Raw genomic sequence first — 288358 nt, 5'->3', positions numbered from 1 at the left:
TACCACTCTGGCTCCGGATTGCTGTAGGCAGACTTTTGTTAGAAGAAAATGAACAGGACCATATGGTGAAAATAAACAAGGAGTATCACTTAGAGAATTCTGCATGGGTGAATCAGCAACCCTCAGCCCCCCAAATTCATGCAATTTCCACCCTGACTTCTACCCTTGGTTTCCCCACAGTAGCTTCCCATTGAAATCCTCCCCACAGTGGGACAACCTCCATTGAAGAATTATTACACATACCAACCTAGTACCAACCTCTACATAGGCAAAAAAAGAAAAGAAAAGAAAAGAAAAGAAAAGAAAAGGAAAGGAAAGGAAAGGAAAGGAAAGGAAAGGAAAGGAAAGGAAAGGAAAGGAAAGGAAAGGAAAGGAAAGGAAAAGGAAAAGCAGGATAAATGAATCTAGTCATATTTCATAAACCTCAATTATAAATTTTTAAAAATACAACCTTAAATGTCATCTAAGGTTATGGTCTTGCCCCATCCCCAGTGATCCACCCTACTCATCAAGACAAATGCTGACAGTGAGACACCCTAGGAAAGAGTTTTCCTAGCATCGTGGCACTCCGTACCCCATTATTGAACCAAAAGGTTAGTCATCAAGCATCCTTTGTATTGATTTGTGACCAAAAGGGGGGATGTGTGTATGAAACAGGCCACATGCTAACCTGACAAGCTCAGGGAAGGCCTGCATGGCAGTCTTGCAAACTCAAAGAACTAAAGTAACCACAAAGGATGGTCTGAAATTAAACTTTAACTAAAAGCAGTTGTGGTGGGTAGTCACCTCTTAGGCCAGTATCTTCACTGACAAGGTCAACTTTTACCTTAATTGAGCCTATCTGACTTTTTGCATCTATGATAACATACCCTTGAAATGTCTGGGTAACTGGTAACTTCCCTTTTTTCCAGACCCATTGGGACACAACCTAATGTGCCTGGGCACCAGGACAGACATCACCAATTCTTTCATTGTTATTGTTATGTTAATTATTAACTGTTAACTATCCTGCACTCACCTAAATATGTATCTCTTACTTTTTATCCAATGCCAAGGGTTTTCCTGCTTTGCTTTCTCTTGCCTCTCTAATCTATTACCAATGCATTTAATGTAATCCACCTATGTTCCCTCCTTTGACAATAATGCATAAAAATAGATAAGAAACTGCCATTCTCTGGAGCATTAATCCAATCAATTGAGATACTGCTTCCCGGCAATTGTTAACAGTTTGACTCAAATAAACTCACAAAAATTCACACACACACACACACACACGCCCAAAATACCATTTTGAAGGATGTGAAACCTCATGAAGGAACAGCTAAGATAAAGTATTAATAGTTACAGTATTTGAAATTTTAACTTAAACAATGCAACTTGATGCTACTCTGGTTTTGCGTGAAGGTCTTCAGGTGTCACTTGAATGGGGGATCTCAGACCATGCCTTGCTCAATGGGCATCTGTGGGGGCCTGACACGGCCGGGGATCTCCCTTCTCCGTGGCCAGCACGAAAAGAGAGATGAAATTGGTTCTTCGTAGAAGCAGCCAGGGATTGAGAAATAAAGAAATGAAGAAAGTTGATGCAGAAATAGGTTTAAGCTGGGCTCCAGGTGGGTTGCAGAACTCCTCTGCTGGAGAGACTGACAACCCCTGAGCCACACAGCACACTATTTATTCTCCAATACACAAAAGGGGGGGGGGGGGGGGGCGGGGAGAGGGTTTACAGGAAAATCAAGGAGCCTGGGAGGGGCCAGGTCTCACCCACTCCTTCCTGCCTGACAAACACAAGCCAGGAATTAAGAACATCTCCGCACTTCCAGGGCAGGAAGGTAACTGACACGATTCTGTCAATATCCCAGGCTCAGTCAACAACAATCTAAAGAATGTCCAGGTATTTTCCCGGGGCCCCCTACAGGCATCTTTATAAAGTGGCAAAATCAGGACGTGAATTCTTCTAGAACACGGATAACATGTGAGCAACGTTGACTTGCCTCCTGCCATTACTCAGGAACATCTTGGATCACGTCCCAGATGCTGGCCTTTGCCTTGATGGATGCTCGGATTCTAATGGCACAACATAACGTCATCTCCAGCCCATTCCACTAACTCATTACTTCCATGTGTTCTTAGGTACCTGTCACAAATTTGGAAAAGTACTCCGACTTGTAGTCCCAAGACTTTATGAGTACACCAAGTCTTTTACACCAGGAGAAGCCTTTTTAAAAATATGTCTATGATTAAAAAGTATGTAAGTAGCACTTATCACCTGTGGTAAGCTTTTCAGAATATTCTGCTGAAATTCTGGGGGAATATAGGTATTGGAAACTTCCAGGACTAGGACAGAGCTGGGGACAGAGAACCCATGGTTGGTGATCCAAGCCTAAAGCTAATATTTCACATCCCTCATTCAGATCCACTGTGCTGCAAGTGCCTCCCTTCTTTCGTCTGACATCCTCACTCCCAGGCAAAAGGAGCTGGGCATGTAACCATCATAATTTTCATCAGCTAAGCACTGACTGCATGTTCCCAAAGCATCCAAACAACTTCCTGTTCCTGTATAGGTTCCTTAACTATACTCCAATGACAACTGTCCTTTCATCCTCTTTAAGCTGCACTCAAAGACCCTCCTCAAAGCCATGAAATCAATTCATCATGCAGACTCGAGTACCAGAGGACACTGAGGTGGATGAGGATGAGAATGTGTCTTTTTTTTTTGTCACTGTTTCACTACCATTTCATACAGTTCATGGCACACATTTTCTCTCTCCTTTATTTTTCATATTTTGTTATTCATTTAATATTTATTGAGTATTTATAATTTGTAAGAAAAGCTGTCCTAGGGCTGTGGATGCCTAAGGTTAGTGAATTTCCCAAACATACCAGTAAAGTTTCTCTCTTTCCTTTGAGCAAACCTATTAAACTACCCCTAAGAAGTTAGTCAATAATGTTTACATGGTTTTAATCTTTTCAGCTGCTAAATATTATGAAGTCATAAAAATTAGTTTTCTACAGAAAAAAGTTATTTTTTTTTCTATTATATGAAATTTAAGAGATTTTAGGGGGTGACTATAAAGATATAGTTTATATCAAAGAAAGTTATATGTCTTCCGTTTTGGCTGATGTTATGTCTTTTGACCAAATTCCTGGACTACAAAAACGGGAACATGGTAATTAGTTTCTAGGACATATTCCCCAAATAGTTTCACACAGAGGTGCATCTGATCCTGATTACAGTTCTATCAAATTGGTGGGTGGTATTAATAGATCACTAGGGTATGGAAACCGTGATGCAGATGTATTAAATGGTTTCTCTACCATTAACAGAGAAGTAACGACAGAGCTTCTTTGGGAGGGAGCCCAGTACAGTAAAATAAGGATGGATCTGAGAGTCATAAAAACTGAGTTTGAAACTGCATGATTTGGGAAAATTACTTCATATCTCTACATACCAGCTTTTTCACTCCATAAAAAGAAAATATTAGGTTGAACCATTTGAAATTTCCAAGGTGCAGTCTTTTTTTACCCACAAAAATGGCCATTTCATTTGGCTCTACCTTCTAAAATGTTAAATTAAAAAAAAAAAGTAGCATAGTCATTCTATGTATTAGATGCTATACTCTACTTAAAGTACCTGTACGGAGCCTGCACTTGAGAAGTGCTAGGTCAATGTTAGCTCTCTGCACCCTCCCAGCGTCCAGCCTACAATCTCAGCACAATTCTCTCACTCACATACCAGCCATTCATTTCACCATAAGGTTCCTCCAGCCCCTTTTATATTTTAGACAAAGTAAAATACATTACCTAAGTTTGTCTTATAGCACATTAGCTAAAATGTTAATACACTTTGACATTTCAGAAGACAAAAAACAAACAGGATTATAATTACCACTGATTTTCCGGCTTAACTCAGCAGCATAAAGGTTTCTCTTTCCACTTCCAAGCAAACGTATAATGTTCCCCATAATGAGCACTTACAGAAACTAGTCAAAGGGTCACATCTGTCTTAAACTTTCATATTCACAGTCCTGTCAACAATAACATTATAAACCAGGAGAACTCAGGTTTTCCTTTGATTGCAACCCAGTGTTAGTGCAGATTAATAGCCAAGTATTTGTTTGAAACATTTAATGACAACTAGGAAATACTGAGATGATCTCTGGGTCATCCAGGAAATTGACCATTTTAGAAAAGCAGTGAAGATGAGGGAAATAAAACAATGTAAGAAGTTGATGCAGAGTGGACAAATCCCAGCCCCAAATCTTCTCAGTCACTGATTCTGCGGCCTCCATACCTGTACCGTTAGCGTACAGGGATACTAAATGATCCTGAGGGGGGCTGTATGTCAGATAGACACATTTTTCATCTGTGAAATCAGCTTTTAGATGATATTTAGATCAATGAGAGGGGGAAAGAGACTATCCAGGGAAATCAACCAAATGAATCCTGATGATCAATAGGGTGACAAACGTTGAAGCCATTCATGTCCGTAAAAGTAACCAGGAGTCTTGAGCATTTGAAAATGTCACAGCATTTTTTTAAGGCTATTACAAGAATTTCCTTAGGAATTCAACTAAAGCACGGACCCCATTTTTTATTTGAGTTATTTTCATTCTTCTTTTAATTTTATCTCCTCTGTTAATGACCTTTCATTCCTAACGACCTTCTCCAGTGTAAGACTCAGCCATTTTATCATTGAATAGCTATCTATCGCGTGTCTACCGTGTACTCAGGACTGGATCAGAGGCCAGGTAAACATTAATGAAAGCTTTTCTAATGTTTCCTGAAGGCTTTTTATTTCATTGTTTCATCTCAATGTTTTACAAACTTGCAGTGTTCTCTAACAACTCTTGCCTAATCTGTCATGAGATCAAAGCTGCATGAAAATACAGAAAGGTGCAAAATAGAATAGACCCAGACCATTTGGAGCAATGAGAAGGCTCAGATACCCTTGTCCCCTTTAAAAAATGAAAAGCCTGAAAACAAAAGTCTCATCAATAATGCAAAAATGCTAGAACAGGGTAAAATGGGGGGCAAAAGAATGCAGACTATTAAAACAACAAACACTAGAATTATATACACTCCAAGAAATTAGAGAGTTTAGACTTCGCACAATGACAAAAAAAAAATAAGAAAATTATCTATAAATAAGATATCAGAGAGGAGATCAAATAATAGAATAAAAATGTCAGAGGAAGGAGTACAAAAAAAAGGGTGAAGACTATGAACAGCTAAAAAAATAAATAAATAAATGACCCTAATAAAAATAAGTCAGATCTTGTCTCTTCTCTGTTCAAACCCAGCTGCCCTCTGTACATATCGTTCTGATGCAGACCAAACTCCTAAAATCATCTACCAGGCGCCACCTGATCTTTATTTACCACGATGTTTTGACCTCAGTCCTCCATTCTTCACCTCCAGTTAAACAGGCCTCTTTGCTCTCCCTCAACTATACCAGACAACTCAGGACTTCTGCACTTATTGCTTACCTTGCTTAGAATGTTCTTGACGCAAGTATGTGTAAGTCTTGTTTACTCATCTCCTTCAAATGTTGCCTTCTCATAGACTCATTTCCTGACTACCCCCTTTTAAAGATAACCCTCCCTCTGGCACTCCATATGCCCCCTTTTCTGGTTTACTTATACTTACTTATTCATCTATACTATGTAGATATTTATTACTTATTCACTTTGTTTATTGTCTATGTCCTCCCACTAGAATTTAAGCTGCAGGGGAGCAGAGGTATTTGTGTGTATATTGCTTATTTCTATACTCTTAGTACCTGGCATAGTACACTCACACAGTAGAAGCTCCATAAATATAAATGTTGGATGAATGAGGGGGGAAATCATCCATTTCAAAGCTCTCTATAGGATAATTCAATTCCAGAAGATATTAGATAAAAGAGAGGAAATATGTGGCCCAATAATTTATTCTCAGCTCATTCGTGTATAAAAGCAACAAGATGGGATTAATAGATCCTGTCTGATCTCAGAAAATACAGCACCCATGACCATGTTTAGCAAACTTAACAGCAAAATTTTATCCAACTAAAATGCAGTTCAAAATATGCATGCTTAGGAATGGGGAGGCTGCTTTATGAAAAGACTAATGAAGTAAACATTAATTCCTTTTTAATTATGGCTAAGGCAAAAAAGGACTATTCAAGTTGCTTTAATTAAAGTTAAAAATTAAAGTTATAAAAAAAAGTAAATGTTATAAATCTTTAAAAAAGAAAACTATACAAAAGGAAAAGCAATGAACATAATAAACTCACTTAGTCCATAGTCCTAGAAGACAAGAGCAGAAGTCAAAAGAAAGGGAAAGGGTCAGGGAAGTAAATGGTGCTATGCTGCTCATCTTTCACACTGGGAGGCTGGATCTTGTTGCCAAAATCCTCTTATAAACCATTGGTAGTGGTATAAAAAATAGTTAAATCCTGTAGGAAGGCAATTTGGCAATCTAAGTATGTGTGGAAATTGCTTACACAAATGATTCTAATTTTTCACAGCTCTGCTAATGCTCCCATGCATCTGGACTTGGCCGTATAGCTTGCTTTGGCCAATGGGATAGTAGCAAACTGGACACAAGAGATATGAAGAAATGCTTGCATGTTTCCACTTCTCACTGAGCTGTGTCTTGCCAAGAGAACACACCCAGGAGAATATCTTGGAGAAATGCTGAGGCTATGTAGACCAGCCAAGAATTAGTTTACTCTCAGACATGTGGGAGAGCCCTACCAAGACCAACAGGACTGCCCAGCCACCCCACAGCTGACTGCAGACATATGACTCAATCTAGTAAGTAAGAACCACTAGGCCAGTATGCCATCTGGTGAATAATAATGAATGATGGTTTTAAGCTGCTAAACAAAACTAATGCATGGAATTATCCTTTGAAAGCAATTCTTTCTTTAGAAATTTATATTGAAGACACCCATACCTTCTCTAAGAAAAATCATAACATTTGTTTTCTTGTGGCAAACAATGTCACAAGAATATTCACTGTAGCAATTCTGCTCACAAAAATACTTATAGCAATATCTGCAGTAGGAAAAATACTTGGAAACTACATAAATGATAATCAATAGGATAATCAAATCTTTTAGGCTAGAAAAAAAAAGCATGCGGCAATTAAAAAGCATCACTTAGATTTCTATATTTTATAACACCACACATGTTACTAAGTGACAAAATGAGATGCACAGTGATATATAGCCCTTTATATGTTACCCCATATACACAAATTAAGTTATTACGCCAGAGTCAGAAAGGGGTAATGATAGGAGTGAGTTCCACATTTTGAATTTATAATTATATGTAAGGGTTTTGTCCTTTAAAAATAAGACTTTTAAATATAAGGAAAATTTTTTCTTTTTATATTTATTTATTTATTTATTTATTTATTTATTTATTTATTGTTAATCCTCACTTGAGGATATTTTTCCATTGAGATTTCGAGAGAGTAGAAGGTAGGAGGAGAGACAGAGAGAAACATTGATTGGTTGTCTCACACACACGCTATGGACAGAACCTGCCTCCGATGAATGTGCTCTTGACTGGAATCAAACGAGACCCTTCTGTCCACAGGCCAATGCTCTATCCACTGAGTTAAACTGGCAAGGGCAGGAAGGAATTTTCTATGGAGTCATACATTACTCAATAGCAAGCTAATGGTTAAAACAGATCCAAGTATAAAGCAGACCCATTGACATTGCTGCATCTACGTACAAGTTTTGCCCCAGCGAGAACCCACTTCTGGGACTGAGGCTGAGGAACCGTCATCACAATCTCCATAAAATTAGGTTTATTAAGTGCATCCATATTGTTTATGAGTCATAGAAAAGATGTTCACTTTCCTATCCGTGTTAAAAGCTGCTTGGAGGATTGATGGAGCATTACTTAGAGAACATTCCGGAGTTCAGATGAAGATGTGTTAGGATAAATCATTACGCATTACCATACACTTATGTGTACTTAGAGGATAAAAATCAGAACTGATTAAATGCACTGTCTCTTCCTTGATCCTTCTGTAGCAGCACCCGGACCAAAAGCTTCTGAGAGCTTGGCAGGGATGGAGAGGAGGACGTCCCTTCTCTTGCAGATGCAATCTCGTGATAGAGCAGGAGCTAGCTAAGAAGGCGGCAGCTAGTGGCTGTGCTCACAGAGGGACCAGGAAGAACTGGGAATTCAGAGCTTTATGTGAGGTGCTGTGCAAAGGAAGAAAGACCTGGGTCATAAAGGGGTACTGACCTCAAGGACTGGCTGTTGGCAATTAGGCTGCTTCCCAGTTGTATCCCATGCTGCCCCGGGCTTATTTCATGGTGCACCTTTGCTCTCTCTGCCATATTGTTCATGAGACTTCCACTTACTGCAGGGCATTCTCTTCTTTTGGAAAAAATAAGTTCTGATGTCTTCCCACTGACTAGACATGCATCATTTCAGAGCTTTGTGCTGCTCACTGAGCTCTGATGGAGGAAACAGCAATGGGGAAGGGAATGAGCCTTGCAGTTTACAATCTGCTCCTTGACAGAAAGGACTGCAAATTCCACACGTCTCTCTGTGATTGACAGAGCACTTGGAAAATCTGGAATATTTTGGCTCGGTATTCAAAATCAATATTCATTTTAAATTAATGCAATTTCTCTTCTTGTTCCCAAGTTTATAGTTACAAGAGCAAACTTATCAGCTGGGAAGTTGTTTCCTACATTAGTAATTTGGGGTTGAGTCAGGGGGTGACACGTGTGGGATGTGGTCTTATGAACTATTATATCATTGGGATTGCAGTAATTGTGACAATGACAGAGGACTAGTATGCTGTGTTGGCACACTCACCTCCACCTTTTCCAGGGCTACATTGAATCCTCAGTTGGTGAGTGGGCCTTTTAACAAGAGTTTGGAAGACTGCAGAGTCTGAGTAGGAAATGAAAGTCTAAAAGTGAGGTAGAAAGAATGCAGATTCTTACCGAGGACTGGCATGGGGGCTTATAAATTTGATCATGGATGTGCCAAAGTTTGCATCACATGCCATGCAGTTCTAACTCTGCATTAATTATTGGTATGTTATTTTTTTCAAGCCATTTACTTCTCCGGGGCCTCAACTTTTTTATTGGAAAAATTAATTCTAGAATCACATCATTGGAAGCAAACTGAGGGGAAATTAGCCCAATTGTCTTCCAGAGGTTTTCTACATGATCTCAAAGTTTTCTCTCAATTACAGCTTTCTGGAATTCCATTATTCTTGTAGGAATGCAGAGAAGAACAAGAGAGTTGAAGAATACCTAGTGAGCAACCACTAGTGCTGATGCCACATCTGTAGGGACCACTTCAAGCAGTCCTCAGAGGTCAGGAGGATGCTGACAAGGTCAGTGGCATGTGTCTCAGCCTCTGTACAAAGCTGTGACAGGAGAGAGGAGAAAGGTGCCAGGCAGAGAGTTGGCAGGCAGCAGATGATGCCATACTTCTCTACACACAAGCTGCCACTCTTAGATCTTCCTTTCCCCATCTTGCTTTAAGCTTCTCTCTAATTTTTTAAATCCTGCTGCTTTTATATCCTTGCAGGAGAAATGGCCATAATAATCCTTCAAACACTCTTATCAGTCTGGATTAGATATACCAAGGCAAGTTCTTAAGGGGCCATCTCCAATTAGGGATAAACCCCAATAAAAAGAAGAATAAAGCCGAGACCAGTTTGGCTCACTGGATAGAGCGTAGGCTTGGGGACTGAAGGGTCCCTGGTTCGATTCTCGTCAAGGGCATGTACCTTGGTTGCGGGCTTATCCCCGGTGGGGGGTGTGCAAGAGGCAGCTGATCGATGACTCTCATTGATGTTTCTAACTCTCTATCTCTCTCCCTTCCTCTCTGTACAGAATCAATAAAATATATTTTTTTTAAAAGAAGAATAAAATTAAGATGGTTGATAAGAGTCAACTATAAAAGGAAAAGGGGGGGAGGAACACCTTTAGATTATGAAAACAAAAATAAAATAAGGCCTGATCTATGCACCATTTCTTCTCATTATTTCTATAAAATAATACAATTAGACAGGTGCTCAAAATTCTCTCTAGTTGAAGACTTCTACTACTAGTTAGGGTGCAAAATAATGTGAAGATTCAATTCCATAGTTAACACACAGATACAGATATTTATCAACATGCATCAAATTATATACTTGATACATGTACATTTTACAACATAAAAAGTATATTTCAATAAAAAAATAAAAACAGTAGGCATGAACAAAGCGATTGTCATTCTTTTTTACTTCTTCCAGAGTTTCAACTTAAAGGGCATATTAGGTAGTCAAATGAATTGTTCTTCTCCAGTGCCAGTTAACTAAGCTCAGAAGACATATCTTTAGATAGTGTTAAGGTAATTATTAATTTGATATAATTTTATAAGACTTAGATCATGTCCATCTCTGCTTCAGAACAGGAGACGGTAAAGACTTTCAATCATATACCCTATCATCATTTTGCTATATTGTCATCCAGCCTCCCTGCACCTACATTTCCTTTAGGAGAGAGGATTTAGCACGATGTTCAGGAGCCAGCACCACATTTTCTCAGTGATAGTGTGCAATTTAGCTGACTTCTCTATGCCTCCATTTCTTCATCTTTAAAATGGGTACTGTTATGAGTTAAAGTGTGTCTCCCAAATAGATGTTGAAGTTCTCATCTCCAGTACTTATGAAATAGGGTCTTCATAGATGATCAATTTAAGATGAGATGGATCCTGGTTCAATACGACTCATGTCCTTATAAAAATGAGAAATCTGACATAGAGTTAGACACATATAGAGGGGAGACTGTATGACATAGGGAGAAGGCCATCTACAAGTCCAGGAATGTCTAATGATGCCAGAGTTTAGAGAGTCCCAGAAGAGTATATTCTGTATGTCCCTCAGGAGGAACCAACCCTGCTAGCACCTTAATTTTAGACTTCTAGCTACTGTACTGTGAGACAACACATTTCTGTTGTTTACTCCACCCAGTTGGTGATACTCTGTTATGATGGTCCTAAAAACCTAATGAAGGGACCAATAACCAACTTTCCTCATGGAATTGTTATGGGGATCAAATGAGTTAATAAGTGTAAACATTTAGAACACTGTTTATCATGTGGTAAGTATTATAGTAAAAAAAATACTAGTATTAATTCTTCACTGAGTCCTATTCACTGTAATGTATATTCATGTATAATGCCAAAGGCTAGGACCAGTAAAATGGGCATTTCTCTCAAACTGCATCTCACTGTTTTCCCTATTGGCATCCCTTACACTAGGTTCTGTAATTGAGAGTTTTTTCAACTTTTTCGTAAACCGAATCTTATTCTCCAGTCTGGGAAAATTATAATATTCACTTTCCCCACATGAAAATCTCTTCTTTGCTCCCACTGCCTCTCATTTATATACCAATTCAAGGATTCAAATCCTTCAGATCTCCCGCTGTTCCCAAATCAAAACTTTCTCAGAAAGAGCTAAAACATATTTGCCTGAGGTCATTTTTAATCACCAATTGTTTAAAGTGTTATTATTATCAACCAGAGTACAGTTTGAACAAAAACCAATGTCTTAAACTCAAGAATGGGCTCTACTGTCGGAGGATTTTTAACCATAAACCAGCGGTTAACAGAATTTTAGAAGGCAAGTAGAGATGGCAGACAGCAAGGTCTCCTCAGTTCTCTTAAAGTACCCTTTATTTCACAGGTCTAAACCAATACTGTTCATTTTGTTGCTTTGTCAATCAAACTTGATAATCCAGTCAAATGGCAATGACTTGCTCTTCACTGTAAAGTTTATAGTAGAAAGACAGAAAACGGATCTTTCACCAAATAAAAATCCACTTGATAGAATTCAGAATTAAAGAATGCAACTAACCAACCAATTATTTCAATGCCAATGTGAGTAAATGGAATTTAAACTTCCAGTGCCACCCCTGTCTTGACCCTGCCTCCTGATCCTGACTGCAATTCCCTCATCTATTGAAGGCTTTAAAATGGCTAAGTTCTGTCAACAGTCAGAACTTTGTGAACCTTAAATAGAAATTAGTTTACAAACATCTCAAGGGGCATTACAAATTAAGTAAACTGAAAGTCATTCTATAGGTTATATATCCCTCATGGTCCCAACAGAAAACAGATGGCATGCTAAAATTGGGCCATTTAAGGGGAGTTTAATTAAAGAACTGTTTACAAAGATGTGGGCAGAGTATAGGGAAGCACGGGAATGATGTAGAACCTGGCTTAGTAACTGTGTAGTGCCTCTACATTTATAAACTGAGGAGCAAGGAGAGGGAACACTTGTCAGAACCCAGAAAGGGAGAATTTTATGCAGAGGGCTCCCTGCCACTTCAAGGATGCAGCCAGCTGATAGCACCCTAAAGTAAAGGAACCAGGAGGGTAAATGCCTTGACCTCACTCTCCTCCCTACTCTCTGGTCTATAGGCAATACCCTCATAGTTCATCTCAACTAGAAGACAGAACACTAGAAATCTTATTCATCTTATGTCTCTAACAATCCGCATCTAAGATTTAGAGCAGAGTTGATAATGTGGAAAGTGGATCAAATAGAAGATATCCAATATAACATGTGATGTTTGATATGTCAGAGCATCTTCAACCCTACATGAGGTTCTTAACTGAGTGGAATTGAGTCTAAAAATAATAAATTTAAGATAGATGAGTTCCTTCCAACTCTAACATTCTCTGATTACTACTGTGTTCATTGTCCACAAATATTGTCCAATAATTGTAGCCTGATCATAATGAAGAGGTCACCATTGCTAAAGATGAATTTCATATTCCAATCTTTAACTCTATATTTGTTCTCTCCCATGTATAAACACATAAATGAATTGTGAAAGTATTACTCAAGGAGATGTATAAAGAAAAGAAAGACCAAAATATGTAAGTGGAGACATGAACACAAGATGATAAAGGAGGAAAGCCATTTGACTGCAAAAAGTAGTCCCATTAAGAATATCTTAGGCTATAAAAGAATAACTATGATGTACCTTAATATGATATGGGACATATTTCTGCACGTATTTCCACAATTTTCAGTGCCTAGTTGAAGTAAAGATTTAGATTTCTATTCTCAGAAGTCAAATTAGTTCTTACAAGTACATATTAAATTAAAAATTACTAGCAATATTTTATCAGAAATATTTGATTCAAATATTCAGGTATATAATTTGAAAAAAGCTTGCTATTTATTTTATTTTTCACCAATGTTTAACTAAAAAATTTGCAATGTCCCCCTAAGTAGGAAATTACATTTTTCCAGTAATAATTTCATTTCTCAATAATTATTGTCCACATAGGTATGTATAGCAAAAATTAAGCCAGAAAGTGCCTTGTATTTCCTTTAAGTTATTTATTTCAAAACCACTCTCTATTCCTAATGCCCCTTAATGGGTAGAAAAATAATTTTTGAGTCATCCAACACATTTTGCCATCAGTTCTCCAACTCCATAAATCTCAAGTGGGAGCATATGTTCCTGAATTAATAATGTGAACTTTTCCTCTTTTCCTCAGTAAGTCCAATCACCTACTTTCCTGAGTTGTTTTATACTTAAGTGTTTGTATTTTGTGGGGGGGGGAAATCTTTTGGAAAAACCCCTTCTCTGGCCCAACTGGTGTGTGTCAATGGTTGAGTGTCGACCTATGAACCAGGAGGTTAAGGTTCAATTCCCAGTCAGGGCACATGCCTGGGTTGTGGCCTCAACCCCTAATTTGGAGTCTGCAGGAGGCAGCTGGTCAATGATTCTCTCTCATCATTTATGTTTCTTTCTCTCCCTCTCCCTCTCCCTTCTTCTCTGAAATCAATAAAAAATATACATATTTTTTAAACCCTTCAAAGATATCTCAAACTACTTTTCTGCTCTCATGTTGTGCTCTCTTACTCTTCATTCCAATTGATTCTTTATTCTTTACATAAACTTTCTGCAGATTTTCAGAGCAGTACTTGATAGCATAAAGAGTCATAGAATTAAGTGATAAAACTGTCAGAATTTTAAAAGTTCCTCCAACACTTGCTTCTACTGAATGTCTTCCCTCCCTCTCTGTTTAAGTGCTCTTTCTCAGTGGGAAAATGATGTTCCCAGAAACCTAACCCGACTTCACCTGGCTCCCTCTGCTATTTCAGTTGCACAGCTGGGATGAGGTCCCTGGAGCTGTGATTTGCAAGTAAGTGATTTCATCTCAATACTATCCTAAGAAACAGCACATTAGGCCCATATTTCACTTAAATTTTATAATTTGAAAAAAATAGCATACCTGATATTCTTTCCATGAAACACTTGGTTTTGAAAAGACGGAGAGGATGTTCTCATATGAGAGAATGTGTTACCAGCTTAGAGATAAGAGCTGATAAATTGTCCCCTGAAATCATTAAAAATGCTGTTAAAACATATGTTTGACATCTTAATAGGAAAATGGCAAAATAAAATGTCAGTATTCCTGCTCCCCTACCTAAGGCTCTATTAGACACAAACTCTAAATGCTGGAGACTAGCACCTGCTGTCAAGCATTGCCTCACACGCTATAAAAATAACTCTTCAAAACAATCCAGACAAAGAAGTGTGTGTTGGCCATCTGTCTCCTTTAATTAGTTTTTCATTAGAACCATATATATATATATATATATATATATATATATATATATTCTGGTTTTGTCTCTTTGTTTCCTTAAAATGATCTTGGGAAGGTGGGGAGGACGGGCCAGCTGAATGTGTATGGGTAGCAATGGCACCAAGGCCCTGCCAGGTCCAAAGTTAATGCCCCTCTTGCGTGCACAGGCGGAGTCCCCTGCAGGCAGACTCATACACGTGGTGCTTTCCCAGGGTTCTGAGGGAGAACTAAGGTCAACTAGCACTTGATGACCTCTAACCCAGAATCAGGCCCTCTGCTTGCATTTCCATGATTGTCATCGCCCTCACAATAAATGGAAAGGGGAAGTAGAACAGCAGCGTTCTGAGCCATGGCAGCCAGGGCAACTAGAGGGGCAACTCATAGGAAGCATGATGTAGCTGCCCAAATATGAGGCCTGTTTTCCATGTCCATTCCCAGCTTTCCAACTTCTCCTGTCCTTGGAGCACAAAAGTTCAAAAGATACTCTAGTTTAAAAGAAACCTGGAAAGTGAAAAGAGATACGAAAGAAAGGATGAAGTGAATGATCAGAAACTTAAAACTCTCCATAAGGCCTCTGAAGTAGAACTGTATCACGTGTGATAAGAACAGTGTGGAATTTTGCAAAGATTCACACATTAAAAATTAGGTCATTAGCCATACTGGTGGAAGAGGTGTTATCACCACTTTCTTAGTGAGTTGGAATCAGAAACTGACATCTGAACCTACTGTGTTTCCTTTGTAGCTTGTCACATGTAAGTGCCCCCAAATATTAATAGTTTTCTTGAAAGAGTACAATTCCAATGGTCTCAATAAGCCCTTTAGTGGTTCTCATGAAGTCCATTATGAAATATCCTTCTAGTATTGTTCTCTACAGATTCTTGGTCTTGATGGTCTTACCTGAATATCTTATCTGAGTAGAAGACAACGGTCTGCAAACTGTCTAGGTATGCTATACACCATGTTGCTGTGCTCTAGGAAATCAAGATATAGCCAGGCTAGAAGATATAGTGGCTTCTCTCTTGTACCTTAGGGAGGACACATCAGCACATCTCTAACTGCATAGCCACCTCACCATTCTGTGTCCTCCCCACCCCCTAGCCAAGACATGGAGAGATGGGACAATGAAGAAGAGAGAGAATGAGAGAGGGAAGCCATAAGGGACCTAAAGGTGAGCAGTCTGGACTGTAAGCAACAGTTGAAGATGATGAGAGAGACTCGTTTATGAAAAAGGAGATGAGAGGCATCATATGCTTTCAAGTGTTTGACTTTAAAGAAAAGGAGTTTGAGTGACACTGGCGGGGGGTGTGTATGAAGGGGTCTTTCAAGTATATTTTAAAGCTGAGTTTGTAATGCTCTAAGAGAAAGTTTAGGCTGATTAGCAAGACAGAATTCAACCTTATAAAAGACTAGAGGCCTGATACATGAAATTCATGGAAGAGTCGGGCCTCGAAGTCCCCCAACTCCCACCCCGCACCTCCCGGTGGCTGCCTCAGCCCTCGCAGTTCCCACCCACCCTCACTCTAACCCCCGGTGGCTACTTTGGCCCTTGCAGCCCCAGCTTTGCATGGAAGGTCATCTGGAAGGTCGTCTGGACAGTCGTTTCCCTGTTCAGCCATTCAGTCGATTTGCATATTAACGCTTTTATTATTATAGATTATACAGGGTGGGCAAAAGTAGGTTTACAGATGTATGTGATACAAAGTTAGTTAATAAATCTATTGTAATAATCATAATCTGCATGTCTTTCTCTATATAAAATATAGTAAACCTACTTCTGCCCACCCATGTATATTACATTTTAAAGTATCTTATCAAAGCCTACAAGCTAATTGGCATGAGCAGAAAAATAACCAGGTAGAAGAGAGATTATTTGAGTTTTAGTGACAGTGAAGGAGCTTGAAAATGATCTTCACCAACACATCGAATTCACTTTTCCTCCCAAGTTTTACAGAGGATGGGTGACATCCATCTATTGAAACACAGTGGAGGTGTGAAGAGCCAGAGAGACCTGTGTTCAAAAATGGACTCCGCTTCTTTTTAGCTATAAGCTATTGGACAGGTTACTTATCACTTGTAAACAAGAATGTCTACCTTCTGGGGAGGATGAAAGCAGATAGCTAATAATTGTGATGGCAAGTTTAATACACATTTACCCTTTTCCTTTTAACCTCAGAAATTCTTGAGAGAGAAAAAAACTGACCAAGGAATGGGCAGTGCTTTATGTTTCTTACTCTTCAACTCATGGTTTACTGAGCTCTCAGGAGATGCTATGCTATGGAACTCTGGGGCTTAATGAGAAATCATTTAAGAGTAACAGATATACCAAAACATCCATTTTTCCTGATTGCGTATCTCTAATCAAACAAACAAAAATGAATAACAGATATGAACCTTTTCACTATCCTATGTTACAAATAGGGTTAGCTTGAACCTATAAAACTACATGCACAGGTAGCCCAGTAACTTCCTCTGGAGAACTCTCCCAAGCCCTATGCCAAATTGTACAAAGATTTCACAAAGAGTTGGTACATCTTTCAAATGCTCAGCAAAAAGACACTGGGATGCCTAATCAGACCACTGGCCCTACTGATCACTGGCCCTACCAACCCTGAGGACGGTCATCTAACACTGTGATCATTCCAAACTCTGCATAACCCATAAGGGTGCCCCATACCTAGACCCTGGGTTACAGCTCCCTCTCATATATGAACACGGTCCAAGGCTTCTCAAAGTACAGCACCACTTCCTGTGTGCAGGGATAAGTCCCTCCCTCAACAAGTGGCCCCTGGAAATCAAGGACTAGAGCAATGTTTCACAGTTCACAGGTGTCTTCTTCCATATGACCCATGAGCTAAACATGATTTTTACATTTTTAAATGGTTAAAATATATCTATCAAAAGAAAAATATTTCACAACACAGGAAAATTAAATGAATGTCACGTTTCAGTGTGTGTAAATAAACTCTTACTGGAGTCCGATCATGCTTATTTCCTGAAGTATTGTTTATAGCTACTTTGGCATTATGACAGCAAAGTTGTTTCTTGAGTTATTGTGACAGAGACCATTTGGCCAGCAAGTCCTAAATATTTACCATATGACCTCTAGGTTAGAACACAGTTTCTTCCCTTTCAAAAGGCCCTGTGCCCTTTATCCAAACTAGTATTTCACATCTTTCTGAGAGTTCTGCAAACCTAGAAGAGACAGAGATTTTGCTAGACATAAATATGGGGAAAGGGGGGTTACACTCTTCGCCCAAGACACAGTACCAACCCACTTCATGTTTGCATGCCAAAGAGGGTCAGTACAAACTGTGGCAGTGCTCCAAGGAACTTACAGTATCTGCTGACCAAAAGCAGATCAAAGTTTGCACACACACACACACACACACACACACACACAAGAAGTTTCTTTTCAAATTAGCTCCCTGCCACTTTTCATACCAAAACATGAACAATGTATATATTAGTAATACTATACTAGGAAAGGGCCTTGAGCCCACCCACCCCCACCCCCCAAAAAAATGGCCTAGCCAGCAGGAGAACCCTTAAAGATAATTTAATTTAATATAATTCTAAGTAGGGGGAAAAGATTAATTGAAAAATACATCAGTTATAAAGTTTGTCACTAAGTCCCACTATTTGTCTTGCTCACTAAGTCTCAGGTGATGTCAATAGGATTCATTCATTTCATTCATGTCCTCAACAAATATATTTGAAGAATGACTAAGTGATATTTTCCAGATTGGGTCACTTTTAGTAGTCCCAAACAGATAAAGAAGAAGAAAGAAATCACTGTCCTCAAAGCTTACATTCAAATTGAGAAACACGGACATTTATATATGCACTAGTAGCCCTGCGCACAAATCCATGTGCCAGTAGCTCTCTGTGGGACCTAGCCACTCCACACCCACTACCCAGAGGCTCTGGAGACTGGGGGACTCCAGCAGGGCTGAGATGACTGGGCACCATCATCTTTGTGACAGAGTGATGGTTAATTTGCATATTGCCATTTTATAAGATAGGATTATATATATATAATCAGTAAAACATAAAGTATGTCAAATAATGATCAGTGCCAAGTAAAACAAGAAGCAAGGAAAGGAAAGAGAAGAGTGGGTACAGCTTGAGATGAAGGAACACCTCACTGTGAAGGAACAATCTGAGAAAGAACATGAAGGAGGTAAGGGAAATGAGCCAAGTAGACATTCCATCCCAAAGTAAAGCACTCCAGACAGAGGAAAGAGCAAGGTCAATGACAGTGTGCAAACTTGCTGGTGGGAGTCAGCTTGCAAAAGTGCAGTGTTATGTTCTCTGGACAGCAAGGAGGCAGTGTAGCTAGCAGCAGTAAAATGTGCAGGCAGAGAGGGTACAAGGATGGGCCATGTAGAGTTTTTCAGGTCATTATAATGGCTCTGGCTTTTTCCCTCTGGGAATTTTGAAACCATTGGAGGACTTTAATTGGGAGGAGAGGGAGGGTGTGCCAAGGTACAAGATCTGAGTTATAGTTCATAGAATTTCTCTCATATAAGAAGATCAAGAGGGAAAAGAAAACAAAAACAAAAAAAACTAAAAGAAAATAGATTCCCCATTAGAAGACTACTGAAATAATTTAGACAAAATACGAACCTGGCTTACATCAAAGTGGCAGCAATGCAGATGACACAGAGCCATTGGATGGTGGACATATTTAAAGGCAGAGCAGCTAGAATTTGATCATGTTGTATGCATGAGAGAGAGAAATCAAAGATTACTCTGATTTATTTTTTATTTATTTTTATTTATTTATTTATTTATTTATTATTATTATTATTATTATTTTATTTATTTTTTTTTTTTTTTGCCTGTGCAACCGAAAGTATGGAATTTCCAGGTAGTGAAATGGAAAAGACTTCAGGAAGAATAGATTTGGAGAAAAATTACGAGTTCTATATGGGACATACTGAGTGTCCCTGTTAGACACCAAAGGGGAAATGTGCATCTGTATAAATAAATCTAGGATTCAGGAAAGAGGCTGATACTGAGGGTCTAACTTTAAGAGTTATCCACATGGAGACAACATGAAATTCATGACACCAGAAGAGGTCATCAAGGGACTGAACAACATAGATAGAAAAATGGGGAGGCCACATGTCCATGGCCTTGGTCCTCTCTCAGAGCATAGTGTAACTTTAAACTCCAGCCACACCTTACCAATAGAGCTACTTCACACTTACCCCAATAGGAATTTTCCAGCAGGAAGTTCTTCCAATAATTTAACTGCTTCCAATAATTTAATCCAAGGATTAAAGCAGTTAAAGGATGTCTGGAAATGTATTCTCTGTAACACTCAGAAGAATCGCTTGAGTAACCACTCCAGACTTACTTATATTTTATTTATTTTATTTTTTTATTTTATTTTTTTAAAAATATATTTTATTGATTTTTTTGTACAGAAGGAAGGGAGAGAGATAGAGAGTTAGAAACATCAATGAAAGAGAGTCATCAGCTGCCTCTTGCACATCCCCTACAGGGGATGTGCCCGCAACCAAGGTACATGCCCTTGACCGGAATCAAACCCGGGACCCTTCAGTCCCCAAGCCGACGCTCTATCCATTGAGCCAAACCGGTCCCGGCGAGACTTACTTATATTTTAAACCCACTTATTAAGTGTGGTGATCTCGTTGCCAGCATATTGGTACCCAGAAGTTATCAGGAGCCTGATAACGACAACAGCTAGAAGTGACTGAGAAAAAGGAGTCGGATATGGTGATGAAGATGAAAGTCTGGACTTCCTGGTGCTTTAGTGCATTTCTTTTCCTGATAAATGACTCTCCCATCTTATCTTTGAGGCAGTAAGTATAAGCAGTCCCACCTGGGCTAGCCAGAGCCATGGGCCTGTTATTGCTTCTTCAAACTGCTATTCTCTTCAATGCATATTTAGAAAAAGGACTGAATATTACGTGGGGAAATGTGAGGGGGCAGTGCTCAGCCTCTCCTTGAGCATCCAAGCAGGTGAGCTCCAGCCCCCACTTTGCATACTCTGCTCCCACAAGAGGTGGTTCAGGGACCACTGAATGTTCCTAAAGCATGGTTCTTGAATAGGATGGCCATGTCATTTATTTTTTAAATATATTTTTTATTGATTTCAAAGAAGAAGGGAAAGGGAGAGATAGAAACATCTATGATAATAGAGAGAATCATTGATTGGCTGCCTCTTGCACATCCCCTACCGGGGACCGAGCCCATAACCCAGCATGTGCCCTGACGAAATCAATCCATGACCTCCTGGTTTATAGGTCAACACTCAACACTGAGCACACAGGCCAGGTAGGATGGCCATGTGATTTAGTTTCCAACCTGGCACACTTCTGCAAGCGAAATGGGGTAATATTACAACAGGCATCAACTGAGCCTGTCTCAGGCAAAGAAGAATATGTGTCACCCATCAACACCCACACTTCTACACTCTACTTCCACTCCAGACAGCTTACAAAGAATTTCTCCCAATCACGTAAAATACTGCCTGAGATGACTTCTGATAACCACAATTTTCTATATCTTAGCACATTTCCAGAAATATTTTGGCACTTCTTATAGATTTGAGATCTCATAAAACTTACTGACTGGACCATTCTTTAATCACTAGCTATCATTCAGTGAGCATGGGCTGTATTCCAGGAGCCAGGGACATTGATTTATAGAAAGTACTCAACAGTAGTTGGATGCATACTTAAATGTGTTAATTCATTTGGTCCTCACAAAACCAGCAAGAAGTTAACCCCCCATGACTGATGAATCCACTGATGTCCAGAGAGGTGATGGAACATGGTTAAACTCACACAGCTAGTGGGTGGCAGCCTCAGGATTTTATTTTATAACTGCCTGGACTCCGTGTGCTACAAAGAGAAAGATGATGAAAGACATGAAAGGAGTTGGTGTCCCATAAGATGGCTGAGCCCAAGATTCTTCCTCTGTCCTCTTTCCTAACCTAATCATTTTGACATACAACCAGACGAAGAAAAAGTCAAGGAAAATTCTGCATGTGACCCTCACCCCACGCAACTGAAAAGGCAAGCAGCCCTCTCAAAGGCTCCTAAAATTGCTTAAAACATCCACTGAAGAACCTCTCAGATGGTAAGAACACAGCCCACAGTCACTAATAAGTTTTTTAAACAGCTAGTAGTTTGTTCCCTAATTGATGACTTATCTCTCCCCACAGCAGGTTTTTTAATTACTCTAAGGTCTCATTACCAGTTGGCATTTTCCAGGACTGCTCACATGTGGCTGGGCTTCAGAACCACCTGAGAGCCCTTGTTAAAACACTGTTGCCCAGCTTCCCCGTGACTCCAACCCAGAGAAATGCTGATTCTGGAGGCCTGGGGTTGGGCCAGGAAATCAATACTTTTAGCAGCTCCCACAGGGATTCTGATGCAGTCAGTCCAAACACTCAGTGTTTGGGAATCAATAAACACAAGGATCAAGAAGGTTAGTATGAGAAAAAAATATCATAAGTGAGCCTCTTGCCTCTTCTGCCAAGCTGCAGTTTTCTCCAAGTTTCTTCTTCCTGGTATTGAAGCAAGACAGCCAAACCAACCAAAACTTTCTGCAGTGCTCCCGAAGCATAGTGCTATTCAAACCTTTATATAACAGTAAGTTAGAGTATGTCCAGCTATAAACTTAATCGAAAGCTCATCCCACTACAGCCTACTTATAAAATCCACAGCCATTTTTCAACTTAACAGCTTGGGTTATAGACAGACTTCTCAGTCATCAATGCCAAACGTAGTTTACTATATATATATATATATATATATATATATATATATATATATATATATATGTGTGTGTGTGTGTGTGTGTGTGTGTGTGTGTGTGTGTGTGTGTATGTATATGTGTATGTATATGTATATATATTTAATAGAGTGTCTTTTGTAGAGTTAGGTAACATGACAAAATATGTTTAAAATTTACTTTTAAATCTGTAATTTGTCCATCAGTTCTGGAAAAAGTTCAATTATAAAGACCCTGGGATTAGCACAAACTAAAGTGTTTCCAGTATGGATAACAGTCTCATTGTTGTTATAAAAATGCAACTTCATTTTTGCCTCTCACTGTTTGCACATTAAAATCATGTGGGGAGCTGTAATGATTCTGATGCCTAGGGCGCACCTGCCAATATTCTAATGTACTTGGTCTGGGGCATGGCCTGGGCCTTGGGATTTCTGAAAGTTTCCCCATGTCACAAAAGTGTAGCTAAGATTGAGAACCCTGCTTTATATCTGAATGAAGATTCCTGATTTGAGCAAGTCCTAGATTTCTTGGCAACTCTGAGATAATAGGGCCTTTTGTTCGATTTTATGTAAACACAATCTCATTTCAAAATTTGACTCTCCAAATTTTATAAGTAGCAAGCCCTGAATTCCTCTATTTAACTTAGCATTGATCTCCCTTCCCCAGCTCCCGTGCCTGGGGGCAGTGAAGGGGTGGTGGTGGTCCATCCTCCTGCTCTCTGCTCCTGCTGCTCACCTGCCCCCACACTTGATTCTGCTCCCAGAATGCGGGGATGGGAGAAGGAGATGTAGGGTGAGAAGGGATGAGGAGCCAGCACAGTTCTGATGTGGCTGAAACGTTTCTTTGGACTTTGTGGCCTGGCAAACGGTTAAACGTGAAGTCCCTGCTGAGTCAGCAGATACTGAGCTGTCTCTGTCCTAAACAAGGCTCTTCCAAGGTCTCTCAGAGATTTCCATGTGGGGACACTTCCCCCAGGAAGTTTTCCTGGTTTTGAACTCCTTCCAAGGTTACTCTGCACCCTGCGGTGACACCAGCCTCTTTTTGTTGGCGGTTTTCTCACCACCACATAGGCCTTACGATGAAATCTCTCTCCTCCAGCCCACAGCTGAACAGGAAACACCCTGCAATGAGAGATGAATCAGTTAGGGAACAAACTACTAGTTGTTAGAAAGAAGTGTTCGTGGCTGTGGACTGTGTTTTGTAGAGCTAGCCGCCTGTGGTGACATCTGACTCACATCAATGGCTTTGAGAAGTCATAGTCTCCTTTGTGAGGATAATTTGACCGTATCTATTAAATGTTTAAATGCACATAAAAGTGGACCCTGCAATGTTACATCTAGCATTCATCCTACAGAAGCAATTAAGTCTGCGCACAAAGCCATACACACAAGGACATTCACTTCACATTATTTGTAATAATGAAAACTGAAAACAAGCTAAATGTCTCTCTCAGCATAATGGTTAATTAGTTCATGATCATTCAGATCACATGTCATTATAGGGTAGACCTATGTGAACTCTTAGGGAAACAGTGGGAAGTCGTATGATTAAGTGGAAAAAAAAATAACTAGTTTTGGGGTAGTATGTATCGTAAAAGCCCATTTTTGTAGAAAAAAAGATATATGTGAACCTATATATTTCCACTTTATCAGTGGTGGTCTTTGAGGAAGGGAGTGTGAGTAGAACAAAAAGGTAAGAAAGAGACTTTAAGGATTGCTCAGCTCTCCATGTTAAGATTTAACCGTTTGCACTAATAATGCATTTGTACATGGCCTCTGTGACTTTTTAAGGGGGGGAAAGAAATATGATTGGCCTGAAAATTTTTGGTTTTTATTAAACTTCACACTTTTAATAAAAAATGTCCTTATCTTCTCAGTTCCTGGCCTTCACCACTCATCAAATGCTAATTAACCTCCTGGTTTCCCAGAGTCTTGCAAGTATTGAGCTTGGGCTGCTGTCTCCTGGGGTAAGCCAGCACTCCTGAGGCAGGTGCCTGCCTGAGTGCCAAGTCTTGGTGTCAGTGATGTAACCCCTACAACTTTGGAACTCTAAGCTCCGTGAATAACGGCAAACTGAATCCTTAACAGATTTCATCAGGCATGGGTGGAGCTTAGGCCTTCACCAAGGTAGTCCTCACACCCCTAAGTGAAGCGCTGTTCCTGGCAGCAATTACTCTCCTACATGGGTCGGACAGGTTTGTCCCTACTTGGTACAAACAAGCAGTGCCCTCTTCTGCCCAGCAGCAGAACTTCTCTACAAAGCATCAGACCTGGAGTTTCTATTTGGTCAGGATGTGCCTTGCAAAATGGGACAAAGAGACTGAAAAACAACAGTTCTGAGCCAGAGAGCCATTTGCAGGAAAGCTGTCACTCTGACTCTGCCCTAAATTCATGTCCCAATTTTACAAGGACCCTATTTTAACCACAGAAAAGATAAGACGGTTTAAATAATAGGCTAAGTCCCATCTATTAAACTACAAAAAAAAAAAAAAAAATTAAGGGCTTCAATTTTATACTGCTCTGATGAATTAAGAGGAAATATTACCCATGGCCTGGCATGGGATATCAGCTCAAGTTTTCTGAGAAGCAATCTGACAGTAAGTTATAATTTTTTTCTAAATCTCTTATAAATTAGTCCAGTGATTTTACATTTGTGAACCTTTCCTTAAAAAATAAATAGCCCCAGATAAAATTAAGTAAGTTATATAAAGATGTTTAGAGCAGTGTCATGTTTCATTACTTTATAGTGTAAAACTGGGAAAACTCACATACAATAGTCAAGCAGGAAAGAAATGGTTATATAACATACAGCATGGTATCACAATACTTTGCCATAAAACCATGAAGAATTTTAGTTCAGGGACACACATAACACACTTAATACCCTGGTTCCAGTAAAAGTGCACACCATGGTAAAAGATTTTAGAGAAACAGTTTAGTATTCACTCTTACCTACGGAAAAGATTAAGGATGAGGCAATAAAGAAGGTAGTAGAGGGAATGAAAGCAAGATAGAAACAAACGATTAGCTGTTATTTAATGCTTTAATTCTCACTACCTCATCTGAAAGCATCATTTTCTGTTTGAGAAGCCAAGGATATCTATTTTATTACATTAATAGTTTGATAATAAAATAAAAGAAGCAAAACAAAAATAGTTCTTTCGTAGAGTATTCACTTATGAATATACAAGAAAGCAGAATAGCCTTAGAAAATTATGCCAGATCTTCTTTCTCATGTCTTAAACACATAGCTTCACACTTTGGGGCTGATACAGACACAAGGTTAAGAAAACTCTAGGTTCAGTTGTTAGTATTTATAACCTCTTTTTTTTTTTAATATTTTCATTGATTTCAGAGAGGAAGGGAGATGGAGAAAGATAGAAACATCAATGATAAGAGAAAATCAGTGATTGGCTGCCCCCTGCATGTCCCCTACTGGTGACTGAGCCCACAACCTGGACATGTGCCCTGACCAGGAATCTACCCATGATCTCTTGGTTCCTGGGTTGATGCTCAGCCACTGAGCCACACTGGCCTAGCAGTTTTTATAATCTCTAAAACTAAAAATCAAGTTTACCCAAAAGGTTCCATAATATGAAAATCAATGTAAAAAAAAAAAATGCCAGAAAGTTTGATGAAGCCCCTGGTAAGGCTGAAATGGAACAGCCTGCTGGAGGCATCCCATATTGGGAGTTTAAGCCAAAACAGTGAGCTGTTCCAGTTCTCATTATTAAGCCCACAATACATTCTCAATTCTGGGATTTAAAGTGTGGGCTTGAAATGGCTAACAAAGACACAAATCTTTGCAAGGGCTCAACTCTCTCCCTCTCTCTCTCTCTCTCTCTCTCTCTCTCTCTCTCTCTCAGATCAGGCAGTGGTTCAAAATGTATCCAGCATGGGAATTACAGGAGGGGCTATTAATCTCTCATTCCTAGGCTTCGTTGGCCAGATATTCCATGGAGATCTGAGCATGTCCAGGGAATCTTTATTTTAACAAAAGCTGCAGTGGGTTCTGGTGCAGCTGGCCCACAATGCACCAGTACTACTGTAGTAGACAGTAGGGCTCCTTGAACTAATCAGCTTAATTCCTTACAGCTGGATTCCAGACACTAAGTTAGAGAACACAAAATCCAACGTATTTTTAACATTCCCAGTTACCAAAACCCTACTCTGAGCTTCCACTGTCTCTCATTTGGACTCTTGTTCTGGCCTCCTTACTGGTCTCTCTGCTCTACACAACTGAGAGGGACCCTTTTGAAGCCCAAGTCAGATCATGTTACCCCTCTGCTCAGCCTCCTCTCAGTTCCTGACCTTGACCTACAGGTCCCATATAACTGTGTTTCTAGCTATCTCCCTAACCTCACTGCCTCTTTCCTTTCCCTCTCTACTCCACCACAGCGAAGGCCTTTGCACTTTCTGATCCCTTTGACTGAAATGCTCTTCCACCAAACACCTTCATGCTTACATTTCATATCGTTGTCACATTAAAGAGAGGCTCTCCATGATTAGTTACTTTCCTCCACGTTTTCTCATCTTTCTCCTTCCTTGCATCTCTTCTTTCACTCAGTTCCCTCTCTTTGTTTTCTCCCCCCTTTGCTTTAGCATGGATGCTTTCACCCAGGCCTCAGACTGTTTTGTGTTTTCTTTTTAATATTCTATTCTGAACCGGCCGGATCAGTCCTTTTCCATCCTTTTCTATCCCAGTAACAGGCCTCTGATCAGATTCCAAGGCTCTCTCCAGCCTCACCTTAGGGGATGGAGAAGAGCATGTGAAATTCTTCCAGGAACAGGAAAACACTATAGGTTGAAAGTCATTCTAAATGCTTCCCATGAAGGTCGGATGAGCGTGTTTCCCAACATTCCTTCCCCACCAAGTAGGGCATCTCTGCTCTAGAGATCGATACCCAAAGTGGTGGTCCACAGGCCAGCATCGCTGGCATTATCTGAAAGGTTGTTGGGAATTCGGGTTCTCGGGCTCCCGCCCAAGAATCACTGAATCAAAATCTGCATTTTAACTAGATTCTCACATTCAAGTCTAAGAAGCACTGCTCTGTCTTGATAGGAATACAGTGAAACACAGCACCCCTAATGGACAGATGTCATCCAACTTTCAGTTGAACATATACAATGGAACATTGTGATCTTTGGATTAAAGTAGGCTGCTTTTTATTTCTAACATGTAATTAACTGAATCTCCAGCAAATTATATAACCTTCTGGAACTTCAATTAACTCATGTGTAAAATGGAAATAATAATACCTATCTTGCAGAGATAATTCATATCTAATTCTTAGCACAGTGCCATGCACAGAGTAGTTATAGAATAAATGAATTTTTAAATTTAATTGTTAAGGTTATAATTAATGTTATTGTTATTGCCATAATTTACTCTAACATAACTTCATATGTTATTAAAAATTATTTGGATCAAGTTACACAGACATGCTTCTCGTCGCTCCAAAGCTTACAACATAAACTGGGCAATAGCTCCATGAGCAATTGCACATTAAAAAAAATCCATGTGGTGACAAGATAGCACATTCATTCAATTCTGTGATGAAATTTTAGTGAGCATGAGATAGGGTTTATTGGTCTGACCCACTGATTAAATAGCATTATCTGAGTCATAAACTACAAAACCAGGAAACCACTAAAACATGAGATTAAAACTTCACCAAATGAAAAATACATCAAAGAATAAAAATTTGATAACAAAGAGTCTTCATCCTGTTAAATAAACTTTTTTATCCTAGTGTCAACAATAATCGCTCATGAAATGTTTAATGAGCTAATATCATCTGAACCAACTAAAATAAATAGAAATTCCTTATAAACTCAAGCTCTACATCTAATTAAATGTATCAAATTTAAATGTCATACTTTCTAATCCAGTACCCGAAGCAAAATGTCACAAATGGCCTTTTACTCTGTCAATTGTTCTATGGTACCTACTAGTGTCATTTCTAAACACTCTTCTATCTTTTAATTTTTGTTTTTAATTTACCTTTATTGTTGAAAGTATTACAGATGTCCCCTTTTTTAATAACAATGACCTCTTCTACCTCTCCTATTCCCCTCTGGGCCTTCACCACACTATTATCTGTGTTCATGGGTTTTGTATACATGCTTATAAGTCCTCTTGATGGTTAAAAAAAAAGGCTTTTAATTTTATAACTAGACTTCCATGTTCTCATTTGTAAGCTGAGAAGATTGCACTAAATCATCATAATGATCTCTTCCAAAGGGTTGCAATTCCAGGCTTAAACACAATTTTCAGGTGTTTGTTCCAATATCAAAGTCAGAAATATTGCCAGTCCTAGCCCCTCACATAATGCATTGACTGGCCTGTTTTTTTATAACCTGCCTTTAATTCATAATCTCATCATCTCTGGATTCTTCTACAAAATAAGAAGTTCTAAGTTTATATTTACAAATACATAAAAGCAAGAAAGAAAGAGCAGACAGGCTTTTCTTAATTGGAGCAAACCTCTGAATTTTGGAATTACTAGATACTAAAATGATGAAGCAGAATCCATTGATAACAACCATTCATAAAACAAGACTGTTTAAAAAGCTCCACATGGGAAGATTTACATGCAGTTAAGTTTGAGAGAGGAGGAATTTCTCCTCTTTTTTTATCTTTCAACCTCTTTCTTGACAAGTGCTTTCTTTGAGTAATATGGTAAAGTTTACAAAATCCAGTTCCCAGCAGTAAAGTACTATTACTTTGAAGATGTTGTCTATTCTCAAATTTTGATGACTTCACCCAGTTTGGTAAAAATGTGAGGAGGTACTAAATTTCCAAGTTCAATAGCTGTCCCACCTTTTATAATCATTTAAAACCCATTAAAATAAAGAAAAGCAAAAAAAAAAAAAAAAAAACACACAAAAAAAAAACCCACTAATCTGCAAATTCAGCACTGTTTTGTAATTAATGTCAGGAAACTATGATTTTTAAAATAAAGAAACTATGATTTTATGAGATCATAGATACTTAATATAACTTCATGTCAAAAAAATACCTCACGTTAAAAAAAAAAAGAGGGGGTGTTAATAAGTTTTACATATATTATATTTCAATGCTCATCTTTCATCACTCAGTCTAACTGGATAACTGATATATTTTCACACCTTCAAAACCTGAGGAAGTATTACGGCTTCAAGTGCCTGCATTTCAGAGGAGCTGCTTGATCAATGAACAATTAAATCTGCTTAATATGTTGCACTCGTCTTCACATTAATTTGCCTGGAGTAACAACAAGAGCGCCACACAAGATTGATCAAATGACTTTTAAGTCCCCATTGCGAAACTGTTGTGGAATACAAATGGAAGCACACGATAGCCGCGTGAGCACTTCAGGAATGCCTAATGAGCAGGTGCCGTCGTGCTGATTGCCACGTATAATGACATCGCCCGCAGATAAAAGAAGTGCCCAGAGCTCTGCCTGGAGACCTACCACGGCAGCTACACTCGGCTGGATCCATTGAAGCCTCATTTAGATGGTAAATGAGTGTACTCTGGATGAGTGTATTTTATAAATGAATTAAATGTATGTTAGAAATGGATATATTTTTTTTTTTTTGGTCAGAATTCTCAAGTGCCCCTGGTTTTCCATCAGCAATTACTTTTTCTTTGGCTGGGGAATACCAGACTAAGCTTTCCAAAGACCTGCTAAGAATTCAAGTTAAATGAGCCACCGTGTCCCCTCCTCCTCCATTAAGGATCTTGGATCTTTCTTCCAGAAGCCGCTTGAATACAAGATTATAATGGCATAAAATAAGCGCCAAGAGAAAGAGAATTTTAAGGAAGTCCCCACATCAAAGTGATTACTTCTTTCTTCATTTACTCAAGAACCAGGATTTTTAAAGAAGAAAGAATGTCAAATCCTCTAGTAGTTTCTATCAAAGTTACACAAGCATACTATTTCCTATTGACTTTTTTTTTTTTTCAGTTCCAAAGTTCTTTTCTGCTATCTGGTTGGCATCCCATTCACTGTTTCTATAATGTACTGTGTTCACCCATAAAATCAAAGAAATGGGAAAATTTCCTCCCCATGTTTCAAAAAATTCTTTTGTTAGAGCCAATATAAATGGATTTGGAATCGTTTAATTCAGATGCTACATCTAAGTACATTTTATTCAAGAAGGTACAAGTGAAAAGGCAGGAAGGCTCCAAAGATTCATACTCTTTAGAAAAACAGACAACCGGTTATCAACAATCAGTGGAAGAGACAAAAGTGAGTAAACACAGAAACATTATCTATGTAGGCAGGTCAGGATTGGCTGTTTTATGCTATGGTAAACAGAAAACAACAAAACATTGAGGGCTTAACAGAATGGAAGTGCTTCTTACTCACCTAGATCTGCTATCTGTCCTGGAGGCATGGTCTTGGCTTGATCCAGTGGTGGGGGAAGTAACCATGAGAATATCACTGTCCTTTGACCTGTGACCTGGGCCCAAGCAATCAGAGGCTCCTCACCCCTCCACTGCTTTTGGAGTGTAGATTCTGTCTACCGTTCCCATAGTGGACTAAAGCAATGTGCAGTTAACACCATCTGGATGGTACACATGACTGACCACCGCAACAAGTCTATATAAACCTCAGACTCTGCCCGAGGAGCTGGGGTCTACTCGTCTCACAACTGCTCAGCACAAGCCTTGTGGGGAAGTCCCCTTGCTTGTTAAGCTGCCACCTACCCAACTGGAGTGTTCTGCGTCTTTCTCTGGGCTCTCCTCACCCTCCACCTACAGGAGCCAGTTTGCAAAGCAACACTCAGGACACCTGTGATCACAAAGCTGGGCAGGAGCTCACAGGGTAGCTTCATATGGGAATTGAGTACTTTGACCAAAGCATCACATGGCCTCTCTACTCTCATTTTATTGGCTAAAGTGAGTCATATCATCACACCAAACCTCATGGGGGCATGGAAATACAATTTCTTTCCCACTTCCATGTCCCAACCTTACATGCCTGGAAAGACTAGAAGCAGAAAAACACAGGTGAACTTCATAAAATATGTTCCTCACCCCAGAAAATTCAAAACAAACCTCACTTCCCCCTACTCTCAGTTTGTCATCTGTTTTCTGTACATCGTCTGCCACACCACCACACACACTTCCTTTTCAATGAACAACATTTAAATGCCTATGTCCCTCTATCTCTTTCCAGATTTAACCAGGATGGTTGGTAACAGTCATTGGAGGCTCCGCATGGTGCCCCATGCTTTGCAATCATTCCTATGACACGAGAGGCTGCATACACAGCCCTGTCACTGACTTGGGGTTCACAGCTCTGGTCAAGAGAGACACAGCACAACTGAGACGTAAGAATGTTTAGTACTGTGGAAAATTAGGGCTCTGGCACCAACATGTATCTTTAACTGGATGATTATCATGACCTTCTCTGCCTTCTAGACCCCATCTGTCTTAACTTGAGGTCCTTCCTGTTCAAACAACTCCATGGTCTCTTTTCTTGAAACAAGGAACTCAAGAAGGTGCCCTTTTATCTTTCAGCCTCCCTCTGCCACCATGCTCTCCCTCACCCCCGTACTGTTATGGCTCAAGCAGCAGTACCTTACATTTTGAAGATAGAATTAAACCCTTGGCACTAGTTAATATCATGTGGATTGGATATGTACAGTGACATGTTGAGCTATAGCAGTTAGATATGATATAGCATTTAAAGTGAAGAAAGGAAAAGAGACTAACAAGGACTGGCCAGAAAGGTAGAAGGGAAAATAAGAAAGTGTGATAGCGTGGAAACCAAAGGGAAAATGTTTGAGAGAAAAGATAGTAGCCATTGATGTCAAATGCTGAGGATAGGCTAGGTAAGGGAATAGGGAGCTGATCTTTGGACGTGGTAGAGCATGGAGATCACTGCTAGACTTAATGAAATACTCTCTGAGAAGTGGGAGGTGGAATGAGTAGAAACCACATTGACATTAGGAATGGATGAAAGGTGACATCATGGACCTAAAATCCTCTTTCAAGTACAGTAGCCCTCCCTTATCCATGATTTTGTTTCCCCATGGTTTCAGTTATCCTCGGGCAACCAAGATCCAAAAATATAAAGTGGAGAATTCTAGAAATAAACAATTCATAACTTTTAAATTGTGCACCATCTGAGTAGCATGATGAAATACTGCTTCTTCCGGCTCTGTCCCACCCAGCATGCGAATCTTTCCTTTGTCTAGTGTCTCCACACTGTAGATGCTCCCTCCCCATTAGTCACTGAGTAGATGTCTCATATTCTCAAGATTGACCATCGCCCTGTGGCAGTGCTTGTGTTCTACTCACCCTTATTTTACTTCATAACAGCCCCAAAGTACAAGAATAGTGAAGCTAGCAATTCAGATATTCCAAAGAAAGGTTATAAAGTACTTCTTTTCAGTGAACAGTAAGAAAAAAAAATGGTATATAAAGTTTGGTTCTATCCATGGTTTCAGGCACCCACTGGTTTTCCTCAAACATTTCCCCTATGGATAAGAGGGAGCCTACTGCATTTGCTCCTGCTACCATGTGTGGCTGTGGTCGCACCAACCATTCCTGCTCTGGGTTTCAGCATTCACCCAGCAGCCCTCCTGCTAGACCATGGAGCTTTTGGGGGATGCAGTTATTCACTCTGCCACAGTCATGTTGGACTTTCTTATTTTGCCATATCTGTTAAAAAAAAAAAAATTATACTTTTTAATTATTCTTAAAAATCCTGACTCTGTAATACAGATTGCTAATCTAGCAGTTTTCTCATGGGTGATATGACATTTATTTCTAGAGTTAGCTCATGGTTGAAATATAAATAAAGGTCATGGTGGTCTTACACACTAGTATCAGAGGACAGCAGCATGATGATTAATCAGGAATTCTCGGAAGGCCAGCCAAAATAAATGCCATTTGAAATGAAAAGTAACAAATGCCAGGGCGGAAATATATCTAAATTTATCATGAGTGCTTTATAATTTGAGATGTAGTCTTATGCAAATACACTTATTTTAACTATACATGATTATATCCTTACTTTTTTGTGGTTATTTTAGCAGCTAATAGATTTCTTCCTAATAGTGAGTTTTCAGTTGAAATGGGCTCTCAAAGCAGAAACTGATGGATTAAGTTTTGTCTGATCTAAAATCAATTTCTATTTTACTTCTATTTTATTTCAATAAGAGCATGCACTTTTTGAATCCATGAATCCCTATTATGTTCCTTATGTATCAACCACAGAACTTGATCGTAGTGGCTATGTCAGCTAATCTTCCAATGAACATTCATTATTGCTGTGCAGAAGAGCCTCAAAGAACATTTGGTGAATGGGATGTAATGTTCCTATGGAGTGTTATTTTTTTTTTTTAAGCCTCTAAGTAAAGAAGCTAAATCCAACAACTCCTGCTACCACTTCTAAACCACTATAGGAAGATTAAGATTTTAATGAGCAATATTTTTGGAATGTCAACTTGGTAGAGTGTGTTCAAAAACTAAACAAGAAGGTTCCTATCTTACCACCAAGAGCTTTTTTTCTAACTCACATTGACAAGCACATGTAAAAAAAAAAAATAAATAAATAAATAAATAAATGGATTTCAAATAAGGAGGACATTTTGTCAAGTTGAAAAGATAAAGATCAAATGTTTTCTTTAGACTCACGTTTAAGGCTGGGTTGAGAGGCCTGGCTGGCATTTCAGACTGAAATTTTAGTACAGAAACATTTTCTTTTATACAACAGAAACAAAGCTTCAATAGCTACTTCTTTTTTAATGATTGTCTGGTAGTGTTCACTACATTTCTTTAAAAAAATAGAGATTCTATCAGCAAAGTAAAATAATTTGATTTACATGTCAGGTATATTATATACATACTAGAGGCCCAGTGCATGAAATTTGTGCACAAGGGAGTGGGGGTGGTGCCTCAGCCTGGCCTGCACCCTCTTACAATCTGGGACCACTGGCTCCTAACTGCTCACCTGCCTTCCTGTCTGATTGCCCCTAACCACTCTGCCTGCCTGATTGCCCCTACCCACTCACCTGCCTGCCTGATCACCCCTAACAGCTTCTGCCTTGGACCCCGCCATGGCAGCTTCATCCAAAAGGACGTCGGAAGATTGCTTGGCTGTCCGGTCTAATTAGCATATTATGATTTTATTAGTATAGATTGGCTTAGACCTTAGGTACTTAAAGGTCAAAACTATATAGACTATGCCAACTGTGCGTTCATTGTTTTTTAAGCCTTTTCTTCTTGGAGGCCAAGAAAAACTTGATATCTAAGATTAAAATCAAGTGAATAAAGAGATTTTGTATTTAATTTATATAATAAGGAATATATAAACTCATATTACACAGGTAATATGTAAATCTCAAACTTTAAGATAGCAATGTGTATGTGAGTCTGTCTTTTATATCCATTGTTTTAACTCTGACTCCTTATAAAGATTGCTTTAATATGTCTAATTTATCATTTGAACTATCTATGTCTGATTCCACAAAATATTAAGCATTTAATATATTAAGTTTCATCCTTAGAATTGTTCCCATTGGGCAGATAAGTAACCAGGATTATTCTGTAATGCACAGGTGGATGTGCTATATGATCTATTCACTCTCTGAAATGGACTAATACATTCTACATGAGCAGAACTTGTAGGTGATGTGTAAATGTCAACCGCACATACATCATTACAATATTCCAACAGTTTACTAACCATGACAAGAATGAAGAGGAAGAAAAATATTTCCGTATTGTCACCTGCTACCTGACTGCCACTACCTCTGCTGGTCTCAGTGGATTACCGGCTAGTATAACCCAGATGCTCACGCCCTGGGAATCTAGTCACCATACCCTTTACATGCTGGGGGAGTTTGCCATGTCCATTTATGGACAAGTGAGCAAAGAAACACCTAGGAAACTCAGTGAATCTCCTGAACTCTACTGATGTTCCTCCCTGCCCCATACATAAAGGCAGCCCTATTTTTTTCTTGATGGAATCACATTATCAGCCAAGACGGTGATTTCTCTTCTTGCATGCAGATCCCTGGACATATAAAGCTAAAAATACCAAATCAGTAGGCATAGTTTATAATTCATTGGAGTGCTTTTGGGGTACCATGAAGAAAGATGCCACCTTTGCCAAAACCGGTTTGGCTCAGTGGATAGAGTGTCGGCCTGTGGACTGAAAGATCCCAGGTTCGATTCTAGTCAAGGGCATGTACCTTGGTTGCGGGCACATCTCCAGTAGGGGGTGTGCAAGAAGCAGCTGATTGATGTTTCTCTCTCATCAATGTTTCTAACTCTCTATCCCTCTCTCTTCCTCCCTGTAAAAACTCAATAAAATATATATTTTTTAAAAAAAGATGCCACCTTTGAGGACATAGAATTCTAATTATGGAAAGTCCAGTATCAGAGATGGAAAGAAAAATGTCCCCATTAATTATTTTACCCCTAAGGGTGTTATATATACTGAGTGGCCAGATTATTATGACCACCTGACGTTTGTAGGCAAATTAGCCGTACACTGCATTGTATGGGATATGGAAGCAGAAGGCCAATTCAAACACCTTTGCTGTCTGCAATTACCAAGATAAAACATCTCCAATTCCCACAGGAACACAAAGATTGGACAGTCGAGCATTGGAAAAAAGTCATATGGTCTGATGAATCATATTTCCAGTTGCATCATGCAGATGGCATAATGAGAGTTTTGAGGAAACAGCATGAAAGTATACACCCCACATGCATTAGTACAACTCTTCAAGCTGGTGGGGACAGTGTTATGGTTTGGGGCATGTTTTCCTGGCATGATTTGGGCCCTTCACTTCATGTGAAACAATATCTGAATAGCACAACATACCTAAGTACCATTGCTGACTAAGTCCATCCTATCATGTTGATGGCGTATCCCAATGGAGATGGCTTCTTCCAACAAGACAATGCACCATGCCATGGTGCTCATATTGTGCAGGAGTGGTTTCAAGAACATGAGGGAGACTTTACCTTGCTTAGGTGGCCCCCACAATCACCAAATCGCAATCCAATTGAGCGTTTGTGGGACGAAGTTAAAAGAGCCATCAGGCAGCTGGTTCCACAACCATCAAATCTCACAGAACTGGACAGGCTATTCGTCAGGCTTAGTGTCAGATTCCTCCTATCACCTTTCAACATCTCGTGGAGTCAATGCCAGTAAGAACTGCCACAGTATTGAGGGCAAAAGGTGGCCCAACGAAGTATTGATGGGGTGGTCATAATAATCTGGCCACTCACTGTATATTCTATTAGCCTTCTTCATAACTCTCTGCAGGCCAGGCCCCCTTGGATAATCACTCCCAGTTTGAGTCATTTTGATACTTATGACCCCATCTGACTTTGGCATTAGGCATTGCCACTTGGCCGCTATTTTTTCAGGGTCTTATTGCCCATTACTATAAGTACTAACCTTTGGAATAGTTTGTTTCTACTGTGAGCAATACCCTAGAGTCATGGCTAAATTTTTAGTGACCCTTGTCCCCTTCCCTTCCCCCAACAATTCTTGTCTTTATGGCCTTTGTTAAATGGTTTGTCCCTGGGCCTTCCAATTGAACATAATCATCTGATGATCTTCCAGCCAAAGATAATCTATCCATTCCAGCATGCCCATTTTCCTCACCCTTTTACTCCTTCTCTCCACCATCTGCCACAGTATTAAAGGCATTTCAGCTTTGCTCAGAATTGGCCATAGCTTTTTCCATGTTTCTGAAAGTTATTCACCATCTCCCAGTAGCCAGGGTGTTAAGTCCTGTTAAATCCTGTAACCTAAGAACCCAATGTGGTGCTATCAAACTTTCCCCTAATTTTGTTTTGACCCCTATTATCAACATTCTCGAATTCTAGTCTCAAGCGTACTCCTCCTGGCTCCTCCCAGCACATGCTGGCCAATTCTTAGGGTTCCTTTGAGGAATAGTGGTTTCTCCTCTCTGCTAGCCCACCTGAGCTTTGTTGAATTTAAATTCTACTTAGTTAACCCTAATTCTAGGCCTAGTAGCCTGGAAATAGGACAAGTCCTGAGGGGGCACATATTGCCTAGGGAAGGAGACTTCTGTTCAGCTTGGGAGTAGGATGGGGGATGCTTGTCCTTAACAGAGAGGAGTGAGCTGACTGCAAGGCTCAGCAAGTTCAGGAGTCTGAGGAGTAAAAATCTACAGCAGCATCCATCCAGAAGTTTTTATCTCACTTGTTAGGGTCCTGGGTTTTCTCAAACAGCGCCCTGATCTTTGCATATGGACTTACTTGATGGGCAACTGTCCTTAAAGTTCATTTGTTCTGTTAAATCCTCGGCTTGGTCCTGTTTTCTCAGCCCTGCTGCTGTAAGGGATGAAAGCTTTTTCTGCATGCATCCAGAGGCCCTCTGGCTCTCACACCTGGTTTCCACAGCCTATTACTGCCCTCAGCTGTTCATTATGTTTCTATAGAATAAGCCATCCAACCCTTTTATCCTCAAAATTAGTTTTCTCTGTATTTCTCAAATGCCAGTCAGTCCCATAGTGTTTATTTCTACCACTCCATCCCAATTCATAAGCTGTAACAACTGAAATTTGTGCCAGCAACTGTCTGTTCTCCACCTCCATGAATGATGGGGTCTGGCTGCATAACTTTTTGTCTACCACAATATTAATCTCTGCTACTTATTTCTCATATTAGACCAAAAAAATGAAGATTACACAAAAATATCAGAATACTTTCCAAGGTTTACAAAATTAAGAACAAGAAATTAAATAAAATATCAAAAGTATGTAACTGTAATACTAGATTTATTCAAAAAGAAATTAAATTTCCTGGGTAAAACATCTGTGTAATACTATTTCTGATTCTGTGTCTGAAAAAATAGCTTTGTAGTCACCTTTGTCTATACATTTAAGCATTAGCAGGTACTATTCAGGATGTACATTGTGAAAAATCAGTTGCTAAAGCACATATATCATGACTATGTAAGATGACATGAAGATTTAATGAAAATTTTATAGAAAATCTGACTTGCATCCTATGGACATACAAGGAAAAATACAATAACTCTATTTATTCATTACATTTTACAAAATCAGACAGAATGTATTTATAAGCAGTGTTTTTCATAAAAAGAGCAATTTAATTTCAAATATATTACCCTCCAATTATTCCTTTATGCTACACATGTATCTAATTGGCAAAACCTACCAAGTTACTGAAATCAGTAAAAATCCAATCCATGATGCTTAATTCCTTGTATCAATAAACATCTTACATTTGAAAATCACTTTTCTTATGCCATAAGCCTGCTTATCAGTTCCTATAAAAATGTTATGCCTACCCCTTGCCTAGTAAGTGTGCCTAGTCTTTTGCACCAGGCTGTGACAGTACTTCTGAACACCCACACACGATTCATCAAGCACACATTTTCCTGCTTCTCTCAGACAAGGTCACCAACGGGCAAGTAGTTCCTCTAGTCCTCTTGTTCTTCATAGTGAGCATAGCCACTGGCATAGGTCCTTCCTAAATTTAAATTAGTAAACAATTCTGATGACTCAACATCTGAATCCTTTCCACCTTCGTCATCTTCTTCTTCATCCTCTGCTTCAGACTCATCCTCATCGTCGTGGTAGCTGGTATCACCATACTTATCAGATGAAAGGTTCTTCCAATAAGCATCGTACCCAGAAGCTCCATCTCCCTCTTCACCTCCAGCCTGTCTGCCAAATTTCAGGGAGCGTGCTACAAAACACAGTATGTACACGACACCTCATTAGTTCCCGTTCTCTACATCCTCATTTTCCTCTACAATACATAATATTACATGAACTTGATTGGCTGTTTCTTACTCCCAAACAAGTAAGCCACATTTTTCCTACTTTCCTAACTTAATATTTAATTGGAAAAAAAGAAGACCTTAAAAAACGACTATCAATTCTATCCAATCTGAGGTCTACATACACACCACGTGTAACAAATGATAAAGATGACAGTGTCATTTCATTAAATCTAGAAAAAGTTGGGAAACAAAGCACTCTCTAAACATAATAAGGCATGTTAAAAATTAAAATAAAATGCCCTTTTGTTTGATCAATTAAACATTTATTTCAAATTACAGCAGAGTTGATTTCATGTCATTATACTTTTTAGGGCAATTTTATAAGTCAGATGTCCTAGAAGACAAAGTCTTTAATTTATCCTTCCAGCAATACAAACTAGTGCAGAAAAAAATCAGCAAAATCATCAGTCTTACCTGATTTGATTAAGCAAAGTCATTTAGAATTATGGTTCCATTCTGATATGTTTGGTAAAGAGTCAAATTGTGAGCTACATTACTATAAATGTTTATGGCAGTCTTATTCCTTCATAGAAAAGTTATATAAAAACCAGAAAGCAATTTCCTACAGTAGTGATGTAGTACATAATAAGTATAGCTGTTCAAATACTACATACCTAAGAATTGCTTAAGAATGAATGCCAACTTTCCAGTACTAAAGATTACCAGCACTTAAATATTAAGGATTTATAGCTACTCAATTATTGAACAAGGAAGGCTCAGCAAAAAAAAAAAAAAGAAAAAAGAAGAAAGAAAGAAAGATTCCTTTTTTGGTCTTAAATTTCAGTATTCACTATGTCATTAACTGAGGCAAATGCCAAATATCAAAGTGAATGATGGCATATTTCTTAAGGAAAATTGAGAAATGTTACCCATATATTTTCCAAGGCTATAAAATCCCACTTCCTTAAGAGAACACATTTATCTTTCCAAATAGAAAAAAGAGGTAAAAACAAAAATAGAAAAAGAAAAAAAGAGATACATCTTGTCTAAGCATGAAAGCAAAACCAACCCACTGTCATTTTAAGAGCCTTACTTGACATGCTAAGATCCTTAGTTTCCTGAGTTTCGTGTCCACATTTAGGGCAAGGAGGATGTTTTCCTTTTTCTTGTTTAAATACTTTGCTCCTTGAATGATCATCACAGAAACAGGCCTATACAGAGATGTAAAAATGAACAATAATTAAAGAAGTCTTTCAAGCAGGACTTATTTTTATTTCATTTTATTTTTTAAATATATTATTATTTATTTCAGAGAGGAAGGGAGAGAGAGAGATAGAAACATCAATGATGGGTATCATTGATTGGCTGCCTCCTGCACACTCCCTACTGGGGTTGGAGCCCACAACCCAGGCATGTGACCTTGACTGGAATCGAACCTGAGACCCCTCAGTCCGTAGGCCAATGCTCTATCCACTAACCCAAACCAGCTAAGGTAACAATAAATAAATTTAAAATACACAAAGATAACATTCACTATTTCAAGGAAATTTAAAGGTGTGTGTGGTTCATTAGGGCAGAAGAGCTTGGGCTGGTCACACTCCTGACTTTAATTTCTTAAGAGAAACGTTCTGTCAGGACTCTTCAGAACTATGACCTAACACAAGGCAGAAACAATACACAGGATATGATATGTAGACTCATTCGTGAATATATGAGTATTCGCAAAGCCCCTGATGACATAATGGTGAAGAGCCTATCTTACCCTCACATTGTATGCAGGCTAATTGGGGACACTGACAAGTGGAGAGGCAGTGTACTACAAGGCATTATGCATTGAAAGAGAAAAGTAGAGAATTACTAAACTTGGTGCAGGATTCAGGAAAGAACATGAAGTCTTAGCTGGGATCTGAAGGAGAATGGGGGTATAATAAAGACGGGAGAGAGATCTAAGGCAAAGGAAACAGCTTAGACAAAATTAGAAAAAAAGTGGAAAGAGAAATAAGATAGGATTAAGAATATAAGCAAAAACTAGAGAAATGTTTCCGAGAACAAGTGAATTGGTTGTATCTATTTAGTTATCTTTGACAAACAAAAATGCTAGAGAGAAGTTCCAAAGAATTAGAACATTATGGAAATCTTCACTCTCCTACAAAAGTGCATTTTGACATTAACTAAAATACATTCCATCATTTTGGTTAGAATTTTTTCCATAAATGTAAGGTGTGAAAACACTGAGTCAAGAATCAGGAAGCAAGTGCACTAGTGTCAACTCTAGACAAGCCAACCTATAGCCTTTGCAAAGTCAGAGAGATTTCTCAATCCCACAAGCTCTGAAATGAAAAAACAAAACTAAATAATGTTTAAGGATCCTTCCAGGTTAATCAATGCTGTACGTAACTCAAGGACTGGTGTGGAATATGGGAATTAAAAACAAAAAATAAAAAATACTCAAGTATACCTTACAACGAAGACAAGAATGCTGACCGAGCCGATTGCACGAAACACCTGTGGGGAAAATACATAATGCCCAGATTAAACTTGGAATAAAAATACTATTTTCCTCAGATTTGTACTTGAAGTACTATCTTAGGTCAATTACTAAATTTGCTTTTCTGTCTCATAGTATAACTTAGAGGACACATAAAAATGAGATTGAATTCCAAATCACAAGAAAGGAAATCAACAATTCTTATATACTTTAAGATGTTCTTTTAATCTTTAAGAATTTCTATAAAAACATTCTAAGAGCTATATATATAATTGATATATATGTCTTATAGATATATCTAATAATGACATACATATATATATATATACACATATATACACACACACACACACACACACACACATACACATATATTTCAATTTTAAATTTATGTGAATATAAGGATTAATAACTGATACCAGAACTACCAGAACAAGAACCAAATTCAAGGAAGTGAATATCTGGGGAATATCAGATGCCATCTATTATATAATAACTAGAGGCCCAGTACACAAATTCTGGGTCCCTTGGAATGCACCAGTAGAGTCCTTTGGCCTGGCCTGTGGGATTGGGCCGAAACTGGCTCTCTGACATCCCTTGAGGGGTCCCAGGTTGCAAGAGGGCACAGGAGAGGCTGAGGGACCCCACCAATGCACGATCAGGTCCAGGGAGGGTTGCAGGAGGATGGCCAGCTGGGGAGGGACCTTAGGAGGGCCCCAAGGCATGTCCATCCCATCTCACTCAGTCCTGATCCACCAGACCCCAGCTGCAAGCTAACCTACCAGTCAAAGCATCTGCCCCCTGATAGTGAGTGCACGTCATGGCATGCAGTTGAGCAGCCTTAGCATATCATTAGCATACTTTGCTTTGATTGGTTGAACAGACAATCAGACACTTAGCATATTAGACTTCTATTATATAGGAAGGTTTTCTAAGTGCCAGATATTATAGTAATGCTTTTCTTTGTCTGGATTCTCATTTCAATTAACACTTTGAAAAAGAAATTCACATCTTCCTTTTAAGGAGATTCAGGTTCAGAAATATTTAGTAATTTGCCCCAAGTCATATGATCAAAAAGTAGAAATCAAGTAGTGTTTGACTCCAAAACTTGAGCTTTTGAGAATCAGAGTAGAAATAAAATACAATCTATCTGTGAAGATGATACCATCCACCCAGTCAGTAACACTGGTTCTCAAATAGGAAGATCCTTGAGAATTATGTGTGCAGGTTAAATGCATGTGCCTGGCACCCACCACAACTGTAAATATAGAATCTCAGGGATGAGGCCTGAACACGTATTTCTTAAAATCCTCCACGGTGTCTTTGATGCATACTCCCGCCTAAGAATCACTTAAAAGAAAATAGGGGTGGTATCCCTTACTTGGGGGCATCTGGAAGTGTGTGGAGACAAAGGGGATTATTTTAGTAGCTTAGAGGTGAAAATGACATTTGGTATTCAGGACCAGTAATTCTTGATCATTCCCATAAAATAAAAAATTGGCCCAATTAAAATACCATAGGCACCTCTTTTAAAAAGAGAAAATAAATGTGTTATGAATTTTTTCTACACCCAGAAAATAGATTTGAGCTAAATTACAGTCCATAAGAGGCCGAATGAAAAACTGGATTCCTTTTTCATTGTTTAACACTCAGACTATTAAGAAACTTGGATATAAAGAACATTTAATATATAAAAACTTACATTTAAATGTTTCTGCTTCTAAAACCTGGCAGCTGGCTTGATGTTCAAATTGATCATCTTCACAGAGAAAGTTTTGGCAAAAAGAACAACTGAATATTCTGCCTCCTATTAGATTAAAAAAACAAAACATAAAAATGTAAATATAAGTTTTAATCTGAAAAAACTCATATCTATAAAACTGCTCAAAAAGGATGGCAAGTTATTTCAGATTTACACCATAATAACACAGGAGTTTCTGATCTGGTAAAAGCTACAATGAATACTGCTAAAATTAACCATAAAGAAAGAGACTCCCACTAACCCCTGGCTACACATACCTAATACAATGCTCAGAGACACTTGCTCTCCCATAACTACCTTCCCTGTTTTGGTAAACAATCCAAATGACTGTTAGTGCTAATATAAATCCCTTTTTCAACTAAACTAATAAGCAAAACACTGTCCATATTTAGGATTGAAAGCATCCTGAAAAATATGTTAAAAATAGTATCCAGGATGTTTCAAAGTCAGCCCTCACTTAGAGCCAAGTTTACTGCCTATATGTAATCACTCACCATGGTCCCAGACACCTCGTTCACATTCCACACACTCTGCATCGGTAAGAGGGCAGGCACAGGCATGTGTGCTGAGACATTTCCGACCATGACACACCCAAGCTTCACAGAAGTCACATATTGCACCCTGCAGCCAAGGAACACAAAAATTAATCTTCGTCACTTGACCAGCTGCAGCCATTGTCTAACACAGCGATTTTCCGTGTGCCACAAGAATTTTTCAATGTACAATACCTAGTCAGGGGCATTGATCTCTTTTCCCTTAGATTATAAATTAAAAAAAAAAAAAAAAATTGACAATAGCCAACACAAGAGTCAGCCAGTGTAAATGTGCTGTCTTGAACCATGAATACATAGGTCATTTAATAGAGTTCCATCTTGTTGGTCACAATGCATAAGAAGGTTATGTCTGATGGATCAATTCTTGGTACCAAAAATCCTTATATATAAATATAGGGACCTGATTTTTTTTTTTTAAGTCACTTTGGAGCAAAAAGGGTAAATAATTGCTATTATTATTTATTTTAAAAATCAATCAAAGTTATACCTATCATCCCTCCCACCCCCCTTTTTGGTCAGATTGGCAAAAAATATGTTTTGGTGAGCCGCAGAATTTTAGTAATTAGTTTATTTGTGACATGAGGTGGTAAAGTTTGAAAGTCTCTGTCCTACCCAGTAGCTACCATCAAAGTTATATATATCTAGTAATTTATCAAACTTTAGTGACAGTGGGTGGCTTCATTGAAGAAGAAAAAAAAAATTACTGTTTACTTAGCTAAAATTAAGAGTGAAAACTACTATACCAATAGCTATTTATACAGATCTTAGCTATATATATCAAAAGAAAAAGAAGCAAAAGGAACTCTATACACTTACCCTATATTAATCACTGAAGTAAGTCAGGAGCTATAAGGGTGGCCTTCAAACTGAATTCTAATTCAAATGAAATCTGGAGTCCACAGTTCAAGCATACTTGTCTACAGCAACTCCAGTAACTAAATTGAATGCTTCCAAATACTAATATTTCCAACTTAAGAAAATTCCTGGAGAGAAACCAAGATGGTGGCATAGGTAAACACCTGAACCTGCTGCCTTGCACAACAAATTCAAAACTACAACTAAAAGACAAAATGGACATCATCCAGAACCACAGGAAGGCTAGCTAAGTGGAAATTCTACAAATAGAAGGGAAAAGAAGAGCACACGGAGACGCAGAGGAGCTGCGGAAGTAAAGGCAGAGGTATGGAGGCGCGTGCTCATAGAGACTGAGTATGCGGCTGGCTTTTTCAATCCACAGGGAGACACAAGTTCCCAACTGCTATGAACTCCAGTTCCAGGCGAGACTCGGAGGACCCAGACTCATACGGGGAGAAACTGTTTGGCAGCAGGCGGAACTCGAGGGCCACTTTCTCTCAGAGGTGCTTGCAACGATTACCAAGGGACACTGAGACCCGGGGGCCTCTTAGGGCAGGGCTGACGAGAAGCCTTTGCCGTTTGCTCTGCCCTAAGACTCTGCCCCATCCAAGCTTTACCCAGAGGCTTTTGGATATGAATGGCCTGGTCCTTTGAAATCTAAACTTACCTAGCAAACTGCAGCTGAGTCAGAGACCCAGAACATCCAAAAGAAGGCCCAAGGTCCCACAGCAGCTTGCATTGCTTCACAGCTGGGGCTCATCTGGGCACCTCCAAAACCCAAACAAAGAAGAAGAATCTGTAGATCTCTCTGTAGCTCCTGCTGGGTGGCCTCAGGCAGAGGCTAAATTAGCACCTCCTTGGAGATCCAGGAGCCAATGTACCCAGGGTGAGAGTGGGACCAGATTACAACTCCTCAGATCAACAAGGAACACACTCAGGGGGAGACTCAGTGAGCACTAAAGGCCCACTGAAGCAAGTCTTGCCTCATAAGGGTGTCTCCAGCACAGAAATTCTCCCATCGTAGACACAGCTGATCCTCATAGCCAAATGGTCTGGAGGTCAATTCCTCCCAGTGATACCAACAAGAATCAAGGCTTAACTACAATAAGACTGCACAGAGCCCACAAAGGGGTGCACCAAGAGTGTTCACCTCAGGTAACTGGAGAAGCTGAGCCACTGGGCCCTATAAGACACCTAGCACACAAAGCCACTCTATCAATTCAGGGAAGTACCCATAATGTGGAAACAAAGAGACAGGTCACAAATGAAAGAAATGGAGGAAAGCAAACTACTGGATATAGAGTTCAAAAACATGGTTATAAGGTTTTTCAAGAATTTTCTAGAACAGGCCAATAAATTTAGTGAGACCTTTGAGGATATGAAAAAGGACCAACTAGAAATTAAGCATACACTGACTGAAATAAAGAATAATATACAGAGATCCAACAGCAGACTAGAGGATCGCAAGAATCAAGTCAAAGATTTGAAATACAAAGAAGCAAAAAACACCCAACAGGAAAAGCAGAAAGAAAAAAGAATCCAAAAATATGAAGATAGTGTAAGGAGCCTCTGGGACAACTTCAAGCATACCAACATCAGAATTATATGGGTGCCAGAAGAAGAGAGAGAGCAAGATACTGAAAACCTATTATATTTGAAGAAATAATGACCGAAAATTTCTCCCACCTGGTGAAAGAAATGGACTTACAAGTTCAGGAAGCACAGAGAACCTCAAACAAAAGGAATACAAAGTGGACCACACCAAGACACATCATAATTAAAATGCCAAGAGCAAAAGACAAAGAGAGAATATTAAAAGCAGCAAGAGAAAAACAGTTACCTACAAGGAAGCACCCATAAGATTGTCAGCTGATTTCTCAACAGAAACTATGCAGGCCAGAAGGGAGTGGCAAGAAATATTCAAAGTGATGAATAGCAAAAACCTACAACCAAGATTACTCTACCCAGCAAAGCTACCATTCAGAATTGAAGGTCAGATAAAGAGCTTCACAGATCAGAAAAAGCTAAAGAAGTTCATCACCACCAAACCACCATTATATGAAATGCTAAGAGGTATTCTTTAAGAGGAAGAAAGGAAGAAAAAGGTAAAGATAAAAATTATGAACAACAAATACACATCTATCAACAAGTGAATCTAAAAATTAAGTGAATAAAAAATCTGATGAGCAGAATAAACTGGTGAATATAATAGAATCAGGGCATAGAAAGGGAGTGTACTGACAATTCTCAGGGGAAAAAGGTGTGAGAGGTGTGGGAAAAGACTAGACAAAAATTGTACAACTATGGATGAGGACAATCAGGGAGAGGTAAAGGCAGAGGGTATGATGGGAAGCTATGGAAAGGGGAGAAGAGGAACAATTGTAATAATCTGAACAATAAAGATTTATTTTTAAAAATGAAGAAAATTCCTTATCTGTGTAATTTATAAAATAATCATATAGCTTTTCTAGGATAACCTAGACAACATATTAAATGTCTGTCAGCAGCTTTTCTTCTTTTAAGGCATCTTATGCTTCAAAGCAATTTCCTGTTTCTTTGTGGGGGGGAAATTAAAGTATAATATATAGAACTAAATGACAGGGTAAGACTCTCCATTTCTTTATCAAGATAGGATACTAAGACTATATCTTTCAATAATATGAGGTCCAGAGTATTAAGGATTATAAAGAATCTTAATGGACTGAATGGTCTTTCCTTCACAGATGAGGTACAGGGGCCCGAGACCAAGTCCAAATCCCAGAACTACATTATAGAGGAGCTGAGATTTAAATCCAGGTCTTCTGAATCCCAGTTATACCATTCAAGGCCCTGTAACAAAAATAGTATAGAGCAAATAGGAAAAATGTTTTATGACTTATAAAAATGGATTAACAGCCCTAGCTGGTTTGGCTCATTGGATGGAGTGTCAGCCTGCAAACTGAAGGGTCCCGGGTTCGATTCCAGTCAAGGGCACATGCCCGGAGAATTGGGCTCGATCCCCAATGGGGGAGTTGTAGGAGGCAGCCGAGCCATAATTCTCTCTCATCATGAATGTTTCTATCTCTCTCTCCCTCTTCCTTCCTTTTTGAAATCAATAAATATATTTTAAAAAATAATAAAAAATAAAAATGGATTAACATTGTAGCTAGCAAACCCTCAAATGTCTCTTGGCTTACTCAAGGTTCTAACAACAAAGACATAGCACACTAAAATGGGTAACATGGGAGAGTTTAAAAAAGATAATTTACAAAGGACAGGGATAGGCTCAGAAAAAAACATCAAGGGACAGAGAAAGGTGAGAGTTACCAGAACCCAAGCGAGAGCCATATAGAGAGGAACTCTACCCAATTCACATCCAAACAAGGACAACGTGGTAGGAAATGAGCTGGAAGAATAATGATCCAGATGGTACTCTCCTATTATCCTAAGGTATCCTGCCAGCATCTCCCATTGGCTGAACCAAAAGGAAGCCATAACATAAGAAAGCCATGAATGATCCAGTCAGGCTTCTAGGACAAAGCAGGGCAAAGAGAGGATTTCTAGAATTTATAACTAATGATTCATGATTCTACTTAAATATTTTATTTATATTAGAAAAGATCATACAGACTCATACAACGCAGTTAAAGTGTTTGATAAATTTAGACATAAGCAAGCTACCAAGGAAGATGACCATGGTTTTTGAATATTTGATTGATTTTTGAAAGGTAACACTGACAACCTTATATTTAAAATAAAGAATTCACAAGATGACTATGAATAATTCTAGCTCCTAGCACCTGTAAGATAAGCACACATGAAATATGTATATAAAGATCTGCCTCCTGATAGGTACTTATATGTTCTTGAAAAGTTACTAAAAGTAAAATATTCTGCTTGATGTAAAATAGTATTATTTTAATCATGAACTGAAATTTGAACCAGAGCATAAAATCACACAATGGAATACAGTAAAACTGATTAAAAGGATAACTTTTTAGTGAAAAAGAGAGCAAAATGCATCACAAAAACATGTTTTTATTACTTAAAACAATGACTTTCCTTAGCAATTTATACATATAATGAAGAAATTATGTATAACCTGTATTAAATGTGTACTTTTTTGTACATAAAAGCTTTAAAATAAAAATACTGATCCTATGTTTTTTTAAAACGAGGTTGCTTATTTAATCAACAGCATGAACCTTGGGTAAGCAAGGCTTTCATAGTAAATGAAGTCTAAGTAAGACACATTAGAAAGATACCAATGACAAATGACTTTTATTTATGTCAAAATTAAATGTTTCCATTCCTTGTATCCTTCCGAGTAAGAAAAATAGAAGCAGTTAAAAACAAGTAGGTAATAAAGGAAATTCATACAAAAACATGCCACAGATAATCCAGATAACTCCAGATTAATTAAACTAAGGGATAAAGCAGTGTGATTAATATAATATATAAAAACCCTGGGTTGTAACAACCAGTAGTCCCCGATTGGAAAGGGTGCAGGCTGGGCTGAGGCTGCCCCCACCCCCCCGCCCCCACCACCACACTCTGTGCACGAATTAGTGCACCGGGCCTTAGTATGTTTATAATACAGTGGTTATAAAAAATAACCATTGGTCAAAATGATGTTTTCTTATCCGTGGATACAACTAGTCTTAAGACAGCAATTTTCAACCTTTTTCATTCCATGACACAAATTACTAAAATTCTGCCGGCTTAGCAAAAAAATATATTTGCCCATCTGATAAAAAAAAAAAAAAAGATATAGTCTGGCTAGTGTGGCTCAGTGAGTGAGCATCAGCCAATGACCAGGGAGTCACAGTAGGATTTCAGGGCACATGCCGTTTCCAGGTTCAATCCCCAGTGAGGAGTGCAGGAGGCAGCCGTTAATTCTTTCTCATCAATGTTGTTTCTATCTCTCTCTCCCTCTCCCTTCTGCTCTCTGAAATCAATGAAAACATTTTTTTTAAATAAGTGTAATTTTAATTCACATTGGATTGCTATTTATTGTGCTGGCTGTTGTCATTTTTTTAATTCACAATCTAAGAGAAAGGGGTCAGTGTCCCTGATGAAATAGTCAGTTAGTGCATGTTTTAAAAATTCTTGCAGTACACTGGTTGAAAATCACTGACTGGTCTAAGAGATAATTATGAAAAGCTTACCACCATTGCAAGACCAGTACTGTATACACCAGCATGCTTTATGACACAGTCTGAAGACTTCATCATGCACTTTGTTTTCCCTAGTAAGGAAACAAATTTATGCAATTAGCCTGGCAAAAGTAGCACATGCAAGTAATCCATTAGTTATCTTTATCTAGCTTGTGAAAATAATTTTAAGTAGATAGAAATAAGCAGTGTACTGCTTACATAACAAAAAATAGAAAATGAATATAACTGAGATCTCATTACCTGAGTCAGATCTTTTGAGATTAGAAATTTATTAAAAACCAATTGCACAATAAAGTTGTGTTAATTTATATTTGTACTAAAATCAGAAATTCAGGTTATGTTTTGTAACCAAACCACCACTATAGCAGATTTTAAAATACGCTTTAAAATGAATTTAACCTTTCATGCCCTAGCCGGTTTGGCTCAGTGGATAGAGCGTCAGCCTGTGGACAAAGGGTCCTGGACATGATTCCGGGTAAGGGAATGTATCTCAGTTGCAGGTTCCTCCCTGGTTTGGGCCCTAGTCAGGGCTCGTGATGTGTTTTGATGTGTTTGATGTGTTTCTCTCACATTGATATTTCTGTCTTTCCCTCACTCTTCCGCTCTCTCTAAAAAATCAATGGAAAAATATCCTCGGGTGAGGATTAAAAAATAAAAAATGAATTTAAACATTCATAATTCGCAATAAAAACAGTCAGGTTTAGTGCTCCCTGAGTCTTGTAGGTAACATCTTATTTCTTTCCACACAATATCTCCAACCAACCAAACAGAGATTATGCATCTTATCTGGTTCACTTTTTAAGTTTATTCATATGTACACATTTACAGACATAACTTCCAGTTAAATATTTTTTCATAAAAACTTTCAAATAGTCCCCAAGTTGAGCACAAAAAACAGCAATAGAGCTAAAAAATTACCATATAGCCACAAAAGCTCTGATATAACAGCTAATTACCAATTCAAAACACTGATAGGAAATTCATATACTATGGGAACATTAATAATGACACAGTAATCATCCATTTCATACTCCACAAAGTGGAACATGAAAGAAACAGAAGATATTCAATTTTCCATTATCCTGATTATCTGAGGAACAAAGCTAAACAACAGAAAATAGGAAGAAAGAGATACTGGAAATGAGAGGCAACAGCTACCCAACTGTTCCATGTCTAACACTAAGTATAAAATAAATGAGAAATGCATCCATGTATAACAAAATTTAAGCTCAAAAACATTGGAATTATAGGAAGGTCCTAGCAAGAATTTAATCTTTTCCATAATTATTTTCTCATTCTATATTCATTTCTTTTGTAAAATAAGGATGTAACAACTGGCAGATAAGCAGTCTACTACACCAGTATTCTCTTTTTCATTAATTATAAACCTTAATGATGTCTTCTTTGAAAGCTAGAACTATACTAGAATATTCAGGGATATAGCCCTAAACATCCCTAACTTTCTGCAATGTTATCATACGTAAACAAATTAAAATGAGCATATCCCAAAATGTGTTACACCTGAAACAATTATACCAAAACCAAAAGATATATATGTTCAAGTAAAAGTTTGGGGAGAAAAATCTGTATTTCTTTACTGGAGGTTTTCAGAAACTTTAACATATAAATATTAGAGATGTGATGCACAAAATTCGTGCAAGGGGCTCAGCCCTCGCAGCCCTGGCTTCGTCAGGAAGGTTGTCCAGATGGTCGTTCTGCTGTTCAGTCTGATTAGCATATTAGTTCTTTATTAAACACGATACAATAGAAATCTCCCAGATGGGAAGGGAATGAAACACACAACATTTCTCAAATGTATACACTGTGCTAAAAACTACTTATTAATAGCACAAGTATTCTAAGGAAGACTATTTGACAAACACCAATCTTGTTCTGTGAACTACATTTAGTTTTACTCTGAATGATCATCTATTCTTAGTTTTCACTTATACCTAGGAAATGAGTATGTGGCTTAAGAACTCTATTCTTATCACTTGGAAATCCATGTGAAGAAATTCAAGAATTATATGCTAAATGCCAAACAAAAAACAAATCATCAGGTAAATGTGGAATAAAACTATTCCCAATGGTCTAACATACTGCAGGCAATATTAGCAGGAATCAAATTTTAGGAAAGTAAACAAATGGCTATGGACAAGACTAAAGTAGTATAATTAAAAATCCAGGACCACCAAGTACTATTAGTCTGAAATCTGATCTTTTAATATATGAAACATCATGTTAATAGCCCTGGGCAGTGTGGCTCAGTTGGTCGGGCATCAGTATATATATACACTGAAAGGTTGTTGGTTTGATTCCCAGTCAGGACACCTGTCCAGGTTGTGGGCTTGATCCTGGTAGGGGGAATGCAGGAGGCAGCAAATATGTTTCTCACTCTTAAAAATCAATTAAAATATCTTAAAAACACAACAAAAACATGTTGGTAACCTATATCTAACCTGTATGTTAACCGTTTGCCAGCATTAAAGAGTCAAAATCAAGACTTGATAATGTTTTGATAGGCAAAATAACATTTAATGATATTTTATTAATGGTAAGGCATAACAATATTATAAACAGTGATAAACCCACCATTTCATATTGATTAACTGCCAACAAATATTTAATAAAAGGCAGGTGCCTTTAGTTACTATACTTACCACACTGTGCACAAATTGGTAACTTCTGTACTGAATTACAAAAATAGCAAAATGCTCTATTCTTCTGCCGCCTTGTCATGTAAAATAAATTTGAAAATATAGTCAATATCAGATAAAATACCAGAGGATCTATATTATTACATACAGATAGAAAAAGAAATAAAAACTTACCTCTGGCATTTGTCACATTCCTGTAAAATATAAACATGACATTAATTTCCTACTGGCTGAAAATTGCAAATTTACTTGCATTGTAAAGAATATCCTGTTCTTCATATTAAAATTTAAATGACACTTGCCCAAACCTTCCAACTGCCCCCAGTATACAGGAATCTACATATAATAAAGGTATGCTCTTGGACGTGACACCCTAGACAAAGAAGTGGCATTTTCACAAAAGAGGTAAATAGAGGTAGTTTGTTTTTTAAAGAATCACACAAATAATAAAGAACAGACACAATATGATAAAGCTTACAGAAAATCCAGAATCTTAAAGCATGGTATTAAAAACTCTCAACAATCGGGTCTCTAACTACTTTTCAAATTGCTGGCCTATTCTCTTTAGATTCAAGTCACTATTTTTCAGCCAATTTCAAAATATGCCTTATACTCTCTTTATATGTATGCCTTATTTATTCTAACATCTTGCCCTGAAATGTCTCTCCTCAGTCTTTCCCTGTTGGAAGTTCTGGTGGTGATCCCACCTCTTCTTTAAACTGCAGCCCATCCACACATTCAACTTTATCACCTCTTAGTCCTAATTGTGCCTCCACTGCAACACTCACCAAGTCTGGCTGTCATTGTATATACTTAGAAATGTGAATTACTTCTTTCATCTTGCCCTCTGCCCGTGGACTCTAGAAATGACCCTGACACACAAAAGGAGGGTCCCCACTGTCCTATCTGTGCTATGTAATCCTGCTCCCCCCCTCCAGCCATAAATGTCAGTTCTGGAAATGGCACCACGAAGTCCAAAGTGTCAGAGTTCTTTCCCTCTCTAAGGTAATGACATGTGATGCGAGATATGCGAGTTACCGGTGCCTATGAACCTAAACAAATGGAATAAGGCAACCTGAGAAAATGGAACTAAGAAGCAAAAAGGAACAAAAGCAAAAGATGGAACTACAAAGTTGTTCCAGGTTCCAGTGGTCCCTGTGTCCCAGCTATATCCTTGCCCTGCCCAACTACACAAGTTAGTCCACTATTTCTCCCGGTTACGTAAGTTGGATTTGTCATTTATAAGCAAACAGTTCTTAAGTACTGCACAAAACAACTGATCCATAAGCTTGTGGAAACAGGACTGTGTCATTCACCTATGTACCCCCACAGTGCCTAAAACAGTATCTGACAGCACAGAGTAGATGCACTACAGTTTGCAGAATTAAATAATGTTAAACTCTTTGTGTATGTCTGATGAAACAGAAGATAAAAGAGGAGTAGGGGGAATAGAAAAAGTAGAGAGAAGTAGAAATTGGGAAATGTGGAACAACTCAGAGAAAAAAAGTCAAAGAAAGAAAAGGACTAATGCTGACATAAATAGCGCTTGCTTTTCGCAACTTTGACCAAAGAAGCCCAGAAGTGGCCAGCACTAACCCATTTGGCACAGGGAAATAAGGAAGTAGAACAGGAAACCAAAAGAGATGTCAAGAACAGTAGAAAGTTTAGAAATGAAAAATCAAATGAGTTATAAAGAACTGCTAAGAGAAAATGATAAAAAGGTTACAACTAATAAGACAAACTGAATTAGGACACATAAGCTCAGAGAAGCTGGAAAATTTTTCACAGCAATCCTAGTATACATTCTTGGTAAGTATTCATCACCAAGAATAGCCAAGGTAATGTGCTAGGTTTTATCAATAACATAAAATCAAACAAAAATCACTGCTACTCAGTGTTAATGAAAACAATGGACATGCCTCTAATACAGATTTCAAAATCAATAAAATATATGCAGCAACACTGTATTCACTAACATTTTTTTCAGGTGTTTTTCCTATATCTGATACAGTTTTTCAACTATCAACTGATATATAAACAGCTGTTACCATTGAAGCATTGCATGGGTGTTTAGCTAAATCTATAGTGCTTCTCGATGCTCGCAGCTGTTTTTCACGTTCCCGGCGGTTCTCTGCCTTCTTCCTCGCACCAGTCTTTTTTTTAGGCATTTTTCCCTCTTTCAACAAAAGAGAACAGAGAAAGTATAAGTGCCAGGTTGCATTTGCTATTCTAAATAAACTAATAAATTTTAAACTCAAACCTGTAGTTTTGATGGGTAAGCAATTTTAAGACTTTATGAAACATTAAGCACACATTATCCCAAGTAAAATACCCTGTTTCCCCGAAAATAAGACGATGTCTTATATTAATTTTTTCTCCCAAAGTTGCGCTAGGTCTTATTTTCAGGGGGTGTCTTATCTTTCCATGCACTAGGTCTTATTTTCGGAGGATGTCTTATTTTCGGGGAAACACGGTAGATGCCTTTTAAAATAATGTACTTACTTGCACTACCAAACAATTCTAACAAATGTAAATACACATACATACACACACACACACACACCCCAAATCATCTTTTTTTTTTTTAATATATTTTATTGATTTTTTACAGAGAGGAAGAAAGAGGGACAGAGAGTTAGAAACATCGATGAGAGAGAATCATCGATCAGCTGCCTCCTGCACACCCCCTACTGGGGATGTGCCCGCAACCAAGTACATGCCCTTGACCGGAATCGAACCTGGGACCTTTTAGTCCACAGACCGATGCTCTATCCACTGAGCCAAACCGGTTTCGGCCACCCCAAATCATCTTAAAAGCCAAGTTTTCTTTCCCATTGGAGAAAAAAAAAATGTTTCCCTGATATTAAGTATTCTTTAAAAATTACTCTGTACCAAGGTAAAAAAAATAAAATAATTAGGCAGATGCTCTGGTTTCTCTTCAGACCGCATAAATCTTTCGCCTTTTAAAATAATTAGGCAGATAAAGTTTAAAAAGTATATTACTTACCCAGTTTACATCGCTGTTTTGAACTTTATATTCAAACTAGAGGCCCGGTGCATGGATTCATGCACCAGTGGGGTCCCTCAACCTGGCCTGCAGGGAACAGGCCAAAACTAGCTCTCCAACATCCCTTGAGGGGTCCCGGACTGTGAGAGGGCAGTTCTCAGGTGTGAAACACCCTGGAACTGGGCTCCCTCCTCTCTGGTTTCTGGTGCATCACCCAAAAACCACTGCTGCCAAATCACCACAGCTCAGCAGTTCCTGCATTTGAGTCTCTGGCCCCTGGTTGTCATTGTGTGTCATAGCTACCAGTCAGCCTGGCCTGCAGACATCCCCCAAGGGGTCACAGATTGTGAGAGGGTGCAGGCAGGCCAAGGGGCCACACTGGTACAGGATCGGGGCCAAAGAAAAACCAAAGGAGGGCTCCAGGGCATGTCCAGCCCATCTCGCCTAGTCCTAATTGGCCAGACCCCATAAGCAAGTTAACTTACCAGTCAGAGTGTCTGCACCCTGGTCAGTGCACATCATAGCTACTGGGAAAATGATCACTTAGGCTTTTATATATATACTAGTGGCCCGGTGCACGAAATTTGTGCGGGGGATGAGGGTGGATCTCTCAGCCCAGCCTGCACTGCTCCAATCGGGACCCCTTGGGGGATGTCCAACCGCCAGTTTAGGGGTTGGGCCTAAACCAGCAATCAGACATCCCCCTCACAATCTGCGACCACTGGCTCCCATCTCCTCACCTGCCTGCCTGCCTGATCGCCCCTAACTGCCTCTGCCTGCATGCCTGATTGCCCCTAACCTCTCTGCCTGCCTGCCTGATCACCCCTAACTGCTGTCCTCTGCCAGCCTGATCTTGCCAACTGTGCTCCCCTGCTGGCCTGGTTGCCCCAACTGCCCTCCCCTGCCAGCCTGAATGCCCCTAACGGCTTCTGCCTCAGCCCCACCACCATGGCTTTGTCTAGAAGGAAGTCTGACGTCTGAAAGATGGCCGGTCGACCCTGTCCATTCAGCATATTACCCTTTTCCAATCAGAATATTACCTTAGTAATATAGATATATTATATAGAATAGGATTGCTTAAACGGGGAGGGGGGGGGTGCAGCCATTTTCATCAGGAGGAGACGCTCTTGGCAGATAAAATATACATAACCCCTATATCTGGACTGATAGCCAGCCATAGGCACTATACTGCCAACCGGTCTTTAAAAAATGGAACCACTTTCTTATACCTTACACCAAACAGCTATTGCCATTAAAACCCCTCATCAGCCCCCACCTTAGGTTCTGCCTTCACAGTTCACCCAGATTAGGTACTGATTGGTAGGCTTCTATGCCAGTCAGTGTCAAAAGCTTCGCCTCTTAGGCAGACATTGGCTCCTCGCACTTCACCCAGATTTGGTTCTGATGGGTCAGTTTCTATGCCAGTCAGCATCAACAACTCCACCTCTTAGGATGATTCTGGTCAAGGGCTTGTACCTTGGTTGTGGGTATATCCCTGTTAGAAGGCAGCTGATCGATGTTTCTCTCTCATGGATGTTTCTAACTATCTCTCTCCCTTCCTCTCTATAAAAAATCAATAAAATATATTTTAAAAAATAATGACTTTAAAACTGGCTTTCATCATTTGGTTGACAGAACTACCACATTTAATAGAACAAGTTTTTTACTCAATAACACATCTTTCAAGGATGTTTGCCTCCCAGCTCTGCCTGGCATATATTAATCACTCAATAAATGAAGAGACACACTCAATTAAAGAACTTACACGCGATTACTTTGAAATCTGAATCTCAAATTCCTTAGTATTCTTCAAAGTACATATTTTTAAAGTCTTTTTTTTCCTAAGAGTGACCTCAAAAATCAACTGCAGAAATTCCTAAAAGTACAGATTGAGACTTCCAGGCCCTACTCAGGATCTAGGAATTCCAAACGTCCAAGGACAGACTCAGGTTTCCCCGAGGGGACTGTAACACACAGCCTCCCTGAAGACACTGATTCCAAGACATCAACGCGTGCCCAGGACACATGGACAGAGTTCAAGGAAGCCCGCCTTGAAGAGACTTCTATTTCTTTGACTTCTATTTCTTTTTCAAAAGGGCTTATTTAACATACAATACAGCAAAACCACGCACCAGCTTGTCCTGGAAACAACACGAAGGTCCCTCAAGAACTTTTCCTACTTTGGGTTTCAACTCTTAGGTTAGACTATCCCATCAAAAACCAAGTGATGGGAAGATGCGACTTAAAAAAAAATTTTTTTTCTTTAAATTGGACAAACCAAGCCAGGACGTTCGATAGGTGGCTCCTCAAGTCCTGCCCAAGCCCACCAGGTCACCTTTCAGTAGATAACATGACAAAATCTACAGGGTGGGGAAAACGTGGACTCTTATGGCCAACAGAGCACAGGACACAATCTCCGGGTGACCATACGGAGGAATTCTCTACGTCCCCGGGGGTGAGCCGCTGAGAAAGTTGGGCCTCATTTTTTCCCCCGCTCCAGTTTTGGAAATTTGAAAAACAAATTTTCTCAGGCTCAGATGGGGTTGAGCCCTCCTCCAGCTGCGCTCCGACCTCTCCAGACCGTGGCCCCTGTCACCAAACGAGGAAAAGGGCGCGGGGTCGCCACGGCCTGGGGTGGAGGGAGAGCCCGCCGCCAGAGGGGACGCAGCGGGCGGGGCGAAGGGGCGGGCGGGCGGCCGGGCGGCCAGAGACTCCCCGGAGGTGCCACGCGGCTCGGGGACCCGCCGACCGCCACCGCCCGCGGGGCACCCTCCCTCGCGCGCGCTCCGGGCCGGCCTCGCTCACCCGGGCGGGGAGGCCGAGCTCACCCCGAAGGCAGGGGGGAGGCAGGGAGCGGCGGGGTGACTCCCGCGGCGGCGACAGCAAAGCCGGCTCGTGTGGACCACGACCCGGGGTTAGGAGGTAACTGACACGCAGGGAAGGCGGGCAGTCACTTTCCCCGACTCCAGGAGCCGGACCGGATGTCCTCTGACGTCAGCGCGTCCTGACGGCGGCGCGTAGACAGGGGAGGGCCCGCCCACTTCTGTTGGCTCCACCCCGCCCCGCCCACTCCTGCTGGGGAGCGGGCTCTCTCTTGGGGAGAGGGAGGCCGGATGGAAAGGAGGATGCGGGAGAGAAAGGGAGAAAAAGGGGAAAACAGCTTTAGGAGCTGGAAAAGCCCGTCTATTTTATGTTTTCAGAGAAGGAGGAATCTAAAGGAAGAGAAAAACCTAAAAGGAAGAGGGACATGAATTCACAAACTTGGCACTGTTTCAGTTGACTCAGAAAATGCTAGCCTAAGTCTTTGGGAAACTTCCCACCATCGATTCCTCGCATCCCACTCTTCCCCTTTGCTGCCCAAGCTGTGCCTTTGGTTGCTTGGCGAAGTGTCTCCGAAGTGCAGGATACGGATGCGCATTTCCCCCACACATCCTCTTGTTGGGAGGCGGGGTCACCCCACTTGCTCCCAGGGCCTCACAAAGAGAATCACTCCCTTTTCTGTGTAGCCATGCCGCTTCTCATCCTTCATGGTTACTCTTTTTTACCCACAACTTAGTAATGGAAGACTTTGGAACTTGACTTCCAACTTCTGCCTTCACCCATTTACATCATCCAAAGGGAAGACCCATTAACATCATCCAAAGGGAGGACCCATTCTCTTGGGTACTTGGATTTCTTCAGCTCCAGTAGCCATCACCTGCACTCCTCTACAGGCACCCAGTTCTTAAATGTGTTTGTCGCAGGACCCTTTTAAAACTCTTAAAAACTGAAGACCCTAACGAGCTTTTGTTAATGTGGGTTATGTCTATTGATATTTACCATATACAAATATTAAAACAAAATTTTAAATACTAATTCAATAAAAATAATACTCGTAAGTATATTACATGTTAGTATAAAGAACATGTTTAAATGGGAAAAAAATAGCTATATTTTTCCAAACAATAAACATAGAAGAGTGGTATTCTTTTACAGTTCTGCCAATCTCTTTAATAGAAAGCTTAATAGAAGGCAGGAGAATTCTTATATCTGCCATGCTATTGAAAAATGTGTTGATGTTCTCACTTTCCCAACATATGGTTAGCCAGAGTAATTGCAAAGAACCCTCTGGGGAAGGACTAGGGACATTTTTACAGTGTACATCTTTTATGATATTCCAGGCTTCCTCCTGGGGATCCAGCCTCTTCTCTGCTGATGGTTTCCAGATCCAAAAACTGGCTCAGACTTTAACACCCAGCAAAGAACTGTGACTAGTTATTGGAATGTGGTTCTCAGGCTCCTGGTCTTACACTCCTTGATTTCTTTTTATTATACAGGCTGAGCAGGGTCCTTGTTTGGTTCCCATACATTATGCTCCTAGGAGCTGAGATGGACCGACTATTTTATGTTTTCATTATGCTCCTAGGAACACTGTATTCTCTTATTCATTCCCCTAATCTTAGGAGCAATCCCTCTCCTTCATTGCCACACCTCCCATGCCACTGGTGTAGTAAAATCACATACTAGTAAAGAAAGCCAAGTTACTGACCCAGTGTTCAGGAGGAAAACCAAGGGCAGATTCTGAGAGGAGCACAGGTTGTGGGGTAAGGAGGAGGCCTCTGTAATGTTTTCAGCCAAGTTGGGGGCACTAGTCATTAGTCAGGAATACAGACTGAAGCATAGTAATCCCTCCTTTGGAAAACTGCTGTTTAGAACTGATGTTTGAATTACTCTGTTATTCTTAGACGATCCCTTGTTCTATAAGGTCAACTCTGTTATTTTTAGATAGTCCCTTATTCTGTAAAATAACTGTTTTAGCTTGAATAATAGAGAAAGATAAAAACTTAACTGTCTGACCTTGCAAGCTAGCCATCTAACGTAAAAGACTAATACTGATAATATTCCCATATTCTCATGCCAACTGTTTGTTCAGTATGTATCCAAGGTCACAAACTGTCTGCAAAAATAACTTACACAGAGCTCTTTGTAAAATCTGCAGACAAAGAGCTCAAAAGGATATAAAAAAAAAGGAAAACTTCCTCTATGGCTTTGCTCAGAGATTGGGGAGACACCTCCCTCTGAGCCCACACGTAATAAAAACTCCTAACTAATTGGCTCATTAAGGCGTCTTGTATCTAACTTGCTGATTTACGATACAACAGGACCATGTTCAGACTCATAGAGTTCAGGAAAATCTAGAATTCACGTATTTCAGGTATCTCATCCCAGTTCATTGAAACAGTTTCTTTCCGAGTCAGCACTAGGACCTTGGCATGGCCAACTTAACTGAGCTGCAAGGCTGTTCATCTCCATTTGAGCTCTACCACACTTTTCCAGTGCTGGGGCTATTACTCAGCTTTCTGCCCTCCCACTATGGGAGATAAAAGCTTCTTAATTTGCTTACCAAGGAGGCCTTTTGAATTTTACTCATGTATTTAATAGCCATTAACCTTTCTCGGCTTTTTGTGTTTTGCAAAGACTGGATTTTGATTAGCAACAGCCAATCCCCCTGTTTCTAAGATTACTATCTCCCTCCTATTTCTTAAATGTCTAATGCATCACACCCACTCTAGTGTACAGGTAACCAATTACACCACTTCACTTTTACAAAAGACCTACATATGTACCTGTTTTTACTAGCCAAAAAAAATCCAAAGAGGATTTTTAAGAGTGATTCTCAAAAATCAACTGCCGAAATTCCGGAAAGAACAGATTTAGGTTCCTGGGCCCTACTCAGGATCTAGGAATAGCCTTTTGCGTTTGTTCTGTGGGGAGCCCTTATAAAGTCGACATGCACCTAAGCAGTCAGAGTGGTCCTGCCAAGCTCCCTCCCCAGGAACTACACTAAGCATCTCCACATCAGGCCCCATAGTAGTGAACTGTCTGAGCATCTGTGCTGTATCTCGATTTATTTCGTGCTTCCTTAGCAAGATGTGTCCTAAGGTATCAGAAAAGCCTGAGCGTTACTAAGGGTGTTATGGTTAGCATACAACTGGACATAATTGTTATTTTAGGTTTATGTGTTATTTGCTATGATCAGAGAGGTTATTTTTGGGGTATGGGAATGAGCAAACATTTTTCCATATCATTTAATGGTAATTGCTTTTTTGCTTTCTACCATCAACATGAAAGGTTTCATAGAACACTCTCCTTTCAGAGAGCAAGGGAAACATGGGAAACCTTCCATTAGAATACATCCCAGTTCACTACTAATGATAGTTTTACCTCTTGCGCTATTATCTTGTGTCAAGGTCTGTCTGTCATATACCTGTTACCAATGAGGAGGTCTCATTGATGGTCAGCTGGCCAATGGCTCAAGTCCAAAATTCCGTATTAGCTTCTCCTTTCTTGACTCATCTGTGACATCAACACTCTTAGATTCACTTCTCTGGAAGCATACTGAGTCAGAGGTACAACTTGCATTTGGCTGCGTCCATCTGAAACCCCACTCTGACCCAGAATTTGGATTTTAGTGAATAACAGGCACACTGGAGATAGGGGCCCCATAGTCAAAAAAAGATAGGATGTTGGGGTTGAAACTCTGGCATAAAGCTGGGGCTCATGAAGGACAATGCCCTCAGTGGAAAAACTAGCTTAAGGGAAAATCTTGCAACCCAAAGAAAGATGGTTAATTGCCTGCATCACCTCTGTTTCTAAGTGGAGTGGTAAATAGTAAAAATTAATAGCACCACAAGAGAATCCCTAACTGCGAGTCCACCTTCAAGCATTTGTTTGATATTAAGGCTCTCTCTACTATTTTACAGTGAAATAAGCATAGGGAATAGGAGAAACCTGAAGGGCCTCCACAACATTCCTAAAGTTTGACATCGCTGGTCTGCAGTTACTAAGCCCCTTCTTCCCAGGATCATAGGCTTCTGGTTTGTTTGTTTGTTTTTAGTTTTTTAAAATATATTTTATTGATTTTCCACAGAGAGGAAGGGAGAGGGATAGAGAAATAGAAACATCGATGAGAGAGAAACACAGATCAACTGCATCCCGCACACGCCCCACTGAGGATGTGCCCGAAAACAAGGCACATGCCCCCTACCGGAATTGAACCTGGGACCCCTGAGTCCACAGGCCGACGCTCCATCCACTGAGCCAAACTGGTTAGGGCTCTGGTTTTTTTGTTTATTTTTTGTTTTTTAATGCTTTTATCAACATGAAAATAATGTTTGAAATTAATAGGTTTTATTAGATACCCCCTTTTGGTAGCAAGGGGTGGATTAAGAATGTTCTTTCTATTACAGAGAGGTTTTGTTTTAACTATGAATCAGAGATAAAATCATGAACTCTTAAAAATAAAATTCAAAAGAGAAGCAACCAAGTACAAAAGTGGGTAAAATACATGAATATGAAATCCACATCCAAAAAAACACAAATTGTGTTATTTTTAGCCTCTTTTATAATCTGGTAATTTCACACCTTAGTCAAATACTGTAAAGAAACTATCAGGAAATGTATGCAAGAATAATAGTTTTATAGAAAAATACTGCAAACCAGCTGAAATGTTCATCAACCAGTGAATGGATTAATAAATTGTTACATATTCACCCAATGCAATGTTAAATGGTATGAAAATGAACAAACTACTACAATATGCAGAATTGTGGATGCTTTTCAGAAATAGAATGTTTGCATGTGTTATATATATATTATTTTTCATGTAGCAAATATTAAATATTTTAAATTATACTAGTTAAGTGTGAATCACCTGTGTGTCCTCTCATTACTCCCTACACTGGAGGGTGCTGGGAGAGGTAATTTGCCATGGACCCTCAGAGGCAATTTGCCATGAACTCACATTCTTGTGAGTGCACCAAGAATGTAAGGCCCTCTCACATGACGAACATGACTGCACAAAAATCATACCTGCTTCCACTTGCTAAAAAAAAAAAAAGGTAAATTCCTCAAGTTCACTGTTCTTTGGTGATGATGCAAACCAACTGTGTGCCTAGCATCTGCTTGGCCCCTCTGGATTATTTCCATGAAATTTGAGAATCAATGGAAATCAATAGGATCATGATACTCCAGCCACTGCTGTGCCATGAGACTAAAGTCTTTTGTCCCTGATCCAAGAGTCTTGTATCTGCCAGCACCCATAAGAGTAACAGTCTGCAAGTTAGGTAAAATCCCAGACACTTCATAGACCTGGACAGTAAACTGGGAGATTAGAAAGATTTCAAAAGACCTTGACCCTGTTTAGTCACTAACTAGCTATCTTGAGTGGGCCTATTCAGTACTGTCTACAGAAATGTTGTCCCTTTTATGAAAAAGGATTTCATTGAAGTAGATAGTCTCTAATACTTTGTGATTCTACAATATATTGTTTGAGTATGGAAACATGTCCAGAGATCTAGAGTGAAGGCACTCAACCAGATAAAATGGAGCTTGCAAGAAGGAATAGAAGCTCTTGTAACTTCACTTTGTATCTGAATCTTACATAGCCAAGTGCTTTGGTGGGTGGAGGCCCTTCTTCCTGCCTTCTGTTTCCTTTATTTTTCTACCTGTGGGCATTGATGCAATGGAAACAATGAGATAGAGAAACTTGCCAGCCACTCACAGTCCGTTTCCTCCTGTGCTTTTTCTCTGTATTGCAGGGGTCTGGGTTTGATTCCACCAGCTAGAGGCATGTGACCTAGGAATTGGAAGAGAGGCAGAAGCCATGGTTATTTCTCCTACAGAGCAATGCAGGCACTCACTCTCGCTGACAGTAGAAATGGAGTTTTGTCAGCCACTTCCAATCATTTTTGGAGCATAACTCATTTCGGCTCTGTAGATTACTGAGATGATTGGTGGGTTCCTGCAGTTCCTTCATTTTCCACATTTCAGTAGAAGTGATTGTCTTCACTTTTGCTTCCTCAGCTCTTGTTTTGTTTGTTTTTAAAGTACTTAAAACCTCGTGATAAATCCTTCCTACCTGAAAAGGCCTGCAATGGTTTCTCTTGACCTAACTCAGTGGTTGGCAAACTGCGGCTTGTGAGCCGTGGTTTGCCGCTCTGTTGACTGAGTTTGCCAACCACTGATCTAACTGAAAGCTGTCTAATAAAAGAAGGTAAAAGTTAAGGAAAAGCTACTCTAATCTGGTTTATTTTCAGATTTTTATACTGTCAAAAACTTTAATAGTACTAGAATCTGTATCCATAAGGGTTTAGTTTTAAATTGCTGCCATAACCACCAAAAACTTAGGAAAACAACACAATTTTTCTAAAAACCCAATTTTTTTAAATCTTGTAGCTCTGTAGGTCAAAAGTCTTAGTGGGCTTAAATGAGTCCTCTATATAGGATTTCACAAGGAAAAAATTAGGGTGTCGGTGAAACTGCATTCCTTGGTGGGGGCTGTGCGGAAGAATCCTTTCCCAGTCTTATTTAGCTTTTCGGTTCACTGCGTTGTCTTATGATTGTAAGATTGTAAAAGTGAGGTCCTCATGCCTGTGTGAGCCATCATCAGGGGCTGGTGATGATGCTCTCAGAGGCTTCCTTGATTCATTCTCTTGCTTTTTATATGGTCCCTCCAGCCATAGACTAGTGGGGTTAAGTCTCTCACTTTTCTGGATTCTTCTGCTGCATCTCTGTGAAACCATCCAGGGGAGGTTCTCTGCTGTGCTCACCCAAACCACACAGAATTAAACTCCTTCACTCAGTTTCTCTTCAGTTTTGCCAGCAAAGTCCCTTTTGTCAAGTCACATAACATAGGGCAGGTTTCCAGGATTAGGGCCTGGTCACATCTAAAAATGTGAATATTGTTTGTTATATCTTCTTTATATGACATCCTCACTTGAAATCTTATGACCTGCCTTGACTATAGCAATCTTCTTTAACTTGGTATCTGGGTTTGGAGGCACTCCTTAAGGAGGAAGAGAGGGAGAGATGGAAAGGAACAGCTAATGCAAGGAAAGCAACTATAACACAGACCCCAAGGTGATTTTTAGAGAGAGTACTCCTGGAGTGGTCATGGATGACCTAGAAATATAGAGTGCATCATATATAGATATCACCTTAATGATTTCATTTTTTAAAATTTCTTCTCCAGCAGCTAAACATGTTCTTTTTCATTGAGCAGCCTCTCTTCTAACACACACACACACACACACACACACACACACACACACACACTTGGGAAACAGTAATTTTTTAAAATCAGTCTCTGCCAAAAGCTGCTCTGACATGGATGGGGAATTTGGAATTGCTTCTTAGGACCTAGAAATTAAGAGGTTTCTCTATGGGATACGGTGATATTACCAATTCTCTTGTCAAATAAACAAATTATGTGTCTAGCTTCATACTGAGATGAGATATATTCCCTGCTATTTGGCTCCCAAGAAGCAATATTTCTCATCATAATAGATACCCCCTCAAACCATATTTGTGCTTTGATGTGGGACAAAAATATTCATTAGAAGAATGACTGAACCTTTGGTCCTGCCTCTAATAAATCCATCATCTATCTCAATAATAGTGACTATTTTTCCTCTCTAATTTTGTCCTCTGAGACCCAATTCCCATCCTTATTATTTCCTTTATTGCCTACAGAGCATAGTCTAGAAAGGAAAAAATGAAATATGCAGAGATAAATAATAGTTTTAAAAATCTTGTTTTATCATCTCAGCTCCTATGATTTTTGAACATTATAGAAAAAATAGGATATGAAAAGCATTTTATAAGCATTCTTTGTAAATAGCTTATATACCTTTACTATCCATTTTACTTTAATAATGTTTATCCCAAATGGGTTAATTATGTTTAGAAAAAAATATCAAGCCATACATTTATAGACATATATCAGATGACCTTACCAAAATTTTACCCTTTAAAATACCCCTGGGTTTTGCTTATATGAGAAAGGTTTTTTAAAATAGTAAATAGCCTTAGCTTGCAGTCTTGCTGATATTAGGACATTAATATCTCTGACCCTAAAAACATTAATATTCTACCAAAGACTAAGGACCTACTCAGCAAGTATTATCATAATCTTTATATTTGTGTTACAATTATGTTTATTGATAACTTTATTATTATTATTTTGGACAACATGTGTGTCAAAGTTGTCACTGTGACCCTAAGAGTTATTTCCAGCTCTGCCACTGACAGTATCCTTAGTATATCTCCTTTACAATCTCTCTCCACCCTTAGGAGAAAAATAGACCAGAGGCACAAATTCATAGAAGAGAGAGGAGATTGGATGGAGAATATTTGTACTTATTGAATGTCTACTATAAAATAATACAGTTGTGAAGGTGTATAGATAAATTTTGTCTTTTTGTCTAAAAACAGCAGGAAGCCAGGATTGTCTTATTGTGGTGTAGAATGACAAGATTCCAGAGAGAAGCCTATCTGGAATCCTGTGGCAGAAGGATCCCTGTGAGGTGCCAGAAAGCTGATAGTCCATGTCCAGGGTCCACTCGAATGGGGGCAGGAGAGATTGTCAAGGAGTTGAAAAAGAGAAGATACGGGAGAAAGCCACATAAATAAATATCTACAAAGACTAGTCATGCCAAGGTCAAGGATTAGGCCTGACAGATGGAAATTACCTGGAATCACTCCAAGGACAGAGTATGCAGGCCTTGCAGGGGCCATTTACATAATTCCAGCTCAGAGTTACAAGGGCAGGCCAAGATTATTTAAAGGCATAGACACTACATTAGAAACCCCAAGAAAGAATGAAGTCTTTTCCCTGGTAGCCTGTGAAGCAGCCTCTTCTCTTTTCATTTCGTTGAGGGGTTTATGCCTGTGGGCAAGGGTGTGTGTGTGTGTGTGTGTGTGTGTGTGTGTGTGTGTGTGTCTGAAACGGGAATGTGAAAGGAGAAAGCAAGATGTGGTCACATAAACAGCCGGAAGAGGGCACGTGAACAGGGGGTGAAGCCACCTGAAGGGCCCTGGACCACTGCACATGATCAAGGGAGTAGGGCTATGTGTCAGCACAGAAGGATGCAGGTGAACAGGGATGGGAATCCCGATGGTCTGTAGGTGGGCATGTGAACAGGGGGCCAGGGCCAGGATATCATCCTAAAGCAAGCTGGTTTGAAGACCCCAAAAAACAATTATTTTCCAAGCAAAAACAGAATCTGCCAAGTAGGCAGGCACACCCCATTTTCTGGAAGGACTTTGACAATGGAATTGTTGACAAGTGGGAGAGCAGGGCCAGAGGACCAACCAGGGAGATAGCACAACAGAAACAGAGCCAGCAACTGGATTTTTGTGCCCAGATTCTACATGCTAATGCTGAGGCTCAGAGACTGTTAGCAGAGGTCCCTGGCCTTGGCCCACGTCCCAGTCAACTCATCCCAGATGACAGGTGGCTCCACCAGCTGCCCAGGTTGCAGATCCACATGATTAGGTGAAAGCGGCCTCCTGAACAAGGGGGCAGAGGCAAGTGAGCCAGTGAACAGGGAGGGCAGGGCTTGTGATCATCTGGAAGTGGGCACAGCAGAAGTAGAAAGAATTCAATTTACTAGCATTTTGAATTCAAATCCAGAGAAAATAGCATGTGAATATTACCCCACCCCCCCCCCTCTCTCTCTCTCTCTCTCTCTCTCTCTCTCTCTTTCTCTTTCTCTTTCTCTCCTCTCTCTCCTCTCTCTCTCACACATACACACTCACATACACACAGAGGTTGCAATACACTTGAGAAAATATTCTAAGGCTCAGCCCTAATCTTCCCCAAGTAAAGAAATGCTATTTTAGTTACCTCCAAACAGAGAATTTCTACAGTCTTCCAGAGTACTTCTTTTCAATATTATAAATATTTCCAAATTTTTAATGAAACATAATTTTTTAGTTTACTTCTTTTTAATCAAATAACCATATTTGTCAGTTCTTTATATATTTGGGGATGAAATATTGCCATTTAATTTGAAAAGTGTAAGTTATTTCTATTTTCCCAAAAACATTTGTCATACTTGCTATTGTATTTATTATTTATAGTGCACCATAACAGTATAATATTCTCTATGGTAAACAGAACATAAAAGAAAACAAGCAAACAAAAAAGCACACAATAAGCCCTTTGCTCTAAAGAAGTTATCAGCAAGCACCTCCCGAACTCCCCAAGGTATCAATTAGATTTGCTGAACAGTCATGATAAAGCACCAGGGCTCTTAATTTATTTCATTCCATTAATTTTCTTCTATAATGTCAGAGAAAGCAGAACAAGAACTGAGTGTGAGAAATCACATATCCAGGAAAGAGAATGTTAGCACATGCATCTAGATTGCAGAAATGCTCTTCAAGAAATATTGGCTTCCTGGGAAAGTTTGACATTCCCAGACCACGAAATGCCCTGTGTCATAGTTTCTGCCCTGATCTTAATGTACACTCAAGGCTGTTTCATGAGAGGAAAGAGAAGGTGGGGGGCGGGGGATACACACCAGTGTACCTCATCTATATAACTCTAGCAATATAATGCCAGACCCTACTATCCTTAGTGAAACATGGACTTGGGTTTGGGATATATCAGAATGGAGCCACAAAGAGCCAAGACTGGACTTTCCCATCTCAATCATGGGTTCCTGGAGGGAATTAGAAACATATTTTAACGTGGACATTGGAATCTTCCTTTTCATAGAATTGTGTACAATGTAAGCCCAGGATGCTAGCCTTTTTGTGATGTTCCTGGTTCCATAATAACTACTAGAGGCCCAGCACACGAAATTCATGCACAGGTATGGTCCCTAGGCCTGGCCTACGATCAGGGCCATCTTCCCCAGATGCCCCCCGGTTTGCCCCACCCCTCGTCGCCCACTACCTCCAGTTCCCCATTTGCCATTAGGTAATCAGTGCCTGACAGCCAGGGGAAGGGACCGAGAGGCTAGATGTTCCTGCCCTCTCACTGGTCTGCCCCCACCATGGGTGGCCATCAGGTGATTGGAGCCTGTCCATCGGGGAAAGGAATGAAGAGGTGGTCAGTGCACCTCATAGTGACTGGTCCAGCGGTCATTCTGGTTGTTCTTCCATTAGGGTCAATTTGCATATTATCCTTTTGTTATATAGGATAGAGATCTGGTGTGCAGGTGGAGGCCAGCTGGTCTGCCCTGAAAGGGCCCCAGATCCTGGTGGGAGTCCCTGCTGGGGATCGAAACAGCCTGAGTGAGGGGCCTCCACAGTTTGCTGGCCAGCCACGCCCCTGATTGGGGTTGTGATCCCAGCTGGGTGTGGGGCAGCCTGGGCAAGGGGCTGTGGGCAGTTTTCAGGCCCACCACAGGTGGGGGAAGGGGGTTCCTAGTGGGAGGCAGGGCAGGCCTGAGTGAGGGGGGGTTGCCAGCCCCCGGCCTTTAATCAGGGTGGGTGAGGCTGATCAGGGATGGGGCCAACGGGGAGAGGGGTTGGGTTCACTGACCATAATGGGTGTCATAGTGACTGGTTGTCTGGTTGTCTGGTCGTTCTGGCTTTTTATAGATAGATAGATAGATAGGTAGATAGATAGATAGATAGATAGATAGATAGATAAATAGATAGATATTATAACATTAAACTTTTTATAGCTTGAATGTTTTACTGATTTTTGACTTAAAACCAGCAGACATGAGTGTGTTTAGTAGAGAGCATTGAAAGGATTAAAAAGCTTTGATCTGGTGTCATAAAATGTTGAGAATGAAAGGCACTGAATGAATATTTTGCTTGTTAAGATAAAAGATGAGGAAATATTTGTTATATTCCTTGATGACACTAAAAAATATAATCCATATCTTGAGCATGAAAGTTTTTTTCAGCAGATTTTTTTGTTGTTGTTGTTAATCTTAACACAAAAATACTTTTTCCATTGATTTTTAGAGAGAGTGAAAGAGAGGCTAGAGAGAGAGACAAAGAGAGGAACATCAATGTGAGAGAGACACATCCATTGTTTGCCTCCTGCATGTGCCCCAGTTGGAACCAGGGATTGAATCTGCAACCCAGGTACATGCCCTTGACCAGGAATGTAACCTGTGACCCTTTGGGCCAAGAGTCTAATCCTTTCAGCTATGCCAGGCAAGGCTCATCAGATTTTTAACTGTTTTATGCTTTACAGTGAGTGTTTAAATTATAGTTTGTTTATAAGTAAACAAAGTAGTATTGCCAGTGAAGGGATGGCAAAGTTAGATGAATTCTGAAATTCAATATTTTAAAGTCGACCTTTGCAATGGATGAAACAATGTACTCAAATCTAACTTTACTCAGTAATAGATATGGCATGCTGAGTGTACTCAGCCTTGACTCCTTTGCTATACCTCTCAGTTGGTTCTGAGTGTAAGTGGGAAACAGAGTTGCACTATATTAGGCTCCCTTGAACCTCAACATAACAAGTTTAAATGAAGGGAGTTTCTTTCAACCATATTTTCAATACTTTGTATAAAAAATGGGGTTTGACAAGTCTGATAATGTAAAGGCACTCTTCAGCCATTCAAGTATTATATGCTGACTCATGCTATAATTAAAATCATGTACAGGTGTCCCAAGACAAGGAATAAATATCATCTATATGATCAAGTTCCTTAAAATAATTGAGGTACCTGGTATTACAGGCTACTTGATCCAAGCTGGACCATCAGTGTATTGTATATTATCTGGCTTAGAACTGTTACAAACATATATATATATATATATATATATATATATATATATATATATATATATATATGAGTCAGGGTCATAACTGCTGCCCTCTCAGAGACAGAGCAAGGTGGGGTTGATCAGCAGCAGCAGTGGCTGCTGACCAGGCCCTGAGAGAGAAGCAGAGTGATCAGATCCTGATTCTCTCTCTGGACCTCACCAGCAGCCAAGCCTCTCTTTCTCTCCCAGAGGTCAGCAGTTCAGCCCACTGGCCAGCAGCCTGGGGCAGCTGCTTATCAGCCCCGCCTCTATGATCAGGCCCAGAGATAGGCCCGGAGATGCTGACTGGCATAGAAACTGACCAATGAGAACCAAATCTGGGTGAATTGCAAGGAGCCAATGGCTGCCTAGGAGGTGGAGTTTTGATACTGACTGACATAGAAACTGACAAATCAATACCTAATCTGGGTGAACTGTGAAGGAAGAATCTAAGGTGGTGGCTAATTAGGGGTTTTAAGGGCAATAGCTGTTTAGTGTAAGTTGTAAGAAAGCAATTCAATTTTTTTACTGACCGGTTTGGCAGTATAGTACATATGGCTAGCTATTGATCCAGATATAGGAATTATGTATTTTTGTCTGCCAAGAGCATCTCCTTCTGCTGAAAAAGGCTCCTCCCTCTCCTCCACCCCACCATTTAAGCAATCCTATCCTGTATAATCTATCTATACTAATAAAAGGGGAATATGCTAATTAGGCTGGGTTGACTGGCCATCTTCCAGATGTCCAATTTCCTTCCAGACAAAGCCATGGTGGTGGGGGCTGAGGCAGAGGCAGTTAGGGGCAACCAGGCCAGCATGGGAGGGCAGTTGGGGGCGATATCAGGCCAGCAGGGAAAGGCAGTTGGGGGGGAGATCAGGCTGGCAGGGAAGAGCAATTAGGGGCAAGATCAGGCCAGCAGGGGAGGGCAATTAGGGTGATCAGCAGGCAAGCAGAGAGGTTAAGGCCAATCAGGCAGGCAGGCAGACAGGCAAGTGGTTAGGAGCCAGTTGTCCTGGATTGTGAGAGGGATGTATGATTGCCAGTTTAGGCCCAATCCCAGTCAGACATCCCCCGAGAAATCCCTGATTGGAGAGGGTGCAGGCCAAGTTCTGTGCATGAATTATGTCCACCGGGCCTCTAGTTTATAATAATGGAATATATTGTTTAACATGATGAAGCCTGAATAGGCTCATTAACTCTAAATTTGATTCAGTATCTCCATTTCTTTTCATTTTCGAAACTATGATTCCATAGTTCTATAACATTAGCTTAATTATGTGAGCAGTGAACCATTCCTAAATCTAGATTCATGTTTAGTTTGGTGCAAAATAAATATTAATGTTGGAATTCTTATTTCTGAAATGCTTTTCTGAACAAATTCATTCATATCCTTTATTTTTCTTGGGATTTCTAGAATACAGCATAATTATCTAGAAATTATAGAATCATGGAATTTTAGGAGTGAGGACCTTGAAGATAACAGAGATGAGAAGAGTGTAATAAATGACTCATGAGTATGATAAGCTAAATAGTTCTTGTAAAGGTACCAGAATTATAATTACATTTATAAATGCCTAAAAAGGAATGAATGGCAAATATTACAACAAAAAGGTTAGAACTAAAAGCTGAAATAAGTAAGTAAATTATTAGAGACTTACATTTGATAACTTAAAGTAGATTCATTAAAACTTGAATAAGTAGATAACTCAAAGAAGCCAAGAATATTGCTGAGTATAGGGAGAAATTTACTTCTAAATGTTGGCATGCTCACTCCAGTCAAGCATGCCAAGCTTTCCCCTTTAAAATTGAACGTGAATGTTTTTATTGTGATTCTTTGACATATTCCTACTACTCAAAATGAGAATGTTTTGCTTCTCCTTCCTAATGAATTACTTTATTCTTTACCAGACACTCAGCTGCAGAACACTGGAAAACCAGGGAGCCTCACGACAATGGATTATTGCAAATGTTTCACAATTGTTGCCGAAAGTAGTTTGGGAGTTAAAAAACAATTGGTGTTTGCTGTGTCTGAAATGTAAAGGAATCAGAAATAAGAAAGACAGAGCTGGAAGCATTTCAAAGGCTGAAGACTCGCAAACATGAGAGGCCTTAGGACGCCTGGAGCTGCTATCCCCTCCCAGTCTGCCACCTCGGCACCCGATATGTAGGATGTGTACTTTACTTCTATGCACTTTTCAAAAATTATCCTGTTCTGCACTGACATGACCTTTTTAGAGTGTCATTCTAGAAGGTCATGTTCTCTTCCTAGACTTGTATGTTTATCTCTCATTTCCAATGTGTAGTTAAAAAAAAAAAAATTGAAAGTCTGTTCCAAGGATGAATGATGTTTTTACTGTGGGTGAAGAGAAAGGGCATGTGGCCTGATGCAGGGGTTGGCAATCTGGGGCCCATCGGCCAGACCGGGTCCGCTGCCTGTTTTGGTATACGTTACAAGCGTCATATAAAATTCAGACAGATGAGAGTTTTTAGATTTTTAAAGGTTGGGAGAAAATGTGTCAGGAATATTTTATGGCATATGAAAATTATCTATGGTTCAAATGTCAGGGTCTAAAAACAAAGTTTCCTTGGAGCACAGCCATGCACATGCGTCCACATGTTGTCCATCGCCTTTTTTGTGATCTTTTGTGTCACCATGGCATAGTTGAGAAGTTCCAAGAGAGACCCAGGATGACCCACAAAGCCCAAAATAGTTTCTTATCTGTTCCTTCACAGAAGTTTGCTGACTTCTGCTGAAAAGATTTAGAAACAGCCTGTTAAACCAAGTAATACCAACTGTTCTTGGCTGTTGAGCTGCTCCCCCTTTAAAGTGCTAATGTGGTTTTGCAGCTCCGAATGGGAGCTAGTTTTTGCAGCATTTCCTGAGCTGACCACCAAGGAGCCCTTCTTACAGCATGTTTCATGTCTTACATATTTTGAGGAACGCCAATTCGGGCAATGTCATTCTGGAGCACAGGCCCTCAAAGTGGGGACACAAAGTGAACCAGAAGGAATGAAGAGCCAAAGCTGAAATATGTGTGAACAAATTAGCAAGAATGGCCCAGGTGAAGAGGACTTGAATTCCAAGTGTCTCTCAAATTATACCCACAGGATAGATGGCTCCTACTTGGGAGTATAACAACCAGGGAAAACAAATTTGAGGAAATAATCTTTTTCATTAACAAATAATCTCACTATCTATGTCTTGTGAAGAAGAAGAAGAAGAAGAAGAAGAAGAAGAAGAAGAAGAAGAAGAAGAAGAAGAAGAAGAAGAAGAAGAAGAAGAAACAGTCATTCTAAATAAGGGGAAATGTCACAGAAAAAAAAGTGGCTGTCAGTTTGTCAGTTCCATAGACCGCTTGGTAAATGTGAATGCTAAATGCACAAAACATGAGCTTTCTTTAGTTGTAGTTCCTAAGGCTCAGGAAGTCAGTAAATATTAGGCAACAACAGTTCCTAACACTTGGCGTGGAATTTTGTAACAGGGTCAGGCTGTTCTTTCTGGAAAAAAAAAGAAAACAAACATATTCTCCTTTTGTAGAACAATAGCTACCTCTAGTGGCTATCTTGTTATAATGCTTTACATTTCCTCAAACTCTCCTAAAAATTATAGAAATGGAATTTCCCATCTTTCTAAATTTTAAATGTGAGTCCACTTATTTATGTCAGCCTGCAGACTGAAAGGTCCCAGGTTAAATTCCAGTCAGGGGCACATGCCCAGGTTGTGGGCTCAATCTCTCATGGGGGGCTGGAGTCAGCCAATAAATGATTCCCTCTTATCACTGATGTTTCTCCTTTCCTCTCTGAAATTAATTTAAAAAAAATATTTTAAAACTTCTTTGACTCTAGATTGACACCTTTTGACCTACCTGAGCCTTGGTCTTCTCACAACACTGTTGTGAGTAACAGTGAAACTATAGGCAGAAGCATTCTATATTATAATGTATACTAGAGGCCTGGTGCACAAAGTTCGTGCTCAAGGGTGGGGTGTCTCTCAACCCAGCCTGCACTCTCTCCAATTTTGGACCCTTCTGACTGCCAGTTTAGGCCCGATTCCTGTAGGTAAGCCAGCAGTAGGACATCCCTCTCACAATCCAAAACTGCTGGCTCTCAACTGCTTGCCTGCCTGCCAGCCTGATCACTCCCTAACCATTCCCCTGCCAGCCTGATTAACGCCTAACTGCTCCCCTGCTGGCTCAATTGCCCCCAACAGCCCTCCCCTGCCAGCCCAGTCACGCCCAACTGCCCTCCCCTGCTGGCCATCTATGACCACATGGGCAGGCCATCTTGTGTGAGGGTGTGAGGGTCAATTTGTATATTGCCTCTTTGTTATATAGAAGGACTGCAAATAAGAAATGCTAATGTGTTATTATCACATATGATCCTCAGAGTTTTAAGAACATGCCAAGAAATTTGAGATACATGGAATAGGAATGGGCAACAGAGCAGTTGGGGTCCAAGAAGAGGAGAAAATTGATTGCATTCTGAAAGCTAAAATGTGACATCAACTCCAAATGGACTGGGAAAAAAGAAACGTGAAGTCCCCCTGGATTCTGATGAATTCCCTGAGCTGGACATCAGTGGTTGCCTCTTCCTTCCCTGTTCTTCTAGGATTAACCAATGAACTGCCATGTGTCCAAAACAGAAGCCATCCCCACAGGCCATGGTATTTTGAATTTAATTGTGTCTATAGATGCTTATGGTGTACAAAAAGTTAAGTAAGATTCTCATTCTGAAATGTAGGTTCTCATTGAATAATGGTTTTCCTCTCTTCCTAGTCTCTACCAACATATATCCTTTTATCCATCATATCTTACTGAGAGCTCACTTTCTCACATAAGCTTTCCCCAAATTAAATTCACTTGTTAATTTATGTCCCCTTTGCACTCAAGACTATGGCTGCATTAGATACAACTGTTTAAGTTTCACCTGCATGCCAGCATATTCTGTCTCTCTAGATATACACCTGGATTGCAAGGAGCTCAAGCAAGGAGAGATTTTGGTCTCCACATGCTTGTGAGTATGTATGTTCTCTGACTTTTCTCAATTCTTCCATAATCCTCCAATATTTAGCCTTGGATTTAAACATAGCCTTTACCAGTTAGTGGTGAGAACTGCCCACCTTAGCAGCTCTACTCACATAATGCTATTGAGCTGAACAGATGGGCTAATGAAGGTCAGAATGACCCTGCTTTTTTATTATGCAGCCTGCAAAGTTCCTTTTTAGTTTTATAAAAACAGGTCCCTCTCCCTGAGTGGGGAGAATTTGGCTACTTATGTGGGAAGGAAATAAGTTGGAATTTGGCCAAAGAACAGAAAACACTATCACCCAGACCCAGAGTCCTGCTTTATGTTAGCTATTAAGGCAGAATTTCCTTTCAACTCTGGACATTCTTGAAATAACTAATGGCAGGCACTTAATGAGTGCCTTTTATGTGCCTGGGATCATTCTAAGAGCTTTTCCATATGTGTACTCATTTAATATTCACAGCAAACTGATGAGAAAGGCATAATGATGATCTCTGTTGTACTCATAAGGAAACAGAGGCAGAGATGGGTGAAGAAACTTGCCCAATTGGCAGATGTGGGATTCAACCTTGACTAGTCTCACTGCATAGCCTGCTTTCTTAATCATACATTACATCATGGTGTGTGTTTCTTACTGCAACCCTTCCCTAATTAACTATTGATTTATTCATGAGACATATAAGCACCTACTGTGTGCAAAGAGCAGAAAGCTCAAAGACAAATTAGACATCATCTCTGCTCAAATCAACACCACAATCCAATTGGGAAACAAATAGAAAAATAGGTATCAGATTGAGGACCCAACATCCCTTTGGACGTTCTCTTCCTACTAAGTCATCCACCCTTTCAGCGCTTTCTTTCTACTTTAATAGATTAATGCTCAACTGGTGTGTGCTTTTTAGCCATGACTACTTTGCTATGTGTATTAATTTACTAAGACTGCCATAACAAAGACTCTCTGGCATGAAACAAAGTTTATTTTCCCACATTTCTGGGGGCTAGAATTCCAAGATCAATGTATCAGCAAGGTTGGTTCCATCTGAGGCCTCTCTCTTGGCTTGTAGCTGTCCATCTTCTCCTTGGGGCTTTATATGGTTTTCCCTCTACCTCTCTGTGCCCAAATTTCCTCTTCTTATAAAGACAACAGTCAAATTGGACTAGGTTCTGGTTTAGCTCAGTGGATAGAACATTGGTCTGTGGACTGAAAGGTCCCAGGTTTGATTCCGGTCAAGGGCATGTACATTGGTTGTTGGTACATCCCCGGTAGGGGGTGTACAGGAGGCAGCTGGTCGATGTTTCTCTCTTATTGATGTTTCTAGCTCTCTGTCCCTCTTTCTCTCTCTTCCTCTCTGTAAAAAGTCAATAAAATATATATTTTTAAAATTGGACTAGGTTCCAAACTAATGACCTCATTTTTACTTAATTACCTCTTCAAAAGCCCCTCTCTCCAAATACACTCACAATCTTGGTTATTGGGGGTTAGGACTCTGACATATGAATTTTTTTTCAGGGTTTGGGGGGGGCACAACTCAGCCCATTTACTGCATTAACTCCTTCTCCTCACCAACTTCTCCAAAAAGGGCTTTGACAACTTTAATGATTTAAAACCCCCAGCACTTGGAAGAATTAAAAACCTTTCTCAGCTCGAGGCAGAGAAAGACAAATATAATTATGCATATTGCAAGCTATGTGTATAATTAAGATGTGAATGAGTCCTAGCGACAAGCTTTCATTTATTAAAAAAACAAACAAAAACACTGCCTTGAATTGTTTTCATAGGCTGATTTAATATATTTTTCATTGCAAGGTATTCCATATATTACATATATATATTACATATGAAGTGAAGTTTATCCTAAAAACAAAAGATAGGTTGAAGTACCCTTTCCTGTCCCCTTTGGGGGTTAGTCTATCTCAAACATCTTCTGGGGCAGACTAAATGAAGAATTGACCCTAAGAATGAGGATAAAGGAAATAGAAGGGTTGGGAAGATCTTAATACATAAGTTATAAAAAGGTCCATTATTCACTTCAGTAAAACTAGGAATAAATTTTACCTTTTTAAATAGTCACAGGGATATGAAGTACATCATAAAAAATATAGTCAATAATATTGTAATAACCATATATGGTGTCAGGTGAGAAGGCCTTCCTTCACCCTGCTGCTTGCAATGGCTTCCCTCTGGCACCCAGGACCTGGGCTTCCCTCACAGCCATGGCTTCCTCCAGAAGGTCTCCGGTCTAATTAGCATATTACGCTTTTATTATTATAGATTATTTATGTAGGTTCAAACACCAAATAGGGATTCTTATCATTCTTATGCAACTATAAAGCAAGAAAACTTATTTATAACCAAACAATAAGTTTAATTTAATATACCTGATCCATCTTTTCCAAAATTGTTTATTGAGTATGTACTATATGCTAGGAACTAACCCAGGTGCTGGAGTCACAGCAGGAAAGACCACAGATGAAAATCTCTCCCCTCTTGGAATTTATATTCTAGTAGAGGAGAGACAGAGAAAGACAATTTTTTAAAACATCAATTACGTGCAATGTTAAATGGAGATGAGTTGGGGACAAAAAGTAGGAAACGAAGTGGGTAATACAAGAGGAGTGAACATTTTTTAAAAACAATTCTTTATTGTTCAAAGCAGTGGCTAGCAAACTCATTAGTCAACAGAGCCAAATATCAACAGTACAACAATAGAAATTTCTCTTGAGAGCCCAATTTTTTAAACTTAAACTTCTTCTAGTGCCACTTCTTCAAAATAGACTCGCCCAGGCCATGGTATTTTGTGGAAGAGCCACACTCAAAGGGCCAAAGAACCACATGTGTTACTATTTGCCAACCAAGGGTTTAAAGTATTACATATGTGTCCTTTTTCCCCCTCATTGACCCCCTCCAGCCCGTTGCCACCTTCACCCCAGGCCCTCACCACCCCATTTTCTGTGTCCACTCATTTTTAACAGAGGCCTGCATGTGCTGGTGCCAGACGTAGTGTATATAAGTTTGACTCACACTCTCTTTCCTAGAACTCATGACTTCACCTAACACCAAAGAAGATTGGGAAGACGGGAAAATTGAATCTAGCTCTATGACTAAAGGAAGAGAAAATACATGTTGGTGAAAACATAGTCTTGGCATGCTAATATTCCCTTCCTGAATTAAGCAGATTTACTCCTGAGAAACAACAGAATATCCCTTGCAAGTCTGAACCTATCTCACTGAGCTTATAGCATTGCTGAGACAGAGGCTCAGAGTGCTCCCTCTCTGTGGGCAAAATTCCAAAGAAAGTAGAGAAAAGGGTGATTGATTGAGCTCTACTAATGCTTTCAATGTCATCAATCAGAGGATGGGGGAAGAGAGACTCCAGGAGTGCTAATCTAGGGAAATCATCCACTCACAAATATGATCTTTTTTCCTACTCTAGCTTCCTCAGCACAGCTGCCTGAGGAATCCTGTTGAACACAAGTCAGATGGTATCACTTCTTTGCACGATGCCTCCATCTCCTTCAGGGTAAAAGGCAAAGTTTCTTAGAATGGCCTTCCTGGCCCTTCCTGAACTAACTCCTCCAACATCCTTATATCCTTGCCCACACTGCCCCTTTGATGTCACCTCTGCTCGCCACACACAGCCACATGGGTCTCCTTGCTGTTCCCCGGATGTGCCACATTTGCTCTCATGTCAAGGCCGCTGCGCTGGCTGTTCCCTCCAAGGTGTCCAAGTGGCTCACCCCCTCACCTCCTCCTTGCATAGAGCAGTAAGATGCTAAAAATGTCTGAACCCAGGTATGTACCGAGGCATGTATGGCTGATGTTACATCCATCCTGATAAAGATATACCCTGAGACACACCTTGATTCCTCAAAATCCCCACAAGATAGAAAAGTTGGGAACCTGAACCATGGCAGAACCCAAGCACTGGTGGATCTTCCATAAGATCCAGTCACCCAAGTAGGCCCTGCCAGGGAGAGACTTCTATCCTGGGCGAATAAATGGGCTCTCCAGTTGATATGATTTATGTTTTCTCTTTTTTGTCTATACACCAGAAAATGTGGATTTCATGTTCTTTTTGTAATGCCTGGTTTTAAAGATTATTCCATTTAGTGTAACCATAGCAAATATAGCAAGTTAAATAGGCAATCCCACAAAAGTTACACTGTGATAAATGGAAACTAGATTATTCACAAGAACAAGCACATGTTTGTGTGTTCTCTCTCTCTCTCTCTCTCTCTCTCTCTCTCTCTCTCTCTCTCTCTCTCTCTCCCTCTTCTCCTAATTGGAAATGATCCATGCATATTTTAGCCATATAGCCTTTTGAGTTCCTTTATTTTTAATTTGTCTTAATAGCTTTATATCTCCTTATGGCCTGCCTCATATTAAGCTAGGCTTCATAATATTCTGCATTTTGTACATATTTTTATTAATTTTATCTTATCAATTTGTATTTATTTCAATCTCAATTTGTATTTATTTTTTCATAGGCCTGTGTTTATTTTCTTTTTTTGTCACCTTAATGATATTTCAGAAACTATTTAAATTCTATGCAGGCTTCTTTGCCATTAAAAATTATATTATACACCTAATTTGGGTAAAGTTCAGAAAATTAGTTAGCTAATTATAAACACTAACGTGTGGGAATTGAGGAACTGAGATATAACTGTTGTTATTCATTGATTATTTTAATCCTCACTCTCCCCCCCCCTCCCCACTCCCACTCCGCCCTAATTATCTAAATTATCTATGATTCTCAACCTGGCCACACAGTGCAAGTATTTGAGTTGCTTTTAAAATTGCCATTGTGAGAGCCCCATTCCTGGACAACTTAATTCAAATATGTGTAGATTTATGGGGGTGGGGGGGAAGACCTTCCTGGGTGATTCTAATATATAGCCAGGGTTTTGATTTATTCCAAAGTTTGGATCTGGACTTGAAGTGAATTGATAGTCCTTCCACAGCTATCATCACAAATAAATCTGAGGATATATTATAGGAATTCCAAGTTCTATAGATCCATTTGGAGACCCTAACAGAGTCCAGCCTCATAGCAGCAAAGCAGAAGAGGGATTGTATAATTGTACTCGACCTGATTAAGAGAATCATCCAATCCACAGCACCTTAGAGCTGGAGAGATCTGGAGAAATCATTAGTCAACACTCATTTTACAGAAGAGAAAATATACTCCGAAGGGGCTGGTCTGACCCCTCACATTAGTTATGTGTAGCAAAGAGGGGATAATTCAGACCAGACAACTTATATGAAAACAAACACAGGGACTGGCTTTTGAGAAAAAAATACATAAATGTTATTTTCTCCTCCTTATTCCTTCTCAGAGACTTTACTATGTGGCAAGATAATCTGTCAATGGAAATAGGGTAATGCCGAGCTCTTGTGATGGCTCTGTGGGACTCAGGCTCAATGGATGTTTAGGAATTAGTATCCAAAGTAAAATACACCAAAATGAGAGATTAGTCATCCTGCAGTCTTGACTTCAATAGAAAATTAAGCACAAAGCTTGGATTAAAACCCTGACACCTGTGCTGTTCAATCCTAAGGCTGTCTGGCTGTCTGGCTGGCTGTCTCCCTCAATTGTGCTGATGGCTGTTCACCAGACCTGTGGGAATGCACTTTGTCACAGGGAAAATATTTATAAAAGTGTCCTTCTAAGCAGCTGGCTAGAAAGGGCAGGAGGAGGGCCTGGATTCTCTCCCCTCTGGTATTTGACAAAGTGTAGTTTAAAGCTGCTCATGTCTAACAGCTGTTATGGGCTGTCAGCATACAATTCTCTGTGTCTTGGTTTGTAAATACATCATCCCATCCTGACTTTCTGGTGAAAGAGGAAAAGATTATATCAAAGAGGAACCCCAAAATGCCAGTTTTAAAATATATACACAAATAAAGTAATAAATTAAACAAAATCTGAACAACCATTGGGGGAAAAAATAAGGAAAAAAGGAGTTGTGTAGTAGTAGGAAAGTTTTCTGTTGGTTTTGGCTCACATGCCAAGAGTTTGTATATGTTGGCTTTCCATGTCTAAGTCTCTCAGAGAATTTCATGACAAACTTGTTTGGAAGGGTTCTGGTTAGTGAGAAGCATAAAGTAGCCCAAGTTAAATGTCAAAATTGTACCGAAGACTGAACTAAGTACAAATTCCTTTGGTCATTTGAAGAAGTGAAAAAGAAGGAAGATTATTTTTAGCAAGGTATTGTTCTGAAACTTGAGAACGTAATAAGGGAATATAAGCAAAGAAATGAATATGACTAGTTTCATGCACACTCTCTCTTTCCCCCCATAACTTTCCCATAACCTTCCATTTCCATCTGCAATACTAGAAGCAGAAGCTACAGAAATGGTTGGACTCTGAAAGTTCATGGTTTCAGAGAAGCGATCCTGCTCAAATGAGGTTGAAGAAACAGCATCTGAGCTGAGGTGATCAGAGGGATTAGCCAGAGGCAAAAGAAGTGAAGTTACAAGTCAGAGTCAAGGTAATGAACAAGGTGGTGAATATCCAAGACAAAGAGAATACCGTGGGCACTTCTTCAAGTTTCTTCATTTGTGTAATGGGACCAGTGATACCTATCTCATAAAGTCATCCTGAGAATCAAATAAGATAATCTGTTCTGTGTAAAGTGTTTAGAACAAATAGTGCCTGCATATATATTAAATGTGCAAAATTACAGCTCTTCATTACTTTTTATTACTCAACATGTTTATTGATGCTCACTGTGGAATAGGCATTGTAGTAAATGCTTGGAATACAGATAGGAGGTAGGACATTCTGCCTGGAGTAGCTCAGCAGGTCAAGTCCTTGTAGAGCAAGCATGTCAAACTCAGGGGGCCCCAAATGATTATTTTTGTGGCCCAGCCAAATTACAGTATGTAAGAAACATTTTAATAAAATTTCATAACTTAATTTTACAATATTCTGTTATACATAATTATTAATAACAAACTACAACATTTGAAAATGACTGATTACTACACTGAGTGGCCAGATTATTATGATCTCTGAACACATAATAATCTGGCATATATATTAGAGGCATGAATTTATGGGTGGGGTCCAGCCAGCTTGGCCAGGAGAAGGGGATATGGGCAGTTGGCTGGCCTGCCTGCTGGTCGAATCCCTGGTCGAGGCAACAATTTGCATATTAGCTTTTTATTATATAGGATATACACTGAGTGGCCAGATTATTATGCATTCAAAGATCATAATAATCTGGCCACTCAGTGTATGATCATTTGCATTCATTTTCCTTGAGTCTTCCGCATAGGTGCACCATTTCTCTCTACTAATACTAGCAGCAGATATTTTAGCAGCCAGTTACCACATCTGACTTGTTTGGTGTGCGCAACAGGAAATACTTTGCTTTCAGAAAACAAGAAAAATAAATTTATTTGCAGTTATTAATTTGTGCAGTTATTCAGTGTCTGGTAAGTTAATGTTCAATAAAAATATTAATTTTTATTAAAATGTTCTATTATTTTATGTTAACGATTATTCACTTATTTCAGCCCTTTGTATTTCTAATGTCTCTATAGAAATAAACCTACATTTCTATGACAATTGAAGCTTTTGTTTTTTTGCAGCCCACATAAACTTAAACCTAGTTTATTTGGCCCGTGTTAGCCTTTGAGTTTGATGTGCTTGGTGTAGAGCAGTGTTTCCCAACCTTCTCTCATGATGAGAATCATCTGGTGGAGTTGTTAAAACACAGATTCCTGAATCCCAACTAAGAAGTGCTAAACTAGAATTTTTGGGAACATATAGGTAAAATTGTATACTTAACTAGTGCTCTAAGACAGATGTTATATACAGAGCACTAAGTTAAGTATGCAATTTTACCTATATGTTCCCAAAAATTCTAGTTTAGCACTTCTTAGTTGGGATTCAGGAATCTGTGGTTTAACAACTCCACCAGGTGATTCTCATCATGAGAGAAGTTTGGGAAACACTGGTGTAGAGTGAGCTGTGCTAATTGTGATGCAAAATAACCTGGTTAGGTCATCCCCACATTGTGTCATTTCTATGTAGTATTTGCTGTCTCTGAATTCTTCTTATATGTATGTTTTAAACATGATTGTACTCTAGCTTCACAATTCCTTTGTGTGGTTATGTCTATCTCTAAAACTAAATTCTAAAATCCTTGAAAGGAAAGCTCTGTTTAGTCCTCAGCACCCAGCAAGAGCCTAACACAAAACAGACAACCACATACACTTACATGGCAAAACCGACTTTCTTTAAACGCTTTAGACATTAAAATTTCTAGGCTCTGTTCCCTCCTGTCCCCTTGTCCTGGCCTCTCCTTGGAGTCTCTCTCACTCTTCTATGTACCCAACACAAGCTGCCCCTTACAATATCCCAGCATTCCCGGAGGAGGTGTACTCACTTGAGTCTTGCAGAGAAAATTGTGGCTCAGCACTGTAAAACAGCCCCCGTGGCAGCTGTGAGGTTCTGATCCTGGTTCTTCTGCTGCCAAGCCCCCGACTCCTCCAACCCAGCATGTCGTACATCCCCTCTGAGCTCGTACAGAAGACGGGGAAGAGGGATGTATCTACAGGACGGCCACGTGCAAATACATGCCAGAGGCGGCGACGCCACAGGAAACTGATTTTTAAAATTGTAATGCCAGCCCTTCCACCAAGGCAAGGCAAACCCTGTTATATGTGAGGGTTCTTCCTCCTTCTCAGACATGTGGAATATATTTTTGAAGAGTTCTCCCATCTTCATGGGAATAGTTATGTAAGAGCTTCGTGTGAAGAACTGAACAAGTATCGATTTTTAAACATTGTGATCAGTCAGTGTCAACTTTGAAAGATAGGGATCAAACCCTGCCTATTGAAACTTCTTCACATTAAATTTTTATTAAGCCGTTAAAATACGTATGTGGTGGGGAAATTATATTTTCAAGTGTTTCTATTTATTTTCTAATGTTTCGTTTTCTAGGGTAGAATTCCCTTTCAACGTGCAGTGCCCCTGAATGGCAGGGTGACAAAGCAGTGTCAGGGATGAGCGCGTCGTGGGGCAAGTCCAGTTTGCTGACGTTCAGAGCAGTGGGACCCTGCTGTCCTCGGCGGGGGCTGCTCTTCATTTCTGACTGGAAGGCTTACATGCTGCCACAGTAAAAGCAAATCTGCCTCCACTCCTTAAGAACCGAGAACACCTCCCTACACCTGTCAGTCTGAACATAAAAGCCGAAGTGAGAGGCAATACCAAGTAGGGTTCAGTTGATATCCAAAAGAATAGCTCTTTGGGAAGCACTGATTCAGGCAGAAACCCAAACTGTGCTGATCCGGAGGCAAAGGCAATGGGTACTATTTATGAGAAGGAGAATAATTACATCAATGGCAGGAACTTTTATAGTTGCAGATAAGCTGACACAGGGCTGTTAATTCTAAAGAGTCTCTTTAATTTTTAACCCTGCAGTCATAATGTCTGCTTTCTTGCTAGGTTTCCAGTTTTGTGGGATCCAACGCTGCTTTAGGCCCAGCCCAAAGGTCACTGTGCCCATGTTTAACATTCCAAAGGCTTGAGAAGTGAGATGTATGAGGCAGCTCATCTGGGATGGCAGCTCTGACTCCATTTTAAAGTGTCTGCATTCATATTAAGGTTCACACACCAAAGAGCTCCGGAGACACCCACTAATCCATTGCGGCCTTTACTGCTTGGCTGAGGGAGCAAGTCCCCCCTTGGGCCCAGACTCACGATGAAGTTGTCTTCTGGTGATATTTCAAAAACGACTTCAGGGAGCTCCCGTTACTTTGGGGCATGACAGAGTAAGTGTGGCTGATCTTTGGAAAAGCAATTTGCATCCTGGACCTGTGGAGAACTTGAAAACCATTCATGTGCTTTGATCTGGTAATCTTCCTTCCGGGACACTTCACAGAGGCGAATTACGGGATTCTTACCCTAAACAACTCCTCCTACAACCTCCCTCTTCTCAGATAATGACATCCTCCCACTAGTTGCTTAGGCTCCAAACTGTAGAGTCCTTCTGCAGTCTTTTCTTTCATACCCCATTCCAGATGCCCCAGAGGATTCTGTATGTTCCATCTTCAAAACATACTTGGGATCCAATCACTTTTCACCTTGTTCATTGCCACTGTCCTGGTACAAACAACACTATCCTCTGATTTCCAAATTATGGTTATAGCTCATGATTGTTCTCCTTGCTTCCGAACCTGCTCCAATACCATCAGAATAAACTTTTAAAACTGTGTCACTTCGCTCCTTAAGGAAAAATCCTCTCACTCAGAATAAAAGCCAAAGTGTTGTCACCCTGGACTATAAGGCTCCATGGGCTCTCCACCCCACCCCCTCAATCTCATCTGCTTCACTTTTTCTCTGACACCTCTCCATCCTCCATGGTTTCTTTGCTGTTCTTCAAACACAATAAGCACAAACTTACCTCAAGGCCACTGCATGTATGGTTTCCTCTTCGTGGTACAACCAGGCGCCCAAACATACACTTGGATCTCCTCCCTTCTTTCAGGATTCTGTTCTGAAGTCATCTCATCAGAGCAGCTGATCCTGATGTACAATAGCACTTTATATAACCCTAGGAGCCTGTTTGCAGGAAGATTCTTGCAAGTGGCCGCTGTGGCCATGCACACTGCCTCCACAGCTGCCTCCTGCCCTACTCTGCCTGTGCTTTCCCGCTGGCAGCCTCCTTGCTTTCTGCTTTTCCTCCCTCTTCCTTCTAAGCTGTCTTCAGTCTTCACTCCTCCCTCCCTCAGCATATGCAAACTAATCTTTGTTGGGTTAATTTGCATACTCACTCTGATTGGCTGTGGGCATAGCAAAGGTACAGTCAATTAGCATTTTTCTCTTTTATTAGTGTACATAGGTCACCCTCCCTCAGCCTGATGCCTTGGTCTTAATACCACTTTCTGACATAATCTAAAACTTAATTTTTTTTTTCTGACTTCTCCCATCTCAGAATGTAAACTCCATGAAAAGGAGAACCTTATTCATTTTATTCCCTCTGGAATACCCAGCTCAGTGGTTCAAGTGAAGCTACTGGAGCGAAGGAGCAGTTGTGCTGGAAGAGAATGATTAGCACAAAGGTGGCAATAGATTAATATTCCCCACCTCTCTCTTCCCCCCTCCCCCACCCCAAATAATGGGCTTTTGACTTTCTATTTTATCATGAATTAGATTTCAGCTTCACTGAAGTAATGGGTAGTAGAAACCAAGATCTTACAGGTTATCATTATTTTTTTTCCTGAACCACTTGAAAACAAGGTACAGACAGAATACCTCATCACTACTAAATACTTTAGGGCAGAGGTAGGGAACTTTTTTTTTTGCCAAGGGCCATTTGGATATTTATAACATCATTCATGGGCCATACAAAAATTATCCACTTAAAAATCAGCCTGTTCTATTTGGTCAAACATTTAATTAAATCACCCCTAATGCCTTGGCAGGGCCAGACCAAATGATTGTGTGAGCCTTCTATGGCCCTCTGGCAGATGTTCCCTATCCTTGTTTAAGGGCAATATTCCCACAGGACATTCTACATAGTGTGGACATCCAGGTCAGAAAAATAAACTGTTTATTTTTCCTGTCTGGACCAGGAGCCAGTACAGCATCATTTGTTGCCTTTAGTTGCCTTAAGGCTCCTTTAATTTGGATTGATTGGTTCTCGCATCTTTCTCTGTCTCTCATAAGCTATAAGAGTTTTAAAGAATACAGACCTTTTGTTTTGTGGGATGCATCTCATTCTGGGCCCATTGAAAGGTTTCCTAAGTCCAGACCCAGGCTATGCATTCTTAGCAGAAATGTGTCAGAAAAGATGCCGTGCTCTCCTCCGCATATCACAACAGGAAGCACGTGACATGACCAGTTTTCCTGCTGGCTATGCTTATCTTGATCACTTGGTCAATTTGCTGTCTCCCAGGGTTCTCTTCAGTAAATTAACCATTTCCCATCTTGTCATCAATAAGTACTTTTCAGAAGCTACTTTAAGAGTAGGCTATATCCTTCTTCACATCAAGCATCCACAGACCTACTCACCCACCTTAGCACCCACTAAGGACTCCTGCCTAAGTCAAATAACATTGTCAAGGGGTGACATTCTATCTCCACCATTTTAGTTGACATCTTCCACAAGGAAGAGATATCCTTCCTTTTCCATTTATTTATTTATTCTATCATTATTTATTTATCCCTTTGTATTAGCATGGATTCATGGATTCTTGTTTTAGCCCATGGGTTAGAATCAGTTACTATCATTCTTTATTTTGATGCTCAAATTGTCTCAGATTTGGCCAGAGGGAGCCTCATCAAGCTGGCTTATGTGTCCTTTTGGCATGCTCTCATCATGCTCTAAGCACTTCCCTCCAAGCTTACTTTGCACTTTCCCAGTCCAAGCCCTGGAATCAGCCCTGGTTCCCTTTAAAAGCTTATGGCACTTAGAAGCCAAGATCCTCTGGCCACTTGATGTATCTATTACTTCTAGTCTCTGAGATTAGATATGGTGTATATATGTATGCATAGATATGTATATGTGTGTGTGTGTGTTGATTTATCTTTCTCCGACTGGTTTATTTCACTTAGCATAATGCTCTCCATTTCCATCCATGCTGTTGCAAATGGTAAAAATGCCTTCTTTTTATTTTATAGTGGCATAATATTCCATTGTGTAGATGTACCAGTTTTTTAATCCACTCATCTGCTGATGACATTTAGGCTGTTTCCAAGTGTTAGCTATGGTAAATTGTCTTGCTATGAACACAGGGGGCGCACATATATTCTTTCTGATTGATGTTTCTGGTTTTTGGGGATATATTCCTAGAAATGGGATTACTGGGTCAAATGGGAGTTCTATTTTTAACTTTCTGAGGAGACTCCTAACTGTCTTCAACAGTGGCTGCACCAACCTGCCTTCCCACCAGCAGTGCACGAGGGTTCCTTTTTTCTGCACATCGTTTTTTGATTTGTTGTGCATTCTTAATGCACAGCAGACTCCTCCAGTGTTGTGGTTGGGGAAGGATTGCTAAGACAGAGAGAGGTTTGGGGAGCCACCTTGGTTTGCGATGGTATCTGCACAGAACTAGTTGGGGCTGAGGAGGAGCAGGGGGAGCCAATAGCCCCCTCCCTCATCTCGGTGGTGGTTCGGGAATCAGGCAGTCTCCACTTCTGCCTGCGGCATCGGGCTCTATAAAAAGCACTGTCCCAGTTGCCTAGAAGCCTATTTTCTAAAGTGAAAACACACAAATCCAGCACATCGAATACCACAGAGACAAATTCCTCTTAGTAATTCTTTTTTTTTTTGTGCCTGCTTCTAATTTAGATGTAGCTACCAGCTATTTGCAGTACTGCTGGATAAAGAGAAGCTGCTGGTGAAAGGTCTTTAACAGAAACCTGGAAACTACTAAGGTTCTGGGGGAAAGGGACACTTTTATTTGCATGTGAATTGGGTCCTGGTTGTCTGAAAAAGCGCCAGGTGGTAAGTACAATGGGAGCCATTGAGAACCGCAGTGGAAATTGGTTTAGATACTTCATATGGCACCTCTCTCAAGTCAAGGAAACTATTGGTGTGAAAGGAAAATAAGCAAACATTTAATTTGGAGGGAATTGTGCTGTGTCACAGTTTGAAGGACACTACTCTAGAGGGGATGCCCTCTCCGCTGACGGGTTGTGATCTCCCTGCACAACTAACCCACGCACACTTCCCTTGCCTATTGCGGCCGTGAGTCTTCTGTTACCGGCCCTGACAACCAGAATAAACAGTGAAGAAACATCGCACCCAGCTGCTCTTCTTGTAGAGTTGGAAACACGCATTCTGCAAGAAAACAAGTGTCATCAAGCATTTGCTTCCAGAAGCAAGGAAAGAAGCCCATTCCTGTGCTCACCTGCATAGAGTGGTCCCCACACCAGCGGCGCCACCTGGGTGGGAATTTGATAGAAAGACACATGCTGTCTGGAGCCACACCCGGGATGTGCTAAATCAGAAAGTCTGTGTCAGAACCCGTCGGTCTGAATTTTAACAAGCCCTAGGTGATGCTGATGCACACTTACATTTGAGGGTCACTGCCCTAGATCTTCCAGGCGTGGCTGGGAAGGACCTCCCCACCAGTAGGCCTTACCTTGTGGCCCTCGGATGGGTAATTAGGGAGCTCACTGCAGTTGCTCCTGCGAATGGGAAGGCTGATGACCACACACACACATATACACACACACACACACCGCTGTATATAAGGTGCAGCAAGTCGTCCCCTTATACGCATAGGTCAAGGGGGCGCATCCGTTTTTTTGCCTCTACTGATCCAAATCGAGTACGGAGTTGAATCTGAGACCCAGCAGGGGTCGCTGCTGCCCATAGAGAGAAACCCAGGGAGCTTGGCAAGGCAAAGCCTCGAATCTTTGACATCACACTAAGCTCCTCCTTGCATGCACACATCACACACACACACACACACACACACACACACACACACACACACACACACCATATACGGACACAGAGACCGAGTCCTTCTATCTGCCCGCTCGCACCCACTCCCCAGGAGCCCGGCTCTCCCTCGGCCAGAGTGTCCGGCGTGTGGCTGCCCGTGGAGCGCGGAGCCGGAGCCGGAGCGGAGCGCCCGCAGCGCGAGGGAGCGGCGCGCGGAGGAGCGGCGGCCGGGGCACCCCGGGCTGCACCCCTCGCTCCCGGCAGCCGCGCCCGCCTGCACCGGGGCTGGAGGGCGCCCAGCCGACCCCCCGCTCGCTCCCGGGGCCCCTGCCACCCCTATGAGAGCAGAAGCCCAGCGAAGGAGCAGGACGCTCGGCGGCAGCTGGACTCCTCTGCAAGCCCGGAGCGCCCCCTCCTCCCGCTCCCCTCCTCCGGCGCCCGGGCAGCGACATGCAGCCGCCGCGCTCGGGCTGAGAGGGGAAGGGGCGGGCGCCACCCACCCGCTCGGAATCCGCTCCCCGCGGCGGCGGCTGCGCGTCCCGGCCGCGGCCCCCGGGGCTCGGGAGTGAGCAGCAGCCGGAGCCGAAGCCGGAGCCCGAGGAGGAGGCAGCCGGCCCGCGGTTGGCCGGGCGGGGGAGGAGGGACGGGGCCGGAGGAGGGCGCGGGGGGCCGGGGAGGGGGCCCCGGCGGCGGATGAAGATGGCCATGTCTCTCATCCGAGCGTGCCGCAGCCTGGCTCTCTCAACATGGCTGCTTTCCTTTTGTTTCGTGCATCTGCTCTGCCTGGACTTCACCGTGGCCGAGAAGGAGGAATGGTACACCGCCTTCGTGAACATCACCTACGCCGAGCCGCCGCCGGAGCCCGGGGCGGGGGGCGGCGGCGCCGAGCTGCACACCGAGAAGACCGAGTGCGGGCGCTACGGCGAGCACTCGCCCAAGCAGGACGCCCGCGGCGAGGTGGTCATGGCCAGCGCGGCCCACGACCGCCTGGCCTGCGACCCCGGCACCAAGTTCGCCGCCCCGGCCCACGGCAGGAACTGGATCGCCCTCATCCCCAAGGGCAACTGCTCGTACAGGGAAAAGATCCGGAACGCCTTCCTGCAGAACGCCTCGGCTGTGGTCATCTTCAACGTGGGCGCCAGCGCCAACGAGACCATCACCATGGCCCACCCAGGTGAGCTGAGCGCCCCGGCGGCGCGGGGTAGGGGGAGGTCCCGGGGATGGAGGCGGTGGGCCTGCGCCTGCCTCCCAGAGCCCTGCTGGGAAGTCTGTGCTCTGCAAGACGCGTCTCTGTTCCCTGGACCTACTAAGTTTCGCTGTGCGTCGTCACTTTGTGGGGGTTACAAAGAACAAGGTTGAACTGGATTGGGGGGACCTGGGGAGTGTGTGTGATCGGTTTTGATGAAAGCCGCTGGGACGAGGGTCGCTGAGGTGGCCTACTTTCTCTGAACCGAAAGGTGCAGTTCAGGGGCAGAACTCAGGCATTGTCCCTGGGGAGGGACGCCCAGCACCTGTGTGCAATAGGGTAGATCTGATAACTGGGCTCTGCGCTCGCTGGGTGCATCAGGTATACTCGCATTCGTGCATCAGGAGGTGGGTAGGGTTACTGGCTCCAGCAGCTCCAGCTTGTCTCCTCTGAGAACTAGCTTCTCAAGTCAGGTTTCAGTGCTTCTGGGGAGACTGGGCAACACACACACACACACACACACACACACACACACACACCCCGGCTGGCTTGCCATACATCAAACATGATGTTAAAAGCCTTGTGCTCTGTCAGGCTGTCATGCGGAGAAGCTGACAGGCAGGCATGGTGGTAAATAATAACTATCCTCCCTAAGCCCAGGAAGACATGGTGGCCATAAAGTTATGTCTACTTTTTTGTAGTATTGCACTGTCCTTTGCTTGATTGGGAGGTTAGCTATGTTTGTGGCAATAAGAGGATTTCAGGAGAGAAAGGCTAGGCTTTTCTTACTGATCGCAGGGCGCCGGGACTAGAAAGAGGTGACTGCCCTGGAACTGGCGGTTTAGCCCTGACTGACACAGCAGTGCTTGGGTGGCAGGAAGAACAAGAAGTCCTCTCCAGGCTTGTCAGCAGAAGCAGCTCCATTTAGCAGAACCCTGGAGTCCAGGGCGCTACCTGTTCCTGTGCCCCTCCTTCCACAGAGGAGTTCCTGGGCGGAGGCTGTGACATCCATAGGGAGAAGGGAATAGAAATGACAGGTGCATTTTCTGACTGGAGTCACTTAAGCAAAAAAACAAAAACAAAAAAAAAACAAAACAAAACAAAACAAAAAAAAAAACAAAACGAAAAAACCCACAAAACATTGTTTTCCTTAAAAGCCAGATACTATTGAAATGGAACACCAAGCTTTGGCTACATTGGGACGAGGGAGGGGTGCATTCTTTGGGGTCAAGTTTTCATTCCAAGACCTCATGTCACCTATTAGTGAAAAATCTAATTGGTTTTTTTATTACCAGAGGGTCACCATCACTAGCTGTTTTTAGAAGAGGAAATGGTCAACTGTAGCAAAAACAGGTGTGGACAGCAATGCCCCTAACACCTAGGCCAGAAAAATGCAGTGCAGGGATTAATGAGGAGGCGGAGAGGCAGTAAACTTAGAAAAGTTACAACAGTGCAAATAGGAACATATGATGTGCTTTCTCACGCTCAACAGTTTTGTAGGGGGAAAGATTGCATTCTGACCTTGAGTCATAAGAGCATTACTTAAAGTATGATATTCAATGATTTGGAGGACTTTGGAAGAGCACTCTAAGTCATGTAAAGTATCTTTAAGTAAACATATTTAATATCTTAACTTCAACTGGCAGGGTGGTGGGAGGGAGATTTTTTAAAAAAAATTTTCCATTAAATGCCAAGATTGTTGGCTGACTTTGCAGGATTCTTTCAATGTTTCTTTGTGCATATGCATGAAATCTTAAACTTGGCTTCTTGAAACACAGACTAAGAGGCATCATTTGTTCCTGTCTAAAAAGGTTCTGCCAGAACTGCCAACACATTGGATCAATTAATGGCTTGCCTGTTTTTAAAGAAAGCAGTAAGCTGATTTTCTACACAAACGATGCTTGATTAAGACCTCGTGGGAGTAAAGGACTTGGTAATAGTTTGAAAGTTAGAGACTAAACAATGCGAAGGAAATTCTCTACTATCTAATTATTCTGTTTTGAAAAACGTGTAAATGCTGCGTCTTCCGATAGCCATGAAACTTCCATAGTACCGTTTGATGTATTGCCACTCCAGGAGACGCTGCATTCGCTTTACTCAGAGATTGCATTGATTTCTGCTAAAGTCCCATTATAAGTAGATACATAGCCCAGCAGCTTGGCAAACGCTTAAATTCTTCTCCCTGAATCTCAAGCAGTGCCAGTCTGCTGTCAGTGTCTCCTTCTTAGCTCCCCGAGGCTTTCATTTTTCTAGTTAAATTTGAGTCCGATTTCTAAATTCATTGTAGGAAATACATTTTAGGTGCTAATCAGATCTTCTTTTGTGAGCATGGGATTCAGTATTAAAAAGTTCACAAATGCAGAGAAGCCTTACATTTGTGAACTTTTTAATATAGTCGCAAAAGAGTTAACATCAGCCTTTTTTTTTTTTTTTTTTTTTTATCTCACCTCCTCTAGATCATTTATTTTTGGAACTGATAGCTTTCAGGTGAGGGAAAGGTCTGAATTTAGAGTTATGCAACCCATCATGTAACACTTATGCATTGTGGTGATATGACTCCCACACACCCACTATCTCGGAATTCCATGAAATGGAAATCATTTCCCCTTCACATTTCCATATAGCAGTTCTTTTAGAATGTATTCCCTTTCCTGCTTAAATGATTTGGGGTTTCTGTCACTTCTGCAATTATGGTTTCTCATTCACAAAGACACAGCTTCTCCTGGGATAGACTAATGGTTTTATTTTGTAACCAGGTTTTAAATCTTATTTGAAGTATGACAGCTTTGTTGCCATACAATTCACATACCCTACAAGTTACTCATTTAAAGTAAATAATTTAATGGCCTTTTCCATACTACAACCCTCACCACTAATTCCAAAAATAAACCCTATATCCATTAGCAGTTACTTGTCATTACTAACCAATCTCCAACTTCTAGTTAATCAGTAATCCACTTTATGCCTCTAAATATAATTTGCCTATTCTGAACATTTCATATCAACGGAGTCATGTAATATATTGTGGGGTTTTTTGTGTGTAACTGTCTTCTTTCACTTAGCATAATATTTTCAAGGTCTAGCAATACTGTAGAATGTGTCAGTATTACATTTCTCTTTGCCAAATAATATTCTTTTGTATGTATACCCCACCTTTTGTTTATTCATCAATTAATAGATGTGTAGGTTCTTTTCACTTTCTGGTTATTAAGAATAATGCTTCTATGAACATCCGTGTACAAATTGTGTGTGAACATTTCTCTTGGATGCATACCTAGGAGTGAAATTTCTGAAAAAAGTACACATGGTTTAACTTTTCGAGGAACTGCCAGATCGTTTTCCAAAGCACCTGGGCCATTTCACATTCCCACCTGCAGTGTATGAGGATTCCAGTGTCTCCACATCCTCATCAACATGTGTTGTCATCTATCCTGTTGACTATCCTGTGGTTGCGAAGTGGTGTCTCCGTTGTGGTTTTAACTTACAATTCCCTGATGACTTTAGTTACTTTTAATTCTTTCTCTGCTTTTTATTTTGCTCCACTCCCCTTGTTAGGCATGTATTTGTTCTTTCAGCCCATACACTTTTTGTCCTAGGAAAGAGAGAGAGGACATTGGTAGAGAAAAGAGATCCATCTCTTTCAATTAAAAAAAAAAAAAAAAAAAGCCCATGGACCAGGATTTTATAGGCTCACTATAAAAGGATGGGAGGAACTGTGTCTTCATTGCTTGAAGGAGCTTCTGGCATGGTTTGCCTTGTGGAAGGGACGGCGGGGTGGAGCAAAAACCTATACACGTAAGAATACAGTCTCCACCTGGTGAGAGCCCCAGGAGTGAATTGCAGGTGCAGGCAAAAGCCACGAGACCCAGATGAAGAAGTGTAGCCTCTAGAGCCAACCACCTGAGTGTGTGCCCTGGCTCTGCTGCTTCCTCTCACAGGGCGTCTTTGAGAAAGTTACTCAACCTCCTGCAGCTTCTGTTCCCTTGCCTGGTAAATGGGAGAGAACAGTTTCTACCTCAGCTGGTTGTTTTGTGAAATAAATGAGTTAGCACAGTACTTACACCTGTAGCTGGGACGTAGCCATCAATAAATATTAACCCTCATAAGCACTGTACACGGTGAGCCCTAAACTGGAGCATCCAACCCCAGGGCTCGGGAGGCCCTGGCAGCCTCAGGAGAGAGCTCTTTATGGACCCTCTCATGCATTAGAGGCCAGAGCGGTTGCTCCAGTCTTTGCGGTTCATGTGATTTGAGACAAACATTCCAGCTCTTTCGGATGGTTGGTGAGCTTTTTAGGATTCTCCTGTTGCATCTGTGCTTTGTCTTGGCTTCAACTGAAATCTCATCATGGCAGGACCTGTATATTAAACATAGTGTAGGGTGCAGCTTCTGACTGAACTGTGATATGGAAGAAATGGTGTGTTTTCTCTCCTCCCCATCTCCCCAGCTCTTTCAGAGTGTGTTTGCCCCTTTGTGTCTATTGTTCATACATAGTTAAAGGGAAAGGCGGAAACGAAACATCTAGCCTTCTAGGAAGAACTGTTGAGAGGTGGGGTCCCGAATAGCAGTTCAGGGATGGAGGCAGGAGATGGCTGCAGTAACTGTCTAGGCAATAAGCTCAGCCCTTGGCGAGGAAGCACCCAGGAAGAAGTGTATCCCCTGTATTCTGGGACTTTCTCCAAGGTTCGGGGAGAAAAACGTGGGATATTTACGGAGGCTCTTTGCCACGTAGGCGGGTGCTAAGAGTTTAATTCCCTAGTTCATGCTACCCTTATGGCCATCACTTTCAATGCTCAAGTCCGCCTTGCCTTAACTTCTAAAAAGGACGGGTAGCTATAATTATCCCTCCCCCCCCCCCCCCCCCCCCCCGGACTCATTTTTTTCTAGAATATTTTCAGGGTTTTTTAAAAGCATGTTTCCTTTTTTACATTTTCTTTTAACTGATATGTTTGCATTAACTCTGTTTTTCAGTGTATCGCAGCCCTCTCTTTGGGTAGTAATACTATTGTTCATATAGTACTTACTTTGTGCCGGGCATGTATTATGGACTTTATGAATGTTCGTTTATTTAATCCTCACAACTCTGCTAAGATAGGCACTGTAATTATCCCTGTTTCACAGACAAGGAAACTGAGGCCTAGCCAGGGGAGGTAGTAGGTGGCAGAGCTGGATGTGCAAATCCCAGCAGTCTGTCTCCTGAGTCTGGGCCTGTAACTACTGCCCCATCTGCCCTCTCAACTTGAACGGATGCTCTAAAAATTAGAGGAGGACCGTGGTGACTTAATCATAGATGCGGGGGAATGATCTGAAGCCAATTCCTGTTTCAGAATTCTTGCACGTAACTACAGGCCAAATGCACCAACTTGCAGGCTGCAGTTCTGTGCTGGGAGAAGTGGGACCTTCCCCTGATTAAACACTTGGCTCTGGATCAGCCACGTTTTCTATCCTGGATCTCAGTTTTCTCACGTAAAAAATGAGAGGTTTGGCTAGTTGTTTTCTAAGTGCTGTTTGAACTCCATAATTTCTTTCTTATATTCAAACATTAAGATATTTTTACTAAAATTCAAATTTCTGGCATCGCCTCGGAAAATCCGATGGCAGGGACTTCTATGCCTGCGTGGCGGCAGGCAGCCGGAGCAGAGCTCTGGCCGGCCCTGTAGATGGTCAGCGTGCCCCTTAGTTGGCCCAAGTCCCCATCACTCCCTATGGTCTGACTGTTGGCCTGCACTGCTCATTGATCCCCTTGCCTCAACCCCAAGGCCATTTGCAGCCTCAGCTTTATGGAGTCAAACAAGGGTTAGTGAGGAAAGTTTGCAGAAAGCAGACGTGGCCTGGTAGAGGGAGACATTCATAAGACTCAAAACCTGTTTAGAAATTGAAGCAGTTTCCCTGAAAGGGGAAGCTTTCTCTTGCATTCAGGTGGAAATTAGACATGGATGGTGCATGCTTGCTTGATGCAGGATTTGTGCTACAGGTTCTGATGGGTGATTTCTGAAGGGCCTTTCCAAGCCTGAAGAGCCTCCGGTTCCACTTCATGTTTCTCTTAAGATGCATACAGAAAGCTACCATTTATGTTTGGTCTTAATCCCCCAGGCCACCACACTCTCTACTGCCCCTCTTTGTTTTTGTGTATTTGTTTGGCACTAAGCAGTACCTCTTCACCTGTCTGTCTGCTGGCAGCCAGATAGCCAACAGCCAACTCCAGACTCTGTTATTAAAAGCCATACTTCAGTGTCAGTGTGCAATAACATTATTGGCAGTGTAACTTAATATGGCCTGGGCATCTCAGGGAACTGTGTGCCGTGTCTACTCATTGCGGGTCATAGAAATACATGTCTGGGGGATTCGAAAGGCATCCTGTCTCCTACCTTCTGATCTTTAGTAAGGATTCCATCCTCATCTCTCTTGATGCCTCTATGCTTTTTTTTATTTTATTGATTTTTTTACAAAGAGGAAGAGAGAGGGATAGAGAGTTAGAAATATCAATGAGAGAGAATCATCGATCAGCTGCCTCTTGCACACCCCCTACTGGGGATGTGTCCGCAACCAAGGTACATGCCCTTGATTGGAATCTAACCTGGGACCTTTCAGTCCACAGGCCGCTCTATCCACTGAGCCAAACCGGTTTCGGCAATGCCTCTATTCTTAAGACTCCCCTGAGGTCTCACAAAGGAAGGAATTTCAGGACCATGAAAACCTGGGGCTTTGTAACTCACCCTTTTAGTTTTTTTAAAAGGAATGAGTATGCCTTTGGTGCCAGGTTAATTTGTTTGGAAACCAGTCTCACCTTTGTAGAAGAAGGAGCCTAACCATTATTGTTCCACTTCTGGACATGAAACTCAGTATATAAATAATGTGGTATTTTGCTAGTCCCTGAAGGTCTTCAGTGTATCCCCACAAGAGATACTTGATCTTGCATATATTCTAAGGAGGATCTTAGCTGAATAGTGACTGAAGTGGGGATGGAATTCTGTGTATATGATCATGTAAATTCAGGGAGGCTAAATTTGAATTAAAATGAACCTCAAATCCTATTCTGGTTATCGCATCTCATAGGGTTTTTATTGGTAATATAAAACTCAGAGAAATTCTGGTGGTTCTAAATGAAAACATTGTCTGTGGATATAATTGTTTTATTTTAAAATTTCAGCGATTAATCACTTGGCAGTTGAATAGATGTTAAACTAAGTGTGCTTTATAGATTGAAGTCAAAATATTAATGATTAGGATTAGATCTAGGTCTTTTTTCCCTATATGAGAGGAAAATTAAATATTTTTACTGCTTCAAAAGCATTGGTTATAAAATTATTCCTGTAAGGTTTGTTTTTAAAATATCTTGTATATTCTATAATATTGTGATGATTAGAAAATATTTTTATAGAAAGAAGCATCACTTATCAAAATATTGAAGTTTATGTTTTGTATTGTCTGAATATTTCATAATAGAGAGTAAAAAAAAGAACTAGTTGTATTTTTAGATGCAATATATAGCTTATTCATGTCCTTTCCAGGCAAAGATATCCAATGAGTACATGTATTAGGTAAAATCCAGGAAATGTTTTGTTTCTTAACCAATCAGCCTGATATCTCTCCATCATAGATATGTTCTACACATACAGTCCCCTCAAACACTGTTGAAAAGGCAGAGATTTGAGGTTTTTCAGATGTTTTGACAGTATACATACGCAATGCCCTTTTCTCCCTTAAATCTGTGGTCATCACTGTCTACAGAAGATATTGTCCAGCCATTCTGTAGCCATGAACTGACTATATCCTCATCAGGAATATAATTCAAATGATCCAAAGAATGGTGGAAGAGAAAAGATGTTCCCCCTTTATTTATTAAGAAAATGCTTGGAATATTCTTCCTCCCAGATACCCACAGGACTGGCTGCCTCCGCCTCCCTCAGGTCCCTTCTCTATATGACCTCATCACTAAGGCACTCCCAGGCTACTCTACTGACAACAGCAATGTCCCGCCCCCACATCCCACCCCCAGTGCACCCTACCCTTCTTTCTGCTTCATATAATGTGTTATCCCATCAGAATGTAAGCTCCACAAGCAGCAAAGCTTTCAGACTTTATTTTTATTGTTGTTCATGGTAAAGTTCCCAATGCCTAGACAAGTCCCTGGTGATAGAATGCACTTAGTGAATATTTATTGTTAAGATCTGTTAAATAATCTGGAGACTGGAAAGATGGACTCTGTGAATATTAGTCTCTAATTTCATGAAAAAAGTATTCTGTGACATAAAAAAAATTTTTTTTTCTTAGCTTTTGACAGGGAAGTTCTAAGTTGAGTCTCCCATTAAAATGTCTAGTCCTCTTGTAGAATGTGGCATGAAGTGGAGGCCTGGTCCACGTTCATGGTCTAAGAGGAAAAAGATGTATTAAGTAACAAGGAGAAGGATCCAGGGTGTCAAAAGTTATAAACAAATACAATTCTGTGCATGTGTTTAGGGTCTTGCTGCTTTGGTAGATAGATATATCTATATAGAGATGTATCTATATATGTGGGGGGTTTTTTTTTAAGTGAAACAAAAGAAATATACCTCAGAAAATATACAAACACTTAAAAAGAGGACAATAATAACCAACAAAAACTCTACTACATTATTTTTCATTTTGTGGGTACATGTTTACTTCTACCAAATCGGGAATGTTGCATATATGTTTAAAAGCTTTTTAAAATGTAAGGTTATATTTTGACATTTTCTTGATGCTTCCATGATATTTCTATGATGTTTCCACTTTTCCTCTACATAGACAATGCTGCTGCACCTACATCCTCATGTACCTAAAAATGGGTGCATCGTAAGTCAAGTTCCCGAATATGGCCCTCGGTAGTCAAAGGCTCCTCATGCGTGGCTGCAGAGCAGGTTTTAGCACAGCCCACGTAGTGAGGTCTCCAACTCGTGCTCACTCAGTAGCGTGGCGCTCCTTTAAAGGAGAAAGGACAGCTGGCAGTCTGGGGGTGCTGCCGATGGTGCTGCTACAATCTTAGCACAGCTTTTCTGCATCCCTTGCTCCAAAGTAAACTAGCTTGGCAGCTGGGGCAGAACTTGGAGAATCAGAAGAAACGAAGCCTCAATGATAGAAGCGTCAGCATTGCAACCAGTGAAGCCCCCACCTTTCCCTTGCACCGAGTCGTCTGTGGTTTATGTGTCAGGGATGTTAAATGCAAATTGAACCGGGAGTTAGGAAACCTGGGTTTTGGTTGTGGTTCTCCCACAAATTGGCCTTGCCGTTGGCAACTCACTTCCCCCACCGGATCTTGGTTTATATTGTGACTTCCCACTCTTGCTTCACATTAGAACCAGGGAGCTTAAAACTTACAGATGCCCAGAGATTCTGATGGAATTGGTCGAGTGTTGGGAGGGGACACTGCAGATGATTCGAATGTTCAGCCAGAGTTGACAGCCACCACACTGGCTGTCAACTTCCTCAGGCTCTTAGATCTCATGATTCTTTAAGTATTTAAAGAAATACTTAAAACTATTCCTTTGATATCAAAATCCTAGTTAATTTGTTAACTCTAGTAGTTAAAACTATGGTGGTATGTTCAGTTAACTATTACCTCAAGACATGAATTAGTGATTTGCTAATAATAAACAGGTTTAGAGACCAACAAGAAGGCAACTGGCAAATGCAGCAAGTACAGGGAAGCATACACACTCATGTAAAACAGTCAAAAAGAGTACAGCAGTGTGTCAGAAATGGTTAGCATTGTTTCTCTTCCTTCTAATATTTATTCCATCCAACAAAGACAGTTGTTTAAAGTCATTTGGTTGGTAAGAGTGAGATGCCACCAGGAAGAATGTTATCTGGGAGTAAGGATGTGAGCAGCGTGGGGAAGGGGCTGCCCAGAACTGGGGGTTTTGCTTGGCAGAATCTCAAGAAGCAAGCAATTTGCCTAAGTCTTTGAGTCTCCGCCTGTGAAATGAGCCTCACACGTTATCCATCAGAGCTGCTATGGACACTTGCACTAAATAATGCAGCAAAGGGGAAACTTTGAGCCGTTAATAAATAATTAGCCTTTTAAATTAAGTTCAGGGAAATTTTATTGTTACGTTCATTATCTTGATTGTAGGTTCGGACATAAGAGGTAGAGATACCTGGTATTTTTTCCAAGTAGGAAGTACCAAGTACCCCATTCCACTTATCTGGGTTGTCATCAGCCCAGTTTGGGAGGCAATATAGGGTGGTGGTGAAAAAGATGATTCTAGTGCACAACTGATCTGCATCTGAACCCGGAGAGCGTCACCTCCCTGGGCCGTCAAAAGAAAAATATTTGCTCCCAGCCAACGTGACTCAGTGGTTGAGCATCGAGCTATGAACCAGGAGGTCATGATTTGATTCCAGGTCAGGGCACATGCCCAGATTTTGGGCTCAGTCACCAATGTGTGCAGGAGGCAGCTGATCAATGATTCTCTCCCATCAATGATATCTCTCTCTCTCTCTCTCTCTCTCTCTCTCTCTCTCTCTCTCTCTCTCTCTCTCTCTCTTTCTTTCCCTTCCTCTCTGAAATCAATGAAAATATATTTTTAAAAAGAAACATATTTGCAATCGCACTACATCTTAACACCTATATTATATTTCATCAGCTGAGTCCCAGCTACCCTGACCTCTGCCTGGACTGCTGTGCTTCTCTAGTGAGTCGGGTGATGAATTTAATACATATGCCTGGAACCAAGAGGTGATTTTCAGAAGGGATGTCTTAGCTTATGCCAAAGGGGAGAGGCTTTCCTTCAGTCCTCTCCCAGGGGAAGAGAAGGTAACTGAGAAACAGCTCAGTGGCTCTTTAGAATGGCCAATGTACCTTCACAAGGTGGCTGCTGACAGGCTCCCCAGCTGTCATCTACTCATGACAATTGAAGTTCTTCCTCAGGGATGCCCAGGCCCTAGTCCCAGGGGAACTGGTGTCCGACTGCCGTGCAGCCCGAAGCTCATGAACACCAAGACACAGTCCGACTTTGTCCATCCCTGAGTTGCTAGACAACAAGGTCCTGGGAGGTGGAGAGGGTTATGTCACACTCATTTGCATTTGAACCCTGGTGCCCTTAGAAATTGAACATAAACGTTTTTGATGATCCTGGGTTCCTGGTCTGTCCTTACTCCCAGAAAACCTCCTTCCTGATGGAACCTGAGCGGCAGTTTTTGTCCTCCAGTAAGTACCCGGGGATTGCCGAAAAACCCAAATAGCCTTTTAGCCTCTGAACCAGTCTCTTTCTGGCGAGTTTCAAAGCATTCTGCCCTGAAAATGAGCAGCTGAGTCCTCAAAGACCTGAAGAGAAAATCGCAGAATGTTCTCACTGTGTGGTGCCTTTTAGTCCTGGTCCTTGGTCTCTCAAGTTCTGGCAACTCTGGTAGCCTTACACTCCATTTTCCTTTCCCAACCCAGTAAGACTGCAACAAGTCTCCGCTGTCGCTTTCTAGTTGGTCACTATGGGTTTTGACCTTAATTGGCAAATTACCTGAGGCAAAAAAAAAAAAAAAAAAGCAAATGTAGGGCTCACGTAAGTGTGTTTTTCTCCTTTCTAGGATGTTGGCCCCCTCTGCCTTATTGCATTGATTATGGTCATGATCTTCAAATAGCTATTTGTTTATGTGTGTTTTTTCTTAACCCACCTTTTTTTTTTTAAAGCATTTTTATTTTTTTATTTTTTATTTATATAAATATATTTATAGTTTATTGATTTTTTACAGAGAGGAAGGGAGAGGAATAGAGAGTTAGAAAGATCCATGAGAGAGAATCATCTATCAGCTGCCTCTTGCACACCTCCTACTGGGGATGTGCCCGCAACCCAGGTACATGCCCTTGACCGGAATCCAACCTGGGACCTTTCAGTCCGCAGGCTGATGCTCTATCCACTGAGCCAAACCGGTTTTGGCTTAACCCACCTTTTATTGTTATTGTTAATGGGAGGGCTATTCTGTTACACTCTGCTCCAGCACAGGTAGAAGAAAAAATCGCCCTGTTTTTTTCTGCCTATGCACTTCTGTTCCTGGGCTCCCCCTCGTATTGATGATGCACCAGTTCATGATCTGAGAACCCTTGTGTAGCTGACAATGGACATGGTATTTGTTGAACTGGAAAAAAAATGAAGAAAACAAAAGCATGATCATAGCAACTAGGTTATGTAAGAATGAGAGCCGTTGGAAGAACTGCGGAGAAGTATGACCTACCCCAGTAGTTGTACACAAATGTCCTCCCCAGGTATGAAGCAAGTCAAGAGCCCCACAGAGGTGGGAGCTATTTTGGAGACCATTTCGCACCATTCCTCCTGGAACGATATGACAGAGAGGGAAGTGCAACAACTTCACTGAGAGAGGAGAGCTTCTGAGATTATCAGAGGGGAAAAAGAACTGGAACAAGTTAATACCGGCTGAGCCATGCTGGCTGTGACAGAAAACGTAACCAGTATGCTGGGATGTGTCAGAGGACACCCAGGAGATCTGAATGGAAGAAACTGGTAGCTGGTTACTCTCTACCTTGGTCTCACTCCAGTGTAATGGCATTTTAATGATTCATTAGAAGAAAAATGTGTGTGTGTGTGTGTGTGTGTGTGTGTGTGTGACATTTGAATGGATGTTAAAGTGGTTTGATCTTGTCTAGTTTTCTTGGCAATCCTACTCACATGGAAAGGATGGTAATACACTATCCAGATAAAATCCCCTTTCCTGGATTTCGAGTGTCACGAGGTTATTGTCAGATGATGTAGCAGACCTCACACTCACTGGCATATGTCCTCATCGCCGGAGCACTGTTATGTTCAAAAGGAAACTGACATTTGTCCAGAATTCACCATGGGTCAGGCATTGGGCTAGCCATCACATCATTATTTGGACAGGCTACATTGTTCAGTAGTTAAAGCCAGGCTAGACCCAGACCCAGCAGACACAGATCCCAGCTCTGCCTCGTATAGTAAGTTAACCAACCTCCCTGCTTCAGTTTTCTTGTATGTAAAATGGCAATAATAATCATAATAATAGGACCTATTTCAGGGTGTTCTTGTGAGAATTAAATGGATTATTGTGCATAAAGCACTTACCTACATAGTAAGCACTATAAAAGCATTTGCTATGAGAAAGCAGGGTAACACATGGCACTAGGATTCACGTCTATTTTAACTAAAAGCCTGTGCTTTCTCCCCCTATAATCTAGTGCTTCTACATGCTAACTAATATCACTGCGCTGTACAGATCACATTAAATTTATGTCACCTTTGATTTCTAAGAATAGTGAATGCTAAGATAGAGAAAATATATATTTTTATTGTGTTTATATTTTTTTCCCAGTATAGCATTGGCTGTAGCATCTTTTAACCTTTGATATATTTTAGTCTGAAAGACTAGACATTAAAATATTGTCCTCTTGGATCATACTTAATATATTTGTCTCTCTTAGACATAGTACTTTTCTCTACTTGATTTCATTTATTCTGGTTTTTTTTATTTAAATCCTCACCTGAGGATATCGTTTTCCACTGATTCTCTCTCTCTCTCTCTCTCTCTCTCTCTCTCTCTCTCTCTCTCTGTCTTTTTTTTTTTTTTAGAGAGAGAGAGAGAGAGAATGGAAGTGGTGGTGGTGGGGAGAAGCATAAATGTGAGAGAGACACATTGATTGTTTGCTTCCTGCATGCAGCTCGGGCTGAGGATCAACCTGCAACCCAGGTACATGCCCTTAACCAGGAATCAAACCTGAGACTCTTGGGTGCATGGACCGATGTTCGAACCATGGAATCACACCAGCCAGGGAGATTTTATTTACTCTTATAATACAGCATTTCCCAGGTGGAAAAGATTCTAGTATCCCAGCCTATAGATGAAGGAGTTGAAGCTCACAGAGTTTGAGTTCTAGCCAAAGCAGGACTTAAATTCATATGTTTCATTCTTAAGTCAAGTGTTTTTGTCACTGTGTTCACATACTTCCTTAGCAGTTAGTTGTGACTTGACCACTTACCATCCACAGGTGTATTAAGCCCCAGCTATACAATGACGAGATGCCACCTTTTCCAGTACAGGTCACCATCTAGCAGACAAGAAGGGTCCAATGGATGTGTGATGTTATTAGTGTGAACCAAGTGTTATAGGGACATCTAGGAATAACCTCGAGATTTGAGGGATGCTATGCAGAGGAGGTGACATTTTACAATAAGTAGAGTTGTGTGAAAGGCAGAAGATGAGAGCACTTTACGTAGAGGAAACCATTTATTTGATTGCTGAGGGAAGGCGAGTGGGCCAAAGTGACAAGCCAAGGGGTCGTATGGTGAGATGAGACTAAAACACAGTTTGAGATGGGAAGGGTGCTGAGGAAGTTGGACATTTCCTATAAGTGATAGGAAATCATGGAAGGTTTTTTGGCAAACATTGTCAGAGTTCTGTTTTAGAAAATAATTGTGCTAGCATACTTAAGTGTGTGTATAAGAGACATTGATTTTATTTTTTTTTCCCAGAGAGAAGAAAGACTTTATTTTAGTAGATAAAGAAGCCATTAAACTCTGGAATTGTCTTTGGCTCTTGGTCAGAGAAGGCTTCATGAAAATAGCAAACCTTAAAAAGGAAATTAAGGCAGAGAGTTTTGCAGAGAGTACAAAACCACAAAAGCAATATTCAGATACTTATATACAGAGTGTAGCTGCTGGACTGGCATTTGGTAAAATCCCAACTCAAGGTTTTTTATTTTTATTTTTATTGATTAAGATATTACATATGTGTCCTTTTCCTTCCATTGCCCCCCTTCCAATCCCTCCCACTCATGCCCTCACCCTCTGGTGTCTGTGTCCATTGGCTAGGCTTATATGCATTCATACAAGACCTTTGGTTGATCTCTCCCCTTTACTCCCATCCTCCCCTACCTTCCCTCTGAGGTTTGATGGTCTGATGCCGTGGTCGGCAAACTGCGGCTCGCAAGCCACATGCGACTGTTTGGCCCTTTGAGTGTGGCTCTTCCACAAAATACCACGGCCTGGGTGAGTCTATTTTGAAGAAGAGGCATTAGAAGGAGTTTAAGTTTAAAAAATTTGGCTCTCAAAAGAAATTTCAATTGTTGTACTGTTGATATTTGGCTCTTTTGACTAATGAGTTTGCCGGACCACTGTGCTAAGAGATCAAGAGGCTGATGGTATTGGATTTGACGTGCAATGATGCACTTGAACCAAATGATATCATAAGTCCCATTCAATTAACATATTTGCTCTTTGAGCTTCCTCTAGATTCTCCCAAGAGCAAATAATAATATTAGATCAATTTCTGGAGAAATTCTTTAATTTATGAAACCATTACTAGAGACCTATTCTTATTTAACTATGGGTATAAATTTGGTACTATCATTGCTAATCCTGGCATTTAAATCTCCAGAAATAAATTTGTTAATGGTTGGATCTTATAAAATTTAGAAAACTATACTTAATTTAACCTTCTAAACAATAGGCATACATGGTAGGGATTATAAAAATGAGTACATGCCTGGCCAATGTGGCTCAGGGATTGAGCATCAACCCACACACCCAGAGGTTCCTGATTTGATTCCTGGTCAGGGCACATGATCAGATTGCAGGCTCGATCCCCAGCAAGGGGCATGCAGGAGGCAGCTGATTGATGTTTCTCTCTCATTGATGTTTCTCTTTCTCTCCCTTTCCTGTCTTCCCTCTCTAAAATCAATAAAAACATTTTTTTTTAATGAGGGCAAAGCATAGTCAGCATATTAATATTTGGATGCCAAGTAATAGTTGGGATAACTAATGTCTGGGGACTGTAGTTGATGAATAAAGGTAAGGGTTTGGGGGGGGGGCAGGGAGAGGAGAGAGAGAAAGAGACAGAGAGAGACAGAGAGATCACCCTGACGGTGCTATATATATAAATGATCATTGCAAATGCTGGCATTTCAGCAACCATTACCTTTTATTTGCAAAAGAGGCTAACAATTTGGGCTCCTCTGATTTCTGCATCCAATTTGGATTTGGGACATTGAATGGAATCATCAAGTTGTTGTTGTTTCTGTTTTACACAGTATCATTTGTTGAATGAAAGCTTCAGAGAGAGGAAAGCAGTGTTTTGCACAAGCTTGAATATGTACAGTTAGTATATAAAGAGATCTAAAGGCAACATCTAGTCATTGGAACCTCGCAATCTTTTATAATTAACTCTTTTCCCCCTTAAAGAATATAAACATGTCATAGCTCTTCAGCTGCCAAGTTGCTACTTAGCTCCAACTGTCATTAGCTCTATTGGAGGTGATTCAAAACAGAAGACATTCTGCAATGATGTTGCAGCAGTTGGGAAGATGGCTCCCGTGGTTATGCTTGGAGCCCATGTAATAAGGATGCACAGATACTTTCTTGATCCTTATGAGTGACCTCTGTTCTGAATCGCAGGAGCCACTGTTCTCTTTGTGCTGTGAGCAGCAGCCACCCAACCTTCTCCACCGGGTGAGCCAGTTAGGTGACGTGCGCAAACCAAGACAACTTGCCCCTCATTCTTTTCCTCTTATGCCCCCACACCTCATCACCTCCTGCTTCTTTTTACAACCCCTGATCAGAACACACTGCCTCCATTAAGTATTTCCTTATTGTGAGGTGTAACCTTGTTAAATTTTTATGTGTTTATTCAGAATTGAAGTAAAACCCTGCTTCCCCCCTGTAATCTTACTGCATGTCCTCTAGTAAAGACTTAAATGGATCTCTGAGACCTTTGTGTTTGTAATATTGTGTAAACGGAATCATCCCAGTGTCTGAGGGAATGGAACTTGACATCTTCACCTCCCATACCAGTGTTCCTAAGACTTCCTGTAAATAGGGAAACTTAATTACATTCCCACCTGTCTCATTAACCTTTTATATCAGTTGTTTTTCTAACTGCAATTCAAATAATAAATTTAGAAGGTTGCACAACACTTTCACAAATGAATCAGAAAAGAAAAATATTACAATTCACCGCATAAGGGTAGCTGTTGTTTTGCAAAAACGTTTATTACATACCCACATATGTGTGTGAGAGGTCACAATGGATTTAAAAGCTAAGGTCTTCGAGAACATCCTAGTGATTCATGATGGGCTTTTTGCTCTGCTCTAAAATAAAATGCCCCCAACTTTCAGCATTATGAACATCGACCAGCTGCCTCTGCCATCTCCTCTGTCCCCCGATTCCCCCTGTTGCTAAGATGTCTGTTAATACAAGCTCACACACAGGGGCTTCTGAGTAAAGGGGTATTCCCAAACCAAACTCCCTCCCTCGATTGTGCAGAGGCTTTTGTAGTCTTTGGCGGAGGCAGAGGGCCATGCGTTCACATGGGGGTAGGGTCTCCAGCAATGCTGTCTCCTGTGAACTAGCAAATAGGATCCAGATCCTCTAGGACCCTGCAAGTCCAGTTGGTGGAGGCTGCACCATCCAGGAGCCAGGCTCTGTGCTGTAACCTCCCAACCATGGAGGACGGCGAGGTGAGGATCCTGCAGTTAGCCTCTTCATTTTAAAGTGTCAGAGGAATGGAGGTGAGTGAGCGTATGACAGAGAATCGGGGGACAAGCTATACAAACTGGGAGCCATAACCCCTCTCCTGCCCCCAGGCTATGTTTTAGTCGGTACCGGTACCGGTACCTCGTGAGGAAGCACTGAGGTAACACCAGAGCCACACTCTAATTATCTACTGTTTTTGTTATTTGGTTATTTATTTTGCTTAAAGGCCCTATTTAGCAAGTAGTATACAGTTCGTTCTATTGTATGATATACATTTTTCAAGCATGGTGTGATAAGTTTGGAAGTCAAAGGCCCTTCTTTGAAATTATCAGCTCAGCAGGCATGACAGGCACCCCTGTGTTTGCAATCACTATGTGGATGTCCCTGAGCTGGGAAAGTAGAGTGGTTTCCAGAGAGGGTTATTTTTGTTTGTGGACACTTACATAGGAATTTCCCAGCTATGGGGTGGATGTGACACTATCTACTTCTCTTTTAATGTGAAAATAGCAACCCTCCATCTGCTCCCTGGTGTGGCAGGAAAGGTAGAAGGTGGATAATGGCAGAGTATGTGTGCTGACAGGCGAGCTGAAATGTTCATGACCCTTAGGAATGGAAAGGATTGGGGAGCAGTTGCTTAATGTATGCACTGTTGCTTTTCCTTGTTGTACCTTACATTCTGTCTTTGACCACTTTTACTTTCCTAGATGGGTGAACAAAGCGGTGAAACCCTAATCAATATTTTTTTCTACTTGCTGATAGTATTGCTCTAGTGTTATAGAGAAATGGCCCGAAAAGAATAACATGTGGTTTTGTTTATGCACCTTCTGTGGGTGTACTTGAAAGCTTATCCAAATACATCTGTTTCCGTAGCAGTGCCCTCCGTCAGTGACTCCCAGGTTAGATATCACTGAGGCTGCTAAATGTCAGCAGGGGAAAGGCAGTAGAGTTGTGTCCCTGTGCCAACTTGCATTGTATTGATCAGTTTGCAGTGTGAAGGTTTGAACATCCCTGATACCAGTACTTTTTTTTTTATAATATATTTTATTGATTTTTTTTTTTTTTTTTTTACAGAGAGGAGGAGAGAGGGATAGAGAGCTAGAAACGTTGATGAGAGAGAAACATCGACCAGCTGCCTCTTGGACACCCCCTACCGGGGATGTGCCCGCAACCAATGTACATGCCCTTCACTGGAATTAAACCTGGGACCTTTCAGTCCGCAGACTGACGCTCTACCACTGAGCCAAACCGGTTTCGGCTGATGCCAGTACTTTTTTTTAATAGCTAATATCCAGTATTTGTGATTTTCACTTTAGACAAAATAGAAGAAAATTATTATTCCTTTCCATTAGTACAAAAATTTCCAAAACTCATTCCAAAATATTTTCTGTAATTGAAGGTGAAAATCTCTTACTCTGTTCTTCCAGGCTACAAAGTTTCAATTGTAAAAGGTAAATAAATTCCAGATACCAGGACCTCTGCTTGGATCGCCAGGGGGCGTGGCCAGCCTGCAAACCACCACAGGCCCCTTGCTCAGGCCACCCCATACTCCAAGGGAATCCCCACCCTGATCTAGGACACCCTTCAGGGCAAACCAGCCAGCCCCTCACCCATGCACCAGGCCTCTATCCTATCTAATAAAAGAGTAATATGCAGATTGACCATCACTCCAACACACAAGCTGGCTGCCCCCATGTGGTCAAAGATCCTGCCCCCATGTGGACACAAGATGGCCGCCACGAGATGGCCAGCAGGGAGGGCAGTTGGGAGGCACCAGGCCTTCAAGGGAGGGCAGTTGTGGGTGATCAGGCCAGCAAGGGAGGGCAGTTGGGAACAACCAGGTCTGCAAGGGAGGGCAGTTGAAGGCGATCAACCCTGTAGGGGAGGGCAGTTAGGGGTGGCCAGGCCGGCAGAGGAGGGAAGTTGGGGACAAACAGACTGGCAAGGGAGCAGTTAGACATCAATCAGGCTGGAATGGGAGTGGTTAGAGGGTGATCAGGCTGGCAGGCAGGCGAGCAGTTGGGAGCCAGCAGTCCTGGATTGTGAGAGGGATGTCTGACTGCCCAGTTAGACCTGATCCAGGTGGGATCCGGTCTAAACATCCCGGGCAGTTTAACATCCCTCGAGGGTTCCAGAATGAAGATGGTGCAGGCTGGGCTGACGGACACCCCCCACGCCATACACGAATTTCGTGCACCAGGCCTCTAGTGTGTATAATAAATTACTGGTAACTTTTCTTTTTCTTTGTTTGAAGTTTTTATATAATATTTTTCACTAGAATAAAAGAACAATGCTATTTTCTTTCTAATTGGTCCCAGCCATCAGTAGAAAGGGTTTCAGGTTTATTGATATCACATATAGAGTAGGTTCCCACATATTATGTAGTATGTGTGATGATGAGTAAAGGAACAGACTAAGGAATAGCCAGAAGCCCAGGAAGGGGCCATGTGGAGCAGTGCAGATTAATAGAATGATTAATGTTTATTTATTTAAGGATTTTTGAGTTTCTTTATACCAAAGCACTGTGATAGGTGGTCTGAGTAAAAAAATGCTTAAAGTAAGGGAAATCTATGTACAAAATGCACAAAATGCTATGCATTTCCAAGGAGGAAAAAATTCATTCATGTTTGGGGCTCATTGGAGACTTTCTGCAGAAAGTGGCATTTGACTTAGAGCAAGATTGGGAGAGTGTTGAGAATGTGTTGGACCATATGAAAAATAACAGAAATCCACTTATGCAAGCCAGATGCTTTTTAAAAGTATTTTTTCCCCAAAGTGAATTTCTTATTAAAGTATAACATACATATATAAAAGTGCCCAAATCATAAACACACTGCTTGATGGATTGTCAACAAGTGATCAAGCCCAGATTAAGAAACAAAACACTAGCTAACCCGTTAGCATCCTTATGGCCCTTTCAGTCATTAATCTTCTCAAGGGTAACTAACCACTGCCCCTGCTTCAAATTCCAAAGATTAGTTTTGCCTGTTTTTAAAAGTATATAAAGATAATTATACAGAATGTGCTCTTTTTTGTCTAGCATCTTTCACTCAGCATTGTGTTGTCCGTTTTACCCATGTTGTCGCTGGGTAGATATACAATAATAGCAAACTCTACAGGGGTATATAGACTTAACCTCCTGAAGGCATGAGAGTGCCTGAATCGTATTTGTAATCTCAATATCTGCCATCATATTGACTTAGAGTTGGCACTAAGTAAAGGCTTGTGAAATACATGGGTGGCTGCCAGAAACAAATTAATTTTTTTAGCCAAAAAGCAAGCAAATACACTCCACGAGCAGTTATCAGTAGGTAGGGTGCCTGGCACTGCACCAGGTGCTCACACAAGTCCCTTGTTCTACGGAGCTCACTTTCTGTTTGGGGAGAAGCGAAAGACTCCCCAACAACATGGTCCTGCGTATCGTGGTCTGCTTTGGCAAATAATGCTCTTATATTCAGGCTGCTGTCTCTGATCGAGACACATGAAAAGAGTAATTGCACCACGACCTTCACTTGCTGAGCACATGGCTGCATTTCAATGAGGCCCGAAAGACTGTCAGAGCCGGAGAGAGCATTAGAGAGCATTAAATCCCACACAGAGAGCTCGCTGTGGTTGTCGGCCACTGATAATCCAACAAAGGAGTTTGGAAGTCACTTAGGGATAAAAGAAACACAACACTGATGATTCTTGGAGTTTCTTGGCATTCCAGCCTAATTGGAGGCTAATCGGGACTTCGGGATCTCTTGCCTGTGTAAAGGAGTATGCAGTCCCGTAAGGCACCGTGTTGCCTTGCCCAGAATAAAAATGAAAGGGTTCTTTGATCACAGTACACTTAAATGCCATCTTTTTGAAGTGGACAAGTATGGCCAGAAAGACTTTAAAGTACCATTAAATATGGTATCTTTATTTTTAAGCTTATTATATGACTTTTTTGCAGTTTATGACAATGAAAGCTGTACAAACCTTATGCTCATCCTTTCAAGGTACTTTTGCTTTAGAACAGGAAAATAATTCCCTAAAATTAGTATAATTAATTGTCATACAAGCTAAAAATTATCTTTAGGTGTGTTTTTTTTTTTAAGTATGAATGCACACTACTCCTTGTGTTACAAAACAACAACAAAAACCCCAAACCTAGAAACAGAAAACAATGAGCAAGCAGTAAACATGGCCACTAACCCTCTCTTCCACCTTCCCCCATTTCAGAGGAAATTACTGTTACCTGTTACATGCCTGTCTGCACAGAACTCTTACTTTAATTACAAAATATATCATGTATGCATGAGTACATGTAACATGTATGTAAAGTTAAAGGATAATGACAAATAACTACAAATAAATCTATTCCCAGCACTCGACATACTAACTGGGTTACTTATAAGTAGCTCATTAGAAGCCCCTGGGTGCCTCTTCAGGATCACATGTGTCTTCTTCCCAGAGGCAGCCATTATCCTGAAATTTTTTCCATTATTGTTTTGTTTTCATTGATTTTATTTATTTTTTATATATTTGCTTAAAACTGACTTTATTTTTATTTTTTTTAATCTTTATTGTTGAAAGTATTACATATGTCTCCTTTTTCCCCATTGACCCTTTCTAGCTGGCCCCTGCCCCAAGCCTTCACCACCTTATTGTCTGTGTCCAAGGGTTTATTGATTTTAGATAGATAAAGGGAGAGAAAGACAGGCAGATAGACAGACCAACAGACAAACAGATACATCGATTTGTTGTTCCACATTTTTATATATCTGTTGGTTTATTCTTGTATGTGCCCTTGTTGAAAACTGATCTTGCAACCTTGAGGTATTGGGACAATGCTCTAACCAACTGAGTTACCCAGCCAGGGCTATTCTGAAATTCTTTAATCATGCCCTTACTTTGTTGTTTAATCCTTACATATGCAGCCCTAAAAATAAATAAAAATATATATACACATTTTTGTTTTTCTTGTTTTATACACCATATAAAAGTGTGCATGTATCTATCATCTTAATATATATATATATATATATATATATATATATATATATATATATACAAATTGTATACAACTTTATAAAACCAGCTATTTTACTTAAATGGAATAATTTTGTCTCTGTGTTGAATTAATCAACTTGCTCTGCGGTTCCCTATAAAGGGTAAAACTCTATATTTGGTTTTGTTTCCTGGAGAAAAACTATAACCTGGATATTATCTTCTAGATAAATAGCTTGAAGGGATATCTGAGAATATACAGCACTGCTACAAACGCAGAGGAATGAGAAGATAATATTCTTTTCAATTATTTAGGAGACAGTGATAGTACTTCAGGTCATGGAAAGAGTTATTTGTTAAACTGAAGTTATTGAATGGTAAACATTCAGGACTATTAAGCTGTCATATTTTTGTCCTGTGTTTCCGATTTCATGCCTAGCGATGAAATGGACTCATTCCATTTGAATGTACATCCTCCTTAAATTTAAATAGGATTCAAATTAGGTGCAGTCTTACTCATACCACATTATACTACTTATTAAGAGGCAGAAATTAGGTATATGTGGCAGAGAAGGGGATGAGGCACTTATAAAATCTGTTTACTGCCAAAGAGCATATTTTTAATTTTTGCTCAGTCTTCATTTATGCATATTTTAGTAAAGCTTTAGTCAATTGCCATTGTGCCTTTTATAAATTTTTGGAAAGATAACAGGGTCATGTGAGGGATTTGGACCATGCAATTTGTGTACTCCACAACCAACCTTGTGCCCATCCTCAGAGTCTCCACGCATTTGGGCCAAAAGGAGGGAACATGTGGAGATGTATAACAGGGTTCTCCTCCTGTGACATGGGCTTCCTACTGCCCAGGGTCCTCCCTTTGCCCTTCATACACTCACGTGTCTTTTTACCATTCTGGGTCTTGGATGGTTTCAATATCTCCCATAACTTCAGTTTTGTAACTTCCAGGAAGGCAGAGCCTAAACTCTCTAAAACCAGTATCACCACCATGTAAACCAAACCTGTTCATAGTTCCTTCAAAACTCAATAGAAGAGGAAGAAGAGGAAGGCAAGAAAGAAAGGGCTTAATTTAGGACTGAATGGCCTTAAGCATAAAGCATTCTCACAGAGCTACTTGAGTCATTGTGTATGTTTTTTTAGTGTGGTTATCGATGATTTTCCTGTTTATGGTAAAGGGGGGGGGGGGAAAGTCAGTATTTAAGATCCTAATTATACAAATTCAAAAGAGCGGGTTATTTTCCTGTGTTTTCTGGCTTCTAGGTAAATCTCCCTGTGGTCTGAGAGGGAGCTTTATACTACTGTTAGTGGATTCACCTTCTTTCATGAGCCATTCTGATGGTTCATCAGGAATATGCCTTTTACTGCAGAGAGTCTTTAAAAAGTCAGAACACAAGGGTACAGAACACAGAATACAAGAGTATTCTTAGTCTATATGATAAGTGTCCACAAAGGGCTTAAAATGGGTTGAGAACATAAGAAAAATGGTGTATTACTGTCTTTTTTTTCCTTCAGATTAATTATTGTGCTCATTGCTTTAATCTAGAAACCCTTCGCCTGAAGCTGGAGGGAAACCATACTGAGCATTATACTTGCAATTGCAGCTAACATGCTACTGAAAGATGAGTTTGCCCAATGTCCTTTGTCTTGGCAGACAGCCTGCTCTATTAGGCACATCTTCCCCCTTATGTTGAGTTAGAAAGGCAGAGGCAAGGAGGTAGGAAGTCAGGAGCAGGAGCAGGAGAGCTACCCTGAAAGCATTCATCTCAGGACAGGAAGATCAGAACAGCCAGAAAATTCTAGAAAAACCATTCATGATGCATCTGGCTGTTGAACAAGAATTGAATCAAATCTCTCAATTACCACGGTCATTGGTTTCCAGGTTCTGTCGTTTCCCCAAAGCTCGGCTCATACCGTACACAGCGGAGCAGCAGTGACGTGGGAATCACTTCCTAATCCTTCAGTTACCATGCACATCACTTTCAGACATTTTTAAAGAACCTTCAGGGAACATAACATGTCTGACTACTCTGGATCATTTCAGTCCCTTTTCTCTGAAGAGTTCGAACAACAGTGGGATGTGGAGCTCCAATGATGGTGTGGCACTGTCGGGCCACATGGGGCGCTGAGCAGATCACCGAAATGGCAAAGCTGACGCACACTCTGGGGGAGCAGACTGCCTTTGGTTCCTTTGGTACAAACACGTAATTTATATGTCAGCAGCGAAAAAGTATTGAATGCCGAGTGACCATAAAGTCCTGAGAACCCTGGGGCACAGTGGAACAGTTTTTGGTTTTGAAAATTAAACAGAAAACCCCACAGGGAGTATAAATTGGAAAGAAAACTAAAAGCTCTTCTGTTCTCCTGATATTAAATGGGGGCATATGCAAACATTAGTGAAGGAATCCGTTTGAGGGTTGTTGTTGTTTTTAATACACATGAAAATTGCCTATCTCTAAAGGAATAATTGATTTTTAGAAAATATCAATCTATTCTCTTGTCCTAAATATATATAGATAGATAACTTTCTCTCTCTCTCTCTCTCTCTCTCTCTCTCTCTCTCTCTCTCTCTCTCACACACACACACACACACACACACACACACACACACACATACTAATAGTTCAGTTGTTTTTACTTGTTCTAAAAGTCTTCAATCTCACAGATCTCTTTGCTTATATTTCTACATTATGCTTTTAAATAGCATCTAGTAAACTTGGGAAGGTAAAATTTCACTCCATTAGTAGAGAAGTTTTATATGTCTAAAGTTGATAAATATGGACCACACAAAATCCCTCCTGCGCTAAGATTTCGTTGACCATGGTGTTTTCTGGTCTCTGTCCAGTCGAAGCAATGGTTGCTAGGTGCTTCCGTGTGGAGCAGTGTGGGCTCTTTCTTGTCTCGTGTGCCCTGATCTCTCTCAGCAGACAGGAGAAGGCCTCTCCTGGAACTCTCTCTGCTTAGAGTGAGCCGCGTGGCAGATGGCATTACAGAGGGAGCTCAGAGAAGATGCAGGAAGAAGGCTGAGGAAACCTACCTATCTCAAAATAACAGCTCAACTGACACCTAAATATCATTTATCCTAAGGACTGATAGGGCTGTTTGTAAAATAGAATAGAGCTCCCCGAATGCCCACACATCCTTGGCCTCGGCCTTTCTCTCCACAATTAATTTGAGCAGTAATGGCTGCTTGCATCAGACGGGGTCCGGACCCACAGGGCTGACAGTGCTGAAGGCTGTAGGCAGAGCCAAGGGCCCTCCAGTGCCTGTGACTTCGGGTGGAGTATTAGAGGTGCTGTGCCATAGGTGGCCACTTATCCAGGGGGAACATTTAGGAAATCCTGCTGACAACCTTAATGATAACAACCACATTGGATTCATGTTCCAGCAAATAGGTCACTTGACCCAGAGCCATATGAGCAGATCATGTTTGGTCATCAGACTTCTCGCATGTGGCCCCAGAACTTTCCATCCTTGTGGCTGTGCTCCCTGGCTTCAGAGATATTCTTATTGACTTCCTGTCACCATCTCGGGTGGGAAGGGTGGGGGTATCCTAGTCTCTCTATCACAGTCAGCCTGCCTGGAAGTCTCCCCCTACAGCCCTCCTCAGAACTGAGCTTGAATTGTCGCCACTGGCACATGTCCCCTTGCTCTTTCTCACACAAATATAATTCTTTCAGAGGCTGAAAGGAAAGAAAGAAAATGCAATTTTCAATACGTAGTTGTTATTTCACAGAATAGAACCTTTCTTTGGAGTCGTTGTGAGAAGAGAACATATTTGAGATGAGTCAGGAACATAAAGTGAAGCTAATGAAGAAATTAGACATGTTTTAAGCTGTCACGGTGCCACATTGTGACAAGAGAAAGGAAAATTTTAAATAATAGCAGCTGGAACTGGATTAGGTGAAGGGAGCAAAGCGGCCAGAATGAGGACAGGCAATTTCAAAATGGATGGTGAGCCACAGATTTGGTTTTGCATTTGTCCTTTGCAGCAAAAGCAAACCCAACAGTGGCAGACTGGCTGAGGCGTCCTAGTAGAGGGGGAGGGGAGAGGTGCCTGAGAGAAGAGGCAGGGACTCCATGACAGATTATGGAACGATTTGCAGATTAATCTTCCTGCTACCGCCCACTAATCCCGCCTCCCTGGGAAAAGCTGTTTTTCAAGGGAGAAGTCCTTTTTCAGTTTTTGTTTGTTTAAATGTTTACTTACATATGTCTTTTTTTCCTGTATAATATAACTGTCACTTTGAGAGCAGCACCTGTCTTATAAATTTAAACAGTGTATGTGGAGTCCTGACTACACTTTACGCGCCTTGTCACATGCAATCATCGCAGCTATGCTCTGGACTCAGTATTGCTTTCCTTGCCATTTACCTGTAAGGGGCTGAGCCTCAGAGAGGTTAGCAATTCACTCAAAGTATCACAGGCTTTCTGATCCAGAGCCTACGGTTCTGACCACTACCACACAGGAGCAGGCTAGCAGCTAAATGCCAGGCATTAAGTCTGTATATAATAGACCTGTCAGGAGGTACTATTCACCCCATTTTACAGATGAAGAAACTGAGGCTCAAAGATAGGAATACATAGTAGGATTTTAAATTGTGTCTGTCTCTCCCTCTAAATTAGGGGTGTCGAACTCAATCAGAGAAGGGGCCAAAATCTAAAATCCAGCCTAAATCGCGGGCCAAATGGTTTACTGAACAGTCATAAACTGACAATGTCATAAACTGACAGCGGAGTGCAGTGATGACAGCGCGGTGCGGGCCACATTGCAAGGCCTGGCGGGCTGGATTTGGCCCGCGGGCCTTGTGTTTGACACATGTGCTCTAAATCATTCTACTTTCTACTGGTGTTTGTGGTGTTCAGCAGATACTGACCTAATAATAGCAGCTACTTGTACAGGCATACCTCAGAGACATTGTGGTTCCACACCACGGCAATGAAGCAAACTCCATATAGGAAGTCATATGAGTTTTTTGTTTTTTTCAGTGCACATAGAAGTTATGATTTATACTATACATTATTAAGCTATAGTAGCATTATGTCTTAAAAACGTACACCCCTTAATTTTAAAAAGCAAACCTTTATTGCTAAAAAATGCTAACCATCAGCCAGGCTTTCCACGAGTCCATCTTTGTGCTATGGAGTGTGTTGCCTCCATGTTGATAAAAATGCAGTATCTGCTAAGTGCGACAAAGCAGACCACAATAAGACCAGGTATGCCTGGACTTTTATAGAACCTACTATTGCCAGGCACTATTCTGAACACTTTACATACATTAACTCATTTTAAAAAAAGTAATCCTGGGTGGTAAGTACTCTCACTTACCATCCCTTTTCTTCAGATGAGGACATTGAAGTAACTTGCCTAAGTAACTCACACAACTATTAAGAGGTAAAACTAGAATTTGGGCCCAGGCAGTCTGACTCTAGCAGCTAATAACTTTATGCACTCTCCTCAAAGAATGAAAATAAGAAAATAAAAAATCAAAGCCAGCCGAAACCGGTGTGGATCAGTAGATAGAGCTTCAGTCTGCGGACTGAAGGGTCCTAGGTTCGATTCCGGTTAAGGGCATGTACATTGGCTGCGGACACATCCCCCGTGGGGAGTGTGCAGGAGGCAGCTGGTCGATGTTTCTCTCTCATCGATGTTTCTAGCTCTCTGTCCCTCTCCCTTCCTCTCTGTAAAAAAAAATCAATAAAATATATATTTTTTTAAATCAAAGCCACCTTTTGGCTTTCTTGGGAGTTGTAGCAGCCTAAAGTTTTTCAGAATAAAGCAAGGCTTCATTTGCAGATTGAAACTAGGATAGGATGTGTGGCCTGCAAGTGCTGCAGTTGGAGAGAGCAGAAAGTCAACCTTTTCAAAAAATGTATATTTTTATTGATTTTTTTAGAAAGAGTAACAGAGAGAGAGAAACATCCATGAGGGAAGCATCATCCATCAGCTGCCTCCCGCACGCCCCCTGCTGGGGATTGAGCTTGAAACCCAGCCATGTGCCCTGACCTAGAATTGAACCGGGGACCTCCCAGTGCAGAGGTGGGTGCTTAACCACTGAGCCACAATGGCAGGGCAAAAGTTAACCTTTTCATCAGAATTGACCTCTCCGAGCAGTCTCCACACAAAGAGAGCATCACAGCAGCAAAAGCCGCCTTATATCCTTTACAACAAATTAGGCAAGCCTGTCAGCAAACTGTCTCTGTTAGAACCTGGAGAAACTGATAAAGATGATGAAACACCACTTCGTTCAATGGCACTATCCAGCCCCATGCTGTCACCGTGAGGTGGGCTGAGATATTTTGCACTTGAAATGGAAGAGACTTGTTATGAACCTCTCCTTAATCTTAAACTCCTTTTAAAACTATTTATAGACATAATCTGCTCTGATTTTGAAAGCAGGCCTGGTAATGGTTTAATATGGGATAGAGTGAAATCATTTCCCTTGCAAAACAGCAAAGCATGTAACAAGCCCTCCTTTCCAACATCCCTTTAAAAACAATCCCACAAGGTCTCCTGAGATTGGAACGTGAGGTTCTAGAGGAGAAGATGGATGCCTTTTCCTTTCATTCACTGAGGTCCACGTTGGCCTTGGGTAACCCCGTCACACTGCACATTGCCCACTGACCCAGGGCATGGTCAAGCACAGGGATCTACAGTTGCATCGGGTCTCATTTGGGACCAAGATAAATTCTCAGAGAACTGATTTATGCTCTTTGTGCTGCCCTCACAGTTTCCGAACATGACCACATTTTATTTTAAAAAATTGAGAGCAGACTATTGTGCTTCCCTTGGGATGCTTTGGTTTCAAGAGAGGGAAAGATTCTTTTTTTTTTTTTTTCCCCTCCTTAGCTAAAATCTCAGAGATTGATGCAGGCTATAGCTGCTGGATTCTGTTTGTCTGTTTTAAAATGGTTTCAAGAAACATCAAAGACTTTATAATTTAGGTCAGAGAAACAACTTAACCTCATGGTCAGGGAGGCAGGAAAAGGCCCCACGTGCAGCCCGTCCCTGACCAGGTCTGCAGCCTCCGAGGGCCAGTCGCCAGTGGGTCTTCAGCTGCTTGCGAGGCCAGGACCAGCAGAACCTCTGCAGGTGCTGACCCCTGGCACATAGCGAGAGTACCAGCCTGGCTGGTCGTGCTTAACCAGAGAGGGGAACCTAAGGAAAAGAAGGCTAGACTCTTCCCCAGGTTAATAACTAAACGATGGTGGGATTTAGTCTTCATGGTCTCTGTTCTTGTTTCCACAGTCAGGAAACCTCTCTCTCTCTCTGTCTCTCTCTGTCTCTCTCTGTCTCTCTCTCTCTCTCTCTCTCTCTCACTCTCTCTCTCTCTCTCTCTCTCTCTCTCTCTCTCTCTCTCTCTCACACACACACACACACTCACACACACACACACACACACACACATACACACACACACACTCATACACAGAGACAATAGTTTGGTGCTTCCCAGAGAGACAGGAGGGGGAGGGGGAAGGGAGCTAATATACAGTGGCCAAAGGACATTTGACTTTGAGTAGTATACACACAATGCAATACACAGATGATGTATTATAGAATTGTACCCTTGAAACCTATATAATTTTATTAACCAATCTCTCCCCAATGAATAATAAACTAAAAGAAGTATTTTAAGAATTTTTTATTTTTTTATTTTAAATCTTTTTTATTTTATTGTTCAATTACAAGTTGACATATAATATTATATTTGTTTCAGGTGTACACCCCAGTCATTAGGTATTCTAAAACGTATTAAGTGATCATCCCAAGAATTCTCATACCCATCTGACACCATGCATAGTTATTAGAATATTATTGACTATATTCCCTATGCTATACTTTACAACCTTTATAACTGTTCTGTAACTACTAATTTGGACTTATTAATCCCTCCACCTTTTCCACCTATTCTCCCATCTCCCCTTCCCATCTGGCAACCAACTAAATGTCTCTGTATCTGTGAGTCTGTTTCTGTTCTGCATGCTCTTTTATTTTGATTTTTAGATTCAATTGTGGATAGATATGTATATATTGCAATTTTACTATTCATATTTTCATTTTTTTTTCTTCTTAAAGAAGACGCTTTAACATTTCTCATAATATTGGTCTGAATGGTGATGAAGTCCTTTAGCTTTTTCTTGTCTGGGAAGTTCTTTATCTGGCCTTCGATTTTAAACATTTTAAAATACATATGCAGTGAAATTTACTTTACTTATTGTACAATCTTAGGAGTTTTGACAAGAGTCATGTACCACCATCACAGTAAAGATACAGAACAGTTCCATCACCTGTTAAAATTCTCTGTGTTGCCCCTTAGTGGTCAAATTCTGCCCCATTCCCACCCTCGGGCAACCAGGACTCTGCTCTCCACCGTGTTGTTTTGCCTATTAATGTCATATTAATGGGATCATACAGAATGTGGCTTTTGGCATCTGGCCTCTTCTACTGAGCACACTGTATTGAGACTCATCCCTGATGTCCTGTGTATCAATAGTTTGCTCTTGTGGACGTACCAGAGATTGGGTTGTCACTTATCCACTGAGGACATTTGGGTTTGGGTGGTTATAAATAAATAAGGCTGCTATAAGCTTTCGTATACAGGTTTTTGTGTGGACATCTTTTTTCAGATCTCTTAGATTCCTTCTCACCTTTGAATAGGCCTAAATCATTAATTTTTATCTCCTCCTTTTAAAAATTAAATTTATTGGGGGGACATTGGTTAATAAAATTATATAGGTTTGAAATGTACAGTTCTATGGTACATTGTCTGTATATTGCATTGTTTATTCACCACCAAAAGTCAAATATATTTGACCTCTCTTACTTTTTACTACTTCCCTGATCCCCTTCCCTTTTGGTAACTGACATACTGTTGTCTGTGTCCAGGAGTTTTTACTTGTTTAACTTGTTTGCTCTTTTACCTTTTCTTTCCCAATAAAAGGAGAAGGACATGGAGTGAGTGTAGAGAACACCACAGCTCTAGTGCAGGCAATGTTTCCAGGGTCCTTGGCTGCTGCTTTTTAAGCTGTACCAAATAAACTAACATTTGGGGGTTTGAGAAGCAAGAATAGTAATTCCATTGATATCAGGTGACTGAAGTAGTGAATTAGACTGAGCTGTCTTCTTTCAAACAGAACCATTTTGACCAAGGGAATGAAATGCCATTCACTGGCAGATGAATGGATTTAATACTTAAATGCAAGTAAAATTTAAAGCAAAAAATAAAAAAAAATTGTTGAGTGCTTATTATATGAAATATTTTTGTTAATTATATTTGTGTTTTATAGGCAATGTGTTTTTCTTTTTAATAAGAGACTTACAAGTAAAGATCTCAGAGGCCCAGCATGGCAATTGGCTAGAAGTCTCAAAGCTGATGGTGTAGGGGAGGGAAGTCAGGGCTCACCCACACAAAGATGCTAAACTTAGCAGAATGGGGAATAAAGGAAGGATAAAACACACAGTTTGAAGCCTTGGGGGGAAAAAGCATATACTTTCAAGGTGGGGAAACCAACCCTAGTGACCTGTTAAATCCAATCACATTTGCTTGTGTTTTAGAATTCACGGTCTGATCTTATGCTCTATCAGGGGTCTTCAAACTACGGCCCGCGGGCCACATGCAGCCCCCAGGGGAGTCTGATCCTGCCCGCCAGGTTTTTTGGGCAGTGAGCGCAGCCAAGGTGTTACAGTAGGAATTGGTAGTTCATATAGTCCGGCCCTCCAGCTCTCTGAGGGACCGTGATCTGGCCCCCACTTTAAAAAGTTTGAGGACCCCTAAAAATAATAAACATCTATCTTAAGAGGAAAGGAAAATTGAATACGAATGATACAATTGTGTGCTATTTTTAAAAAAGCAGTTTTAGTGTAGAAATGGGAAGTAGGTCTAACTGAAGGCTGGTGGAGAGGAGAAATGAATTTGGAGCAAAGAGCACAGCTTGCAAGGCCTGGGAAGCACTGGAAATTATTTGACCTATGCCTGTCAGCTTATTTTGTGCAATGTTAGAAAACTTCAAAGAAATCTTAAAAGAATAGTTCCTATTTGTAATTTTATAAAAGATATGTAATCTTTTAATAGGTAGTATCCTCGTACATTTTTATGAAAACAACTGACTAGATAGTGTCATCATTTTTTCAATTAGATCTTGAAAACATATTTTTAAAAGGAAATGTTCTTATGCTAGAGATTTTCCCACCAAACCTCACATAAGAAAAAGTAAGAAGTGACAAAAGATTGTTTTAAGTACTAGGAATGAAACTATTTTGGAAAGCCCAATGGAAAATTCTTTAAAGTCCTATTTGGATTAGATGCAACTCAAGTTATATAGAAAAGTTCTAAGTCGAAAGTCATGAATTAAAAACTACGTTAGAGCCCTAGCTGGTTTGGCTCAGTGGCTAGAGTGTCAGCCTGGGGACCAAAGGGTCCCAGGTTTGATTCTGGTGTCAAGGGCATGTATCTCGGTTGTAGGCTCTTCCCCTACAACCGGGGGGAAGATTCTTTGATTCTGGTGTCAAGGGCATGTATCTCGGTTGTAGGCTCTTCAACTACTAATCTGTCATAACTACTCAATTTTGCACTACAATAAGGTAAATGGGTGTGGCTGTGTTCCAATAAAACTTTATTCACAAAAATGGGTGATGGGCTGTATTTGGCCTCAGAAAGGGCCATGGTCCCACCAACCCAGGCTCTTCCCCTACAATTAGTAAAATTGAGTAGTTATGACAGGTCCCTAGTCAGAGTGCGTGCAGGAGGCAACCAATTGATGTGTTTCTCTCACATCTATGTTTCTCTCTCTCATTCCCTCTCTCTTCTACTCTCCCTAAAACTCAATGGGAAAAATATCCTCTGGCAACGATTAACAAAAAATTAAAATTAAAAAAAAAAACACTACATTAGAGGCAAAATAAAACTAAAGAGATTTTTTTAAGCAATTTATGAATATAAAGGCACAGTTCAGGGAAAAATATAACAACATTTTGAACCTTTGATTATTAGACTGAGATTAAAGCAGAAAATTATCCTATCTAATGAAAGAGTGATATGCAAATTAACCATCATTCCAACACACAAGATGGCTGCCCCTATGTGGACACAAGATGGCCACCACAAAATGGCCTGCAGGGGAGGGCAGTTAGGGGTGACCAGGCCAACAGAGGAGGGCAGTTGGGGGAGACCAGGCCTGCAGGGGAGGGCAGTTAGAGGCAATTGGGCTGAAAGGGGAGCAGTTAGGTATCAATCAGGCTGGCAGGGGAGTGGTTAGGGGGGTGATCAAGCTGGCAGGCAGAAGTAATTAGGGGCAATCAGGCAGGCAGGTGAGCAGTTGGGAGCCAGCAGTCCTGGATTGTGAGGGATGTCCCAGATTGGAGAGGGTGCAGGCTGGGCTGAGGGACACACACACACACACACACACACACACACTGAGCACAAATTTTTGCACTGGGCTTCTAGTAGTTAATAAACAACAATAGACTGGTTCTGAGCTCAAATTTTTAGCTATTATTGAATGTTTTATCTTGAGGGTTACTTCAGGATGGGCTTCCTTTACTTGGCTGACATTGGTTTAGACCAGGGTTGGTGGACCATGGCCCTTTCTGAGGCCAAATACAGCCCATCACCCATTTTTGTGAATAAAGTTTTATTGGAACACAGCCACACCCATTTATCTTATTGTAGTGCAAAATTGAGTAGTTATGACATATTATATGGCCCACAAGGCCTAAAATATTTACCTTCTCACTTTCCAGAAAAAGTCTGCCCACTTTTCCTCTAACTAGGGCTTCTCTTATTTGGTGACTTTGGTCTAGATTCAGTATCTGGAACCAAGATTTAAAAAAAAAAAAAAAAATAGGTTTGGTAACTTTTAGTTTGTATGTATTTTTTTATTTTATAATTTAATTTGTTTCAATTACAGTTTGCATGTAATATTATTTTACATTGATTTCTGGTATACAGCATAGTGGTTAGACAATCCAAAGTGTTCCTGGTATTTCCAGTACCCGTGTGGCACCATGCAGAGTCATTACAATATTATTGACTACATTTTCTATGCTGCACTACATCCCTGGGACTGTTTTGTAACTACCAATTTGTACTTCTTAATCCCTTCACCATTTCTGTCCAAGATCTTGATTTTCATTCAGAGAGATTAAATTGCACTAACGAAACTCATAGGAGATTGTATTTCAAATTTAATGTTCTTTGCCTGTTGCAACAGTTCCTGTGACACTGCTGCATGGCCGTGGGTGGACAGGTGCTCAGTGCGAATGCCCTGGAATCTTAGTAGAAGCTGTGTGTCATACAGAATCCCAGGCCCCAGACCTACTGGGTCAGAATCTGCATTCTAACAAGGTCCCTAGGTGGTTCATATGCATGTTGGTTTGGATACCACTGCCCTAGAAGTTGCTTGAATTATGGCAGGATCTCTCTCTTTTTAAAAAAAAAAAAATTTTTTTTTCTCATAAAGAGACAAAATAAAAGCTACCAAGAGCCAGCCCTGATATTCTGGCTTTTGCTCTTTGGGACTGCACAAATGCAGTGTTGTCCAGACGTCAGAAGCGTCAGAAGCGGTGGATGGCCTTTATCCTGAAAGAACAAAAGCTCCCATCATGCTCTCTTTCAATTGCAGTACCTGTACTTCCTAGAAATGTGTAGATGGCTCTGCTACCCATAAACATCTCCCTGTTAACACACAAGCTTTCAAGAGCCATACAATGTTGTGTTTTGGTTGGAGAATGAAAGGTTATTGCACTCAGAAACCCCATATTTAGATTTGTGCCATACTTTACATTAATTAAACTCTAGGCCAAAATGTTTCATGCTTTTTCTAGCAATAAATTTCCTCCCTCCCTCCTCCCTTCTTTCCTCTTATTGCCTCCCTTTGTCTTCTTTCTTTTTTATTTCTCCTTCTTTATTTATTTCTCCCTTTTATGTCAATATGCAAAAGTCTCTCTTAAGAATTAAATGGGAATGCTACCCAACTTTCTTCTTATTTTTTTTTTTAAGACAGCATTCATCAGTAATAGCTTGGGGAATATTTTTGTTGGCTCAATCTCAGTGCTAACACTTGCCATATAAACTTCCCAGGTACATGCCCTTTATTGGGATTCAAACCCACTACCCTTCCCATTCAGAAGCCGTCACATTAACCACTGAGTACACTGGCCAGAGCTAGTCTGATTATTTTCAATAATCATTTCTGTTGCTGCCATGTAAGTATTAGGTAACATTGACTGTTAGCATCCTTTTCTTTGAGTATATTTTATTTATTCCTAGGATATAGGCAAATAGCTCAATAGTTCCAATTTAATTTTCTGAAATAGTAGGGAAAGAATAATTAAACCTCCATGCAGTCATAAAAAGATGGAATTTTAGTCCAATATCCATGGGATCTTACATGAATTTACATCCCCACTATAGCAACACATGAGGGGAGGTGTGAAACATCATTTTTCCCCTTGTTTCTCATATTTTGGCATAATTTACATTTACAAATGTAAGGCCAAAAACAAATGCATCCTTCCTAATTATAGCTTATGCTCGATACCTATGTTTAATTTTTTATTTGATTGCTACTTATCACATATTTGACAATTAAGTAACCCTAATTACACAGAATCTCTTAAATTAAAATAGATTTAATTTCATAGTGTTTTATGCCAGCTTTCTCAGGCATGAGGGTGAATGTGTTTGCAATAAAGCATAGAATTATTTGAATTGAAATCCAAGCTATTTAGAAATAATAATGTAGGATGGCTGTGGAAGCTTCAATAAATTATTTTGTAAGTACACATGATTTCCTTCTTCATATTATGATCAAATAACTCATTTGGAGATAAAGCTACCTCTTCACAAGGCAAAATATATATCCAGAGTTTTATAATTTATTAAGTAAAAATTTATAGTTTATTAAGTAAAAATTATGTGTTGTTATGAAATTTAACCAAATACTTTTCTTCTCTAAAAACTAAAAGAATTGGCTGAGAATCCAGAAATATGAACACTAGGAGTGTTAAAGTTGTCCCTTAAAAAAAAAAAAACCTTTAATGTTTATAGTATTATATATGTCCTTTTTCTCCCTCATTGACCCCTTCTAGCCCGCCCCCACGCCAGGCAGGCCAGGCCAAAGTTGTCTCTTTTATTCTAAAGTGTGAGTTCCTATAAAAAAGATGTAGTTTTTTTTTTTTTTATTACCTTGTGAACTTCTCCAAAATAGCCAGATTCTTTTTAAATGTTAGATTTTCAGGTGAATTACCTCAGCTTTCCATCTTACTTTGCCTACATAGCTGAAGCTCAAATTGCAACCAGAATACTTGCTGAATAATTGATGGTATTCAACAGAAATGTTTACAATGGTGGGGAAAGGTTACTGGAAAAAAATATGGAACTGCAACTGGGATGAATTCTAAAGAGAACTGCAGAATATTGGGCCCTGGAGTAACACGGTTAAGCTTCTGATGAAAGCACACATTTGTTAGATTAAAAAAATACATATGACTCTGAGGGTGAAAACAAATCAGCAGAGAACTTTCCATTTGATGGTTGATTGGTCAGTCAACGATATATATTTTTAAACTTAGAACATTTAGACTTGGTGAAAATGATGCAAAACCCAAATAACTGAAATTTGTATCTGGAAGCAATCAAAGGATCATAGAAATCATAGAATAAAGGTGAGGAGGCCAAGGGATAAGTTACTTGATTAAATGTATGATCCCCTGGCCGTATTATTGGTGGCCAAGAAAATCCCAGTGAGGCAGGGGGCTGCTAAGAAAGAATGGGGACTGCAAGGCAAGACAGACTTTGGAGCCACAGGAAGGTCATGAGTTTAAAGTAAAAGAACAAAACACATGATCCAAGGGAGGAGCCAAATGTTGTCCCCTATTGCTCTCCAAGTTCTTCAAAGAAATCGAATGCCACCAAACTCACCGAGTTCAGAAGAGGGTGAGATTACAGTCCTCTCCCAATGTTGAATGACGTTTTTCTGTTGTCAAAGCTACCTGGGCTCCTGCCAGTTAACACAGTTATCCAGCCAGCAGCCATGCATGCAGTCATCCAACACACTTGTATTATCGGTCAACTCTGTTATCTCAAAGCCCATAAGGACACCGTTGGGGCCTTTTAGAAGCTCACACAACAACCAAGATTACTGTATCCAGCAAAGTTATCATTCAGAATTGAAGGGCAGATAAAGAGTTTCACAGATAAGAAAAAGCTAAAGGAGTTCATCACCACCAAACCAGTATTATATGAAATGCTGAAAGGTGTTATTTAAGAAGAGGAAGAAGAAGAAAAAAGATAAAAATTATGATCAACAAATACATATATATCAACAAGTGAATCTAAAAATCGAGTGAATTAAAAATCTGAGGAACAGAATAAACTGGTGAATATAATAGAATCGGGCAAAGAGAGGGAGTGAATTGATAATTATCAGGGGGAAAGGGGTGTGGGGGGTGTAGAAAGAGACTGGATTAAAATTGTACATCTATGGATGAGGACAGTGGCGGGAGGGGTGGGGGACTGGAGAGGGGAGGTAAGGGCAGAGGGTGGGGCGGGAACCGGATGGAAGGGAGCTATGGGGGGGGGGAAAGGAGGAACAATTGTAATAATATGAGCGATAAAGATTTATTTAGAAGAAAGAAGAAGAAGAAGAAGAAGAAGAAGAAGAAGAAGAAGAAGAAGAAGAAGCTCACACAGTCCATCAATGCAGGTGTCTGAGACACAGGAAAAACCCAATGGTTAACATGTATTAAGTATGTTACTGTACACCAGCCACTGTGCTACATATGTTGCCTACTATATTTTCTTTAATCTTCACAACAATTCTTTAAGTTAGCTGCTGGTTTTTCCCCACTTTAAGGATGAGGGAGATGAGGAATAGGGAAGTTCACTGACATTACCAGTAACCAGCGGAGGCTGGATTGTGACGCGCAGAAGTCTGGCTCCGGGACCCATGCTCTTCCTGGAGTGAGCAGGATGGAATTCTATGTGGCTATTAAACATCATGCTAATGATTATGTATTGACCACAATATGTTTGCATTAGATTTTGTGGGGGAACGCAGGCTAAAGAATCGGAGGGTATATCATATACTCAATTTTTAAAAGCCACCAAAATAGTCACAGTATTGTCCCAAAAGGGGGATTAAGGATAAAGCTTTTTCCCTTTCTCCTCCTCCTCTCCCACCCCCACCTTCTCCGCCCTCTACATCTCTCTTTTCTCCCTTTCTTCTTCCTTTTGTGTTTTCCAAACATTTACAACAAATGTAGTAATTTTACAAGAAACCTGTTATCAAAGGTTTCCAGTAAGAATATATCCCCTCTACGTTAAAAATAAATAAAATAGATGTTTGCTCATCTTAATAACAAGGCATCTGTTCAGCATATCAAGATAAGAATATAAATCAGATGCACACATTTCATTGATAATACGTACTTTTTTACTTTGTGCACAGATTTGTTTCATCCAGAAGCTCATGGATCACAGCCCTAGTGGCATCCGATTATTGCAAAATCGTTTCAGTTTTATTAAAGGGTAGGTGATGCTGTGTTTAATCAGAAGAAGATCTCACGGAGTTATGCCCATGGTAGTGAAGTTTAGTCTTCATGCCACCACTTTCAGAGCAGAGGGTTTGGTCCTGTTGGTGGGGCAGGATGTCGGGATGTGGAGCGTTGCCCAGGTTTGCTGTGTGTGTTGCTGAGAAGGCAGATACTAGAATGCAGGGGTTCTGTCAAAGTGATGGTTGATCCCTGGAGTAGAGGTGAGAGGTTATCAGGACATGGGCGTCCAGGTCCAGAGGCCAGTGGGGTGGGGCGGCAGAAAAGAGTGGAGGTGGAGGGCTGGCCTCAACGACTCTCCTACAGGGCCTTTATGAACACCTACTGTGTGTTAAAGGCCCAGAGAGGTACTCATCAAGCAGACTGTTTCTCCAGGTTCGTTTTTTAATGTTAAAGGTCATTCATAGAAATAAAGCACCGTGCTCTTTATTACCTTAATGCGAATTATTTGCTTTGTGGATTTAAAAAGAGAAATATTGACCACCTTCTCTCGCTTTCTCTGCATCTTACTGAACATCTGACTCCCAGAATTATGACGATGAATTTGCTAAGTGGATCACAACTTTATTCTAAAATCAAACAGATGATTTTTTTCAGTGATCTGTTTTCAATCATCCATCCTCTTGTTATTCTTGACTGGCAACTATAATTAATTGTTTCTGCCACCATTGTCTCATCAGTAGCTCAAAACACCCAACTGTGGAATCTGAATGATTGAGAGACCTAATCCCACATTAATTCCAAATTAAATAACTCAATTTAGCTCTCAGAGCCTCCAATTAGACAATGTACTTCCTTCACCCTTGCTTAATCTTGACAACTACCTCAGTGGCTGTGACATGTTGGTTTATTTCATGTATAGAATTTAACCACAGATTTGCATGTTGGCAAGCAAAATATTTTTTGTTGTACATTTTATATAGGTAGATTTTCTTCTTTCTTCAAACCCTGGGCCCTACATACTGTGATAGTCAAAGTAATGCAAGGGTATATGAATAAAGTTATAAACTCTCTCTGAAAGGTTGTTACATGTTTTAAAAATATGCCATAAAGGCCTCAGGCAGAGGAGAGGGGAGGGGAGGAGCAAAGACTGTTAGTGCTGACTAGTCAGCCACATCCTCTCACCAGCCCACACACTTCTATTTCAAGGGCCTGGGCAGGTGTTGTAGGTATTATTTTTTTTAGGGGATGGGAAGGTTATTATCTAGAATACATTGTCTGGAAAATGCTTTTCTCCAGATTTGAGTACATTCTTTTAAATATATTTATATAATAAAAAAGAAGAAACATTAAATTGTAATTAGAAAAGTATTTACCCATAATAAAAATCCTAAATTCCGCAACCAGTTTCATTTCTTTGTCTGATATTTGTTTCAAACATATAATAAGTAGTTTTTTATAATTATAATATATGTATGCATATGTGTATGTTTTTTCTACATTTTCCTTAATATTTTATAAATGTTTCTTCACATTTATTAATTATGTTTATCTTTCTAATTGCAGCATGATATTCAATATTTATGTATTTAAAACAATAAATGGAGTCACTGAACATATTTATTGTTTTCTCATTGGCAAATATCTCCCCAGTAATGTCATCAGCAATTGATGAATTTAACTTTCTTACTTTAGTCCAATACTAAAAGACCTTTATGATTTAAAAAAAAAAAAAAAAAAAAAGTTTTCTGAAATATTTGCTGGTGTTATTCTCTTCATTTGTATTTCTATAATTATTAACAGTGTATATCCTCTTTAGTTAAATTTCTGAATCTCTCACCCACTTTTATCCACTGGGATTTTGATGATAATTTTGTTTATTTTTAAAATGTGTTTATTTTACTACAAATTAATCCTTTACTAATTAATTATAACTGCTGTAAAAATTTTTTATCTTTCTTTAAGCTTTTTATCTTAATTTTGTTGTCCTCTTAGCTCTTACTTTTACCATGTTCCTCTCTGGTATGCAATTTTTTTTTCCTCTCTAGACCCCATATCTGAAGATTTCTTTAGGCTTATGTTCATATCCTTAATTACGTTGGCTACACTTTTCATTTAACTCTAGTACTTATTGATAGACTGTAATTTCTTTTTCACTATTAGCAAAATACAAACCCTTGAAATACCTAGATCCTTCTTCTTCTCCCCTTTGCTTCATATTTTTAAGATACTTTTCATCCCTTAGTTGAGGCACAACTAATTAACAACATTTCATAATACCTGTCACTCAGAACAGGTGCTGACCTTGAACAGCTGGCTGGCCCTGCCAGGGCTGGGTATCTGGCCATACTGCTGCTTTTGTTTGGAAAGTCTGCTACTGCTACCCTTCTTAGATTTTATCAAAAGTGAAAAGTGAGAAAAGAATTATATTGCTTGGTATATTGAGGTAGCTTCTACAAAACTAAATGTAGCAAAGAAGCAACTAGGAAAGATAACCTGTTCTTTTTAAAAAACTTAAATATATAATTATTTATTCGAGAGAAAGATAGGAACATAAATGATGAGAGAAAATCATTGATCAGCTGCCTCCTGCACACCTCGCACTGGGGATCAAGCCCACAACTGGGGCATATGTCTTGACTTGGATTTGAACCATGATCTTCTGGTTCATAGGTTGATGCTCAACTACTGAGTCACACCAGCTGGATGGGGAAACCCCCTTTGCCTGGGTTCTTGTTCGGGCATTAATAAGGGTTCAGCAATCTGGAGAAAGACTGTGTGTAACTTCAGTAGGAGTCCAGAGACGAAAGATAATTTTGAAAGGCATTGGGGGTTAGAGGAGCCTAGCTAAAGAAACTAAGAGTTCTCCTTATCTCTGGACCCCTTGCTTTTTATTAACACAAATTTCCCTAAGGCAAGGTGGAGATTTACACTTCAAATAGTAGGGTTGTGTACAGCAGTGTTTCCCAACCTTCTCTCATGATGAGAATCACCTGGTGGAGTTGTTAAAACACAGATTCCTGAATCCCAACTAAGAAGTGCTAAACTAGAATTTTTGAGAACATATAGGTAAAATTGCATACCTAACTTAGTGCTCTGTATATAATATCTGTGTTAGAGCACTAGTTAAGTATACAATTTTACCTATATGTTCCCAAAAATTCTAGTTTAGCACTTCTTAGTTGGGATTCAGGAATCTGTGTTTTAACAACTCCACCAGGTGATTCTCATCATGAGAGAAGGTTGGGAAACACTGGTGTACAGAAGCATTGTCAGATTGGGAAATTGCCTTTGGCTGTTCAGGTGTTTAGCCAACTGGAGGCAATTACATGTAGATTAAGATGCCCTGAGCTGTCTGGCAGCAAACAATCAATTGAATGCATCCTTTGGGGAAATGCCTTTAGCCATTCCCAACAGGTCATAATGTATGTGACTTAGCCCTTGTTGAGTCCTCAAGTTCCATCAACCTTTTGATGAAACTCTTGCAATTATGACATGCTGGAACTGGCTTCCGGCACCCCTTCTTCATCATATAATTGCCATAGCCGATTGTTTCTCACCTACATGTAGTTCTGACCCATTCTGATGGCTGCATGCCAAGGTGGTCATCTTGTGGGCTTTGTTGCCCAGCAGTCCATTGTTGGGTAATGTTCTATTTGTAACATTCCTTTAGAACAGTGTTTCCCAAAGTGTGGTACGTGTACCCCCAGGGGTACGGGAAGAGTTTGGTGGGGGTACACATTGCACCAGAGTTTGGTAGGGATATGCACTGCACCATGCTTAGCTGAGCCTAATTCTACGTTCTCATGAGTACGAGGGGTACTCAGTGTTACAAAAATTATAGAAGGGGTACACATATGTCAAAAGTTTGGGAAACACTGCTTTTGAACATAGCAAATGGAGACCTTGTGCTTCATTGTACTTACAGCAGCTTTTTTTTTTTTTTTTTTTTTTTTAGCTTCTTTTAGCTTCCTTTAGCTTACTGTGCAGCAGTTGCTATGAATCACCTTGCCTCCTCTTCCCGACACATTCTCAGCCACCTGATAATGTTACAGCAAGTAGTAGTTCCCTAGTTCCATTCAACACTGTTTTTTGTGGAATCTAAACTGTGGCTTTAGATTCCACATGGATGAAAGTGCTTATGAAAGTGAAGACAGGGTGCAGAGTAGATCTTGGTCTCTAAAGACCCTATAGAAAGCCACTACTCTGGTGTCCATTTTAAATTAATTTAATAGAATTTCTTGTGTTTTGGGGCTGCATCTGGGCATTTCAAAAAAAAATCTTTATTTGGCCCCATGTTCTGTTTTTCTTCTAACAATACCCATTGATACACTACTTGAAAGTATTTATTTTTGATGGAAAGTTTATCCTGTGAGTTATCATCTATGTGTACATCTATATTTGATCAGTTCTGGGAATGTGCTTAGTCGCACAAGCCAAGATCCTTGACAGGGTCCAGCCTCTGCCTTTTGCTGCTACAGATGGAAATCCCTTTGACAGCGGAGAGCTGTGAACATGGAGAAAGGGGTCAAAATTCCTTCAGTAGGAAAGATGGAAGGCATTTGATATGTTCAGAGTATTGTCACAGCAATGTAACATGTATAAAAACAAGCAGCTTTTAAAAGCCAATCCCTCACACATATTTTTTGAACTTTTTGAGATGTAGGCAAGCTGTGAAAAATTAAAGCAGGGAAACACACACACACACACACACACACACACACACACACACACACACTACACTCCACACACTGCTCCCATTAGCCTGGGAAGATCTGGACTGGGTTTCAAAACTGAGTTTGAACATTTTTGGGGGGAGAGGGCTTATGTTGTTTTTTTGTTGTCTTGGGCAAATATTAAGATTTAGAAGGTAAAGAAAATGATCCAAAAATGTATTGCAGACAAGGTGAAATAAGCAAGATCTCTCCTTTTATCCTCACGTGTGTTTATGGAATGACAAATATATCCCCTCTTATCGAGGCCCAGTAATTGTGAGGCCACGTGACCTCCTATCTGGCAGTCATTCCCTCACCAGTGGGATGAATGTGGAGAAAACTGAGCACGATGAATTGCCTTTTGGTTTGAATTCCTCTCCAGCTGACCAAAAAAGTAATAAAAACGGTCATGGGAACAGAGCAACACAGATGTTCAGAAGCTAAGGAAGCAGTCAGCAGTTTGCAAAGAATTCTTCATGCACCATGCTTCCAAAGTCATGGAACCAATGACTCACTGAAGTGTAAACTTCAATTTTGGCCCTGGTGGGTGTCAGTAAATAACAGTTGTATGAAAGCAGCGTCTACTCTGCAACTTCCTCCCAGACTTGTGGTTGTGCATTTCCTAGAATGCTCCAATAACAAGTTTATATATGTCCCAGGCTTTGGCAACCGAAGGGTGCCCTCTAGTCCGGTCATGAATGTAACAGAAAAGAATGCATTCTATTTAAAGAGGAGTGTTGGTGTCTATTTCAGTAGGAGATGAAATTTGAAAGCTTTATAGAAATATAGTTCCTCCAGCACCTACCCAAGGTTGTAAGAAGGAGAGACAAAACCTTCTCAGCAATTGCTCAAATAATATTTGACAGCGTTTTACCTGCTGCATTAAAACCCATCTTGGGATCATAATTAATTCTAGTATTTTCATAACTGTAAACATTTCCCATTTCTATGCATCTCCTGATAGCCCCCCTACATAATGTAATCCTTTTCTTTGGTTTTCCTGTTTTTCCTTTACTTTTTTTTTTTTCTTTCTGCAAAAAGCTTTATTGTTTCATTTGGTCCAATGCCCAGGAGAGGGCTTCAGGTGGTTAAAAGAATGGTTAGCAGTTTCAGGGAGAGGCTCAAGTAAAAGCCAGACACCAGGGGAATGCAGAGGGGCCCCTCAAAGGCCTCTGGGCTCCAAAGCTCCTGGTCCTGCTTGAGGGCAAGCCTTTCAAAGAGATACTCACCCTGCAAACCACCACAGGCCTCTCACCCAGACCGTCCCACATCCCAAAGGAACCCCCATCCTGATCTGGGACCCCCTCCAAGACAATCCAGCTGGTCCCCACCTGTGCACCGGGCCTCTATCCTATCTAATAAAAGAGTAATATGCAGATTGACCATCCCTCCAACACACAAGATGGCTACCCCCATGTGGTCAAAGATCCTGCCCCCATGTGGACACAAGATGGCCACCACAAGATGGCCAGCAGGGGAGGGCATTTAGGAGGGACCAGGCCTGCAATGGAGGGCAGTTGGGGGTGATCAAGCCTACAGGGGAAGGAAGTTAGGGATGACCAAGCCTGCAGAGGTGGAAAGTTGGGGGTGACCGGGCCTGCAGGGAAGAGCAGTTAGGGGGGACCCAGGCCTGCAGTGGAGAGCAGTGGGGGGTGAGAGGAGAGGGAGACCAGGCCTGCAGGGGATGGCAGTTAGAGGCAAACAGGCTGGCAGAGGAGCAGTTAGGCATCAATCAGGCTGGCAGGGGAGTAGTTAGGGGGTGGTCAGGTTGGCAGGCAGAAGTGGTTAGGGGCAATCAGAAAGACAGGCAGGCGAGCAGTTGGGAGCCAGCAGTCCTGGATTGTGAGAGGGATGTCCAACTGCTTGATTAGGCCCTGGATCAGGCAGTTGAACATCCCTCGAGGGGTCCCAGATTGGAGAGTGTGCAGGCTGGGCTGAGGAGGCTGAGGGACACCACCCCTCCGTGCATGAATTTCATGCACTGGGCCTCTAGTATATACTAATAAAAGAGTAATATAATAATTAGACTGGATAGACAAGATGTCTTCCAAGCATTCTTCCCGACAAAGCCACAGTGGTTTGGCCAAGGCAGAGGTGGTTAGGGGCAATCAGGCAGGTAGGCAGGTGAGTGGTTAGGAGCCAGTGGTCCTGGATTGAAGAGGGTGCAGGCCAGCCTGAGGGACTCCCCCCCAAATCCCATGCATGAATTTTGTGCACCAGGCCTCTAGTAGTATAGATAAGAAAACTGGCAGCTTTGAGAGGTTAAGAAACTTTTGGCCAGGTGTAGTTCTATATTTGTGTGAGAAGTATGGTTTTTTGTAATTTGGGTTTAAGTAGGATATTATTTTTTTAAATATATTTTATTGATTTTTCACAGAAAGGAAGGGAGAGAAATAGAGAGCTAGAAACATGGATGAGAGAGAATTATTGATCAGCTGCCTCCTGCACACCCCTACTGGGGATATGCTTACAACCAATGCGCATGCCCCTGACTGGAATCGAACCTGGGACCTTTCAGTCCGCAGATCAACGCTCTATCTCCTGAGCCAAACCGGTTTCGGCAAAGTAGGATATTATTTCTACATGCATCTCTTTGTGCTATTTTACTGTTGTCTTTTTTCATGATGTACTTTTATTCTCCTTCATCTGGTATCCTCCTCTTTACTCTCATGCCTTTCCTTACTCAGGTGATCATTCTGCCATCTCTGATGTCAGAACACTTTACTTATACCTTGGTATGGCCTTTGCCATGGTTTGTTGTGATTTAGCTGTTTAGATAAGACATTCATAAGACTCATTTGTATTGGTATTACAACATTTAACACAAGAGGCTGTAGTTCATTAGTTATCTATCTCCTTAGCTGAGCTCTGAGCTGCTCAAGGATAGAAATCACTTTCAGATCTTTAGGCTTACTATTACATAGTAGGTGCTCAATTAGTTGTGTGTTTGTTTATTGTTGAAATAATAGTCAACATTCACTAAACAGTTTGGTAAATGCTTTGGAAAATAGTGACCCCAAAAATAAATGACAGCACTTTTAAAAGTTAAAAGTTTTGCCCTAGCTGGATTGACTCAGTGGATAGAGTGTTGGCCTTCAGACCAAAGAGTCCCAGTTTCAAATCTGGTCAAGGGCATGTTCAGGAGGCAACCAATCAATGTGTTTCTCTCACATCTATATTCCTATGTTCTTTCCCTCTCTCTAAAAATCAATGGAAAAATATTCTTGAGTAAGGATTAACAAAACACACACACACACACACTCTAAAAGTTTTCTCAGCCAGGCACATGAGGCTGATGGCCGTTTTAGGGGCCACGGATTCATAAAATACATAATGATCAAAATCTACCACACATTTTATAATGTTGAAATGTACTTGAATTTTTATAGAATACTCTGTAGACATTTGAAATCAATGCTATGTGTATAAATGTGGGTATTGTGAGTCCACCTACTGACAGTTCTTATTGGGCATTTCAATTTGTGTACTTCTTATAGTATTTGTTATACAGGCAGAAAACCATTGTTATGTGTTTTTTAACACCTCTCTGTACAGAACTGTTCCAGTTCATGCCTGTTGCTCTAGTCTAGTGTGTGCCTTGATTTGGGCAATAAATTATGTGGCCGCTCTGTCTGTAGGGAGATATTTGTATTGCATTTGTTTTATCTTGATGCAGAAAAATTACACATAAAAGAGAAAGTTGTAAGCCTATTATTTCCATCTCCAAGTGCATTTTCTCCACTAATATTGTAAGTTGACTTACATTTTCTTCCCTGTTGAGCTCAGAGTAGTATATATTTGCTTATCATTTCTATTCATTAGCCTTATCATTTCTGTGTGTGTGTCACATTATTATACTAAGTTAGAAAATAATTACTCTTAGATCATATTTAGTTAGTCGTTTCTTCCTCATTTTCTGGAGTGACCTGATGGTCAACAAATCTCACTGGTTGCCTAATTCATTTCTACACAGATCACATGTGTGTAGTTGGGGTGTATGTGTGTGTGTGTATATGTGTGTGTGTGTGTGTGTGTGTGTGTGCGCAAAGCGCAAATTTTTAGAACTATTTCAGGGGTGGGGAACATCCATTCCTGGGGCCATATAAGGCCTGTAAAATTATTTTTTTAAATATATTTTTATTGGGAGAGTGAGAGATTGAAACATCAATGATGGGAGATAATCACTGATTGGCTGCCTCCTGCACGCCCCCTACTGGGGATGGAGCCTGCAACCTGGGCATGTGCTCTGGGAATTGAACCATGACCTCCTGGTTCATAGGTTGACACTCAACCACTGAGCCACACCAGTTGAGCTAGGCTTGAAAAATCATTTGGTCTGATCCTGCCAAGACATTAGGGGTGAGTTATTGACCAAATATAGCAAGCTAATTTTTAAGCTGATAATTTTGTATGGCCCTTGGCAGAAAAAAGGTTCCCCACCCTGAACTCTTACAAAATATTCATAAAACACATTCATTTTATAATACACACTTTGCTCCCCAGTCATCACATAAACACAACTCAGGTATTTGCATCCTTTCTGAGGGTAAACAGTGTCTTGAGTGTGCTGGAGTACCAGTTATGGGGACCTCACCCCCTGAACTCTGAATCTGTCATCCACATTAGAACTTAGAGTCACCACCCAGAGCCACCTCTCTTTTCCCATGGCCTGGCTGTCTTTGGTGAGGCTGTTGCTCTCTTCTTGCTTCTTGTCCTATTCTTCCTCCTCTATTGTTGGGGCAGGAGGGCTCACTTGAGACCCCCTGCCTGTAGGGAGTAAATGTGATCTCTACTCCTATCAATTCTTTCTGCTCTATGGTCAACATCTCTGCTTCTCCTTGTGTCTCTTACCACCTCCTACTATTCCAAGTCATTTTTCTTTTGGTTCTTTTTGCCATCAAAATGGAAAAGAAATTATTTTTAAAGCTGTTATTAGGCTATCAAATGTCAGTGTGTTCAGGCTGCTATAACCAACTACTGCAGAACGGGTAACTTACAAACAGCAGAAATCTAATTCTCACAATTCTGGAGACTGAAAGTCTGCCAGCATGTCTGGTGAGGACCCTCTTTCAGGTTGCAGACTTGTATCCTCACTTGGTGAGAGGGGCTAGGAAGTTCTGTGGGGGTCTCTGTTAAGGCACTAATCCCATTCACGAGGGCTCCTCCCTTGTAACACAAGCATCTCCCAGAGTTCCCACCTTCTAAGACCATCACACTAGGTGTTAACATTCCAACATGTAAATTTTGAGGGGACACATATATTCGGACCGTAGCATCAAAAGAAGTTGCCAGCTCCATTCATTCTTCAGCCTTCTTTCTTGATTTCTTGGACTAAATCCTCTGGACAGGGTAGAAGATATTTATGTGGTACCACCGAAAGTCATGTTCTGAGGCATGGCTCTTATTGGGCATCATGCACCTCAACTGTTCCATCACTTTCCCCAGAGATTGGGGGAAGTCTTATCTTCCTCCTTTGTTTGGGAGTTTTACTTTCTGGAACCTGACAATCAGCCAGGCATCCCTTCACCTGGAGCACCAGGGGTGGGTACACGCATAAATAGAATCAGGTGTGACTAACGTGATGTCCTGAATTTCTCAGGAGGGTGGTAGAAAATAAAATTATTTAACATATAATTTAAATTCTGTAAACTATAAGTATTTGAACTCAGGAAAAAAACCACACAATTATTCCTATTTCAGCATATTAGTATATATGATTGTTTACATGTTGGTTGCTTTAAAATATAAATTTCTCTAACCAAGATATATCTAGGTGGAAACTTAAATATTTTTTGTGAGACTCTGGTTGATTCTACAGGGCTATGTACACGGTGCCCACTAACTGATTTGCATGGTTAATCTTCCACTGAATGTCTTTTCTGAAATATTATACAAATGATATTGAATTTGGCTCTACCCGCTTTCCCAGGAAAAATGAAATCAACTTTTACAGCTGGAAATAATTTAGTCCTTAGCATTGAGCGCCTTAACTTTCTCTCTTGGGAAAAATGCCTTTTTGATCTAACAGTTTATTGCAAAAATATGGTTCTGGCTTCTGTTTACATGATGAAAAAATAAAACAAATTCTATTATTTTATTGGGAAACTGGGATTAAATGTAATTCAAAGTAATTTGGAAATTCCAAATCTTGTTGAACTATTGCATTTCCTTCAGGAGAAAATGCAGATCTAATGTTTTCATCAGATTATATTTATGTTTTCCGTCTTGTTCCAAATTCTCATAATGAAATTGATTTCTCTTGTTGTTATCAGTTTATCCTCACATTAACATATTCCCTTAAACATTATTCATTGGCTTTCTTTCTCATCACGATGTATCCCCCCTAAACCTCCATCTTTCTCCTCCCCACCCTCCACCCCACAATCACCACACTGTTCTTCATTGGCTTCTTAAAACTTTATAAATGATGATGTATTGACTTAAAGTAGGTTAATTTAGTGTACAGTAGCTGTTTAAGTGATGTGCAATAAACTTATGGGTGATAGATACATTTGTGCTTTCTAAAAAAGCAAAGGGATGATTTAATAGAAAGATGATGAACAAGAGCTATCTTACCTACTAAAAACAAAGCAAAACCAAAAACACATACCTTTTTAGGTAAGATAAATAGATTACAATATTCTAAGAAAGTGCTTATCTTGAGCTTGCTGTGCTGCTTGATATTAGGGTATTATTTTTGAATAATTTTTTTAATTAAATATGACATCAGCAAGCATTATCAATATTTTTTCAGATAAATTTATATATCAACAATTCTGACAAATACGTTGCAATTGGGATTTTCCTTAACAAAACAGGAATAGAGAGTGTGGCCATTTAACTGTAGAGATTCATCAAACAGCTAATGGTTTTCCCTGGTGTGGCCCATTGGTTCTCTAACACACCCTAGGATTGCTCACAAGTTACTTCCCAAAATGCAGGAGTTGTTCTCAAAAACTTTGAGTCATGTTATTGCTCAAGAATAAAATATTGAGTTGTTCAGTGGGCATAGAATTTTAGTTTTTTAGTTTTGCAAAATGAAAAAGTTCCAAAGATGTTAACAACATGAATATAATTAACACTAATGAACTATACACTTAAAAATGGTTAAGATAGTAAATGTTATGTGTTTTATGTTTTTTTCCACAGCAAAATTTGAAATATTAAATTTAATATTTATATATTAAGGGCAGTCATGATCTGGTCTCTCAACTGTCTTGCTTGCAGCATCTTTTGTTCATTCATTCAACAAAGCTTTTCAAGCACCTGTTATACTTCAGAAGCATACAAAGCACACAATGGAAAAGGTCCAACCCCACATGCAAAACTTAAAGTATTGCTAGACTGGAAAGGACTGCTATGTTCTTATTCCTTATGCTTTTGTTATAGTTATTTAATACTTTCCATGTACACTTCACATTTGTGTACTTCTACAGCTTTGTTTATCATAATGTCTGTCCTAACTGCCCTCCTGCTTTCCACTCGCTTCAATTCTTATTCTTACCTATTGACAGTTTAAAAAAAAAAAAACATTAAAAATGACCTAAAGATAAAGCTCTTTCTTTGGCAGCCATGTCGTGTGGTGTTATGTGCCTCTCCTTGTCTTCCACAGGCCTGACTCAGTGGTTGGTTCAGTGTTGTGCATGAACCTGACACAGAAGCAGGTTTGCTCAATGAAGTGGCATATTAAAATATATGAAATTCTCTTCTTAGTACATACCAAATACATTGTTTTCATTGTCTAAATATTTATTTATATTTAATTTTTAATTAAAATAATTTACATAAACTTATATTTATATTTAACATTTATTTATTTGTTTATTTTAGTTATCACCGTTCTTTTTTTTTTTTTGGATCTGAAGGTTCAGTTGCATACCACTAAATGACTATATACTTCATTACGCTTATCATGTGTACTTAGATTTTTTCTGTTATGTAGGAGCTGAATTGGTTCATGGACATGGCCTTAAGTAGAGTAATTAATGAGACTCGCTGCTTTAGAATACCGTTTATGAAGAAATAGTGCCATTTTATGGGATTTAGATCTATGTTACTACTTAAGGCTTGGGAATACATGTACATTTCCCCATTGTTATTAAATGTACAATTAAATTCTGTTGTGTCCTCGTCATCATTTATCCACTAAACGTTCCATATCATTCTTCCTGGCATAAAATATAGGGAGGGCTCCCATGTTCATGATGTTGAAGGCTGTGAAGGTCAGCCGTGAGTTTCAGCAGAGGGGGGCTCAGATTTGGAGCCTCTTGCTTTCTGGCTCACACCCAGAGGACTAACATATTGGCATGTGCCAGTTTCTGCATTCTCCAGAGCCAGAGTGAACATCTAATTTTAAGTTAACTTTGTCAATTACTCCTTTTTTAATTTCAGCTTTATTGAGGTGCATTTAACATAAAATCGTAGGGTATTTAAAGTGTTCATCATGATTTGATATACCTATACATTGTGAAAGGATTCCCACGTCCGTCACCACATATATTTACCTTTTTCCCCCCATGAGAATATTTAAGTTATACTTTCTTGATAAATTTAAGGTTTTTTTTCTTCTTTATTTCTCTCTCAGCTTTGGAAGGAAGAATGCCTAACCACCTCAGAGTTATCAAAACATGTTGGATCTGTGGCTTTTTGAGTCAAATTAAAGAGAGCTGGTTAAAGTAAAAGAGACTTTCATCACTCACATGTTGCATTGGTTAGCTGAAGAGCAACCAACACTGCCTTTGGGAGTCATCAGATCAACTGTGGTTTCTTTGACTAGCCAGGACTATGTTTTGTTTTGTAAATTTTTAAAGTTTTTATTGTGGTAAACAACTCAAAATTTACCATTTTGAAGTGTACAGTTGAGTAGCATTAAGTGTGTTTACATTGTTGTGCAACAGATCTCTAAAAGTTTTCATCTTGCAAAACTAAAACTCTATACCCATTAAACAATAACTCCCTTCTCCCCTTCCCCCAGACCCTAGCAACCATGATTCTATTTTCTGAATCTATAAACTTGACTACTTTAAATACATTACATAAGTGGAATAATATAATACTTGTGTGTGTGTGGTGTGTGTTTCAGAGAGAAATGGAGGAGAGAGAGATAGAAACATCAATGATGAGAGAGAATAATTTATTAGCTGCCTCCTGCAAGCCCCACACTGGGGATTGAGCTTGCTACCCTGTGCCCTAACAGGGAATCAAATCATGACCTCCTGATTCATGAATGCTCAACCACTGAGCCACACCAGCTGGGCTAATACTTGTGTTTTTGACACTGGCTATTTCACTTAGCATAATGTCCCCAAGGCCAATCCATACTGTAGCATGTGACAGGGTTCCATTGTATGTATATGCCATTCTATATAATAAAAGGACAATGTGCAAATTAACCATCACTCCGTCACAAAGGTGGCAGCGCCTATAGCCACAGATGGTGGCACTCAGTCACTTCAGCCTTGCCAGAGTCCTCCAATGTCATGGGGACTGCCGCTGAGAGTGGGCAGCGTGAGTGGCCTGGCAGAATGCTTGCTTCATCGCTGCAGTGATGGAGGGCCTCTGGGCAGCAGGAGCGGAGCAGCTGGGGCAATAACCGCAGCAATGCCCTGACCACAGAGGACCTCTGGGGGATGGGGGGCCGGCCCGAAGCTTCCATGGCTGAGCACAGGCCCAGAGAGGAGACAGCAGGCCGCCTCCTGCAGAAGCAGTGCAGGTCCCTCGCAGCTCAGTGGAAGCTGCATAGCTCCAATGGAAGCAGCGCGGGCTCACAGCACACTGCAGTTCCCATCAGCTCCCTAGGAAGTGGTGAGTGGCCTACTGCACATGATATCAAGTGATAGGCTACTAGTATTATAATAATCTCTTCATCTGGGGATGGATACATGGGTTGCTTCCACCTCTTACCTAATGTGACTAATGCTGCTATGAACATGGATGTGCAAAGATCTCTTGGAGATCTTGCTTTCAATATTTGGGGTTATACACCTAGAAGTGGGATTGTTGGATCATATGGTAATTCTACTTTTAACTTTCTGAGAATCTGCCATACTGATTTCCATAGCGGCTGCACCATTTTACCTTAAAACCAGTGGTGCACAAGGGTCCCGATTTCTTCACTTATTTGGTGATAACTTTTCTAGTTTGGTCTTAATAATAGCCATCCTAGTGAATGTGAGGTGATACCTCATGGTTTTTATTTGCATTTCTCTCGTGATTAGTGATGTTAAGCATCTTTTCATTATGCTTTTTGGCCATTTCTATATCATCTTTTAGAAAATATCCAAGTTCTGTGCCCATCTTTAATTAGGTTATTTGTTGTTGTTGTTGTTGTTTGTTATTGAGGTGTAGTTCTTTAAATATTCTGTGTATTAACTCCTTATCAGACATATAATTACAAGTATTTTCTCCTATTTTGGAGTTTGCCTTTTCACTCTGTTGATTAATAGGACAGACTTTAACATTTGATACTATAATTTGTATAGAAATTGTCTTTGGCTGGTCTGCTGACATGTAACCAGTAATCTCTTCTGCCCAAATAAGTATATCTGACCATGAAGTCCAGTTCTCTGTTAAGGTTATCCAACTTCCATAAAATTAACCACACTAGTAGGGGCAATGCAGTAAAACATTTCTGTGCACTAAAGCTTTAATAAAAACCTTAGCATTTCCTTCTTGTAACTGCACTAGTGTGTCAAGTAGTAAATGGCACTCTGGTTTAAGTTCTCCAGAAATTGTTCAATGGTTGAACTTGGAGGTGCAGATAGGCTGTTTGTCCTAAGTCTGGTGTGACTGATCCTGAGTTTGTGGAGGACAATGGCTGGTTTCTATTGTGTAGCCACTTTCATGGAACTTGAGAAAATATGAGCTATACAATATTCAGGGACAATCTGAATGTTACTTGGAGAAGCATGGGGATTCAGAGCCTGTTTCTATATATCATCAAGAAAATGATATATACTAAGTAACCAGAATAGAATCTAAGGACAGTACTTGCCTTTTTTTTTTTTTTAAAGGAGATGTATACAATCTATGGTTTCTGCAAAACCTTTCCTTTTTATCTCAGGGAATATCAGTGTGTTCACAAGTTATATATAGTCAACCTCTCCATTAAAATGCAGCCAGCTATTGCAAAAATAGCTGTGAAAATATCTAGGCCACCCATTCTTAGAATCATATGCTTCTTAGGTAGTCACAGAGAAAGCAAGTAATCATTCATGATCATGGTGTGTTTTAATAAATGATGTGGATTTGGGTGAACATTAATGATTGCCAATTTCTGAATCTTCCTTTCCTAAACTAATGTCATTGTATCATAGAAAGCCCAATAAGTAAATGGTTGTTTTTTAGGATATGAGCTTTACTGACAACGTTTATTTTTAATTTGAAATGGTATTTTTAATATTGGAAAACATGAAATAAAGTGAAGTTTCAAGATTACCCTTAGGAATTTTATAGTGTTTTAAATTTAAACAGCACTTCATTTTCATTGTAATTCTAGCATTAATACTCAAGTCCAGAACCTGAAATACTCAGCAGTACTTGCTTGAAAATAAATTGCAAAATCAGAATCAATATTAATTTTTTAAGAAGGATATTAAGGGGCATGGGGCCGTGTTGTTGATTCCTTTTATTTGTTGTTATTTCTTTTGTGTTCTCAGTAAAATTCATACTCCATTTGTCTAAAGAGTCATAAAGCTGGAATTTTCTAAGAGCAGTGTATATAATCATTATGGCAAAATTCCAACATTTCCCAGTGGGAAACAGGCTTTTATTCTCTTTTAAACTGTCAAGCTGTTGGCAAAAGCAAGCACTCTAGTTAAATGACTAAGCAAATGGTTTCTGAATCATGCCCCAGTCCTTCAGAAGGATCCATAAGAAACATCTGGCTAAGTGACTAAACTCCATTTGTGGCCATGCATATCAAAGATTAATCATCAAGGATTCTGAGTAATTCCAGCCACTGCCTCTTAATGGATGCCAGATGTGAACCCATCAGCTTTTTTCAAATGACATCAGAAACATTTGAATGGAGCAGTTGTCTAGCACTCTATGGACTAATATGATTAGTTTTAAAGAAGGGTTTGGGGGTTCCAGCTTGTCCTAACACTATGTACTCAGTATGCAAAGTGAGATTTCAACAGTGTATCCATCAGTAGCAGCATGTTCTCAATCTTTTGCAGTCCATCATCTGTTAGATTCTAGCTTTAAATTCCTGTGTGTGTGTGTGCGCGCGCGCGCGCGCGCGCGCGCGCGAGTGTGTATCTTGATGAAACAGGATTAGACAAAAATGTTCTAAGCTCATTAACTAAGGAGCTTTAAGAATGCTAGCAAGGACATTAAAAATCAATTTATAATCCAAATATCCATGAATGAGTGGTTAAAGCAATTGGAATATATCCATACATTCTGCACAATGGGGGCAGAGAGGGTACTCTGCTCCATTTAGCCATTCAGGGTCAAGGTTGTAAGAGGCCTCATCTTCCTCATTACATCACACCTTCCTCATTGCATGACTTCCAAGGTTGCTGTCTGTGTGGACATTCAGCCAGCAGAAGGGAAAAGAGAGAGAGGATAAATGTGGAAGGTTGTTGTGGGATAGGCAGGTAAGTGATGCATATTTCCTTGACCAAGATATAATCACATGGCCATATCTAATTGCAAGGAAGTCTGGGAATTGTAGTCTATATACCAAGACAAAGAAGATGTAGGTTTAGATACCAATTACCCAATCTCTGCTAATAGGTGATGGAAGCTAGGTAAAAGAAGAGCATTTCATTAAATTCCTGTGTGTGTGTGTGTGTGTGTGTGTGTGTGTGTGTGTGTGATTTAAACAATGTAAATATATGACCTATACAAAAAATAAAATACATTTTTCAAGGGGAAAAACACACAAAATCATTTTCTAAATAACATTTAGAGCTCTTTACCTAATTATAAACCATGTACTCCAGAGAATGTTGTTATTTATCATGGCTTATGAGCATGCTCTAATTCCTTTTTAACCAAGCTGGTTCTGGGCTCAGGGTGAACTTCTCTGTGACCTGGTTCACTGCATTTTGGGGATTTTTGTTTTCCTCCTCTCATTTCAGTTGACAGGCTAACTGAAGAGAATGGTTGTATGATAACCTGTCAAGAAGGAAGTTAGTCTTGGCTGTGGTTCACTGGGGAAAGGTTCCAACCACACCCATCCTGCAGTCACTGTAAAGACCCTGCTCTGGGCAGCCTAATGGGCCACATTTGCAACCCAGAAGCATTGCTCCTCATTCCCGCTGCTCGGATGTCTTCGGAGCTCCATATTGCTCCGCATCACAGGATCCACCCTTTTTAGACTATCTGATAAGATCTCCATCTGACATTTGCCTGTTGCCAACTTTGCATATTGCCATTTTTTATTTCCTTTTCGTTTTCTCTGTGCCTGAAACCAGGGTTTCTCACACTGATATTCCACAGAAGACTTTTTTGAGAGGCATTATCAGGTGTGCTGTAGACAAGATGTATTACATTAATTTGGAAAGTACTAATACATTTGGAAAACATTATAATGCATGCTGTGTTTCCTCTTGGAGGTACATATGCACTGAACTTCTGAAAAGGTCTACAGCTTAGATGCTTATTTAATTTTGTTCATCCTGGAATTTGCCATGCTCAACTGAACATAGGAAATGCATTGTGCACCCACCCTACCTAGGGGTCCTTGGGCACAGGGATGCACATAGCATCAAGTGGGATGTTGCTGCTCTAGATGTATGGGGTCTGATGTGATCACACTAGACACATGGAACTATGGAGCACTTGGCCTGGGTCTCTATTTTATTTCTATTGGACAGCACTGCTCTAGGATTTCTTGTGAATTCTTTGCTGAATTCTATTACAATTATATCGACTTTAAACAATTGATGCTTGCTTATCTATAAACCCATTTTTATCAATATGTTTTATACTTTTTGTTTTAGCAAGGGTATTTTAGAGGTAAACTTTGAATCTTTGTCTAAATATGCCCTTATTTCAACATATTTCTTAAATGGTAGTTTATCTAGTTATGGAATTGTAGATCTTCTTCCAGCTCACTAATCCTCTCTTTAAATTCTATCTAAGTGAATATTCAACCCAATTATTGAAGGTTTTTTAATTAAATGACTTTATTCATCGTTTGTAGTACAATTTTGAATTGTTTTCATCTACTCGGTTTTTTGTGTGAACTTTATTCTTTTCACTGTTTTAGCTGCCTCCTTTTATGATTTTAATATTTTTGGTGTGTTGATTTTATAAGCTCTCTTTGTTATTTCTATGATCAGACTTGCTTGAGGAGGTCTAATCCAGCAGTTGGTTCTGTCAGCTAACTCTTGCCCAGAATACATTGTTTTCTCATTTGGTTTATAATTTGGAATTGTGGGCTCATGTTTGGTGGAGCTTAACCAGTTATAATCTTATGTACCCTGGGATGAGAGTATATCCCCCATGAGATGTCTTGTTTTTGCTTCTGCCAAGCACCTGGTAGTGTTTCTGGGAGTTAATGAAACACGTGTTAGTTTAAATTTGAACCCCAAGCCCAAGTGGGAAGAGACCCATATGAACTTCAAGAGGAAACATCTTTCCCCATTTATCCTTATTGTCTTCCCCTGTGGTTGAGGGAGATTATTTTCCCTGGTTCAGTGTTCTGCTGTGGGAAACACATTCTGTGGTCCCATTGTTAGAGATGGATTTCAACTCCAACTCATGTCTTGAGCATCTGCCAAGCCTCTGTGTTTTTGTGTGAAAGCCAGACTTCTCAGTTGCCTGGGACCAACCCATTGGCAGCTCAAGTACCACCACCTCCACCTCCATCTAGTTCTTGGTTCTGGAAATGTTTCTCATGTTCCCACAATTGCAGCTATGCGTTACAAAGAATGTGTTTTAGCAAGCATTTCTTAGGGTTTTATAAGAGGTGGATTTACAGGGTAATTATTCTGCCATATTGCCATAAACTGTTAATGCATATTAAGTGAGTAGTGGTCTGTGGATGGAGTATAAGAACTATCTGTAAGAGACACCAGAGCAAATAGGTAGGGGAGGCAAGAAAACACTGGAGTGGTTTGTTATCATTCAGTTTGTCTAGGCAGATGTTGTCCAACTTGGTAACCACCAGTTCTCTCTGGCTCTTGAGCCCTTGAAATGTGGATGGTGAATTGAGACATGCTGAAGGTATAAAATACAAACTAGATTCTGAAGACATGGTATAAAAAAGGATGTAAACTATCTCAATTTTTATGTTGATAATGTATTAAAATGCTACTTTTATATATTGGATAAAATAAAACATTAAAATTAATTTCAGTGCTTTTTAATGTGGCTATTAGAAATTTAATTTGTAGCTCCCCTATTTCTATTGGGAGTACGTTGTAGGTACAAAATAAGTATGGGTTGAATAAAGGAAGGGTACACTCAAATTGTCTCTCACTATTCCTAAACGTGGTATATGATGAGACCCACAATACCTGCAAATACTTCCCATCCTGGCTTTACTATGGATCCAATTCTTATAGCAAAAGGAGAAGTTTGAGGTGAGAGAATAGAATTTAGTTCACTGCAGTGTAGCAAATTTAGGTGGAAAGTAGTGGAGGAAATGAGTTTAGTAAATGCTTTTGACAATCATTTCAGTAGAACAACATACCTATCTTTCTTTGGTAATAGTCTTTCATGTTTTTGTTTTTATTTTTTAAATACATTTTTATTGATTTCAGAGAGGAAGGAAAAATGAGAGAGACAGAAACATCAATGATGAGAAAGAATCATTGATTGGCTGCCTCCTGCATGCCCCACACTGGGGATCGAGCTTACAACCTGGGCACGTGTCCTGATTGGAACCAAACCTGCGACCCTTCAGTCCACAGGCCAACGCTCTATTCATTGAGCCAAACCAGTTAGGGCAAGTCTTCCATGTTCTTGTCACACTTTGTTTGGATGATGTAAAAAAGTTTTCACACAATATATAATGAATGAAAAGCACATAAGAAACGAAATCTAAAAAAAGAAAAGAAACTTTCTCAATTTGATAGTATTTTTTTCTCTCTAACATTTTAGCCAAATCAGTATTCATTCATTTATCATTTGGGTATACAGAATGAGAAAGAGAGCCGGGACCGGTTTGGCTCAGTGGATAGAGTGTCGGCCTGCGGACTGAAAGGTCCCGGGTTCGATTCCGGGCAAGGGCATGTACCTTGGTTGCGGGCACATCCCCAGTGGGGGGTGTGCAAGAGGCAGCTGATCGATGATTCTCTCTCATAGATGTTCCTAACTTTCTATCCCTCTCTCTTCATCTCTATGAAAAATCAATAAAATATATTTTAAAAAAAAAAAAAGAGAGTGCTAGAATGTGGGAAACACCATACACTCAATGTATTTGTTTCATTCGGGTTCATTAAACTTGCTCAGTGATTGAATGATATTCTGCCTTTTGGTTGAGAAATGAGCTGTAACTGTAAAGTCAGACAACCAAACAAAAAATTTCCAAAGGCATCATCGCATTCCCATCTGTGGCCAGTCATTAAGCCAGTAATGTGACATTTTAAGGGTGTCTTGCCATATTTTGTCTTTGTCACTCTGTGCATTTCACAATAGCCCTTCTAACAAAGTCCATGTGTTTCTCCTAAGTGGTAGGAGGGGGGAGGGGAAGTAAAATTATTAAAGAGGATCATAGGCTCACAGATCTGAGGCTTCCAGAGGGCTGTTATTCCACCAGCCTGGAGAACAAACCCCGGTATGCAACCCGTGGTTCCTAGCTGCGTTTTAGCTGACTGTCTCCAGAGACCACATGTGCATGTGTAAAGAGGCCTTCCTTTCTCATTGTCCCTTATTCTCTTACACTGGCACCAGTGCCTTAGCACATGGGCTGGGCCTCCAGTTGTGGCCACTGTAGCTGCCATCCCAGGATTCTGTTCAGAGGAGGAATGGACCATGAGTTGCGATGCAAATTCTCCTTTGTTCACTCACTTCGGGGGGAGTTAGCAAGCTGAGTGGCTCAGCTAAGGTGTCATGTATTCCCTTTGAATCCTACTGCCACAAAAGTCTATTTCATGTACAGTGTCTTCATGCGTGGAGTACTGGTGTGGGCACCAGGGACAGATGGGCTTTGTCCCGGGGTGTCACAGATAACCCGATTCCCACCTGGTGGGCCTTTACTTGTAACCGTGGGACACATCTGTTCCCCCAAGGGCATGAGACAGGCATACGGGCCAAATGATGGAAGCATTTGGAAATGGAAAGTACAGCGTCTTTGAAGTGGAATTATCTGTAACTTTTATCAGATGCCGTCCTGATTCCGTCCATATGCTTAGTGTTCAGTTCGCAGGCAAGAAATTGTCCATTTACTACCTCCATTGTTGCCCAGAGAACAAAATGTTCCTAAAGCTTAATGGAGAACCAGATTTAGTGATTATGCCTCTTTTCTTCCATTACCTCTTGACCCCTAGACTTCCGATGTGTTTGTGAGCAAGATAGCTAAATTATCTCTGCTGGAGTGAAGCAGCCGAGCCGGAGAGTATGAGAACGTGTTTTACCTGTTCAAAGAAGCTTAACCACAGTGCGTGTTTATTTTCATGGCCAATGTGAAGGGTCTAGTCTAGCCTGGATCTCATCCTCAACCCTCCATGGGTCTTACCCAATAATCTAATTAAATGTAACTGCTTAGATCATGAAGAGCTTCTAGGGGAAAAAACACCACCATATCATGGGATGATGTGTTCTAGCTTTAGCCTGACTGTAGTGGGCCGGCTGAGCTGAGTAAATAGGAATGAATGTACGGTTGGCCGTGGTTCATAGGGTTTACCACATTGTCCTGATTGTTTAGAAAGATTGGGGTTTAGAGACCCACAGCCTCAGCATGTTCAGCCTTTAGCAGTGGCTTTACCTTAGAATTCGGTTGTATCACGAGTGCATATCCATGATCCAAGTGAAACTCTTCATTACTGGGAATTGGGAGAGGGGGAAGAAGAGAAAAAGAATAACTTTAAATATTCCCACAGACCATAGAGTCAGCACCAGTACACACCACAGGCAATGAAGCAGTCAGGCCGAAACCAGAGGAACCTACAGAAAACATGCATGAAAGATCTGAAGGGCGTTTCTTGCCATTCTCCAGTAAAACAAAATAAAATGAGAATAAGCCAACAAGCCCCAAAGAAAATCTCCAGTGGCCATTGAGAAGAGGGTGTTCTGTGGGTGAATAAGCTGCCTAATGAGTTTAGAGAAGCGCTGACTGTCTGAGTTGAAGGTGGTGATAAAGTTGCCAAGCAGGTGGTCCAGTCAACACCAACCAAATACTTACATTGTACCTACGAGTGGTTCGGGGAGTTTGCCAGGATAAATCTGCCTTATAAGCTGAATTTAGAACCTAACCCGAAGTTGCTGAACTATTCAGTTTATGTATTTAAAGCTATCAACTTGAGAGGCTCCATCAAAGGACAAAAGCAATAACCTTGCTTCTGAAACCTTCCATAATGTAAATACCTGTTGTTCAGAAAAACCATTTGAATTGGTTAGCATTAAAGGTACATGAGAAACATTTGCTCTTCCCAGACTTGGGAATGCAGAAAGATTTTCACATGCATTTTCCAGATGGCAGATTATCTGCATCGCCTAAACATATGCTGGGGAATTTGGTGGTGGGGGTTGAGAGAAGTAATGGTAATGATTATGAAAATGTAGCACATATTTCTAATCCAGCGCACAGCTCACTTGAGAAGTCACTTTAAAACACTATCACTTGTTCTCAGATTTTCTTAAAGTAAAATTTACATTCAAGTGACACTTTTAAAAATAACCTACCCAAAGAATGTTAGAAGAAATGCACTTCAATGAGTAAAATGAATTTAAGATTCCCTGAAATATAATTCTTTGGGTTTTTATACCTGGGGGAAATGGCTTTAAATCAATTACATAGAACTGGAGGCCAATACCTAAAATTATTTTCTTGACCATCATAGGCATTTTATTTCTGACATGAATCTTTCATTATAGACCATTGGTTCCCAATGTGGGGCACACACCCCACAGAGGGGCAATTTGGTTTGTAAGGGGGGCAATTTGAGAATGAGTTATTAACAGTGATTGAACTTTTTGCATTTTTTATGGTTCTAGGGATCTCATATATAGTATATAAATATATAGTGACATATTTATGTATTCCAGTTTTCTATTATGATTTGAAATTTTATTTGCTATTTTTTCATATTCCTTCCTATTATTATTATTTTTTTTAACAAATTTCTTAGTAATTTCTTCCTCAGTATTTCAACAGTCCTTTAGTTCTTTTATTTTTCTCTTTCATGGATTCGATGTTCTTTGGAAGCTTGTTTAGACCAAGTTAATGGGCTTTTAGGCTTTCTCCACGTGAATAGGAGTTCACTTTTTGAATAATAAGAATCAGTCACAGGGTGGGGAGGAGGCATTAGGATTTTAGAGATGCTTAGGTGGGGCATGGCCAGAAAAAGGTTGGGAACCACTATTATAGACCATTGTTTTAATTTACATTTTGAGATCCATTAGTTGGTTTCTCTTTGTAAACAAGATGAAAATGTTAATGTAGTCTACACAGAACCAGAATTATGTTTCAGGGAATCCTAGATTCATTTTATTCATTGAAATGCATTTCTCCTAACTTTCTTTTTTAATATATTTCTTTGCTGCAAGGTTGTAATTGGTTAGCATTAAAGGTACATGAGAAACATTTGTTGTAACTCTATACTGTATAGAAGGAAAATCCCAGCAATGTTGTACAACTGAGATAATCCCTAGGAAAGAGACATGTGCAATATTTCAGTGAATATATTACCTTCTTCACTTTATTTCTTTGAGTAAAAAATATGGGGTCAGTAGTTTTAGTGGCAATTTCAATATCCCTCCTTTAAAAAAAAGTGTTCATGAATGCGATGGCACAATGCTGAGAGGGTGACAGGTGGCATCTTCTCTTCTCCCCAATCCTCTTGTGATCGCGCCAGCAGGCAGTGGACAGTGGGGGACCTTTCTGGGCATCCTGTGTCTGTGCTACCTGTCTCTGGACCCCTTGGTGAAGGTGATAGAGAGGAAGCTCAGAGGAAGGCGTGTAAGGCCAGGAGTGCTCCTTTGACTGTTTCTGATACAGAAAATGTGCAGGGAATAAAAGGGCAGCCCTAGGATCTGTGGGTGGGGCCAGTAGCATTTAAAGGGATAGATACTCCGAAGTGGACTGAGCCGAGTGTCCTTGGAATAAGCAAGAGATCCTGCTGGATAGGGAGAGAACTGGTCTAATTAAGCAAGAAGGTGTAGAATAGGGAGCATTTACAAAGGATGTCTTTAGGATAAAGAAAAGCAGAGACTAAATGATTCCTTTTCTCTCTGCCACCTCATTCTTGCTTCTAATAATGATTTTCACTAGGTTTGCCTTTGAAGATCCAAGTATTCTCCTTCTAAAATTATATCTCTTCTTTACAATATGGTTGTTTTGATTTAAGTCACTAAAGCATTTATACTATCAGAGCCTTTCACATCTTAACATCCTTAAATTTATTGATAAAAAATAAACATTTCTCCCTATTAGAAGGACCACCTGGTGAGGATGTATTTTTATTGATTTTTTTTTTTTTTTTTTAGAAAGAGAGAGAAAGAGGGTGGGGAGAGAGAGAGAGAGAGAGAGAGAGAGAGAGAGAGAGAGAGAGAGAGATTGCTTGGATATGTGCCCTGACTGGAAATGGAGCCCATAACCCTTTGGTGGGAACTCATGACCCTTCATCATCCAACTGAGCCACCCGGGCCAGGGCCCCACCTGGGTTTTTAATTGTGCTGGTCATTTGTTTCTTTACATGGTGTACGCATCTGCGTAAAAGACAGCTATGGATTCATATTTGCTCTCAAGTACCTCAGACTCCCTGGATTCATTTTGAATGAAAAAGAACCCAGAAACTCTGACTAAAAAATTGTGATATTTTTTTCATAAGTTCTTAGAAATGTTTTTAATCTAATTTTAGTACAATAAGTAATCTCCTTACAGCAAGGATTTCCCCCTTAAAAAAAAAAACAAAAAACGAACTGGTTTTCCCCTGGAGCTTCTACTCCAGTGCTTAGCCAGAGTAGTGTCTCAATTAGATGCTGCTGTGAATTGTTTGCAGACAGAACAGAAACTTACATATTCCTCCAGTTTCTTTTAAATATAACATTGATGTGTCTGTGACAAGCAGTTTTGTGTTGTATTCTAGAATAAAGAAGTTAGTGCAACTTTTGCATACAAAAAGAAAAAGCCACAACACTATTTTGTAACATATGTACACAGTCTCCATTTTTTTCATGTAAATTTTTGCATTTTGCTGATATTGTGCGCGCTCTCTCTCTCTCTCCTCTCTCTCTCTCTCTCTCTCTCTCTCTCTCTCTCTCTCTCTCTCTCTCACACACACACACACACACACACACACACACACACACACAGATACGCAAACAAAAAATTGTAATGCTATAATGCAGGAGGAGAGAAGGGAAAAGCCAATTTACTTGCCCATCAGTATCCAGCTGTTACATTGAAGGGATTGGGAAATTGAATTCCTGTGGCTTCACAGCCAGGTCTGGAGGGCACACCCCACACTGCCCCCCAACTCCCGCTGGCCATCCAGGACAAGAGGCCCTGAACTGTTTGCACACAGCTTCCCAGTGTTCCTCCAGGACAAGAGGCCTCCCCGGGAGCTTTAATAGCTCTTTGTAGGGCTCCTTGTTATGATTTGAATTGTGGCTTTTGAAAGAAAAGATCCTTTCTTTCACAATAACTTCAATGTGATTGGCAGTGATTAGTGAAAAAGTAATATCTAAAAAGAGTAGCTGTGCCCAAAAGAGAATGAGGTTAACCAGTATGCAGCTGTGGCCTTAGATTATGAAGCCTTGGAGTTCTATTTAATAGCAAGAATGTTCTTTGTTCTCCAAATCACCAGGTACATCCCTTGATAAGCTTATAGAAATTCCTTTCACTCTAAAAAGATATTTGTGCGTGTGAACCTGAAATTTGATTTTATATGCCCTAAGACAGAATTTATAATCACTGAGTGAATGAGAGTCACTTAGATTCTAATTTGTCATTATGGATTTACTTTTGTGATAATTGAAAATTTCGAGTTGACGGCAGTGAAGAGCAATATAGAGGACAGGAGAAGATAATGAACATTTATTGGCTATCTTGGCACTGTGCCAGGTGCTTTTATAGAAATTATTCTATTTAATTCTTACAGTTTATAGACTTTGTGGTATTTACCAAGCCCATGTCACACAATGACAGAGCTAAAATGGAAATCAAATCTATTTGACTCAAAGCTTATTTTTGAGTTATTGAGGCATGCTGTCTAGACAGGGAGTATATTATAAATTTTGTTTTTCTCAGAATGAGTAAGGAAAGAAGTCAGATGATCTGTCAGCTGTGTTTCTGAGAGAAGGGTGGATTGTGGGAGAAGCAGAATCTGGAGTCGGGTAGACCACTCAGTTCAGTTGCCAAAGAAGAGATCTTCTGGTGGGAAATATCTTTATGACTTTGGGCGGCAGACTGAAGTCTCCCAGGTTAAAGTCCATTCAAGGGCACCTACTCAGTTGCAGGCTCAATCCCCAACCCTGGTCAGGGCACATGTGTGAGTCAACCAGTCAATATATCTTTCTCATGCTGATGTTTCTTTCTCTGTCTCTACCCCTCTCTTTTACTCTCTAAAAATCAAAGGAAAAGTATCCTCAGGTGTGGATTAAAAAAAAAAAAGAAGAAGTATTGACTCTCTCAGATATTTGTTGTTTTCTTACAAACATCTATATTTTAGGCCTACGCTATTCTCAATACAGTATAAACTCAAGTATACATACATTTTGCTTTAAAGGAATAAGTACCTAAATCTGATTTATTCTCCTATGTTTTATAATCTCAAGTGCAATTATGAAACAAACATATGGAGTTAAGACAACCTCAAAAGAGAAAGATTTATTAATCTTCAAAGCACTTCTTTCTATTTAGAAATGACGTGCTATTTAACTGGACGGTTGGGTGTGAATGAACATCACAACTGGGAATTTAGGACCCATACTTTCTCAACACACCTCCCTGAGGCAGAGATAAGATTTGAGTGGAGCCACAGCTACAAATTTCCAAATGTCAAGTAAAACAAACAAGCATGCATTGCCTAATCAACCCTGTCCGGTTCAATCACATGTTACTGAGAGGATTCAGTACGAAGGAACTTGACGTTTGTCTCTGGTTTTAACTGTGTTCCCTCCCCCAGCTTCTTGTTACCAGATGTCACTCTGCCAGGGATCATGTTGGTCAATTCTTACTGTTGCCACACAGACCTGACAGCTAAGCTAACCAGTCCGAGACCAAGGGAAAATGCACCAAAAGTAGGGCAGTGTGTGTACGTCTCATTCCTCCTTCTTCATTCTGCTTCTTAAAAAAGAAACCCAAATTTTAGCAAATTCTAGGAATGAAGTGCTATTAGAAAAAAAAAAATGAAAGAAATAATTCTCTTTGCTTATAATATTTAAGATGTGACCAAAGTCAAATGTTTCCCTCTGTCATAGGGCATAATGTACTCAAGTTATAAATGGGTTGTGTTCCAAAAATTAATTTGTTAACACCCATGTTAATGTAGGCACATTTCTTGCAGGTTTCATCTTCAGGAAATATTCAGTTCAGGAAACATTCCCCAGTGTAAGTATGTTGTACAGTGCTTGGGCTCTCCTACCACCTTAGAGAAGCCTGCTGCTCCTGGAAGTCTAAGTGCTTGGTAAATACTTCCTCTCTTACCAGGCATGAGTGCAGCACTGAGTTGCTTTCTGCCTCGTGGGTGCTAATTCTCTCACTCTGACAGGCTCCTTCTCCTTTGCTGAGCACTACATGTGGAATTCCTCTACTCTTGATCCTCTTTCTCTCTCTGTGCTATCTACCTGTTCAACTTTGTCCGTGTCTGGGCTTCAAATACCATCTACATCCTGACAGCTGCTAAATGTAGATCTCCCCTCCTGAACTTCTCCACAGATCATCTATAGTATCTGTATGATTTCTCAAAGTCACGTCATACTTAGCATGTCCAAAAACATGTCTTCTCCCCCAAATTTGGATTTCTTCCATGTCCCCCCACCAACTTAAAAACGGCTCCACCATCTGTGGAGGTGGGTGGGTCATTCTTGGCACCATCTCCTTCTCATTCCTCAGGCCGCTATAAGCACTGTCCATTGTAACTTGGAATCTACTAATTTCTCTCCAATACACTGAACATTCTGTGCTCTTTCCTGCCATGGGGCCAATGCTCGTGCAGTTTGTTAGAACAAAAAAATCCCTCACTTGAGCTTTATTTTTATTTTAAAAGAAAGTCATTTGCTGTAGTCAATGATTTATTGATTTATTCAAGTCTAAAGAGAGACTAATAGAAAGTGGAGTTTTGAAGGTTTCCTGTTGAATACCAGGTAGAGAGCAATTTCCTGTGACAACCAGGATTAATGGTTGTATTAGAAAGGCAGTAAGTTGAAGCCCATGTGGCTCACATATGGTGGCAACTTCTAAAAAAAAAAAAAAAAAATCTAGCAAGGACAATTTTATAGTTACAAAATACCCCCAAAATTGTTACTATAAGACTCTAAGTTATTATAGAATCAATGACACAAGGATCATTGATCAGATTCCTGTCCCCATACTCACTTGGATCTATAACCTCTTACCTTACTAGAGTATACTTACTAACAGCTGCCTTTTAGCAAATTTTCATCATTCTATCAGCTACTTCTGAATAACATAATGTAGAAAATGATAGACATAACTTCAAAAAGTTCAAGGAGTTAGAATTTCCTGCCTCCTCATTTTCCTCATTTTCTGCTCCCACCCCCACCTCTGCTGAGAAACCTAGTCATTCTTCAGAGTTCAGCTTCAGTGTCAGGCCTCAGAAAGCCTTTCCTGACTCCTGGCCCTACCCCAAGCTCCTTTGTAGAGAATCTCATTCCTTTCCTTCTTGATAGTTATCTGAGTTTATAATTGTACAAATATTAGTGGAGAACTTTTTATTAATATATGTCTCTTCCACTAAACTTTAAGCCCCCTGAATGTAGGCAATGTGTATTTTTTTGTGTTCACCATCATTACAGTCCCAGAGCCCAGCGTGGCACACTGTAAATTCTCAGTGGACATGTGCCGAGTGCTGTTGAATGAATAAACTGAACACAGTACAGAACCACCATGGCAGATAGAATGTCTCTGAGAAATTGCATTCGGACTCCTAATTGGTTTCTGGTACACAACCCCACTCCTTCTACTCGCTAGAAGAACCATCCTTCCCCCCTGACCTTGGTGGGCCTCTGCTATCTGCAGGCACTTCTGAGATCTAACAGCTGGTAGTATTCTGATGGCCTGAATCGTGGCTTACCAGAGCTATGGCTGGGGAAGCAGAAAGGTAAAAGTGAGGAAAGACCTGGAAGGGTAACATAATGGAAATGGAGCACTGGACAAGAGTGGGGCTGAAATCCTTAGCTGTGGAGGTAGCATCGTTTCACAGAGAACCTTGTAGGATGGCTTCCCTTCTCTCCAAAGGCTCTGGTGGTTGAACTGCCCCTTCAGAACCCCATCTCTGTTGATTGAAAGACAATTCAATCTTGCAGCATCTTTTGTTTCCTCATGTTGGGTCACCAGAGGCACCCAAGGCATTCCTCCTCTTCTCTTGGATTTAAGGAGTTGTGGGGAGAACAAAATGGTGTGCCTAACTGTTGATGATTGGAATGTGGCCAGTGTTACTGACGTAGAAAAAAAGCAATGGGGAAGGTGAGAGTACTAGAGAGGATAAGCCATTTATCTCCTCAGCCACCAATCTCCTCAGCAGACTTCAGTGAACTGTTGTCCTGGTAGTTTGCCAAGGTTGTAATTTAGTTCAATATCAATCTGTGTGTTTGGGGTGTGGGACACTGCCTAGGTCCCTGAGGTACCATGTTCTTTTCTGTGATATAAATTAATCCTGAAAGCTAGCACCCATTGTAGCTCTGTTGTATATGGTGTGCTACACCCTAAAATCATTCCCATGGTCCTTTCTCTCCTTGCTTCTCAAAATTCAGTAGTTTCTTAATTTATTTATTTTTTTATCTCTCATACTTGGCCCAATAAATAATAAATAATTTTTTGTCTGCTCAAGAAAAATATATCTATTAGGGCAGAAAAAGAAACTGAGTCTCCTAAATGAATGACAACCACTTTAGAGTGGTGGTGGAAATCCTGCCATTTGGTTTATTCTTTCCACAAATGTCTTTCAAGCGCCTACTATGTGTCAGGCAGTGCTGTAGGCATTAGGTATACAGTGATGAATACTACAGAAAATGTTCTTTCTTTTTGGAATTTTGAGAGTGCTCCTTGAAGAGCTTAAAGGACATAACTAGAACAGCCCTTTGAAATAATCAAAGCTGGCGTACCTCCTCATTGAGAATATGGTGGCTCCATTCAAAGCTGGGAAGGTGCCCAGCTTTCCCTCTGTAGCCCTTCCCCTCCGCATTACATCTGACTTGCTTATAGGCTGCTTGCAGTTTTGCCTCTTAGTGCATGCAGCAGTCATGCTTAAAAGGATTAGCAATTTCTTGGTGAGATTAGGCCAAACGGTATTCTTCTCGATGCAAACCCAGAGAGGAGATGCATTCTCTGAGCTGAGATGCATTGAGCAACTCGCCAGAAGCATTTCCATAAGACAGAAATAGTGGGTGTTTATGTAATCACATCATTTTGACCCACGCTCTTAATCATTCAGTGTGGCATAGTTTAAGATAGTGAGGAGAGGAAGGAGGTGGGGGAGGGAGATGGATTAAGTGTTGACATCATATACAAATCAAAACAATGAGGTGCCATTTCACACCTGTCAGAATGGCTATCATCAACAAATCAACAAATGACAAGCGCTAGAGAGGAGGCGAGAAAAGGGAACCCTCTGTGCACTGCTGGTGGGAATGCAGACTGGGGCAGCCACTGTGGAGAACAATATGGCGTTTCCTCAAAAAAACTAAAAATGGAACTCCTATTTGACCCAGTAATCCCACTTCTAGGAATATATCCCAATAAACCAGAAACACCAGTCAGAAAGGATATGTGCATCTCTATGTTCATAGCAGCACAATTTATAATAGCTAAGATTTGGAGACAGCCTAAGTGCCCATCAGCAGATGAGTGGATTAGAAAACTCTGGTACATCTACACAATGGAATACTATGCTGCTATAAAAAAAAAAAAAAAAGAAGGAATTCTTACCACAGCATGGATGGAACTGGAAAGCATTATGCTAAGCAAAATAAGCCAGTGAGAGAAAGATAAATATCACATATTCTCACTCATTTGTGGAATAAGATGAACAACATAAACTAAGGAACCAAAATAGAACCAGAGTCATAGAAGCATTGAACAGACTGTCCAACCTAGAGGGAAGGCGGGAATGAGGGGAGGTAGTGAGGGCACATGCTGTTGGGTGGGGGTGGCCTGGGAGAGGTCAATGTGGGAACAAAGGAGACTTGTGTAATACTTTAAACAATGAAGAATTTAAATTAAAAATAAAAAAGGGCATAGATCTGTTCTTGAATGAGAGACTGTTGATAGAGCCATGGGAGGAGTCAGATAACCTGTCATAGTGTGAGCTTAATCGAATACAGTGAAGACTGTTACGCATGTGGCATTGACAATAAACATATTCAAGGTGAAAAGCATTTTTAACACTCAAAATTGTAACTTCAGTTAATGCTGCTTTCACTGTATAATAATCTGTGATAAAATTATTTGCTTTCTTAAGCAGAGCTGAGATGTTGTATTTTCCCAAATAAAGTGGGGACTCGTACACAGAATGATTTCAGGTGATGTCTAAATCAATATTGTAGATAGAAACATATACACATATAGATATAAACACACATATATCATTCACATCTAATTTATTTCACAGATGTTATTTATTACTATGAAAGTTAGTTTTATAAAATTTGGTTATAGTTTTAATTCTCTTAGAAGATTATTAAACTAATGTTTTCATTGCCTTTTATAATTGAGAAAATCTCTGTGGTATAATTTACTGAAACAGAAAAGACAGGAGAGAAAGGAGTGGTGAGGATAAATGAGAAGGGAATATTTCAAGAATGAGCAAGAACTTGGAAATATGAGGAGGTAGAAAGTAGTCAAAGAAAGAAGTATATATAAAGCGTATCTAAAGAAGAGAGAAAAATTACTCAGAGAACTAGGCTTTGATGGAGTAACACAAAATTCAATTCGTTTTTGAGGGATTTCCAGTTAGAGTTTTAAAGATGGGTTGCATTTTACAACTGTAAGCAGAGTGGAATATAATCTCTTGAAAGTTTTCCATAAACATAGGTATGGGAAATACCTGGCCTGTGTCTTAATGGGTTAAATCTGTGCACCTCAAACATCTTTCCAACATAATTATTCAATTGTAAGTTAGATCAGGTTAATTTATTTAATTTCTTTTCTGTGTAGCAATTTTCAGAAGGTCACAGATAAATTAGTACTGAATGAGTCATTCTGATAGTTATTATAGCTTAAGACTTGTTAAACTTATTTATATTGATATTTGTTGCCATTTGTAATTCTAACCAGCTGAAATAACTTTTGAATAAGGACGCCTATGGCCAGGGATTACCATTTATGAAACCTCCCAAACAACATCATGTTGAAATATAACATTTTAAGCAACTACTCATTTGAATGTTTGATTCATTTTTAAAAAAAATAATTGTAAAAAAAAACCTTTTTTCCCCCCTCATTTAAGGTGTGGGGAGACAAATTAAAAAAAAAAAAAAAATCCCATGACCCCTGTCTTGACCTACGCGTGTGGCAAGAACAAAGATAAAAATTTTAACTCAGAGTAGGCACTTATATTTATCTTGAAATTGATTTACTTTTCAAGATCTTCTGACTTGTGCTTGAAAATATTATTGTATTTACTTTTAATATTCTTAAAGAATTATTTAACTTAGTCTGCCACCTGCATGGCAATTTGACATTGCTCAAGTTGAAATTTATTTGTTGGTAAGCCAATATGTCTGTGTACTTACAGTATTTAATAAGGATTTAAGGGATAACCTGCTCTTGCATCCAAAGTTCTAGGGACTTGACAGGTTTAAAGCTGTAATGAGGATTGTCCTTTACATGTACTGACCCAAGGAATCTAGAATGTATTTATGAAATTTGTGCTTAAATATTTTCTCTTTCCTGTTTTTTAATTACTCACTTAGATAAAAGATTGCCCTGTGTTCATAACTATTCACTAGGAGAGATTTGGAGGCAGAATTTTCTAAACCAATTCTTTAAAGAGCCTTGCTTGTCTTCAAAAACTGGTTTTCAAGTTCATTTCAACTCCTAATCTGATAAAGCTCTTTCACCAGCTTTGCTATGAATGAATACAATGGAAATGGGTTCTGTCCAAGGTTCAGGGTGAGTTCAATATTATGAAATTGCCACCCACAATCTTGGGCCATATTTTCTCTTGTAGCCACATCCTCCAAATCTTGGTAACAAAAGTGCCATTCTTTTAGCCTCATTGTCATTAGGAATATTATTCCATGCCCAAACCATAAGACCATAAGGGTATCTGTTCCTAGGTGTTGCTATGTTATATATACCCTTGATAATAAGAATTCAAATCTTAGACAAAAAAAAAAAAAAGAAGAAGAAGAAGCATCTGTGCTTCAGTCGGCTTTTCAATATTGCTCTTTCACCGGAAGTGGATCCTGGAGCTTTCTCTTCCAAGTGTTGGATTGCCCACCAGCAGAGTCACTTTCACTTTCCTCTTTGGTATCAATACCTGAGCAATGTGTGTTTTAGTGATTGGCTTAGCAGCATCTCTCTTCCTTTTATAGCAACAGGAGTTGTCATAGTTGCCTGTTTGTGGGATAGAGTGCCTCTGTACTGCCCTGTTTGGGAATGTCAAGTTTTCTGAAAGGTGGGTTTTCAGAGTAGTAAATTCTCAAAGTCCAGCATGTTCTGCCTTCCCTGCCTTGAGAAGGCTAACAGAAGTCAGAATGAGAAAGATTGTGTCCGCAGCCACACCTCTGTGAGGCTTAGAGATCTAAGTAGATCTGCTCACACTGATAAGGAATTCCTGGATTACAATCTACTATTTATCTTTCATTAGTCTGAAATGGCACTGTTTTTGCATGTGAACTTGACTCTTGGCAGTGGCATATTTTGCTGTCTGATCCTGGTACCCACAAGCTGAAAAGGACTTAGAGATTCTTCTGATACATCCTACAGAGATTGATAGTTCAAGGTCAAAGTCCCAGGGACAACCCGGGAACTAGGACCCAAGGCTACTTACACACATTCTGTAGGGCTGTGTTACTGTGTGTCAGCCCATTGCTCCTCTGCAGGCCAGGCATTACAACTACCACTTGAGCTTGGTTTACTCTGACTATAGTTCATGATGGTACCTGTCTGACTTTGCTTGGGCTGCTACAACAAAATACCACAGACTGGGTGGCTTAAAAAATGGAATTTTATTTTCTCACAGTTCTGAGGTTCAGAGTCCAAGATCAAGTTGCCAGTAGGATTGGTTTCTGGTGAGGGCTCTCTCCTTGGCTTGTAGATGGCTGCCTTCTCCCTGTGTCTTGCGTGTTGGAGAGAGAGAGAGAAAGTTCTGGCATCTCTTTCTTTTCTTAGAAGGACACCAGTTTTATCAGATCAGGGCCTCACTCCTATGACCTCATTTAACCTTAATTACCTCCTTAAAGGCTGTTTCTACAATAGATACAGTCACGTTGGGGTGAGGGCTTCAGCATATAAATTTGGGGAAGGAGACACAATGCAGTCCATAGCAGTACCTAACCATTAAACAAAGTCCACAGGGAACTGAACTAGACTCAAGCTGGACTTTATTTTTGCATTGTTATCTACCAGGAAGCAATTTCAACTGAGTCTCTTCAGGGAACATTGTGCACCAGAGCTTCCTAAATTGAAGTCAGGGTATGCAGTTACTTGGAGTCTTTAAAAGCATGGGGCCACCAAATGGCACTTCTAAAGTAATTGTTGAATGTATAATACATGAGTATGATACAGAACTCAAAAGATATATAGTGACAAGTGCAGGTGCCTCTCCTCTCTCCTAATCTGTCACTGGTGACTTTTACTTTGATGCAGGAAGTCTTTGCATTGACAAGCCATCTGTGACAGTCTTTTTATTTTTACACCAATAATAGCATTGTATGCACAGTTCTATACTTTACTTATTTTACATAATAAATCTTGACAATTATTCAAAAACTAGTGCATGTGGAGCCAATTGTATACTTCACATTTTATAAAATCCATGAAATATTTCATTGAGGATATACCACCGTTTTCTATCCAGTCTCCTATTGATGGCCTCTAAGGTTATATTTCTAGATTTTTCAATTATATTTCTATCAAATATACAAACTGGGCTGCAGAATACTTTTTTTTTTAACAGAATGCTTTTCACATATATACATACATAAACATATGTCGGATTGATTTCTTTAAAAGTGGAAGTGCAGTGTCAGAAGGTATGTACAGCTAATATGCAAATCAACTGAACGGCAGAATGACCAGTAGCTATGACACGCACTGATCACCAGGGGGCAGAGACTCAATGCAGGAGCTGCTCCCTGGTGGTCAGTGTGCTCCCCAGGGGGAGCACCACTCAGCCAGAGCTGGGCTCACAGCTTGTGAGTGCAGCATTGGTGGTGGGAGCCTCTCTTGCCTCCATGGCAGTGCTGAGGAGCAGCGAGCAGATGGGCCATAAGGAGCGAGGGGTCCCAGACTGCGAACATATGTCCACCAACTGGCTTAGCCTACCAGCAGGACTACATCCCCCCCGCAACCCCAGTGCACAAATTTTCATGCACCAGGCCTCTAGTAATAATAATAAATTCTCAAGTGTATGTAAATTATTATTAGTAATGTATAATTACAATAGATAACTAATGCATACTTAATATACAATATTATTATTATTTTATCATAGAGATAAAAGAACTGAGATGCAATGAAATTAAATGTGTGGGTCACACAGCCATGAATAAAGGCAGGACTTTTAGTTTTAACTATTCCAGATCAAATTTATTTTCCACTATCTCGTACTATCTGCTAACACTGAGTAGTGCTGAGCACTCAATAAAGAGTAGTAGGTTGATTAAACATAAGCTTCCATCCAGATTAAATCCAGGTGAAAACCAGATGGGTGACAGCCTTGAGTGAAAAATCTGCCCTGCTCTCTGCTCTCCAAGCCTGGCAATGAATCATGTTGCCCTTCAGGGCTACCTTCAGGGAATACTTAAAACCTTTTTCATTTGTTCATAGCCTAGATTTCCTCACTCTCAGTCCTTACTTTTCTTGGACTTGATGCCTTCTAAATGTGGCTTTTGTTGTGTGGCCAGCCACCACAATAAGGTCACTCACTGTTTAATATTAGCTATTAGCTTCCAGTTTTGGTTTGTTAGGGCTGATTAAATAGGCAATGGAAGGTGTGTGTGTGTGTGTGTGTGTGTGTGTGTGTGTGTGTGCGCGCGCGCGCGTAGCAGCTCTGCAACCAACATTTATTAAGAATTGATCTCCTGATTAGTTGTATTCTCGCCTTTAGCTTGCATTGTTGGCCTGATACACACACAGATCAGCCTAGTCCCAGGCTTGTCTCTCCTCTCAGATTCTTTGGGCCATTGCCTTCCAGACATCCCAGTAACTCCTCGTGTGGGGAGATGTTAATCTGCCTTCAGTTTGCGACACTTGATCCTTGTATCTCCACTCCAAATATGGTTAATTGGCTGGCTCCTTTTTTATCCTTTCCGTGAGCAGGTCTCCCGGAGTCTGGAGGCATGAATGCGTGCCTCCATGCTGCATGCAAAGGTCTAGAGGGGGCTAGATGGAGCGAATAATTATTTGGAAATCTCTTACATTCTCAGAGGCTGGTGGCAGCTATTTTTAGGCCCTTGGAGGCAAATTATCACTATTATGCCAACAAACCCCCACACATGCAACCTTTTTCATGCCAAAACGAACCAGGCCTGTAATCCTTCCTAGCCAGTGTTTTACATGGAGTGAGTATCACTGCCTTAGTCAAAATTCTGTCCCCAGGATCTTGCTCATGTGCTAGGATTTAAGTTTGGAGTATGGGGTGTGAGATAGCAGCTAGTGGGGGCAAGGAGGAAAGGGAGACAGGGATTAATTACCCTTCTCAACTTTGAGAAAGAATAGCTTTAACATTTATTGAAATTAGCCTCTGGCTGAAGCCAGTCTATTCCAGCAGGTTTAAGGCCTTATCATAAATAATCTTACTTCGCCAGCCATGTAAACACCTGGGAAACTCTGGGGTCCTCACTATAATCCAGAAAGATCTGGCTCCAGTTGCATGCCTCTGGTAGGCCCCTCCAGAAATATGTCTTACTTCCACCTTCAGTCTGGTAAGCAGAATAATGCTCCCCCACCCCCATCTTCAGAACATGTGAATATGTTGCCTTATAAGGCATAAAGCAGGTATGATTTATGAGAAATTATCCTGGATTAGCCAATCTATTGATACATATATAAAGAGCCAGGATTTGTAACATCCAAAACAACCAAACGGACGACCAAACACTGGAAGTTTGTCCTGTGATCAGGCAGGCAGAGTGGTTAGGTGCAATCAGGCAGGCAGGCAGAGAGTTGGTTAGGGGTGATCAGGCAGGCAGGTGAGCGGTTAAGAGCCAGCAGTCCCAGATTGCGAGAGGGATGTTCAATTGGAAAGGGTGCAGGCTGGGCTGAGGAAACCCTCTCCCCGTGCACTAATTTTGTGCACCAGGCCACTAGTGTAATTATAATGATCCTTAGGCATGAGAGTCAGAGAGAGAGGAGGAAATGTGACAAAGGAAGTATGGGGGGTAGAGTAAATGTGTCCACAAGCCAAGGAATGCAAGCTGGAAAAGCCAAGGAAGAGTTTCTGCCCAAGAGCTTCCAGAAAGAGCACAGCCCTGCTGACACCGATGTTAGCCAGTGGCACCCTTTTCAGACTTCTGAGCTCTAAAACTGTGAGGTAATAGTTAGTATTGCTTAAGCCACTAAGTTGATAGTAATTTGTCACAGCAATGGGAAAACTAATATACTCATAAAGGTGATTTGGCACCCTGAGAGGAGATGCTTCACTCCCCAGAACATGATCTCTCATCCTCTCCTGGGCCCCCTGCCACTGTGAATCAAAGGATGTCCCTTGATTCCTATGGTCGGAGGAGACTGACTACCAAACCCCAGCTCTTCTCTCTTGATAAGAAGAAGAGCCCCTCACCACGCAGGACTGACACCATCTTCCCTGGTTGTCGGCGGGTTGGGGACAGGAGAAGGATTTCTCATTTCCAAACCTGGCTCACCCTTTGAAATAGCTAAGTCTGAGTGCCTCCCCCCAGCCAGGGAGGATCAGTGTCAGAGAGCCTTGTTATGCTGAGAAAAGCATCTCTCACTGCAATAAAAGTGGAGTACACTGTGCTTTTCCCTCAGCTGCTTTGGCAATGACCAAACTCCTCTCCTGCTACCAGCCTCGGGAGCAAGGCCAGTGCCAACACTCATCTGACATGCTACAGCCTCTTTATGTCTCCCACACCTCCCCCAAGATACAGCTCAACTGTGCAGCTTTCTGATATCTTCCTTTTCCCTTCCCAATCCTTGGTTAACGCTTTATCTCATTAACCCTAACAAGTTTATCTGACAATGCCTGTGTACTCAGATGGGAATTCTGAAGGTTAAGAATATGGCACTTAAAAAAAATACTCAATGGGGGGTTGAGGACAAATATGGGATACCTTAATCAATAAAGAAATTAAAAATATATATATCACACACAAATAGATAGATAGATAGATAGATAGATAGAGAGATAGAGAGATATAGATATAGATATAGATATAGATATAGATATAGATATAGATATAGATATAGATACTCAAGGTACTAACATTTTAAATAAATGGAACTGGGTTTGGAATCATTACTGCACATTCTTTTGTGACAGGGAATCTGAGAACTTGAGGAATTTTTCAATAAAATCCCTTCCTCTTAGGAACATGACAGATTTACTATGTTGTATGTATTTTCGGATGGCATTTGGCATTATTTTAAGAATTTTGGTTCTTGGATGACCCCTTTAAGATTTGCACTACCTGAAGATAAGAGCATTCCCATGATTCCAGTCTTTCCACAGTTGGAATAATTTATTCTACCACTGTGCTTGGAACAATCAACCATGCTTTTCTTGACTCTTTGAATTTATCATTTAGTTACTGTGATTCCCATATAAAATTGTTGTTCTCACATTTCAGTTAGAATTTATTGGTTTGCTTCAGATTTGGAAAGCTGTTTTATCAGTTGCTGAGCAACCCAAATATGTAACTGTCTTTTGCCTTCACTAGAATCTTATTCAAGGCTGAAGTCTTGACATTCAGAGTGGAATGTTTCTAGTGAGGAATGGAGTTTTATGGCTGGGATCTGTTGGAATTGGCTGTGCGGCTCCAGATCTAATATCTGCAAATGATTTTCCAAATCAAAGTTATTAATATGATGAACAAAGCCATCATTTTGTTTCACTTTGGAGTTGTTTATAAAAGAGAGAACAAGTAGTAATTTCCAGAATAAGCAACGGGAAATGATTAGCGCCAAATAACAGACACTCTGTGTTGGCTGTGAAGACAGCATAAGGACAGCCTGCGAGGGCGAGGGCATCGGGATGGGCCTTCAGCTCCATGGTGGATGCAGATTGTACACATGTTACACAATGGATGTAAATTATAAGATGATTTGCATGAGCAGTGTTTCTTAGAGTAACCTACGGTATCTAGAATTTGGGAAATTCAAATAAATGCTGAAAAACAGGTTCAAAAGAAAAAAACAACAATTCTTTTTCAGTGGTTCTTGACTTTTTTTTTTCCCAGTAGCCACAGTCTTTTTACATAAATTAGTGGTCACATCAGTCCCATGTCTAAGAACTCTCTCTCTCTCTCTCTCTCTCTCTCTCTCTCTCTCTCTCTCTCTCTCTCTCTCTCTCTGAAGGCAAAAATGCTCTTACTTTTCATGTTCAGCAGCCACCCAGAACTGGCTAGGTCTTTCTAGAATCAGCCTGTCAGCATTCACACATCCTTTGCTTCAAGTACTATCATCTCTAAGGCCAGGTGCTCAATAATTGAAAAGCATTCAAGATTTGTGTTTCATGGGGTAAAACACTAAAAGGGAAATAGAAAGATGATGATTTGCTGCTCCAATTTACACATTTCCTTACAATGTATATTGTTAATGGTATTACATGATCAAAGCCCAAAAGAGAATTATCTATATCATTAAGCAAAGCTTTCCAAGCCAAAAGCTTTTGTGAAAGGCATGTTTATTGAGCTCTATGCACGTGAGAAAGGACCACCAGCAGTGGCAGGGCTAGATGGAGAAAACATGTCCAGTGTTCTGAGATTGACTGGGCTGTTTTATTTGTTCTTTATTTTTTAAATTATATTTTTATTGATTCCAGAGAGGTTGGGACAGGGAGAGAGAGAAGCATCAATGATGAGAGAATCATTTATTGGCTGCCTCCTGCACATCCCCCACTTTGGATCTAGCCCACAACCCAGGCATATGCCTTGACCTGGAATTGAGCTGTGACCTCCTGGTTCATAGGTTGACGCTCAACCACTGAACAATATCTGCTGGGCTGACAGGGCTCTTTAATATGAACCATTTGGAGAAGAAAGATATAAGTTGCTTTGAGAGAATTTACATCAGCTCTAAATAAAGTGATGGGAGAATCTAAAGGGAGCTAGTTCTAGTACAGGTGCAGTCTATAAGGGCACTGTGTGTTTTGTTTTGTTTTTTTTTGGGGGGGGGGGGGGGCTTGCTTGCATAAAGCAAGATGCCGTGGCGCCTAGTGGTCAGCTTCTTGGCTATTCTGTCTAGATAACTGCAGAAGTAGCCACCTGGATGGAAGTTAATTCAAAGCTTGGAGGTACTAGTCTATTCATGAAGGTTATCGGTCTTTTGCTGTTTTCAGCCTGCAGCTGTTACCTGATTAACCTCTCTGGTTTCTTCCGTTCACCCTCCCATCTGTAATTTAATTGAGGACATTTCAGAATTTTCTTCTTGTTAATATAAATATTTCAAGGATTTTACTTCTTCCAGTAAGCTTAGCTTATGCAAAATAACAACATCCATGTGTAAGATCATAATTTCTCTGTTGGCAATCAGTTGCATTCATCTTTCTAAACATCTTTAAAAGCCTGCTTCCAAGCTGCCACCAACCCCCTTTTTGTCTTGAGTAAGTCTCTGGGCCTCAGGTTTCTCTTTTGAAAAATATGGAGATTGGACTTTACAGATGGTTGCTGGGTGGCACCTGGAAGTAGAACAACGTGGTTCTGCAGCAGCTTTTCATGGCTCTGTCCACATCTGGAACCTCTTGCAGTGGTCAGCTGAAAATGAGTGCTTTTTTTGGGTGAACAGATAAGCAGAAAGCCATCACCACCATCCCCACCATGATAGCACACCCCTGTCTTCACACTCCTACTGGGTCCACATTACCTGAGCATAAAGGCCTCTCAGTCCTATTTTCCAACAATGATGAGCTCGAAAGTTAGGGATTAAACAAAAGGGGGCGATTCTGGGAATGTTGCTGACACCAGGCCTGTGTGCTCCAGGGGTTAGAATCACTTTGGAAGCAATCAGGTTTGGGAAGCAGTGAGGCTATGTGGAATTTTCTAGCCCTGGAAACTAAAATAGTAAACTTTAATTGCTCTTAAGAAAGAGAATTTCCAATCTGGATCTTTAGTAGAGAGAGATCTTCTAGTTTTCAAAACTACTGAAGACAACTTTGGAGAATACTGAAAGGAAACACAGAGATGAATCCAGTGAAGGAATGTGCATTTAATAGTTATGCAGTTGTTGACCAACAGAGGTTGACTAGAAACTATCACACACACACACACACACAAGATTTATTTGGGAAAAAGAAAGGATTGCAGTCCAGAGAGTACAGACATGGTGATCAGTGTGCAAGTTCTGTCCAAAACAAGAGGAAGTACCTTATAGAGGGAAAGAGGAAGTCAAAGAGAGGTGTGTTCCAGCCCTAGAGCTATGTTTAGCATAGAGTTCTTCCTGTAGGACCCTGGCAATGACACAGAATGTGAGAGCTCCTCCCACAGGCTTCTTGATTCCTGTTTAGGTTAAGATCTCTGTTATAATATTTTTTAAATATGTTTTTACCTATTTTTGAGATAGAGAGAGGAAAAGAGAGGGAAATAGAAACATGGATGAGAGAGAAACTTTGATTGGCTGCCTCCTTCATGCCCTCTACTATGGATCGAGCCCACAAGCAAGGCACGTGTCTTCCTGGTTCATAAGTCGGCGCTCAACCACTGAGCCATGTTGGCCAGGCCTCTGTCATAAATTCTGATGCAGTAAGTTGGGAATTCCAGGTCACTTCTGCCAAACAAATAAGCGAAAGTTGTGAGAAGAGATGCTTCATGTATATTTCTCTGTTCTATATAATTGTACATAATAGTTCAAAAATATATCTGTACAAAAAAAAAATCTGTAAGTTCATTAAATCTAAGATACTGTGATTGTCAATTGTAATTTTAAATTCTTGCCATACATTATTAAAATAGTGTAGTGGAGAATAATTGATGTGATATTTCCCAGTAATTCAAAGCAAAACAAAACACTAGTCCAGGTTTGCTTTGATTATCTGTTTCAAATGAAAAATTAAACTATTTTGTATTTTCTATCCCCTTAAGAGAATAATATGAGTTGGACCGTTAGTTGCTAACCCCTAGTTATGATCATTTTTTTCCTTTGAAGATTAGTGCTCTATTTTTCTGCCTCAGAGATTCGTTTCATTGACCAATTGCAGTGGAAAGTTAACCCTTTCACGTTGCAGAAATGACAACTTGCTCAGCCTGGGCCTCTTGGTCCTCAGCTATTGGAGGAGTCTGTGTAGTAATCGTGTGCTCTAGGTTGTCCAGAAGATCAATCTTTGTTTCGGGCTCCAGTGGAAGCCAAGGTCGTTGTGCTCCTTCCCACCCCCACACTACCTCTCTTGGTCAAAACGCAAGGTTTACACTGCCTGGAATCTTTTAAATAATTGTTTGATAGGTGAGGTTGATGATAACAATAACAATATTTATTGAGCACTTACTAGGTTCTGGGTTCTTTATATGCATTATCTCATTTAATCCTCAGTCAATCCTTTAGACTAGTCAGTGCATTTACCATTAGAGTTTTTGAAAATAATGAATCTGAATTTTTAAAAAGTAGGAATTCTTCCTAAGTCGCCCAACTAGAAGTTATGCTAAGTGATTCTGCTTTTTCATTTCATTTATTAGATTATTAGGAAAAGAAAAATGCTGAGGGATTTTGGTCTCTCAGGGTTTCCTATCGTGATTCCACTGGTCTGCTCCTTAATAAGATTTGCATGTATACTGGTTTTTGTTCAAACTAAAAATGATAATTTAAAATATTTTATATACAAACAGATGGTGCTTTAAGCATAATTATTTGCTTTAATAAAAACTGAATTGGCCGTGGCTGGGTGCTCAGTTGGTTGGAGCGTTGTCCCATACACCAAAAAGGTTGCACATTTGATATTTGATCCCTCCATCAGGACATATACCTAGGTTGCAGGGTTTGATCCCTAGTAGAAGCATATACAGGAGGCAACCCATAGATGTTTTTCACATCAATGTTTTTCACACTGATGTTCTCTCTCTCTCTCTCTCTCTCTCTCTCTCTCTCTCTCTCTCTCTCTCTCTCTCTCTTTCCTTCTTTCTTTCTCTCCCATCACTCTAAAAACAGTAAACATATCATTCGGTGAGGATCAAAACAATAAAACTGAATCATTGTAAAAAATCAATTTGGTATTCAATGATTTGTTTTATTTCAACCTTGGTTTCATTTTTAACCATTTAAAATTCTTACAAAGACTAGAAGTAAGTTTTTGTTTTTTGTTTTTTGTTTTAATATATTTTATTGATTTTGTACAGAGAGGAAGGGAGAGAGAGATAGAGAGTTAGAAACATCGATGAGAGAGAGTCATCGATCAGCTGCCTCTTGCACACCCCCTACTGGGGATCTGCCCGCAACCAAGGTACATGCCCTTGACCGGAATCGAACCCAGGACCCTTCAGTCCCCAAGCCGACGCTCTATCCATTGAGCCAAACCGGTCCCGGCTAGAAGTAAGTTTTATTTTAAGTCTGATTCACTGACTATATTCTAAGAAAATGGCATGATGAGGCTATAATAAAATACCTTATTTAATATTTATAACTTCTCCTACAGCTATCATAAATTCATAGAAAATTCTATACATGTGTAAACCAAAAAAAATGAATTTTTAAAAAAAAGCATGAGTCATTGATCATCTCAGATGTAGCCGAGGAGCCAATATTGTGAGGTAATTAAGTTACTAGAACCATCAAGAAAAATAAAATTGGCTATTGTTAGCACCTTCTAATTTTTTTTTAATCTCATAAAAGTTAATTGTTATTGAGTGTCTGCCTCTGACTGTACTGACAAATCTCCACTTAAGGGTTCCAGTGCGTAATTGAAATGCACTTCAGTCACACCCAGTGTCTGACATATTTCAAGTTTTCAGCAAAACTTTGGGGGAACTTTTACCCAACAACTAGGTAAGCCTTTAATATATTGAGCTTAGTGGTCTTCTGGAGAAATATGTCAGTTGGCTTGCACTACAAACTATTCGTTTGGTTCCCAAATAATAAACGTTTACACTCCTAAACTAGATCTACTCTGAATTTGTTTTTATCCCTGAAAAAAAAAATCTTTTTTTTACAGAATAAGACTATGTTCCAGATAACACCCTTCCCATTCCCAACAAGTATAGTAATACATGGGTTTCAGGAAAGGCCCCTGGTTCAGGATAGCACCCTGAAATAGAGAAGCTGACAGAACACACTTAAGAGCTATCTAGCATGATTGCTCATTATGGGCAAGGATGGTTTTGTAATCACTCATGCAAAGCAGACAGCAAGAGTTTTGCTTGACATGGACATTCTTTACTAAAGTGTACACAGATGGAAACATGAGGGTGAATTTTACAATGAACTCAAATAAAATTAAATTATAGATCACTTGAAAAATTACATGACAGTGTAATGAAATTTAATGACTCTGGTTTGGGACATGTTTACATAATGTGGGAGCAAAGGGCAGAAAACTCAGCCCAAACTGCCTTTAGCAAAATAATTGCAAAGTCTAAAGGTTCTGATTTTAGGTATGGCTTGTTCAAGGCTCAAGTCCTGTCTTCAGATTATTTCTGTCCTGACTTTTTGCCTCTCCTCCTGTACCAGCCCTTTTCCTAGTCTTGTCCCCGTGCATTGCTAAAATAACTGCTACAACTTAATCTGATAGATAGTCCTGCTTAAGACCAGCAGAGAAAGAGGGCCTTTGCTTTTCTGTTAATTCAAATAAAAGTCTTGTGTGCCCTAATCATACACTACCAGGAACTATGCCCAGTAGGGCACTTTGCACTGACAGGATTAGGCCTTTGTAGTTGAGGGTTCATTGTACCATGAGAAGGATGGGGCCGAGGCATTCCCATTTCTTTGTTTGACAGTAATGATACTAATGAAACTTAACATCTATGTCCTGGTTCTTATGTGGCAGGCCATATGCTAAGTGCTTCACTGTGAATTACCTCATTTACTCATAGGACAGAAAAGACTGGTATTTTTCTCAGTGACTCCAGCAATAAGATCACTAACAGAGAATATGGGTGGGAAAGGGCGTGCTGTTCTAATGTTTTCCTCTCCACTTAATGAATTAATTCTGTAATATGCTCTGCTTCACATTAAGGAAATTTCCTTATATTGCCCTTAATAAGAATCAAGAATGGGTGCCATCCTCAACATATAGTTTCCTTCTCTAAGAAGCTAGTTGTTCCCACATCTCTCTATCTGAAGTCAGAGAAAAGGGGAGATAGGGCCTGGGGTGCACATACTCAGTTCTGTACGGATGGGACCATGGAGTAGCTAACACACACACTCCACTCACATCTCAATGGCCAAATACTAATCTCAGAGCCACCGCTAGCTACAGGGGACGGTGAGGGTTCACACCTCCCTGAGCAGCGCGTGCCCCGCTAAAACACGAATACTGTTGAAGTGTAAGAGATTAGAGGACAGCTAACTACATACAAGATCATCATATGCTTTGTTCCTTTAATTTGTGGGTGCACTACAAAGCATGCATGTATTTTCTTTTTTTTTTAATATATTTTATTGATTTTTCACAGAGTGAAAGGGAGAGGGATAGAGAGCTAGAAACATCGATGAGAGAGAAACATCGATCAGCTGCCTCCTGCACACTCCCCACTAGGGATATGCCCGCAACCAATGTATATGCCCTTGTCTGGAATCGAACCTAGGACCTTTCAGTCCGCAGACCGATGCTCTATCCATTGAGCCAAACCAATGTTGGCAACACTCATGTATTTTCTAAGGTTCGATCATCCTCACCTTCCTAGGATAAATCCCACATTGGTCAGGAAAAAAAATTTTTTTTACTGGATTGTTGGAGCTGATTTGTAAATGCTTTATTTAGGATTTTGGCATCTCTGTTTACGAAAAGTATTTTTAAACTAATGTGGAAAATTGTAATACTTTACAAGTATATGGTACTTTGCAGTTCTTGAAATTATTTCATGTGTGTTATCATCATGAGAATTGATAATTATCAGGAGCTATTAAAAAAGCAGTATATAATGTGTAAATAGAAAACATCTATAAATTGAAACTGCCTTTTCTTATTATTGCCTACACTCTAAAGGGCTGTCAGTGGAACTAAAGTAAAGATTAGGAGGGAAGAGGATGCAGAGGAGTGAAAGGGTTTTTGCTCACAGGAATCTAGGAGGGAGTTACCACCCCACCCCTCCCCCACTCCCAGAAAGCACAAGGAGGAATGGGGCTGCCGGCCCTGTAAATGTCTAGCCCTGTGCTGATGTTCTAGACATTCTATCAATGTAATATTTAAACAACCCGATTTTGAATTTAAAGTAAAGGATTTCCTGGTTATTAAACATTCTTTCTTAACTTTTGTTTTGATTTCATCATATCTGCACAGACTAAATTAGGTCGTGGCAACTGAGCTCTCTCCCGGGAAAAAGGAAGCACTAAACATACAGGGTGTTCCTGCTGCCCGTCTGGCAGCCAGGTCACATACATGCCCTGGTCACAGTCTCGGTTAAGGAGCTTTTCCAGGAGCTTTTCCAGAATACACAACCATTACATAACAGTGATCGCCCAGACGTATAAAGTGCCTTTGGGAGGAAAATAGATGGCTGGCTGACATAATTTTGCAAAAAAGAGGAAATTGATAACAGATTAGGCATCACAGTAATCATAGAATTGCCCAAATAGCAAGGCCTGTTTGTAGAGTTGACCCATACAAAATATGCCGTTTGTTCACTCTCTTCCCTGAGTCTCAGAGCCTCTGGTGTGTCATAGGTTAGGTACTTAGGAGAGCATTCACTCTAAGATCTCTCAGCAGAGCTTTCAGCCCTCTTTGCCCCTCCTCAGTATTCCCTTCTTACTTCCCTCTTTCCCTCTTTCCCTCCCTCCCTCCCTCCCTCTCTCTCTTCCCCCCTCACATTCACCCTCAGAAGCAATGACACCACAGTGTACCTGGGAAGAACCTGCTGGCTTCCCCTGATGCCGGCTGCACATTCCAGAATGAAGCAAAGAGCAGGAACTGTCTGATAAGTCACAGTGCACATGTCCCATTATAACAATTCGATCCCACATAGCCTTTTGCCCTGGACTTTGTGCATTGACCCAACTGGTCAGATAAGTCATCCAGATCTACTTTCCTTTGTGCTGTTTGGGGAAAGACTGTGTGCCTAAGTTGACTATTTCTTCTGGGATAAATGCACACCATGCACAATTCATAACCAGTGTGCATGGAAAGATACCCTAGAAACCCATCCATTACTTGCCATCACCAGTCCTAGAAATTCATTATGAATATGGATGATGAATACACTTAAAGTCCGGGAGACTAGAACCTCCCAACTGCCATCTCCCATCTTTCCGAGCAGATGTCATTGCCATGAAGAGCAGTGAGCAATGATATGAGCCACACAGGTAGTGTAACTAAGCACCTCAGTCTAAAATAGTTAATTATACTTTACCCTACGGGGGGGGAAAGGGGGGGATGTTTCCTCAGGTTCCTGAAAATGGATGATGAGTAGTTTAGAACCTCGTGGATGTCCAATCTTTGGTTGCCTATTTTTAAAACGCTGAGCTGGGGTTTGAAATAAACTGTTCATTTCCAGAGACCCATTAGGCCTTATGGTCTCTTCCTATAAGTAGATAAAAGGAAGAGTGTAAGGGGGAAATTAGCAGAAGAAGAGGTAGGCTACCAGACAGTAAATTTGCTGAAAGCCTAGACAACTATAATAGCCTGATGTAGGTTCACAAAAAAGTGGATCAACCTTTAAGTGAAGTAAAGTCCAAAGGTAGATCCAAATATATCTCAGAATTTAGGGTGAAAATAAATTTCATCCTAGCTGTCTCCCCTCTGACATTCTATATAAAAAGAGGCAATATGCAAATTAACCCTCACGCCCTCACAACCAGGCCAGCAGGGGGGTTAGTGAGGGATGACTGAACAACTGAACAAGTAGGCTGTGTGAGGCGACCAGGCCAGCAGGGGCGTTAGTGAGGGGCAACCAGGCTGGCAGGGGGGACAGTTGGGGGTGACCAGATCAGCAGGGGGGAGGGGCAGTAAGAGGCAGCCAGTCCAGTGGGTGGAGCATTTAGGGACAACTAGGCAGGCAGGCAGGTGAGCGATTAGGAGCCAGCGGTCCAGGATTGTGAGAGGGATGTCCGACTGCCAGTTTAAGGACCAATCCAGGGATCAGGCCTAAACTGGCAGACATCCCCCAAGGGCTCCCAGATTGGAGAGGGTGCAGAGTGTGCTGAGAGAGCTCCCCCCCCCAAACATAAATTTTATGCACCCGGCCTCTAGTTTCATTATAAGGGCTCAATACATGTTGTGTTGTTGTCAAATCACATTTAGGTTGTTCAAGATTTAAATGTAAAAAGTAAAACTAAAATGTTTCAAAAAGCAGTTTCAAATGAATATTTCTATCATCTTCGGTGGAAAAGCTTCCTAAGCAGAGAGTTGAAACTAAAAGTCATAAGGAATAGAATGATAAGATTTGACTATTCAAAATTTTAAACTTGTGCAAGTCTGAGCATACAAAGTCTTATAAATAACCCCAAATCCTCTTCTCAAACAATATATTATTCTAGAGCTTTGAATAGATAAGCTTTAAAAATGTAAGTAAGGGGATGGATTAAGTGAAAAGTTATGAATCTACCCACCACTTAAGTCTCTCTAAGATGGCCACAGCACCAGGATGAGCCTCACCAGGCCAGGTTAGTCTGCAATGCAAAGAAGTTATTTCTGTGGAGACAAAACCTGCTGGCAGCCTTAATCCCTCCCAAAACCTCAGACCACATGCAGCCATTAACCAAAGTAAACATGGAAAGAGGAGCATTGGAATTGTCAGTAAATTCTGCAAAGTTGAAATTCAAGCCATCAGTTTCAGTAATTCCCAGAAGTTGACAGCTAAATCTAAACACTGTGTGGCTTTGAGATTTTACAGCTGGGCCCATGCAAAGGTTTCTGGGATTTCTTTTTTAAAAGGATATCATTGGTGTAGCCTACACAGACAACTTTCTATGTCATTAACTTTTAAAAGATTTATTTAGCCCCAGTGAGTAAAGGAATCAAGGAATGTAGTATAGCCCCAGTGAGTAAAGGAATCAAGGAATGTAGGATTGAAAACCTGCGTAGAGATCAAGGTCAAGTGAAAGCCCTAAGTAGCTTCTAAGAGACTTGCACCATCCTGAGCCACTGTAACCTGGCAGTTCAGTCTGGCGGGCCACAGCCTGTGAATAAGGCCAGCTTTAAGCAGCTGTGGCAGTGTTTAATTTTGTCCCTAAACTGCAACGTCCTCATTGTGAATTTGCTCTCTTTAATTAGTAGTGACCTCGGGGAATAGGATATCTCCATGTGGAAATTGGGGCCCAGGAAGAGCTTTGTGGGCCTACATTTGAATGGGGAGATCCCTGAGAACCATCCTAGTGAAGTTGATATTCACAGTGATGTGCCAAGTTGGTTCATTTGGAGCTGGTCTCACATCCTTACCAAAGACCCCCTTGTCGAGGCCCCAGAACTCCTCACTGAGAGGCTGAGTGTCACAAGAAATAGGGACAGTGACCCAGATAACTCTGATCCAAGAAAGTTGCCCCTCTTGCTTCAGACTACCCAGTAATAGGGGCATTGTGGCGGGAGTATTTTGGAGTGGAGGTGAAATAATCCCGAAGTTACCTATTCAAGCCTCCATCCTCCCTGGTTTGGTATGGAGATGCACAAGCTGTTTACATTGAACTAGGTAAAATAAACAGAAAAATATTTCTGAGACAATTTATTTTATGTTAACAGATCATGTTAGAGCTTGTTAAGGAACTCTATTCGTGGTTGCTTTGGGTTACTCGCTATAGGAGAAAATTGACTTGAAAATGGTAAGTACAGATCTGTGACCAAGTATTCAGAGTGTCTGAGTGATGGAAAGAGAAAAAGGTCGCAGACAGATGGCAAAAAATCTGTATTTGACCTTTGTGCCATGGGATCAGAGTGCCTTTTCCTCACTTCAGGGGATGGGAGGGTTGTGAAATGCAATTTAGGGCTGTAAACTTGGACTGGTTGGAAAGCAGCCGCCTTTATTTAACAGGGTCAACACCTTGGACAGCTGAAGGGTAGGTTGATCATGAGCTCGCTGCTACCAAAATTATGAGTTCCTTTTGGGTTCTTTTCTCATAGTCAAGATATCAGCATCTCAAAGTAGCTGAAGGAAGAGAAAAAAAAGGTTTTTTTTTTAATATATTTCATTGATTTTTTACAGAGAGGAAGGGAAAGAGATAGAGAGTTTAAAAACATGGATGAGAGAGAAACATCCATCAGCTGCCTCCTGCACAATCCCTCCTGGGAATGTGCCCGCAACCAAGGTACATGCCCTTGACCGGAATTGAACCTGTGACACTTCAGTCCGGAAGCCAACGCTCTAGCCACTGAGCCAAACCGGTTTCGGCAAGAAAGAGAAAATTTGACTCAGTTTCTGGCTGTTGGATCTTAGAATTGCACCTGGATGTTAGATCTGGCAAAGAATCATCACAAGTAATGTCTTTATGTGGGTGTATGTGACTTTATCCGGACATTTCACCATTAGTTTCCTGCTCTCTCTCATCCCCTCACCCTCATCCCCCTCACCACAGGCGTAGAAGACATTGTGGCGATAATGATTCCTGAGCCCAAAGGGAAGGAGATAGTGAGCCTGCTGGAAAGAAACATCACCGTGACGATGTACATCACCATCGGTACCCGGAACTTGCAGAAATACGTGAGCCGCACGTCGGTTGTGTTTGTCTCCATCTCCTTCATCGTCCTGATGATCATTTCCCTCGCGTGGCTGGTCTTTTATTATATCCAGAGGTTTCGATATGCAAATGCCAGGGACAGGAACCAGGTGAGTAGCAAAAAGTTTTTCTAAAACTTAAAAATTACTATAAAAATAAGACATGTTATTGTATAAACTTAGAAAATCACACAAAATAACTAAGACCAAAGTTACCTATGATTTCCCCCTCTCAGGATAAGCAATTGATATTTGTTGCATAGTTTTTCAGACCTTCGCCAATACATATATTTTGATGTTTTATTAGTGTTGTCCTGTAAAACGGAGGGGTTTTGTCCTATATTTCTATTGCTCGTCTTTATTTAGGCACATAATAAAGGAGAAAGGGAACATGAGCTGAGATTATGCTAATAGTGGCAACATTATTTAGGAAAAGCCCAAATTTCCTCCTTGCGGATAGAAGAAAAGGAGGTAAATAAAAGCTATTTTAAAAAGCTATTACATTTTGAACAGATAATATATATACATGGTATAAATTGAAAAAGGTATAAAATAGTTAAATGAAAAGTAATTGCCTTCCCATGTATGCCCCTTAATCACCAAGGTCCTCTGCCTGGAATTTCTTCTCTTCTATTTTATGTGCTTGCAAATGCATGTGCGTTCGTGTGTGTGTGTGTGTGTGTGTGTGTGTGTGTGTGTGTGAGAGAGAGAGAGAGAGAGAGAGAGAGAGAGAGAGAGAGAGAGAGAGAGAGAGAGAGAGAGAGAGAAGAGAGAGAGAACAAATAATAGTACACCTTAACTCTGTACCCTTATTTCTCACTGTATCTTAGAGATTAATTTATATCAACACTCAGTCCAAGCTCCCTTCTCATTTCTAATGCCTGGATACCATTTCCTTTTTTGTGTATGTTGTATTTATTAAACCAACTCCTATTGATGGACATGTTTTCTCTTTTTTTAAAAAATTTACAAGTGACACTAAGCACATCCTTCTGACCAAATTTGGCCCTTTTGGCCTTAGAAGTAAAGATTGGTTGTTAAGTCCTTTCTAGTATCTAGTCTAAGATCCTCCCACTCCAGGGGCTCCACAAAGGAGGCTCAGGGGTTCTTCTACTCAACTAATCACTTCCCTTCTTAAACTCTTGAGATGGAGACACAGGGTCATGACAGATTCTTTAAATTTTGTTTTATTGATTGGTTTTGAGAGAGGAAGAGAGAGGGAAAGACAGAGAAGAGAGAGAGAAACATCAACTTCTTTGTTCCACCCATTTATGCACTTGTTGGTTTATTCTTGTGTGTACCTTAACCAGGGATCAAACCGGCAACCGTGGCATATCCAGATGATGCTCTAATCAACTGAGCTACCTGGTAGGCCAGGGACATGACAGATTCTCGACTGAATGCCAATGTCCACTACAGGTAGCCTCCCTTCCCCTCCGGGAGGTGAAGGAGCCATGTGTCCCTCACTCCCCAGATGTGCACTTTGGCAGCTGTTCACCCTGCAGATGCAGCGAGCAGCATTCCTGCCGTGGCTGTGGCAGGTGAGCCTGCCTGCTGGGGATGCTGGGGACACTGTCCCTCTGTCTCCTAGGATACCCCATCTCCGACACAAAGACTGGGTCTGTGTTCTGAAAACCACAGGACTCTCAGTAGAGGATGGCAATTTCAAACATGGGCAGATCAGATAAATGATGTAAGGCTCTTTTTTGTTTTTCATAAACAATGTTGCCTTTGAGGCTAATCCGAGGAAACCAGACCTGGCTCGTGTTGTTTTATGTGAGGCCTGGTAATGACATTCAACCAAGCTTTCTTGAAAGAGGTACTCCTCTGTGTGAATACTTTTCCTGGTATTTGCATGTACATGGCCCGTGGCCCTTTGATTTCCTTTGCACATTTGGTCCTGAAGTTAAGCTGGAGCAAGAAATGCAGTGGTATTTAAGATAAACTTGAACGCCACAGGGGAAGAGGGACGGAAAGGGAAAGGAGTATGCCAAGTGTCCCAGGGGTCAGAGATGCTTCCATCTCCTAAAAAGTGACAACCAACTCAGTCCCTGATGTGTCCCTGCAGAACGTAGAGAGCCCTCGGGAGGATGGAAAGGCAAAATGTATGTTATATCTGTGACCTATTCGATGAGATAGTTAGCCATTGACTTGCCATGTTTAGATAATTCAGGTCCCAGGGATCTTTGTCTCCCAGTTCTGTTCTGTGTGGAAGAAAATCCTGACCTGGTAAAACTGGAAATGACACAGTTTTACTAATGAGGGGAACTGGGGTCCAGAATGTTGAAGTGACTTGGCCAAAGTCACACAGTTAGTGACATAAATAGGGCTGAAAGCTGGATCTTCTAACATCCAAGCCATGCACCTCCCACGAAAGATAACCCTAATGTTTCTACCTCATGTCATGTGTGCAGAGCTTTAAGTCATCATTCTGTGAGGTCACCATATTGTGAGGGCAACCAGACCAATTCCCTTACCCACTTTACTACATTGACGGAATGCTGACCTACATCATAGGACTCAGCTGTACTGGCTGTGCAGTGATTTCTGTTGCATCAGCCAGGCCTGGAAAACTCATTGTTATGTATTACGAGCAAGGAAAGTGTCTGAGTCACTCCGTGGCTACATGAGGTTCTAGATGACTGGGATCAACTCTGTTTATGGTTATAGTTCCTTTCTTCACCTAGGAACGTGGTCGGCAAACTGCGGCTCTCGAGCCACGTGCGACTCTTTGGCCCCTTCAGTGTGGCTCTTCCACAAAATACCACGGCCTGGGTGAGTCTAATTTGAAGAAGTGGCATTAGGTTAGAAGAAGTTTAAGTTTAAAAAATTTGGCTCTCAAAAGAAATTTCAATCGTTGTACTATTGATATTTGGCTCTGTTGACTAATGAGTTTGCCAACCACTGACCTAGGCCGTAAGAACACTTTGCTGTTTTTCCACTTGGTGGTGGTGATGAGAATAGTGATGATCAAATACAGCTGTCAGTAAAAAGGGGCAAATATGAAACAAAATTATCCAATCAGATAAGATGGAACATAAACTCGATTTTGATGCTGTATTGGTGTCCTTATGTTCCTAGTTAGTTTTTAATCATATTCACTGCATGTCTGTTTATAACACAGAAGGGGACAAGAGGAAAGTGTCTCCTTTTTCTCCATCTCCTTAATATTTAGAAGGTTTGTGTCTTGTGTTGAACTGGAGTCTGCCATTATTTACCATCTTCTTTGGCATTTATGTAGGACTTGCTTCTTTTAATAAATAGCTCTTTTTTAATTTCCATAAAACCATTTGTCTTCACTACTGTCAAGGAACCAATAACCTTGGTAAACACTTTCTTATACTCATTTAGATTCAATTGACGGATAAATCTAATTATTAAGATGGTCCAACTCCTAGTGATCTTTAGTAAAAAGCATGATTTGGATCTAGTTGGGTTAGAGAAAATCTGTAGGACCCCCTAGACAAGGGAGAGGAATCACCCTCTGAAACAAAAAGCCTCTAGAAACTTGAGGTGGTCCCTTAATGTACGAGGTGGCCCTTAAATGTACCTCTGGTGGTCGCTAACTCTCCCATTAGTCTGCGTTTCTGAGAACCAACCACAAAGGAAGGATGGGTTTGGTGACAGACTTCTGGTTCCAATCCCTCCGTTCTCTAGTCAGGCTGCACATCAGGCTCCGTTTGAGCAGGGCCTGTGGTTTTTCTCTCCTTTATTCTTGGTGCAGGTAACCACCCAAAGACAGAAGAGACCAACTGCAAAAGCTACAACTGCTTTAGTTGGACCATTTTGTTAAGAATGTTTATGTTTTTACTCATCTCTTTAGTTTGCATTTTGGAAATCCCGTAATACTGGTTAGAAAATTGTTGCAAGTAAGTCAGTGTTTTTATTTAGAAGTCAATATTTCCTGGTCGTTTTGGTGTCACTTAAAGAGAAATACAAAATTTGACTACATTTTAAAACTTTATGGTGCTTTCCCCTTTTTTGGTTAATCTAGACTTAGGTTGAAAACTCTAGCCTCCCCAGTTTCATAACTATTATCTATATCTCAGAAGCGGACTTTTCTGTATTCTCCAAGGTATCTATAACATCCGCTCTGCCCCTGGCAAGTCAGACTTTCTTATCCTTTGTCAGCCACTCACAAAACGTTGCCCTTTCTCTCCTGAAAGGAGGTGTATGTGAATTACCATCTGAAATGAGGGTGGTCTCAAGGCACATCAGGGAAAGGAAATACCTCAGGCCATTTTTCCAGAAAGATGAAGGGAAACATATCTTCCTTCCTTTGTGAGTCCTCTGATTTTTCAGGGAGAAAGACCTCTTAGACTTGGTGTTGAGGGGACTTTATCATTTTCTTTTAAACTCGAATTTCTCCATCTGCTAGTTCTGCTCATGTGAGAAGCCCATCTCCCAAATGACTTTATCCTACACTGAACTCTTTTAACCTCTCAGCCCTCAGTCACCAAATGATAGTAATGCAATTCCTCTTTCTAATCCCCTAACCATTAACTGCTATTAGCCATAATCCCTGATACCTAATTTCATCTTACATTTCCTGGACAAACCATTTTCTTTTTGTTTTTTATAAAGGCAGCTTACATCTTCCCCTTAAAGGGTATGGAAACGGCTTTTTATTTTTGTGGAAGAGAGAAGGGTTTTTTGTTTTTTTTAAGCACCCCCTTTTAATTCAGATATAACCAAAAGCAAAATAAAATACATGGACAAGATAGAACGTAGTCTTTGAATTTACTTTACATGTTCATATTTAAAAGGAACATATTTCATTTGCTTTAAAAATGATTTTAAATAAATTAAATTTTGAAAACATTATTTCTGGTTCACCTCTTTAAAAAAAAGATGGTCTTTCTTTGAATATAATCCAATACCATTGTTTGCAAATAATTATTGCTTCCTTATTGCTTCCACTTTAAAAGTAAAAAAAAACAATTTAAGTGATTGAATTGGGGCCAGATATTATATAATACAAATTAAACACAATTACAGAAATATCTGAATTCATAACTTAAACTTAAAACAATCAATACTTGACTGTAGGCCCAGATCTCTTATTTTAAATATAATATTCTATAGGTTTTCTGCATTTAGTCCCTGTAACAAGTAGTCCCTTCTCCATGTTTTTCAATTATTGCTCCTGTCTTCTTCAATGAAAAGCAGATCTTATTTGCAACAAGCTGCATTTGCTAAGGTCAGGACCATAGCTTTGCTTATCTAACCACATGTATCATGGTTAGTTCATATGTTTTCCCATTAACTGGCTAAATTTCTCAGGTTGTTTTCCATGTAAATAGGTAGATAGATAGATAGATAGATAGATAGATAGATAAATGGTCTCTTGGTTTAAGATTTTATTCACTCATCAATCATTAATGGGGATTCCACTAGACAGTAAACTACAGAGAGCAGAAATTTGTGTGTTTTTACTACCATTTTTTTTCTCTTCAAAACCCAGAGTTTTTGAAACTGGGGAAAGTATGTGATCTGAAATTTGTGTTGAATGATCCAGTGTCAATTACTTAAGGTAGCTCTATTCATATTAATGGGAAGCAAACATAAATACAGTCCTGTCCTCAGGGAGCTTACAGGAGAGAAAAGAAACTGGGATAGATCTTAAAAAATGCATTTATTGTCACAGGGCTCTGAAGTAGAGGGATAAGGTGCTGTGAGGGTGCAGACCAGAGGGGTCTTCTCTCCTGGAAGACATCTAGGAAAGGCTCCCCCCAAAATGACTTGATTTGAGACCAAAGGATAATTAGTCAATAACTAGAGGAAAAGAAGAGGGAAGAGAGTTGCAACCTGTTTAGTTTTACCTCAGTTCTTTTTCCTCTTACTCTATATCCCCCATTCATATTTATTATTATAGACTCTTTCTATTTTTCCTGCCAATTTAGTTTGCTATCTACTCCTGGACTTCTGCATAAATCTCAAGTGTATATGGGTATCTTTTTGGGAAACAGCCCAAGCTTACTCTCCTGTTAAAAATGCCAATGATGATTTTAAAACTAAAAATGAAATATCAAATAGGAAAGTAAATTAGCTTGGAGAATATCTCCTTTTCTACTTATTTACTGTAATTACTGTGTGTATAGGCCAGCTGGTGTTGCTCAGTGGTTGAGTGTTGACCAATGAACCAAGTCGAATATAGTATTCGTTGATGTGGGTTATGGTGGTTACATAGGGGTTTGCTGTATAATTATTTGTTAAACTAAACATATTTTTATGTATTTTCCTATACCCACACTCACACTTAAACGTATACAAAGGAGGCAAAATTGGATGTAAGAATGTGATGTAAAAGGGTAGTACAAACTAAATGTAAACCTAGTTTGAATCTACATAAGTAATGGAAATTCTTTAAAATTCCAACAGAGTTCTCTACCTTTGACTGGAATCGAATTCTGGGACCCTTCAGTCCATAAGCCAATGCTCTATCCACTGAACCAAACTGGCTGGGGCCTCAATTTATTTTTTTGGTAATCTGTATAAATGTAACCTGCACTAACGTCACTGAACAGGATCATTCCATATAATATGCCACTTGCTTAACATGGGCATGAAGACTTTCTCTCTGATAGACTTCAAATACTAGAGCCACTTTGTTCAGATATCACCATGCCATCTCTTCCAGACATCATCATTAACATTCATGCCACTTGTGCATGATTTCAGAGATAGTTGCCCTGGTTTATTAAGTGTTATTAGAAGCAAAGTCAAAAATTACAGGCCTTTATTACTAACCAGCAGCATTTGCTGTTTCAGCGCCGACTGGGAGATGCAGCCAAGAAAGCAATCAGTAAGCTCCAGGTCAGGACCATCAAGAAGGGCGACAAGGTAACAGCCTCTTTTCTTTTGGGTGGGGGCTATTTAAACAAGCTCTTGGCTTTACTTGGCCATCAAGGTAGAAGGGAGAGAAGGATGGGAAGGGGGAATGAATGCTATTAGTTCTCCCATAGGCATCTGTTATCTTACCTGTCTTTATTAAATACTAGAGGCCTGGTACACGGGTAGGGTCCCTAGGCCTGGCCAGCGATCAGGGTCAATCTGTGGAACAACTGGAGGGGCGATCGGGTTGGAGGGGGGAGAGGGACTTGCACCCACCTTAGCTGGCCTAGGTTCTGCAGGATGGGGGCAGCTCCTGCATTGAGCGTCTTCCCCCTGGTGGTCAGTGCACATCATAGCGACCAGTAGTTCCACCATTCAGACAATTTGCATATTAGGCTTTTATTACATAAGATAATTTAAAGCCCTTTATAAAAGGTATACAATGGAACAGCAAAGTAATTTGGAGAATTTAAAATTAATGTAGGAAGAGCAGATAAAGCCAGGATGAAATTAGACAAATGCATTACCTAAAATGCCTAACAGAAATGGGTCCCAAATTTAGGTGGGTGCTTTTTAGCAGCCAATGCAAAGAAGGAAATAATATTCCATTTTCAAGAAGTAGCTACCTTATTCCAGTGTTCCACAAGATTAAAAAAAAAAAGATGGTTCCTGTATTAGGACTTGATTCTTTGCAAAGAAGACAATGTTATTTGCTGAACGATGTCCTCCACTACAGTAAATGCAGGAAGCATATTTAGTGTCTCAGAATTCTAGTGTCTAGAGCCCAATGTCATTGCAGCAGCCTCCCTCACTGTAGCAGGATGGCATACAGCCAAAAGCAAATGCATGTCTAGAGGATGGACAGCAGAGCAGTGCAGTCCATACCGGTGGCCTCTGAGGATTTTTCTTCGCCCAGGAGAAATTTTAAAGCAGTGGATTGCAGACATGGATTTGGAGCTCTTGGGAGCTTGTAAGGGATTCATGACTCAACATGCATTTCAGGTGTTTGTCTTTAGTCTGAATAATTGATTTGTCTCCCTAATTATGTTCTGCTGTTTTTCAACTATATAAAAATTCTATTGACCTTATTATGATAACATTCATTTAAAAGCACTACTGAATTGAAAGTATTTTTCCATTACTTTCCCCCCTGAAACAGGGAATAATAAAATAATAAGAACTATTATGTAAGTAATATTTTATGGGGTATTAAAGGAGGTTTATATACTTGGGGAAGAAAGAAAGAAGTCAGAAACACTATTTTAGCATTGTGTACATTAGATTCCTGAGGAATGAAAAGATTAAATATTTAGATACTTCTCCATAAATGGTATTTCTCATCTTTGAGTTTTTGCTATGTCACCTCTAATTATAATGAATAGCATAATTAGTAATGGTACATTTAAAAATTATTCCACTTACAGTGGAACCCAGAGACAAAACGTGGCGGTTAGAATGAATGAAAACTAAGCCAGTAAATAGTAAATTATTGATTAAGAAAACTGACCCCAAGACCATTGAAGCCTGCCTCTGAGGCACGGTTCTTTGGCGTGTTATTTGGGTATCTTTACAAGAGTTGAAATTACAAAAATAGGCTCACGTGTGCTTTCTGTGTTGCAGGAAACAGAGCCTGACTTTGACAACTGTGCAGTCTGTATTGAAGGGTACAAGCCCAGCGACGTGGTCCGGATCTTGCCCTGCCGGTGAGTCACCAGGCTGCCTGCTTTGGCTTGGGCGAGTGTGGCGAGTGCCCGCTGGCCTCTGGCTCAGACCTGCTAGGCCCATCTGCCCTAACGTTTCCATGTCTCACTATCAAACAACCGGAAAGCTCATTCTTTCTGTGTAACTTTTCTCCTGATCCTCTTTGCACCAAAGGAGGTATACCTCTAGGAAGTAGGACTTCATGATACAGTTTGATAGCACGGATCCCAGTACTAGTTTTCTTTAATAGAAGATTTGTGATACTTAAGTTTACAGTGCTATTTTAATTAAATGAGTAAAATTTTTCAAATAGTTTATGAATGATCAGCAGCCAGGAAATGGTCAGGATTAAGTAGGAAACCAAAGGCAGATTCCATTTCCTTTGTTTGTTTTGGGGGATTGGGTTTTTTGTTTTGTTTGTTTGTTTGTTTGTTTGTTTTACTAACAGGAACAGAAAGTGACAGTCCTCCCCACCCCCCTCTCCTAGAACCTGTAGGAAAGAGTGCCCGCAAGCGTAACTGGAAAAGCTCCCCAGGTGATTCTCAAGCAATCCTCATTCCTCTTGCTAATTGATATTTACTGTTAAGGTGTCTGAATTCTTTTTATACAGTTAAAATTAAACACATTTAAATAACTTAATTAAATTATTTTCAAGTTGCCTTAAAAGTTGTCCTCCTGTAATTAAAAGCCTTTCTGCATCTGCTCAAGTATTCTGAAAATAAAATTAAATTCTGCCTTGAAGAAATGGTCTTCACTTGAAAAGACTGGCTTTAAAGAGTCTTAAAGTATTCACATAAATAAAGTAGAAAAACACACAAAGATAGAAAACACCCAAAGATACAACACAACCCATTTACTCATAAAACAATGCATCTTTAAAAACTATTCATTAGAAATACAAAAGAAATAAAATATGCCTTTGGCGGAATTGGTTCAGTAATCCCAAAATGACAAAGAAGTGACAGAGAGAGAAAATCACACCCAGGATATTCAAATAAATGCAGAAACCCTCCAGGGGAATGAATGGATTGTACTTGAAATGCTTTTAGGCCAGTTGATCATTAGGAAACCACGCCTGGGGAGGTGCACCCTGGTGGCCCCAGCCAAGGCCTTTGGTGGGATTCTTCTCCTTGGTTTATAGATGCCTGGTTGTCTCTAAGATGAAATAGTACGGTGGGCACATAAAGACTCCGTAGTTTCCGTCACATGAGGGTGCTATACATAAATTCTCTCTAAACATTCCATGTGGCATTTACCAGGTGACTTCTAGAAACTCTGGCAAATAGTAGCAGTATGTGAACCTCAGAGAGCCTCTCAGCATAGCATCTTTTCATCTCTGCAGATTTTACTTGGGATTTTATATATCCTGATAGTTATAAGTAAGGAAAGTGCTTTTCTTTATTTTATTTCTTTGGAGACTGTTTAGAACCCTGTCAGGCTGCTCCGAATTAAAATATATATATTTTTTTATTTTATTTTATTTTATTTTTTTCAAAACAGCCCAGCCAGGATTGGCTCAGTGATTGAGCATCGATCTATGAACCAGGAGGTCATGGTTCAATTCCTGGTCAGGGCACATGCCCAGGTTTTAGGCTCAATCCCCAGGGTAGGGCATACAAGAGGCAGCCAATCAATGATTCTCTCTCATCATTGATATTTCTATCTCTCTCTCCCTCTCCCTTCTTCTCTGAAATCAATTTTAAAAAATATATTTTTTTAAATATCTAAAGCAAATTAAATAGCAACTTTTTCCTGAATCGCCAAAGAACTTTACAAACGTAATTTAAAAAATAAGTTAGTGCGGTGAAGACGTGTGCTGGGGAGTGGGAGTGGCTGGGGTGAGGTCAATGGCGGAAAAAGGAAACATATGTAATATTTTAAACAATAAAGAATTAAAAAAGAAAATCTGTTTTAAAAACTTGGTGCAGCATTACTTCAGCCCTGTAATTCATACAGTGTAAAACACCTTGTTCTTTTAGAGCTCTGGCATACGTATATTCTATATTACTGCTTAGAGTTGCTAGAGACTGCGTAATAGCCTAGTCGTAGATGTACCACCGTTCACTTCACCATGCCCCTGTCTGTAACACCTGGCTGATTGCAATTTGTAATTATAACAAATTACATGGCTTTACCAGCATTTAGATTGTCATAATATATCAAGCCAGATCTCATTCTACTCTAAAATATTATGGAAATATTAACCAAGAAAAAATAGCATTTTAATATTTATCACACACACACAAAAAAAACTTTATAAGCTTCCTTTTTTTTCTTTTTCTTTTTGAAACTTTCATTTTATGTATATTAGCCCTTGCCCTATGCTGGTTCAATTTGGCCTCAAGCTTTCCCTTTTTATATCATTATTTGGTTCTCAGCTTATTCCTTGATTCTTTTTGCTTCGAGCTCTTTACTGTCCATTTGCTTTTATTTCCTTATTGTAGGCCCTCCTTTAAATAGTGAACTTCATTGAGCATTCCCAAATACAGATTATACTTATGGCCGTTTGATCTTAGACTTGCCACATGTATTCCCTCTTTGAAGAGCTCATACATTTTTTTTCTATGCTGACTTTAAAATCAAGATATTTGTATGCCTGTTGTTGGGTTCTGCCAGACAGTTTGCAGTAATGGATGTTATTCAACAAAGGCACTGGCATTTGCTTTTTGCTAGGAAATTTCCTCTTGGGTATTATTAAGCCTTTGTTCCTATGAACTTCATAGACTCTCCCATTATTTCCAGGCTGACTCATACGCAGAATTCTTTGCATCTCCTTGGAGTAAAAACTGCTTCCAAAAATGTTCCAGTTTACTGTCTTCCTCCTCTGATATTCTTTTCCGTGGCCTCCTCGCCCCTGACACGCTGGGTATATCTCTGCCCTGTTGTTACTGGGTAGGGTGTCTTTCCGTATCACTTAGGAATGGAAGCTCTTGTACCACCATATTTTCAAAATCATTCTCTTGTTTGTTTCTTTCCTTTGTCTCTTTCAGACACCCTTGCATGCGTAAGGAACTAATATGATTTCCCTATTTGTTGTCATGGTAATGATTAAAGTCATGCACAGACATACCTACCAGCTCCAAGATGTGAGTTTTAACAACAGACCTATGCTATTCAGAATCAATTCTTGCTTTTTTAACTTAACTTAAGTTAAAAACTCTTTTAAAATACTTTATGAATGATCATGAAAGGATCGATCACCAGAATATGATCAAGAATGAGTAGGAAGTCAAAGGCAGATTCCATTTTCCTTCATCTTTTTCCGAACCAAAACAGAATGTGACAGCACCACCAAAACTCTGGGAATCTAGGAGAGGGTGCCAGCATTGTGTGTGCTGTGTTTTTAATTGAGCCTTGACTTTTGTTAACAGGAGAAAATGTCAATGAAGGGATTTAGATTTTGATGCAAAAATCTAATTTACCTAACAAGTGATTGGTTTTCACATATTCAATTCAAAACCTGATAAGTAATAATAATGGTACGTGTTTCTACTGTTATTATTATTGTTGTTGTTACAGTGTAATGTGGCGTTACTCTTATCATCATTATTGGAACTATTACTGTTCCTAGTACAATGGTTACATCATTATGACGTTCGATTCTTTCCTGTCTTTCTACAGTAGTCTTCTTACTAAGCTTTCTGCTCCTACTCCTGCTCCTTAATTATTCATTCTGATAAGTCTATTTTTAATTATCTGGCTATAGACTAGATTGACTCCAAGTACTCTTCAGCAAATACAATTTTAAATTCATCAAATGTATCAGTATTAGGACCAAAAAATTAGTTGAGACGAGATTAAATGAAATGTACTTCAGTCCTTCCATTTCTTTAAATTCTACTTCTGCAACAAGGGATATTCATAGAAAACTAAAGACATGCATTATTAACTATTGGCTCCTTACAAGGGGGATTGAGTTGGCTAGTGCAATGGCCATTGCCTTCATCCTGGATCTCTGTATGAATCACCCTTGGGAATCCTGCCAAGTGTGCCTTAGTATTTTATACTCTTCTCCATGGGGACTCGCCACAGCAGTTCATGTATGGGGTAACTACATTTCTCCCAAGCAAGAGAATGTTTTTACATTGTGGGTACTGGATGGTGATACTGTCCAGATTTCTCTCTATGCTTGCTGATGGGAAACTAAAAGCCCTGTTTGTGACCCACACACATAGTCAAAAGCTATCTTTGCAGCCTCATCCCTGACTCTGCTTTATGCCTGCATTCTTGGTTTTCTTTCTTCTTTTACTTTTATGACATCTTCTGGGATATCTGTATCTCCTAAGTCTTCTTCAGTCTTTTCTAGAATAAACATTTTCCATGTCTTTACAACTTTGTCAACATAGTTTTTAATCCTGTATAATAAAGAGCTAATATGCTAATTAGGCCAAATAGCAGAATGACCTTCCAAAGGAAGCCAGGGTGGCTGCAAGGGTTGAGGCAGCCAGGGCTACCAGGGCCTACCCTTTCACGAATTTCGTGCATCAGGCCTCTAGCTGTTTTATAACATCCCATATAGCATAATCTATTTGATTATTTTTGAACATTTCATTTGCCCCCCCTTCACACCCTGCCACACACACACACTTTTTTGCTGTTAAAAATAGGCTATCATAAATAGCTATGTGTGTAGACCTTAGCTCACATATTGGCATATTTCTTTCTTTTTTTTTTTTTTTTTTAGGTTAGGTATTCAAATAACCTAATTGTTTTTCATAAAGTTTTACTGAAAGGGTTTTCCAGCAAGTCAGAGCTAAGAAGACTATTCCAAGCGAAGACAACTCATGGTAACCAGGAATTGTTAGCTTATAATCCCTGTCAGGATGGTGGAGGAGCAGGCTGGTTCAGATCACTTAGGACCTGAATGCCCAGCCAAGGAGCCTGGGCTGTAGGCAGCTGCTGGGGGCCCTCTGATGGGTTTAGCTTGTGTTACATGCACAGCACGCTGACACCATGTGCAACATCATATGGCTTGAAGGGATGTGACTGGAATTGGGAGACCAGCTAAGAGACTGTTAATCTAAAAATAAAAGGCCAAAGTGAAAGGCAAGAATCATTTATTTGCATTTAAAAGAATAATTATTCTGGAAATACTGATTTATGCAGAAACCAAAATAGTGACCCAAAGAAGAAAAAAAAAGTTAAATGCTCTTCAAGTAAAAAGTACATTCTTGAGAATTATCAGTCCTACATTCTTAATGCTATAGGATTGGTACAGGATGGTTATTAGTCAGATGTCAGGTGGTCTGGATGATGGATACCAGGTGGTCTGGAACATGGGAACCTCTGGATGAGACAGGTGTGGTCTCATCCAGTGGTCTGGAAAATGGATGTCTATGTGAGCCCTGCAGGGGGTAATCAGGTGGCCTGGATATGTGAGTCCTGCAGGGGGCAATTAGAGTGTTATCTGCAGGTCCAGATGTAGATCCAGGCATCAACAAAGGACTGAGAAATTCAAACAAGTATAATAAGTTCCCAGGATAGTGAGAACAGGAATTGAGTCTTTCCTCATACCACAACTTTCGTAATGTTAATAATCTTAGCAGCTTGGTTAGAGTGAACTCCACTTTTTTATTCCCTGTCTTCACTCTTCCCTTAAGACTATTGTAACACTGAGGCAGGAAGTGCTAGAGGCCTGAGTAGGACCCTTGGCACTGGGGATGTAGAGAAAAGGATCTTGTCAGGAGAGACTCAGAGGAAAATCCAGCATGAGTCCTCTTTTGGAATAGTTGAAAGTGGCTGCCTATATTGGGTTGGTGACTGGTAGATGCATCTGTTTATGTTTAAAACATGCTCTTAGAGATCAACCAAAGGAGTTGTATGCATGCATATGAGCATAACCAATGGACATAGACACCAGGGGTGTGAGGGCATAAGTTCTGGGGGTGGGGAGTGGGGAGGGCAATGGGGAATAGGACACATATATAATACCTTAATCAATAAAGAAAATAAAAATTAAAAAAAACGTATCCTCAGGTGAGGATTAAATAATTAAATAGATAACGTTACTTACATTTAAAAACACACACACACATGCTCATATCTTTTTCATTCAGATTCTAAACAATAGAAGAAATCCAGCAGCTGGTACACTATTGCTTCAAAACCATAACAGAAAAACAGATTTTAAGCACTAAAACAGAGTTCTTTTATCACTTAAAACATGTGAGGACCAACTCTGGCTTATCTTTTGGTGACTTCTTCTGAGTTATTCATCCCCAGAACAATCCCCGCACCTGGGTCATTGAGGCACACTTCCATTTTGGGTAGATACTCGTTCGATTCTGTGCTACGCTTCCTCTTTCTCTTCTCTCCGTTTTAGGAACGAGGCTTAATTTCAGTTGTATCCGTTTAAGAGCTCTTTTAGTAATGCAGGGCATGCAAGCTATAATACTGTTGGGTTTTTTTCTTTGAAACTTAAGCCAACATTTTACAAATATCTGAACATGACTAATGGGATTCCTGCTGTAAGAGATGAAATAGAGATTTAAACACAGTAATATGCCAGAATAAAAATCAAAACAGAATAAGTGGTTACCGTTAAATTGCAGAATAAATTAACCGTGAGAGGACAAGTGAAGCTTGTAGGTGCCAATTGGGGACATAGATACCCTAACTGGCACAGAAATTCCTAATGACATTTCAATATCTGACTCAGATAGCACCTAAAAGTGATAGGCCTGGAGATTTGGAAAAAGAATTTTTTTAGGACAAAGCCCAATTTTGGTCTTCTAGTTTCTTTGAAGGTCTGTTAGCTACCATGTGCCTACAATTGACAAAGACATTAATAAATCATCCCTGTCCCTCTAACCACTCAGACAGACAGCTATTTTTCTTTTTCAGTTGATGTGACCGACATATATTTTTAACATGAACCTGGTTATTCATTCACTCCTCAAATGCAAGCACCCATTAACTCCTGTCCCCAAAGACAGGTGACATTTTCTTCCACCAGAGAAGTAGCTCTGGGAGACATTTAGTAGAAAGGACCTGGCAAACAGTAAAGGGATCCATTTGTAGAACTTTCTGAACAAGCACTTATGGTAAGACTTGCCTGCCAAGGCCCAGCCTCGTTAAAATCAAGTTAATGAGATGTACTGAGCTAATGTAGGTGAGTGCACAGCAGTACACCAATGAGCGACTGGCGTCCGATGGGCCCCCTGAAAGGCTGTGTGTTCAGTGTCTCCGGGAGCATTTCCGTGTTCTCAGGGGTGCTTCCAACAAACCCACCTGGGCAGTCTGTAGCCTCACCTGTCTTGCCTGAAACTCTGAAGTGGGATCCACGTTTTGGGTCCTTTCATGATAACCCAAGGTGACTTCTCAGTTGGATGCTGATATTCACCTGGAAACTTTCCTTTTTGGGAGTGGGGGACATGAGACTCTCCTTGCCAGACACGGCATGATCATTATAAAGAGCATAACATAAAGAAGAATTATAATCTGATATAGAAATGGGAATCATTTTAACATTTGATAATTCAAAACTTCACAATCAAGTTTTACTGAAAGCACTAAAGATAAACACTAGCCCCGTAAGCTGTTTTTCCCCAGGGACCAGTGTGATTTTTTAGATGAGTCAAATGAACTGAATGTCTTTGTGGGGAGAAAATTCCAACCTCTTTATGAGTAAAAGAAATTTACAAAATGGTGAAATGTGATCAGGATTCCGACGATGAGTCCTATAACTCGTGAAGTGGAAAATAAAGGGGTGCTTTCTAGCCAGGCAGCAATGGTCTGTCCTGACTTCACCCTGCATGCCTGTGACATATCTTGATGAGGAACAGGTTTTTTTCCAAGTTCCTTTTTTTAAAAACAGTGATAAATGTTGGCTAGTTTTCATAAGGTTTGACTCACTCTTTCAAGCCTATGTTATGCAAGTTAGATTATTGGGCATTCTGCTTATATAGAGGTGTGATTTTTGAAATAACTTTCAGGGTTTTGTGGCTAATACATTTTTAACATAGAGAAAAGTATAAAGATGTAAACAAAAAATAATCTCACTATGAGAAAGAAATTATTATTAGTATTGGTCTATTTCATTTTTTATAATACATGTATATAAATACCATATATGCTGTTATGCATTGTATGTTGGTAAATATATAGCATGTATTTGTCAAACATTGTAGAGTCAGAACATTAACACAATTTTTATTCCACTTTCTTATTTAACATTAAAAAGTAAGCATTAAAAAAAAAAAGTAAGCATTTTCACCCAGCTGGCGTGGCTTAGTGGTTGAGCATTGAAATCTATGAACCAGGAGGTCACAATTCGATTCCCGGTCAGGGCACATGCCTGGGGTTGCCAGCTCAGTCCCCAGTGTGGGGCATGCAGAAGGCAGCCGGTCAATGATTCTCTCTCATCGTTGATGTTTCTATCTTTCTTTCTCTCTCCCTTCCTCTCTGAAATCAATAAAAATATATATATTTTTAAAGTAAGCATTTTCTATAATTAGAAATTATTTTAAAATATCTTAGTGGTTGCAGAGTAGCCCATTATTGGGGTTTAGTTAACTGCACTCCTATTGTTCAGCATTTAAATTACTTCAAGTTTTCATCATTATAAAAATATTACCTTAACTGTTTTTATATATTTTTCCTATGTATAATATCCCCTAGGATATATTGCTAAAAGTGAACTTACTGGGTCAAAAAACAATTTTTAATATATTTTATTGATTTTTTAAAATATATTTTTATTGATTTTAAAGAGGAAAGGATAAGGATAGAGAGATAGAAGCATCAATGATGAGAGAGAATCAATGATTGGTTGCCTCCTGCATGCACCCCTACACTGGGGATCAAGCCCACAACCCAGGCATGTGCCCTTGGCTGGAATCAAACCTGGGACCCTTCAGTCCACAGGCCAATGCTCTATCCACTGAGCCAAACCGGCTAGGGCAATATATTTTATTGATTTTTTACAGAGAGTAAGGGAGAGGGATAGAGAGTTAGAAACATCAATCAGTTGCCTCCTGCACACCTCCTACTGGGGATGTGTCCGAAACCAAGGTACATGCCCTTGACTAGAATCAAACCTGGGACCTTTCAGTCCACAGGTCAACGCTCTATCCACTGAGCCAAACCAGTTAAGGCCAAAAATGACTTTAAAGAACCTTCATAAGTATTGTCCAATTGCTTTCCTGAAAGATAGTAAAGGTTTACACTCCACTGAATGGGATGTGAGGATGCTTATATTAGTGTCACTTTGGAACTTTAAACTTGAACCATTTTAAACGTCTTTCTTATTTGATAGGCAAGTATAAAGGTAGCACTAGTTCTTTTTCTTTTTTTAAGGAACTGCCATGAATATTCAGAACCAATGGCATGCATATATATATATATATATATATATATATATATATATATATATTTTTTTTTTTTTTTTTTTTTTTTTTTTTTCTAGAGAGAGGAAGGGAGAAGGATAGAGAGAAACCTCCATGAGAGAGAAATATCTATTGGCTGCCTTCTATACACCCCCTACTGGGCTGGAGCCTGAAACCCAGGCTTGTGCCCTGACCTGCAATCAAACCATGACCTCCTGGTTCATGGGCCAATGCTCAACCACTGAGCCACACCAGCCAGGCAAGGTAGCACTAGTTTTAATTACCATGTTTTTTATTTTTTTGAGATATTACTGTTGACTAACAAGCTCTTCATATATCTAATCTAAATTGTCATTGTCTATAAGATGCTTACCAATTTTAAAGGTGTTAAAATGGAGATGGGGAATGGGAAGGCCTAGAATTGATAAAGTGTGATATTCACTACATATTTTAAAATTTTTATTTTGATATTTTCAGTAAATAGTGCTTTTTCTTTTTTAAATATTCTACTTTGTTTTGATAATGCTTTTTGATTAACACTAAAAAAAGATAAAATATATGAATTTTATCTTCATTCATTTTTATTTCTTCCTCTCTATGCTTCCCTATCAAGAAATAAAAAAATAAAAAAATAAAAAAACATTGGTTAACTACATTTTTTAAAATGTATGAGAAATTTATGTTGGTGTGAAGCATTCCACTCAAAACCATTATTTAAAAGACGCATACTTTCCAGAATATAACAACATACTCTGCCAAATTAAAAGTTATGTAATGTGGTAGGAGTTTAAAATGGCACAACTGCTTTGGAAATTTGACGGTTTCTACTAAAGTTAAACACATCTTACCCATCTATCCTAACAGTCCCACTCTTGGATATGTATCCAGGAAAAATGAATGCTACATTCACAGAAAGACGTGTACAAGAGTTGTCCTAGCACATTTTTCATAATAGCCGAAAAGGAAAACAACCCAAGTGTCTAACAACAGAAAAATGAATAAACAAATCGGGGTACATACACACAATGGAATATCACTTAACATTAAAAAAAAAAACAATGTATATTAGTAAGTATACATTAAAGCACACATGAATCTGAAAACACTATGTTGAACAAAAGAAACCCAGACCAAAAAAAAAAAAAAAAGAAAAGAAAAGAATGATCCCATTTACATGAAATTCAATCACAAACAAAGCTCATCTATGCTGACAGAAGCCATAATGGCAGGTACATGGCAGGGAGTGGGTACTGACTGGTGAGGGGCAGGAGAGGTCTTTGGGGAAACTGTATCTTTCAGGGGTCCTCAAACTTTTTAAAGTGGGGGCCAGATCACGGTCCCTCAGAGAGCTGGAGGGCCGGACTATATGAACTACTAATTCCTACTGTAACACCTCGGCTGCGCTCACTGCCCAAAAAACCTGGTGGGCCAGATCAGACTCCTCTGCGGGCCGCATGTGGCCCGCGGGCCGTAGTTTGAAGACCCCTGCATCTGAATAGTATGTACACTACAGTCATGGAGCTTTCTTAAGATTTAAGCAATTTTTATACTTACATTTGTGGGGAAGGGGAGAGGGGATTTTAAGTACCGAAGAAGCTATCCTTTGAATTTAAAAAAAGATAGTTCACTTCGTGCCTTAGTCAAAATTACATAAATTTTAAGTTCAAAGTGTGCTGATGGTGTTTTCTAATGACTTTTCTTTGATTTCTTTGGATTTGTATGTGTACCCAGCCAAGCATTAGGGACATCACTGAATCTCAGGGATGAAAGGAGGAAACAGAAAAGGAGATGGCAGGGCTGGTAAATGATGTCTGATGTGTTACTTTCTGTCGTCTGCCACGGAGCAAATGCCGCCCGAGGAAAGAGGTCTCGAACTGTAATAACCTTGTTAAATATGGCATTCTGACTTCACATGTCCTGATCCCCAGTTACATTCACCAGCTAGACAGACGGGAGGAATGCCAACCAGCTTTGCTGCCCCAGCCAAGCGATATAATTAGACCAGGGTCAAGTTTTCAGCGCGGAGCCGCCCTCCACAGAAACCAGAGACGCGAGTGACACTGGCTACGAGAGAAGGGTTCGGAGGTGCCCTCAGAACTTACGTTCCCCAAGGATTGATTTCGTCCCCTGTGGCTAAAATAAGCAACGCAGTTTAGTAGCAGGAGGATCTGATGCATTGTCTTAGTTTTTTAAGTTATATTGATTTTTCCTTACTGCTATTTAAATCCAATACTATGGGCAACCGGGTGAAAGAAGTGGCTGTTTATTGAAATATTTTAACGTTGAAAAGCACTCTACTGTTTACAAATATATTCTTTTGCATATGATAACTAATTGGTATCACAATTATATATATTATAATTATTGATATATATGTATATATCTTATATATTTATAATATAGAGTAGGTATCATGAATGCCTCATTATTTTAATTTTTAATTTTTTTATTAAGGTATTTTATATGTACATACTTATTTTCCCCCCACCCCACCCCACTTCTATACATGCCCTCACCACCCTTCCAGGGTTTTGAGTCCATTGGTTATGCTTTTATGCATGCACACAAGTCCTTCAATTGATCTCTTATCCCCCCCTCATTATTTTAATTAAAAAAAAAACTTAATTCAGAGAGATTAGTCACAGGGCCCAAAGCAAAGCCATATTTTCTGACTTCTGAACCAGTCTTTCTACTGTACCACTGGCTCTGGATCTGACACCTTGGCCCTACCCTCCCCCTGCCCCATAAGAGTGCTCTGCTGTGCCCTCAACTCTCTGAGAATATGGTTTTGGCTAAAAATCTGCCTCAGAAACTCCCTTAAAGCCAAATGTCAAAGGACCCCATGCACATCAGTTTTAAATCTAGCCCAGCCTTAAGGATTTCACTTTCTCCAGAGTGAGTTCAAGCTTGTTGTTATTGGGCCTGAAAACACCCTCCTTCTTCACAGAGGGCGGTGCTTATGCCAGAGGTGAGCAGTGATGTACCGTACTGCATTCTTTTTCGCTCTCCAGAAGGTGCACCTGCTAGCTTAGCCTGTTAGCTTGCCTAAACAAAGTAATTATGTTTACAGCAACAGCCAGAATATGGTCTCTACTGGTTCTGTGTGACAGCTCTTTTCCCCTTTCCTTTTCTTCTTTTTTTTTTTTTTTTAATTTTAAACGATGTTTATGTAGCCTAAATTGAGTGAATCCAGAAAATGCAGTGTCTCATAATTGGTCCAAACATTTCAGACTATGCCCAATGGCAGAGTCGCCCCCACCGCAGAAGGAGATGGAAGGAGTTTATGGCCTAAGGGGCTGTGCCTGCTTAACTGTCCTGATTCACACCGAGCCCAGAACACAGCACAGTGACCACTGTAGGGACTGTCTGCAGAGGGGACAGAGAAAGATGAGACAGTATGGAAGGGAATCACTTAACGACACAAAGTTTATCAGCACGTTCTTGAAGGCCATTTCACCAAGGGGAATGAAACAGCTTTCATTGATGCCAAAAGGAAAGCCAGGGGACCCTGATCTCAATGGCCTGCAAAAGGGAATGCGATGGAAAGGCCAGAACAGCCCTTTCTCCTCCATGTGGAGAAAACAAATTGCCATTCAGTTGGGGTAGGATTTATACATACAGGTGAAAGGACAAGAGAAAACAAAAATCATTTGAAGGGGAAATGAGTCAAACTGGGTTTTCAGTGCTGCTAAAAATGTGAGACCTGATTTTATTCATCATCCTCTCTGCATTATTATGCAGCTGTAGACATCATGTTTTGTGAGGTGTTTAAAGAATTTCTAAATGTTTGCTACCCTTTGGTGAATTAGGAAGAACAGTTTGATCAACCCCCTGTTGTACTTCTAATTTGTCAGGATTGTTAAGAGATAGAATATCTTGTCCTTTTGTTCTTCTGATGTATTTCCTCACCCAGCCTTTGTTAAAACATGGGAAGGGACAGTGTTCTACTGAGAATTGCACAAATAGGAAGAGTTGAGATTGACTCTGCCTTACAGATGTTTACTAAACTGATGGTGCATTGCACTAAATTCCAGTGTCTACCCTATTCTTTTATTTATTTAACCATCACTCCAACACACAAGATGGCCACCCTCATGTGGACACAATATGGCCACCACAAGATGGTCAGCAGGGGAGGGCAGTTGGTAGGAACTAGGCCTACAAGGGAGAGCAGTTGGGGGCAATCAGGCCTGTAGGGGAGGGCAGTTAGGGATGACCAGACCAGTAGAGGAGGGCAGCTAGGGGGGATCAGGCCTGCAGGGAGAGCATTTGGGGGGACCCAGGCCTTCGGGGGAGTGTAGTTGGGGGGACCATCCCTGCAGGGGAGGGTTGTTGGTGGGGACCAGGCCTGTGGGGGAGTGCAGTTAGGAGTGACCAGGCTGGCAAGGGAGGGCAGTTAGGGGTGACTGGGCCAGTAGAGGAGGGCAGTTATGGGTGACCAGGCCAGCAGGGGAAGGCATTTAGGGTCAATCGGGATGGCAGGGAGCAGTTAGGCATTGATCAAACTGGCAGGGGAGTGGTTAGGGAGTGATCAGGCTGGCAGGCAGAAGCAGTTAGGGGCAGGCAGACAAGCAGTTGGGAGTCAGCAGTCCTGAATTGTGAGAGGGATGTCCCAGATTGGAGATGGTTCAGGCTCAGCTGCGGGACACACTACCACCCCCCATGCATGAATTTCATGCACCAGGCCTCTTGTCCAATTATAGTCTTAATATTTGATGGTTAACAAAAAATATGATGCTAGAAATATTCGTTAATGATCAGCATGATCACCCTATGAGTCATTTCAGCACTTCCTTTTGTCCTTAGTTCCTCCGTGATTTTTTAAAATTTTGAGTTACTTGCATTCAACCTTAGAAAGTTCATTCTGAAGAGTAGAATACAGAGTAATAACAACATCTAAAAACAACATGCAGCCCTAACTGGTTTGGCTCAGTGGATAGTCCCAGGTTTGATTCCAGTCAAGGCCACATACCTCAGTTTCAGGCTCCTTGCCAGCCCAGGCCCTGGTCATAACATGTGCAGGAGGCAACCAATCGATGTGTGTGTTTTTCTCATATCAATATTTCTGTCTTTCCCTCTTTCTTCCACTGTCTGAAAATCAATGGGAAAATATTCTTGGATGAGAATTTTAAAAATAAATAAATAAAATATATATATAAAAGGTTTACATGCAAAGTGTTCCCTCTGGAGTTCGACCTGGAGTTCAATTGTTCACTATGATGTGTGCTGACTATCAGGAGATGGCATGGAATGAAGGAAGGCCCCAGCCTGCAGCTGGCAGCCAGGGAAGGAAGGCCTTGATCACTGGCCAGGCCTAGGGACCCTACCTGTGCATGGATTTTGTGCACCAGGCCTCTAGTATATAATAAAGAGCTAATATGCTAATTAGACAGAACAGCAGATTGACCATTTGGACAATCTTCTGGACAAAGCTGAGGCTGCAAGGGCCAAGTTCCTTGCACAAATTTCATGCATCAGGCCTCTAGTAAATAAATAAAAATAAGATGCAATAGTAGTATTGATAAGATTAATGGTAGTTTACAATTAAGGAGGGCCAAGACTTATGATTTAAGCTTTGTGAGCATTATTTATTCCCTCTCTTTTCTCTTTCCCTCTCTCTTCTCTCTCTCTCTCTCTCTCTCTCTCTCTCTCTCTCTCTCTCTCTCACACACACACACACACACACACACACACACTCACACTTATTCACTTGCAAACTCCATACCTATAAGATAAAATTTCACCACTGAGGATCTGAGTTTTGGAGAGCTCATATTGTGCCTAAGATCAAACAGTCAGAAAATGGATCCAGGAGTGACCTTTCAATGGCCTTGACATTTTAGTTCCTAGGGAACCACTTGAGGGCTGTGGCACTGCTTTGAAGGAGGGACCTTGTCTTATTCAAATTCATACCAGCTCCTAGCACAGAACAGAATGGAACAAGGGGGTGACGTAACTCATACTTTATTTTAAGAAGATAAATCTGGCAAGGAAGAGTGGGATGTAGAGAGCAGGGAAAGACTGGTGGCATGGAGACCAGTTTGGATGTTAGTGGAATAATACAGAGAAAAAGGTCATGAGATTATGAATGAGGGAACAGCACAGAGAATAGAAAAGCAATGAATGTGAAAGAAATTTAGTAAGAGTGGGTTCATGGGACTGGGTGGCCTGACCATGTGCAGGCAGTGAGGAGTACCGGGCCTTTGATAAATACCCACTAATGCAGCAAATATTTCTTATGTGTTTGCCAGAAACTATTCTCAATGCTGGGATACAACCGTCAACAAGGCAAAGGGGGGTTTTGCTCTCATGGAGGTATTCTTCTCACTGGGGGATACATCAGTCAGGGTTCCAAACATGATGTCCCACTATATATTTTTAAGGAGTTGGCTTATGTGACTGTAGGAGCTGGAAAGTCTGAAATCTGCAGCACAGGTCTACAGGCTGAAACTGCACAGCAGTTAATGCTGCCTCCTTGCGCCTGAATGCCTTTTCTTAAGAAGGTTTTGCTCTTAAAACTTTTCAACAGATTAGAATAGGCCCACCTAGATTGTTTGGGATAATCTCCTTTATTTAAAGTCAACTGATTATGCATATTAATTGTAATTACAGACTATCTTCGATTAGTTTTTGGTTGAATAGCCTGACCCAGTTGTCACATAGCATTAACTGTAACCATTGCAGAGGCTGTAAGACCAGCGAATGGAAAGAAATCATGCAGAGTGTTAGGCAAGAAGCACTCATTCTGTGAATTGGATACTCAGGGAAGTCTTCTCCATGTGAGTAGTACAGATGAGGCAGATGAGACTTGGCGATATTAAGTGACTTCTTTAAGCTAAAACAGCTAATGAGGGAGCCTGCCCTCATTCCCACTCCAGTCTGTGTTCAGGAGACACAGCAGAGCCTGCCTCCCAGGGCCTGTCAAAGGGGCCAGAATGTTTGACTTGGTTCCCAGGAGGAACACCAGGTGGTGAGACAAGTCAGGTTGGGAACTTGTTTCCTGAAGGTAGAGCCTGAACATAGGGAGAGAGGGATATCTCGGGGAGAGGGATGGTTGTACAGGCAGCACTCTATCCAGCAGAACTCCTCCCTCACTGTGCTGGGACCACTTCTTCCAGTGCCCAACTCAGGGCTTTTGTCCAGCCAGTGGTTCTACACAGAATACCCTCCTTCCTCTCCCCGCCCCTTCACGTGGATGTCTATGCAGCCCTCCAGTCTTAGCTTTGGCGCTTCATCAGGAAACTCTCCTTGTTATAATCCTCCCTACTCCTGTCTTCTAACATGGTACTTAGCACTGGTGTCATTAAGCCGTTTATTTTATATTATTATCTTATTCATGTTTGACTCTCCTGTTATACTCCCTAAGGGAAGAGGCTAAATCTCCATTATGCCGACTCCCGGTGATGAACACAATTCTTGGCACACACTACTTGTTGGACGAAGGAGTGGATGAGGGAATGAATGAATGAGATACATGCCTCCCAAGCAGTGAATCTGCAGGGCATTCTAAACAGTAATCTGCAGACACAGTGACATATCCAAGTTGTCATTCTCCTTTTTTCTAATCACCAATCTGATCATATCCTCTATACAGCTAATCCCATCCTTGGCACACGGCGACTGCCCAAGTTCAACTGAAAGGGCAGCCCCTTCCTGCACAGTTCTCTCGTTTGAGGCAGGGAGGACTTTTTAAGCACTTGGCCCAAAGCCGTCTAACACCAAGAACTTTGTGAGAACTGTTAGAGTGAGAGAAGAACGAGAAGAGAGAGAGTGGGAGTGCTCCAGATTTAGGGCACCCCTGAGGAGAGACCGTCAGGCATGGATGCCATGTCCTGAGGAAGCCCTCACCCTTAAGACAGACAGTTTCACTTCTTGCCCCAGGTAGGCACGTCTGGCTGCTTCTGCCCATGGCCTGGAGTCTTTGCGTGAGAAAACAAGCTTCTGACTCCAACAGTGTCTGACAGAGGGCCAAGGGGAGAGACAGTTCAGTCAGACGCCCTCCCACATCCTCCAAATGCCCCCTTAGCCCGTCCCCAGATAAAAGCTCAGAGGACCTGGCACCAGCGAATGGAGCGGAGTTTGCGCACATACGTCATCTGTCCAAACAGGAAAGGTTACAGCCCCTCTCACTCTGGCTTCTGACTTGACAACCAGCAGCCTTGACAACTAACAAGACCATGTGTGTTGTTAAATGCTCCCAGGATCTCCTCTTTCCTTTATGTCAGACCTCCAACTATTAATGGAAAGAAGCCTCTGTTTTGCAGTTGTCTTCCGACTGTGGGGAAAGAAAGTCTGGGGTTCTGTACACGTAGTATCTATCAAGTCATCCTGACAGCTCTGTTCGAGTTTCTCTCCTCGTGTTCTTTCCAGTAAACATGTTTCCTGTTGAAAAAGAGAAACGTCGCTCTGTCTCTACACTTTCTGAAACTTGGAGTTCTGTAGGGCACTCCTGGGGTCAGACAGAGTTTGGCTGCACCGCCGTAGGGGATGACAGGACAGGACACACATTGGTCCAGATGTTAAGAGATGGAGGTTCGAGTCTTGGCTCTGCCACTGAGCAGCTGAGTGACTCTGGACACGCGTCTAGGCCCTAGTGGACTAGGGAGTCTCTGCAGTTGCCGCCGCTCTAAGCTGTATGGTTCTCATTGCAGGCATCTTTTCCACAAGTCCTGTGTTGACCCCTGGCTCCTAGACCATCGCACCTGCCCCATGTGCAAGATGAACATTCTTAAAGCCCTAGGGATCCCGGTAAGCACAGCACAGCCTACAGCCTCGTCATGTCTGTCTTTCTGCATTACCCCCGGAGCAGGGAGAATACGTCACACCTGGCTTTCCCTCTGTCCTCTCAACCCCACGGCCCGGGCGTCCTCCGATGAGGCCCTAAGGGAATTCCCATGTCTGAAAACACTTGACCTTCTCCCCACGTCCATTGTACGTGTCTGAGAGTCCAGGTGCTGCTTGTGCAGCTTCTCCTCCAGGCTTCAGTGAGTAGATGCAGGCGGGTCACCAGCAGAGACCCCATGGGCCAGTTGTGCATTGATTTCCTCTTGTGTCACGGCCCCTGCACTGTCATCACAGAGGTCTCAGGCCACATTTTCTGACCGTGCCCCAGTCCCCTAGCTTTCAGAGGAAACGGGCTCTTCCCAACACTGGGCGGGGGAGAACAGCTGCTGGGAACCTGGCTTAGAGCCACTGCTGAACTCAGATCTGTGGAGACCTAGAGCAAGCAGGACACCAGAGCCAGAACCCCTTCATTCTAGCGTAACCCCCTCCAGCTGGTGCCTCTGTTATATGTTTTATAAAACCGGATCTCTCTGCCAGTGCAAAGAGAATCCTACCGGCTGGCTGGCTTGACACTCCAGGGAAAGACTTTCCCAGGCCCATGGCAAGTGAAGCCCACAGACTGGTGGCTGGAGACAGCAGCTACCATGTGAGGGCAGGAAGCCATCCAGGCCACCCAATCCGAGGGCTGCACAGAGCGATGTCAGAAAAACACAGGCACCGGCTAAAAGGAGCTAAACAAGCAGGAGGCAGACACTGGCCTCCCCTTCCCCCGCACAGTACTGCAACCTCCCTGTTGTCACTCCTCACTACACTAATGGCAGAGAATAAAGAGAATGTTAATGGTCCCAAGATGTCACTGGAGGAGGAAGGAGCAGGTCAGATATCAAAGGTTTTCTTTAATGCGGAAGGGCTCATTATTCTAGGACTATCAGAGGGACTCTGCTGGAGAGAGCACACCTTGAGCATTAGGAGGCTATGCATTGGCTGACATTTCTCCCCTGTACCAGCTGCCTCTGTGCCAGCTGAGTGCTGATTTTCACGGTTGATGCACCAGAAACAAATCAGCTGGCGTGACTGTATCTTTGAATTAGATTTTGAAAGGCAATGCATTAAATTCTCAGGCCAGAGTTGTAAATGCATAACGAAGTCAAGGTGAAAATCAATTACTGTGAACATGAGCCATTAGTTAAAACCCAACATCTCTACCAGGTACTGGTGACTTAGGAATTCATCTCAATGCTTGCACTTCTCACACTCCTGGCCGTAACTAGTTCTTACAAGAGAGGGGGGAATGTATGTATATGTGTGCTTGCACGTGTGTACGTGTGTCTTTGGTCTCAGACATCTTTAGAATATGTACTCCCAATTAGAGGTCGTCACATCGCTTGCACAGGATACTTTCAAAGCTCCTCAATGTCGATTCCAATACTCCTTCAGAACAATGAAGCCAAATTTTTAACTAAATAACATTTGACTCCAGACTTTTCCTGGGAAGGTACAATTTCTCAGAAGCTACTTGTAAATGAGTTGAGAATCCAGCTATTAGTTGTTTCTAAAAGAGCAATATTGGGTGGCCATTTGGCTTATTTACAAAACGTATAGCTTTGTGACTTTTAGCAGGTGGGCCTTCTGGTCAGGGTTTATACCTATCAAGTCTGGATAGGATTTTAGTTAGCATGCTTGGCTTCTGGGAAAATAAACATTGGTGGCATCTTTTGGGTTTTGCCAAGGACTCGTAAAGGCCAGGCAAACAGGAACGTGACACCCAGCTGAGCTCGCCCCAGAGAACAGCACATCCTCCATGAGGAAGGCGGGTAGATTACACTTCTCAGCAGCACCGAGGCCTGTGACTCCCCCTCACTCTGCCCCCGTGGCTTCCTGAGACTCCTCTGTTTTTGTCCTGGTGGGTGATACTGAAGTCTGGATCTGAGAAAATTTTGGTTGTTGTTTTCACTATCCTCCATCACTGAGTAGCACCATGTCTAAAGTATGCCAAAGAGACGAAATTTTTACTCCATTCTTAGAACTTTCCATGTCATTTGCCAAGGTTGCAGCCTTCTTAGCTAGAAAACACTTCCTTAGCTACCTGAAAACCCTTTCTATACAGCTTAGGAATTGGTTTACGATCTTCCTAAACTTCTATACTCCATTTCTTCTCAATCAAGGAAAATTAAAAAGAGCCTGTCACTCTGGTAATTGGTGCCTGTTGGTCCTCCATCTCTGTGTCCCTTACATATGCTCATTGCTCAGTAAATGTCTGTGACACATAGCCCTTCGGAGTCTGAAGGCTGCCAGTCCCAGAATCATAATTTACGAAATTCACCCTGATCCCTCTTTGATCAATGTCCACTCACCAACGACTTGGTTGTAATCCTGATGGACGAGCTAGTCAGCATACAGAGAGCAGGATTTTTTGGTTTGTTTTTATTTCTGTTGTTTTTTAACTGAATATCCTGGTGGCTGCTTGTGCTTTAAGGCAAATAAATATAAGTTGGAAGCTAAGAGCTGGAAACATTTTCATTTTGTAAGTGGATTTCTCTAAAATGAACTAAAGAATAAAAGCACCGCTCAGGGCTCATGAAATTCCCATTATGATTGGCATATTTTTAAATTATATTTTACCAGGAGAAACAGAATACTGAACTGAGAGGTGAGAGGTGGGGGGGGGGCGGGGGGGGTCCTTTATTGTCAGAAGTGTTTTCATCTCTTTATGTACATTACGGTGCTTCAGCCTCTTTCTGTTCAGTCAGGACTAGGTGTCCTGTAAGATGAGAGAACACAGGTTTCAGTGAATACACCAATAATGTACCATATAAACTGGGCTTTTCATATCCCAGCAAACACCTTCTCCCATCACTGTTTTCCAGGCATGAATAGGATGGCTGTTTGAAGGCAAAGATAGTGTAACTGGTATATTCACAAATCCCGGGATATTTGGCAATTGGTTGACTTGATGAATTTCCCCATGCTAACCTGAATTTGAATACCTTTACCTTGTTCACTTTCAGATGATATTTGACATATTTTACTAAACATTATGATGATAATTCATCTTATATGATTGTAAATTGAGTTTCTTTTCAAAACCTGCTATTTGATGAATCATTTAGAGTGAATATAATCTATGTGAGAGTTAGTAAGGCTGATGTATTCAATATTATATCTAACCCAAATTACTTATGCCTGCTAACACTCAGTCTCAGTGAGCTAATTCTGTCCTTCTCTTTCCTCTCCTTCCTCTACTAAAGATGTAACACTGTTCTTACTATTCCACAAAGTAAAGGCCAACACCCTGCATCAAAATTGATAAAATACATTTTTAAATAAAGGAACAATATTAACAAGCAAACACAAAATTTTGAAAAACTTCAGTTCTTATCACATACATGATTGCATTCAGGTGCTTATGGCTGAAGAACAACCTCACACTATTCTCACTGGGAAACATTTTCCTCCCTGATACCCCCACACAATAGGTTTTGCTTAGAAGCATCTTTACATGGTATTAGGGAGGGGGAAGAATTATTTTTCCTCTTACCTTTCTAGGTTCTCCAGCTGGCGCCCTGTAAATTAAACTCATAAAAGATTAACAAGAGAAAATCAAGCCAACATTTATTAACACATGTACCACACCTACACATGGGAAAGCTTAGTGATGAGTAACTCAAAAAGGTGGTTAGGAGTTGAGCTTATATAGCATCTTCAAAAAAGAGTAATGAAATTTAGAGAAGCAGCAAGACAAGGGAAAAGAACATTGGGTTTCTAGAACAGCAGATTGTGAGGAGGTAACTGTCTTGGGGAAACTAAGGGCAGATTAGGTCCCGTTAATAAGGTTTGTTCATGCAGATCCATTTCAGAGTCAATTCCCAATCACTGGTGATAAGAATGTTCTGATCTTCCTGATATAGAGGGGGCACATGTCTACAAATGTATGTCCTGCTTTTATGCACTTAGAAGGACAGAGAGCATTTCTTTATGTACTTCTCAATTATTTCAGTTCAAAATAATCCTTATGACAACATATTTAGGGGTAGCTACCCTTTAATAGTGTAGCTTACCTTTGGACAGAACTTGTCAGTTTTTAAAGTATTTTCTCAAATCCTCTCTTAATGCGGAGCAGATGCTAACGTTCCCAAGTTTTCAGAGCAGTAAACGGAGACTCAGATAACATTTTCAAACCAACATTTTCTGACCACTTACTAATTGTCAGGCACTATGTGATTCCAGAGCAATATAATGTAGTTGAGTTACTTTAAAAAGCTCATGTCTCACTTATATATGGAATCCACAAAACTGAACTCACAGAAAGAGAGAAGAGATAGGTAAGTGGTTTCCAGGGGCAGGAGGTGGAGGGTGGACAAAACGTGTGAAGGTGGTTAAAAGGTACAAACATCCAATTATAAAATAAATAAGTTCTGAGGATGTACAACTTGGTGACTGTAGTTAACAGCACTGTTTTGTATATTTGAAAGTTGTTAAGACAGTAGCTCTTAAAAGTTCTCATCACAAAAAAAAAAAAGTAACTAGGTGAGGAGATGGATGTTAATGAGACTGATTATGGTGCTCATTTGGCAATATATACATACTAGTATACCAAATCACTATGTGTACACCTTAAATTAATACACTATTACAATACAATAGTACATGTTAACTATCTATAATAATAAAAGGGTAATGTGCTAATTAGACCGGATGTCTTCCAGATGTCACTCCAGACATCCTCCCTGATGAAGCCAGGGCCCGAGGGAAGCCATTCTGGGTCCTGGGTGCCGGAGGGAAGCTGGTGCCGGCAGTGAGGGGAGGAAAGCCTACTCTTGCCTAAATTTTCATGCATCAGGCCTCTAGTATCTTAATAAAACTGGAATTTTAAGAAGTCAGCCTAGTAGAGTGAGAAAATGCAGTAACCCGTAACAGCATGGAAGAAGTAAGAATAAGATGTTATAGTACTAGGGATGGCTACCTGGGAGGGAACACTACTTAGAAAAGGTGACATTTGGACTTGGAATTAAGGAGTGATTAGGAGTTCCGCAGGAGGGTTAGTTTGAGATCTTGGAATGGGAAAGGGGAACTGGATGATTGGGGCAAATGTCACCTTGAGCAGAGGAACAGCATGAGCTCAAGCTCTGAGACATGGAATATATGGTGTTTCGTGTGTTTTCAAAGGCTGAGATGAGGCCAGAAGAATAGGCTGAGAGAGGCTGTAGGGGGCCTGTTCTGCCACGCTAAGATTATAATTCATTCTTTAGGAGAAAAGAAGAAGCATACCTGTGTTTTTAAAAAAGAGAAAGGGGAGAATGGGATGTACGAGAGGAAACTATAGAGAGATTAGGAGACCAATAATGGGATGAGAAATGTTCATAGCATAATTGCTCATAATCAATGTCTCAATCAGTGATTTTGGCGGTTCAGTCATTCAGTGACTTGACTTTCAACAACTTGAGTTTCATTGAACTGATTCACTTCCAATAGAGACAAAGAAGGGGAGAGAGAGAGAGAGAGAGAGAGGGAGGGAGGGAGGGAGGGAGGGAGGGAGGGAGAGAGAGAGAGAGAGAGAGAGAGAGAGAGAGAGAGAGAGAGAGAGAGAGAGAATACAGAAAAAAGGAATGAGCTTTTTTTGAGGGTTTTGTGGAGTGATGGAGATTTCTAGCAGTTGGAAATACAGATTGGTGGTCAAAAGACGGGCTTAATAGCAGAAAACTAGGACAAGAGTCCAGCACTTTGAGTTTTTGCTTTTTGCTCCCAATGAGTCCATGAGCTGTAGATTTTCTCTTTTAATGAACTTTCAACACAGCATAATCATTGTCAACCCAGAATTCCCACCTTCAACACCTTGTTCTTTATCCATTGGGAGTGCAAAACCACTTAATCATCATCACTCAAGATGATGTTGATGTTAAGAACAGAGCAAAAGTAATAATAATTAATAACTATTCTTAGTATTTCTCAAGCCCATCTCTCTCCAACACCGCCTTTCTTATGAGTTTGGGTGAATGTATAACAATGGAAAGTCATTTTAAAAGCTGCTTGTGGAAAAGATATAAATATAATCAATATCACTTTAAACAGCAGAACTAAAACCAATGAGTAAAATTTGCCACGTTCCCCAATAGTGGAATAATCTAGCAAAGCTGAGCAACGCAGGCTGCCTTGCAATGCAGAGAGCTCCCATTTCTATTATGTTGTGAAGTGGATAGTGTGGGGAAGAGTCCTGCAATGATGGGTAATTGCACTCCATGGTCTTACTCTAGTGTCATGATTCTAAGATTTTTATTTAGCTCAATTGCATGTTAAATAAATAGGGCTTTTTTTCAATAGCAGGTTTTTAGCTTATGTATAACAATAAAAAAAAAATAGCCTCACCTTATAGTGTGTGTGTGTGTGTGTGTGTGTGTGTGGGTGTGTGTGTGTGTGTCTGTGTGTTGAATAATTCACAGTTCTATCCACCTCTCATATCATTAGTATTTGCAAATAATGCATGGGTCTTAATGTAATTGTATTGATAATCCTGTGATTAAAACCTTGTGTGTAAATCAAACTGGAACCTTTGGAAAGGAAATTAAAAAAAAAAATTTTTTTATTCATTACAAACTTTATGTGGAAATTTTTTAAAATAAAATGGTTCAGGCTGAAAGCAGTAAAGAACTTGGTTTTCCTTCGGGGTGAAATATCTAGGCTGCAGACATTTTGCTTCTAACTTGATGACACACACTGAGAACAGATTCTTTTCTGCTCCTGTCAGCCCAATGCCGACTGCATGGACGACCTGCCCACCGACTACGAGGGGTCCCTTGGAGGCCCACCGACCAACCAGATCACAGGTGCAAGCGACACGACTGTAAACGAAAGTTCAGTCACTTTGGACCCTGCTGTCCGGACTGTGGGAGCCTTGCAGGTGGTCCAGGATACAGACCCCACCCCGCAGGAGGGAGATGTTATCTTTTCTACTAACAGTAAGTTCTGTGCTCAATAGTGCCGTATTCAAAAGGGCTGTTGCCTTGTAGGAGTTAGGGGGGGAAATTCCATCAGGACCAAAGAAATTGCCAGGTTAAACAATTATACCTGATAGGCCTTTAGAAACCCAGCTCTGTCCAGAGTCAGCACACCTGGCTCTGTCCTGCCGCCCACACACTGACACCAGCTCTGCACATGCCCCGGGCTACCTGCAGCTGGGAGGGTGGTGGGTCTGGCCTCAAGAATGGAGGGCTGGTGAGAAAAGCAGCTGTTGGGGATGCTCAGTGGGACTGAGATAGGGCACAACACCCCTCACACACATGCCTATGCATGTGTGTGTTGTGTGTGTGTGTGTGTGTGTGTGTGTGTACTGGTCTGGACTGCATGCAAGAAATTGCTCTCCGTTGCTGCCCCAGGACTCATATGTAAATGACACCCATTTAGAAGGGCATTTTCCCAGTACAACCTAAGCCCCTGTACATAAAAAAATAATAATAAAATAAAAAAATAAACCCCTGTACATGTGGCATATTAATATACCAATGGGGTTTCTTCCCCATCTCCTGCATAAACGCTTAACTCAATACTGTTCTGTTTGGTGTTAGTTGTAAAAATATTGAAGATTGAAACAAAACAAAAAATCTGAAGTATTTACTCATCACTTTAATACAGTAGAGATAGCTTCAGGCATTCTGAGAAAGCCAGCCCACAAATTAACATAGGTTGAAGATTAAAAGTGGGGATGGATAGTGTAAGTTTTAAATAAGGTGTATTTCGTCCCTGGACAGAAATAACCAATTCACTATAGAAAGTTTGGAAATATAGAAAAGAAGATTAAAGCATTTTAGGATATTTCCTTTTAAGTGTCCTCTTTTTTACACATTTGCAATGTTTATACAATTTATAAACCATTCATGCTGAAATTCAATGATATGCACTTTTCTAATGAAGAAACATAATGGTCTTCATTGTTAAAAGATTGAAAGATGAAGAAAAGAATTTTAAAAATTCAAAAATTGTTCAGTACCCCATTACCCAGAAATAATCATTCATAACATTTTGGCATATTTCCTGATTATCTGTTATGATCTACTTGAGGCAAAACTATAGGGGCTGACGGTTGAGTGTTGTAATCATAGGACTCTCACAGGACCTGAGAGAAAGCAACCTCAAGAGGAACTTGGTGATAAATATCTGCCCACGCAAGGTTCATTCACTTGGGGTAGTGTTTTAACTTGACTTTGGAGGCATAAGGACCACAAATTGAAACACTCGCCATTCAACATTAAAGGCCTTTAAAAATAGGATTTGATCCCTTTGTTTTGAAGGTGTGGAGTGATGCTGTCCAATGTTGTTAATGCAAGCCACGAATGTAGTTTTACGTTTTCTACAACCACACTACAAAAATGGGTGAAGTTCATTTTAATCATATTGTTAACCCACTATAGCCAAAATATTTTACCTTTTTTGGTACTCACTGAGAATCTGGTATTTTTTACTTATGGCACATCTCAATTCTACAAGCCATGAAGCAAATGCCTGGGAGCCAGGTGTGGCAAGTGGCCCCATAGGGGAGGACTCATTTAGAATCCTAGTAATTTGGGAAGAACCTCGAAGGTCATTTAATTTTTGCCATGACAAACTTATAATTTTTACCATGAGAAAATCGTGGCCCAGAGGAATAAGTGGCTGATTCAGATCAAAGAATAAGTTCTCTTTTCACAGTACCAGATTATCCTATTCACTTCCAGTCATTGGACATCTTCAGTTACCATCAGGTATATCCATCAGTGGCCTCTCTGAAGTATACAAGGAGGCCTGATAGAATGTTGCTAGCAGTTCAAAAACCTGGAACACATGAGCCTTTTTTGAGCCCATGAGACGAACCAAGTCAAAAATGCATTATTGTCCTTGCAATGAAATATTTTTTTTAAAATATTCAGAAGAAAATCTGTCCTTTATTAGATTTTGAAAAGTGACTACATGCTTCATACATCTCAGTAAATCCCAGATGGCAAATGAAGAGGCATAACATGTGGGTTTAAAAAACATCAAAAATGAAATTGAAAATTATGATCAGTATCCATATAATTTATAATCTGTAAACTGTTTTTGCCCAACATAGACTCCAAGTGTTTAGGTCATAGCAGGCATTCAGTAGATGTTGATTGAATGACCTGAGGTGAAAGTGTTTGATCTAAGCTTGAAACAAGGAGCCTCTATTCACACAGAAGGAAAAATGGCAAGTAATTTCAAAGGAAGGTATGGGTAAAGACTCAGAGTGACTAGAGGTATGTGACCACATCTATAGTCTGAAAATTGGTGTCATATACCAGTGTGTGTGTGTGTGTGTGTGTGTGTGTGTGTGTGTGTGGCTAGAGATATCAATCTCATAATATAGAAACTTAATTTTTTCATAAAATATTTTTCCTAGACAATTTATTTGTGATTGATTTATGGGGATTTAATAGAATAGTTCAAATATAATAATTCTGATTAAATGTTTATACCATTAGCCAAATTACTATAGATTTCTTAAGGGGAATATACTCTGCTCTCTACAGGTTTATAAATTGATTGCGTTGTGCCCTAACTCAAATAAATAATCAATAAATAAACAATCACAGATGCATGAATAAGTGAGTGAAAAAAATTCAAGTTCTCCTCAGCATTATTGTAACCAATTATATAATGCTATCCAAAAAAAAAAATTGGATGGAAAAATAAATGTAGTTGTGATACAGTATTGCTCAACAACCCATTGGGGGTTGGACCTGAATTTTCTTTACATTATCTTTTCCCACCTCACATCTCTATAGACCCAAGAAATTTACTAGAAATGAGGAAATAACAGTAGCTAATAAATATATAACACCAACTATGCAATAGGCACCCTTTAAAACCACTTATAAAATTAGCTCACAACAACTCTATGGTAAATATTATTTTAGCCTCATTTTACTGATACAGCAACCGAGGCACAGAGAGATTGAAATGACTGGCCCAAGCTCATAGTGGCAGATGGAGCTGGAATTCAGAGAAGCCTCTGACCAGAGCCCCATGCTAACTACTCAAAGGTGCCCTAGGGGAGAAAATGGACACAGGTACTCACTCCCTTTCCATTTCATTTTTTCTTTTCCTCCATTTTTCTAAACCTCATAAAGCTCAATAATGTGTGTAGCTCCTACTTGAATTCTCATTCATCCCTCCCTCTGTTCTTCCTTCCTGGCAAAGACTCTTCATGGGTCGGTCAAATGCATTTAAAAGTCATCTCAGCACTTGGGGGTGGGCAGGGGTGGGGAGTCTAACAGATTGCCTTTAGAGTGAAGACAGGAAAATCTGATGCTAAAGGATCATCTTTAGCTCCCAGGAAAAAGAAACAAGGAAAAGCATTGACACAGCAGAGAAAATCCGAACTTGTTGCAAGTCTGACATTTGAAAGACATTCCTTATGCATATCTTTAATGTTCCTGACATTTCACCTAGTATGACCTCACGTGGCAGTGCCAAATCACAGTGTTTCTCCTGTGCCTTGGTTAATGCAAGTGGCCATTTGTACGGATGTTCGGAGGTCACTCACCAGTGTCTAGCTGCCTGATGACCACAAAGCTTACTTTTCCCTCTGATTCCCCAAGCCCAGGTTGCAGTCGTTGTACTTGCTTCAGGAAGGGGAAAGTCCCTTAGCCTCAGGAAAAGGAAAACACAGCTAAACAAATAGCCCCTGGTGTTGGGAGATTCCAGAGACTCAAAAAAGATACCAAGAGGAAGACTATCAACCCCTTCCCAAGACACTCAGTGTGCTCTGTGTCTTACAGGGGGGAGGTGGGGAGGGCAGAAACCTTCCCTTTGTTTCTCAAGTAGGTTGTTGAAGCCACCATCCATTTCTGTAGATTTCTTAAGGGGAAATCTACGGAACCACTTTTAGATGCCTCTAGATCGTTACCCACCTGCCCTTCCTTCACATCAAACTAGAAGGACCCCACTGTCAGCCCATGGGTGGAGAGTGGAGGGTGGAGGGAGCCAGGGCAGAAAGAGACGGGGATGACAAAATCAGGATGCCATAAATCTGCCCCAGTACTCTGAGGAGCACCTGGCATAATGTGTTTGGCCAGAAGAACACCTGGTCTTCTAGTGTTACGGAAGGAAGCAGAACACATGAGTTACTGCTAAAACTCGGCCTGTTTAAATGTAGTGTGGGATGGAATTCCTCTGAGAAACTTCCTTTGCTAACTCTCTATCAACTCCGGTCCCGGGGGGCGTAAAGTGCATCTAATATGTTGGGCATCTAATATGTACAATAGTACACCCAGGCCAGGTGTTCTTCTGGCCAAACACATTATGCCATGTGCTCCTGGCACTATCCAGCCATCACTTCCTCTCCCAGACACCAGGCAGGAAAGAGACCTGAGTCCATGACTGCCTGTTTAGCTTTTCTAAGGCTGAGTCAGTTCTCCCTGAGCCCCACCTACAGGTTCAGCATCCCCGGGTTCCCACACTGGCTAAAGCAGTGGATTCAGCAGGGTGATTCTCTCTTCATTATCTCTTTACCAATTCTTCACCTCACCTCTCTCTCTCTCCCTTTTTCTCTCCCTCTCTCTCTCTCCTTTTTATTGCCTCAAAATGGGTGATGGGGTCAAGAATCACAGACCTGCTTCCCTTCAGATCCCTTGTGCATCAGGCAATGGGCAGGGAGCAAAGGTGGGTGGGAGGCTGGAGAGGCTGCCTCCCTTGCTGTCCACGTCTCTTCAGTAGAAATAGAGGCAGGAAGCATCCCTTGAGAGTGTGCAAAAGGATGAGTTCCTGGATGTCTTAATAATCTTCACCAGAAGATACAGTCTTAGCTACCAAACTGCTATCCCTTTACAGGGAACCTGGAGATAGGTCAGCCTTTTGGGGGCAGGAGGAGGGGGGGGGGGCGGGTGAGGGGGAAGAGCGGTTCATACTCTTCAAAATGCACTCACGAGGACAAAAGTAATTATCTCAGCACAGCTGAAACTAAAGCCCAGAGGAAAGTCATTTTCAGAGGGAAAAAAAGTCATTAACAACTGTCACTGCAGTCACAGGAGCTCTCCAGGGATACACCGTCCATGCCGATTTTGAAGAGACTCCCAAAGACTTCATCAGAGACTGTGGAGTCTCTGGAACGAAGCACTCTCTCTCATTGGAGGGACTCAGTATAAACCTCTCTGGGGCGTCTTCATTGCTAAAGACACATTCTTTAAAAATCAGGCCAGAAATGACATCCGCTCTTGCATTTTTGAAGTTCTGTGTTTATTGTTTAAGGGACAGTTCACGAAGCCTTCGGAACATCTATATTCAAACTTGTCAATGCCCCGAGCATGCTCTGACCGCAGCCTGGGCGTGGAAATAAGAAAAAGTGCGCGTCTCCAGGACCCTCCCAGGAAACTCAATTCTGAGATTCGGAGCCCAGACAACTGAGAGGAAAGGGGAGGGTTGGTGATGTTCCCGCATCACAGTTCTGCTTCAAATGCGCAGCTACACTTTGCTGCATTTGCAAAGCAACAATTTCTATGTTTTATGTGACTGTAAAATATACTGATGCATCCAGAAATAAACACATCTCAAGAAAGCATTCCACTGTTTACAAGGGAGAATAAGAGTGAGTAGCCACATCGGCTTTTTTTTTTTTTTTTACTTGCATCAAAGCTGGAAATGGCAAAGTGGCTACTCCTGACTGTAGATAATATGCTGGCTGGATCCAGCTTTGAGAATGTTCTCCCTTGGTGCCCATAAAACTCACATTAGCCCTGACAAGATGACTGCTGTGATCTGTGAGTATATTCCATTGTGTCAGCCAACAGAAGTGGCCAATCCTTCAAGATTGTAGGCCCCGCTGTCATCTCCCCTTCAGGAAACAGCTAAGCAATGGTGGATGACTTCACACAACGAAGCATTTGCAGGACATGACCCTGCTCCCTAGGTCTCATCACGTGCCAGGTCCCCGAAGCAACATCACCTCCTTCTTTCTGGGCCCTCCAGCTCAAATGACAGCTTCCACAGAGGGACAGCTGTTCTGAAGAGTGAAGATCTTCGCAATAAGCACATGCCTTGATCATCAAGTGACCCAGATGGCAACTCTCCAATCGACAAGCCACTGGGTTTTCCATGATAACATTCCTCCTGGATTAAAAACACTTGTCAGTCCAAGAAAGCCCACAGGGCCAGCCTCCCAGGGTTTTCCCATCTTACATGTCTGGTGCTTCTGACAGGGAGGATTGAGGATCTGCAGACTCACAGACAGCCTAGGAGACAGTTCATCGCTTTAGACCACAAATCTATCACCACTTGGAACACTCAGCTCGGACAGGACACACGCTATCCTCTCAGAAGAAACACGTGTCTTCCTGAAACGAAGTAACTCAGCCAGCAGACTAAGCTCTTCCCTTTCCGGGAGATTGTCTCATGTTCTGAGTTATTTATCGATAGCACCATCTCCCAAGGCTGTCTTGCTTGGGTACATGTCGTGGCCCAGCAACTATTCAGAGATGAGCTGGGCAAAGGGCTGTTGAGCAGACCTGCATTTTACCAGACACTGTCACACTGAGCATGGGTCTCAGCAGGGCGGTGGCAACTAATGGCAGGAATCACAGTTGGCAGGTCAACACTTTTTCAGTGTCTGAGCAGCATGAAGTGTAAATAAGATAAATTTTCTCTTTCTGTTTCAATTTTAAAAACAAATCATGGGGAGTTTCATTATTCAGAGATTGAGAAAGCAGAAACAGCTGAAAATGCCTTTTGGATGACATGAGTATTGGCTCTGAAAATTCAGAGTCTCGGGGTTCTGTAAGTCTAAGTATTTCAGAAATGAAATTCAATGTCCTGGAGGATGGGGGTGTATAACTACTGGGGCTACTTGAGGTAAGATGATATCATGGAAACACCACTAGCCAGAGGCAGGAAGTTTGGCCCTCAGTCCTGATTTGGCCTCCAATTACCTGTGGGCCCTTGGGCAAATTGACTACTCTGTCTGCACTTTCATTTCTTCACTTGAGTCACTTTTACAAGCAGAAAAAAATATCTTTAATCCATCGATTAATTGTTCTTCCTAAGATCTCAAAGAATAATTCACCCACCGTATCTTGTTCTGCCTGCATAGCATTCTTGTACAGTAATATTTATCCCCAAAGGAAAAACCAAAGCAGAGGAGGTACATCTAGTTTCTGCCCTGGCTCAACTGTCTCTCCTGGACCACATCGTTAAACATGGCCCCTGCAGAGAAATGCCTGAGAAGCTCACTTATTCCAGACTAAGAGTACAGAGTTAAAAATGGAATTAAAAGATGCCCCTATGAGGTGATATAAGACTCAAAGGCATCAGGATTGGTTGTCTTGCTGAAACCGGTTTGGCTCAGTGGATAGAACATCGGCCTGCAGACTGAAAGATCCCAGGTTCGATTCTGGTCAAGGACATGTACCTTGGTTGGGGGCACATCCCCAGTAGGGGGTGTGCAAGAGGCAGCTGATCAATGATTCTCTCTCATTGATGTTTGTATCTCTCTCCTTTCCTCTCTGTAAAAAATCAATAAAATATATTAAAAAAAAAAAAAAAAAAAAAAGGATTGGTTGTCTTGGTAAAGTAACCATCTAGAATCAACTGAAGATTTTTGGCAACACAAAGCAAATTGGACCCACATGCTTATTTCTGCTATCTAAGCAAGTCCTGCCAACCTTGTAAAAGGTATAAACCTGCAAGGACACTAAAAAAGAGAAAAGATTACAATAGACAATATGTCAACACATTTTGGATTACAAGTGAGTGGAAATTCTCTTCATGAAATAGGGAAAGCTGGAATCTAAGAGCCTCCTAAAGGAAAAAACCAATAAGAAGCAGGTGGTTTTACCCTCAGAGCATTAAGTCCCCAGGAAGGCTGCAATAATGAGTGTTGCTCAGCCAAAACCGGTTTGGCTCAGTGGATAGAGTGTCAGCCTGTGGACTGAAAGGTCCCGGGTTCAATTATGGTTTAAGGGCATGTACCTTGGGTGCAGGCACATCCCCAGTAGGGGATGTGTAAGAGGCAGCTGATCCATGATTCTCTCTGTATCCCCCTCTCTTCCTCTCTGTAAAAAAAATCAATAAAATGTATTTTTAATTAAAAAAAAATAATGAGTGTTGCTCAAAAGAAGGCCATTTGAAAGACTTTGTATAGCATTTAGGCCCCCCAAGTTCCCTCGCCATCCTGAGCATTCTGTTAGTTGCCTTAGGCCCATATTGAGGTCCCTTCCCCAGTTGGCAAGCCCCACCCATGCCCACTTAATCACAGTGCCTCATTTGTAAATAGGAATGGAAAGCAAGCATGGCTAGAGAGTTGGGGGAAAAAACACACACAATAAATCTAAAAGAGAGAACATAATGAATAAAAATAAATTTCAAGGAAACCAAAATAACTCAGAGCACAGAATTCTATAAACCATCACGTGTATCCTTAGAGATATGAGGTAATAGTGCATCCATGGGAAAGAAACATATGATAGGAATTTTCAGAGAATGAGGAAGAAGTCTTGGCAATTAAAGCATATAGAAGAGTGAAAATTCAAAGATAAAATACTATTTGCTTTGTTAAATTATGCTTGTGGTGTGAAATGAATTTTTATAATTAATCTGATTTAAAAAATAAATTTTTTTTAAAAAAAGGAAAAACAGAGTCAGTTGACTTGCCATTGAAGAATTAATTCAATAATTCAACACACATTTTGTATTAGCATCTCACACCCCACCCTCAATATGTGCTTTGTCTTATAGTAAAAATTATGGCCTTGTATGGCATACTTGGCTTCAGAAACTGTGTATGGTACCAAACTTTTAAGAGTGTTCCCTTATTGCATGCTACATTTAAGTTATATTTGCAATGCACTGGTGTATAGATTTATTTTATAAGTTAGTGACTTCAGTTTTTACAATGAAATTACTTCCTAGTGCTCAAGCCAATAACATGCAGTTACCCTATATTTTTTCTACTCTTTTGCTCTGCATAGTAAAACAATCCCTTCACCATGTTCATTCTTCTTTAAACCTCTCTTCATGTGCCATTTCCCTCTGCCACTGCCACCTTTCAAGACCTTATCATCTCTTACCTGGATTTTAGCCATGACTGCCATTTCACTCCCCTGTTTCTAGTCTTGCCATTCCCAGTCTGTCTATCCTGTTTCCTCAATAATCATCTGTAGAAATCTGATCTTAGTTCACTGTTTTTCTCAAAACATTTTTATCACCTGTCTCAAGCTGGCTAATGGAAACAAATCAGTAAGCATTTGGCCTCTGCATCTCTCTCTGTCTTTCCCCCACTTTCACCTGGCACATCACAAATCTAAACCACTGGTTCCAGATTCACTATCCCTGACACATTTCCCTCCACCCACAAGCTGTACATACCTTTCTGCTGTGTTCTCTGAGACATCTTCTCTGCTACTGCACATAGGATCTGGTACTCCTCCTACAATTATCTCCTTTCAGATAGTTAGCTCTGTCATTATTCCTTGAGAAAGCATGTGTCACCCCACAAAACATATAGGTCTTCATAGAATTTGGACCCTGGCTTTTCACCTTCATGCTCTAACTGGATGCCAGAAACTGTGCTAGTTTATGGCATCCAGTTAGACTCAACAAATAGCTGAATGAATTAATTAATGAATTAATATGTTGAATTTTAAAGGAAACTAACAATAGCGATAATCAGAAATGAAAAAATAATATATTGCAATATATGTTTTCATTTTGTGTGCTAATTAAAATAAAATACCTATACATATATGCATATATATAAATTCTTCCAAGGCCCCAGCAGACAAACCTCCTTAGAGCCAGTTCCTATGGGATGACACTGTGACCCTCCCTACCCCCATGGGACAGGAACACAGATGCTTAACTGTTCCCCCATCATGAGGAGGGTGGGAGACTAATGCCTTGTAGGAATGGATTGATGATTTATTATTTATCACCATTGATATTGGACTACACAGTACAAACAGGGAATTAAAAGCCGTAGAGAAAGATGAAGTGGCAGAAATAGTAACAAAGCGAAATGTGGTGGAGAAAGGCTCTCACACCTCACTGTGCATCAATTTCTGCAAATGCCCTGAAAATATCACAAAACCAAGTGCCCAGAAACCAGTGCAGCTTAAATGAAGCTCTTCATTTTCGCTTTATACCGTTGGTGCTATTTGTGACATTAACCCATAATGAATCAAAATGACCCTACTAAGAGATAATATGGCCTTGGGAAAGCCAGGTGACTTGGACATTGAATGGATCTGGGCTCAAATCCTGGCTGGCCACTGAATTAGTAACCAACTCACTTAACCTCCCTGGGCCTCAATCTCCTCGTTTTTAAAATTCTCCTCACAGTTGAAATGTATCAATGTTGATACAGCTGCTGGCTCAGTGCCTGGCACTCAATAAATCATAAATGTACCCCTGGTCCCACTGTGCACATCTCTCCCCCTTGTGAACGGACACATCCCAAGTACCCATCAGTGCAACCGAACTGTCTTTATAGAAAAGTATCTCCACAGCACCTTTCCCACATGGATTCCAAAGCCTGGGAACTCTAAGTTGTATCTTCAACCATTTGTCTGTGTGGATGAAAAATGTCATTACCTTGCTTGACTTCAATTATCACAATTGCTTTATGTCCTGAGCCAGAACTGCATGCCTGCTTGTCATTATTTATCTTTTTCATTGATTGATCATTTGAGCTGTAGTCTTTTACCGTTTCCCCAAAAATAAGACAGCGTCTTATATTAATTTTTTCTCCCAAAGTTGCGCTAGGGGGATGCCTTATCTTTCCATGCGCTAGGTCTTATTTTCAGAGGATGTCTTATTTTCGGGGAAACACGGTATTACCATGATCTCATATAAAATGATGACGTCCTTACAACATCATTTACAGAGAAACCTGTGAGCATCATCATGAGGCAGCCCATCAGTCAACAGCTCATTAGTGTGAATTCCTAGAAAGTCATAATTATGTCTTCCCCCACATGGCTCTCTATTGGTTGTATTCTAGAGGCAGCCACCCTACTTATAATCTTAGAGTTTTGAGCATGCAGACCACAGACAAATGATTTGTTGAGAAACTAATAATTTCAGATTGTCTAAGTCTTGATGTTCTTTATGTGTTTATAAGTGTAGCCTTAGGGGACAGTTTTGTAAGTACTCATTGATATAAACATTCAAGCTTGAAGCAATAGAATCCCATACCCCCACATAGAAAATCAACAAGGAAACATTTTAAAATGCGAGGTATCTAACTCAACAGCTTCTTATAGGGTGGTCTTCACTGCACTTCCTTCTCCTCTTTAACAAAAAAAATGCAGGGAAATTTCTGGAGAAAATAAAATAGATTGTGGTTAAGTGATTCAGCCCAACCCCCCTCCCAGCTCCATCCAGGACACAGCTGTGGTGATGATGAGTTAGGTCACACTGAACTTGGTCTGGATAAGTCTGAGACTGCCAGGGTGAGAGGTAGACTGTCCCTCCTCCTCACCTTGGAGACTTCCTGGGGAGCACACACCAGGACACCGGTGAGAAGCAAGCCAGGCTCCTCACACATGCATGCACACCTGTGCACACATAGCAGCAGCTTGAAAAGGTTGGAAGCAGCAGCATCATGGGCCTCATTCTCTTATGACAACAATTGGCTGCACCTGAGTCGGACAGCACCCTGGAGACAAGGTGTCCTCTGTCATTTCCCACAGCTTTTCAACCCGAAATTGAGGGATAGTTTCACGGCAACAGTACTGCTTTCATATGCACAGATGTCCAAGAGACAATCACTGTTGTGAATTGTCCTACTAGGTCTCATTAAAATAAGACCTATTAGTAAAATCATGTAGCACACTGTATGTGTGCTTAATAAGCAACAGCATACACAGTTAATTAGCTCACTGGTAACTAATGTTCACAGCAGGGAGGAACAATTAGTAGATTTATAGACTTAAGCTCCATCGAAATTCTTTTGTCAAGCAAATCATTCATTTATATAAAAAACTCATGCCTTAATCAGAAAGCATTGGCAGCACTTAAACTCCCGCTATGCAACAAAAACAGTAGAAATAATTTTTTAAGAAAAAAAAACACATTATAATAACACTGCAACTGTTACTTAAATATGGAGCTAATTAGAAAATTGGAAAGCAATGTTTGAGCAGAAACACAATGGGTTAGAAGGCATGTCTTCCCTGTTATGAAGTTAGGGAAAATTCATGCAATGGGATAAACACTTGTGTGCATGGGCACACACAAACACACATAAATGCCTATGTTAAAGCATGTATGTGGGTGCACATGTGTGTGTCGAGGACATACATTCACATAGTTACATACACAAGCATGTATATACACTCCTGTCTGCAAACCAATTGAAGCATGTGTCCATGCTTCAGACAGTACTTCAGACAGTACACTTGCACGTGTGTGGTCTACATGCACGCCTGCACACAGACACATGACTCAGCACCACCATCTCGGGGTCAAGGCATTAACATGTCTCAGCAGGAAGACTTGACGTTTCTGATCATAACTCGATTAGTCCTGCAAATGGAACTGTAGTTCCAACTGAGCTCATTGGAGAGGAGACAGCGCCCAAAACAAACCTATAGATTATTCTATTTCATTAATGGACTTAAAGGCTGACTAATATCTGGAAAGAGTAAATGTGCCCCTACAGGTAAGCCAGCCCTTCAATAAGGTGACCAGATCGTCCCACTTTTGGTGGGACAGTCCCAATTTTTAACAATTTTTCCCCTCGTCCCACGGCATTTTAAAAAGGTCCCGATTTTTAGAAAGATTGGACAGATTGGAAAGATTCTTTCCAAAAATCGGGACATTTTTAAAGGGACGCGGGAAAAATTGTTAAAATTCGGGATTGTCCCGCCAAAAGCAGGACAATCTTGTCAGGTTCAATGTATTCCTACCCTGTTTCCCCGAAAATAAGATAGTGTTTTATATTAATTTTTTGCTCCCAAAGATGTGCTAGGTCTTATTTTCAGGGGATGTCTTATTTTTCCATGAAGAAGAATATGATACACATTTATTGTAAAATGAAAATAAAGGAAATTTATTATCTGTATACGGTACGGTAGTACAGTATTTGTCAACACAAACCAGACAAACTGTGAATTTTACAATATCAAGAATTTACTCATTTATTCAATGACAATCATGTCATCATCTTCTGGAACATCATCATATTCCAATTCCTAAATTTTCTGGTGAATTTCTTGTGACTATTTCTTTCAGAATCAGTGGACCAAATTTCTCATGTTTAGCCTAGGGGGGGCCTTATTTTCGGGGGGTTGCCTTATATTTCATTCAGAAGGAAACCTGTAAGTAGGTCTTATTTTCAGAGGATGTCTTATTTTCCGGGAAACATGGTAGCACCTATGCCCTACAATAGACTCACACACACTCTGGTCAAAGTACGTGTCTGTGGCCACAGTGGAGGACAACTTCAGTTGATGAGGCATCAGAGGACATGACCAAATGGCAAGGGCACTGGGACTTTATTGGACAGCAGAGAGAGGTATCGAAATCCTTTTCTAATTAATACCCCTGAAAATAATTTAAGTTCTTGGCAGAGAGCTAAGTCTAGGCCCAGCCCTGCCACCTGCTGCCAGTGTAACCCTGGGCAAAATGGCTAAACCTCTCTGAGCCTCCATTTCCTCATCTGTAAAATGGAAGTAATTTCCTCAGGTGTTTAAATGTAATACAAACTTCTTAGAAAAGTGCCTGGCCCATAATAAGCGTTCAGACCTAGTTATCTGCAGAGGAAAAAGGTAGAAGGAATTCAAACATTTTTAAGCATATACCTTGTGCCAAGGATCTTGAAGAGAGATTGTTTTCTGTGTTTTATTTCACTTTTGCAGTCATTATCACTCTTTTACATACAAAGATTTGAAGTGGAGAACGGTCCAGGAAACTCATCAAAAGTCACACCTTGAGTAACTGGCAGGCAGGGAGGAGAACTCTGGTCACTCTCCAAAGTCCATGTTCGTTTCAACACAGTGGAGCTTCTCAGGTGTGGCCTGAACACCTACTGGGCTGGAATTGTAGTGTAGAACCCTGGCCTCACCCAGATTGCTAAATCTCAGTTTTCAGAGGTGAGCTGAGAACATTCATTCTTATCCAGTTCCCTCCACGGTCTTTCTAAAGCCACACTTAGAAACCACATGCCACTGGCCCAGAAAGCCTACCCAAAGAGGACAGACCCGGGACACACACATCCTAAGTGCGGTCTTACCACTACGGTCCATGTACATTCTGTCTGTCCTATGCTCTTTCTATTCAAGGGCATTGGAATTGGAACATTCTCTTCAACCCAACCAACTTCACCTAATTCTTGTTGTCACAGTTTTAGGGAATTCCCAGCTGAACCCTTTTGTGGGGTCTATCCACGCATGCAATATGGACAACCACTGGTCCCTGTGGGGAGGACCCCAGTCCTAGACGAAAAACCATAGAAAATACAAGTATAGCCCTAGCCGGTTTGGGTCAGTGGATAGAGCTTTGGCCTGCCGACTGAAGGGTCCCCTGTTTGATTCTGATCAAGGGCACATTCCCGGGTTATGGGCTCAATCCCCAGTAGGGGGCGTGCAGGAGGCAGCCAATCAATGATTCTATCTCATCATTGATGTTTCCATCTCCCTCTCCCTTCCTCTCTGAAATCAATATGTGTTTGTCTGTGTAAACATAATATGCTAATTAGACTGCACATCCTTCCAGACAACCTTCCAGACGAAGCTGGGGCTTTTAGGGAAGCCTGGGTTCTGGGTGCCAGAGGGAAGCCAGTGCCAGCAGCCGGAGGAAAAGAGACCTACACTTGCATGAATTTCGTGCATCAGGCCTCTAATATATAAATACAAGTACATTTTTTTTCTTTTATTTTAATATATATATATATATATATATATTTTTTTTTTTTTAAATCAATCTTTATTGTTCATATTATTACAAAGGTTCCTCATTTCTTCCCCCCTCCACCAGGTTCCCACCCCACCCTCTGCCCCCTCTCCATCCCCCATTGTCCTCATCCATAGGTGCACAGTTTATATTCAGTCTCTTCCTCCCTCCCTTTCCCCGATAGTAAATCCCTTTTCAGATAGTAAATCTGTTACTTAGCATTTTCTCATATCAATAATACCTCCACATGCCCAATGATACACTTCACACAAAAGACATTTCCAAATAGGTCAACCAGCCTCATCCAGGCCCCACCCAAGGCACTCACAGATCAACACCCCAGCGCTATACTAACTCAACACATGCAGATCTAAGCCTTCATCACTTGATTCAGCAGACCCTCAAGTTCCCGCAAAAGTTTCCAGCCATGTTTGAGAGGCAGCCGTGGGCAGGGACAGGCGAGGAGCGAGCTGTTTCGGGCCTGGCCTCTGTTGCTCTGGTTCGTTCCACAACCAGCTGCTCCGGGTCTGGTCACTGCCGCTCCCGACCTAGTTGCTCTGGACTTGGCTGTTGCTGCTACAGGCCTGGCCGCACCCGACCCGGCTACTCTGGGCCCGGTTGCTCCGGTCCCGGCAGCTGCTGCTCCGGGACTGGCCGCTCCCAGCCTGGCAGCTGCTGCTCCTAGCCTGGCCGCACCCGACCCGGCTGCTTCAGTCCTGCCTTGTTGTGATCTTCATGGAGGTTGAATCCTGGCAGCCAACATTGCTGTATAGGGCAGAAGGGCACATGAAACAGTGTGGACCAGACCTGTGGTTCAGGCACTCACTGACAGTTTGAGCAAAGCATTGACTCCAGCATTGCCTACTGATAAAGGGAGGTGCTTTCTCTGGAGAAAATACTTCAACCAGCTGAAATACTAGAGTTAAGTCCTTGATCCAGGAGAGCAGAAGATCCATTTGGAAAGAATTGCAATTGGTTTTTTCAGATATATAATTTTACTGAGGAAAAAGGCCTTTAGTATCATAAAATTAACTCCTGAGCAGAAAAAAGATAAGGCAACAAGGTTAGTACCTTAGGGCTCCTGGCAGCTAAAATCTACTAATTAATTAGTTGGGCACAGGTGAGCAGCATTTTATCTTCCACCAAAGGTACAGGGTAGATAATATATTTGGAGAGCTTAATACTTGGAAGGTGGTAATAATGATAGGAAGTCTGTCTTTGTTACTACTTTTCTATCTTGAAGAATAATTACAGTTATGGAACACAGGACCATGACTTAACTCATAAGATATAACGCTCATGCAGTGTTTCCCAAACTTTTGACATGTGTACCCCTTCTATAATTTTCGTAATGCTGAGTACCCCTCGTACTCATGAGAACGTAGAATTAGGCGCAGCTAAGCACGGTGCAGTGCATATCCCCACCAAACTCCGGTGCAACACGTACCCTAACCAAACTCTTCCCGTACCCCTGGGAGTACGCGTACCACACTTTGGGAAACACTGGTAGAGTCAGATGTTTTCTGCTCCCAAGCATATTGCTGGGAATTTGCCTTTACTTTGATTCATGTCTACGCTATGATATCCTCGTCTTCATCTTCCCGCTTCCCTTGTGCCTACATATGCATCCTCTCTTAGAGAAACCCTAGGTCTAAAACTGCATCCATAAAACGGAAAAATATACACACCCATGTGGCTGGAATTACAAAGTTTTAAAGGGAAAAAAAATCCTCAAATAGCCTCAGAAATCTCACCCAGCTCTCATGCTGTCCGCACCTCCTGCCCCTGCCCCTGCCCCTCCCTGCCCAGGAGACTTGCTCTTGGGGGAGTGGAGGAAACGAAGGCCACCTGGGATTTACTGGGTTCACAAACAGGCTCTACAAATGTAATGTTCTCAGGACGATGGCTGCTTTTTGCCAGGCTTGCAGACCCCCGAGGTGAAGGTGTCTGCTCTCCCTGGGAGTTTCCGTGAATTGAGGATGATCCCTTGGTAACCATGGAGACTCAGCTGCACAGCAGATGAGCAGCATGTTATGTGTGATTTGAGCTTTTGTGGATTTGAACCACTCTGCGCCGTATTTATCATCTTTGACAAAGCATCCCACTTTGCAGGGGACTTTAGAAATAGTGTGGGGAGCTGTTGTTCTGTGGAAAGTAAGATAAAAATATTTGCAAGAGGGAAAGAAATAAACATTGACGACTACATGGCAAGACCTGTCCTGCAATAGAACACCTCCTTCCTATTGAGACTCGGGCTATGCTTGTTGGCTGCAGAGTCTTCAACAATGAAGGTTCCAAAGGTTCCTAGGTTGGGGCTACTGAGAAATATTAGCAAAATCATCAATGCAGCATGCTGCCATAGAGGGTTATGGTGAGGCAGGAACTCTGTCCTGGACAAATATTTAGGCCAACTAAGGAGTTAAGGGCTGAGGGGGGAGGGAGGAGGAGGAGGAGGAGTGGTTCATCGTCAACATTAGTGATCACTTCAAGTAGCAGCAGTGTGGTCCTTAAAAACAATCAAAATCCAGACTCTGCATGGGCCATATGTTGAAATGACTTTATGTTGTGCAAAGCTCACAAACCATGGTAAGAATGCTGGAACTAGTGTTAGCCTCATCCCTGTCTTCAGCATGTGACTGGTCATGGGGCGGGGAGGGGGAAGTTCGGCAGTGTGCCCTTCCTGACCCCAAACCCCATTTTCCCTGCTGGTGTTGGTGCTTTTAAAAAGTGTTAAGTTATGGAAACTCCTCGAGGCCCTTCCTGTCCCCAGCACCTCTTATTTATACAAAAGTTCCCTGTGTTGTTGCTTTAAAAAAAAAAAAAAAAAAAAAAAGTATACTGCCAAAACCGGTTTGGTTCAGTGGTAGAGCCTCGGCCTGCGGACTGAAAGGTCCTGGGTTCGATTCCGGTCAGGGACATGTACTTTGGTTGCGGGCACATGGGCACATCCCCAGTAGGGGGTGTGCAAGGGGCAGCTGGTCGATGTTTCTCTCTCATTGACGTTTCTAGCTCTCTATCTCTCTCCCTTCCTCTCTGTAAAAATCAATAAAATATATATTTTTTAAAAAGTATACTGTAACTTGCCGGGACTGGTTTGGCTCAGTGGATAGAGCGTCGGCCTGCGGACTGAAAGGTCCCGGGTTCAATTCCAGTCAGGGGCATGTGCCTTGGTTGCGGGCACATCCCTAATAGGGGTGTGCAGGAGGCAGTTGGTCGATGTTTCTCTCTCATTGACGTTTCTGGCTCTCTGTCCCTCTCAATTCCTCTCTGTGTAAAATCAATAAAATATATTTAAAAAAAAAAAGTATACTGTAACTAGAGAAAAAAGACATTGTGAAGTACTCTGAAAATATCTGTAAGACCTCCACAGAAATTAATCTAAAAGTCTGTTTCATTCATTAAAACCATTTTACCAATAATACCAGGGATGTAGTCTAATATTTATTAATGCCTATACTGAGGTAAGATGAAACTCTCTTTGAAGAAAGTTAGATTCTAACAGATGTGTGCAAAGTAGAAGTGATTTTGCCAAGTGCTATTTTTTTTTAAATAGGTCTCATTTGCCATATCTTCTAAAGTTACTGTGTACATAAGGGATTTGTGGAGTTTGTATTAGTTTATCAGAGAGGAGAGAGAGAGAGAAAGAGAGAGAGAGAGAGAGAGAGAGAGAGAGAGAGAGAGAGAGAGAGAGAGAGAGAGAGAGAGAAATGGTCACTCTGGGGCTGATGCAGGAAATAGTAAGACCTTAACGCCCCTCCTTAAATTCCAGAAACTCCCACTGGGATTTGTTCAGGGAATTTGGCCTTTTGAACACAGACTCAAGGCTATTAGGATGAAATGCATCTGTCTTAGATTTCCATTGTTACTATTGGAAAATTGCTGGGTTTTTAAGTCCTTTTCCTAATTCTGTGTTTATCATTGATATGCTCACCCAGTCACAATGGTCCAACTATAAAGGGTACCTTTCCAGTTCTCACCACTCCTTGTTTATGTTTAACAAGCTGTTGGCACAACAGTCGGCTCAGCCACACCCACCTGTGTTGCCATAGAGACAGGCTTCCCACAGGGAGGAGCTGAGCCTAACTCTGAAACCATGAAAGAGCAACAAGAAACCATAAAGGGACCTTAGAAGATCCCGACAAAGGTGGAGGGGTTGGGAGGCAGGAATAAGATTGCTGGCCCATGCAAATAAATGGGACCGTTTACTTGCTGTGTGGTCTAGACCTAGTTTTGCTTTGCCTGTTCTAAGGGTAATGTGCGCTATGCAGCATTGATGTCAATATATTTAGCCTTTAAAATATCAACACGATATCTTCAGATGTTCCCATTCATTTATTCATTCCAGTGATAACCATTACATTTCCTTTTTATTGAATTTATTAGGGTGATATTGGTTCTATTTGTAAAGCATTGGGGATGGAGCGTTGGTACAGTCCACGCATAAGTCCCCATACTCTGAGAGCAGATAAGGAACCCACAGCACCTGCTAGTGAAATTGAACAATGCTTATCATGTCAGTGTGAGATTAGGTCTTCTAACTCCTCAAACAGCTCTTCCCAACTCTCTTATTTCCCCTTTATGAACACACTCTCAAACGTTTTTAAAAACGCCATACTTTCTTCTGATAAACATAAAAATCTTACCCTTTCTCTTGAGGGTTTTGAACCCACATCCTCCCCCAACCTTGCCCTTGAGAGACACTGCTATCTCTCCTGGACCCCACCTGTCGGGAAGATTTTGTTGAATTTTAGAGTCAGTACTTTAAAAAAAATTATTTACATTTTGGCATTGTCCAGATATGAAATGAAATCGATACTTTATGGGATGTTTTTCCGGACACACTGTCATATCTGCCTCCTCATTTATTAAATTGGTGGAATGGGTTCATCCAGCTGTAACCGCCAATAGGAGAGCAGCTTTATCATGACCACTATCGCAGGCTGTTTTAGTAAGTGTTGCTCTAAACCGGAAACTGGACTCAATGCTTTATAGCCATTAGCTTATTTGGTTGACCAAGTGAGTGATGGATTAAGGAAACTCTTCTAGTTTTATCCAGTTGCTTATGAAACAAAGTGACAGAAGACCCAAGAGATCAGGAGAGCGGAGGTTTCTATCTTTGAGGGCAGAATGGGAGGCAAAGGTGTGGCTGAGCTTAATGTCCCCCATATTTCCTGTGCCCTTTCACGGGCCCTCGCCTTGTTGAACAGCTTACCTCATTTGTATCTACTTTATTCATACCCTAAACTCATGGCACAGAATTCCCATTGCATGCCCAAATATTGATTACAAATTCTGGTTTTGTTCTAAACACAAAGAGCTAGAAATTGTATTCTGGGAGCCAGACGAATGGATGCAGTTATGATTTTATGACATGGGTGACTGGACCACTACTGTTGCTGTTATATGCTTTAGAGAGAATCCATTAGGCTTTTTCGGAAGTCATGTAAACACATTTATAGGAATTTCAGAAATATATGGTGTGATATCATATACCATACTCTGGGTCAAAGCATCAGGCCTTTTTTCTTTAGCTAAGAGTGAGTTGATCAGTTTTTCCTTTTTTTCTTTTCTTTTTTTCATATATATTTTATTGATTTTTTTACAGAGAAGAATTGAGAGGGATAGAGATTTAGAAACATTGTTGAGAGAGAAACATCAATCAGTTACCTCCTGCACACCCCCTACTGGGGATGTGCCCGCAACCAAGGTACATGCCCTTGACCGGAATCGAGCCTAGAACCTTTCAGTCTGCAGGCTGACACTCTATCCACTGAGCCAAACCGGTTTCAGCAAGTTGATCAGTTTTTCAAGGCATATTTGTGCCCTAACTTGCAGCCCTGTCCTCTTTGACCATCCCCCAAAACACCAGGCTGTGACCAGTTCTCAAACCTGCCAAAGGCAAATGAAGCAGCCTTTATGGCAGAGGTGCCGGCAACCAAGGGTTCTTCCAAATTAATGACTTTCAGTCTTGATGCTTTATGAACAGGCTTCTCTCATGCTTTCTGGGGAAACTGATGGTCAGGACAGTCATAAATGGCAACTAATTAAACACCTTAAATCAATTGACATATAGCAGGATGATATAAAATGAAGCCTGCCGATCGAGACCCAAACGTGCTCATAGCAGTGTTCCATCTGCAGTTTAGCATTGAGCTGTTCATTTAGCTTATCATTTGCTAGTGCTCTTCTTGAGGCTGATATGTTAGCAGCTTATATTTAAAATGCTTCTTTCCTTTTCAGAATTTATATGTAAGTCTATTCCTGTTCTCCCCTCCCCAACACCTTCTGGGGAGAGGCAAAAGCTTCCCACTGTGCTATGTCCTACAGCTTGACCTTTCAATTAGACCTGTTTCCATCGGAGCTCTGTTCTCTAATTTCTTCTGGCGCTCACGCTGGACTATCTTGTAACAGGGTGGCATTTGTACAAGCAGTAAGGAGGAGGCAGTCACATGGCAAATGAACTCTTTATGAAATGTTGATGCATCAACTACATCCAATAACTCAGAAGAAATAGAACATTACAGAAACAGTGGGGTAGTGGCCAGGGAAAGAGAGGACACCTCTTGTCTACCAGCACATTAATTGACAAAGGAGGAAGCTAAGAGGTTTATGGGAAAGTCCTCAGTAAATACATAAAATAAGTGGGCATTATCTGGCATAGCATGTGCCAGGAAATGAAGCAGTGTATTATAATTATCACTATTTTATGGATAAGAAAACTGACATTGTTTCTTTTTTAACAGTTTATCTAAGCAAGTACTTCTTATGCACAAACATAATATAATCCATGTATGGTAAAGTCAGGACACTTTAGGCCTGCATTCAAATCCCTCTTCAGTTTTAGTACAGCCTCTTTCTCCAAACCTATTGCCTGTATTCCATGAGACCATCAGGGAAAATGGGAATCACTCTAATTATTTATAAATAGAGGAATTTACTACACATCCATCAAAGCTCATCAAATCATACACTTTATTTATTTTCCCCCCATAGGATATGGCATTTTTTATTTTATTTTATTTTTTAATATTTTTTAATATTTTTTATTGAATCATACACTTTAAATAGATGCAATTTATTATAGGTAAATTATGCTTCGATAAAGTTGATGTACAGAAAGAAAGAAAGAAAGAAAGAAAGAAAGAAAGAAAGAAAAGAGAAAGAGATAAGGAGGGAGGGAGGGAGGGAGGGAGGGAGGGAGGGAGAGTGAGTTTGGAAGACTGGAGAAGCTAGAGGGCATTACCCAGAGCAATTGAGCATATACCCAGGGTTCTGCTGTTGGAGTGCTTTTGCTTCTGCTGGGGAAACCACTGGCACTGCTGCAAATTGAGGACTTAGGATCTTCCTCCTTCCAATGCTGTTGAAAGCATTGCAAGCACTTCTGGGGCCCACAGTGACCTGCTTGACCCAGAAGTACAATAGCTTCCCTCTTCTTCCTGCCTTCCAATCTCCTTGGCAAGACCTAGGAGAAAGCCAGCTGGCAAGGGAGTCTGGGAAATGAATTTCCCAGCCTTTTAGCTCCCTATAAAACAGGAAGAGGGCAGAGTACCTACCAGATACATCTGGCACATAGCTTATCATTCTCCATAACCTAAGCTACATCTACATGCCTGACATTTGCTCTGGTTCTTCTGAGAGGAATGTATGAAGATTTCTCTGAATCTTTATACTTAACAATACTAATCAGATTTCTCCTTACAGGTTTACATGTCGCCTACTTTATGAACCCTTTTGGCTTCCCAATCAGAGGTGGAATTTCCCCACCCCTTATTTCTTGCCATTTTATTTATTCCTGTTTTTTTTAGCACATATCACTTTGTATTAAATGTGCAGTTACAAGTCTAATATATTTTACTAGATCAAGTTCAACTTAGAGGCAGAGCCTATTTTAAGGTCATCTTTATCTCCTGCAAAGCTCATCAGCACTGTCATGTACCCAGTAGGTGATCAATAAATACCTGTTGAATCAATGAGTGAATAAATAAATGAAGTCTCTGAATAATTTTATACAATTGCAAAAGTGAGTGAGTCTGCATGATCTCTGCCTGTCTCTCTAATTTCATCTGGCAGCTTCCTCTTTCTCACTCTTTTTTATTTTATTTCAATCATATTCACATTTACAATAACCTTCCATACACCCAATACTCTGCTTAATGTTTAAGGTGTCTGTAGATTTTTCTAATTGGGATTGTAAAAAAGCTACTGACAGCAAAAATGTCCATTAGATTTTGTTCCTTTTGCTGCACAAGCTATGTAAAGCTAGTGCAAATATCACAGTGTTTCTTCTCTGTGTAAGGAATTACTCAGTGAATGAACTGTTAAGGAAGTCAGTAAGGTTTGAGCCATTGAAGAAAACATTTATCTTGCTGGATAAAGTGTCACAGAGAAAGGAAAACAATGATGAAGAGAGAAAAGCCAAGTGAATTCAGACAGTTGCGACCTAATTTAATATACAAACTTCCAGGGAATTCTCCTTTACCAAGTCAGCATAAAAACAATGCTTTAGACCTCCCCAACTAGAAGGTGAGGAAGAATTTTCCTGATTTGAGCTCATGAAGTTTGTTTTTATAACTATGAGCAAGAATTTGAAAAGGCAAAAATACCAGTGAATCCTAATGATTTCGGGAGTCGCTTGTCCAAATAGATGAATTTGCATCATCAGCTGGGAACGCTTGGTTCCCAGAGGTGGCCAAGGCTTGTCTGTGGGAACAGCTTGGCAGCCAAATAGAAATCTGACAGCTCTACCACTCCAGCCAGCACAGCCATCAGCAGCACTTGCTTTCATGGGGAGGATTCCGTTTCTGCCCCTTGCTATGGACTTGACTTTGGACTTGTTGACTTCCCCTGTAACATGTGAAGTGGGTGGTCATTGGGGGAATCACATGCCTACTTCACAGTGTCGTTGTCAGAATAACTACATAACGTATGCCATCACTTAGCATAATGCCTGGCCCGTAGGGTCATTGTCATTATCACACAACCCCTAGGAAAGTGACCCAGAGCCCTGCAATTCTCACTGCAGAAGCCACTCACAAGAGGGAAAATTTAAACCGAACCGGAAGTTTATCCCCTCAGAAATTCTTTGTCAACAATATAATTGGAAGGAATACATTTCCTTATTGAAAACACTGCATTTGGCCGAAACTGGTTTGGCTCAGCAGATAGAGCGTTGGCCTGCAGACTGAAGGGTCCTGGGTTTGATTCTGGTCAAGGGCATGTACCTTGGTTGCAGGCACATCCCCAGTAGGGGGTGTGCAGGAGGCAGCTGATTGATGTTTCTCTCTCATCGATGTTTCTAACTCTCTCTCTTCCTCTCTGTGAAAAAATCAATAAAATATATTAAAAGAAAAAAAAAAGAAAACACTGCGTTTGACGTCTAATGAACTTTCCCACTGAGATAATGATGGAGAATAATAAATAGGTAGTGCCCTAGCCCTAAGAAACCTCAATTCTGAGAAGAGATGCAAAGAGAGCAGCCTTATCAGTCAGCCCCTCTGCTTGAACTTTCTCCCCAATGGTGTTCTTGTGTAACCCAGGGGGGAATGGAAATGATGTCCTATTCAAGAAGGTCAGCATCGGTAGCAGTGGACAGAGAGATGCTGTTCTTCTTTGGACCTTATTAAGTGCATTGGGGTGGGGGGAGATGGGCTTCTGTGTAAAGCAGAGCAGTGACCAGCAAGTGAACACCAAACCTGCTGGAGAATCAGGACACCTGGGGGATTATATTCATCACCCAGTATTTCCCCTCCACACAGAGAGCACTATTCCGAGGGCAATGTTTGTTACTTCCTAACAGAGGAGGGCTTATTCCAGCCTGCTAGCACTCTGTGCCTTCTTTCATAAGACAGGCAGCGGAGTAAATGTCAAACCTCATTCTGGGAAGGATAACTTTCTGCGTTAACTTTGCATAACCATCATAAAGAAACAATTAAGGAGGAAAGCACTAACTAAATGTGAAGTGAATAGAACACAGTCAGTGACATGGAACCAAAATATGCTTTAATAAAAAAAGCCAAGCCACTCTGTTGTGGACAAAAATGTGTTCTGCAGTTCACCCAGGATGCAAAAGCTCTTAGTGAATGCTTCTTAGCCTTATCTGGTTTCTGTGAGAATTTGATAAAGGAAACCCTCTCACCAGAAAAATGCTTATACGCACATACCCATAAAAGTGTGATTGTCATTCTAGGTATCTGGATTCCCCTGAAAGGCCAGTAATCTTTTGTTAAGAATTTCAACTCTGTACTGTCGATATGGCCAAGTTCATGGACTCTGGAATCAGACAAGGCTGGGATTTCTACTTCCCTGCATTTTTAACCTTTTCAAGCTTTAATTTTATAACCTACATATGAAAATGATAACTCTTCCTGTGTCATAGGTTAATTGTGGATATTAAATTAGACAATCTATTTAAAGAACTTAGCATAGTCCCTGTCATGTTCTAAGTACTCCATAAGCACTAATATTGTTATTAGCTAATAGAATACAAAACTTGAGCCTCTCAAAGCCACAGAGGAACTTTAATTCATTTTCACTGCTACAAACATTTACCAGCGGCAGGATTCCAAAATGAGAATGTGGACCCTAGCATGGGCCTGAGCCAGAGACGTGATAAAGACAGACCAGGTGTGCCCCAGCCCAGATAGGACAGACCTCAGGGTCCTACCGTCTCAGGTTGGAAGAAACTTCAACCAGACCCTCTGCTACAGACAGTGACATCCAACCCACAGCAGAACTATGATTGCAATGCCCGTTTCACAAAGGGAGACCTCTGACTCCTTCGGTAACATTCTATCTATTAAAGAGGAAAGTGATAAACCAAATGTATTAATAATTTGTGAAATTAAGTGGGGATGAGAGAGATAAAGAGGATGTGGGGGGATGAGTGGTGATGGAAGGAAACTTGTCTTGGGGTGGTGAACACAATGCAATATACAGATTATGTATGCTAGAACTGTATACCTGAAGCCTATATCACTTTATAACCAATGTCACCCCAGTGAGTCTAATACAAATTAAATAATAATAATTTATGAAGTTAGCCAAAATCAGTTTGGCTCAGTGGATAGAGCGTCGGCCTGTGGACTCAAGGGTCCCGGGTTCGATTCCGCTCAAGGGCATGTACCTTGGTTGCGGGCACATCCCCTGTAGGGGGTGTGCAAGAGGCAGCTGGTCAATGATTCTCTCTCATCGATGTTCCTAACTCTCTATCCCTCTCCCTTCCTCTCAGTAAAAAATCAATAAAATATATTTTTTTAAAAGAGTTTATTCCTTTTTAAAAAATAAAATAAAATAAAATAATTTATGAAGTTAAAACAAATCCCGCCATTCTGAATTTTTTTTTATTAACCACAGTTAAGCTACTGATCAAATTTACTTAGAATTAAATGTGGAAATACATGAAGTGTACAGTAGTTATGGGTCAACAAAGTAGGTTACAAGGCAGCATTGAGAGCAGTATTTTCTGCTTACCAGCTAATCTGATTCTCTTTAATGCTGTGATAAAGAGGTTTAAAGCTGAGAATTAGATGATTTGGGATCAGTCTTTAAATCCACCCTAACCAATGAGATATCTCATTTCCTTGGGTATGGACTGTTAATGGTGAGTGGGTACCTATAGGAGGTAAAGAAGCAAAAATATATTTGAAAGGCCCAACCAGCATGCTCAGTGGTTGAGCATTGACCTGTGAACCAGGATGTCACCGTTCAATTCCTGGTCAGAGCAAATGCCCGGCTTGTGCGCTCAGTCCCCAGTGTGGGGCATGTATGAGGCAGCCAATCAATGATTCTCTCTCATCATTGATGTTTCTATCTCTTTCTCCCTCTTCCTTCCTCTCTAAAATCAATATATATATATTAAAAGAAAAAAAGAAATCAGTGAAGCAATGTTCTCTATTTTCAGGCTCTTTGCTGACTTACCTTTCTCTGCTGTGCTCTGCCTTCTCCCTGATATTTGACACTCAAATGTCTACACAGGCCAAGCAAGTAACATGATCCAGTGTGCAAACTGTTGGCCAACCATGGTGCCCTGGTGCCTCTTTGCCTTGAGCTAAGGGGGACAGCCCTTACCCAGTTCACCCCGGTGATTTCTATCTGGGAACTGAGCACCTGTTAGCACTTTATTTTTTTTTTTTTGAAGATAAAATTCAAATATAAATTTGCATGTGAAATAACCTGACTTAAATACCAGTAACTAATTCACACTTTCAAAGAAGTACTGTATGGGCCAAACAGATTATCTTGGGGGCACCAGTTTGAGTTTTTGCTCATAGGTTTTGATGATCCTGGGAACTCTAGCCCTGAGTTGTCTTTTCATTCTACAGTCTTTTCCTAGAAAACCTCATCCGCTCCCATGGTTTAAAATATCTTCTCTACACTGAAGCCTCCCAAATTTTCTGATAGTCACAGCCTCTCCTCTACACTCCAGACTCTACATCTAGCTGCCAATTAACTCCACAATAATGCTGTTTTTATGGGCACCTGAAGCATCGCACGTGCAATACTCAACTCTTGTTCTATCTCTACCTGTTTGGCTCCCAGTTTCTCCAGTTCAGTAAAAAGTACCCGTGTTGCTTAGGAAATGTGGGAGTCATTATTTCTCCTCTTTTGCTGCCCTTGTTCAGTCCATCACTTTGCTGTATATTCTTCTTCTCAAATCCTTTTTTAATTTGTCCCCTTATCTCCAGTCCTATTGCCACAGCAAACTGCCATTACTGTTCCATCTGTTTTCCACAATAGTTTCCCCTGGGTTATCTCTGTCCTTTGTCCTACCGGTCTATTCTTCACTTAACTGCCAGAGAGATCTTTCAAAATATGAGGTGGATCACATCACTCCCTGTTTAAATGCTCTCTGTGTCTCTACAATGCATGAAACCCAAGAGAAGGAAGTGTGTCAAGTAGATAATGTACTATTGTGTAAAATAGACTGAGAGGATTTTTTTTTTAACCTGTAAAGCAGTACTAATAATACCTATATCGGAAGGTTGTTGTGAGAATTCAGTAAAGGCCACTGTTATTGCCACATTAGTTTTGCATTGTCCTTTGCAGGAAAGAAGGTAAAAATTACATTGTTCACAGCTACTTCACACTCACCTGCAGAGAACCTTCTAAATGTCTTAGTGACAGCATTTTCCTTTATATGATCATGGTCTCAAAGTAAAACATCAGCCTTGATTAAAGGATAAAAACCTGCTTTTAAAAAGGATGGAGCAGACCAAATTCAGTTGAAAGCACAGGGCACAGTAAAAAATAATTTCAAATGTCTTCAGATAATATTTAATGTTTTGAAGTAAAAAATGATTAGATAATGTGGTTGATGCAATGTCACGTCATGAAAAGCAAACCCTTTCTTTGCAAATCTCTATTTTTATTGATTTGAATTCGCCTTTGCTTTGAGCTGTGCAGGAGAGTCCCTTTCCAAAATAGCATCATGACTTCAGCGGCCCATGGCCCATAGTTTTCGCAGTCCCCATGGCCCTTTTTGCTTTTAATTCACACATTCCAATTTAGAAAACACTTCGGTGAGAACGAATCCGAGAAGCCTGCTGAGGCTGGTGGCTGAGGAGCGGGGAGTGAAGGTGAGAAGCTCTCTGAGCAGGCGCAGTGAGCTATCCCTATAGAACTCTAAATGGGCGCTTTATCTGTGCTGCCTTTTTTCCCTAGATTTATATGAAAGTCACAGTACCACTGTGATGAGCTCTTACCTGTATTTCAACATTAAATAAATTATATCCGTGATTATCAGAGCAAAAGTTTTATAACCATCAGCCATCTTCAGTACTTAGACATTTTGCTTGGTCTTTTCATTGCATGTTTATCTTGCAGGATAATTGAGCATACAAGACCTTTTGGTTGTAAAGCTGGCTTTTCTGCAGCTGAGCTCCCCTGATTCCCCTGCTCAAACTCCTTAGCTTGACTCTGCATTCCAATCATACTTAAATACGATCTGATGTCCAGCCGAGGGCTCCCTATCACCTCCAGACATCTTCATGTGCTATTGCTGTGCTTAAACGATGCTTCCTTCTCACGCTTCTGGCTAGAATGCGATTTACCCTGTAGAATTCAGTTTAGTCATTGCACCCTGTCAGAAGCCTGCTTTGATTCAGCAAATGATATGTAGCCCTCTTTCCTGCTACTGTCACACCAGCCCAGTGCTTGTCCCATTGTCTTGTAATTGACTAGCAGCTACTGGTCGGCCTGCCTACTGGACAGGAATCATCTCACTGTCTCTCCCCTACATCGTTAGCACCTAGCACAATCCATAAGAGTGGGGACTCATTATGCCTCGGGTGTGTGAATGATATTTGTGAATTGCAGAATGTTTGGGAGTAAAATGGAAAAACAAATTGAACGACAATGACTATGTCTTAAAACCTGAGACAACACTTATTAGCATTTTTTTTTGTTTGTTTTCTTGCTTCTAATTAACTTTTTATGTCAAGCTCACTGCACAAAAAGCTTTGAATACATTGTCTTCACTTCTCAGTATACTGTGAGCATATTCTAATGTAACTATAACTTCTCTGGAAATGTCGCTTAAATGGTTGTAACCAGATGCCCTTTAGAAGTAACATAGTTCATTCAGATATTCTCTGTTGTTGGACTTGGTTACATGGAATGTTTTGCTGCTATAAATAATGATTAAATGAGTGTTTTTGCATCTTATTTTTTGTCTATAATACATTCTGAAAATGAAGTTACTAGGTGAATATTTCACAGTGCCTACCTCCATGTACCGTTAACTATAGGCTATCTTTTTTAAAAAGTAAAGATTTCAGAAACAAAAAGAATAGCTCATTTTTACCTTATATTTATTGGTCATTTTTATTATACTCCTCTGTGAATTGTACCATAGTAATCTGCCCATTTTCCTATTATTCTGTTAGTTTTCTTATTGATTTAAAAGCTCTCCATATGTTTAAAATACAGTCATTTATAAAATTTTTACAAATTTTCCAGTGTAATATGGGCCTTTTGATCCTTTTGTGTTTGTGTTTTTATTTTTATGCGCACTTATAAATCTTTTCTTCTGTGAATTGCTCAGTTGTTTTTTTCTTACAGAATTTCTTGCCCTCCTTAGATAGATATTTTCCTACTTTGATATATTTTTTTCTAGCTTTATTAGTTTTTTTTTGTTACATTTAACTTTTTGCCCCATTTAGAATTTATTTTGGGTGATAGTGTAAGTGACTCTAATGTTGTTTTTCACAAAATAGTCAACTTTTCTAATATCTTCTCTTGACCTTCAAAGAAATGCTATTAAAGACAACTGTACTAAATAACCGACATCATTTGAAGCCATAACTCAGCTTTCACCATGAACTTTCCTCTCTCCTCCCAGGTGAGCAGGAGCCAGCTGTCAGCAGTGACTCTGATATCTCGCTGATTATGGCAATGGAGGTTGGACTATCTGATGTAGAACTTTCCACTGACCAGGACTGCGAAGAGGTGAAATCGTGAGATGGTGAACACAGAAGAAAGGGATGGTAGGACCCATGGGGAAGTTGGGGGAGGTGTGCCTGAGACTTGGACCAGGCACACACACCTCCAGAACACCTCGGCATCAGCAGGGCACTCTGCTCAAGAATGGTCATGAAAAGCAATATCCAAAGTCCAGTTGCTCGGGATGCAGTTTCTTCGTCTCTACAACAGCCCACAGCCTCGGCAGCTTGGAAGTAGAAAGCCCTTGCAGACACAGAGGCCCCCAACACAGACTGAAAGGACACTTTGGGAGCTTCTGAGTATTCATTTCAGTTTTTCCTCAGTGTTGTTTTCTTGTTTTGGAATTGTTGTTTGATTTCCTTGGCAGATTCTTTTTAAAGACTGTGTATAGTTTCCTGTAGGTCCACTCCTTAGTTTTTCCTTCGATCCACTCCTGCTTTTACATGGAACTGTGTTTCGAAGCATCTGTCCCTGCTGTGATCAGTCCCTGTCAATCTCTGAGACCTGAGACGGAGGACCTTGACCTCTCAGCATGAGTGTGCATGGCTTTGGGAAGGGCCTCGGCACCCTGAAACAGAAGAAGGCCAGCTTTCGTTAAGAATCTAAATTCTTTTCAATGAATCTTAACACTCCCAGCTGCCAGAGACCTCAACGCTGAACTCTGAGTGTGCTGAGGCTGCTGCTCATCCTTCTCAATGACATCACACTGGCTCCCAGCTGCCAGGCTCTGTGCAGGGCTGTGGGACACGAGAAGGAAGCTGTAGGGAGGCAGTTTAATTTGTCTGGATCTTACTTACAGTGCGTGGCTGAAACTCTGAGCTCAGAAGACCCCTCCAGGCATTAAGGTCCCTCTCATTGGCTATAGGACTCATAGCTGGGACTACAGGCCTGGTTTTAAGACCAGGTACCACTCATTCTTCCTGAAAGTGAAATGCCTGTTGTGCTGGCTCCCCCCCCCCCCCCCCCCAAGGCTAGGCCAGGCTTTGTTACCTCACTGGCTTCTGCAGGAGATGGAGGCTTTAGGAGCGTCTGCTTTGAGCCTGGTGTCCACCACCATGGGGGTCTCACCTTCATTCCAACACATCTGCTACACCTCCCCAGACCTCGAGGGATGTCGGTGAATCCTTTACTGGTTGCTTCCCAGTCCAGACACCAAGCAAGGAAGGAGGTAAAAGTCAATGAACCATCTGGTCTAAAAAGTCCAGCATGGGAGTTGGCTAAGTCAAGTTTCTCCTGGCAGAGAGAGACAGAGAAAGAAAAAGAGGTATCTGCAATTTGAAACTGTTATGTTTGTATCTTTTTTTATAACTGTGACAGAAATATGCTATTTTTTCCTGTGGGCAATTTTGTAATCCATTTAGACTCTCCCCACGCATATGACTGAAGTGGTGAGCCATGGTCACCTTGACCTCTGTAGGAGGCTGACAGGGACAGGAAGCTGCCTTCCCTGAGTTCTCTGTGCATTGATGAGGCTTTTCCCTCTCCTCACACTAACACTCATCCCAAAACAGAGTTTGGCTCTGCCGTGAGACCTTGCTGCCTGCTGAAGCAGAGAGTGTAAGTCAAGGGACACTGCTGGGTGCTCTTTGTCACCACCTTTGACCTTTCCTACTTGATGCCTTCTGCTCAGGTAGCAAGGCTAAAGGGACATGATTGCCACCTTCAGAAATAACTCATCTCTCTGCGTGTCCAGCCTCTCCTGTGCTGAAATCCAGGGAGGAATGAAGAGGGTGCTGAGGCAGGAGTCAGGAGGCCCAGGTGAGCCACGTGCTTGCTGGGCCTCAACCTTCTTCCTCTGTAACGTGGAGGAATTTAACAAGGTGGTGCCCAAGGCTCCGGTGGCCTTCGGACCACAGGTGAGCAGTCGGCCAGAGGATCCATTTGTTGCAGGTGGCGATGGCAGGTAGCCAGCTTTCCACCTTGGAGAGGCAGAGGTGCTGGGCATGTGACATAGAGGAACAGCTTTGGGGACTGGGTGCTCCTGGGTTGCTAAGAAGGAACATCTCAGTGATTGAAGTTTTCAGCCAAAAGGAGGAGTTGTTTAGTTTCACCTTGTTCTCAAACTGCCGTTAGTTACAGAGTTTGCCTTCTCTGGACCCCCTCAAAGCCTGGTCCTCAGTGTGCAATTCTTCCTCTCAGTCAGAATGGGCCTGCAGTACCTACTCCTCCTTCTGTCAACGTGGCCCCAAACAAATTTCAGTGATAACTTTAGTCAAGTGGATTTAGACGGATAATTGAACAGCAGAAGAAAGATGCATCGTATTGCTTACCCAGAGAGAAAATGCCTGTGGAGTGCATGGTCCTCTGACCATGGTTCTCTCTTTCTGCCATGACTAGGTGCAGAGGAATCAGTTGCATGTGGCTACAGTAACCTCTAGAGGGCGCTGTGTGGATGCTGGGGGCCAGGAGGCTCACTGGAGGCCTGTGGGCCTGACCCCACAAAGACTCTGTTGCAAACCCCCTGAATCTGCGAGGTTCTCATGTTACCAAAGGTCCGTCTCTAGAGATGCCTCCTGTAGCTTAGGTAACTAAAAAACAACTTTTTAACCAGCATAGAAGGATGCAGAAGAAATGGAAACAGCCCTTCCCCCACAGTGTTCCTCACCACCTCCCACCAAAGACCTGGGGATCCCGTGACTCATGGAGGGTGTCAAAAGGTTGGAGAACCCTCTAGAAGTATATGCAAACTTTCTGCGTATTTACTGATTTGCATTTTTCTGTTGTCTCCAGACCAGCACCGTCCAATAGAAATGTAATGTGATTTTAAGTTTTCTACTGGCCACATTAAAAGAAGTGAACATGTAATAATAATTTAATAACATATTTTTTGAATCCAACATTATTGTTTCGACATGCAATTCCTGTAAAAAGAATTCATGAAATACCTTCTTTTCCATATTTAGTCCTCTAAAGCCATTGCATAGTTTACACTCATGGCGCATCTCAATTTGGATGAGCTACCGATCGGACAGCACAGGTCTCCAGCTTCCACAATATTCTCACAAGGTTCCCCGGCCCTTACAAAGAAAAAAGGTGAAAACCTAATTACCTCCCAAGAGAACTAGACTCCACCCAAGTTGCCTAATCAGAGGCCCCGAGATCCGTTAGTTTGTAATGGATGAATGTTCAGGCCGCTCTTTCTGGAAATTGGACTTTCTAACCACACCACTGATGTTCATTACCAGTTGCTGTGATTTCTCTGGCCATTGTTTTGTAGGAAATCACACAAGCCATGTTGATTTGGTGCTGAAACAAAAGGATATCCCTCACTTCCATGGCAAGCCCTTAGACTTGATATGTGGCGCTCAAGAGCCAAAGAGAATCCCAGACTGGAGTCATCCAACTTGACCTCAACCCCTAGCCGTCCTTCTTTTTCTAGGAGTTGCTACCACCTGTTGGCTGGTCCCTTTGGGAGAAACTTAGCCCCGATCCTGAAGGCAGCACCTGCATATTGATGGAGCCTTCAGGGCTTGTCACCCCTGAAATGTCAACTGCACCATCTAGGCAGGGCGAGGGGAGAGTTTGAGAAGGTAGGAAGTTACCAATGGCAAAGGCACATGACTATTCTGACATCACATAGTGAGCATCATACCCACAGAGGCAAGTCTCCATCCAAAGAGGTTTGTTGGTTATTTTGTCTTGTTTTCAGCATTTCCCTCATTCTGGTAGAAATGTCTCTGGACGTTCTTGGCTCTGGGTTTGGTCGTATGGAACACCATGGTGCCAGTGGATATTTGTGTTAGTGCCCTGACCTCCTTGCGGCCGCCATTCTTTCAGGACTGAAAATGCTGACAGGGGCCCTAGCATAGGATTCTTTCTCATTTATGAGTTTTGTTTAGGTGGAACTCCTCGAAGAGCATGCAGAATAAATGGCATTTAGTTATCCATTGAGTGCCTCGCCTTGACTGCACACAAAGAAGTCCCATGAAATCAACTCTTTCAGAAAATCTGGGATGTAGAGTCACACCCTCTATGGAACAAGGACTTAGCTCTCTGGTCCCAGGGTCCCAGAGGCAATGTCCGGGAGCATGTGTCATGTGCTCTGACTTAGTTTCCTTCCCCTTTTTTGTCTCTGTGTCCAGCTTTCTCTTTCTGCCTGTCTGCTTCTGTGTGTGCACACCTACACACATGCTTCTCTCATTTTTCAGAAAACACGTTGGTGGCTCCAGACCTATAGAGTCACTAATGCGATTACCTTCATTAGTGATGGTGTTTTCTTGTTCATGACAACATCTATAGTTGCACTTCTTCAAAAGACAATACCCAGTTTACTCTAAAGGCAAATTAACTTCCTCCTTAAAAGAGCTAGCCCGATTTTCACTTTCATGTCTAATTTTATCACAGACCATCTATAGTTATTGCCTTTTTCTCCCAGGCTTCCTTGCCAGAAAAGTCTCCCAGGCAAATAATGGCAAGGAAACAACTCCAGAATGCTATCTAGGTTTACTATCTTCCACCTTCAGCTTCCTGGCTCATCCCAGGCCCCAGGGGTTAGGGTTTCTTAGAAAACTGTGTGGGCCAAACCGTATCCAATGGCCACTCTGCTTCCTAACATTGTAGCATAAGAGCTTGCTCTTTGTAAGTGATCTGAGAGGCCATCTCTTCCTTAGAGTGAAAAAGAGACACAAAGAAACCAGCTTCCTAAGGGGAGGAACACGGGGTGCCTTGGGCACTGCTCTGTGTCCCAGAAGTCCTTCATCCATGCCATTGCAGGGCCAGGACAGAGAGTGCATCTGGTGATGGCAGACCAAAATGTATGGATACCACCTGCAAGGAGTGGGAGCAGAGGGTGGCAGGATATGAATAGGGACATTCTTTGACATTCTTTTCAATAAATGCTCATCTCCTGGGTTTAGAGCCAACCTGTTTCTTTCGTGTCTGTGTGTGTGTGTGTGTGTGTGTGTGTGTGAAGGAGTTAAACACTCATGATAGCAGAGGTTTGGATTACCTAAAAACTAAACTAATTCTGAGAAGTAGGTATAAGTTTCTCATCACTTACCTCTTCCCTTTTCCCACTTTGCTCCCCATCGCACAACTCCAGGCCCTCTGTAATAGGAACAATCATTTATAAAGATCCTTAGATCAGTAGCCACACTTTTTCATGTTGAATCTTCTGACAGCACTGAAGTGTCACCCCAAAACTAAACAAGTGATTCCAGGTCCTAGATGTGGACCTTGCACTCTCTATCCGCTTAACTGCACAACCAGCTTGTTCTGCAAAGAGCCTGCGGGTATCGTTCACATCTCTGCTTTCCTCCCTCTGAGCTATGCCTGCTCCAGTGCTTCATCCATGGCTTTTTTTTTCAGGAATCTCAGTGATCAAAGACCTTCTCATCCTTGTCACTATTGATGTTTGCACTTAACTACAGAGTCCTTCACTCTGTGGCCACCTGATCAATATCTGTGGATGATATGATAAGGCAAGTAATTGCATTTCTTAAAAGGCTGCAAGTCTAAACAGAGCACAGGAGAAAGATCTGCAGAGAAGGTAGCTCAACCTGAGTTATCCATAGTCACTGCTTGGTTTTGTCATGAAGGAAGTGGAGGGCTTAGAGAAGCAGGGAAAATGTAGGGACCATGTGTGCTCTCTAAACCAAAGACGGCTCACCATCCAAATGGACATGTGCTTCTTCCATTGACCAGTTGCATTGTCTCCTAATGTTCTCATGAAGAAAAGTGAAGGTGTGTTGCCTCGTCAAAGGAAACCTTGAAATCTTCAGGGGGTTTCTGTTGCAGACTGGTGATTGACCTTGACCTTTCTAAATCCAGAAACATAAAAACAATGTCTTGTGGCCTTAGTACCACAGCATCTTTAAAGTCTAGTGGTTAGTCCCCTTTTCCCTCAGAAGTTTTAGAGAAACTGAGTGCTTTATACAACTCAGAATATTGTCCTCTTGAAGAATGTGACGATTTTTCAGAGCCAAAGAATTTTCATGTATAAGAGCTAGTTCATTAGTATCCACTCTTTTGAAGAAAATACCAAACCGTGGCAGTTAAAGAAGGATGATTAACAGGAACTCTGCTGTCTGCGTTTGTGTTGGTATCTATGGCACTGACTGTTCAGTAGGATGTTATTGTGAGAGGGCAGAGCGCCCTCTGCTGCAAAATCACCATTCTTTCAGCCAGTTGATTTGACTAGAGTCGTCATTTCATCAACACCTAGTTATTTGCCTTTTACTATCCAATTCCTCTCCGTAGTTGAGAATTTGGTCTATCAAAAGAGAAAGGAATGTCACAAACCCGGGAAGGTTGAAAGCAAACCCCACCGAAGACCTCATTGTCAGTAGCCCTTCCTTCTGCAAAAGGTTGGCACCTACTGTCGGCTCTGTTTGTAACAAGATGCCTCTGGCCGGAATGTTGGTACAGAGTTATAAGGCAGGGGCCTGATGGTTTTGTAACTTAACTTGATTCTTGTCAAACTGCAAAGGAAGATCAATAAACAGACTTCTTTTCTATGAATATAGATGGTATGAAATATGTGTTTTTGTATATGTACATAATAATATATTGACTTCCTGCTTTCACATTAGTAATCTGAAATGGTTGTACCATTTTATAATTAGAAAGAGATGTAGGGGTGGGGGAGGGTGGAAGGGCTGTTATTTTTATAGTGGGATGTTCCTTATATTTAGAACACTTGAAGTAATTTTGTATTTGTGAAAAGTTACATTCCATTCAATTCCTGAAAAAAAATAATAATAATGGGTCTTGTTCTTTAAAATATTCATAATCCGGGGGAATGATGATCCTAGTTTCCAGGGGAACCTTCCAAGAAGCTTGTATGTGACACCCAATTTTGTAGATGCAGACCATGACCTGCAATTGCCAGTTCAATGTTAAAAGGGAGGAAAAAAAAAACTTATTTTTACCCCTCTGTATATAGCACATTATTTCCACCAAAAAAGACATCTGCTACAAAGAATGCACTTACCATTATGAAATAGTCCAACATGGCATCATAAATCCATCTCTAGTGGCTCCCTACTAGCAAGAAAGAATCCAATGGCTTTATTTTTTTCTTTCTAAACATGAATTGTGTTTTTATTGTAAAATGAATGACGTCACAGATAGAATTTGACTTTGCTTCCTCAGGAGGTCTCTCTGGCCCTTCTGCAGATCATGCACATGGTGGTCCCGGCCCAGCAGTCCCCACCCTCTTTCTATTCAGATCCTGAGACTGGTTGAACTGCCACATGACTCAAAAGCCACAGTTATTCCTGATGGCATTTTCATGGGTAACTTTTAATTTGGACTTTGATTTTCTCTTCATAGCTGAAAAATTGAGTGAAGGGTTGTGTATCTATTTTACCCAAACATCATCTTCTGTACAAAGCCACGGGCATATTTAAATGATTAGTTAAGGCAGTGTAGTTGTTTATTTCCTGTGTAAATTTCTTTTCTTCTTCCCCACTTTGGGCCCCTACTTTATTCCTTCCAAAGCACTTTATATCTCAAAATACAAAGAAGTTTTAAGAAACAGTCTTTAAAGGGATTTGTCTTCTGTCGGGAGACACAGACTTTTCTTCCCCTTGATTCTATTCTCTGTGTGCTTGGAGAGCATAAACCTTTTGTCTCCTACTGGGAGTGTGGAAATGTTAAGGATGAGAGTCAGAAACATTCAAGCATACAACACGGCTATTTTTGTTATATAGAAGACTATCGTGTAAATAAGTGCCATCGTGTTCTTATGTACTGGTTTTTTTAAAAAGTGCAACTCTAATGATTGGAAAAGGATTGTGAATTCCAGGAAATTTCATTGCAAAAATTTTGTTTGGTTTTGTTTTTTAATAAAATGGAACTAGATGCTGGTGTTTGTGTCATCTGTATTTCCTCATGGTGCTGCCTCGTCTTGAGTTCCAGAGGGGGTCCTATGGATTTTGTTTTTTATCTTATTTATTTATTTGTTTGTTTATTATTTTTAATTCTCACCCGAGGATATTTTTCCATTGCTTTTATAGAGAGTGGGAGAGAAAGGAAAAGACAGAGAGAAATATCGATGTGGAAAAAAAACAAAAACAAAAAACCACGTTGATTGGTTGCCTCCTACACACGCCTAACTTGGGCCCTGGCCAGGGAGGAGCCTGCAACCAAGGTACATGCCCTTAACCAGAATCGAACCTGGAACCCTGTGGTCCACAGGCGGACGCTCTTTCCACTGACCCAGACCAGCTAGGGCTGTCCTATGGATTTTAAAACCCTGATATTTATAAAAATCCTGTTTATGGTCAAAGAAGGAGAGATTTCAATAACTTCATTATTTCTCTCCTGTAAATCAGGTCCTAGGCACCTGATCTCCTCGTAGCTCTTTGCATCTCGGTGAAGTGATGAACATAGTTTAAACAATTCAGAAACGTGGGGGCAAACTTAGCTTGTGGTGCATCATGATGGGACTGAGGCCTATAGTCTGAGCCGTCTGGGGCAGTTGACCCTATGCAGGGTCACACCCGGAGCCCACCAGGTGCGCTGGGTGGCCAGGTCCCTTTTTATATTTACTTGCACATTTCTAAAGGATTTTCAAACATCAGTTCTTTTGAATTAGCAGGGAAAGGAAATGCTAATGAAATAAGAAAGACAGAAGCTGCCAGCCTTGGGAGGAAGGAAAGGCCCCCATTTGCTGTTCACTCACTTGAAACTGCCAGGCCCCTCAGCGTGGCCCGTCCAAGGCTGAGGCATAGCCCCTGGAAGTGCAGGGGGTGGGTATGGCGAGCACAGTGCAGCCTGGCCAAGCCTGCCTTCCACCTGGCCGGGCGCCCCTCCCTGCTGTGGCCTACACACAACCTGCTGGCAGCCGCTCAGACTGCATGGGGAGGGTGGCAGCCTCCTGAGCTCTCTGCTCTACTCTCTCCCCCCACCCCCACTCCCCCCAGAGCTGCTGTGACCACAGGGAAAACATCAGTCTTCCGGGTCTTTGCTCTCAGGGCTAGGTCACACTGAGCTCACAGAGGAAGATGCTGAAGGATTGTTATGCCACAGGACAAGGGACTTTAAACTTTGCTTAGCTTACAGCAGTGCAATCTTTCTCTGCCCAGACGCCTACTGTCTGCGGTGAAGCTGACGTCTGGGGCCCTGACGCTGGTGGAAGCACAGAGTCCCAAGGTCAATTCATTGGAAAAACGCTTCATACAAGACAGAGGAGCTATTAAGAACTTGCAAGAAGGCTGTTCTGAAGTCATCGGTGTAACTTTGCATTACTCAGCTTTTCTAAAGCTGATTGAAAACAGAATCCCAATTTTAAGGGTTATATTCTCCAACACTGTATTGGACAAGACCATGGTGTGGAACGTGTTGATGCTCAAATTAGAAAGAAGCTACTAGACCTGGTCCCCCCCCCCCCCCATCTCACATGCCCCACAAGCATCTTGTCTCTCTCTGTCCCTGCGCCACGTCTAGCAGGGTGAGGTCCGCCTGAAGCCGCTGCACCTGGAGCGGAGATGCGCCGGGGAAACACTTGACGGGTGCTGTTCGGGGACACGCGTGTGCGAGGGAGCACTGGGGGCTGCGGCACTCACAGTCACACTTTCTCGGGAAGTAGGGGCCCTGCCCTCCTGGACACTCCACTCTGGGCTTTGGTTCTGCAGCATCTTTAACCTTTTGAGGATGGAAAATGGAAAACTCCCCAGAGTTTTGTAACAAGCCAGCAAGGCAAGCTTTGCACTCGATTCTTAGTCTGTTAACCCCTCTGGGGTACTGGGAGTTAAACCACTATTCAGGGAGCAAAAGAAAATGCGATAAGCCTGCCGGCCTACGGACTGAAAGATCCCAGGTTCAATTCTGGTCAAGGGCATGTACCTTGGTTGCAGGCACATCCCCAGTAAGGGGTGTGCAAGAGGCAGCTGATCAATGATTCTCTCTCATCAATATTTCTAACTCTCTAACCCTCTCTCTTCCTCTCTGTAAAAAAAATCAATAAAATATATATATATATTTTAAATGCGTTTGGTTTTTTCTAAGTCTCATTATTCCTCCTAAGCCCATGTTAGCATCCCTACTCCTCCCCTTGCCTTGGCCGAGAAATACATGCGCCAGGTTGGGGAAGAAATACATGCGGGGTTTTTGTTTTCTTTGTTTTGTATTGTTTTGTTTGTGGTTTGTTTGTTTGTTGCTCAGTGATGATTACAGAAGAGTGAGAGTACCAGCTCCTGAGAAATTCAAGTGACAATTTATGAGCTACTTTAGGGCCATCCATAGTGATCCAAGCACAGAAAGTTAATTTACCTCAGATGTCCTCACACCTGTTGGTATGGAGTCTCCCTCGGATCTCACTATTACTGTTTGTCCTTGGCGGGGAGCAGAATAAGGGGCTGTGATCTCAGACCAGGGAATCCTCAGCCCTCACAGGTTAGTTCTCCTTTTGCTGCTTCCCGCCCCAGCGCCTTGGCCCAGGTGGGAGGCACCGGGAGCCGAGGCAGTGGGGCCTGTACTCGCTGGCACCCTGGGAGGCAGACCTCTGCTTTAGAAGACAATCCCGCCCTGCCCCCATGGGAATATCCAAAGGTCTGGTCAGAGCCCTGACCTCCTGCCCCTCAACACCCCCTCCTCGCCTCCCTCTGACATTCCCACCCTCTTTGTTCTCCAGGGTCGTGCACTAAACTGGGGAGAAGCCGAAGCCAGCTCTCCGGCCAGCAGCTGCCTTTGGTTGCTATGAGAGCTGTATACACAACACAGCTGCCACCGATATTATAGATCCAGCGGGAGCCAAGGCTCTCAAATCTCTCCGAAACACACACACACAATTCAGCGCTTTGGAATGGGCATCAGTGTCTATAAATAAATGTGAGAGCAGCGCCGCTGATTAGAGAATGTAAGGATGTAAAGGAGTCAGGCCTGAAGATACGCTGGGCCCGGGGCCGATGTTACACCCGCAAAATTCCCAGTGAGGCCAGTCACACAGAGAGCCTCTCCTTTACAACATGGAGTATATTAAAAGTGGACCCCTGCCTCTCGTCAGTTTCCCATTTCCGCTCTCCCACTCCCTTTGTGTGAATGGAGGAGGAAGAGGAAAGGGAGGGTGTTAACTAAGGCCAGGGTTAGAGCTGGAGGGGTAAGGGGAGGGAGAGAAGGGGGGGTCCTGACCCAGTGCCAGAGTTCTCTGGCCTGCACCACAATCCTTCCATAAATCCTGGCAGCTCCAGGCTGCTCAAAGCTCTCCGGAGGGGAAAACAAGAAACACTGAGAGCTGGACTTCGTTATAGCAACGGGGAAATTGTCCTACAGTCAGGAAATGCTCCCTGAACAGCTACAATTCTAATCTGCAAGCAGAATAGGATGGAGGGAGGCACGGTATGTGAGAAGGTACAAGCGCACATATTCACACACTCTCACACTCATTCACTCTCACACACACCACCACCACCATTACTACTACCACCACCACACACACCACTACCACTAACACAACCACACACACCACTACCACCAACATAACCACACACACCTCCACCACCATTACTACCACTACCACCACCACACACACCACTACCACCAACACACACACCACTACCACCAACAAAACCACATACACCACTACCACCAACACAACACACACCACTACCACCAATACAACCACACACACCACTGCAACCACAACCCCACAGTGAGTTCCCAGCGAATGCTGTCTCTTCTTAGCTTTGCAAAAAAAGCTTATCGCATGAAGATCCCAAGGGGAGTTATATTTCGTGCTCTTCTTCTTCTGGCCCCTGTTCTGGTGTTGAGCTGTGCTTGCCGAGAAACACAGAGGGAGGAATTCTTTCTCTTGTATTACTGCGGGGAGGGGGCTTTGGGTGGGGTAGATGTCAGAGAAACCCCCCAACTACAGGACATTTGAAAGCATGGGGATAAAATGCCTTAAATCTCCTAAGATTTGAGAGCTTGTTTGGAGGTCCTAGCAGGGGAGCGCAGCTACTCGTATACCCTTGACCGAAGACCAGTCCTCTCCTTTTGGGGGAAAGTCGTCCTCTTCGACCGAGCGCGCAGCTTCGGGAGGGACACACATGGATCGGTGAGGGAGGAGGGGGACACCCGCCTAGCCAGCCAGATCAGCCGAATCAAACCTGGCGATCAATGGGGTGACAGATGTCGCAGCCAGATCGCCCTCACATCCAAATCTCCTAAGATTTGAGCTCCACTGGTGGAAAGTAGGAGAAAAGCCTGGGAGCCAGAAGCCAGAAGGAAGGACCATCGGGAGGAGAAAAGGACCGTGGGAAAGGGAGTTTGCCCTGGACGCATGTGCTGATCCTCATGGTCTAGGGAGCAACAGTTTTTGTTTGTTTTTTTCTATAAAGGGCCTGATAATCAATACTTTAGGCTCTGTGGATCACATATAATTTCTATAGCTGTCTTTCATTGTAGTGTTTAATGATCCTTTTTAAAATTGGACAAACTGTCCTTCACTCAAAGGCCATACAAGGGTTTTCAGGGACAGAGACAAAGTCCAGGGTCAGAGTCAGAGACCTTGGCACAAAGCCAGCACCCACTGTGGCAGATAAGCGAGATTTAGTTTAAAGTGGTCCCAGATTGGCAGCTACACTGAAGTGTTTGGTAGAATCAAACTCATATCTCACTGAAGCTATACTTCTTAAACCCAGACCTCAAAGGTTCTCACACACCAAGCCTCAGGAATACAAACTCAATCAAAAACCTCAACAAAGGCCTGGCCAGGTATCTCAGTTGGTTAGAGCATCATCTCCATATGCCAGGGTTGTGGGTTCATATAAGAAGCAACCCGTGAATGCATAAATAAGTGGAATGATAAATTGATGTTTCTTTCTCTTTCTCTCTCTTACTTCCTCTCTCTCTTGCAAATCCATAAATAAATAAAAAGAAATTGTTAAAGCGGTACATTAAAAAAAAAATCTCAACACAACACATATTGGAAATGAGCCACTGAAAGAGCGTGCAGAGTCCTACTCATAAAGATTGGCGACATGGGAATTATCAGGTGAAAAATAGGAAATCCATGTTGAGCCCTAGCCGGTTTTGCTCAGTGGATAGTGTGTCGGTCTGTGGACTGAAGGGTCCCGGGTTTTATTCCTGTCAAGGGCACATGCCCTAGTTACAGGCTCAATCCCCAACAGAGGGCATGCAGTCAGCAGCTGATCAGTGATTCTCTCTCATCATTGATGTTTCTGTCTCTCCCTCTCCTTTCCTCTCTGAAATCAATTTTTAAAATTTTTTAAGAAAGGCAAAGAAAATCCCTGTTTAAAGGAGCCCTCCCAGGACTCCAATGCACTATAAAGTTTACAAACTACCACTGTAGTCATTTCATACCCAATAGCAGGGCCCCAAAAGCAGAGCAGGACTGGAGAGCAGGTAGCATCATTATTTTGATGGGGTTGCTTTGATCCTATGATGGTGGATTTGGAGGAGACTAAATTTCATCAAAAAATGTTTTATTAGCCGAAACCGGTTTGGCTCAGTGAATAGAGCGTGGGCCTGCAGACTGAAAGGTCCCGGGTTTGATTCCGGTCAAGGGCATGTACCTTGGTTGCGGGCACATACCCAGTAGGGGGTGTGCAAGAGGCAGCTGATCGATGATTCTGTCTCATCGATGTTTCTAACTCTCTATCCCTCTCTCTTCCTCTCTGTAAAAAAATCAATAAAATATATTTTGGGGGGAAAAAGAAAAAAAAATGTTTTATTGCTATGTTCAACTTGCTTATAGGAAGGAATAATCTGGGTATCCCACAGGGTCCCATGTGATCTAGCCCTGCCTGTATCTCCCAGGGCCCTCTATCTGAATGTTCTCCCAGGCTGCCAAGGCAGCCGTCACCCTGGAGCTGTTGGCTCAACACTGTATCCTTAGTGAGGATTGTCAACTAATGGCTGGTCAGGAGTCATCTCTCCCCAGGGAGAGGCCCACAACGGGAAGACCACGTTGCACAACTAGGGGGCGCTGCTCCCACAGTGTGCAGCCTTTTAGCCCAAGGGCCCCAAGCCCAGGCTGGCTTATAAATGGAAAGAATTACGTGTTTGGGAATTGCTGGCTCTGAAGAGTAAACTCCGTAGTGACTTTAAAATAAATACACAGTGCTCATGAGTACTGCTATCATGTTAATTTAGGAATACTAGCAAACAGTTGAGTGTTAGAGTTGGTTTAGGCATGTTTGTGCACCAGGCACTCAGTAAGTGCTTGTTATACTTCTTGTCCTTTGGCCTTCACCATACCAGCTGAGGAAAGTACTGATATTATTCCCATTTTATAATTCAGTTAGTAAAGCTTAGGAAGTGACTTGTCCAAGATCACGCAGCTAGTAACTGGCAAAACTGCTGACAAACTCAAGTCTTTCTGTCTCCTAAAAGCTTCCCTTTGCCACCATATTACATTTCCTTTTGTCTTTGGAAAGGAAGTTAAGTTGTCGAGTTTCTCTATATCTATAACATAAAAAGAAAGATATTTAAATTAAAAGAAGGAAGAACAACCACAAGGTAATTTTGCAGTGGAAAAATCCAACAAGCATCCCCCACAACCCACAATCCCGCCAGGTGATCAGAGCTCACCTCTAATCTTTAAGTCATGTCAGTGGTGTGTTCCCAGTTATGATGGGATGCATGTGCTCTTCTTCCCAAAAAACACCAGATACATCCACGTGGAGAGGGGATTATTCTATTAAATACATGACCTGTGCTTTCAAACTGTCAAGATAATCGGAAACAAAGTCACAGAAACTGTCTGAGATCAGAGAAGCCCAAGGAGAGTAGGACAAGGAAACATAACCTGCTATCTAGGATGGGATCCTGGTACAGAAAAGGGACATTAGGAGAAAGTTAGTGAGATCCAAATAAAGTCTGAGTTTGGTTACTGGTAATGTACCAATGTTGGATCCTTGATTGCAGCAAATGTATCGCAGTGATGGCAGATGTTAACAATAGGGGAAACCAGGTGTTGTGCTACCTTTGTAACTTTTCTGAAAACAAAAACTACCCTAAAATAGCTTTATTTGAAAAGAAAAGGAGATGCTTTTCTTAGATGAACCCATTGGATTACTAGAGACATAAAAATTGGCTTTTGATGATATTGTGGAATTTTTTTCCCTGGAAATTATAGAAATAGAAGGGAGAACTTGGTATCTTGAAGTGGTTATATTTTCTTCTTGAAGCAGGAGAAACTGAATTATTTCTCAATATCAAATCCAGATTTTTTTAATTATTTTATTTTATTTTATTTTATTTTTATTTAAATATATTAGGATAACATTGGTTAATACTATCATATAAATAGCAGGTGTACAACTTTGTAATACAATTGTATTATTCTTTGTGTGCTCACCTCCCAAAGTCTAGTCCCCTTCCATCACCATTTTTTAACCCCCTTTACCGCTCAGCAAGACTATAAATTTGTGACTTGTATTAATTTAATCCAGAGTAATTGGAAAATGTGCCAAATGAGAAGCTAATCATTTGTAATTATGCCAAACTTATTGCAAAGGTAATAAATAAGTTTCTTAGCTGGTGCACAGCAATTACATTTAACATAAGATGGGTAAGCCACATAGACACCAATATACCAAATGTTACAGAATACTTACCCTTTGTTTTGGTATTTTTTGCAGTTGAGCTGTTTCTCCCAGTAGGGGGCGCCATTGGCCATCAAATAGAAAAAATGCCCTGGCAGAGGTGGACAGAGGTGCAAGGCTTCCACCTTGAAGTTGATAGGATAACTTGGAGGGAGAACAACCATTCAGAAACCTTCTCCAGTAAAACCTGTACAGTAAGGAAGGGGGAGTTAGACAATTCCAACCAACATGGCTGGAGAAGGGTGTGTTTCACAGAAGGAAGAATAAGTTGGACTGCACCAGATAACAGCCCCTTCGGGCTACACATTACTGAAGCCAGGTATCTGCCTCTCAATGAAAACAGGTTAGAAATGACAAAACTAGAAATATCTTGTATTAAGCCTGTTTAAAAAAAAAAAAAAAAAAAGTGGGAGCAATGTTCTTAGAGTATCATCTGCTTATTTATTGGCCATGAGTGTTTTGTTCCACATAGCATTTCCCAGGGTAGTTCATGCACTTGATTCTTAAATGCAGCAGCATTAGAAGCCTACACACACACACACACACACACACTTAAAATCCTTTTATGGCCGCCCATTTCTTTTTTTTTTTTAATGAATTTTTATTGTTCATATTATTACAAATGTTCTTCTTCCCCCCCCCCCTCCATTGCTCTCCTCCACCAGGTTCCCACCCCACCCTCTGCCCTTTCCCCACCCCTCATTGTCCTCATCCATAGGTGCACAGTTTATGTTCAGTCTCTTCCACATCCCCCTCTCCCCTTTTCCCCAAGAATCGTCGGTTCACTCCCCTTCCATACATCTGATTCTATTATATTCAACAGTTAATATTGTTCATCAGATTTTTTTTTATTTCCTTGGTTTTTAGATTCACTTGTTGATAGTTACGTATTTGTTGTTCATAATTTTTATCTTTATTTACTTTCTCTTCCTAAAGAACCCCCTTCAGCAATTCATATAATTCTGTTTTGGTGGTGATGAACTCCTTTAGCTTTTTTTTTTATTAGTGAAGCTCTTTATCTGGCCTTCGATTCTGAGTGATAGCTTTGCTGGGTAGATTATCTTTGGCTGTAGGTTCTTACTATTCATCACCTTGAATATTTCTTGCCATTCCCATCTGGCCTGCATGGTTTCTGTTGAGAAATCAGCTGATAATCATATAGGTGCTCCTTTATAGGTAACTACCTGCTTTGCTCTTGCTGCTTTTAATATTCTCTCTTTGTCTTTTGCTCTTGGAATTTTAATATTGATTTGTCTTGGTGTGGTCCTCTTTGGATTCCTTTTGTTTGGAGTTCTGTGCGCTTCCTGGACTTGTAAGTCTAATTCTTTCACCAGGTGGGGGAAGTTTTCTGTCACTATTTCTTTCAGTATGTTTTCGATATCTTGCTCTCTCTCATCTTCTGGGACCCCCATAATTCTGATATTGGTTCACTTGAAGTTGTCCCAGAGGTTTCTTACATTATCTTCAATTTTCTGGATTCTCTTGCCTTCTTGCTTCTGTGGAGGAGTCTCTTCTGGCTCTTTATGTTCCAAATCTTTGACTTGATTCTTGCGATCTTCCATTCTGTTTTTAGGACTCTGTATAATATTTTTTTATTTCAGACAACGTATTCTTTATTTTTTGTTGATCCCTTATCATTTCTTGTTGATTCCTTATTAATTCTAGTTGATCCCTTTTCATATCCTCATAGGTCTTATTGACCTTTTCTAGGAAATTCTTGAAAAACCTTATAAGCATAGATTTGAACTCTATATCCAGTCACTTTTTTGTCCTCCATTTCTTTCATTTGTGAGCTATTTCGTTGTCTCGGCATTTTCAAAGCTTCCCTGATGGGGTGGGGTTTCAGGGTGGAGCCTACAGCCTTGGCTTTCATCAGCCCCGCCCTTCAGTACTCGTTGCAAGCACCTCTGAAAGAAAGGTGCCCTCGATTTTCGCCTGCTACCAAACAGTCTAGGCTCTCCGCCAATGAGCCCAGAACTGGGGTTCAGTTCAGTTGGAAGTGGAGTTGGAGGTGGCATTCAGAGCAGTCCTGAGCTTTTGTCTCCTTCCCACAGCCAACCGTCCTTTCTCTGTGCGCAATGTGCGCACCTCCGGGACCTCCTTTCACCTCTCCCCCGGGGTTCCACCTTACAGCCCAGCTCCCTCTGGATGAGCCTGGGTCCCCAGGGTCTGGCCTAGAACTGGGGTTCTGATCAGTCAGAACTGGGGCCCAGCACAGTCAGAGCTTTTATCTCCTTCCCGCTAGGGAACGCCAGCCACGCACTCAGCCGCCCCTCCTCTCCGGCTCCGTCCTCTCCACGCACACGCGCAGCGTGTCTCCGTCCATACCTTAGGTTTTTACAGTTCCTCCGCTCTTCCTTCTGGTTTTCTCCTTGCTTCTCATTGTAGAATTTCCAGTCAGTCGACTTTCCTGTAGTTCTGGGTAATGTCCATTTTATATTTTAGTTGTATTTTATTGAAATTGTTGGGTGCGGCTGCGGCTAGGTGTTTACCTGTGCAGCCATCTTGGATTCTCCTCTGGCCGCCCATTTCTATTAAGCCCAAGAAGCCTTAACATGATCTCATTCCCGCATGATCTGGCCCCTGACACCATCTGCAGAATGACCTTGTGCTGCTCCCACTCCATCCCTGTACCCCGACCCTCCTCTAATCACTGCCTGTTCATCCTGTGGGTCTCAGCTCAGCAGCCTTCTCTTGGGGAAAGCTTCACCTCTAAGCCCAGGTTAAGTAGCCCCATTAAAGGCTTACAGAGCATCTTGCATTTTGCCTTTGGAGCCTACCAATAGGCCTGCTCCATGTGGTAAACACGGCATTAAACAGTGTTCAGCATTAATAATGCATGGATGCCATGGTTGGACTGATATCAATTCTTCTCTCTAGGTCACACATTCCTTGGGATTAGGATGAATTTTTTTTTCTCCATATGTCCCAGTGCCCAGCACAGAGCCCGCTTTAGAGTAGGTTTTCCATATGTAATTGTAGAATAAATGATTGGTGGAACAACCGAGTTAAAAAGAAAAAACTTTTCACCAGAAGTTAGAACTAGCAATATTTGGGTATTATGTACCAGGCTGTTTGGGAGATTTGGAGAAACTAATGTCAGCAAAGCACTTAAATGTTAGCTACAAAAATATGGAGTAAAAATAAGAGATATGAATAAGAGATAAGAGGACATAAAACAAACATGTTGTCATATTTGACACAGGTCATCAGAAGGGCATATTTTATAGAGAAACATCTCCCAGGACACCTTTGCTGATAGGGAGCAGGTTAGCTCCTCTATATGTTCATTCAGGTGAGGCTGGTGCTATTATTAAACCAGGAAACCTGGAAAACTCAGCTCAGCCTGTACTTAGCAAGGCCATAGAGAGAGAAACATGGATGCCAAGGAAAGCTATGTTCAATGCAAGATTATATTGCCCTGCCCTGGACCAATTAGAACACTCTTTGCTTAGTCTTCGCTGTGACCTCAAGTGCATTCTGTCCTTGGCCCATGGTATTTGGAGGTATAAAATAACTTGCTGGATTGGCTCTGGGTCCCTGTCCCACCCGGTTCCAGCTTTTTTTTTTTTTTTTTTTTTTTTTTTCCCCATTTTGTGTCTTGTCTCTTTCTTTCTTTTATTTCCAAATCCCCAGCTCCTCTACTCAGTAATTGGACCCACTCTCTTTCCACACTGGATGCGGAAAAGAGAAAAATACCAATACATGGCTACTAGCTTGGTTATTGTTTAGATGCCTCTTCAGTGGTAGATACATGTTTTAAAAGAAGGAAAAAAAAAATCTCTTGATTTACTGGCATTTCCAATTCAAGTTTAGTATTACTAAGTTTCCTAATAAATCGCTTCTCTGCTATATCTGTATACATTTCCTTAATTCTATGATGAGAATTCTGAATCTCAAGGACACAGGTAATGATAGAATGACAATATCTACTAAATATTCATTTGCCCCACACTACATATGTAACAGTCTCAGAAAAACAACACTTAGATTTCATAATTTACTTCTTCTGATGAGAAGAAAACCCATTCCTGCTGACCTCCCTTCTTTAATCATTAAGTCCTGAAGACATCAGATTCAAGTCAGTATCAAACTGTCTTAAGAACAAAGCCTCAGATCTGTTGACACAAAAACAGAGTTTCGGTCAAGCTAAAGATAGCATCTTGACTTCACTTGCTATCTTTAACCCCAACCCCATGAAATGGAATGACCCTACCTACGGACCACACCTGCACAAAACCAGACAGAACAAGGCCAAGGCCATGGCTGACATGAGGACCTGATACAATGATCAACTCCTCCCCGCCCTGGCCCAAATCAATTCAGTTGAGCCCAGGATCCCAACTCCTTTAATCACCCTGGTTAGTGATTTTTCCCATATGTAACCCATCCCCTGGGAGCCAGCAGGGAGCCAGGTACTTGAGCACTAGCTTATTTTTGATATCCCGTATTGGCATCACTTCCTCAACTAATAAACCCTTACTTTCTTATCTGCAACAAGCAAACAGAAGCTTCTTTCACTTTGAGAGTAGTTATCTACCCTTAAAAATTAGGATTTTCATTTTAGTGACCTTCCAGAGAGAGGAAGAGAGAAGTCAAAGCCCAGGACCACATAAAACATGAGGTCTAAATAGGAGATTCACCTGTTCCTTCATTCCTTTAATTATCTGCATGTGACGTGGAGCCACTTCCAAGGGAAGACCAGGTTGATTAAAATAAATGGATGACAACCTCGGCCAGAGAAGAAGCAGAAGTGAGAGTGTGGGGGCAGACAGAGAAGAGAGATGGGAAACACTTCCTTCTAAGTGAACTCTCTGGATTGAAGCTGCCACAGGAGCAAAGCCTACTCTGTTTTGAATCATCCTCTGCATGTGTGAACTTCGTTCAATTATGAAGAAAAACTTTGTAATGGTCTCCCACCCATCAAAACATTAAAAGCTTAGCTAAAGGATTAAGCTGAATTCAAAACCATCAAGCATGGGAGCGCAAAGCGAATCAGACACAAGTGAGAACAAAGTTAAACCAGAAAGGAGAGGTCAGCCAAGGTAGCTTCACTTCCCCTAATCACTTCCTAGTCTCTGCAAGGCCTGGAAAATGTGGCATTGAACTTTCTGAACTGCTTGGGGAACCCAATTATTGCTTCCCAGCATCTCCTCGTTCTTTGGGGGATGAGGATTAAGGGCTACTGATTTGGTTCCAGTTACACACAAGTCACTCCACATCCCCAGACTCTCACCCCACTACTCAGCCTCCATCGGCAAAGATCTGTGAGACAAAGAAAACCAGATGGCTGTGGGACAGACAACATGGCCGAAACAGAGAGACAGAGAGCAGGAGATAATGAGACCCGCACATCCATCACTGACCAATTTGGCATTTACTAATCACATCTCATTTCTTGACCTTATGAACAAATTAAATCTAATTCCGTTTTTGGAGAACCAATAGCCACAGCTAAGAGCATCACTGGTTTTCTCTATGTCTCTCATCCTTCGTGAAAATGTTCCCAAAGTACGGCCTGCAAAGTATGGCCTGAAACAAAGCCTGGCCTCGGTGGACTCCATTCATTCAACAAAATTTACTGAGCACCATCTATGTGCCAGGCACGGCTCTAGGCTTTGGGTAAAGAGCAGAGAAAAAATAAGATCCACACCCTTGTGCAACTCATATTGAAGCAGAAGAAAGATAGATACTTGACAATAAAGATAGTAATTTGGGAGGTAATAAGTAATATAAAGAATAAAAAGCATAAGACAGGGTAAGGGGAAGTGGGTATGGGTGTTGAGGAATCTTTGCATTGTTAAATAGGATAGTTAGGATAAGCATGTTGAATAGGTGAGCAAGGACTTGGAGAAGGTGAGAGTTAGGAAAGTAGCAGCCCTCCTGCTATGAGCAAAAATCTTTTCAGATATTTCCCCCAGGACCTTCATGACATAACAAGGAATAGTCTGTAATGAATTCTGGCTTCTTTCCCCAAAACTAATGGAGAAACTATTTTATCTTAAAAGGCAAATAATTACTACAATGCACAATAAAATTTCAAGGTAACCCTGTGACATTCAAACTTAGACACCAGAGGAAATTAGACCTGAACAAAGCTCCTCATTTCTCTCTGTTCCTCTTTTTAAATTCTCTGCTTCTCCCTAGAACCAGAGAATTCTCAGGCCACTCATTATGTATGAGGATCAATAACTATATAAAAAAAAAATTGAGCAGTCTAGATAGTTATCCAATAACCTGTTGATATAGATCCAGCATAAACAAGACTGGAGCTGTCCTCCTGAGCCACAACAAAGTCCTGGAGATGAGCCATTTGCCAACATGCTCTGCACTCCAACTGCACTGGACCGCTGGCTACTTCTCAAGCACACCATGCTGCCCCATGACTCCATGGCTTTCTCCACCCTGTTCCCTTGCGTGGAACAGAGCCTGGAACAGACCTTTTCTCATAGCCCCCATAATAAGCTTGAACGTGCCCTGCAACATATATTTCAGGAACAAATGTAAAGAAGGACATTATTAATATCAGACACGTGATTAGGAAGCTCCTGGGATCCATTTCCTACATCTGAATGTGGCTCTCCTTAGCTCCAACTTCATGTGAAAGGACCAGCGTCTCTCACAGAAATGGGCAATCACTCCAGTGTGACATCAAGCCCAGATCCCATCTGTGAGGCCAAAGCCATGGGGAGCCCCCTGCACGGTCCGGGCCTCCAGCTCACAATGAGGTATGCTGTGCACAAACCATAACCAAATGAAGGGAACCAAGCCAACCACAGTCAGAAAAACAAAAGGTGCTCTGACTCATAAACAAACGTCTCTTTTTCATACATGGCCCCTGCTTTTGTATGTTAGAAATGCAAACAGCACACTTTATGCTGAAACAATGTGTGCAGAAAGATCTCACCAGGCCTTGCTTAGCGAATGCTTTGAATTAATCTTGGTAACCACCCAACAGGTAGGAAATTCTCCTGCCTGGCCCTGTGCCTTGCTGTTGGCCCTTGAGGAGTTCTCCTGTATTACTGAATTAACAGTGAGCCATTGTGCCAACAACAGCAAGGAGGGAGTTCACTGCTGAGGTCCAGTTCATTGAGCAGGCCCAATGGTTTCACACGTTTACCCACATCAATCATATGAGCTTTTCACCTGAAGACAACATGGGAGACAAGTGGGTTTTTGGAAGACAGTTCTAGGGGGGACATGCAAAATCTGTAATTCAGCAAGAGAAGAGGCAGTTGTTTTGTGCCTCAATAGGGCAATGAAATGATGGGGCTACCAATGGCATTGTCAAAGGAGAGCCATCTAGTTAAAGTGACCACCACAAATGGTGTTGAAGGGAAAAGACATCAGAAGAGGCAGTGTTGAGAGTGACCAAGAAAGGGGGATGGGCCATGCCTACGGTACTTTGCCTTGTGGTGTTTTACAGTAGATTTAACAGTTTCAGGTGGGCTATTGCTTTAACAACAGGGAAGCTGGACTTAACCTGCACCAGGCCCAGCTTCCAGACAAGGAGGATAGTCCCAGAAGGAGGCAGCTAAAGCAAGGACTGGGATACCAGTGCACTAAGCTGGAGCAGTACTGACCCAGCCAACAGTGTGCAGGGGATTGGCCAACTTCTGAGAAGCATACACCACAATCACAGCCTAAGTTTTCTCACAATGCTTCATCATCCCATTAGCTACATTTTGGTCTATTTTCTGAATTACATCAAAGAGAAGAAACTCAGTTTTTCTAGCTCCAAATCTGGTTGATACGGTATGGATAAAATTACATTTTTGAAATGATTCATGAATAACACTGATAGCACACTATCCCTGTGGGTTCAGGAGGGAATACAGGTGTAACACCAGGACTGGGTTTAGGCAGCATCTGTCTCATTAGCTGCTTGAAGAAGATACTCAAATCTTAGTTTCCTGGACTATGCCTTCTTTTAAGAAGAATAAACATGAAGGGGTTAAGTCAATGTGCTCTGTGAGTTTAAGAGCATTATAAAAATGTACAGTTATTGGTAATAGCAAGATAGGATGCTTAGAAAATGCTGACAATGATCTCCAAGAAATTTCATAATAGCAGATACACAAATTAATACACCTAGCTGATCTCCAGGTGTGAAGATGTCCTTCCTAATAAAAGCAAATACAGATATATATATATAGAGTGGAATCCTAAAAATATGAAGTTCATTTTTCAACAGCTTTATCTTTGGAGGAACTTCAGGGAGAAAAACATAATGCATCTTTGCAGTCTTCTCTTGGAAGAGCTCATTTACAGTGGCATGTGCAAGCTTTATTGATATCTAACTGGATTGAATCAAATAAACCTCCAAGCCTTCAAACTAAATTGGAAAACGAACAACAAGCAGTCTCTTCAGTGATGTCATTACTTAAGATTGGGCATAAGTTGATGAGTATTTGATGTAGAGAACACCTGGGAAGGCACATGAGCATTTCTTTAATTATTGTCAGCTGAATCCAGTGGCATTGTCAGAGCCACATCCTGGAAACACAACTTGCCAGAGGCAGGAATGTGGTCAGCTTGACCTTCAGCCCAGGAGCCACGCTCTAGGAATAAATATGACTCGGGCCCACCCAAGAATATGACTTGGGCCCACCCTTTGTCTTGACCTTTAGTAAAACTTCCTGGTTTTTGCTATATAAAATAAACATGCTTTATTAGCTCTGGATCCCTGTTTTTCCATCAGAGGACAGTGGTCCCACCTGGCCCCAGCTTTTTCCTTCCATCTCTGTGTCTGTCTCCTTCTGTCATTTTCTCAATCCCCAGCAGCCCCTACTCAGGAACTGGACTGCTCTCTAGCCGCACTGGACGTGGAAAAGAGAGAAATATTTACAATTTGAGGCACCTTATTTTGCTAATTTGATAGAACACATTTATCTGGTTCTTCCCATTCACTTGGGTAGCCTGCTATCTTCTGTGGTGCTTCTTGGGCAAGGGGGAGTACCCCCCTCCCCCCCACAGACAACCCCTATTTACAGCTCTTGGACATTTGTTCCTTCCTTTCCTTTACGCTGGCTCTCTTTCACAGTTTTGCTGGCCACGTCCAATGAGGATGCCTGTCCTCTATCACCAAGGTTGGACATCGATGTCACACTGTGTCTGCACAGATCTGCTTTAAAACAGCCCTACAGAAGTGGGGAACATGCCTTCCTCTGCCAGCCCCTGTCACCATGATCCCAGAGACGCACCCTGGCTTCCCAATGCTCTACAGTGACCCGGGTGTGAAAAGCATCCTTTGTGTTGCTGCTCATTGCCCTTCTACCCGAGACTCGGGCACAAGTCCATAGTATTAGCAGGAGATGAAACTCTCAGATAGAGCCTCTACTGCCCCTTAAATTCTCATCCCCTTGCTTCTATCCTGATGCTTCCTCGTCCCTTCTGACCACCATCACTCCCTAATCATTGGCTGTGATGAAGCTTTGTGTTTCACTATGAAGCTTTCACTAACTGATAGTTGGAAATCTTTTGTCACTCGTTCACCACTAGCACCCCATGTCTGGTACATCCAGGCGGCAGCCTGGTGGCAGGGGTTAGGTGGCCAGAGGGAGGGCTGTGCAGGAGAGGAAGGGCTAGCCAAGATTCTAACAAAGCTGGAACAATTCCAGGATAGATGTAAGATTTCCGTCATTTACAGGATTTTCTTCTCCTAGTGCTAAAATATGAACCATGCCCATGAGCCACAGGGCACTGAAGTCCTGAAAACAATTCTTTGCAGGCACTTAGCCGGAGTGAATTCCAGTCCCATCTCTTTCCCTAATCAAGATATTAAGTTCTGCAGAGCAAAATGCCCAGGCCCTTTAATTAGCCCTGGTAGTAGCATAATGCTCTGAACATGTGAGCAAATTCTCCCCAAAGACAAAGTAAGTGTTAGGGAGACGAGTGTGAGTGGGGAGACATCTCCATTCTGTCGTTTCCAGGTACCCACGGGACACTGCGGTGTGTGTAACAGAAGCTGCTGTCATCATCCTCTGGATATGTGCCACGTGCTCCATCATTATGTCCCCAAGCTGGGCCTCGCCACCAGGAAGGCTATGTGGGAGCCATCTGCTGCCGGGGAAACGCTGACTCCGCTGCTTGCAGAACCTGTCACTGTGGAGAAGACGGGAGGCCTCCTCTGGGAAGGAGTGGCCCAGGGCTCACATGGTTTCCACTCTTATCCCACCCCTTGCTTGTAGCCGTCCGTGTGCTCAGCACTAGTCCCGTTGGCTTCCAAGGTGGATCAGGAACTTAAGGCTCCTGCGTGGCAGGGAGGAGGGTCTTGTTTGGTGTTCACGTTGTGTTGTTGTCCATTTAGCATCCTCTATCAGAGCAGGGCCTTGAAGGGAAGTGCCTGGTAGAGGTGGAAAGCAGGGGAGACTGTCCCTCAGCTGCAGAAGGGACAGCTGAGGCTCTGCGGGGTGCAAGGCACTCTCTGCCCCAGCCGGCTTCTCTGGCTGGGTGCCAGAGGCAAAGGGCCTGGAGGGGCAGCAGGCCAGCAGAGGAGCCTCCAGCTGGGTGTGGGGGAGCCAGGGACTCGGAGACTCCCTCAACAGCTTTCTCTGGGAGAGGTGCCTTATGTCTCACCAGGAGGGTTGGCCATCTGTTCATTTTCCTGGGAAGATCGACAGTCTGGCCCTCGTGGCACCTCTCCCTTTGACCTTCCCATTTATTTGTTTTCTGATCTCATTAGAAACTATTTCTACCAGGCTTGTCCCCCGAAAGCCTCTGTGTTTGTTATTCAGTCCAGTAGGTAGTGCGGCTTCCCTGTTTGAAAGGGAATGTCTTATCTCTCCCTTCTTTCCCCACCGTGTGGTTAATTTTATGTGTTAACACGGCTGTGGGGTGTTTCTTTGGAGATTAAAATTGAAATCTGTGGGCCCTGAGTTAGGTAGATTAACCTCCTTTCTGTGGATGGACCTCATCAGACCAGGTGAAGTCCTTTAGAACAAAGACCGACCTCCCCTGAGCAAAAAAGAATCCTGCTAGTAGGCTGTCTTTGAATTGGCACTACAGCTCTCCTCTGAGTCTCCAACCTGTAGGTTTGGCCTTACCAAGCCTTCAGAAACATGTGAGGCAATTCCTAAAAATAAATGTCTAGATAGATAGATGATAGATAGATAGATAGATAAACATAGATACAGTTACACAGAGACTATGTATACTATATATATATATATATATATATATATATATATATATATATATATCCTTTTGGTTCTGTTTATCTATAAAAGGCTGACTAATACCCCCTGTTCCTCTGTTCTGACTATTGACTATTCCCCTCTGGTTGTGAGGTTTAGAAAATCACACTCAGAGGCCTAACTGATAGCATGAGAGACAAGGTCTGCTGAGCCAGGGCAGGTCCTCGCCCTGAATGGCCCTGCACTGGCACTGAGGCATGATATCCTGGTGCATGCCCGCCCCTCCCATCCCTGCCCCCAAGTCAACAAGCCATTTCTGAGAACCAGTTCTGGGCCCAGCTCTGGGCTGGACCTATCTGGAGCTCACAATATAAGGAACCCACCATTCAAGGGCCAAGACGACCTCCTTGAAATGCCTGAAGAGCACCGAAAGCAAGGACCCCTCTCCAGGGGTGGTATCGGATGGGTCTAAGATGAGTTATGCGAGTATTCATGTGCAACCGACCACAGGTCATGCAGGGGTGGGGCAGCAGAGGCTGCTTTCTCAGAAGGGCTGGCATGGGACTGCGTCTGGACTGATGCATCGGGCTAGAATGGGTGGAGAAGAGCCAGGAGAGGCCCTTCGCTTGGTCAGGGAGGAAGGAGGTGAGATGACGGCAAGAGATGTTAAAATGTCGACTACCAACCAGGCAGCCAAAGTGCTGGGTAAGCTTACTTTTAGATTTGATTTCAAAATTAATATCTATTTACATGGATTCCAGTATCTTATTCTGTGAATCACATAAGAAGGAATTCCACCTGCAGCCTATAAACCTCAGAGAGAATGTTGATCTTAATACCAAAACGTGAATTTCCTAATGCATCAATACATGAAATTCTCACAAAGTGGCTGAAGCCAAAATATTCACCCTCCCTGAGATGGCTTTTCTCTTCACAGCCAATGTAGGCTTAAAAGACGGGTTGAAACTACTACAGGGGAGACTGCAGGCAGGTCCCTGTAGTCAAGTGTCTCCCAACTGCCCTGTGAGTAACCTTAGGGCCTCTGTCCTGAACCCTCAGCCCACAGCTCAGGAAGGGGGGAGGGGCTACAGGGCAGAACACAGCTCAAGTTCCCTGTCTCCGTGATCTTCCCACAAAGTTCCTCCATCTCTGGGCTTCATATCCTGTCCCTAATATAAAATCTGCCCTGTGTTATTCTTTCTGGTCTGCTGACTTCACTGGTCACACTGACTGGCAATACTACCTTGACCAAACTTTTTAGGTTAAGAGCTAGTTTCCCCTTCTCTAAATGGTGATAATAATACCTGCCTCACAATGTTGCTATAAAGGTAAATAGCACATTGGATATGAAACTCTGAGCCCAATATTTGATGCATAGAAATGTTAACAAATGTTGATAATATTATTGGACATTACGTGCCTGAAGAAGAGAACTGAAACCTCGAGGAGGAACCCACAGAGCCAGGTTGCGATGTTCGGCTCTCTTCTGATGGAGCGTCCACAACCTTGTGAAATAAGTAGAGGAGCTGAGACATACCCTCCTCCCCTATGCAAATGTTCCCTCACAAACATCATGTTACTCTAGGATGCAGAAGACATCTGCAAATCAGAAAGGACTGGACACTTGAGCAGGAAACCAGACCCAGAAAAAAACAACTTTTTTTTCTTTTATATTTTTATTGATTTCAGAGAGGAAGGGAGAGGGAGAGAGAGATAGAAAAATCAACGATGAAAGAAAATCATTGGTTGGCTACCTCCTGCACGATCCACACTGAAGATCGAGTCCACAACCCAGGCATATGCCCTGACCAGGAATCAAACCGGGGCCTCCTGTCTCAATGACTGAGTCACACTGGCCAGGCAACGAAACATAGCTTAAATTGCAAATAAACATAGGCCATAATGAAAAATGGTCTGGCTGGTGTGGCTCAGTGGTTGAGTGTTGACCTATGAGCCAGGAGGTCAGGTTCAATTCCTGGTCAGGGCAGGTGCCTAGCTTCAGGCTCAACCCCCAGTGAGGGGCATGCAGGAAGCAGCCGATCAATTAATATTTCTCATTGATGTTTCTCTCTCTCTCTCTCTCTCTCTCTCTCTCTCTCTCTCTCTCTCTCTCTCTTTCTCTCTCTCTCTCTCTCTGAATCTCTCTCTCTCTCTCTGAATCTCTCTTTCTCCCCTTCCTCTCTGAAATAAATAAAAAATATATATATATATTTTTTTTGCCAAGACCGGTTTGGCTCAATGGATAGAGCGTCGGCTTGGGGACTGAAGAGTCCCGGGTTCAATTCCGGTCAAGGGCATGTACCTTGGTTGCGGGCATATCCCCAGTAGGGGGTGTGCAAGAGGCAGCTGATCGATGACTCTCTCTCATCGATGTTTCTGGCTCTCTGTCTCTCTCTCTCTCTCTCTCTCTGTACAAAATCAATAAGATATATTTAAAAAAAATAATAAAATAAAATATATTTAAAAAATATATATATATATATTTTTTTTTTAATTTTTCCCTTTAAAAAAATAATGCAAAATGACCTTATCACCATCTCAATGAAATAGGGGAGAAATCCTGACAAGCATCTAGCAAGCAGAAGAAGGTACATGGTGATGAATTGCCCGGTGTCCTTTAACTGAGGCCGTGTTTAATGTCACTATGGTCTATTAGTGTGCCCTCCATCATATGAGTTTAGAAAATGTGATAATATCTGTAGGTTCCCACAAGGTCAGTTTCTCTGGCCTATTTTCTCCGAAGGCCTTCGGTTACCCATTTATAGACTTTCTTACTATTTTTAGGCTAAGTTTCAGGAAAAAAAGTTTGGGGGACGAAATTCTATTCTAATGTTGCTACTATCTAAGTGGTTGTTTATTCCCAGTGAGTTTAATTTAGCTGCCACCAGTTATACTTGAGAAACAGGGGACTCTGTTTTCTATTTTAATCTTCCCTTTGGCTAATCTCAAACAAGGTCTGGCCTTTGGCTTCTGCCACTGTGATAACAGCTCTCAGCTCCACCTTTGGTCTTAACCAAGCAGTAGCCACCACCAACACTCCCCTCCCATTTCCACTCACCTGCTCCAATACCTGCAGATAGAGGAATATTCTACTGTGCATCAAACACACCATGACTCAAACACAACTCACCAGTCTCTCTGCTAAACAGACCAGCTCCTCTGCCCCCTAGGACCCCAGTTTCCAGGTGGGACACCAGGACAGCCATCTATGATGGATGACTGGATGGGAGCACCTGGCAGAGGGGCCAGTGGGAAGCTGAAGTCCAGCCTGTTCCCCGAGAGGTGACTTTATCCAAGTCTCACCAAAGGGCCGCAGGACAATGGCATATAACTTTATCTGTGCAGCTTCTTCTTTCAGTCACATCCACTGGCTGCCAAGTCCTGGAAATTATACCTCCTTATTCATTCCCACATCAGGGGTCTCTGAACAGCCCTCCCTGTTCAGGTGCTCAAGCCTTCCTGTCTTAGATACAACATTCTAACCGAAGGGTATCAAAAGCATCCCTAAAGGGTAAGTCAGCAGACCGGGGATGGGCCCTGGGTTCGCAACACTAGACAGATCAAATAATATACCCATTCTACAGATGAGGAATCCATTTTTACCCCAGGACTAAAGAGATGTGCCTTGCATGACTGAGCTAGCAAGGAGCGTGGCTGAAATCCTCAAGGAAGGCATGCCCCAACAATGCAAGCCTGGTCCTCTCAGCTGAGAATCTTTTCCAGAGAGGACAGCACCAATTTCCACAAATGAAGAGGAAGTAAAAAGGCATGAGGGGCACATGGGGGCAGGACTCGGATTTTCACTTCCACATTCTGAAGGCTGATGCAAATGAGAGAAAGCCAATAGAGCAGGCCTAAAACACCGGAAACAAACAGCTAGCCAAAGAGCCAGACTACCCCTGGGCCCTGCTTCCTTCTTCCACACCTCGATTAAAGCTAAACTTGTGAGGGGCAGAAATAGAATATTGGAGACTAACTAGTAGTTATAAGAAATTTTAATCATGCTCTGTTAACTGTGATTTTTTTGTTGTAGGGGGCAGAGGAGGTAGTCTGGCTCATTGGCTAGCTAACTGTTTGTTCTGATTAAAGAAAACACATTCTAGCCTGGCTGGGGGTTGTACACATGCAGGAACTGGGAGTCAACCTTGGAATGCGGTTCCATTTAAAAAGAAAGATGAATAACCTTGGGGCCCAAACAAAGGAGTCCCACCCCAGCCAGCATTGCCTGTAACACCCGTTTCCCATACCCATTCTTTGTTGTTGTTGTTGTTGTTTAAATATATTTTATTGGTTTTTTTACAGAGAGGAAGGGAGAGGGATAGAGAGTTAGAAACATTGATCAACTGCCTCCTGCACACCTCCTACTGGGGATGTCCTTACAACCAAGGTACGTGCCTTTAACCGGAATCGAACCTGGGACCTCTCAGTCCGCAGACGGACACTCTATCCACTGAGCCAAACGGGTCAGGGCTCCCATACCCATTCTTATTCCTTTTGCTATTTCCACATGTAATCCTTGTCCAAGAGCCCTGAGCAGCTGGTGTATGGGGATGTGCAGAGCAGGTTTTCATGGGTGACCTGCTGCTCTCCCGCACTGCCGGCAGTATTGGGTGGAATAAACGCTCATATTATACATGATTCTGCCCTGTCTCTGCTGAATTGGCTCAAGTAGTGACAGGCAGCCTCAGGAGGGCAGTGTCCCGGGAAGTTCCTACCCCAAAACCCCTTCCATCTCCTAAAAGAAAAGGGGTAGTTAGGCCCAGAAGGTTTGCTCTAGGTAAGCCGAACCATGTTGGGGAAAATGCATTTCGTTTCTCATGTCAAGTCTCACTGAAGGTCCCCAATGTAATATTCTGAGAATGCCCTAATACAAAAAGGATAGGCAGGAAGACCAGAAAAGGGTGAGGGCAGGAGGAAGAAAAGGGCCCAGAGGAAGTGGCATTTTATTAAGCCTTACCCAACATTGGGGCCAGTCATTCAGAAAAAAAAATAAATAAATAAAAAATTAGATAATATGCTAATCACTATCCCTGGCCAAAGTACCCCACCCCCCTCTCTGCTGTGCCTCACTGTGATCCCGGTTTGTCCTTCACCAGGAGAGTCTGGCAGTTGCACTTCCCATATTCAGTGAAAAAGACAGATGAAATCCTGGGGGGAATGAGAACACGTCAAGGGCATGTGGAGATCGGGGAAAAGCTGAATGAAAGCAGCACTGACGGTCAAGGATAAACAAAGCTGGGCTCCAGCACAAGTGGTAAGGGTGGATTTCACGCAGTAATAGCCACTGCAGTGGGGGAAAGTCCACGTGGACTTTCAGAGGTGGGGGTGTACCACGGAAAGGCACCGAGGGCTAGGAAGAGCGTCGGTTGGTCCGTGTACCTATTAGCCGAACGCTGCTCATTCACTGGTGCTCATCCGGAGGGCAAACACCTCTTGGGTGTCTATGACAGGGACCCCTGACATAAATTACAGCAAGGTGCCCGGTGGAGCAGAGAGGGACACTGCCTCCTTGAATGTTTGCATCTCTGAGAGACAGCTCCCAGGTCCTTGGAAAGACAGTTCTCAGTGAATATCAAATTCCCTCCAAGAGCTCAAGGATGATGGCAGCACTGCCCAGGCCAAGGCATCGTATACCCTCGGAGTGCATCCATGGACTGGTGCTGGCCTGAGCCAAGATTACATGTAAGAAAGGAGTGAACGACAGCCTCATTCAAAACAAACTCTGGGTTAAAAGAGCTAGGAAGAAGGAACAGACAACGGGGAAAATGGGGAAGATCCTCGTGGAGCGATGGAGTTGGAGGAGACGACACCTGACAATAGAAAGAAGCTTTCAAGGCGCCTAGTAGGTCCTAAAGTCATCCCACAGAGCCATTAAAAGGCAAAGCAGAGTATTATCCAATAAAACTTCTGAGTAACTCAACTTAGTGCTGAATATATATATATATATATATATATATATATATATATATATATATATATATATATTGGCTCTGGGTACAGATTCCAGTTTTCATCCTCATACTACTAGTAAAACATACACAATGTCAACTCAAGTCGAGGTGACATTCCTCAGACCCCTCTCATCTGTTACAGAGAGTGAATGGGGAGGTAGGGCGGGAACATCGAGGCAGAGAGAATAGCCAGTTCTAGACCTCTCCCCCCCATTTATGCCCCATCCCCAGCACCTGATATAGAAACAAACTAGCCATCACCAGCAGTGTCCAGAGCCATTTAGCTTAATCTTTTGTTTATATTTTTTTCTGATCTTTAAGGAATAATCTCAACCTATTTTACATAATTTTATTTTACTACTAGGGGCCCAGTGTGAGAAATTGTGGGAGACTCAGAACCCAGAGTCCGGTGGCTGCCACTGCCATGGGAGGCAGGACCCAGAAACCCACTTGCACCTCCAGTCAAGTCCTCCAGAGTCAAGTTCCCACCCACCCATGCTTGCCTCACAGCTTCCTGCTGATTGGTCATTATGGTGTGATGGTATGACAACCACGGGCTTTTTATATAATAGACTAGAGGCCTGGTGCACTGATTTGTACACTAGTGGGGTCCCTTGGCGTGGCCTGCATGGATCAGGCCAAAACTGATCTCTGGATCCGGAGGGTGGGTGAAGCATATTTGGGGCAATAGTGCCCAGCAGCAACCTAACCCATGGTCAATGCCATGAGGAATTGGTCTAGCTCTTCTACTGGTCAGAGTGTCTGCCCCCTCATAGTCATTGTGCAGTATAGCTACCAAGCAAACAATCGAACAGTTGGATGGTCACTTAGGCTTTTTTATGGAGAGATATTTATAAGATTTTTAAGCTAATTTTTTAATGTCAGTAAACATTATTAAGATAATCTTAAGAATTATTTATGGCTTAACTTATTGGATAATTGTCATTCTTTAGCTTTTCCATATATTATTTGATTTTCTTTGCCAGCTCATTTTAAGTCTTTATTTATCTGTGTTCACCTTGGAAAATGTCTTTAGAAATGAACAAATACCAGTCAACACTCCAAACCTGGGGTTAGAGTTGTCTTCTCTATACTAGGGATTTAAACAGGCACTTTCATACTCCTGAGCAGATTCCCAAGGTGATCTCAAAAAAAGACCTAACTATAGTCAGATAGGAAATGCTAAATGCTGCATTTTGAACCATCAGGTTGCTTGAGAGACACTCCATCCAACATCTCCAAAGGAAATTTGTGGAAACTATACAAATGATGGGGTCATTTTGTTTCCAAGATCATTCCTTCTCCGTCTGGAGATGTTCTAAGTACGTCAGGCCAAATCTCTATCATAACAGGCTGGAGGTCAGACCTGGAGAAGGAGGTGGGCCAAGGAAAAGAGAAGTGGCAACACCAAAGCAGAAACAGGAAGTGCGTGCCTGATGATGGCTTATTTTGAACGGCTTATTTGCATCTGGGGTTGCTGAGCGCAGGACCTCTCTCTTCAGATTGTCAGAGTGCAGACAAGGTGGCTGGTCCTGGAGGAGGTCTATGGCATTCCTCAGCCATCAGAGCTGACAGCACCTTCAAAAATTAAAGAGTGTTAGAGTAGCAGTTCATAAAGGAGGAACATTAGTGAATTTCTGTCTGTTCCATTTTTTAAAAATAGATAACTGCCCTTATACAGGCTGTCTTCTCTTATGGGTCTTCAGTGGTTTGATGATTAAAGATATTTTTTTTTAATATCGAAGTACTAGTTTTGAAAATAAGCTAAGCACAAATCCAATTCATTACTCTATTGAGATCAATAAATAATTCATGAATTTTTTATTGCAAGAGAGAGTTTAATCTTTTTAGACTAGTCTCTTTGCTATGTTCAACAAATCTTAAGTCAAAGAAACTCCTAAGTATCGTAAAATAAAGTCCTGGAGCACAAATAAAAAGCCCCCCTAACACAGTTCTGAGTTAATGAGGTTTTTTCCTATTGAGTGTGCTACAACCCTTGCAGAATGCTGAAGGCCTTTGACTTGGGCAAGCCACAGCTCTCCATATCATCCATTACTGCAGCCCAGATGTGCTCTTCTCAGAGGCATGGTAACCCCCTTCCCACTCATCCTCACCTCACCTCAACTGAGGGGAACTGAGAGAGAAGCACAGACCCAATGGGCTGAAGACAGACCGGAGAGCATAGGCACAGTTCTAAATCCCCACACACACATGCCTGAGTGTGCCCTACAGTGACTGGCCTCATCACAAGATATCCTAAACACAAGTTACCTGTTCCCTCTCTAGGTTACTCAAGACCAAGCAAATGTACTACACAAAAGGGACACCTGCCATTTCACTGACTCACAATAACAGCTGGCAATTACTAAGCTTTTCCTATGTGCCAAGCACTGTTCTACGTATGCTATACGTGTCTCAAAATGCTATAAGTATCTCAAAAGAGGATGAAGAATTTGCTAAACAAACACAGGTAAAGGTAGTCTAGCTGGGATTTGAACACCAGCAGTATTATTACTCCAGAGCCACATGCTTTTCATCTTTCCATCATTCTCTCTTCCTCAATGTCTTCCAGTAATAATAGCAGTACCTTCGTATAGGATGTTATGAAGATGAGAAAAAAATGGAAACCTTTAGCATGCTGCCCAGCACAGAGTCAAAGCTCAGTGAGTGTGTATTGCCAGATAACCTGCCCAAAGTCACAGGGGAAAATGGCTGAACCAGGACAACAACCCGAGAGCCTGCTCCTGGAGGCTATTCTTAACCCTGCCAGTCCTGCTGCGAGTCACTGACGTCAGGTGAGGTGCCCTGTGCCCTCCCGGGAACAAAACCAGCACTCAGGAAATGTCAGTGGTGTCCTGTTCCCACGTCTCCCTCCTCCTCTTCACCGAGGGATGAACCAAATCACAGAAACACTGATTTAATAAGATAGTGAGCAACTTTGAAAAGTCTGAGCCAAATTCCACGTCATACTTCCTTTCTCATGCTTACACACGAGACAAAAAGTCAAGTATGTGAAACAGAAGACACAATTTTTAAAAAAATGCCATGATGTTGGCATCCTCTTCCTTCCCCATTATCATCTGGCCCCACTGTATGACCAGCAGAATGGGATGCATCCCCTCTTAGTCATGCTATGTCATGTGCCCCATGCCAAAGAGGATGCCTGGGTTACTCATACACTCACTGTTCTGTGCTGGGCACTTCCCTCATTGAATTGTGCAAGGACAGTGACTGCGTTAAGCATGAGCTTTCAAGTTTCAGTTCTGAAGGAAATTGGCAGTCACCTGATCTGTCTTTAATAATTTAATGGTGCAATTCTGGGTTTTTCTCCTTAAGAAGTCTCATAGTCTACACATTATGGGAGACAATCAGTCCTCTGATTTTCTCACGAGGAGATACCTCTGGCCATCTTGGCTTACCTAGATTGCAAATAAATCCTTAGATGTATTCACAGAAGAAACTTACTGGCAGCAGCTGCATCCAGGAGGAAACTAGCTTCTCTCCAGGAGCCAATATTTGCATAACTGGGTCTTGTTCAGAGTCTGGGCTTCCGGAGAAAACAGGATATGCTGCCTGGGTTGTGGACTTCATCCCCAGTTGGCAGGGGAGAGAAGGGGGCGGGTGCAGGAGGCAGCTGCTCAATGGTTCTCTCATCATTGATGTTTCTATCTCTCCCTCTCCCTTCCTCTCTGAAATCAATAAAAATATATTTTAAGAAAATAAAATAAAGATGTGTTTGTTTGTTTTTTAATACCTACTATGTACCAGACACTATGTAGCTTAGGATACAAAAGTGAGCGAGAGAGGCCAGAAGTGAGGAGACACAGAAGAGTATGGAGCCTCTAATCCAAATTCCCAGAGGTTCCCAGAGGTGATGACTCTTGCACTGGATGCTGATAGAGTTATCAAAGCAAATACAAGGATAAAGGAGATTTCAGGCTCAGGATACAGTAGAGTGGAGACAAAGCATCTAAAGTCAGTGTAAAGGGGGTGGACGTCAGCATCCAGAGCAGCTGTGTTGCCAGAGCACAAAGTAGGATGAGGGAGTCCTCAGGGTGAGGTCCTTGCAGACCAAGCTGAGACTTGATTTGCAAAGCTGTGGGGTACAACTACAGGATTTCAAGTAGAGTGTGTGGCCCCCCTCTGACATGCCATGTGACCTCTAACGCCCCCGTTGACCTCTCATTTTCTTCATCCTTCAGCTCTGGGTATTTCTCATGCATGCTGGGTGTGCTTTCCAGGCTGTGCCCTGACAGGGAATCGAAACCTGACCTCCTGATTCTTTAATCGAACAGTTCAAATTTAGTAAGTTCAGAGCGATCAGAACTTTCTCCGAGTTAAATTGGAGCTTGGGGGAGACTAGACTTGGGACTAGAGATGGAATTCCTACATACGATATCATTACTCACAAGGAGTTCAGTGCACAGAGGTGCCTGCCGGCTTACCTACCTGTTGCTTGCTTTCTGGAAGTCAAAGTAGGCAAACGCTTCTTCACACTGTGAGAAGCAAGAGAGCAGTTGCAAACCCAAATGCTCTTTACCCTGGAAGATGGGTAAACACTGGCACATTCATTCATTTATTGCAGCCTTATTTTAAGGCAGGCCAGTACTACACCCTCTCTCTGCTCTCCTGGAATTCACAATCTTGTTTGGATAACAGATATGTAAACAGACCAAACCGATCCTTCTCCTCAAGCATTTAAAATGTACTGTTTTGATCTGAAGGCACATGGTAAGCGGTGATTTGTTTTTCTGCGGAGATCACAGTGTCAGAGGAAACTCTGAGCTAGTGAGTGAGCAGAACCAACAACTCAACACCTAAGTCTAAATTGGCTGTACTCTTCTTTATCACCCTCTCCTCAAAACTGAGATTGCCGTAGCTTGGTATGTTCCTGAGGGGGGTAAATTAAAATGGTAGCTATGCTGTGTTTTATAAGGAAAGTAAGTTCCATCGCACTTTTTGAGCATTTGGGGCATGCAGAGCAAACTTGGAACATCTCCTGTCATTGCTATGCACTGTGAAAAGTACATGTTTAGCATCTTACGGCTGTTTCCCTCGGGAAAGAGTAGACCAATAGTAGAGGTTTTTGTGAGGAAAATAAAGCAAAGATCCCATTTTCAGCATGAAAAGCATATCCTCTGTTTTCTCCGGAAGCCCAGACTCTGAACAAGACCCAGTCATACAAACATTGGCTCCTGGAGAGAAGCTAATATCCTCCTGGGAGGACGCACCCGATGCCGGTAAGTTTCTTCTGTGAATGTATCTAAGGGTTGATTTGCAATCAAGATGGTCAGAAGGACCTCCTCATGAGGAAATCAGAGGGCAAAGTCAGGTGATTGTCTTCCATAATGTGTAGACTATGAGACTTCTTAAGGAGAAAAACCCAGAATTGCACCATTAAATTATTAAAGACAGATCAGGTGACTGCCAATTTCCTTCAGAACTGAAACTTGAAAGCTCATGCTTCAGGCAGTCGCTGTCCTTGCACAATTCAATGAGGGAAGTGCCCAGCACAGAACAGTGAGTGTGTGAGTAATCCAGGCATCCTCTTTGGCATGGTGCACATGACATAGCATGACTAAGAGGGGATGCATTCCATCCTGCCTGTCTTCATACAGTGGGGCCAGATGATAATGGGGAGGAGGGTGCCAAACCATGTCTTCTGTTTCATAGCTTAGATAATCAAGCCTCCTCCCCAGCCACTTTGTAAATTAGCATATGGGACAAGATCACTTCTAGTGCATCATGGTTCACAGGCTAGAATGCTTTGACAAAACCAAGGACAATCGCATGGAAGATGCACATCCAAACTTTGTGCTTAGCAAAACGGAAGGATTTGTATACATGCATTTAAGTACAACCAATGGACACAAAACTCTGGGGAGGGAGGGTATGTATGGGAGTGGGGGGAATGGTAAGATATGTACACAGATAATAATTTAATAAATAAATAAAAATCAATTAAAAAAATCCCACTAAGACCCAAGGTGGATAAGATGTTCATTCAAAACTTAACTATTATGTACAGCCATCCCCATAAAAGTTCCATATTTGAGGGGGAAAACTGTTAACATGTGGTTTTAAAAATTAAATATCTCTCTCATGAACTTAAAAAAAAAAAGTTCCATGAGACATCAGTTTTCAAAACATGTTAGATTCATGAAAACTCTGAAGTAGCTGTGCCTGTAGGGGACCCTCTGCTTGGTGACCCTGGGCCTGCCCTGTATAGGAAACATTGTCTGGGCCTTGCAGGAGCCCAGGGAAGTTTACCAGGAGCTTTCCATAGGAACCCCGCATGTCTCTTAAAGGGGAAATTAGAGTCCTTGGCAGTGCCCCATTTGTTTCCCTTTCACCTGAGAGCAAGATGCTGGGTAATCCCTGACCTGTTTATACTCAGTGGGGATTCTTTTCAGTGCCTAGTCTACACATCTGAAAGAAAGGGGGACATAATCAGATCTCCCTGCACCCAGGCCCACCCTTGTGCCCGGTGAGAGGAGGAGGCCAGAGCCGCAGCCTGCTCTGCAGTGTAACTCCACGTGGGGAGGAAGCATCAAAGAAATCTTGGATCCAGAGGCAGAGTCACATTATCTCAAAATAACAATCAGCCATGGGAATAAAGGAGGGTCTTCGTCCACATATGCTTATATTCACAGGCCGACATTTGCAAAGATGTTCACCAAAAAGCCAGTTGTTATCTGTAAATGGCGAAATCTCTAATTATATTGCTAGCAATCTCTAATGGGCCCTAGCCAGTTTGGCTCAGTGGATAGTGTTGGCCTGGGGACTGAAAGGTCCTGAGTTGGATTCCAGTCAAGGGCACATGCTTGGGTTGTAGGCTCAATCCCCAGTGGGGGGCATGCAGGAGGCAGCTGATCATTGGTTCTCATCATTGATGTTTTAATCTCTCTCTCCCTCTTCCTTCCTCTCTGAAATCAATAAAAAGATATTTTAAAAATATATCTTTAAAAATAAACCAATCTCTAATGGTTACCTCTAAATGGCATTTTGGGGAAATTTTATTTTCTTTCTTATACTTTTCTATTAGGATCATTTTTATAATAAACATTTATTCTTTTTATAACCCGAAAAAGGGAACTATTTTCATATTGGAAAGAAAAGCATTATTGTGTCGGTTGAAAGCCCTAAAATGTAATGGAAACTACAGTAAAATGCAGTCACATAACTATGTTCTAACCCAAATAAAAACCAGTGCAAGACACTTTCTTACAAGCATGTTAGATGAGGTTATGGAGAAATAGGCGCTGCTCCATGCAGCTCCTGGAAAGGAGGGGAAGAATTTCTAAAGAGTCACGGAAGCACCTCCTTGTTGGCATGCTCAGAGGCCCTGTGCTAAGCCTGGGGATTTAACACCATCTCACAGTCTTGCCTTCTGGGAACTCAGAGTAGAGAACTTAGAAATAGGCAAGTGTCTCCCAACCTTCCCTTGTGGTCTAAGCTCTTTACCTTATCTCTCTTTCCTACCCATTAAGGCTTGCCATGACAAAGAGTTAAGCAGCAAATGAGTCTCTGCTAATACCTTGCTTTATTTTATTTTTTTTCCTTCTGAGGAGGTTGCTGTCTTCTTTCCTTCCTTCATTCTAGGAACTTAGATGCATTTGACACAGGTCACCTGGCCATAGTATCTCCAACATGGATATAAATAAAGGTTTATTTCTTTTCAGTTTCCAGAGCATCACAGGATTCAAAAGGTGGAATGACCCACTGAATGAAGGCAATGTAATACTATTACAGATTACCACTATGTCGAAGAATCCTTTCCCTCCAATCATACTGTATATAAGGATGGGTCTGCCTGCAGACCCGTGAGGCCACTTAAAATGGAAAGAACCAAACTATGGCTTCTGTATCATCAATTAGCTCTATTACTTGCAGAGCAGACATTTTAATGACTGGTTGATCTAGTTTTTCCTGCTGGATTAGCAAGCAACTCAGGTGCCCGGTATAGGTCACTATATCAGATATCAAAGCTACTGCAAAGTCTTGGATCTTAGAAACAATATTACTCTCGCCTGCTTGGACAGGCCACTGTTCTCCTTCTATCTCACTGGACACTGGACACTCCAAATACCCTACTGGAGCTACTGCCCCTCCAGGCTATTCAGCGAAGTTCTGGGCTTTCACTTTTTTTTTTTTTTATGGTCCATGTTAACTTGTTACCTTTAGGTAGAAGGCAAGGGGAGGTGTTGCCTTCTTCCAGGGAAGCATTAGCGTTTTATTATTCTGCTGGGTGAATTCTCACTGTGTGAGCTCTAACTGAATTTTCTACTGGCCTGACCACACCTGGGCGTACTGGGCAATGGGAGGCTTGGTATGAATAAAATTTTGCAGCTTTTATCCCTATTTCTGGGCCATGAAGGAAGGCACAGCAATGGGAGGTAAGGGTGTGGACAGAAATCAAGTACCGTGAACTCCACGGTATTTCCCGGGGTGGGCAAGTCCCTAGGGGGCAAAGTAGAGGACTTACTGGAAGAAGGGTGAAGATAGAGAGGAAAATATATCACTATGAAGGTGAAAAAGCAGAAAAGGTGGAAAAGTGATACATAAGCAGGTGAAAAGTGCCAAAGGCAAATTTACTACCAACATAGTATTGCTTTAGGTAGACCTGCCGATTAGTTAGAAAACCTATTGATTGCTACAGGGTGTCAGACCTCTAAAAGTGTTGATACTTTCTTTCCCTTTGGGTTAGGCCAGAGGGAGAGATCTCAGCAAGACACAAAGACTAAATCACTCACCCCTGTCTTATCTAGGCATCTGTTCAGTGCTTTTCCTCTTAAGTGGTTTGAGATAATCCTTGGATTTAATAAAGATAAGAATAAATTGAAAGCTAAAAATACTCATTTCACTGAGAAACTGGTTGGATTAGTTAAATTCTCTTTGATTATTTCTAGTTCAGGTATATTTGATTTAAGAAAAACACAAAGCAAAGCCACAT

General features: G+C 41.2%; 2 protein-coding genes and 1 long non-coding RNA gene across 5 annotated transcripts; 1 reads left to right on the top strand and 2 right to left on the bottom strand.

Annotated features, from left to right (window-relative positions):
• Positions 1-38145: 38145 nt before the first annotated feature.
• Positions 38146-58607, bottom strand: ZNF330 (zinc finger protein 330). Its single transcript, XM_084883287.1, has 10 exons — positions 58423-58607; positions 54659-54786; positions 52785-52804; positions 52614-52684; positions 49945-50024; positions 43883-44009; positions 43329-43433; positions 41597-41643; positions 40232-40349; positions 38146-39101 (listed from the first exon to the last, which is right to left on the bottom strand). Exons 2-10 carry the CDS (start codon positions 54776-54778, stop codon positions 38833-38835), a joined length of 957 nt encoding a protein of 318 aa, XP_084739413.1. The 5' UTR covers positions 54779-54786; positions 58423-58607; the 3' UTR covers positions 38146-38832.
• Positions 58608-90615: 32008 nt separating this feature from the next.
• Positions 90616-251055, top strand: RNF150 (ring finger protein 150). 3 transcript variants are annotated; one of them, XM_084884269.1, is made up of 8 exons: positions 90616-91765; positions 182715-182965; positions 189626-189697; positions 191309-191391; positions 209367-209463; positions 216242-216452; positions 244876-244943; positions 246707-251055. In XM_084884269.1, exons 1-8 carry the CDS (start codon positions 91285-91287, stop codon positions 246749-246751), a joined length of 1308 nt encoding a protein of 435 aa, XP_084740395.1. In that variant the 5' UTR covers positions 90616-91284; the 3' UTR covers positions 246752-251055. The 3 variants fall into 3 exon arrangements, with proteins under 3 accessions (XP_084740395.1, XP_084740396.1, XP_084740394.1); XM_084884270.1 differs by lacking the exon at positions 244876-244943 and having other exon boundaries at positions 90617-91765; positions 216242-216394; XM_084884268.1 differs by lacking the exon at positions 244876-244943 and having other exon boundaries at positions 90617-91765.
• LOC311622849 lies at positions 121133-129842 on the bottom strand. The gene is made up of 3 exons (XR_014795037.1): positions 124940-129842; positions 123973-124692; positions 121133-123799 (listed from the first exon to the last, which is right to left on the bottom strand). It is a non-coding gene; the product is annotated as an uncharacterized lncRNA (long non-coding RNA).
• Positions 251056-288358: the final 37303 nt, after the last annotated feature.

Source organism: Pipistrellus hanaki (assembly GCF_964339955.1).
Source record: "Pipistrellus hanaki genome assembly, chromosome: 5".
Classification (NCBI taxonomy): domain Eukaryota; kingdom Metazoa; phylum Chordata; class Mammalia; order Chiroptera; family Vespertilionidae; genus Pipistrellus; species Pipistrellus hanaki.
This window is presented reverse-complemented; position numbering and strand designations above follow the sequence as displayed.

Bases quoted from the DNA above. Each gene is read 5' to 3' on its own strand.
- RNF150 (XM_084884268.1), top strand. From the start codon at position 91,285: ATGAAGATGGCCATGTCTCTCATCCGAGCGTGCCGCAGCCTGGCTCTC. The intron at 182,966-189,625 runs GTGAGTAGCAAA...TTGCTGTTTCAG, and splicing joins ATGCCAGGGACAGGAACCAG to CGCCGACTGGGAGATGCAGC. The intron at 191,392-209,366 runs GTGAGTCACCAG...TTCTCATTGCAG, and splicing joins GTCCGGATCTTGCCCTGCCG to GCATCTTTTCCACAAGTCCT.
- ZNF330 (XM_084883287.1), bottom strand. From the start codon at position 54,778: ATGCCTAAAAAAAAGACTGGTGCGAGGAAGAAGGCAGAGAACCGCCGG. The intron at 52,685-52,784 runs GTAAGTTTTTAT...TTACATGACAAG, and splicing joins GAATGTGACAAATGCCAGAG to GCGGCAGAAGAATAGAGCAT. The intron at 44,010-49,944 runs GTAAGCTTTTCA...CCTTGGCTGCAG, and splicing joins GTACTGGTCTTGCAATGGTG to GGTGCAATATGTGACTTCTG.